The sequence below is a fragment of the Prionailurus viverrinus genome, chromosome D1 (assembly GCF_022837055.1).
Source record: "Prionailurus viverrinus isolate Anna chromosome D1, UM_Priviv_1.0, whole genome shotgun sequence".
Classification (NCBI taxonomy): domain Eukaryota; kingdom Metazoa; phylum Chordata; class Mammalia; order Carnivora; family Felidae; genus Prionailurus; species Prionailurus viverrinus.
The window spans coordinates 384,147-634,840 of NC_062570.1; the positions used below are offsets into that span (position 1 = coordinate 384,147).

Sequence of the window (250,694 nt, forward strand, 5' to 3'; positions counted from 1 at the left end):
CCGGTTGGTCGGTCTGCCTGGTTGGCAAATACTGCCACATGGTCTGGATGGATAGGACGGACTTCTCAAAGTCAATCTGTTCTCCTCACCAAGTTACAGCCACTGGATTTACTATTTCTTTCTGCAGAACCTAGTGTCCCCCACACATGCCCAGCTCTTGGCCCTGCTCACACTGTCTCCACCCCCTAATGTACATCCCCATCTATTATTTTTTTTAATATGCAATCCTTTCAAAGCCAGATCTTCTCTTTACCCACACCCTTCCATGATTAACACCATTGTCTGTCTCTGCATTGGCAAGTAATGGACTTTAGGGTGTTCAGATACAGCCCATTTTTCCTCACCTGGAGACTGAAAGGTGAGTTTTACAGTGAGACAACCACGCTCCAGTATTTTCTGTCAAGACCACAGGTAAATGTGAAGCCTCTGTTGTGAGGCAAGTCTGGGTTTTGTTCCCAGCTCTGGCACCTATTCTATATTTAACTTACTTAGTTTCTAAAAGCCTCAGTCTTCTCATTTCTAAAACGAGGGTATTAATAGTGTTTACCTCATACAGTTGTTATCAGCATAAAGTTAGATTAAATTCAATAATGCATGGAAAGCACTTATCATGTGCCTGCACACAGTAGGGACTCAGGAAACCTTTCTTGTAGTTGTGTGCTTCTTATACTCCTGTTTCTTTACTGGGCTGTAAGCTCTTTGAGGTCAGACATTCATTTTTCATTTTTGGTCCCTAGCAAAGTTTTAAGCAGACAGTAGATTCTGGTCACCCATTTGATATACGTAGTAAAACCATACTGAACTTGTGTTAATTCTCAGTTTCAGAGGAATACAAATAGCAGAGTAAAACGAGGCAGTGGGACTTCATTTTGTTCACTGGTAGTAGGTCTGCTATGAGGTGTGACTGTGGCTTGGCCTCCAGGAAGCAGCTGTATGGTCAGAGTCAGACATCACTCTGCTGCCCTCCTTACAAGTGTCCAGAAAGCACCGAATTTGAGCAGACAAATATGGCCGAGAGAACAGGATGAACAAACACATTTAATCTGATTAATCATTTTATTTTTATATGTTAGGCTGACTACAACAGGAATACAAGAGTTAAAGCCAATGGCCTTGACACTTGTGCGGAATAGTCATGCTTATGGCCATCCTCTGACAATATGCCTTTAATTAAGCTCTTGTTGGAATTTTTAAAAACCTTTCTTAAAACGTGGTTGGTTTATTTTCATGTTCCAATTGAAAGGAAATTGGAAGAGGTGCCAATTTCGTTGTACTCTGAGGAAATCTACTGACTTCAGGACATATTAGTTTTGCACAGTCACAGAGGTAGCACTTGATGACTGAGAAAGCCACAGTCATCCCTGTTGCAGGTCCCAAAACTTTCATCTTGTCAGGTCAACCCAACTTAAAAGACACTGAGTAATGTGAGTATCTTTTCTAGATTCTTTGGAGTCAAGCCCATTTGCTGTCACAGAGCACCCCTTGGCATAGAGGCCAATCTCCTTCATGGCACAACACAAGGCTTTGTGGATGTTAGGTTATTTTAACTTGCTAATAGTGCATTTGCTATGAGGCTGGTTTTTACAACTTCTGGCTCAAATACTGTCACAAAACATTTGAAAGCCTACCTTTTCTGTACTACTAAATAACTTCTCAGTAAATAACACCCACAAATACAAAATCACTGAGTGCAAATTTCAGTTGCATTTTGTGATCTGGTTACATAAAACTACTTTGACTTAAATTAATTCAAAGTTGGGGCTAACTAAATTTTTGTGACTATTTTATCTCTAAAATGAAGTTAAAAATTTGCACTTGAAACCTCTCTTTACTGAATTTAAAGAAACATTTCCAGTTAATACCCAGCATCATTTAAATGTTGGTAGTCTGTGTAGTTGAAAAGATGAACTTTCACCTCTCTCTTTTAATCGTTGTAGATATTGCTTCACATCGTAAGAGCAGCCTACGTGGATGCCTACAAACGCACATCCCTGCTTCATATATTTTGACAGAGGGTAGAACACACTGAGAATAAAGGTAAGTATTTGCAAGTTCCCTCCACAGCTTCCTTTATACTCAATGCCAAATGTGGGATTTGCCTGTAAATGCCTCAAAAAGAGCACAACATTATGCTATAATTGAACCAAATAATCATAATCAGTTGTGACTTTGATACTTCTCCAATAAAGGATTCATTATTTGGACAATAATTTTTCAGTCACAGTAAAAATCAAAAGATAAAGAGGTTTTGAGAGTCCATATTGGCTACAAAAGAAAACAGGACAAGCATTTCATACACACTTTTCTATGTGCACTCGCGTGTGTATGCATATGCACATGCACATACACACACAAACTAAACCATGTTCCCAGGGCTCGGTAGAGGAAGCACTTTTTCACTGTTAAGTGTAACGTCTTCAAAGAGGTGAACTGGCAAATTTAGGAAAGATTTAACCCAATTTTGCACAGATATTACCAATCATATTCTGTGAGGGCTTAGAGCAGATGATTAAATAGCATTTTCCATACAGCTACAGATTATCTGTCCCTAGATTTCAGGGCTGGAAGTCACCATCAGGGAATCCATAAGGTAGGCAAGCAGTTACCTGAAATCACCTTCAAGGTAAAGACCACACGGAGAGTGTGCTGTGTCAGCCTCCTACCAGCCAAGACAATCCCCAGGCAGACACTAGATAGCAATCACAGCATCACGATTGTTATGCTCAAGAAAACATCAAATAGTTGGGCATAATTTTCACCATAATCTGCAAACTTTAGCCTGAACAATGAAATTTAATCACCAAAAATATTAAATATTAGGGTTTCAGATAATGGAATTTCCCAAGTTATCTTTGGACATTTTCTTGTCTAAAAGATGGTCACAATGGCACTTAAAAAATAAACTGGAAAATAATATGGCTTCAAGTAGACAAATAAATAGTATTTTTAATGGACATCTTTGCATTATCTATTGCCTTCCTCTTGCTTTGGTTCCGTTGATAATTTCTCCCCAAGTTTTCTAATAAGTTCTGCGAGGTCTTCTGAATTCTGAGTTTTCTCTTCAAGGAGCTCATAGCGGAGGCTTGAGATGTCCTGTTTAATTTCCTTCAGTTCCCCTTTAAAAAACAAGAGAGACAGGAAGTCAACTATCAATATATAATGCAGAGAAACTAGTGATTCCGGAACAGAATGAAATCAGTCAGTTCCACACACATCTGTAGTTTGAATCCTTTCAAAGGAAAAAACTTCCTAAGGGGGCAGGTTTCAATTTTCTCAGCTAAAGCTTTTGGTTAATGAAAAGGTTATAGAGAAAAAATTATAACAAAAGTCCCAAGGAAATTGGAAGAGGTGCCAATTCCGTCGGACTCTGAGGAAATCTGCTGACTTGAGGACCTATTAGTTTTGAACAGTCACAGGGGTAGCACTTGATGGTAGTGCCTTCTACTGAGAAAGCCACAGTCATTACTGTTGCAGGTCCCAAAACTTACATCTTGTCAGGTCAACCCAACTTAAAAGACACTGAGGAATCTGAGTATCTTTTCTAGATTCTCTAGTAAAAAGGAAACATTCATGGCAAATGTTTGCAGGATTGGGGGCAAGAGCCTTTTACTTTTCCCAACCACTTCCTCATCCCTGCAAGCCACTCCCCAAAAGCAACAGTTACTTATGTCACAAGTGACACCTGCCCCAACTCTGGAAAAACAGCCTATTTTCCGACACTATTTAGTAGCGCTGACGGTTGGTAAGACCCTCCCTCTCTTCCCTAGGAGGCTCACCCTCCCCAAACCGCTCTCTCCAGCTTTCCTCCAGCTCTACATCAGGGCTGCACCCACACTCAGGCTCAGGGGCCGGCTGGTCCCTGTTCAGCTCACCTTCATTCACGTCGTCACTCTCCCGATCTATCTGGGCCTGTAAGACGTATCTTTTAATGAGCCTCTTCATAATTTTCTAGACAAAGGAGAAACCCAGCTCAGTTTTATGTTTATGACAAATCTTTCATTTGGAATAACTGTCTGGGTCTTTCCCCTGCAAGGACCTTAGAAGTAATGCTAACAAAGACTAAGAGGATTTATCTGACATGGAATGCACACTGTCGGCAAATTATTACAGCAATTTTTACATTACCAGCGCTAATGACTCACAAGTTAATTCTTGAGAAAAGAATAGGCTTAGAAAAAACATCTACCCCTTGATGTTTACTGCTTATATTTTACTTGCAAAGTAGTAGAGCAAAACAATGCCTTTCATTTGTGGAGGTTGACGGTGTGTATAGTACTGGATGTGGAAATGGCAAATTAAGCAAACATACACTCATTTATGTTTTGACCTCCCTTACCAAGAAAGGTAGTTTTGATTTTATACTTGCTAATAATTCAGAAATGTCTAGTTTCTTTTTTTTTAGTGCATTACTTCTATTTTTTAAAATTTACATTAACATATAGTGTAATAATGATTTCAGGAGTAGAATGCAGTGATTCACTCCCTACATAGAACACCCAGTGTTCATCACAACAAGTGTCTTCCTTAATGCCCTTTGCCCATTTAGCCCTTCCCCCACCCACAATCCCTCCAGTAACCCTCAGTTTGTTCTCTATATTTAAGAGTCTCTTATGTTTCCCCCCTCCCCGTTTTTATATTAGTTTCCTTTCCCTTATGTTCATCTGTTTTGTATCTTAAAGTCCTCATATGAGTGAAGTCATGATATTTGTCTTTCTCTAATTTTGCTTAGCGTAATACATTATAGTTCCATCCACATCGTTGCAAATGGCAAGATTTCATTATTTTTGATTGCTGAGTAATATTCCAGTGTGTGTGTGTGTGTGTGTGTGTGTGTGTGTGTGTGTGTATAGACACACACTCCACATCTTCTTTATCCATTCATCTGTCAATGGACATTTGGGCTCTTTCCATAGTTTGTCTCTTGTCCATAGCACTGCGATAAACATTAGAGTATACGTACCCCTTCAAAACAGCATACCTATATCATTTGGATAAATACCTAGTAGCGCAATTGCTGGGTCTTAGGGTAGTTCTATTTTTTAATTTTTTGAGGAACCTCCGTAACGTCTTCCAGAGTGGCTGTACCAGTTTGCATTCCCACCAGGAGTGCAAAAGGGTTTCTCTTCCTCCACATCCTCGTCAACATCCATTGTTGCCTGAGTTGTTAATTTTAACCATTCTAACAGGTGTGAGGTGATATTTCATTGTGGTTTTGATTTGTTCTCCCTGATGATGAGTGATGTTGAGCATTTTTTCATGTGTCTGTTTGCCATCTGGATGTCTTCTTTAGAAAAGTGCCTATTCATGTCTTTTGCACATTTCTTCACGGGATTATTTGGTTTTTGGGTGTTGAGTTTGATAAGTTCTTTATAGATTTTGGATACTAATCCTTTATCTGATACGTCATTTGCAAATAACTTCTCCCATTCCATTGGCTGCCTTTTAGTTTTGCTGATTGTTTCCTTTGCTGTGCAGAAGCTTTTTGTTTTGATGAGGTCCCAGTAGTTCATTTTTGCTTTTGTTTCCCTTGCATCCAGAGATATGCTGAGTAAGAAGTTGCTGTGGCCAAGGTCAAAGAGGTTTTTTCCTGATTTCTCCTCTAGGATTTTGACGGCTTCCTGTCTTATGTTTAGGTCTTTCATCCGTTTTGAGTTTATTTTTGTGTATGGTGTAATAAAGTGGTCCAGGTTCATTCTTATGCATGTCAGTGTCCAGTTTTCCCAGCACCATTTTTAAAGAGACTGTCTTTATTCCATTGGATATTCTTTCCTGCTCCATCAAAGATTAGTTGGATATATGTTTGCAGGTCCATTTCTGGGTTCTCTACTCTGTTCCACTGATCTATGTGTCTGTTTTTGTGCCAGTACCATACTGTCTTTATGATTACAGATTTGTAATACATTTTGAAGTCTGGAATTGTGATGTCTCCAGCTTTGGTTTTCTTTTTCAGAACTGCTTTAGCTATTCAGGGTCTTTTCTGGTTCCATACAAATTTTAGGATTGTTTGTCCTAGCTCTGTGAAGGATGCTGGTGTTATTCTTACAGGGATTGCTTTGGGTACTATTGACATTTTAGCAATATTTGTTTCTCCAATCCATGAACATGGAATATTGCCCCCCTTTTTTTGGTGTCTTCTTCAGTTTCTCTCATAAACTTTTTATAATTTTCGGTGTATAGACTTTTCACCTCTTCGGTTAGCTTTATTCCTAGGTATTTTATGTTTTGTGGTACAATTATAAATGGTACTGATTCCTTGATTTCTCTATCTGCTGCTTCATTATGGGGGTATCGAAATGCAACCAATTTCTTTGCATTGATTGTAAATCCTGTGACTTTGCTGAATTCATAGATCAGCTTTAGATGTTTTTGGTTGAAATCTTTTGGGTTTTCCATATAGAGTATCATGTCATCTGAGAAAAGTCGAAGTTTGACTTCCTCCTTGCTGATTTGGATGACTTTTATATCTGTGTGTTGTCAGATTGCTGAGGCTAGGACTTCCAACTATGTTAAAAAACAGTGGTGAAAGTGGACACCCCTGTCATGTTCCTGACCTTGGGGGAAAGTTCTGTTTTTCTGCATTAAGGATATTAGCTGTGGGTCTTTTGTATATGGCCTTTATGATCTTGAGGTCTGATCCTTCCATCCCTATGTTCTCGAGGGTTTTTATCAAGAAATGATGCTGTATTCTGTCAAATGCTTATTCTGCATCTATTGAGAGGATCGTGTGGTTTTCTTTCTTTTATTGATGTGATGCACCACATTGATTGTTTTGCGGATACTCAGCCCTGTACTGGATTCAACAATACATTAGAAGAATCATTCACCACGATCCCACTTGAATAAGTTTGGAAGTTTTCCTTCCATTTCCAGTTTTTGGAACAGCTTCCAAAAGTAGGTGTTAACTCTTCTTTAAATGTTTGGTAGAATTCCCCTGGAAACCCATCCAGCCCTAGACTCTTGTTTGTTGGGAGATTTTGGATTACTAATTCGATTTCTTTACTGGTTATGGGTCTGTTCAAATTTCCTATTTCTTCCGGTTTCAGTTTTGGTATTTTATATGTTTCTAGGGATTTGTCCATTTCTTTCAGATTGCCCAATTTATTGGCATATAATTTCTCATAATATTCTCTTATTATTGGTTTCATTTCTGCTGTGTTGGTTGTGATCTCTCCTCTTTCATTCTTGATTTTACTTATTTGGGTCCTTTCCTTTTTTTTTTGATCCAACTGGCTAATGGTTTATCAATTTTGTTAATTCTTTCCAAGAACCAGATCTTGGTTTCATTGATCTGTTCTACTGTTTTGTTGTTGTTGTTGTTGTTGGTTTCGACAGCATTGACTTCTGCTCTAATCTTTATTATTTCCCATATTCTGCTTGTTTGGGGTTTTATTTGCTGTTCTTTTTCCAGGTCTTTAAGGTGTATGTTAGGTTGTGTATCTGAGACCTTTCTTCCTTCTTTAGGAATGCCTGGATTGCTATATGCTTCCCTCTTATGACTGCTTTCACTGCATCCCAGAGGTTTTTGGGCCGTCATGTTATTTTAATTGGCTTCCATGTACTTTTTAATTTCCTCTTTAACTTCTTGGTTAACCCATTCCTTATTTAGTAGGAAGTTCTTTAATCTCCAAGTATTCATTGTCTTTCCAATTTTTTTCTTGTAGTCGATTTTGAGTTTCATAGTGTTGTGGTCTAAAAATATGCATGGTATGATCTTGATCTTTTTGTACTTGTTGAGGCCTGATTTGTGTCCTAGTATGTGATCTATTCTGGAGAATGTTCCATGTGTACTCAAGATGAATGTGTATTCCACTGCTTTAGGATGAAATGTTCTGAATATATCTGTTAAGTCCATCTGGTCCAGTGTGTAATTCAAAGCCATTGTTTCCTTGTTGATTTTATGCTTGGATGATCTGTCCATTGTTGTAAGTGGGGTGTTGAAGTCCCCTGCTATTATGGTATTATTATCAAGGAGTTTCTTTATGTTTGTGATTGACTGATTTATATATTTGGGTTCTCTCAGGTTGTGGGCATAAATGTTTACAATTGTTAGGTCTTTTGGTGGATATACCCCTTAATTATGATATGATTCCCTTCCTCACTTCTTGTTACAGTCTTTATTTTAAAATCTAGATTGTCTGATATAAGAATGGCTACTCCAGCTTTCTTTTGGCAACCATTAGCACGATAGATGTTTCTCCATCCCCTTACTTTCAATCTGAAGGTGTCTTTAGGTCTAAAGTGGATCTCTTGTAAACAGCATATAGATGGATCTTGTTTTCTTATCCATTTTGATACCCTTTGTCTTTTGATTGGAGCATCTAGTCCATTGACATTTAGAGTGAATACTGAAAGATACGAATTTATTGCCATTATGTTTCTTGTAGAGCTGGAGTTTCTGGTGGTGTTCTCTGGTCCTTTCTAGTCTTTGTTGGTTTTGGTATTTTTTGTTTTCTTTTGTTTTGTTTTGTTTTGCTTCATCTTTTCTCCCCTCAGAAAGTCCCCCTTAAAATTTCTTGCAGGACTGGTTTAGTGGTCATGAACTTCTTTAGTTTTTGTTTGTCTGGGAAACTCTTTATCTCTCCTATTTTGAATGACAGCCTTGCTGGATAAACAATTCTTGACTGTATATTTTTTCCAATTCAGCATGTTGAATATATCCTGCCACTCTTTTCTAGCCTGCCAAGTTTCTGTGGATAGGTCTGCTGTGAACCTGATCTGTCTGCTTTTGTAGGTTAAGTATTTTTTTCCTTGCTGCTTTTGTAATTCTCTCCTTGTCTGTGTATTTTGTGAATTTGACCATGATATGCCTTGTTGATGGTTGGCTTTTGTTCAATCTAATGGGAGCTCTCTGTGCTTCTTGGATTTCAATGTCTTTGTCTTTCCCCAGGTTAGGAACATTTTCCATTATGGTTTGCTCACATAAGCCTTCTACCCCTTTTTCTCTCTCTTCATCTTCTGGGATTCCTATGATTTGGATGTTATTCCTTTTTAATGAGTCACGGAGTTCTCAAATTCTTGTATCATTCTTTTGCCTTAATTTCCCTCTTTTTTCTCTACTTCATTATTTTCCGTAATTTTGTCTTCTGTATTGCTGATTCACTGCTCTGCCTCATCCATCCATGCTGCCGTGGCATCCATTCAACATAGCATGTCAGTTATAGCATTTTTAAAAAATTTTTTTTAACATTTATTTATTTTTGGGACAGAGAGAGAGCATGAACGGGGTGGGTCAGAGAGAGAGGGAGACACAGAATCTGAAACAGGCTCCAGGCTCTGAGCTGTCAGCACAGAGCCCGAGGTGGGGCTCGAACCCACGAACTGCGAGATCGTGACCTGGGCTGAAGTCGGACGCTTAGCCGACTGAACCACCCAGGCACCCCAGTTATAGCATTTTTAATTTCATCCTGACTAGATTTTACTTCTTTCATCTCTGCAGAAAGGGATTTATGCTTTTTTCAAACCCAGCTAGTTCTTATTATCATGATTCTAAATACTAGTTCAGACATCTTGCTTATATCTGTGTTGATTAAGTCCCTGGCTATCATTTCTTCCTGTTCTTTCTTTTGGGGTGAATTCCTTCATTTTGTCATTTTGGAAGAAGAAAAAGAATTAGTAAAATAAAAAATAAAATTATAAAGTTAAAAACAACACAAAAAATTAAATAAAGGGAGCTAGATCCTAGATATGTTTTGATTTGGTTTTGAAATAAACTTGATAGAATAGAGAAAAAAGGGAAAGAAAAAAGGTAAGAAAAAATTTTAAAATGTTTAAAAATTATACAATAAAATAAAATGAAACAAAGTAAAATAGAATTTAAAATTTTACAAAAAAGAAAAAGTGTAGTAAAAATATTTTTAAAAGTCTTAAACTGAAAAAAAAATAAATTTTTCTCTTTCTGTATCCAAGAATAAGAAAAAAAAAAAAAAGAATAGATGGACCAGAGAACACAATGAAATCCAAAATAAATTACATCCAGTTTTCCCTAAAAATCTAACTAGGATGCACTTTATAGTCTGTGTAGTAAGTAGGTGGAGAGACTTGTGGTGGTCCTCTAGGGCATGTTCTTGGAGGGCTCAATTGGGTAGGGCTTGGTGTAACAGCTCCGTTCTCCACTAGGTGGTGCTGCTTAGCTTAATGGGGTTATAGGTGTGGCGTGCATGTGTGTTTATGCACAGGTGTGGGAGAGGTAAAAATGGCATCACCCAGCTTCACAGTCTCTAGCACCAGAATTCTATGCTCTCACTCAGTGGCAATCAAGCACCCCTCCTTTGTCTCTGGCTTCTGTCTGCTCCCTGCTTCTACACTGTCTGTGTCCAAGCTGTCAGCCTGCCAGGCAGCACCTCTCTCCCAAATTTTATCTCAGATGGGGCTGTGTTTCCAAACCCCTCACTTCTGAGAGCCCTACAGTTTGGACCCCCTCCAACATTCTGAGGGAGGGTCTCACCGGGCAATGGCCAGGTGCTAGCTTGCCCCAGGTAACATTAGTGTGGCTGCACTCTTGCAGAGGTTCAGAGAATGTGGCTGGGTGCCTGCTTGCCCCAGGAAAAGTTCAGGTGCTCACACGGCAGCAGAGGCTCAGAGATTATGGCAAAACACAACACACAGCTAGCACCAGGTTTAACCATGCCCTGGCATCTTTGTTCCAATACCAGAAAACATGGCTGTTCTCTGGGGTCCACTGGGACCTTTTCCTATGGGGAGGTTGTATGGCCTCCACCAAATGCCCTCCTAGCAGAGGAACGGCTTCTCCCCTGCGGCCCATGGACCCCTCAGACCTCACTGTATGCTCCTAGGGATTCAGAGCTCTGTCAGAACTCCCTATCAGAGCTCTGCCAGGTATTGAGCTGAGGAGTTTCCAACTCTGTGTTCCCCTGTTTATAGAGTCCTAATGGTACTGAAACCCTCTTCTTTCTCCTTTCTCCCTTTTTTGTTCAATCCATTGTGGGTGTTTTCACTCTTTCTCTTTCTCTCCATCTACTTTCAGGGGGAGTGCTCTTCCTATACTATACCGCCTGTCTCTGTCCCCTCTCTGCAAACAAAAACAGCTCCCTACCCTTCACAGCTTCTCTCTCCCCCAGTTCACCTCTCTGTGCCATGTACATGCTGAGTTCTGTGGTTCAAGTTAAGCAGATTGTTTTGTTAATCCTAACATCAATTTTCCAGGTGTGAAAAATGGGTTGTGCTGATCTAGCTGCATTTCGGGGATGAGAGACGCCGAGAACTTCCAGCCTGCTCCACCATCTTGCCCCTCCCAGTGCACTGGAATGTCTAGTTTCAATGTAACAAAGTTTTCCCCCATCTGGGCTTCAACCATGAGAATGTTGGAAATGCAGGAGGTTCAGTACCATGTGCAGGAAGTCCTGGGTGGATATATAGTTAAACCAAATCTAACTCTCTAAACCCCAAATTAAATGGTGGACAGTAAAATTCCACTTTTAAGAACTCATTCTAAGGATGTAACTGGGTGCATGGACAATGTTCATAGTAGTACTACTTATAATAGTAGGAAAAAACCGTTGAAGTTCCATCAATAGGAAATTATTTTAATTATCATATATTTGTACAAAGAGTACTATACATCCGTTAAAATTAATATAAATATGTTTTGTGAAGTGAAAAACTGTTAGCAATTATTTAAGTACTATCAACTCCTTTATATATTATATGTACAGTTATATAATATTGAAGTACATGTAAAATTATACATATACACATAATCACCTGGCAGAATATCACCAAATAAGTAGTCTTTAAATCTCAGTAGTGGGTTTTGAGGTACACTTTATTCTCTCCTGTATGTTTTTTTGTGAGGATAGACTTTTTACAATGAACATATAGGCCTTTTACAATGAACACGTAGACTCTAAGCTCTGGGATGCCAAGACTTCATCTATTTTATTTACTTATGTATCTCCAGTCCTTAGAAAGTATAGGCACATATTTGTTGAACTCATGCATTATTTTGATATTGAGAAAAACAACATAATAGTTCATTTTCACTTAAAGAATCACATAGTTTGGGATTTTAAATATTACAAATAACTAGTCTTAGTTTTCTAAAAAGAAAAAAATCATGCTTACCTGATACTTTCCTGGAGGATTATTGAAACTATTTAACTGGAAATCTTGTGAGCTCCTTATACTTGATTGTTTACTATGCCCAAGCTGTAATTTGAAAAGAATCAAAAATTCTTATTTTTCTTCTAAATAATGTAACGATATTTATTAGTTATATATAGGAATTTATAAGTTACATATGTAAATTTTTCATTTAATTTGCTTTATAGTCTATCTTCCAAGACAAACCAGAGGCACCTGAGGGGTGCTGGATCTCTCAATGGTTATTCAAGGTTGTCTGAGGACTTTCATAGACTTCATGGCTATCAGTCATGTAGTCATGACAGTCATGCTTTAACATTCTCACAGGCACATCTCTGATAGAGGAGGAGGCAAACAAGTTGGGGAAGTGATGGTGGTGATCTAAGAAGTCCTCTGTTAAGGGAGCAACAGGCCAGCATCCATGAGCACAATACCCACACTTGTAGGTGGGTGCCTGAAGTAACACAAGGGTAAGACTTTGTTGTGAGACAGAGTTCAGGGGCCAATAAAAAACAAATTAATGCATTTGAATTTTAGGATCTACATAGTATCACATTTGGGCAGTACTTTTGAAACCATATATTTGCTTGAACAGGCAAATAAAAAAGATCGAAAACAATCTGCAATTAAGGTGGTAAAGTACTGTATACACACGCTAATAGGACACCTGGGTGGCTCAAGCTGTTAAGCGTACAAGTTCATTTCAGGTCATGATCTCACGGTCCATGGGTTTGAGCCCCGCATTGGTGCTGTGCTCAAAGTTCAGAGACTGGAGCCTGCTTCAGATTCTGTGTGTCTCTCTCTCTGCCCCTGCCCCACTCATGCTCTCTCTCTCTCAAAAATGAATAAATGTTAAAAACTTTTTAAAAAAAAACATGCTAAGAAAATGATGAAAAAAACTCTTCATGGCATTCTCTAAAAGGAAAAACATGGTTTTAAAAATAAATAAGTAGGAGAACCTGAGCAAAACACATCAGCTTCACATTTGTGTTTTTGTTTTTGTTGTTGTTGTTGTTTTTGGTGTACAACTGTTTTCCAAGGGACAAGAAACTTCAAGACCATCTTCAAAGACAGTGGTGATTCATATTTCCCAATGGCATCTAAGTTGCTGTAAGTAAATCTCATTGAGAATTAAAGTCCTTAACTTCAATGCCTTGATGCTTTAAATGGCCACATGCTGACCTAAAACAGCTATGCACACATTCATCCAGTAAACACTGGACATTGATGGAGTGCCCTCTATATGAAGATGCTGTGCTATGGATTCTGGGTATTCAGTGAAGAACATAACAATCATTATCTTGCTAAGTTATATGCACAGGAAGAATATACTAAGGCTGATATGATCCATAAAAACACAATATGCAATTTTGAAAATATTAGCACCCCTTTTCATGTAGCTATTTCCCCTTGTCTTTCAACCTAACAGTGTCAGCAAAATATCCATATTCTTTCACTTTATATTAACTTTGAACATAATTAAGATAAAATTATACAATTGGCCAAATGAACCAAAGAGAGGCAACTTGGATTCTCTAATAAAAGAGTGCTTGACAGAAATGTGAAGACTAAGGCTCTGCCACAACAGCTCTGGAGCAGCAGGTGAGATGCTGGAACTTTCTGCACTCTCTCCAACAATGAAGGGAGTAGTCCAGTGGATACCTATTCTCCTTCAAGTCCTACTAATCTACGGATGTGGGAAACAAATGCAAACTTCAACATGTTTTTAACAATGTAATTTTTAATATTTATTCTTAAAAAGTTATTCATTTATCTTTATGATGATATAATGCTTCCTGGCTTTCAAACCATGATTTATGCTTTAAGGGCACCATTAAACGTGACGACAAGATTCAAGCCCACTTTCATCCCCCATTTTTCATGATATAGCATGGAGGGTGAGGACAGGTTCATAATCAGAGGAGAGGATCCAGACAAAGGGATCTTTGTGCATTGTGCCTTTGACTTATTTACCACCTATTCATTAATTTACAACCTCACGGTTGGAAGTTATTAATTTGATGTCTCCTTCTTTCGTTAGGGGCCACTAGTACATCCAAAAAGTGTTAATGGAAATAAGAAAGTGAAAAAAATATGTTTCTTTGGGATTTTTTTTTTTTGAAGATGAAGAAACCTTAACATTTGATATGTCAATCACCTCCAGTTAAGGCAGCTCAGGACACTACATGCCTATAGGGTGGCGGGGGGGGGGGGGATTTAATAATATATCAACATCACCCAGGCCTTCGTTCATTCACTCATTTCTATTTTAAGGGCTTTGCGTGTGCTGTTCCCAGTTCTTGAAATGCTCTTTTCCTGACTGGCTTATTTGCTCTGCCTCATCTTTTGGGTTTTAGCTTAAAACGTAAGCTCCGCAGAGAGGTTTTCCTGCCCACCTTATGAAAAATAGATCTGGAGCCAGCTAGGTCACTTGACACTTACTTTATTCACTGGCTTGGTTACATGTTTATCTACATCCTGCTGGGCTCTATGGAAGGAGAGATTTTGTTTAGCTCACCTCACTGTCCCTGGAGCCAGAACTGCTGGCAGATGGCAAGTGCTCAGAAAGCACTGGTTGGTGAAATAAAGGAAGGAAAAAGTGCTTCTGGGTCACTGATGGGGTTCACTGGCTGCTAGACACCTTGCTATAGAAAACATGTTCAATCGAGGTTTGTGAACCAGTTGGCTGCAGCTCAACATAGATGGTAAAGGTACATCTAAACTGTAAAGAACTGAACTGAAGGCATGAGGCTGATGCTGTACCAACGAACACACCAGACGGCACAGCAGAGGTAACAGTGGCAGGTATGTCAGAAAATGGCATTCTGTTCATTTGAGAATGTGTGTGATTACAGATTGTCCAGACTGTAGATCTTGAAGCGTCAATGGCCACAGCTTCTGTGTATTCGTAACATTTCAGTACAACACACAGCACTCCCACCACTTCATGCTCTCAATAGGTAGAGTCCGAAGATTCTTCATTCCAACAGTTATTGACACTTTGGGCTGGATAAGTATTGTGTGGGGCTTCCTGTGCATTGTAGAATGTTTAGCAGGATCCCTGCCCTCTACCTACTAGATGCCAATAACAGCTCCCCTGTCCGGTTGTGACAACCAAAATGTCTCCAGGTATTACAAATGTACCCTGAGGTGCCGGTAGTGGGGGCAGGGGATGGATCACCCCTGGTTGGGAACCACTGGTATAGTTGAATGGTATATGACTAAACAGTTATAAATTCACATGGATCACTTTTATGTGACTAGTTCTTCTCTAAATCTGAAATATAAACTTGGATACAAATATAACAAAAAATTCCAATCAGTTTCTAATACATAATAATCATATAATAAATACTTGTTACAATCATATGAAAGAAAGGGAATGTAAGGATAAATTTACTCAATGGTGCAAAGAAGCACTATTACCACTTGGTGGCAGAAAATTCTAATGTAGAACTAAGTGTTCCATGGCCAGCTATTCAAGCAGGCTAGAAAGTCAGGGGGATTCAACTGGCCAAATGAATAGTATTTAAACCTTAGGGATGTGGATATCTATAAATGGTAGTGATGTGTGAAATGCAACGGGAGTGGCAGCAGGTAGAGGTGGCTTTAAGCTTTGTTCCTGACTCATGTGAAAATACACTGATTCTGAATGAGCTACTGTCTATCTTTGTTTTTATACCACATCTCCTGCATTCTTTATGTTTTCTCTTGTTCATTTCCTAGTAATTATTTTGATATTAGCATTTAGAGTAAAGCCAGGAACAGAGCAATGAGCTAAAAATGTATAGATACCATGTTCAGTCCACAGGGATGCAGACATGAAATGCACCACGTGGGGGCAGTGCTTATAAGCGCTTGCTTTGGAATCAAGATCTGAATTTGAATTCTGGCTGTTGTTTGAAATGAGACTGTGGGCAGGTTACTTCAGCTCTACTGTCCTCGGGTTTCTAATGCATGAAATAGGGGAAATAATATTACCTAGCTGCTAGAGGTGGTGTAAGAATCAAACAGGAAGGCTGTGGGATACACCGCTTGACATACAGTAGATGCTCTACAAGTGTCAGCAGCTTTTACTGTTGTACAGAAGGATAAATATCTACTATGTGGATTTAGTCCTATTTCATGTTTCTTTTTCTTTTTTTATTTTTAGTGTTTATTTTTCTTTGAGAGAGACAGAGACAGAGACAGAGAAGAGCATGGGCATGGGAGAGGCAGAGAGAGAGGGAGACCCAGAATCCAAAGCAGGCTCCAGGCTCCCAGCTGTCAGCACAGAGCCCAACATGGGGCTCGAACTCATGCACTGAGAGATCATGACCCGAGTTGAGGTCGGAGGCTCAAGCGACTGAGCCACCCAGACACCCCTCATGTTTCATTTTAATCTAGTCTAGTCTACTCTGCTGAATATTACTGTTCACTGATGTGTCCATGACAAAGTCATTCAGGGAATGAAATATTCTGTGATTCCCATGATTCCCACACCCAGATGGGCCTTAGAATATCCTAAGGCCTAACTAAAGTACACACTTCCACACCCCAATGCCAGAAATTTTAATTCAATATGCCTGGAGAAAAGGATTGGGAATTTGCACAAAATCAACATATATCAGTTATATGTGACTAATAACAAAAAAAATCTGCACATGTCACTCAACCCAGTGCCAAACAGACAGAAAATGCTAAAATGACATCTATTGCATAGGACGCCAGAGCCTGTCTGCAACTGACAACTTGAAAGTGATCCCTCCTGGAGCTCGAAGAGAGCGGTTATTCAGGAAGTTATCAGCATCTTCAGGTTTATGCATCATACAGTGTGGCAGAGATGGGACTTGAGTTATGCTGGCCTCTCAGAATTTATCTGAAAAGGTAATGCTAGCAGCCAATTCAGGGACCTTCAGAGCTCAAGGATATAACCAAAGATAATAAATAGGTCTTCTCACTATGTTTCAAAAAGTATTTTTATGGGGCTCATTCCACTGATTTCTATCGTGCACCCAGAGCACGTGTGGAGGTGATGTTGGTGGAACCTATCCACTTTTGTCCTCAGGGAGTCAGAAGATCTGAGTGAAATGGAAACTTAAGCGTTGTTTTGGAAGTAGACTTCATGAAAAAGAGAGCAAACGTTGCACAAATTGGTAAGAAAGAAGGAACCGTGAGAGTTTTTCTTAGTCCCTATCAGGGCCAAGCACATTCCAGTGGACACCCACTTCAGTAACAATAGGCAAACTTGACTGGAAATACAAACGTGTGCTGTAAAAGCACTCTCCCAGGAGTGTAGCTAATGTATCAAGCAAAAGCAAGCTGTGGGCGTCAGTTCTGCTCATCACAAGCTTACATGGCAAGGAAAAGTAAAGGAGATGGCTGCATTATGTCAGTCCCCTAGGAACCAAATGCCAAGACACAGTAAGAAGTAGGAGTTGTGCTCAGAATCATGCCTGTGACAGGTAACAGGGAGTAGGAGCAGGGGGCAGAAAACGGTCTTAGACTGTGGGGCTTGGCTCACCGTGAAAGAGGGAAAGGTAAAAAGACCAAAAGAGTCAGCCAGCCTGACTGGGAGCTCCAGCACCAACTGCCCCGAGGCAACCCTGCCCTGGTGAGGAAAATGACCGACAGGTAGAGAGGCTCTGCTGGATGTGTGTATGCCCACCACCACCCCACACTGCTCAAGGGCAGTGAATGAGATCTCCGTTGGGTCCCAGACGCTCCTCTATCAGTTTAATTTTTCCTGCTTACATCACTATCCCTGTATTTCATTACCCACAAGTACCCAAACATATATGCTTAATATCTGTCTTAAAGATATACACGGTTCTTTCTTCTGATTAACTGGACATAAGCTTATTTCCATCACTCAATAACAGATCTTTGAGGCATTATTAACACAATTAAAATCTTTAATGTATATATTACCTGTTTCTTGAAATTGCTTCTGAAATTTGTCCTTTTTTCTGAAAAGATAAGCCTGGACACACATATGACTTCATGTTTTCAAATATGAGCTTACCTGTTTTTTGTCAAGTGATAATTTTGAAAGGTCTTCATGACTTCCCCAAATTCCAAATTTCTTTTCTTCATTTCTCTTTTAAAAATAGATAGTAAGATGAGCACAATTGCTAATTCTTCATTTAGAATTACAAAAACAATTTCATTCTTTATTCCATATCTTTTTTTTTTTTTAATTTTTTTTTCAACGTTTATTTATTTTTGGGACAGAGAGAGACAGAGCATGAACGGGGGAGGGGCAGAGAGAGAGGGAGACTCAGAATCAGAAACAGGCTCCAGGCTCTGAGCCATCAGCCCTGAGCCTGACGTGGGGCTCGAACTCACGGACCACGAAATCGTGACCTGGCTGAAGTCGGACGCTTAACCAACTGCGCCACCCAGGCGCCCCTTTTATTCCGTATCTTAAAAGCCATCTGGTCTGATTCTGTAGCAAGTTTCAAGAAGAGAAACATTCTTATTGGGTGCTTCCCATTGGTGAGAACAATGAATTCTCTCAGGTTGCTGTTCCATTAGAACTGTAAACTCCATTAATTAATGTAAGTAAAGGAGTATTAAGTAAAGGGAGGGACATTCCTGCCATCAACCCACTGAGTTCTAGAAGTTACACATCCAGAAGAGTGCTATAGATGGCCTGTTTCTCCAAAATTTCACACAGTATAGTAATAACTACATTTAAAGCAGGTTTTATAATTCTCAAGGTCCTGGGGCGCCCGGGTGGCTCAGTCGGTCAAGCGTCCTACTTCGGCTCAGGTCATGCTCACAGCTCATGAGTTCAAGCCCTGCATCAGGCTCTGTGCCGACAGCTCAGAGCCTGGAGCCTGCTTCAGATTCCATGCCTCCCTCTCTCTCTGCCCAAACCCACTTGCATTCTGTCTCTGTCTCTCTCAAAAATAAATAAACATTAAAAAAATTATAATTCTCAAGGTCCTTTTATATACTCATTTGATCTTTATGATGTAGATATAATTTTTATTCCCATAGTACAGTTGAAGAAACTAAAGCTCAGAGAGTTTATTATTTATTTGAGAACCCCAAATGGTGAGTGGCAAGCAGAGCAGGAATTAGAATATTTCCTTTTCTCTCAGTGATAGAATCTTAGAATGGCTAGAAACTTTTACGATCATTTGGCTCAACTGCCCACTCACTGTTGGAATATCTTCTATAAATTCCTAATATTGGTCATTCAGCATTTATTGATTACATGCAATGATGGGTAACTTACTACTTTGCAAGACAGCCCACTCTGTTAGACAGATATTTTCTTTGATTTTTTTAATGTTTACTTATTTTTGAGAGAGAGACAGAGCGTGAATAGGTGAGGGGCAGAGAGAGAGAGACACAGAATATGAAGCAGGCTCCAGGCTCCAAGCTGTCAGCACAGAGCCCAATGTGGGGCTCAAACTCACGAACCTCAAGATCATGATCTGAGCTGAAGTTGGACCCTCAGCCGACTGAGCCACCCAGGCGCCCCTGGACAGATGTTGTTGTGACAAGTTTGTTTTTAAATAGAACTACAGCTGAACTATTTGCAACTTTTGCCCACGGCATCTCTCCCTGTTTTTGAAGGGACAAAAAACAAGTATACCCATGGGGCGCCTGGGTGGCGCAGTCGGTTAAGCGTCCGACTTCAGCCAGGTCATGATCTTGCGGTCCGTGAGTTCGAGCCCCGCGTCGGGCTCTGGGCTGATGGCTCAGAGCCTGGAGCCTGCTTCCGGTTCTGTGTCTCCCTCTCTCTCTGCCCCTCCCCCGTTCATGCTCTGTCTTTCTCTGTCCCAAAAATAAATAAAAAACGTTGAAAAAAAAATTTTTTTTAAATAAAAAAAAAAACAAGTATACCCCCTAGTCAAAACTGAGAGTTCTAAAGATATTTGCCTTGTTCCCCTTCAATCCTCCTTTTTTGGATGTAATCCCCAAGTCCTTCAACTCCCCATCATATGACGCCTTACATGCACCTGTTCCCATGCTGGCCCTTCTCCTCTGAATGCGTCCATCTCTCATTGCTTCTCCTGGATGTGGTTCTGCACCAGCAGAGTTCCTGCACAGGGTAACTGCCCCTCCTCCATACACAGTGGCACACAACTTTCCACACTTCTGAATATACTGCTAACCCTCATCTAAACACTGCACCTCTTCTATGTTTCTTGAGATTGCTTCCTGCATAACTGTTTCCATTTAATACCCCTAGATCTTTCTTTCTTGAACTACTTAATGCCAAGCCTAGACTCACATATTACATGTGAGTAATTGATTTCTAAGTTTTCAGTGAAGAAGGTAGAGTCTGTCAAATTCCCCCAAGCTACTGATGCTTTACCAGGCTGTGTGAACTGAACATGAGGTGGGGCTTGTGGCCACAACAGCAAAAATGGGGCCAGAATAGCTCTCCTTTCGAGTACCCTCTACAGACAATGTAATACATTATTATAGTTACATTTCATGAATTTTTCCTGTATTCTTTTAAGTAGGAAATGTCCAAAGTGTTCCTCTCAAGTAGATACAAGCCAAAGGACTGTGCTCATTTGGCAATGATCGGACGTGTCATCATGGATCACTTCTTTTAAATGATCCTAGCATTTAAAAACATAATTTTAAATTATCAAGTCAAATTACCTTGTTCATCTCTGCATCCTCCTGGAAACCTTTTTTATGGGCCTGGAACATCTCAGAAATCCATTTTTTAAGCCTCAGTAAGAGATAAAACAGGGACTTTGGACTTGGCACCAGGTTGAAGGGAACAGGTAATGTTCTCCCCTCTTCAAAGTAGGAAAACCAAAGCTTGGCCCTTGCAAATTTCCACTCGACATCAGCATCGTCCTGTGTAAACACACACGTCAGTTCAGCAGAGACATGTGAAAACTGAATTACTGCGATGCGACCCACACTGTGTACCTAGGCAGGAGCAATGGTGCCTGCAAACACTCTCAGGACCCAAACACCACTCCAAGATTTTTTTTAATGCTAAGGTTCTACTCACACTCTCTCCAAAATCTGTCTGAAATTTTTATCAGGCTTAGAGAATACAGATCTCAGAATGTGCTTACGTTTATAAACACCCTGAAAAGTATAAATGGATTTTTCTACATTCTGAAAAGAACACTATGAAAAATTATTCACTCTTTTGTTCGACACAAGATCGTAAGTTTGATTACTTTGGGACACATTCCAAAATTTCTGGAATAAAAGTTTGTATTATCACTCCAGATTCGAGAAATGGTCACTTTCGAAAATCACTACAAAAAAGATTTGAACACTAGTGGTATTTGTAAGCAACAATTTTTAAAAATAAAATGTAAATTCAAGCTGATATGGTATTTCTAAGGTTTTTTTTTAAAAAACAATAATGAATCTGACATTTCTCCTCCTTATGACCTACTACCCACCACACATATTGATGTTGCATTTGGAACCAAAGAGTTAAAATTTTCTAGATTACTGGACAAACAACTATATGAAACAGGCAAAAAACAAAAGGAAACACAGCCTATATTTTCACCACCAATGAGGAGTTGATGCCTGGCATAAGTTAAAACATGTAGTCACAGACTATACACATGTACAGAAATCATACCTCAATTTCCTGGAATGAACTGTTGATCATTGCAATTAACATATTTAACAAAACAATGACCATTGTGACATTATAGACTCCATAAAGAACATAACCGATATTTTCAATGAATTTGTGATTATAGTTGATGACCACTGACTTCACTTCAGAAAGTCCAAATATAGCCCAGAACAGTGTCTTAAAACTCTCCTCAACTCTGGGGAAAAATGAAGAGAGAAAGGAAATAATGCAGTGTATAAATGACAATAATACCATAATAAAAGTGAGTTGATTGTGTGTTTGCAAATTACTAAGTATTCATGAGAAAATCCTTTACTTCTATGAACCTCGGTTTTCCTTTCTGTAAAATGAATACAATAGGTTTTATTTCCTGGATGGTTGCAGGGCTGAAGTCATACCGTGCATATGAACCAGTCAGCTCAGTATCTGGCACATAATAGGCACTCAATAAACGTTATTAACATAACTTCATAACCACAGACACTAACATAAGTAATCCATAGCTTTGGTAATGGAGTGTTAAATGTATTACTTAATAAAAATAATACAATGTTAGAGTCTTACTAGGTTTCCTGCTCGTCTATACTTCTACTTATATCCAATAATTAGATAATAACAGTGTGTGTCTTAAGGAAAATGTGACAATATAAACATAGACGCTGTAACCAAAATCACTGACAAGTCTTAGGTAGGAATTTCAATGCTTTACACATAATTACTGACCAATGCTAAGCCCAGCTTAACCCAGCTGGTTTCATTTCTCTGATAAACTGCACTTTATGAGAATAGGGCTAACAACAGGTTATGCTTCAGTTGATGCTTCATATTGGAACATGGACCACCTAATATCTGAGTAATCTGTTCTAAGCATATTTTATAAAAAACCACTGTGGCCGTGGTGAACCTCAGTCAAAACTGGGGTTGATAACCAGGATCTTCTCAATGAGAATATCTGACAAAATGAATTAGGAAAGAAGCTGTTCTCCCTGTGCACCACCCCCCCAAGAGCCTCTAATGAGAAGGCTGTACAAGTAGGAACACACATTCTAGAGTCGTGGACAAGAGGTTACATACAGCCTGGCTTGTCCATACACTAGCATCTCGGTGAAATTCAGCAAATTGTTTAACTTTTCTGAGCTTTGTTTCTTCTTTTTGTGAAATAGAGATAATGAAATGTTGTGAGTGAGGTATTTTCCCAGAAGAACTGGCACTAAAAATGTTAACTAGTATTGCTTAATGATAGGAAGGTGCCTATATTTTCAAGTTCTTCCAATTAATTTAAAAATCCTCTCTCATTGCTAAAGAGAAACTGGAGATGGAAGTCTTCACTGAAACATTGTCTATCCCATAGACACATATGAACACACTTAAACTATCCTATAATTAATCTGCAATCTCCATCATCAAAACATCCAAGATGACATACGTTGTGAAAGCTTCATTTTGTTTTGCACCAATGTAGTAGGAGTAGAGGTTGAACATTCCAATCATAAAGGCCACAAACACCATGATGAATATGACCATGAACTTGAAGATGTCCTTCACTGTTCTTCCAAGCGATATCTGCAGAGGTCCAAAGCTTTCATTGGCTGGTAAAATATAAGCTATTCTTGAGAAACTTAGAACTACAGCAATTGCATAAAGACCTTCAGATATAATTTGAGGATCAGAGGGGTCCCACTTTATCCTGGCTAGGAAAGAGAAAACACAAGAGTTATCATGAGTTTCTTTAAGTTGTTTACTCAGGCAACTTCTTTTCTGCTACTAAAGAAATATAATTACATTAGCCATCAAGTCTCTAAAGGAAATCTGTTATCTTACAGGGCTTCTATAAGGGTCAGGTATATGGGAGCTTCTGAATATATTGAGAAAATGAGCCCCCTGGTCTGCCGGCAATTTTCCATAAGCATACAGCAAAATGGTTAAGAGCTAAAACTAGGGACTCAGCATATGAAAAAATTCCAGTGTGTGTGTGTGTGTGTGTGTGTGTGTGTGCATGTGTGTGTGTGTGTGCGCGCACACACGTGCACACACATCCCTACCAGAAGAACAGGTACAATTATTTAACTTTTCTTACTTTCATTTTCCCATCTTTAAAAATGAGACGATACCACTCCACCTTCTCTCATCTACTTGCAAATTCATGAAGCCAATGACTAGTGTTCAGGAAGTGCTTGGTGCTCCATAATTGGTAGCATTTATTATTTAATCTTAAACTTATAATTACACTATAATGCAATTTGGGGCTTACAAAGTGCAGTTATTTCAACTAGAAGTCATTTTTATTGATCACTCAAATAAGTATTTTTACCATAAAAATGTAGTAATTATTCATTTTTAAAAATTTTCTGGCATTATTATATTAGTTCATCAATAGTTCACCCAATATTAGTTCATTGGGTTAGTTCACCCAATAGCTCACCCAATAGTTCATTGGGTTCATCAAAACCCAATTAAGAAACCATTATGAGGAAAAATGCAAAACAACGTGTAAGAAAGAGGAAAAACATGATTTGCTGATTTGTATTTGCTTATTTGTTGGGAAGTAAAATTAGTAAAGGATACAAGAAACTAATAAAAGCAGTTTCCTTTTTTATAGTAAGTTAGTACAATGTATGGATAGCTTTGACTTTTTAGAATTCTGTATATGAAAAAGTATTAAACATTAAAGTAAATATTTAAAAAATAATAAAAAGATCTCTATGTGATCCAGCCAACAAACAAACCCACGGAGATGTCAACTGAATGTTAACAGATTTCTTATCAGAGCATTATAGTAAGTACCGACAAGGGGTCTATTCTCCACCCACTAGGTCTCTTCAAGGAAGGGTCTTCCCTCAGCAAACAAAGGCATCTCTTTCCTCGCCCTCCCCCACCCTGAGGTGGATCACCTCATCTGACTCCTATTTTGGGACAGCAGATAAGCGAGCGCAGTTGCTTCGGCTCCACCCTCCTCTGCTCCTCCGCTAAGGGACCTCACACCACCATTGGCTGCCATTCCTGCCTTGGGGGGGACTGCCCTACCCATGTTGTCCAGAGACCAAAGGATGCACCTGCCTGATTCTGGAGGGAAATTTCACCAAGCCCCTTGGCTAGGAGACCCAGGACTATGTCATCTGCCTGGAACTTGATCGGTATTAGAGGCCACGCTCCAGCCTCTATCGCTTTGTTTTGTTTCTCATCTGCCTGGCAGGTTCAAAGCCTGGCAGGGAAACTGTGGTGTCGTGTATCAGGAGCCACCCAGAGACACCAGCAGCTCCCTTGCTGTCACACAGTTTATGTGTTTTGAATGGAAATGGTACTCAAATGTGTACTGTTTTTACTAGACAAGAAGAAGAAAAAATCTAAGACCTAAGACAGGCATTCCCAGTGGAGTTTGGTAGCTGTCAACTGATCGAGGAGAGAGAGCGGGAGGCATCCAGCCGGCAAGGAGATCAGGAAGGGAGAAGCCAAAAGCACACGTCTTCACACAGATGCTTCTGAAGATGCCAGTAATACTGTGAGAACTGAGCAGGAGCCAAACTACTAGTCACTTCCTTTCATCAGAAAACTCTGCATATCTATTAACTTAAGTTGACTGTGCACTACAAACTCACCCAAATTGTAATACTTCACATTGTCTCCCAGTGTGACTTTGGTCAAGTCCTTCAAAGTATCATTTGCATCAATGATGTGTTGGGCTTTGGAAGCATGCCAAAATGCCATGAATCTCGCAATGAATGACGCAGCAAAGATCGCCAGCATACCAAAATCAAGCATATTCCACAACTCAAACAAGTATTCCTTGGGGCCTTCCGTCCAAATTTCTTTACATTCGGCCCATATCATGCCTGCATTGGAAAGGGGTTAAAATAGACCCAATTCAGTTTCATTCCAGCCTTAGCTCTTCAACAAAACAAAGTAAGTTTGAAAGGTCTTGGTCTGACATTTGAAGCCCTTCAAAATCTGGCTTCTTCCCACCCATCCAACCCTAAATGCCACATCCCCACAAAAGCCACAGTCCAGCAGTATCAGTGTATCACCTAAAAGCAGTCCGACAAGGTTCAAGCGTGTCCAAACAATCTTTGGTATCCATGGATCCTATACATAACAAGTGTATTTACGAGATCTTCACGGTGGACTCTTCATAATAACCAAAACATCCAAACACACCTGCTCACACAGGTAAAACCTAAGTGATCGTGGACTTCCACAGATGGAGTATTATGCAGCCATTTAATATATATTTTAATTACTATGGAGTAGTGGCCACAAGGACAGACCTCACAGACCTCCAACTACAGGAATTTAATTGGCTAAGGGCCTCAGCAATCGCATTCTGGAACCATGGGCACTTTTCCCCCAAGGCCATGCTTCCCAAAGGCTGCTTCCCGCTGGTGACTGAAGGCACCCCTTCTTGGGAGACCCTGGGCTTCTCTGATGCCTGACTTCGGCTCAAGTATTTCCTGCCAGCTTCGCTGACCTGTCCTCAGACTGAATAGCCATCTGAGATGCTTGTATCAGACATTCCCTCCCTGCCCTCCTACCTCAGGATCAGACTTGCCTCCCCCATCTGACAGCCCTGAAACCTTCCTCACTCCCCTCCCCATTCCCTCTCAGTGAAGGCCCTTTAGCAAAACTGTTGGCATTGAACCCTGTCTCTGCCTGTGCTTCTTGGACGGCCTAAGACACGTTGGAAAATGTTTATGGCATAAACATTTAAACATGCTAGGTAAAGGAGTAAAAAGTGTCATAGAGTCTACGACTTTATGTTTAAAACCAGCACCATATAGGACTGCACAGAGTCACAGGAGCATATTATTCACGGTCACCTCCTGCTGGGGGAGTACGAAAGACACTACACTCTCACAAGAAGTCAGCATGCTGCTTAGGAGCACAGGTTTGGGATCGGAGTGCCATGGCTTGGGACCCGGTTCGTCCACTCGTTGGCAGTGTGATCTCTGGCACATTATTCAAACTTTCTAAAGCTCGGCGTGTAAACTGGGGATGACAGTGGTTTGTGTCTACCTCATAGGGTTGTTTTAACACTTAAATAATGCGTGTAAAATGCACAGGGCATGTGGCACTTGGAAAAAATAACACCTAATATTTATTGGGCACTTACTATTTTAAATTTTCTATGACTGGCACATACTTTATCTTTTAAAAAAATTTTTTTTAATGTTTATTTATTTTTGAGATAGAGGCAGACAGACTGCGAGTGGGGGAGGGGCAGAGAGAGAGGGAGACACAGAATCCGAAGCAGGCTCCAGGCTCTGAGCTGTCAGCACAGAGCCCGATGCGGGGCTGGAACCCACGAACCGTGAGATCATGACCTGAGACGAAGCCGGACGCTTAACTGACTGAGCCACCCAGGTGCCCCTACTTTAGCTTAATTTAAAGGATGTTACTGTGTTAACAAGATGTTGCTTTACACCATTACCTTTAAGATATTCTTTCCAACATCGTACCTACTTCTAGAACCATCTGCAGAAATATAACCCAAGCTCCAATGATCGATCAAGCCTACCTGTATTAAGAAGGCTGTCATAGTCCCCCGGCTGAAACTCATCTCCTCCCCTCCCCAGCAAGCACCTGCCCCACATCCTTACGCCCGTCATGACCCTCTATCACAGAGCCCACACACAGCTTACTGTGGGCTTTTCTCAAAAGCGGCATTCTGCACACACAGAGGAAGACAACTTCATTACTTACTTGAGTGCTTCCAAGGTATGAGGGATCTAGGACTGGATTCACACCTATGCCAGTGGGTCAGGTTAAAACAAGAAATCCTGCCTGTGTGCTGGTACACACCCCCCAGGCACACAGTGAGCAGGAGTGAGGGAAGCCTCCTCCAGGCTGTCCCTCTGCGGGCTGCAGGAATGTGGAGTGCCTGCAGCACAGGGGCCGAGGCACCTCTGAACGCCATCCAGCCTAGTTGTGTAGGGCCTTCCGTCCTGCTGGACTGCAGCTTTTGTGGGGACGTGGCATTTAGGGTTGGACGGGTGGCAAGGGGCCAGATTTTGAAGGGCCTCAAATGTCAGACCAAGACCTTTCAAACTTACTTTGTTCTGTTGAAGAGCTAAGGCTGGAAAGGAAGGCTCTCCCCCTCCTCTCCCACCTGCCCGCCACCTTTCCTCTCCAGACATAGAATTCTTGATGAAACCTCATCTTACCAAAGCTTAAAAAACAAAACACAGTGAATTAGTCTGCCTGAAGGAAGCTTCCGTCCTGTTCACTCCAAGGAGCCCTGGGGGCTGCCAGGCACAGCTGAGAACCCCCCAGCCTGGGCAGCTTCTCGGGGCAGGGGAGACTTCTACCTGGGTGTTGAGCCGGAGACAAGTGGCCAGACTGCTGAAGGCTGCCCGTCCCACAGCTGGGTTTTCAGAAGAATCGCTTCAGTGTGGATCTGCCGCAACAGCAGAGAATGAGCAAACTCCCTCTGCCTCTAAACTTCTCGAAACAAAACAGAACCACCTGTGTGCTCATTCTGTCTATTCCCCAGGAAAGGCCGGTTTACCATGAAGCCTGAGCCCCGTTTCATCTTCTTTCTCTTCAGATGAGGCTCTCCAAATAAATAAGGGTCCTCTTACCCCCACCCTCCAAAGTGGTCTTTCCCAGTCTCCTCAAGAGCTGCTCCATGGCGGGGACACTCACTGCCGTGGCTGCTCTCCTGAACATGCTCCCGCGTGTGGCACTCAGATGTGGTCTGGACACAGCTCACACAGTGCCCCCCGGGATCTTTGCACATCGGAATCACCAAGCATGTCTCCCCCACTGTGTTCCTGCTGCACCCCCCTCTCAGGGGTCTCAGCTCGCCAGTCAGCCTCATCAAGCTCTCCTGCAGCTCAGTTCCATAATTCAGCATTCCAAGTTTGTCTCCAGTAAAAACTGGATACATTTGCCTTCTGCGAACAATAGAAGGCCTCAAGCCCACCAGCTGACCCAAATAGGCCATTTCTTACTAATATTTCCAGAAGGCGCAACAGCCTCCTTTCCAGAACAACTCCAAGAAGAAAACGATTATCCACGTCAGAAACCAACACACAAGTCTGACTAATGCTGTAATGCTGAAGCTGCCTGCTCTGGCTTTTCCTATAAACAGACCCTGTGAGCGAATCTGGGAATCTCAGGTAGAAAGGGTGCTGGGCCAGCAGTTCTAAGGAAAATGTATTCATAACATTAAAAGTTAACATAACATTCCTGGTTTAGATTTCTAAGTGAAAAGGGAAAAACTTTTTTTTTTTTTTAATTTTTTTTTTCAACGTTTTTATTTATTTCTGGGTCAGAGAGAGACAGAGCATGAACGGGGGAGGGGCAGAGAGAGAAGGAGACACAGAATCGGAAACAGGCTCCAGGCTCCGAGCCATCAGCCCAGAGCCCGACTCGGGGCTTGAACTCACGGACCGCGAGATCGTGACCTGGCTGAAGTCAGACGCTTAACCGACTGCGCCACCCAGGCGCCCCAAGGGAAAAACTTCTAATGTTTATAATAAAATATTAGTATGAGGTGCATTATATTTGATAAAGGATAAAAATGAACATTCATTATATCTAATCCCCTTACACAAAATTGAATGTTTTCAAAGTTTCATCTTGAACTAGAATCTTATCTTGCTTGTTTTCAGTAGGAAATACCACTCCTATATAAAAGTAACAGACACTCTCAATGAAAAGTCTAATAACCATAACTACCTGAAAATTTATTAAACATCTCCTACGTGCCAAGCACTGTGTTACATACTTTATACTCACACACACACTGACACTAGCACACAGGCGGTTAGTTTACTAAGATAAAGGCAATGTCCAAACGACTGTTCTTATTTTAAATCCAATGCTCTAAGTTGGAATGTAATTTATTTCCTGCAGTTCTGTGATATAAGGTAAATATCAGTTACATTGCTAAAGAAGTAGTGAAAAATCACACTCTTCTTGTTTATCCAAGGCTTAATTACCCTCGGTGATGTAATTCACACGGTAAGCCCTCATCCCTATTTCTCCAGGGTGCTGTATTTTCTAGTATTTGGTGGGCATCTTCGCCTGAAAATCCCCAGGGCACTTCAAAGGCAACTACAACCCAGACTTAGTCATCAGCTTCTCATTCTCCAGGCACCAATGGTGATCGTCCCTCCGTTCTCTCCCTCTCAGAGAAGTGCAGCACCGCCGAGTGGTCCAGGGTGGAGTCCACATCTCTCCCTCCATGGGCACAGTGCACCACCAACTCCCCGAGGCCTGAGTCCCCACCCTCACCCTGCTCTCAGGGAGCCAGTGGTGGGCTCTCAGCTTCCATACCCACCGTCCTCTGGCTAAGATGTGACAGAGCCATCACCAATGCTGAAAGTCACCCTCAGCCATTTTGCCTCACCGTCTGCCATCACCCATGCCCTCAAAGGCACCTGCCTAACTCCTTACATTTCAAGGGTGCCTGGTGCACCCTAAGGTCCTAGCTTCACATGCAATGTTTCCACACCTTGTAGCGTCCATACTCCCCCAAAACCTTCTGCCCAGCTAACACTACCTCATCTCCAAAGTCTTAGATGGAAGGTACCGTCCAGGGAGGCCTTCTCTGCCCTTTCCACAACCCACTCCATTCTAGACTTAGGTGTCCAGTCTGTGTACATTCACAGTACCCGAATCGTGCCTCAATTACAGTATTTGTCTCAGTGGTTTTCATTATTGATTTACTTATTGACCTGACCCCCACACTTAACTCTCCTGGCTGCAAGGACTGCACATTCAGCTCAGGATCCTCCTGACCTAACGAAGGCACCACTTGCCTATTTAATCTATTAATTCGTAAAATCCGATTGAAATACCTTTCTCGTTTGCATTATGTTTAAGGGCAAGCCATGTGTACAATTGATTCTGATGACAAATAGTGTATTAGTTAAGACTGCTTTCCCTCTGTCTCACCTGTCATTGGGAGATCTAAAGGAAATTACTCAATCCTCACCTGAACATTGTAAATAGATGCTGGTATCATGTTACAGATTACAAAACCGAGGTGCAGGGAGAGTGTGTGAGTTCAGGTATGTGAGGGGCTTTGAACAGTTCTTGGTACATAATAAATGTTCAATAAATGTGAATGACTATTAGCTTTGGTTCCCATTACATCTCAACATAAAATCATGCAGTCGTTGTGAAATCTGAAGTCCTAGCTCTCCCAAAACATGAATGGGAGTACTTCATCCCTGGCAGGATTCAATTAATACTATCTTATTGTTTCCTCCTGGGTTTTTATTGGAAACTTAAAAAGCATATGGCATGTGACAAAGTTGTGCCCCAATAATGAACCCGAGATAACTGTGTTTTAAAAACAGAAAATGATGCACTGTATCGTGCGGAATGTATTTGCATAGCTGATGTGTGAAGGAGTCAGTGTCATTCAAAGTGCTAAGCTGTGAAAAAAAAAAAAAAGAACAAAACAAAGATGACACAATATCGGTCTTTACCTATTACCCAGGATATAATGAGCATCTCCATCCATGAGAAGCAGGACGTTTTCATCCTGAACAGCTGTTTTGCATTATCTGTGCTGGTTTCATTGGGAAGGAGTTTGGTGCCTTCAAATCTGTCAGCAGCATTCATCACCAGCAGCCCCAGAAAAATGGTGAAGGAAGCAGCGTGTGCCACAAACTTCATGAACGGTCCGCGCATAATCTTCCCCATCTGCCACAGTGCACAGCAAAAGAAAATCTTAACTTTGTTTTGTACACTTTGCAAAACACACACACGTGTGCACAAGAATAAATGTCTGGATACTGCAATATTCTCCTAAGAAGGTTACGTATATTTATATAATTGATGAGAGAACAGCAACTCTTTATGCTGTGCTAAAATTCTGGTCACATCCTTCATCCATATATGCTGCTATTCTGGATTTATGTTTAAATAAATTAACTTTTGTGTTAAATGATACTTAAGTTCTAAAAATATTATATAACTCTGACAAATAGTATTTTACAACAGAAGGCAGGGTGTGGTATCATCATCATTCATAAAAAGCAAACTACTTGGGGCGCCTGGGTGGCTCAGTTGGTTAGACATCCGACTTCAGCTCAGGTCATGATCCCTCAGTTCACGGGTTCAAGGCCCGCGTCGGGCTCTGTGCTGACAGCTCGGAGCCTGGGGCCTGCTTGCGATTCTGTGTCTCCCTCTTTCTCTGTCCCTCCCCTGCTCATGCTCTGTCTCTCTCACTCTCAAAAATAAACAAACGTCAAAAAAAATTTTTTTAAGCCAACTACCTTCCTAGGTACAAAGTGCTGAGGAGGCAGCAGTGAAACTACTGAACTGAATCTACTCTGCCTGGACCTTGGTCGACGTTGGCTTTGCTCGCTGCCCTTGTGTGTTTCACGGACACGCAAGCAATGCGGGTGTTGTGTGAACAATTCCAAGGAGAGAAATCCCCACTGAGGACAGGGCAGCAGGGCGGTTCCCATTATACATTCGGAGCCATATCCTGGAAAGACACTGGATTGAAAATCCAAAATTTTCACGTCAGGTTCCAGTTTCATTCCCTCGTTAGCTGAGTGGCAATGAGCAAATTTCCTAACCCATGTGAAAATCAGACTCTCTGTGTGAACTATGGAGCCAGTGAAAGCTCTTGTGCTTCTACAGGCCCGGATTAGTTTCCATCTGAGACGCACAGAACCCCCTTGCTGCAGCAGAAGGATGCTTCGCGTCCGAGATGTGTCTCAGGGGCTCTGCGCACCCCCTAAGACGGTAACCGCCACCCAGGAGGTATGGACAGGACTCTTCCTTAGGACACGGTTCATAACTTCCAACAGCCTTTCAAGCGAACCTATTATTCCAGAAAAAATGTGTAAATTGATAAACACGCCACCAGCACTTAGCCAGCACTTGTTTGTGCCAAGTACTGTTTTCAGGGCTTTACTCTGTGAACTCATGTCCCCGTGACAATGGTTCTAAGAGCAGGTGCCCCTAAAATGCCACGGTTGTTGATGAAGAGGCTGACAAAGGTCCAGACACTGGCCTAAAAGTCACACAGCTCATACGTGGTGGAGCTGGAGCCTGAGAGCAGTTCTTGTTTCTGAGTTAATGCCTCTATATGGTTTACAAAACAGTTTCATATTTTTTCATTGAGGTACATAAATATGTCAGTTCTTCTAGAAAAAAAGAAGCTCCTTCTAATATTGAAAAAAGGTAAATAGTACAATGGAAGGAATATAATCAATGTTCTCTGTTCCTACAGACTTTACTTGTTTATGTGGTTTTCAAAACCATAAAAGTTAAAGCTGAAATAAATCATACAGTTTAGTCCCTTCTCTCTTGGTATTTAGGATCTTGTGTCAGAATATCAGAATGCATGTGCACACAAGTATTTATCTCACTGTATCTAGATCGAGCTAGCTAGCTAGCTAGCTTGAAGCCAATGGATCCAGAGAATTAGCTATATTTAGATATACTGTGGAGCCAATCCAAAGTTACTTTGTAAAACTCTGCTGTAATAATGTCTAAAAATGCTACTTTCATAAGAATACTCATTAGATTGAATCAAACAGTGTGTTTTTTTTAAGATCCTGTTTAAGTAGAACTCTCAAATAATTGAGTAAGTGTAAAGCAAACACAAATGGGTAACACAGTAGGTTTGATTTTCTTTTGCCCACTGTCCTTAACTATGTTTCTGTACAAATATGAACTGTTACCGAGGTTGGGGATAAAAATAGAGTTGAGAATAAACAGGTTGGATCACTCTGGGACATGAGGTGAACTGTCCTGGACAGTGTCCTGTCCCTCAGGGCAGGGTGTGCGATTCCCCACTTCCACTGGGGTGTGGCCCTTGTGTAATATTGGCTCCTTCTTGATTTTATTCAGAAGGGGGAGAAGAGACTCAAGCCAGGCATTTTTTCTGTTATGAAACATGCTGGTTTAAAGGGGGAAAAAGCAAACAAACAACAAGCAAACAAAAAGTTCATTGGCAGGAAACTAAAATGGTGTGTTCAGATATTTATCATACCCTCTATTTCTTATTACAAATCATTTAGAGTTTTGTTTCTCTTTTAACTAAGGGAGATTTTTGGCACCATTCAGTGGACTTTAAGAATTGAAGTGAGTTATCCATTTTAGTAAAATTTGTCATTTATACATTGTGGGATGTAAACAAATTTCTAATAAGGTTAAAGAAGGGCACTAATCAATTGAATAAGGTGAATAATTAATGCACCTGACAAATTTTTGAGGTTAAGCACTGAAAGAAATACTTGGCTTTAAATATTACATATTATACTTTTTTCAAGTATTTTTAATGACTAAATACCTAACTCCAAAAACCAATAGAAACAGAAAAGTTTGAAGATAGCTTAAGCTAAAATGGTTTGAAATCACAGCATGACCTATTTTTATTTTATTTTATTATTTTTTTAATGTTTACTTATTTTTGAGAGAGAGAGAGTGAGGGAGGGAGGAGCAGAGAGAGAAGGAGACACCGAATCCAAAGCAAGCTGCAGACTCTGAGCTGTCAGTCCCCTGATGCAGGGCTTGAACTCATGGACCATGAGCTCACGACCTGAGACAAAGTCGGATGCTTAACTGACTGAGCCATCCAGGCACCCCTGACCTATTTTTATTGTAATGACCATAAAACATATTTGGGTTATGGTGTTAAAAGAAAATAAGTGAAGAAAAGAAAGTTTCTGAAAGAAGAAAGCAGACTTGAGGAAAGAAAACCCAAATTTAAACAGGAACAGACTCTGTCAAGGTGCACAGGCTTGCAATTAGATGCCTTAATTTTCATGGATGTATTGGAAATTTTTTAGTATTTAAAATGATATTTTAAATAAAAGCATTAATTTTGAGCAACCTTCCCCCATAACCTTTGAATAATGTTTATGTTCACTGCTAAGGGAAAATTTGTGAAAATCGATTATATCATAATGCTTCAAAGGCTAAATAACAGGCAGTAAAACAGATTTTAGATATTAAAATAAAATACCTTAACAGTGTCCTTATAATTAATTATTTGCCTCAAGGTTCCTACACAAGGATGAAAAACAGATGCCAAGAAAGAAACATGACCAGGGAAGAAGAAAATAGTAAAGGAAATCAGGTTAATTGGGATTCAGTCAAAATCTAAGAAATTCTACAGACTGCCCCAAATAGTCTCCTGTCAGAACAGCAACCATTGTGGAAGGCATCATGCTTCAGAACTCACTGGATATGGAGAAGGACAAATACTCAGTTTAGGAAGATATTGTAATTTTACTGAGCACAGGGTAATCAGTGAACAAGGATAATTCAAAACATCCCCACCCCCACATACTTCATTCAGCTCACATCTCTGAAGACTCAGGAAATGTACGTTAAAGAGAGAAGAGACAGTAAATGCATAGATGGAGCCCATGTGCCCATAAGGATGGGTCAGAATTTTTGTTTCAAAGTGAAATCTGTCATTTCTGTGAAAAGGGAAGAAAAAGAAAACTGTACCTTTCTAGAAGAAAATCTATGCTGCAAATTTCTAATTCTAGTAAATCTCACTATTTTCATCATTTATGTTTTACTTATAAAAGCTCAGTTTTGGGGCCTTATCTTTTTAAAGGAAAAACAACGTATAATGATAGCTTTTACCCTCAGGAGAAAACGCCCAGTTTCCAGCAGGTTTCTATCATCGCCACCACAAAGAATAATGTTGTTCCCTCTCCGTAGAAAGTCTTGCACCTATAAACCATTTAGGAAGGTCCTAGGCTAAAGCATCAAGTATGTGACTATGTAATAAGAAGACAGTATGTTGGTAATGGGGATACATGTGTTTGCATCCATGCGTTACAAAGTTTGAAAATGAGTCAGGCCCACGTTAAGAACAGCAGATACTGAACGGGCATTTTCACAGAGCACACGGATGGTCCAGCTGACATTTCAGCCACATAGCTTTAGAATTATTTCAGTCTGACTTTCAGATTTGAAACCTAAACGTTACAGACATGTGGTTTCAAAAACATGGAAGAATAAGATTTTTGGCAACGCAGTTCTGTGCCTGTAACAGAATGATAGGTCCGCATGCTTCACACTTGTTCCATCACACTAAAGAAAGGCTGGATCTATCTGAACATATTTTCACCGAAGTCTGGGCACATGGATTTTGCTGATAGGCTATCTTTGCTGTCCAGTTACGGATTACTCCATCCCTAAAGTAAATATTCTTGACTGAACCAAGCATCACATTAGTATTTACATGATTATTCGTTATTTAGATTAAGATTTATCTGGTAATATGAGCTAAATAAATACAAAAAAATAAGTTTAATCTCAAACTTTGTCAAAGGAGGAATAAAAGACAAAAAATGTTTATCTTTTAGGATTATATTTGAAATATGTGCTCAATGCATACTATAACCTCAAAACATATATGAATTAGACATGCCTACAGAGAGGATGGAAACATAGTAACTAGGTTTTCTTTCTCAATTTAACAGTGGTGCTATTGCAGGTTAATTTTCTACCCACTTTTCCCCTTATTTCCTATAGCAAATAGATGTCATTTTTGTAATATTAAAATCAATAATATTATTTAAACCCAACTCTGACATCTATGAAATTTTCATTTGGAAAACAGAATTTTCCTTGCTTAACTGGCTCTGATATATACAGCTTGACCTACTTGTAGGTGACGATAAGGTCCAGGCTTCACAGACATACCTTGCTGCATGGAGCAAACCAGTAAATGAGAGCCAGGAAGGGCAATCCGACAGCAACCGCCAGGACCACGAGAAACTTAACCGCCATGGTCTGCTGCCGCAGACCGGAGAGGTTCTCATACCATATGGACAGAAGCTGCTGTTGACAGTTTGGATGAGCTACAAACTAGCAGGGAAGTGACAAAACATTTAATAGCTTGATTAAAGAAAAGTTCACCAACTCTTGGATTCTAAATATTTTGTTCTGTGGTTTCCCATGAAAACTACTGTTAGAAATAAAGAGTAAACATAGAACATCTAGCTGACAAGCATCAAGCAAGGCGGCAGGAGGTTCTAACATGTATTATATAAATTCGAAGATTCCAACTTATCAAATTTTTCCTTTATAACTAACGGGATTTCCTTGAAAGTATAGAAAAAATTCTGAAATTTAATATTATAAAAAGATTCGTAAATGCTTCACATAAGGACTTTTACATTTATATGTTATTTTCCATCTAGAAACAGTGATGTAAAGATCCTACTGGCCCAGGGGTGCCTGGGTGGCTCAACTGGTTAAGCATCAGACTCTTGATCTCGACTCAGATCATGATCCCAGAGTTGTGGGATCCAGCCCTGCATTCCTGCACTGGGCTCTGTGCTGAGCACGGAGCCTGATTGGGATTCTCTCTTCCTCCCTCTGCCCCTCTCCTGCTGCTCTCTCTCTCTAAGAAGAAAGAAAGAAAGAAGGAAGGAAGGAAGGAAGGAAGGAAGGAAGGAGAAAGAAAGAAAGAAAGAAAGAAAGAGAAAGAAAGAAGGAAAGAAAGACAGACAGAGAGAGAGAGAGAAAGAAAGAAAGAAAGAAAGAAAGAAAGAAAAGAAAGAAAGGAAGGAAGGAAGGAAGGAAGGAAGAGAGAGAGAAAGAGAGAGAAAGAAAGAGAAATCCTACAGGCCCAGATGTTTAAATACTTTCTTAAAACAGCATGCTATCTGTTCTGCACTGACCTACAATGCTAAACTTATTAACTCCCATTTGTATATGGGTCTGTTTCTGGACTGCCTATTCTATTCACTGATGTATTTTTATTTCTGTGCCATAAATTCTTTCAATTAACAAAACTTTATAATTAAATTTTACTTGTTATTTTTCAGAATTTTTTAATTCTCACATGTTTATTTTCTACAAAGAATATATGGCAGGGGCAACATTATTTAATCTACAAAAAGCAACAATGCAAAATAAAAATTGATAAAAAATGTTGAAAGGTTAAAAGAACTACAAATGCTTAAGGATGGCTCATCTCGAAGATCATTAAAACAAGAAACAATGTTTATCTTCTCAGAGTTGCAAGATTTAATAACACCTATTGTGAGTAGCAAAAATAAGCCCTCTCATACACCTGTGGCACGTATGTAAACTGGTGCACTGTTTTTAAAGAAACTTAGCAAATGTTTTAAATTAACAAAAACCTGAAGAAAGTGATAAACACCCTTAAATAGTAAGCTGATTAAATGAAATAGTGATATAACAACACAGCCTTTGAAAAGATGAGATGGATGTTTATCTACTGAAATGTGAAGATGTACAAGATATGAATTTGTGGAGAGTAATATAATGGAGAGAAACTACTCTCCATTAAGAATTGAGAAGATAGGGGTGCCTGGGTGGCGCAGTCGGTTAAGCGTCCGACTTCAGCCAGGTCACGATCTCGCGGTCCCTGAGTTCGAGCCCCGCGTTGGGCTCTGGGCTGATGGCTCAGAGCCTGGAGCTTGTTTCCGATTCTGTGTCTCCCTCTCTCTCTGCCCCTCCCCCGTTCATGCTCTGTCTCTCTCTGTCCCAAAAATAAATGTTGGGGAAAAAAAAAAATTAAAAAAAAAAAAGAATTGAGAAGATAGGGGCGCCTGGGTGGCGCAGTCGGTTAAGCGTCCGACTTCAGCCAGGTCACGATCTCGCGGTCCGTGAGTTCGAGCCCCGCGTCGGGCTCTGGGCTGATGGCTCAGAGCCTGGAGCCTGCTTCCGATTCTGTGTCTCCCTCTCTCTCTGCCCCTCCCCCGTTCATGCTCTGTCTCTCTCTGTCCCAAAATAAATAAACATTGAAAAAAAAATTAAAAAAAAAAAAAAAAGAATTGAGAAGACAGGGGTGCCTGGGTGACTCAGTAGGTTGAACATCAGACTCTTGGTTTCGGCTCAGGTCATGATCTCATGGTTTGTGAGTGTGAGCCCCCGCTTCAGGCTCCATGCTGATAGCAAGGTGCCTGCTTGAGATTCATTCTCTCTCTCTCTCTCTCTCTCTCTCTCTCTCTCTCTCTCTCTCCTTCTCCTCTTCTCTCTCAGCTCCTCTCTCTCTCTTTCTCTGGAAATAAATAAATAAACATTAAGAAAAAATAATTGGGAGGATCAAGGGAGCCTGGCTGGCTTAGTCAGTGGAACATGCAACTCTTAATTTTGGTGTTGTGAGTTCAAGCCCCACGGTGGGTATAGAGAGGTTGCCTAAAAGTAAAAACTTAAAAAAAAAATTGGGAAGATAGAAAGGGGGCATATCTATACTGTTTTATCCTTAAAAAGTATATTTTTAAAGATACGTAACCTAAGAAAGCAATCAAGAATGGGAAGTGCTGCATGAAGACAGAGACTGAAAATGCCCCACAGATACACAAGGTGCAGGAGGAGATTCAAATGTTCTAAAGCAGGAACTGAGGGCACTGGTCCTGGATCAGAACAGTCTCAAACACTGATGTTCCTCTCAGATGACCAACGCCTTATCATCTGGACACACGAAGTCATTTCTATACCATTAGTTAAGTAAAGGAGAGTGGCTGGCAATCAGGGCATAAACACGTCCAGAAGTCACAGACTTGTGTGGAGTGTAGGTTACATGACTCACAGCTAAGCACGTATGATTAGAGAAACTGCCTCATGCAACTAACTGTTGGTTAGAAAAACCCAGCTCAAGCTGATTATGCCAACTCTTCAGCCTTATACAGCAGCAGTAAGAACGGAAATGATGTAAATGGGGCTTCAGGCCTGGCCTTACTTTTTTTACTTCATATTTAATGGCAAGTTTCAAGTGGCTGAGATTTGGACGGCTGTGATCTCCCCCACCATGATACACTTCGATGTCCCCATTCAGAATGGCCTCCACTTCTTCGGTATTTCTGCACAGATCAAGGAGTCCAACAACAAAATCCTTGCACTGCATTGACAGTTTTTTGTAGTCATTCTGGGAAAGACAAAGCAAAACAAAAAACAATAATGGAGAAGTAGCACATTTACTAGGTGACGCAGTGGAATTTATCAGTCACTTGACAGTTGGGAGAGGAAACAAACAGAAAAATTCTATCTTTGGGTTTACTGTTCTTTTAATGTGCTTTAACTGCTGTTCTACTGAGTGATTTCTGAAGTATCTTAGCACCATAAAGATGTTCTTCATATCCAAAGAAAGGAAATTTATCTAAAACATAAGCAAAGCTGTTGAATAGTGTACTGTGCCCAAGTCACCTATAGGATCAGGAGAATATGAAGTAAGCAACTTTTCCCACAGCAGGATCCTACCACTTTGCATACATCATGTCTCATGCTCATGACTTCACCAGCAAGCACATCATGTACATTTGGTAGATCTTTGTAAGATCCTGTAAACTGTTGGTAAACTTGAGAAACACAGGACATTTGGAGAGATTCCAGAGAAAAGCAAACATATGTCATTTATCTATTTAATAAATTGTATTGAGAAACTTAGCTTACCAAAATCAGGGTCCAAGACAAGATCTAATATAAAGTCTGAAAACCAGGATTCTTCTTTGGAGAAAAGAAAACTTAATGCAAATGCTTCTGTTGTAATTTGTTGATGATGACCTAACATTACGTTGGGAAGACTTAGGAAGTATAGATCATATTCAAACATAAAAAATTCACATCTTGAAAAGATGCCCTACATCACTGATGACCAGAAAAATGCAAATCAAAACCATAATGAGATACCACCTTACATCTGTCCGAGTGGCTAAAATCAAAAAGACATGTGTTGCTAAAGATGTGGAGTAAGAAGCAGCCCCCATGCACTGTTAGCAGGAATATAAATGGTACAGATGTGGTGGAAAGCAGTATGGAGGCTCCTTAAAAAATTAAAAATAGAAATACCATAGGATCCAGTAATTTTAACACTGGATATTTACCCAAAGAATATGAAAACAACTAATTCTTTTTTTTTAAATTTTTTTAAATGTTTATTTATTTTTGAGACAGAAAGAGACAGAGCATGAACGGGGGAGGGTCAGAGAGAGGGAGACACAGAATCTGAAACAGGTTCCAGGCTCTGAGCTGTCAGCACAGAGCCTGATGCGGGGCTCGAACTCACGGACCGCGAGATCATGACCTGAGCCAAAGTCGGCCGCTTAACCGACTGAGCCACCCAGGCGCCCCTGAAAACACTAATTCTAAAAGATACACGGACCCTGATGTTTGTTGCAGCATTATTTACAATGGCCAAGAAATGGAAGCAGTCTAAGTGCCCATTGATAGATGAATGGGTAAAGAAGATGTGGTGTGTATATTATGGAATATTACTCAGCCATAAAGAAGAACGAGAACTTGCCATTTGTGACAACATTATGGTATTATGCTAAGTGAAGTAAGTCAAATAGTGAAAGACAAAGGCCATAGGATTTCACTTACATGTGGACTCAAAACAGACAAACAAAGCAGGAACAGACCCACAAAAAGACTGGTGGATGCCAGAGAGGAGAGGCATGTGGGGGATGGACAGAATGGGTGGAGGGGAGTGGGAGGTAAAGAATTCTAGTTATGAAATGAATAAGTCAAGGGGATAAAAGGCATAGAGTCAGAAACACAATCAGTGATACTGGAATAGTGTTGTTAGGGGACAGATGGTGGCTATATACACTTGTGGTGAGCACAGCATGATGTGCAGACATGTTGAATCACCATGTTGTGCACCTGAAGCTGATGTGACACTATGTGTGAAGTATACGTCAATTAAAAACACAACTCTGTCTAATGTATATACACCAGGTATTAACATCTTCATTCAGGTCTTTCTAATACTTCCTCCCCCTTTTTCCTCTTACATTGAAATAAGGCCATTTATAGGTCAATGTTAATCAAGAAAACCTATCAGCTTGAGTTTGTTGCATGGCAAATGGATTATATTACCTAATTTAATCTTTTAGGTCATCTTGCTCAGTTTGGTTAAATAATGTGTACAAGATCATGTAGCCACTAAGTGTCAAAATCAAACATTAAATCCAGCTGTTAGGCCCCAAACCCTCTGCCTTTAAGGACTATGCCACTTTGTCCCTTCTTTGTAGAAAGCTTTTCTATTTTGAAAAGTGGGGAGAAGTAGGAAGCACGTAGGGCAAACGCTATTCCCATTTTCCACATCAAAAAACTAAGGTTCCCTGAGGTCACATAGCCTCAGTGTCAGAGTTTATGCTTAGAGTTATAGCTTTGCTAGTTATTTCCGCCATCCTGAAGCTGCTGGTGTGTTTAGAATGAAAATGTCCCTTGGGAGAATCAGGAGAGGAAGATGGTGCAGTTCGAGCAGCTCTGGATGTTAGGCAATAAGGAGGTATTTTAGGGAAGCCTATATGGGTGTGGGTGCAGCACCTACCTGGGCTCCTCTCTGTAAATCCTGCCAAGTGACCTATTACAATTCAGTGGCTTCTAAACAGGCTATGCCTTCCTAACTGCGGGTCCAAACAGACTCCATGAAGGCAAACTGATGAAACAAATTCTGCCTAACGGAGACTGGCTCATGCTCCTTCTAAACAGGTATCTAGTCAGATAGTACAAGCAAGTCACAAGGAAACAGCTTTATCCTTTTCATGAAACAGTCAGTTAGGGTCACAGGGACAAATGTTAAGGTGTGCATATGTTCCCCATGTCCACTGTCTATAGAGTGGTTAGGGGCTTGGGTTTTTCCACTCAAATACACCTGTAGTCAAATCGCAGATCCTTCAGTTTTTAGCCATGTGATCTTAGATAAATTAAAATCATTCCATGAGGTAGGCACTATTATTATTCCCATGTTACAAATGAGAAAACTGAGTGTTAGTTAGATTAAATAAGTGTTAAAGAAACTACACGTGCAGGGGCACCTGGGTGGCTCAGCTGGTTGAGTATCTTGGTTTCGGCTCAGGTCACGATGCCAGGCTGGTGAGATTGAGCCCCGCATCAGGCTCTGCGCTGATAGCTGCAGAGCCTGCTTGGGATTCTGTCTCTCCCTTTCTCTCTGTCCCTCCTCTGCTCATGCTTGCTCTCTCTCAAAATAAATAAGTAAACATTAAAAAAAAATAGCTTTAAGAAAAAAGATTGTCTCTCTCCCTCTCTCTGCCCCTCTCTGCCTCAAAAGAGAAAGAAGGAAAGAAAGAAAGAAAGAAAGAAAGAAAGAAAGAAAGAAAGAAAGAAAGAAAAAGAAAGAAAGAAGAAAGAGAAAGAAAAGAAAAGAAAAGAAAAGAAAAGAAAAGAGAAAAAAAAGAAACCACACATGCAAAGTACTTAGCATGGTGCTGAGCATTTGGCAAGCATTCCATAAAACACATTTATTTTATTCTATATCATCAAAGGCAAGATCTGAAAACAGGCTGTTTCTTGACATTTGTAAGTATCCTTGCAGCTAAAGGCAAAATTTATCTTGCTCTGAAAGGTCTTTTCCCTCTTTCTCAGCCTCCTCAAATCCTATGCATTCTGCCCATACGCAGCTGAAATGCCATGTACCTGTACCTTCCCTGAAAACTAATCTGAATTAAATGTTGCTTCCTCTGGATTCCACAGCACATCACTTACAGTCCATCTAGTAACTTCACTTCTCTCTATATCATATATATTTACGTGTGCATGTGTCTCTCAAGTCACCGGGACTTCCACCAGCTTATTCATCTTTCTGGCCTCAACAGCACTTCTCGCCATGCTGTGAACACAGACACAGTTCCAGAGGAAACAGAACCTGGCTGTAGAGTACAGCATGTCTGGACTCTGGTCCCAACTCTGCCAGTCACCAGTTGTTGGTCTTGGGCTTTAAGTGACCTTTCTGTGCCTCCATTTCTTCATCTGCAAAGCAAGTAAGGTTCTCAAGGTTGTGATAAGAATTAGACATAAATGTAAAGTCTATAGAACGTGTCTAAATGGTGGTGACCACAAGTGTTACGACATATCATTGTAACAAAGAGCTTGTTGAAAAAAAAATACAAAATTACCTCCTGTCCGCAGTAGCTAGCACAATCCTAAGCACCTATGGAAGCTTATTAATACACCTTGACTGATGAGTGAAGAGTGCAGTCCTTAACGTTACAGACCTACCTTGAACTCCTTCTCAATGTTGGCCAGCACGGCCAGCTCATTGCTGAGTTCTAAAGCTGTCATGACTGGGTCTTCACTAGACAGTGACAGGTAAGCTGGACTTGCCAGGCCCTTGTAGGCATTAATCCTAGATCTGGAGTGACTAAAGGAGTCATGCTTCTGTTTCTGGCTGCACTCACTGCACTTGCAGAAATAGTCATGAGGCCGTTCAATCCGAGCACCCTTCCGCAAGAGGGTATGCACGATTTCATATTCCTGGCAGTGGGCGGCCAGAATGATTGGAGTCACATCATGAGAGAACCGTGTTCCATCTTCATCATAGGCATAAAAATCATCTTGCTGCAGTTCAGACTGGCTGGGGCTGGTTGCTAACCTCTTGCCTTCAGCAAAAGCTGGATGACTGAGAATAGCTTCCACAATCCGAACATAACCTTTACTAATAGCTAGAAGCAAAGCATCCCCAACACGAGAGAGGTTTTCTTTCTTGAGAAGAAGTTCTGTAATTTCCAGATGCTCGTTGGCCACGGCCAACTGCAGGGCATTCTGGCCCATGTAATCCACACAGTTAACATTGAGGGACAGACATTCTTCTAACATCTTCCTCACCACTGGGATGTTGCCATATTCAGCAGCATCTAAAAAACGTTCCTCCTCAATAGATAAGCTTGTTGAGCGATCGTTAAACATGTAAGCTGGTCCTCGGTTGGCCAACCTTCTCCCCTTCTCACGGAGAATCGTCTGCCGCCGGTGGGCCAGTCTGTTGTCGGTGTCCTGGCTAAAAGGAAATAGAAAGATTGGGAACAAATCATATTAAGAGCATTTTAGTGAGCCAAATGACTTGCCATTCAACTAATGCAACCCTCAAGTATATGAGATGTTGTCTCATCATCTCTAGACCAACTATAATAGAAATGGGAATGCATTTATTTGTTAATGGATTCCAAGAACTTCTTTAAGAAAGCCAAGCACTTTGCAGATTTTAATGTTTCCATTTGGAGTGGAGACTCTGGCAATTCCTATAATCTCTCTGTGCCATTGAAATAAGGATTAATGTGAGTGTTTCAATCACAGATAGTATAAGAAAGACCCACAATCAGTCACCAATATTATATACAGTGTGAAAATATTAAAAAATAGAGAAAATAGTAAATCCATTCAACACATACTTACTGGTTCCCTCCTATGCCAGGGCCAGGCACTGTATAAGGCCCAGGAAAATCAATGGTGACAAAAGTAGAAACTTTTCTGCCCTTATAAATCTTATACTCTACTGGGAGAAACTGGGAACTAGAACATTGCCTTGTTATCAGTTGTTTGTCATGATAAACCTATAGCAGGGTTATGTAGCATAGCTTCCAGGAGAAAGTTAAAGGCTAAAAATGGAAGGATGAGTACAAGTCAAGTGAGGGTGTGCTTTAGGAGGGTGGGACAGAGGTTGGGTACAGGTAGAGCGCTTTCTCCAATGGAAGGGTCAACCAGACACTAGAGCACAGGTTTCATTAATAGGAACAGTTAAGACTTGAACTCTGCTAGGTGTTCTAAAAATCACTGGAAATGAGAACATTATGAGTAAGGCACAGGTGGGAAGGAACACTTCTGTGATGGAGATGGGTCAAAGAGATGGCCAGCCTTTAGTGCAGGCCTTCAGTCTGTGATAGGAGACAGTGATCCCTTCTCTAGCCAAATGCTACAATGGACATTTTCTTCCTTATTGATTTATAACTGTATGTCTTAAAGTTTACGGCTCAATCCTTATCACTGTCACTAACCACAGACTCAAAGGTACAATTCACTGCAGAACAGGGAAGGGCCATGTTAGGAGGGTGGGGGCTGAAAGGAAGGAAAAAGGTGTGGTTGGTGATAGATATGATAGATGTTTCCTCTCTTTGTAAATGTTTCCTAGAGCCATCCCTCTGAAGACTGTCACAAATTTCCCAGTATGAAGACAACTTAAATTGGTCCAAAGACCCCATAAATGATCTTCCCCTCCAATGTGGCCTAAATATCTTTCTCTACGAGTCCTTAACCATCTTGATATCCAATATCCAGGTAGTGTTGTCTACGGTTGTGTGATTCCCAAAGAAATAGCAAGATGTCAGCCAACTCACAAATGATTATGATTCTCTAAGGAGCTTGAACAGTATGCTGCCATATTAACCAATGTTTTCCACAGACTCATTCAACAGTGAGCCCTCCAGCCATCCATGGTGTCTCTTCAAAAGTGACCAGCCTGATGTGTTATTGAAGAGACAACTTTGTAAATTTAAAAAATGATGTCAAGGGCAATGGCTACAACACTAGTAATTTCTAAAGTCAGTCTTTTGATATTGTATGGGGAACTTTTGTTAAGTATTAAGGGAATGATTTCTACATGTATTTTGCTTTCTGTAACTACTGCTTTGTTTTCCATTCCATTTTTAATGTTATCAAAGTTGTGCACATACACAAATAGAGGACTCTATATGCTTTATGAAAACAGCAGCCCTCTGTGTTTCATTTTCCCCACTTCCTGATCTCCAGAGGCAATAATGTCAATATTTTAGCTTATTATTTTACAATTTAAAAACTTACAGCCATACAACTTATTAATATTGTTATTTCTGAATTTCCAGGTTTGCAATTATCTATGGAATTCTCACCAAAGGTGAAATTCAGCCCACTTTAACAATCTCCCTGCCCCTGCACACACACCCACATGGACACACCTCAAACACACCTCATGGTCCTTTATCATTCCAGGGTAGTTACAGCATAACTTTGGCTAGATAACTACAATAATACAGTGATAGTCCTAGCTGTGACAAGGAGTGTACCATGGTGTCTTTCAGGATACTACTTCCCTATGTCCTGAAACCCAGTTGTTAATAATTCTCTTCCTGTATTCATATGCTTAATGTTCTGTGTACTTATGACCAATGCAACAAAATTCTACTCTCCTTTGGTCTAAATCTTGTTTTAATTCATCCAACATCCTATGTATTTTTTTAATTTCGCCTCTTGAAGAGTCTTTTCTGTAGCCTCCTGATCTGCTAACCTGGACATGGTTACAGTCTAGACTCAAACGTATGTTGTCTTTGAATCTTCCTTTGGCATCATCCCAACAATTCTCTTTGCTTTGCTTTTATGTTGGGTTCCTTGTGTTCTGAATCCCAGACTCTCCTCTTTCTTACCTCACTCCTGTGCCCTAGTATAGCACATGCTCCACTAGCTGACTGACAAAGTATGTGCAGGAGGTAAACTTCTTGAGATTTTGCATGTCTAAAAATGACTGTATTATTGACAACCTTAATTGGTAGTTTAGCTGGGTAGAGAATTCTAGGTTAACAATAATTTTCAAAGCTTTGTACTGCTACATTCTAGTTTTTGTAGTTGCTATTAGGAAATATGATTCTGGATGTTCTCTTTGTCTCTGTTGCCCTAAAATTACATAATTTTTTGTTGGAGGGAACCTCCTTTCTTCTCTGGTTCTGTGCACTCAGTAAATCTTTTCATCTGGAGAAACGGGTGCTTTTCTGAGAAATATTTTTAACTCATTTCTCTGATAATTCTGTTTCCTGCTGTCAGTGTTGTTTCTGGGACTCCTTTTGGATGCTGGACATTCTGGGATTACCACTAAATTTTCTTATCTTTTCTGTCCAATTTCCCAGTTAATTGTGGGTTTGTTGTTTGGTTTTTGTTTTTGCATTACACTATGGACATTTCTTTAACTTTATCCTCTAATATATCTTTTGAAAAATATTCTCTGCTGCCATGTTTATAATTCTCAAGAACATTTTTTTTTGTTCTTTACAATAACTTTTCTTCAAGACAAAGACACATTATCTTCTCTTACCTAATCCAGAGACATTAGTGATAAAGACCACACAGACCAGAACACTTTAGAGAATTTACTCCTAAGTTGCTTTTTAATGTGTATTATGTACTGCAGATTTTATATTAGAGTTTTTCATCCAAAAGCTAGTGACCTTTAGTAGGCATACTTTTCTATTTAAAAGAAATAAAATTAATTCTAATGTCTCTTCTAAAAGTATGCAATTTTCCCTCATAAAAAAATTTGCCAGCATCTAATGTCAGTTTTGGTGAAAGGCAATTCTTGGAGGTGAGTTTTTAGAAGAGCGGCATTATTTCTGACTTAACAGAATGGATGAAGTAGAAGCATGGAGAGTCTCGTCACATGAGCAGCTATCATTCTTCTTCCCTCTAAGATTTTGAACCCCTTTCCCTCCTCTCTGTCACTCTTCTGGCCTCTAAAAACCCCCTCCAGCGTGTATTACCCCACAGCTGCTGCTGTAGATTGTAGACTAGAGGAACCACGAAGATTAGGGGGAGAGGAAGTGTTGCTAACCACAGAGAATGTGTTCAAAAAGAAAAACTGTAAAATGAAGGGAGAAAAGAGCTAAGATCAGGGGATTTATGAAAGTGAGATGAAAAAGTACTATAGGGAGAACTTGGGGAAAGTTCCTGTAAAAACAAAACCAAAAAGGCATAAAATGGACACAAAATAGTACCAAGAACCAAGCCTCTGTTTTGTTCTTTTTCTTCCATAAGAATAAGAGAAATAATTACTCCAGCCTATGTCACAGGATTTTTCCAGGGTCAATTCAAATCACAAATTGGAAAGCACCTAAATTTGAGTTTCATTTTTTTTTTTACAGCCACAGGTTTATGCATTTATATGAACAAGAAGGTCACCAACTTTACTACTTTTCAGCTGTTATTCACATGGAATACCCATGAAAGGCAAGGACTGAGATGGTAATTGAGAGGCTTTTGTCTCTTTAAAAAAAGGAAAACCATTATAAGTAATTTAACTCATATCTCAATTTTTAGTTTCCAAAGTACTATTTGTTCATATAACACCTCTAAATTTACACAGAGGTAGTTTTGTGACATCTTTAATTCTAAAATTTTAAAAGACTGATTTATGACTTTAATGCCTATTTATCTGAATAATGGCAGGCTCTATCCTAGCAAGCCACAGTTCCAAGGATACGTCCCATTTTCTTCTAGACTGTTATGGCTTTCCTACCTATAGCAGCCATTCTTTTGAGGAAAGAGCAAAAACATTTCCATAGAAAATGTTTTCTTCATGTTTAAAGCATCTCTTGTCCCATTGTGGCAACCATAAATATTAATCCTATGCAGTGACATGAATTTCTGACACATTTTTTGGAAAGGCCTGGATTATCATTACCTCTTCAGTACTCTGTGGCCAGTAAAGCCTGATACAGGACACGTCTAGAGGCATTTGAGATTGCCCTAAGGAAGATAACCACTGCATGCTCTCGGAAGGCAGTTCTTGCACTGGTAGTGAGATAAACCAAGAGCTGCCAGTATGGTGACCCAACAAAATGCATACTTTGCTGCCTCTGGTCTTCCCTAACTGCAGTCTCAAAGGCTCCATGTATTGTATTTTGCCACAAGTGGTGTTGCTTAACCCTGAATTTCAAATGCAAAAGCAAAACATGTAAAACCACTTTTTCAGGAACACACATTTTAAGACTTTCAAGAAAGCTATGAGATGCTGCTAGATTACATTACCCCTCTGAGGGATTTTACAAGGCTATGCTGTAGAACTGTACATTAATTGCAAAGTAACCTCATAAAACCACCTACTAGAAAGAGGAACAACTGCCCAAAGCAATATATCAACAAAAGAGATATTTTCATTCCAGCTAAAGGGCACATTTTTGCAAAGTCAGTTCTTCTATTTAAGAAAAATATTTATTAAGAATTTTTCTTCATCCATTCAGCCATGTTTAGCAGGATTAAATGTTTAGTAACCTACATTTTCATGTCTGTATTTTAAAAATTTGTTTTATCACAATATTTAAATACCAGTTCTAGGAAGGAATGTAACTAGCCACTGCCCACTTGGTACTCAAATACTGATTAAGTCATGAAAATCAACGGTTTTTACATACCTCATTTTCCTGATTCTTTTTGCTGGCGAAATATTGCCTGTTGCCCCAGATAGCGAGAGATGAAATAATCCATCTCTATTGAAAATGCCAGCAATGCAAATTAGCTTCTGAGTCGAATGGACTGTGTGCTTTGAGTCCAGAGTATATGTAGTAATCCTCTATTTCCTGTTCAAATATAATGTGCTTTTATCAAATGGAACTGCTCTTATACAAACTAAGCTTTACATTAAGTATCTAACTTAATTTTTTATTTTGTGTTTCCAAAATACTTGAAATTTTAAAATCAAAGCACAATTCTACCAAAGAAGACGTGTGAAAATATAAATGGCACATAACTATCCATGCAGCGTGGAACAGCCAAGATAGCAGATTGTTAGATTTAATCTGGGAAGGTGAAAATAAAGGAGATTCTAGGATATATATTTTATTACCTGCACGATTATACAAGGAAAAATTGGACTTGAGTACTTACAATTAACAGTCAACACAACTAGCAATTCTGCAGATCACTTTAGAAGGATGAAATGATGAAAGTAGTTTTGTTCTAATTTATAACAATGAAATTATTTTCACTTTATCTGCTTAATTCCTGGCCACACACCCCTGGCCTTCCCTCCAGGGTTGAGGGAGCAGTAAACAATTAGAGTGGTTTTCCTACATCCAATGAGAGCAAGGAATATTTTGCTTTATTCACCAGTGGATCCCCAGTGCTTAGCAGAAAGGCACACTGCAAACCCTCACACAATTGTCTAACTCACGCATCTTTCTCATCAAAGGAATTAAGGTCAAAGCCCAGAGCCCATTCGTTCCGATTAAACCAAGAGCAAATACAAGGTACAGCCCTACAAACAAAACACGATGGTTGAACCTCAGTGTGTCCTGGGGTATGTACATCATTATATATTACTTTCAAATTAGCATCGAGCTTAATAGGGAACAGAGGAAGTTGGAAGACATATCTTTTTAAGGGCGTCTTTGTGACTGCCTTGATCCAGAAGTAGAGATTTTCTTGTCCTTTCCTGTCACTGATTCTGCTCTCTGCATGTCCTTGACACTACACATAAAGCATAAACCCATTTTCACAACATATTACCAAATCCCTGTGACTTCCAGAGAGTTTTCAAGATAGAAATTCTATATATATTATGATTCAGTTAGCTTCAATTTTCCCCTGTTCACTCAAATACTAACTTACTGAGTGATCCTTCACACATCACACCACCACCTTATTCCAAGAGTGAAACACAGACTCCTGAACTGATCGTCATGTTCAGTTGGGAGCCAGCTGGTTGTGTGTAAGTTACATATTTTTTGGTTATTTTTATCACCGATTGACATCTGCTTGTATAAATTAGAAACCCAACTATGTAAGAGAATGAAAATAGTAGTAAATAATGAAAGTTATAGAAACTTTCTACATGATAACTAAGTCTGAAATGTCATTGTTTCTTTTTAGCCTCCACTTTCTGGATTATTCTAAGTATCATGGCTTCCTCCTCTGAAGTGTTCTTTGGTTGGTCTCTGGACACATGCATCTGTTTTGGTCTATTTTAGTAGAGTACTCTTGAGAATATTAAAAAGTTGATGTGTAATACAAGCAAAATATATCCCAATTATCTCATCAAAGAAAGAGATTTAAACTATTTGCTTTTAATAGCAGAAGCTGTCATAGTCCTGTGTATTACACAAACCTATTTTCCCATTCCACAAGTAACCTCTGTGTAAGACAGATTCCAGGCTGGAAAAAACCCAGCATACTTAAACTGGGTAATAGGAGGAGTTTAATGAAGAGACTCTAGGAATGTGTGGGCAGGAATCAGGGAAATCCAACATGGTGCCAACACTTTACCCAGGTCTAGGATGGTGCAGGATTAGGCCTGAAAGGGGCATAAGGAGGTAATAGTTACTGCAAGTTAGGACAACTATAAGGATAACACTTGACAGAGTTTCTGACCTTTGGAAGAGGGCAGCAGCCAACCCTCAAGGAGAGAGTTAGGGGAACTTATACCCTGACCTCCCTCTCTCGTGACCTCTGTTATCCCACAGGGACCTCCCATGGGCTGCACCCACTCAAAGCCTGGGGACAGAGGAGCCCACTGATATAGCCTGCACAGGCCTGCATTGATGTCCTCCCTAAGGAAGAGGTCGGTGTGCGTGCAAAGTAGAAAGTGGACCAGAAGAGCCAGGCCAACAACAGCCAGCACACACTCTAAGAGTGAGTCTGACTTTGCCATGATTAACTCCCTCAGAAACTACTGATGAAAGCACGTGCAGAGAGAAGATGGCAAGTGTACAATGTGTTTATTATGAACCCAGAGGCATCAGTTCTCATCTTTCTAGGCTTATTTTCCCTTCAATAAGGTAACTATCAGGAGAGACACTCATATTCAACTTCAGGCAGTACACTATCTTAAAAAATGAGCCCATAACTAAGATTCATCCACCTGAATTTTAAGTTAATACTCATAAGAGGCTTCACATGAGCAGTTCTGACTCTGAGGGTGGGAAGGATAGTAATGTAATGTCATAGAAACATTCAGAATTGTTGAAATTGTGTGTTCAGCAGATGCTGAAGCTGTTGACTGCTGGAGGTATCCATGCTAAAGGAATGGCCTTCACTAACAAGTCTGGAACACGCTCCCAACCTCCACCACAGGGGCCAGATCCAACTGCCCACGGGACAGGTTAAATCTACACAAGCCTGGCATGAACAAGAGAGTGCAATACAGAGGGGACGATGACTGCATGACGTGGGGAACACTTCAACTGATTTAGAAAACAAACTTACAGAATGCCTTTCTTTGCTGATTTTAGACAGCTCTCAAACCTCATATCCACCATCAAGATCTTAACAGTTCCTTCCTTCCTTCCTTCCTTCCTTCCTTCCTTCCTTCCTTCCTTCTTTCATCATTTCAAACATTTACTGTCCCAGGCACTATGGCAGGCAATGGGAGATTCAGCAGGGAAGGACACTCAGAGGGCAGAAAAGAGAGCGCTGGTTAAAGGCATGGATGTAAGAGTAACTAGACACAGGTTCAAGTTCTAACCTGCCCATTGTTGACTCTCTGGCTTCCTAAAAAATAAGGATTATAATGATCCTATTTCCCAGGATTGGTGGGAGGGTTACAATATGGTGTGTATTTTACTTGGAAAATGTTATTTATAGCCCTGTCATGATACTACAAGTCTTAGTCATCTTAAGAACATTATGCAGTACTCATTATTCTCATTGACATAAAGATAATGCAAGCCATTTAGTACTTGATAATAGTAAGTGCTCAATACGTAGTCTTAACTGTTATTATTCTACAGTATTTTCAAGTAATTTGTACTTGTCATAAACTGAAATACACTTATCCACCTTCAGTAAAAATGAGGTATGGCAATTTGGTAGAGTTTGATTTTGAACACACTTATTGTGTCAAGAAAATTGTAAGTTTACTATATACTTACCCCTAGGTTTTTAGCTTCTACATAAGACTATCAGGTGAACTCCTATGAATATGTATATTATAGTAACTAACTTCACTAGAACTGACAGGCTGAGAACTGACATTCACTAAAAGTTTACTATGTGCCAATCACTTATCAGTGTTATTTTGTTTAATTTTCCTATAGTTGGTGAGGTTGGCTTTATTACTTCTGCTTCATACATAAAGAAATGTTTTGGGATTTGTCCAAAACAGAGATGATACACATTGGGGAAAGTGTTGTTGTTGTTATTATGTTTTAATACAGCTGAAAAAAGCTAAGATGGAATACCCTTAAAACAAAACAAAAACGAGGCCTCTACAATTCCTGTATAATACACAGAAAACCCTTTACTAAACTCATACTAACAATAAATGGTAAAGCAAGATTGTATACTTAGGTTCACAGATATTGTATTTCATTTTTATATCTTATTTTACTATTGTGAAAGATAGAGCTATAATTTTAAGTTTAATAAAATTAACAGCATGTATCCCCCACAACGAGCCCCCGTCTGAGGACTAGATCACTGATAACCTTGAGAAGCCCCGTTGTGCCCATTCTGAATCACTATCTGCCCCTACAACACTACCTGGCCTTTGCGGTGAACGTTCCTTCAACTTTACTATTTTTTTTTTAGCTCTTCCATCTTTGTAGCCCTAAACAATAGAGACTGATTTGCAAAAAGAGGTATTTAGCACAAACCCAACAGAGGAGGGAAGGGAAACACTGCCCCTGCTGGCAGAGCAGAGGCGTGCCTGCAGCTTTTCGGAGCGCTCATCCGCACCCCACCCCCACCCCACGTGAGTTAGTTGGAGTGACCACGAGTGGGTCCTGGGACACACAGGTGACATCAGGCTGCTGTTCTTGCCTCTCTCACAGAGGAACGGGTCAAGGCAAAACCCCTCGGAGGGAAGGGAGGACTCACCGTTTCTCTACTCTTCCGTAACACCAACGCTGTTAGCCAAGGTCTTTTGCATCATCTCCTTTTCTGTGTTTTCAAAAACCAATTTCACCAAAACAAAACACTGCATTACACTGCAGGCCTCATAGTGTGACTATAGCTATAGTTGCTAGAAAGCTCCCACTTCCACTGGGCCAACAATGGAACGTGTCTACTTCCATTGGCACAGCTACATTCTGCTGTCAGGGGCCTGGTCAGCAAGCTGCAGTAGAAAATGGGATTTTCCAGGTGGCTAGAGCTATAAAAGTTCAACGACTTCCCTGAAGATGGGTGAAAAGGAAAACCACTGAAACCATTGCTTTGGTGCAACACAAAGCAAACTCGCTGACTAACTCCTAGAGGCTTTGGAATCACATGTACAAAAAAAGAAGGCTCTACTTTTCTATGGAAAAGTTATTCTTATTTTACCCTTCTTCTTTCATGGCAAAAACAAACTTCAGTCCCTGTACAGGCAACCCACACCATTTTGATGAACTGCATTATATTGCTATGCGAGTAAGTTCAAAATTGAGAACGGGGCCCAAGTTTCAGGTTTTCTCTATGCATCCTACTCGGTGATTCTTTATTAACACCCTGAGTCACAGAGTGAATGTGAGTGCACAGGATATATTTCTGCATCACTTCTGCTTTATCTACCAAGGCACTAACGGTGAAACCACAGACCAAAATGCCAGGTGAGCACTTAGAAACGGTGTCTTTCAGGGGCGCCTGGTGGGCTCAATCAGTTAAGTATCCGACTTCGGCTCAGGTCATGATCTCACAGTCCACTATCTCACAGTTCATGAGTTTCAGCCCTGCGTCAGGCTCTGTGTTGATGGCTCAGAACCTGGAGCCTGCTTCGGATTCTGTGTCTCCCTCTCTCTCTGCCGCTCCCCCACTTGCATGCTCGCTCTCTCTCACTCCCTCTCAAAAATAAATTAAAACATTAAAAATTTTTACAAAAAAAAGAAGTCGGTATCTTTCAACCTTCTCACTTTTCAAGTACCTGTCTTAAGTTTTTTAAGAGGAGGAAATGTGTAAAAATTATTTTCTAATGATATAGATACTTTCCACGTGAGGAAAGTAAGGCCCCCAGTAACTTACCCAATGTTAAACAGCTACCTATAACCTTAAACTATTGACTCCTTCTTCACCCCAAGACGTTATTGATGTGGGAAACAAAGGCAAAAGAAAAAAATGAAATTTCCTTACTATCCATTGACAACTCCTTGAAACAGGCAGAGTGACCTTCCTCTGGGAGCTCAGCTGCCTGGATGATGACATTTTGCTAAATGTCATCTTAGCCTGACGCCTCCGGATTCTTTAAATCTACTTTAATATGTATAACTTCCTTTGGAGGGGCGCCTGGGTCACTCAGTTGGATGAGCATTTGACTTTTGATCTCAGCTCAGGTCATGATCTCACAGGTTCGTGGGTTCAAGCCCCACATCAGGCTCTGTGCTGACAGTGCACAACCTGCTTGGGATTCTCTCTCTCCCTCTCTTTCTGCCCCTGTGTCACTCACTTCCTCTCTCAAAATAGATAAACTTGAAAAAAAAAAAAGACATCTTCTCACAAGGGGCTTTAAAAATAAAGTCCCAATCTTTAACATTCTAAGTCTCCACTTCCTGCTTTTTCCCTGCATCTTACCACATATCACCATCATCTATATTTTACCTATTTGTCTTGTTTATGATCTGTCTCTCTCACAAGAATGTAGTCCTGTGAAGGCATTCTACACACTTCCCAATGCCTGGGGCAGTGCCTGCACTTGTGAGGTCCCAGGGAACATCTGTTGAATGAATGGAAAAGTGTACAGATATAACCTGAATTGACTGGTGTAAGGATATGAATGTCTCTCCAGTGCCGGCATTACACAAAGTATTTTTTAGGAGGTCAATAAAATCTATAAAGCTCTCCCAGATTAGAAACAGAAAAGAGGGAAAATACAAATTACTAACGCCAAGAAAGAAAGAGGTACATCATTACAGATTCTGCAGGCATTGAAAGGACAGTAGCATATGATAGACTACCTCATGCTTGTAAATTTCATAACTCGGACTAGCAAAAACATTTTTAGATACAACACTAAAAGTATGATCCATGAATTTTAAAAAATTGGTACGTTGGGTGTCATCAAAATGAAGAACTTTCACTTTTTGAAAGACACTGTGAAAATAATAAACAATAAGCCACAGTTTGGAGAAAATGTTTGCAAATCACCTACCTGATAAATGAGTTGTATCCAGAATAAAGAATGTACAATATTCAGTAATAAAAATCTAATAAAAAAGAGCAAAAAGAACCCAATAATATGAAGAATCCAATTAAAATAAGCAAAACTTTGATAGACATTTCACCAATGCTTAAGTATGAATGATAAGTAAGCACAGAAAAAGCCACTCAATGTTATTAGCCAACAGAGACGGAAATGATGACCTCTGTAAGGCACACTGCACATCTATGAGAATGGCCAAAATTAACAGGAATAATTGTGCCATACTCCAGTGAGGATGCAGGACAATGGGAACTTTTTTCTGTTCCGACTACTATTATTTTACTACTAGTGCTACTACTATGCAAGATTTCTAATTCACTAACATCCCCTTCTGTATATGGAGAGTTCAGACACTTTAGCGGACTGTTGGCTGTCTTGGTGCAGGAGACGGGGCTGTGGACCCTTCAAGTTGTTGGTTATCTACCTTATTCTAAGACAAAACCTTTTTCCTTTTTGCTCTTTTTCTCTTTCACTAGCTAATAGCCAAAAGACACTTCACTTTTGCCTTTCTCTCTAGATCAGACACATCATGAAGCATACTTTTTCAAAGTGTGCATGCTTCCAAGTCCTGTCTTCGCTCTGATCTACCAGGGCACCGTCTTTAGGATTTTTCAGACGGAAGGTCAGCTTAGTCTTTCTGGCAGTAGTTTTAGATCAACCCAAAGCTGTTTGCTAGTTTTCTTCTGATCTCTCTCCCATAGTTTTTCTTGCTCTGTCCTTGCTTGTTCCAGAGCAGGCCAGGGTGGAGGAGGGCAGGGGAGCAGGATGTGAGAACTTGCATTAGGATCTAGTAGGATTTTCTCTTGCAGTAATTTTGAACTTTGGTCACCTCCTGTTGTAGGGGCCAAGGGCAGGCTGCCCCAAGATGGGCCACTTTGTCATGAACATTATTCTGAGTAAAATCAATCCAAACCCAGCAGATTCAGGAAAAGCTCTTTACCTCCCCCTCAATTGCCTGCTTGTACCAGGAAGAGATACTGACAGAGATTCCTCTCCAGCAAAGGAACTCATCTGTGTAACAGAGCAGCCCTGTTTTCCCAAACATCTCCTCTCACCTTCCTGCTAATGGCCTTCATGTCCTCTGTGTCTGCTTCCTGTCCTCCAACTTGACCCCAGTCCTGAGCTCCCGGAAACATCACGATGCCTCACTGTTTCTGGAACTCCTGGTTTGTGTGGACTCCCTGTATGTACTCCTAGCAGATGTGATTTTCTCCTGTTAATGTGTCTCATGCCAATTTGATCTAAGTCCAGCTAGAAGAACCACATGGCAGGAAAGGTCTTCCTCCCAACACTGTCTTCAGGTTATGCCATAGGCACGGTTTCTGTGAAGTTTATTTGCCTCTTCTTATTCTGTATTGTCTCTGGGATAAACCAGCAGATGGGAAGCTGAAGAGTAACCACTGTCTCTCACTAGCTGGAATTTTCTCTTCTTTCTTCTTTCTCATGAAACATTTTGAACCAGTCATACCAGAAGTAAAACATATATTCCACTAAACTTTGGAGACTAATTCTGTAATAAAACTAATTTCAATCCTCAATGGAGAGTAAAAAAGCAAAAAGCCCCTATTTTCCCTAAGGTTAGGTAGGCGTCCATTTCATTGACACTTATTTCTGGCTTAATTGGAAAGACTAAACCATTTCAGTGGTTCTACATTTGAGATGACCATTTCAAGCATGTGAGTAGAAAATAAACTTGTTTAAAATCTAAGGTTGCACAAAAAGATTAAGAATGGATATGGTGATTCTCTGTGAAGTTTTCTTCCTCTTCCATGTCAACATTTGAGGAAAACATTCTTTCCTCTCTTACTTCTGTCATCCCTGTGTTCCTTTGTCATTTTAAAATTATAATGGCTCTTGGGGCGCCTGGGTGGCGCAGTCGGTTAAGCGTCCGACTTCAACCAGGTCACGATCTCACGGTCCGTGAGTTCGAGCCCCGCGTCAGGCTCTGGGCTGATGGCTCGGAGCCTGGAGCCTGTTTCCGATTCTGTGTCTCCCTCTCTCTCTGCCCCTCCCCTGTTCATGCTCTGTCTCTCTCTGTCCCAAAAATAAATAAACGTTGAAAAAAAAATTTAAAAAAAAATTATAATGGCTCTTAATTTGAGAGACATATCTCTGAGCAGACTGACTTTGTGCTTGCCTGAGTCAGCGGGGAACACTCACTGCTACCCAGAGCCTTCCTCCAAATGACTCCTTTGCATTCCTTCCATCTAAAAGTAGCCTCTCTTCAGGGGCGCCTGGGTGGTTCAGTCGGTTGAGCGTCCAACTTTGAATCAGGTCAAGATCTAGCAGTTCATGAGTTCGAGCCCTACATCAGGTTCTCATAGCTTGGAGCCTGGAGCCTCCTTCAGATTCTTTGTCTCTCTCTCTCAAAATAGGCTCTCTCTGGAGCCTTCTCTCTCTCTCTCTCTCTCTCTCTCAAAAATAAATAAACATTAAAAAAAAAGTAGCCTCTCTTCATATTACTTATAGAGGCCGCCTTTGGGCAAATAGGCATTGAGCAATGGAATACAGACGGTCCCATCAGACAACCCACCTGAAAACATCCACAGGCCCTAACTAACCAATGGGCTACTTACAAGTGCGCAGTTACCAAAAAAGGGAAAGTTCCATACATCAACTCCATCCTATCTTCTCCTTTGCCCTTTAAAAACAGCTCCCCACCCACCGCCTCCTGGGAGACAGTCTCTCCTCTGCTGTACTGGTGCCTTCAATAAACTTCTATGTGTCTGTTTTGCCCAGACACACCATCAGTGCCACTGGCTTCCTCCTGATCATCCCCCCACGTTTGGAGGTCCCCATCCTATCAAGACAGACACCTCATTACTTTTATCTATATTGTGGTCTTACATATTTTTTTTTACAAATTTGGAATTGTAGGCCCATCGTGGACACTGAGTAAATTTACCAACATATAAAGGGCCTTCAACATCTTTCAGGGCTTCAAGTGTAATTCTACCACAGTGCAAGAGCTTTCATTAAAAAGAGGAGTCTTTCATTTCAGTATCCCCTATTTCTCAAAATCATGAGTAGTATGTGGTAGGGTATGTATGTATACAGTATATGCAATCTTGATCTACAAAATACAACAAAATCTCATCACAAAGGTTATCTATGGGTGACTGGGGAATTTCCTACAGTGCTTTTTTTTTTAAGAGGAAATCCAGATTTTAATGGAATTTTTCCAGATAAAAATTTTATTTCACTCTTTAATAAAAATTGTATACATTTAAGGTGCACAACATGATTTAATAGACATATACACAGTGAAATGATTACAACAATCAAGTTGATTAATTTATGCCTCTGCTCACATAGTTACATTTTTCCTCTGCATTGAGGGTACATGAAATCTACTCTCTTAGCAAAGTTCTGGTATTGATGAGGGATAGAAGCAGAGAAATATTCACATTTAGCCCAGAGAACTGACCCATACCCTGCCTGGTTCTAAAAAGCATCAAATACGTGCTGGCTGCTACAGCCTTAAAGGGGCTCATGACTGCCTGCACATCACACCAATAGTTCATATCAAACTGCATGATAAGCACCAGAGAAATCTTGCAAAAGTAGTTTTACAAACAGAAAATTGAAGAAGACATTTATGATCTAATACTCTGCACACCCCCTCCTCCTTGAGCACTAAGCATATATGCACCAGCTTCATACAGCAAAAGTACAGCTCGTTCTGCCCATGGGTCCGGTCCCCATGTTACTTAAATAAATTTCATAAGTTGCACCACAAAACGTCCAGTCAGGCTCAACAATCTTGCAATGATCGGTGCAGAATTGCTATCATTGTTATGCTCCACATTAGATCTCTAAACTGTCTGCACTACACAACTCAATTTTGTGTCCTGGACCAATATGTCTCCATTTCCCCACCTCTCTGTCCCTGGGCATCAGCATTCTATCTTCTGCTTCTGTGTAGTCAACTTTGTAAGAGTCCACATACGAGTAAAAGCAGCCCACACTACTTTTTAAGTAATTTATTTTTCTCTGATACAAAAAAACACCTACTTCATTCATTTTCCAATCCTTTCTCACTTTCTAACCTTTAGACATACATATGCATCTAGAAAATTTCATTTCCTAGCTTAAAATAGGTAAATACTTTAAGTAGAAATCTAAAAGGAATTGTTAAAAACGTGAAAGTATGTAAAAATCTAGTATTTTTTATTTGATTTTTGTATAACCATGGAAGAAACAAACAAAATGAAATTAAACATCTCCAAGTAATGATGTTTTTGGAACAAAAAAACAATGGTTGTTAGTCTAACCCTCGCCTTGGCAAAGCATGTTGGCCCTGGAGCCAGGTGGAATTTCGTTTGTCTTCCAGACTTGTGACTTATACAGAGTGCAATCCTGAGTGAGTAACTTAATCTCTGAGATTAATTAATTCTCTGATAATGCGGGACAAGAAGACTAACCTTGCAGGTGTGTTTTAGTGAGTAGGAACAATTTCACAATGGCCCATGGCAAGATGCTTAGCCCTAGAGTTTTCAGGATTTGGTGAGGGAATGGAAAACAAGAGACTAGGATGAAACGTGTATTTCTGGTTTGGATGGAAGGATCTGAACTGAGACTGAGATGATGGGAATGAATTAGCCAGACAGAGCTTCCGTAAGGGAAAAGATGATGTTCTAGAAAGCAGGGATGAACGCACAGAAGGAAGAAGGTGAGCAAGAACATATAACATATCTGTGGAATTCTCGTTCGTTTAATACGCCTTGAAGGTCAAGTGCAGCAAGACAAGTAGAAATTGGAATGGTAGGAAAATGGCAGTGCAATGCTGCAAGATCTCTCAAATTATAATGTTTGGACTTTATTCTGAGGATGATGTGGACACAACGAAAGCATCTAACTCGGGTTTGGAGTGGAGAGGAGCAAGGGAAGAGGCCAATGACCAGTTAGAAGACTTGTGGCTGAAAGCTGAGTGCCATACAGTGGCGGCCTGAGGTAAGGTAGCAGGAATGGGGTCTGAGGAGCACCCTGGAAACGCCTTCCCTGACCCCAGGTTGGGGTGGCTGCTTCTCTTCAGTACTCCACAGCCCTCTGTGCTGGCTGCCTCCACCACAGGGTGCTTATTGCTGTGTGTTCCTGTGACGCAGCAGAGGGTAAGTCCCAGGTAGACAAGAACCATGCTCTGTCTCCAGCCCTCACACAGTTTCTGGTGTGCGGAGTTCAAAACAGATGCATTAGTAAAAGTGTAAATATGAATTTCTCTCTTCTGCTATACACCTGTGCTTGTAACAACGACCACTCACATTAGAGATGCAGACACCTCTAATTAAAGGAAGTGCCTCCAAAGGAGAGAGGACGACACCATTATCCTCATAAAAGTTTTGAGTGCTGGGGCGCCTGGGTGGCTCAGTCGGTTGGACGTCCGACTTAGGCTCACGTCATGATCTCATGGTTCGTGGATTTGAGCCCCATATGGGGTTCTCTGCTGATGGCTCAGAGCTTGGAGCCTGCTTCAGATTCTGTGTCTCCCTCTCTCTCTACCCCTCCCCTGCTCATGCTCTGTCTCTCTCTCTCTAAAATAAATAAAACAATAAATTTTTTAAATAAATAAAAGTTTTGAGTCATAATTTCCATGTGAAATTATACTAAACACTGAACATTAACTTAACTACGGTATATTTTCTGCCCTTAGAAGCTTATATATAAGCTATATATATTTTTAACTGTCAAAAAAATAAATTTCTGTATATTTTAGTTTCCTTTTTATCTTTTTAAAATCAGGATTAATTTACCCAAGGGATACAGGAGTACTGATGCATAGGGGCACTTGTACCCCAATGTTTATAGCAGCACTTTCAACAATAGCCAAATTATGGAAAGAGCCTAAATGTCCATCAACTGATGAATGGATAAAGAAATTGTGGTTTATATACACAATGGAGTACTACGTGGCAATGAGAAAGAACGAAATATGGCCCTTTGTAGCAACGTGGATGGAACCTAAGTGAAATAAGCCATACAGAGAAAGACAGATACCATATGTTTTCACTCTTATGTGGATGCTGAGAAACTTAACAGAAACCCATGGGGGAGGGGAAGGAAAAAAAAAAAGAGGTTAGAGTGGGAGAGAGCCAAAGCATAAGAGACTCTTAAAAACTGAGAACTGAGGGTTGATGGGGGGTGGGAGGGAGGGGACGGTGGGTGATGGGTATTGAGGAGGGCACTTTTTGGGATGAGCACTGGGTGCTGTATGGAAACCAATTTGACAATAAATTTCATATATTGAAAAAAATTAACATAAAAAAATAAAATCGGGATTAACAACTATAGTTACTTTTAACTGAGTGGACTTTTCTAGGTGTTATTCCTAAATTGCCTCTTTGTTTTTAAATGCAAATATTTTCTAGAATTTTCTGAATATCAAAAGATGATTTAATTAAATATTCTTAGTTCCCAATATACAGGGAATGTAGTTTTTAAAGTATAGCTGATTAGGTCATGTTTATAATGAGTTATACCATTCACTGTATACATAAATGCTGAAGGCATTTACATAAATAAAAAGGTTACAATTCAAAACATTGTATAGATACAAGGCTGTGCGGTCTCTTGTAAACAGTATTGACGCTGGACAAGGAAATATAGCTGGCAGTAGAAGAGTGATTTTAGTTATCTACAATTTTTCAGGAATAAAAACTATTTCTTCTTTGTTCTTTTTCTTTTTTTGCAATGCATTTATTTCCTCCTGAAATCTGCATTTCCCCTGAAAATGCCAAATGGAGTTTCTGGGTTTTGCTCTGTTAAATCACTTCCTCTGCATCTTGGTTAAACACGTTTTCACTAATTTGAAAAACAACACTTGAAACCACTCTATTCAATTAAAATTGAAGCCTCTAGATGCTTAAAAAATTTATGAAGCAAAGTCTTGCTTTGCTTGATCATTTTATACCCATAATGATTGAACTGAGCAAGCAAGTGTTCCACTATAACACTGAGGGTAAACGTGAATTTCACAATTTACATTTTTTGTGACAAAGTCTCAGTATTACCTATTAACCAAATAGATTATATGCATTTGTTAAGTGGTGTATGGAGTATGTGTGTGCACGTGACATCTAATTATTTTAATGGACATTCTGCAGCTTTCATAAGAACAGCACTATCTGAAACTTATTCATTAACCAACTTCATGAAATTATTTATTTACAAAAGGATGCGTCTTAAAATGAAGTAACTAAATAATAACTCCTTTTAAGCTGTGTTTCGTACTTTGTTCGGCTTACTGCTAACCCAGATACTTTCTGGGATGCAATGGAGTATAAACTATTTTTACCAATATCTGCCTGTACATCCATATCTATAGCCAGATTTATATCTATTTGAATAAACAAATTTATGTTACATGTGTGTATTCTTCATGCTTTTAAGCACGTGTGATGGAAAAGGTAAAAGGCCAACTAATAGAGTATTACGCAACTATCAGATCCTGAGAAGCCGACATGCACAGATGTATACCCACATGATCCGCCACTAAAATGCAGATCATGATGCAGCGTGTGCAGTGTTTACAAATACGATCTCATTATGAAATACTTTGCTTTAAAATTATCTTTAGGGGCGCCTGGGTGGCGCAGTCGGTTAAGCGTCCGACTTCAGCCAGGTCACGATCTCGCGGTCCGGGAGTTCGAGCCCCGCGTCAGGCTCTGGGCTGATGGCTCGGAGCCTGGAGCCTGTTTCCGATTCTGTGTCTCCCTCTCTCTCTGCCCCTTCCCTGTTCATGCTCTGTCTCTTTCTGTCCCAAAAATAAATAAAAACATTGAAAAAAAATTAAAAAAAAATTATCTTTAAAATGCAAATAATAGCTCAGAGTGCTTCCAGTCTCTATTACATGGGTAAAGCATGACAAAGAACTGCTTAGCTTGGCCTTGGGCACACATTAAACGCTCCATAAAAGCTCTTATCATTATTTTATTATCGCTGTTGTCACTATTAACTCTTACAGGAAGTCTGTTTTCTCTTATCACAGAAATCACTGGGGCTGTGGACCGCTGCCTTTGCCGTGGGGAGTATTCTCAGCCTGGGCATGTTACAATAACGTATGTGAAATTAAACACACTTAGGGGTGTGAGGTCATAAGTAAATATGCCAATAAAAATTATTTGAGCCAAGCACAAAACGTTCTTAGGTGTTTCCGGGAAGTTTAAGTTGACCTAAGAGTGCATGTGAAGGAATAATTTATAAACTAATACCACAGGACGACTGGCATCTGGAATCCTGAAACAGTAGTGATTCTTCCAAAGCTACACATCCTAGAGACATGAACCACGGACAGTCACTGTTTTCCTCCTTTTAACTCCTAATGAACTGAACTGCAGTTGAAACCAAGAAATAAAAAAGCACACCTTCTCGGGAATTCCCAAGTTCTTTAAATACCAGACTTGTGAATCCACAGGATTTCACTTTGTGACACAGAGGCTTAAAGATCAAAAGGCTAGAAAAGCTTCACACTTCAGGAAAAGCCGAGTGAGATCAGGAAGGATTAACGGAAGGCACAGACTGCCCACGGGAGCAGCAGCGGTCACACCCCAGCTGGGACACGGAGGGAATGGAAGTCTACGCCAGATGCCGGGGCAGCGTCCCGCGTGAACGCCCTGCCTCTGGAGCATTCTCCTAAGGGAACCAGCACAGGCTGCTGCTTCATGACAGAAAACTGAATGGTCTGGGTGAAAGCATGAGTGCACACCGAGCTGTCCTTTTTGTCCTTTGAGAAGGTCCTCAGATACACACAGTGTTCTTAAAATTGTTTGTTTTAACTCAGAATCATCTAAAGGCAAAGTGAATCAATGCTGAAGACTGGGCAGAATAGACTGCTGTTCAGAAGTGGATAATCTCAGAACCAGGAAGAATTTCAGAAAACATTTATTTGTGAAATACTTAGACACCACTTACGTGTGCCTGCCAGGCGCATTCCAGACTGTGTCCTGTAAATAACAACCCAGCCCTCACTAGAATCCTACGCAGCACTTTCTGTGGGCGTCTCCACTGCACAGAGGGGTAACTAAGGGACACAAGCACAAGCGAGTTCCTCTTGGGCGCCCAGCTGCTATGAGGCAGAGCAGGGACGGAGCCCGGGAAGTCTGCCTGCAGCCTGCGTGCTTCACCCCCTCACCTGGGTAGGCTGTTAGTTGGGCTCTGGGGCCAAAAGGCTCTGACACTGCAGACGGCCAGCACACAGGGTGTCCGTTCTGACACATATTTTGATTCACAATTTGGACTCTAAGAACATCTGATGGTTGTTGGCACAGGAAGGTTATTTGCCAATTGCTTTTCCTGAATCCCAGGAACATAATGAGGGGGTGGAAGTAATTTGAGGCTTTTTGTATTTAACTCAATTTTACCACCTGCTGTGTTTTCAACCAATGTGAACACACGGGCCCACATCAACAACTGTTGCACACTCACCCCCATGCCCAGTCCTCAGTGTTGATGTTACATGTTCCACTTTCCTCTTCGCATCCGCCACAACCAACCCAGCCCCTCTCCTCCCTGGTCTCCCTGCTCCGCTGAAGTCCCAGAGCGGCTTACCCATGTGCTTGCAGAGCACCCTCTTGGCCTCCTCTCGGCCTGTTTTAGCCACCGCAGAGACAGAGGGCAGAAGCCGGCTCTGCAGGTCAGCAAAGGGACAAATACCCTACAACAGGGGCGTCGTCACACGGAGAAGGACCAAAATCAGACTAATCACTTGTGATACAGAAACAAAAGCAAGGACAGAGGTCAGGCCCAGGAGCCGTACAGTTGGACCCATGGCACATTTCTCGGCAGCTCAACCCCTGGAGCCTCTGCTGGAAGGTCCCTTCCAAGGCGTGGGGAGGGACTCTGGCAGCTGGTATTCATAATTCTGTCTTTCTTTTAAACAGAGCCCTTAAAATTATATAAGCATCAGGCCCTATAAAGCCTAGATCAGCTCATGGTTAAAGCTATGGTTTTAATCACACCTTCAAGTGGCATTCGGTTCAGCTACTTGGAAACTAGAAATCAGACAAAATGCATCTCTTGTGTCACACAGACAGCCTCCTAGCACCTCGGAGAAACTCTTACTTTGTTCTATAAACTACGGAGTCTAACCTGAGTCGGAGGCAGATCTTCTCCCTTCCTCTTTGCTTGCTAGATTCCTTCGTGCTAGACGCTACATGTCAATCTGGAAGCTTCCACTCCATCTAGTGCTGGAGGCTGCTCTCCCAGGACAGGTCCCTGCAGTCAGGACGTTTTCTCAGACCCTGCCCTTCCCCAGCGTCTGGTACTGCTCTCGCTCAGCTCGCTCTCACTTCTAATGTAACCCGCGCTGCTGCCCACACTCAGTATCGCTGCAAGATACAACCACAGGAATTGTTGTAAAGTTATGTAAACCACATCACCCTAAAACATACAAGTCCATCTACAGTTACATTTTGATAATGCCAAGGAAGGTAGAAGAAGAAGAAGAAGAAGAAGAAGAAGAAGAAGAAGAAGAAGAAACTGAATGATAAGACAGGCAAAAGATCAATAGCTCCATGTATTCTTGATCTAGTTGAAGATTAAATAAAAACCAATATGCATTTAGAAATAATGGTTCCTTTAGCAAGAGATGGCTCATGTCCCTTTAACACACCCACTTCACAGCAAAGTGATGTTTTAATCCAGCATGATTTTTCAGAAGTTGAAACAATGGTTTATTAGGAAATCCTGACTTGCACAGCAGAAACTGTGTAGTTCACACACAGCTATAACATTTATGTGAGAAAACAGACACATTCACGTCACTTGGGATGCCACAGCATTAAGAAAGGCAGAATAACATAAAGAGGAATTCAAAAGTTTCCAGAATGCTCGAGGTAAGATGTTCTGGTTAATTTACTTTTGTGGTTACCTTAGTTACTAGTCAAAGAATTCATGCATTCTATTTTTTGCTTTAGAAAAACCTCTGTTCTTGAAAGTCTTCATACAAGAGTTTATCAACTTCTGTGCCATGACAATTCAATCCATTTTTTTTTCATGACTTGGGACTGCAGAGGACTATAGGATCATTATTTGGAACAACCTCAAATACGGGAAATGTAGAAAACTGGGCTGACTCTACACATGACTTGGTAGTTTTGTAAAATTTTAGTAAAATCGATGATAATAGACTTTTTCCCCATTATGGTTTGCCTAGTCTGTTGATAACAGAACACAAAAGCATTACTAACTCAGGGTACTAGTTAACCAGCTTTTACTGGGTTAGAAGTAAGGATGGAGGGGCATCTGGGTGGCTCACTTGGTTAAGCAACTGACTCTTAATTTGGGCTCAGGTCAGGATATCACAGTTAGTGAGACTGAGCCCCACATCAGCTTCTGCGCTGACAGTGCGGAGCCTGCTTGAGATTCTCTCTCCCTCTCTCCCTGCCCCTCCCCGACTTGTGCGAGCTCTCTCTCAAAAGATAGGAAGGAAGGAAGGAAGGAAGGAAGGAAGGAAGGAAGGAAGCAGAGGAAGGAAGGAAGGAAGGAAGGAAGGAAGGAAGGAGAGGAAGGAAGGGAGGAAGGAAGGAAGGAAGGAAGGAAGGAAGGAAGCAGAGGAAGGAAGGAAGCAGAGGAAGGAAGGAAGGAAGGAAGGAAGGAAGGAAGGAAGGAAGGAAGCAGAGGAAGGAAGGAAGCAGAGGAAGGAAGGAAGGAAGGAAGGAAGGAAGGAAGCAGAGGAAGGAAGGAAGGAAGGAAGGAAGGAAGCAGAGGAAGGAAGGAAGGAAGCAAGCAGAGGAAGGAAGGAAGGAAGCAGAGGAAGGAAGGAAGGAAGGAAGGGAGCAGAGGAAGGAAGGAAGGAAGGAAGGAAGGAAGGAAGGAAGGAAGCAGAGGAAGGAAGGAAGGAAGGAAGGAAGGAAGGAAGGAAGGAAGCAGAGGAAGGAAGGAAGGAAGGAAGGAAGGAAGCAGAGGAAGGAAGGAAGGGAGGGAGGGAGCAGAGGAAGGAAGGAAGGGAGGGAGGGAGCAGAGGAAGGAAGGAAGGAAGGAAGGAAGGAAGGAAGGAAGGAAGGAAGGAAGCAGAGGAAGGAAGGAAGGAAGGAAGGAAGGAAGGAAGGAAGGAAGCAGAGGAAGGAAGGAAGGAAGGAAGGGAGGAAGGAAGGGAGGAAGGAAGGGAGGGAGGAAGTTAGGATGGTTAATTAAATGACCTGCCTGGAAAAGTTTTGAGAATTGATAGGCAAATTAATGACTATGAATGTGAGAATATCCTAGAAATAATATCCCCTTAAATATAAAATAGATGGCATCACACTTGGTTTCAATAAATGCAAAGATTAGAGCAAGGAAGGTAGCAGACTTTTTTCTGCCCCAGTCCCCTATATTTAGACAGTCATTCCCTTATCCATTCAGTCAATGTTTAATCAATATCTGCTATGTGTTGGGAAATGGGATAATTTGGGAAATAGGCACACAGGTTCTCTCTTCATGAAACCTCGAGGTTAGGGGAAAACTGGCTCAAAAATGTAATTACCATGCTCACAGTGTTCCTGAGAAGTTTAGGGTGCTACACACTCAGGCTGTATTCTCTAATCTAGGGTAAAGATCTGGAAAATCTTCCTGGAAAAAGTGATACTTCAGTTGAAATCTGAAACCCAGAGGAATAATAAGATATTGCAGCTGAAAGAGAATGCATTATAGAAAGAGAAAACTATTAATGTGATGGCGCCTAAGACACTGGCATGTTTGAGGAGCCAAACATAGCCGGTAGGGCTGGACAACCAGAAATCTGGCTGGGAAGCTGGCCCTTAGGGCTCAAGTGTCAGCCAGGGCCACATCCTTCAAGCCGCTGTGGCTATTCCTGGATTCTGGGGAGCCAGCGATGGGTTTACGCCATGGAGTGGTGCCATCACATTGTTTTGGGAGCTCATAGGAAGACAGGATAGAAGGTGGAAGTGGCAGATGCAAGACCATTTGGGAGACTATCACTGTGCTCCACATGCGAGATGGCCACACTGTGGGGACGGCGAGGAGCGACAGATATGAGGGACACTTGGAAGGCAGAATTGGCAGGATTTTTAGACTGACTGGCTGTGAGTGAGGAATTAAGGACTGAAGGGGTTAAACGCTCACCAGGTGTATGGACTGAATGTCCAGGGCTAGAGTGGAGCCATCACACCTAGAAGTAGGACTTCAGGGATGCCTGGGTGGCTCAGTCGATAAACGTCCAACTTCAGCTAGGGTCATGATCTCACGGTTCGTGGGTTCAAGCCCCACATTGGACTCTGTGCTGACAGCTCGGAGCCTGGAGCCTGCTTCAGATTCTGTGTCTCCTTCTCTCTCTGCCCCTCCCCCACTCACACTCTGTCTCTCAAAAATGAATAAATGTTAAAAAAATTTTTTTAGAAGAAGGATTTCAGGGCAAAATCATGCAGTGTGGAGGGTCACTTCCTTGGGGATTTTTTTTTTTTTTGAGAGAGGGGCTGGGGGAAGTGCTCACAGCGGAGAGGAGAGAAAGAATCTCAAATCTCAAGCAGGCCCTATGCTCAGCGCAGAGACCCATGCTGGGCTCAATCCTGTGAGCAAAAATCAAGAGTCAAGGCTCAACTGACCAAGCCATCCAGGTACTCCCCTTTGGAAAATCTTTTTAACATAATTTTACCTTTTAATATTTATATAGAATTGTAAATATATCCCTAGATATATTCATTTACCTTACCCCCATTATAACATAACAGTCTCAAAATAACAATACCAACACTACTATCACGTATAAAACCCCTGGGAACCTGTTTTCTGGTATTTGGACTACCCTCCATGTAAGCACATGGCCATCATACACTCTCTCCCCTTCCATGTCCTGCGGTCCCAGTTCCAAAAGTCACCATATATTAAATGCCACCACAAAGCCTCATTCTGACGTTTCTCTAGTCATCTGGAGAGTCAGGAGCACGTTCTCTGAAAGCTTCCTCAGAAACATATCTTGAGAACTATTTCCCTGAGTTCCTGTATGCTGTTCAGTTTGTCTGTACCTCTTATATCTAAAGGTCAGTTTGCTGGATATAAGATCCCTGGCTAACGTTTCTTTCCTGGAGCATCTTAAATGTGTTACCTCATTTTCTGCTAGCATAAAATACTGCTGTCAAAAAAGGCCTGATAATAATCTGATTTTTCTGTCCTTATAAATCACTTGCCAGTTTGCCTCAATGCCCAATCAGCATTTTCTTTGAAGTGCAATAATTTTACTAGAATGTAGCTTGATGTTGGTCACTCTGGGTTGATATTCTTAGGTGCTCGTTGTGTTTTCCACATACAACTTCAAATACACTCAAGAAGTTTTCTTGAGTTACTGTTGTAAGTGGCTTTTTTCTGTTCCCTGGCTCCATTTTTAATTTTTCCAGAGACCTCAATTATCTTTATGTTAAATCTTTATGTTGAATTGCGTATTCTCCATGTTTTTGTGACTTTCTCTCATCCTTCTTTAAATTACCTTCTTCTCTCTTTTATATTCAACATTGTCTGTTTCCACCTTTTGTTCCTCTTAAAGCACGCTCTATTGTATTTATTTCTTGTGCTACATTTTTAAATTTCTAAAACCTCAGTTTTCTTACCTCCATTCTGAAATTTTCTCATTCTGCTTAATACTGTTCTTTCACATTCTGTGTCATATTTTTGCCTTTTAGTTTGTTTTTGGAAAAAGGCTATGTCTATACTTTTCTGTTGCCTGTTTCACCTGAATTTAGTCTCTGAACTTTTAGAAGGAGGCACAGTGCAGGGAAACTTGGCTACTGTCACGGAGCTCCCTCTTCTGTTGCTTTTGAACAGCGGCATGCTTCCTGAGATTTCTGGGTTCTGTGCCCCTCCCAGATTGGGTGAGGCTGAATGGTCCCCCAAAGTTGCCTGTGTCCTAATCCCTGGGACCTGCAAATATGTAAGTCACATAGAAAAATGGAGTCTGCAGGTGTAAGAACATTGATTGACCATAAAATAAAACAAGGGAGAGAGCCAGCAATTATCCACGTAAACCCAACCTAATCCCATGAGCCCTTACAGCACAGGACTTTCTCCACCTGGAGGAAGGAGAGATGAGGTAGAACCAGAGACAAGAGCATGATGACATGTGAGAAGGAGAAGATGAGGAGGGCCACACAGCACAGAATGTTCACAGGCTCCAGAGATAGAGAATGAGTCTTGGAACACACACCAAGGACGTTGGACCCTCAACCACTGGGCTGTGCCACTGACCTGAATGGGTGTGGACGTGGATTCTCCCTAGAACCTTCTGGAAATAGCCCAGACGGCTGATGTCTTGGTTTCAGACTCAGAAGAGGGAACCAGCAGAGACCACCCAGAATTCTGAAGTACAGATCTGTGAGATGATATATTTATGTTGTTTTAAGTTACTAAATCCGTGGCAATGTTTTGCAGTACTAATTGAAAACAAACACCCCCACTTTCTTTTAATGGAGTTTATTATTTAGAGCAGTTGTGGGCTCACAGGAATGTTGAGCAGAAGGTATATCCCTTGCCCCACTTGTCGACAGCCTCTTCTATCATCAACACCCTCTACCAGAGTGGCACACTTCTCAGACTAGATGACCCTGCACGGACATACGAATGTCACCCAAAGACCCAGTTTACATTGGGGTTCTCCTGGCGCGGGGCTTCCTATGACTTTAGACAAATATATAATGACATGTTAGTGTCGTACAGGATGGTTTCACTGCCCAGAAGTCATCTGTACTGCGCCTGTCCATCCCTCCCTGCCCTCCAGCAACCACAGCTCTTTTTATTGTCTCCACAGTCTTGTCTTTTCCAGAATGTCACAGACTTGGAACCATACAGACTGGAGCCTTTTCAGATCAGCTTCTCTGACTTAGGAAAACGCATGTAAGGTTTTTCACGGCTCATCCACTTCCATTTGAACCTTCTTTTTCTTTTCTCTGTCATCTCTGCCATGTTAATTTTAACTCCACTCCTCATTGTGAGCTCTCATCCCGGAAAGGAGCTCTGCAGGCTGAGTTTTGAGGCCTCACGGGGTCCAGACCTCTCCTGTGTCTAAGAGCCACCGTAAGCCCTGTCCTGGACTCCACCGCCATTCCCGCACCCACTGCCGGCTGTTGTGAGCTGACCTGCCCTGCTCCTCGGAGGCCACGCAGAGTGTCCCTCTGTTTTCTGCAAGACACTGATACCAAGCAGGCCAGGGGGCTGCTGCTGGTTTATCTCATCAGCCTGCATTTTTGTGGTTTGTGGAGATACTCTGTCACCAGTTTATTGCCCACGTGGTCCATCGGTTTTTGGTTTTGCTAAATCGTTGTCTGTGCGAGTTGGAAGACATTAAAAATGTTGCATCTTCTGTTGTCACCATCCTCTCAGAATCCTGCTCCTAATCTAGACATACTTTCGAAAAATTGTTTGTAAAATTATTCTTCAAAATTAGGACACATTTGAGGTCATGTGTAGTGGTTTCTCATTGTATTTTTAGTCTGCTTTTTCATGATGACTATTGATATTGCACATTTTCCTTTGTGTTTATTCCTCATTCTTACGTGTTTTTTGAGGAAGAATCTATTAAAATTTTTTGCTCATTAAAAAAAAATTAGGCCACATTTCAATCACCAAGTGGCAGCTCCTCTTGTAAAGAAATTTAGTAGTATGCTTCTTTGTAAGGACATTTACTTAAAATATATTTACTTATGTCATAGGACACCGACTTTGTGAATCTGGGGTGTCTATGAAGCGAGGCCATCTGCATATTACTGACAAGGTGCATCGATTCTGAGAAAATGGCAAGTGGTGAAGGCAATAGCCATTCATAGTCAATCACTGAAGTTTCAAGGAGATTGTTCATCTTTGTTCTGCAATTAATTATTGATTTGAAATACTAAATCATTTTTAAAGCTTCCAGTTACGTCAAAAAACAGCAAGGAATTGTATGAGTTACATAAGGAGATGAAAAAGTTATTCAAAACTTCTTAGTCCCTCTTAGCAATGAGCTATGCATAGGTATAAAACTTTCGATTTTCCAGGAAATGCTGAAACAATTATCAGCAGTGGAAATGAGGCAGCACTGTGGGGCAGACACACGGAAGACTGCCTGGGGCCTCTGCTCTCCAGCTGCAGTGGGAAAGGGTATCAGCCGACTCAGAGCAGATGAAGAAACAGAAAATAATGCAAGGTCTAAAGAATAATTTGAGAACTCAGTAGATTTAGGTACTCAAAGCAGTTTTCTTTTAAATTTTTAGTACTCTTAAAGACATGAAAGGCAAGACATGGTATACTTTACAGTACATATTTAAATTTTTTATCATATGCATATTTTTCCAAGATTATGTAGTGTTAAAAGTCCACATTGGGGTGCCTGGGTGGCTCAGTCGGTTAAGAGTCTGACTTCGGCTCAGGTCATGATCCCAGGTTTCATGGGTTCAAGTCCCATGTCAGGTTCTGTGCTGACAGCTTGGAGCCTGGAGCCTGGTTTTGATTCTGTGTCTCCCTCTCTCTCTGCCCCTCCCCCACTCAAGCTCTGTCTCTCTCTTTCTCAAAAAAAAAAAAAGAAAGTCCACATTTATCTTATATGCTCAGAGCATACTGAAATTGATTCTTGTTTATCTGTGTGTCATACCTAAACATGACTGGGGCAGGTGGAAAGGATGATACAGGGTGAGGGAATTCTTCATGCGTGATCTCTGATCAGAGGCTCCACACATGCCTACTTATGCCAAGGACTGCAAAACACCTTGGAGGATGCTGGGCTGGAGGATGCCTTTTCCAAACACCACTCAGTGCTGGAGAAAACCAGCATTACTCTACTAGTATTCTTCACAATGTAGGAACTAAAAGATCAGAGTATGTCAACATATATGCATGTTTAGCATTGTTGATGACAATGTGTTCTCAAGTGGCCTAGAGTGGGGACCTTAAGCAGAACTCCTCCAAGCAGGATCCACCCCTGTACTTTCTATTATTTTAAAATTTTTAATGTGCCTGAAAGTCTGGGGTAACTGGAAATACCAGGCAACTTTTGGACCACTCAGATTTGGATCAGCAGTTGTCAAAATGTTAACAGTAGAGTGGCTGGTAGATGCTCTATGAGAAGAGAGGACAGATCTCTAGATAAAGTCTTAAAATAACTGAAATTAGAACCATTATTATATTTAGTTTACTGATTGTCTCCAGTGTCTACTTTCTTGGTCTCTACTGTCCTCACCATTGTAATTCAAGGACACAATCATCTGGGATACAGAGTCAAACAGAAGTGCAGGGTCTGTTGGGCACCAGTCTCAGGCACTCATTTAAATAGGTAATAAATTATCACTGCAACCAACCATAAACTAACTCCTCATGAATGAAAACAAAATGTAAATTGGTCACTCTGTTTAGTTCCAGTGATGAACACAGTGCTCTTAAATGAAAGTCTAAAAACATATCCTGCTGAGACATCTAGCTCAGTTGGGTAGTTTGCAAGTTTGTCTTGTGTAAATACTGATTTCAACTGGCTGATAATCACTACTAAAACCAGCAGTCACACCCCGCTGATATTCAGAAACCAAATGATGCCTGTAGCATGATTTTTACCTTCAGTGAGTGCTTCATTATCTAAAATTTAAACCTATCATGAGTATTAAAAAGTAACATTACTAAGAAAAACATAAAACAAAACTGAAGAGAGAACAGTGTCAACTAAAAAGTAAAAATATTTTGCTTTGAGGCCAATAAATAAATTATCCAAACAAATTTCGAACAAGTCTCTATAGCTACATTCTCTAAGCTACCATTATGCTTAGTGAATGTGATATGTGTATAATTATAAATTATTTAAAAAAGGAAATGAAAGATGAACCTAAATAGATTAACTTTCTATGGACATTAGACCTCAACGTAAGAGGTAAATCTTTAAAAGAAAATAAATGAGAAAATATTTGTGACTTTAGACAAAGATTTCTTAGCATGAAACCATTAAAAATTGATAAACTACACATCATCAAAATTAAAACCTTATGCTCTTTTATAGACACCCAGAAAGTGGACAAGCTACACACAGCGGAAAAATATTCACAAAGCACATATGTGACAAAGAACTTGTGTCCAGAATATATAAAGAACTCCTATAACTCAGTAAGACAAATTCTCCAAAAACTGGACAAAAAATTTAGAAGACATTTCAACAAAGTAAATATAGAAATGGCCAATAAGCACATGAAAAAAAAGCTCAACTTAACTAATAATCAAAAGGATAATTACAAAGACTGACAATACCAAGCTTGTCAAGAGTGTGGAGCACCTAGGACTTATACATTGCTGCTGGAAAATGCAAAATTGTACAGCTACTTTGAAAAGTACTTTGGCAGTTTCTAATAAAGTTAAACATATACCTACCCAATGACTCATCAATCCTACCCCAAGATAAATGAAAACGTATGCTCAACAAGTGACTGCATGCAAATATTCAGAGCAACTCTATTCATAATCAAGAGCCAGCTATGACCCAGCAACTGCACTACTAGGTATTTATCCAAGGGATACAGGTGTGCTGTTTTGAAGGGACACAGGTACCTCAATGTTTATAGCAGCACTGTCAACAATAGCCAAAGTATGGAAAGAGCCCAAATGTCCACTGATGGATGAATGGATAAAGATATGGTATGTGTATATACATATATATACACATATATACATACAATGGAGTATTACTCGGCAATCAAAAAGAATGAAATCTTGCCATTTGCAACTATTTGGATGGAACTAGAGGGTATTATGCTAAGCGAAATTAGAGAAAGACAAATATATGACTTCACTCATATAAGGACTTTAAGATACAAAACAGATGAACATAAGGGAAGGGAAGCAAAATAATACAAAAACAGGGAGGGGGACAAAACATAAGAGACTCTTAAATATGGAGAACAAACAGAGGGTTACTGGACAGGTTATGGGAGGGGGAATGGTCCAAATGGGTAAGGGGCACTAAGGAATCTACTCCTGAAATCACTGTTGCACTGTATGCTAGCTAACTTGGATGTAAATTTAAAAAAAAATTCAATGAAAAGAAAGAAACCCTGGAAAAAACTCAAATGTCCATTCACTAGTGAATAGACAAGTTGGTATATTCATACAATGAAATGCTACTCATTAATAAAAATAAATGAACTACGTTCAAAAACATTCTGCTGAGCTACAAAGGCCAGAAACAAAAAGTATGTGTGACTTTAAGAAACAAAAAGTATGTGTGATTCTATTTGTTTGGCAGTCTAGAAAAGGTAAAATTATAGGGACAAAAAAATAGGTCAGTGATTACAGGGGCAGGGGATCAAGAGGGGAAGGTGATTGCCAAGAGATAAGAGGGAAATTCTGAAGTGATAAAATGTTCTATATCCTGATTTTGTTGGTAGTTTAATGACTGCATGCATTTGCCAAAACCTATTGAACCATATGCTTAGGGTGAATTTTATTGTATTTAATTTCTAACTCAATAAAAATTTTTCTAAAATTAGATTTCAGGCCAAGTGAATCATTGAGACCCTTTAAAATGCTGTGGGAATTTACTGTTCCATTTATTTACTGAACAATTTATTGTTCAAATATTGCTGCCAGTGAACACCTCTCCAATGAACCACACACAGTCATCTTCAACAAATGACATGTTTAGACTTAAGATGAGCAATGTTTGAAGGAAAATCTAATTATTAGCTTGCCTTGATCCCACACATCAATATCCAGTGCCAAAAAGTAATATAGAAAGCAGATATTTGCCCAGTGTCTTCATATTACTTGTGACTTTTTGGACTTTCAAGGAATGGAGTTGGAGTACCAGCAGTCTGCTATATGTGCAAACTCTGTCCTATCATTTAACTTACTTTAGGAATTTGTTGGGTTTGATTTGTAAAGATCACCTACTCCTTTAGGTCTGTGACTCCTGTAAGAGTTATGTTTCTGAACAAGAAATAGGTCTGTACTGATATTTATTCACACCCACATCATGTATGTGTACCCATAATATGGCCACCATATTTGAAGAAAAAATTGATATGTTCACAACACACACGGCCTGTGCTTTATAATCCATAAAATAGCTTTCTTGAGGCATCACATCGAATAGTCTGCTTGGGCCTGCTGAATGCTAGTCCAATACTCTTGTTAACTATCAGAGAATCTCCTGGTGAAAACCACACAGCTGGATAAAGCACACACCCACTTTAGCACCAGCACGTTCCTTACAGTTCAGGGACCACATTAGAAGTTCTTCACCATTCCTTATCACAAGGCTGGTGATGATGGCCATTTTCTTCTTCCCACAACCACTACCTCTCTCCATTTGCTTTATTCTACGGAGACAGACTTTATTTTTCACATCAGCTACTAAACAAAGGCAGGAGTTTCACCTGACCCTTCATCCTTGTGGTATGCTTAGCGCCATCTGGTTTTCACACAGATGGGCCCTCTGTTTATTTGTTTTGACTGTGACTATCAGCTTGGTCCATGCTATGAATAGAGCAATGCGGAAGAGGAGAAAGAAAAGGTGGATTATTTGAATTCATCCACGAAGGAGAAAAGTGACGAGTCTGGCAACACACTGCAGAGCTCTTTATACTCATGCTCACTGAGAAGATAAAGGCAGCAAATGCAAAGATTTCCAGGGAACATGGAGGTCCTTCAGTAACAATTTAATGAATAAATACATGTATAAATGAACAAATAAGTGAAGAAAGTGGCCAGAGAACTTGCAGTTGGATCCCAGATTTTCAACTTAGTACCTAAAAATGTGGACAAGCCACTTAATCTTTCTGAGGCTTGTGTTATTTTCATCTACAACATGGCAATAATATCACTTACTTTGCAAAACGGATTTGAAGATTAAACATAATGTACATAAAGCATCTCACACATCATTTGGGAAGTACTGAATTTCATAAAAGTAAAGTACAGCTGCAGGAAAAAATGTTTGATAAAATTCAACTTCTATTTGTGATTAAAAAAAAAAAGTCTCTTACCAAACCAGGAATAGATGGGAACTTAGTCTGACAAAACATAGCTATAAAAAACCAGGAAATGCAAAGGGCCAAGTGCAGCTGAGAAACTCTTAAAGGAAGAGAACATGTTGGGAAGACTTGCTCTATGGGATAAGACTAACAGTAGTACAGACATAGAATATTGACATAGTGGTAGAAAAGCAGACCAAAAGAACAGAATAAAGTAGTATCAACAGACCTATGGAAATTTTATACAGAGAAAGTCTTTGGAGAAAAAGAATTTCAATAATGATGCTGGGAAAATGTTTTAACTGAAAAAAAAAAATGTTTTTGCCCCTACTTAATGTAAACAGTCCTAGGTGGAAATATGACCTAAGTGGGAAAAAACAAACCAGTAAGGATTTTAAAAGATAGTATAGAAAAAAAAAATGGTCATACCCTCAGGGCAAGGAAGGACTTCTTAATAAGACACAAAAAGTACCAACCATAAAAGAAATGTTTGTTAAACAATATATATTAATTTAAGAACTTATTTTTATTAAAATAAAATAATTAAAAGATAAACCACAGAGTAGGAAAATATAACTGTAACACATAACCAAAAGCAGCATAGTAAAAAAAACTCCTAAAAAGCAATTTGAAAAAAATAGTCAGGCTACTAGAAAAAAAAATGAACAAAAATCTTAATCAGGCACTTAATAAAAAAGAGGATGATCAGAGTGCCTGGGTAGCTCAGTGGGTTAAGCAACTGATTTCAGCTCAGGTCATGATCTCGCGGTTCCTGAGTTCAAGCCCTGGCATTGGGCTCTGAGCTGGCAGCACGGAGCCTGCTTGGGATTCTCTCTCTCTCTCTGCCCCTTTCTCTCTCTCTCTCTCTCTCTCTCTCTCTCACACACACACACACACAAAGAAAAGAAATAAACTTAAAAAAAAGAGGATTACCAAATGGGCAATAAATAAGTGAGAAAGGTGCTCAACCTCTTTAGTTATCAAAGGAAATAAAGTTATAATGCAATACAACTGAACTTCGTCCAGGTTTACAAATATTAAGGCATCTAAAAGATTTGCTGTGGGTTGAATTGTGCCCTCCACCTGAAGTTCTAACCCCACTACCTGTGAATGTGACCTTACTTGGAGACAGAGTCTTCACAAAGGTAACCGAGGTAAAATGAGGTCATTAGGGTGGGCTCCAATCTGTTATGGCAGGTGTCCTCATAGAAAGAGGATATTTGGACCTAGAGATGCATACGGGGTCATAGGAAGAAAGCAACCATCTGCAAGCCAAGGAGAGAGGTCTGGCACAGGTCCTTTCTCACAGCCCTCAGGAGGAGCCCACCATTCTGACAACATGACCCCAGACTCTGGCCTCCAGGGCTGTAAGATAATAAATTCCTGTCGCTAAGCCACACAGTGTATGGTATTTTGTTATAGCAGCCCTAGCTGGTTAATGCAATATCTAAGTCAAGTGTGTTCGGGAATGCACAAGTGTAGTTAGGAGCAGGGTTCTCATATTGTTGAGGGGAATACAAACTGGTACAACCAATAGCTCTGCATTAATTGGTTAAGGTTAAAGATCTGATCTATCCCAGGTCCTAACATCTACTCCTAGGTATGTACCTAGAGAAGGCGCTGTCCAATAGAACTCTCTGGAGTGACAGAAATATTCTGCAATGTGTGCCATCCAGTACTAAAGCTACAGTACTAATAGCTACTAAAGGTATTAGTCACATGTCTGTTGAATACTTGAAATGTGGCAGACCTGAGGGACTGAAGTTTTAATTGCATTTAATGTTATTAATTTAAACGTAAATAGTCATTGTCTAATGCTTGCCATAGTTGGCAGTGCAGGCTTCCAGCAACTCAAATAAACCTGCACCAACATATACAGACAGGAATGTTTCTAGTAGCATTGATTATAATGGTCCAAATCTAGAAATAACACAAACATTTATTAATAATAGAATGGATAAATGATGGTATATTAATACAATAAGAAACCATACAGTAATGAAAAGGAATGAACTAGAGCTACACACCAGAGTGATGAACCTCAAAATTATAATGTGAACAAATCAGGCAAAAAATGAAAGAATACAAATGGCACAATCCATTTACAGAAAATTCAAACACAGTATATTTCTGAAGTATAACAATACATAGGAAACAATAAAGGAAAAACAAGAAATGATAATCACAAGACTCAGATTGGAAAGAGGCCTTGTGGGGGATTCTGGGTTTTGGTAATGTGTTTCTTGACCTTGGCAGTGGTTAGATGGAATTCATTCTACAATTGTTATCTAAACCGTACATGTATATTTTCTTTACTTTTCTGAATGTGTGGTATATGTCTGTCAATAAATAATGAAGGCAAAAATAAAGTTACCATTACTCTTAGACATTAGGTTTTTTAAAATTATTTTTGATTTTTGTTCATAAACACATGAAATGCACACACATGAAACCATAGAGAATTTCAGTAGAAATTCAAATCCTCACATTCTTTAAGGTATCTGAATTCTTCAATTTTAAGGCACAATCCGATGACCACATACAAGATACTCTCCTAACTGACCCTCTCTTACATGGCCCCAAATTTAACCAATGTTTGCTGCTTGGAAAGACAATACACTGGTGCTCTTTGCACACTGAATGCTTGTGGCCAGTGCACATGGTCCAAGAGCTCCAACAAAAGTCAGGTGTATATGTTTGCTAATAGAATAGGAATGTAAAATTAGATTTGTCAATTCTATGAAGAGTAATTTGGATATTTGGGGAAGAATTGATAAGGATGAGTCTGTTAAGAAAAAAAACTGCTCTATCATTAGATTGAGCAAAGCAACTCTAAGAAGGAGAAAAATCCTAAAAATCTAGAAGGATCCTATACTCAGATTGCTTTGGAGGAGTTTTTAACTTCTCATTATATGTTAACAAAACTGATTATTGTAAATTAAAAATGATGCATTGTAGTGTGGTTGATAGGAGAAAGACATGCAGTACAATTAGTGACTCCAAGTCTTAAATATGCTCAAGGTAAAACCCTGACACTACACCAGAATACTGGTGACTCAATCCTAATTTATATTTCAACTTAAAGTGTTAAACAATGAGTAAGGCATTCTTCATAAGTCTGTACTTCAATTCATTCTTCCAATTAAACTATTAACTGTCCCAGTAGGGTCAGATCAGAGGGCATTTACTGTATTTTCAATAAGTTCATGTAGGAAAAGTGAGCAAGAGGAGAGCACCCAAAGTGTGGTTTTAAAAACACTCTCCCTGGATAGCAGTAGTTTGCAAAAGTGCTGTCTACACCTTCTGCCTCCATCTCCTTAACCATATACTCTCCCCAACTTACTCCAATCAGTATTTTGTACTCATACTCCACTGGACACTTTTTATCATGGTTGTTCTTGACATCTCTCTTGAAAATTCAGTCAATTCATCTATTCCCATCTTGCTTCTTGTCCCAGAACCAGTGACAAAAACAAGTATTTCCTCCTTCTTGAAAAATTTGTTTTCTCTAGTTCTTAAGATGCCAAATTCCCCCATTCTTCTCCTATCTTATTGGCATCTCTGCTTCAGTCCCTCCTCCTCTGCCTGACCTCCAAATGTCAGAATGTCCAAATATTTTGTCAAATTATAAAATCAGACCATATACACTTTAGAAAAAAATAATAAACTCTAATAGTTTCCCTATTTCCACTCACCTCTTAAAAGAGTTCTTCCAGCATCTGGCTATAAATGTCAAATCAATATCCCCAGATCTGAATTCCTGACTTATTGATGCTACTTCATGATACCTTATAGGCATCTAAAATTTATTATGACAAAATGGTACCCTTGTATTTCCATTTCCATTAGCTCAGCCAATGGCCACTCCATCCACCTTAGGCCAGAAACCTTGGAGGAGTCTTTAGTCGCTCTCTTTTCCCTACATCTAAAATGTCAACCGGTTTCTCAGTTGTTGTATTTTCAAACTATACCTGGAATCCAATACTTATCAATATGTCTGCTTCTAAACTCCTGGTGTAACTCTCCATTATCTCTTGTGCGGTCTCTGAAGTAGCTCCCTCACTGGTGGTCTCCTGGCATCCATTCTTGCCTCCTATACAAAGGTCCAAATGTTTTCTCAAATTATAAAATCAGACCGTATATACTTTAGAAAGAGGCAACAAATAAACTCTAATAGTCTCCCACTCAAATAATGTCAAACTCTTTCCCAACACCAATCAGGGGAAAAAAAATCAAATGGTAGCTGGGAGTGTGATTACATATGGTTCACACTGCTCCCCATCTACTCTGCTCCAGACACAGGGTTTCTTGTCACTTCTGTTCCTGGTTATGCCAGGCTTGTTTCTGTTTCAGGATCTCTCTGTTCTACCTGGAATGAGCCTCCCCTCCAGACCTGCACATAGTTGTCTTAGTACTGTCATTTAGCGCTCTGGCCCTCAGACAGTACTTTCTCGCACAGCCTGGCTCACATAGCTTTCCATCTTATCATATGTCTCATTGCAGAATTTTATTTTCCCAAAGTAATACTTACCTGTCTCTAAAATTACCTTGGTTAACTTAGGTATTTGTTAGGTTCCCCCATGAAAATGTAGGCTTCAGGGGCAAGAAGTTGGATCTAAACACTGGGTTACAGTTTTCAGCCTAAAGTGTTGAAAAATAATAAACAACTGAATGAATAAATAAGAGAAATAAGACAGGGTCTCAAGACTACGGTCTCAGGTGGAGAGACGCCAAAGGAAGACACCCATAAAGGCCTGTTATATTCAATATCCTTGATATCCCCTAAATACCTTGATACTTAGAGGAGCTAGGTGGGCTCTGAGATTTCCAGGTGCTTACAAATACTAGCATGGTGAGACTTCCCTTTATGATATGGGAAATAGCAAAGTAGCTCAAGTTCTCCAAAATCTGCACAGAATGAACGGCATTAACAAAAGCTCTGCCGCCAAGGACATTTTTCAGGATTCTAGTACCTGCGTTAGAAACATACACAACCTCCTTAGTTCAAGGTAAGGAGAACTTATGGCACCTGCAGGTTTAGTACAGGCCCTATCAATTGTGCCAAGCACACCCCCAGGGATCATCAATTTCTGCAATCTATAAAACATAGAGTTATCAGAAACCTTTTACAGAAGACAGATTATCTTGTAAGGTATCCAGGTGGTAATCTTTCTGCAAGTTTCAGACTTGTGTCCTAAGAGACTGTGCTAAGGCCAGACAGAGACTAATCAGAGAACAGACATACACAGCTGTATTTCCTCTGGTCTCATTAGGCACTATATGCTTCTAGTCTGCTGTCTTTTTTCTTCCTACTCATTAATCTCCAATAGTCAATGTTACACAGAAAACTAAGAAACACTAAGAATGAAGCTACTAGCCAATTCAACAAATATGCTACATTCAAAACATATTCATATACTTCTCATATCTAAACTGTCTCTGGGAAATACAATCATGACTCCACTACTCCTTACAGTGGTTCAGAGCATGAAAGACGTACCTTATACAATGAAGCTATTATTTCAGTAATGGGACTTAAATAGGATTTCTATAAAACTGACCATAATCCAAGTAAACTCCAACAAAGTAGGCTTTCTGAAATACACTTCATTCATTTGTTCCTTTCTTGTACTAAATACCAGGCATTTAAAATTGACCACCTCATTTAATCTCCCCAACAGACTTAGAGAAGAAGTATTGTACTTCCATCACAGATGAGGAAAGAGGTATTTAAAGAGGTCGGGTAGTTTATCCAAAGATAAAACAAGCCATTTAACATTAGACTCCAGTTCCATGTAACAGCGAAGCACACACCCTTTTCACTGCAGGAGAAGTATGTCCATAAACAGTTATGCTTATTTGTAAGAAGAAGACTGAAATGAAACAACTACCAAAAACTTTAAAAAATATATTCCATACAATGGAATGCAATGCCCCTCCTAGAAAATGAAATAAGTTTATGGCTGCTAAAATGCAGGATTCTACATATATATATAATTGAGTGCAAAAAAAAAATCACAGTGTAGAAGAATATGAAAAAAATCACAGCACAGAAAAGTATGAAGAAATAATACAATCTTACTTTGTAAAACACACACACACACACACACACACACACACACACACACACACAGTGTTGCATATGTGGACATTTTCTGAAAGGACATGAAGGGAAATATTAGTGAGTAACTCCTGGTAGTGGAACTGAGGTTAGAGCTTACAAAAGGTGACTTGCATTTTCCCTTATTACATTTCTGTATTTTCTGATTCATTGCATGCCCAACTATCACGTTTTTACAAAGGAGAATCAAGCTGTCTTTTAAAAACATGGTGTGATGTTCAAGTAAGAAGAAAAGTCTACTCAGCAACATGCAGAAGAATGGACCTGGATCACTTTCCTACACCATACACAAAAATAAATTCAAAATGGATGAAAGACCTAAATGTGAGACAAGTAACCATAAAAATCCTAGAGGAAGGGCACCTGGGGGGCTCAGTCAGTTACACGTCTGAGTCTTAATTTCAGCTCAGGTCATTATCTTATGGTCATGAGATCGAACGCAGCTTCAGGTTGAACATGGAACATGCTTGAAATTCTCTGTCTCTCTCCCTCTGCCTCTCCCCCACTCACACACTCTCTCATCTCTCTCTCAACAAAAATACTAGAGGAGAACATAGGCAGCAACTTCTTTGACCTCAGCCACAGCAACTTCTTAGTAAACACATCGCTGAAGGCAAGGGAAACAAAAGCAAACATGCACTATCGGGACTTCATCAAGATAAAAATCTTCTGCATAACGAAGGAAACAATCAACAAAACTAAAAGGCACCTTACAGGATGGGAGAAGATATTTGAAAATGACATATCTGATAAAGGGTTATGATCCAAAATACATAAAGAACTTATAAAACTCAAAACCCTAAAAACAAATAATCTAGTTAAGAAATGGGCAGAAGACATGAATAGACATTTTTCCAAAGATCACATGTAGATGGCTAACAGATACATGAAAAGGTGCTCAACATCACTCATCATTAGGGAAATACAAATCAAAACCACAATGAGATACTACTTCATGACTGTAAGAATGGCTAAAATTAACACAGGAAAGAACAGACGTTGGTGAGGATGCAGAGAAAGGGAACCAGCTTACACTGTTGGTGGGAATGCAACCTGGTGCAGCCACTCTGGAGAACAGTATGGAGGTTCCACAAAAAGTTAACAATAGAACTATCCTGGGAAGGAGCCAAGATGGTCGAACAGCATGGAAGTTTTTTTGTGTGTCTCACATCCATCAAATACAGCCAGATCAACACTAAACCATCCTGCCCACCTAGAAAACTGATCTAAGGATTAACACAACAATCTGAACAACCTGAACCACAGAATTCACCAGGTACATGGTGCGGAGAGGTGAACTGGGGGAGAGAGAAGCCGCAGAGGGCTGGGAGCTGTTTCTGCTTGTGGAGAGAGGATGGAGATGGGGTTGGGGGGAGAGTTTGGGAAAATCACCGCCCCCCCCTCAAAAGCAGCCACAGAGAAAGTGGAAAAGTGGGAACAGCCACAGGGACTGAACTAAAAGGGGAGAAAGGAGAAAGGAGAGGGTTGAAATTCCATTAAGAGTATAAACAGGGGGAGCACAGAGTCTGGATACTTGGCAGTGCAGCTGGATACTTGGGAGGTGCTCTGGTGGGAAGGGCAAATCCCCAGGAGCAGAGTGGAGTCCAGGGGTCTTCGGGACACATGGGAGAGGCGGTTCCCCTGCTGGGAGAACACCTGGTAGAGGCTGTGTGACCCCCCCAAAAGCAAGGCCCCAGTGGACGCGGGGGAACAACCACATTCGCTGGAGCTGGAACAAGATCATTAAGGGTGAAGCGTGGTGCCAGATGCGTGTTGTGATTTTCCATAATCCCTGAAACACTGCTGCTACAGGATAGCGTGAACTTTTTCTGGAGCGGGCTGGCACCCACCCACAGTCTCTGGACATCGGCAGCAGCACAGTCCCACGAACTTTCCTGGAGGTGGCCAGCACCTGGTCATCACTCATTGAGACCTTCCTACAGAGGGGCAGAATGAGCCAAAGCTGCAGTCCCTCAGGAGTTAGGGGGCAGGAAACACAGCCACATCTGAGATAAAACTCAGGAGGGAGGTGCCACCTGACAACCTGACAGCTTGGTCACACACAGTGTAAAAGCAGGAAGTGGACGGAAGCTGGAGACAAAGGACAGGTGTGCGCTTGCTGGTTGGGGTGAGCACACTATCCAATATTAGAGACTGGGTAGCTGAGTGACACCATTTTCACCGCTCCCATGCACGCACGTACACATCTACAAGCACCACAACAATCCACCTCAGTAAGCTAAGTAGTGCCATCTAGTGGAGAACGGAGCTGTTACACTAAGCCCCGCCCAACTAGGCCAACCTCACTCTTCAGGAACACTACAAATCTCTCTGACTGCTTAGTTTATGGACTACAAAGTGCTTCACAGTTTGAGTTCTAGGGAAAAACAATGTAATTTCAATCATATTTCAGTCTGTTCCCTGGTCCATCTATTCAATTTTATTTTTTTTTCTTTTTTTCTTTCTTTTCTTTCTCTTGAATACAGAAAGAGAAAAAAATTATTTTTATTTTCAATTTTTGTCAAAAATATTTTTATTTTTTTCTACTATATTTTGTACTTTAAATAACATTTTCAAATTCTATTTTACTTCCATAATTTCATTTTATTCTATCTCATTATATTCATTTTTTCAAATTTTCAAATATTTTCCTTTTTTTCTTGTTTTTCTCTTTTTCCCCTTTTTTCTCTATCAAGCTCCTTTCAATAACCAGGCCAAAACACTCTTAGGATCTAGTATCATTTATTTGATTTTCTTGTGTGTGTGTTGTTTTAAATTTTTTTAATTTTAATTTTTTTACTTCATTAATTCCTTTTCTTCCTTCAAAATGATGGAACAAAGGAATTCACTCCAAAAGAAACAGCAAGAAGAAACGACAGCCAGGGACATAATCAACACAGATACAAGCAAGATGTCTGAACCAGAATTAAGAATAACGATAATAAGAATATTAGCTGGGGTCAAAAATAGATTAGAATCCCTCTCTGCAGAGATAAAATAATTAAAAGCTAGTCAGAATGAAATAAAAAATTCTATAACTGAGCTGCAATCTTAAATGGATGCCATGGAGGCAAGGATGGATAAGGCAGAGGAGCAAACCAGCGATACAGAGGACAAACTTATGGGGAATAATTAAGCAGAAAAAAAGAGGGAGACTAAGGCAAAAAAGCATGATTTAAGAATTAGAGAAATCAGTGACACATTAAAAAGGAACAACATCAGAATAATCGGGGTCCCAAAAGATGAATAGAGAGAAAAACAGGTAGAAGGGTTATGTGAGCAAATCATAGCAGAAAACTTTCCTAACATGGGGAAAGACACAGACATCAAAATCCAGGAAGCATAGAGGACTCCCATTAGATCCAACAAAAACTGATCACTAAAAAGGCATATCATAGTCAATTTCACAAAAATACTCAGGCAAGGAAAGAATCATTAAAGCAGCAAGGGAAAAACGTCCTTAACCTAAAAGGGAAGACAGATCAGGTTTGCAGCTGACCTACCCACAAGAAATGTGGCAGGCCACAAAGGAGTGGCAGGGTATATTCAATGTGCTGAATCAGAAAAACATGCAGCCAAGAATTCTTTATCCAGCAAGGCTGTCATTCAAAATAGAGGGAGAGATCAAAAGTTTCCCAGGAAAACAAAAATTAAAGGAGTTCATGACCATTAAACCTGCCCTGCAAGAAATTTTAAGAGGGACTCTCTGAGGCAATAAAAGACAAAAAAAAAAAAAAAAAAAAAAAAAAGACCAAAAGCAGCAAAGACTACAAAGGACCAAAGACCACCAGAAACTCCAACTCTACAAGAAACATAATGGCAATAAATTCATATCTTTCAGTACTTACTCTAAAAGTCAATGGACTAAATGCTCCAAAAAAAAAAAAAGACATAAAGTATCAGAATGGGTAAGAAAACAAGATCCATCTATATGCTGTTTACAAGAGATCCACTTTAGACCTAAAGACACCTACAGATTTAAAGTAAGGGATCGAGAACCATCTATCATGGGAATGGTCAACAAAAGAAAGCCGGAGTAGCCATACTTAAATCAGAAAATCTATATTTTAAAATAAAGACTGTAACAAGAGATGAAGAAGGACATCATACTATAATAAGGGGGCTATCCACCAAGAAGACCTAACAATTGTAAACATTTATGCTCCAAATGTGAAAGCACCCAAATATATACATCAATTAATCACAAACATAAAGAAAGGCATTGATAACAATACCATAATACTAGGGGACTTAAACACCCTACTTACAACAATGGACAGATCATATAAACAGAAAAATCAACAAGGAAACAATGGCTTTGAATGACACACTGGACCAGATGGGCTTAACAGATATATTCAGAACATTTCATCCTAAAGCAGCAGAATATACCTTCTTCTCCAGTACACATGGAACATTCTCCAGAATAGACCATATACTGGGACACAAATCAGCCCTCAACAAGTACAAAAAGATCGAGATCATATCGTGCATAGTCTTAGACCACAACGCAATGAAACTCGAGATCAACCACAAGAAAAAAATTTGGAAAGATAGCAAATACTTGGAGACTAAAAAACATCCTACTAAAGAATGAATGGGCTAACCAAGAAGTTAGAGAGGAAATTAAAAAGTACATGGAAGCCAATGAAGATCATAACACCACAGCCCAAAACCTCTGGGACAGAGCAAAGGCAGACATAAGAGGGTAGTATATAGCAATCCAGGCCTTCCTAAAGAAGGAAGGAAGGCCTCAGATACACAACCTAAACTTACACCTTAAAGAACTGGAAAAAGAACAGTAAATAAAACCCAACACCAGCAGAAGACAGGAAATAATAAAGATTAGAGTAGAAATCAATGCTGTTGAAACCAAAAAAAAAAAAAAAAAAAAAAAAAAAAAAACCAAAAAAACCCCCAGTAGAACAGATAAATGAAACCAGAAGCTGGTTCTTTGCAAGAATTAACAAAATTTATAAATCACTAGCCAGTTGGATCAAAAAGAAAAAGGAAAGGACCCAAATAAATAAAATCAAGAATGAGAGGACAGATCACAACCAACACAGCAGAAATAAACCAATAATAAGAGAGTATTATGAGCAATTAAAAGCCAATAAAATGGGAAATATGGAAGAAATGGACAGATTCCTAGAAACATACACTACCAAAACTGAAACAGGAAGAAACAGAAAATTTTAACAGACCCATAACCAGTAGAGAAATCAAATTAGTAATCAAAAATCCCCCAAAAAACAAGAGTCTAGGGCCATATGGCTTTCCAGGGGAATTCTACCAAACATTTAAGGAAGAGTTAACCTATTCTCTTGAAGCTGTTCCAAAAACTAGAAATGGAAGGAAAACTTCCAAACTCTTTCTGTGAAGCCAGCATTGCCTTCATTCCAAAACCAGACAGAGACCCCACTAAAAAAGGAGAATTATAGACCATTTTCCCTGATGAACATGGATGCAAAATCCTCAACAAGATATTAGCCAACTGGATCCAACAATACATTAAAAAAAAATTATTCACCACAACCAAATGGGATTTATGCCTGAGATGCAGGGCTAGTTCAATATCTGCAAAACAATCAATGTAATTCATCATATCAATAAAAGAAAGGACAAGAACCACTTGATCCTCTCAATAGATGCAGAGAAAGCATTTAACAAAATACAGCATCCTTTCTGAATAAAAACCTTCAAGAAAGTAGGGATAGAAGGATCATACCTCAAGATCATAAAAGCCATATATAAAGACCTGGTGCTAATATCATCCTCAATGGGGGTAAACTGAGAGCTTTCCCCCTAAGGTCAGGAACAAGACAAGGGTGTCCACTCTTGCCACTGTTATTCAACATAGTATTGGAAGTCTTAGCGTCGACAGAGAAGACAAAGAAATAAAAGGCATCCAAAATGGCCAGGAGGAGGTCAAACTTTCACTCTTCACAGATGACATGATATTCTATATGGAAAACCCAAAAGATTCCACCAAAAAAACTGCTAGAACTAATCCATGAATTCAGCAAAGTGGCAGGATATAAAATCAATGCACAGAAATCGATTGCACTCCTATACACCAACAATGAAGCAACAGAAAGAGAAATCAAGGAATCAGTCCCATTTATAATTGCACCAAAAATCATAAAATACCTAGGGATAAACCTAACCAAAGGAGTGAAAAATCGATACACTGAAAACTATAGAAAGCTTATGAAAGAAATTGAAGAAGACACACAAAAAAATGGAAAAATATTCCACACTCCTGGATAGGAAGAATAAATATTGTTAAAATGTTGATCCTACCCAAAGCAATCTACATATTCGATGCAATCCCTACCAAAATAACATCAGCATTCTTCACAGAGCTAGAACAAATAATCCTAAAATTTGTATGGAACCAGAAAAGACCCCAAATAGCCAAAGCAATCTTGAAAAAGAAAACCAAAGCAGGAAGCATCACAATCCCATACTTCAAGCTGTATTACAAAGCTGTAATCATCAAGACAGTATGGTACTGGCACAAGAACAAACACTCAGATCAATGGAACAGAATAGAGAACCCAGAAATGGACCCACAAATATATGGCCAACTAATCTCTGACAAAGCAGGAAAGAATATTCAATGGAATAGACAGTCTCTTCAGCAAGTGGTGCTGGGAAAAGTGGACAGCGATATGCAGAAGAATGAACCTGGACCACTTTCTTACACCATACACAAAAATAAACTCAAAATGGATGAAAGACCTAAACGTAAGACAGGAAGCCATCAAAATCCTTGAGGGGAAAGCAGGCAAAAACCTCTTTGACCTTGGCTGCTACAACTTTTTTTTTTTTCAATTTTTTTTTTCTTAACGTTTATTTATTATTGAGAGACAGAGAGAGACAGAGAACAAGCATGGGAGAAGCAGAGAGAGGAGGATACACAGAATCTGAAGCAGGCCCCAGGCCTGAGCTGTTAGCACAGAGCCCGACACGGGGCTTGAACCCACAAGCCACGAGACCATGACCTGAGCTGAAGTCAAATGCTCAACTGACTGAGCCACCCAGGCGCCCCCTTGCTGCTACAATTCCTTACTCAACACATCTCTGGAGGCAAGGGAAACACAAAAGCAAAAATGAACCATTGGAACCTCATCAAAATAGAAAGCTTCTGCACAGCAAAGGAAACAATCAACAAAACTAAAAGGCAACTGACAGAATGGGAGAAGATATTTGCAAATGACATATCAGATAAAGGGTTAGTATCCAAAATCTATAAATAACTGATCAAACTCAGCACCCAAGAAACAAATAATCCAGTGAAGAAATGGGCAAAAGACACGAATAGACATTTCTCCAAAGAAGACATCCAGATGGCCAACCGACACATGAAAAGATGCTCAACATCACTCATCATCAGGGAAATACAAATCAAAACCACAATGAGATACCATCTCACACCTGTCAGAATGGCTAACATTAACAACTAAGGCAACAAAAGATGTTGGCGAGGATCTCTTTTGCTGGTGGGAATGCAAACTGGTGCAGCCACTCTGGAAAACAGTAGGGAGTTTCCTCAGAAAATTAAAAGTAAAACTACCCTATGACCCAGCAATTTCTCTACTAGGTATTTATCCAAGAGTATTTATCCCTGTTTCAAAGGAGCACATGCACCCCAATGTTTATAACAGCACTATCAACAATAGCCAAAGTATGGAAAGAACCCAAATGCCCATCGATGGATGAATGGATAAAGAAGATGTGATATATACATACAATGGAGTATTACTTGGCAATCAAAAGAATGAATTCTTGCCATTTGCAACTACATGGATGGAACTAGAGGGTATTATGCTAAGTGAAATTAGTCAGAGAAAGGTAAATATGTGACTTCACTCATACGATGACTTTATGATACAAAACAGATGAACATAAGGGAAGGGAAGCAAAAATAATATAAAAACAGGGAGGGGGGCAAAAACATAAGAGACTCTTAAATATGGAGAACAAACAGAGGGTTACTGGAGGGATTGTGGGAGGGGGGATGGACTAAACGGGTAAGGGGCATGAAGGAACTACTCCTGAAATCATTGTGGCACTATATGCTAACTAACTTGGATGTAAATTTAAAAATAAGTTAAATAAAAATTAAAAAAATATCATGCTCTGTCTCTCTCTGTCCCAAAAATAAATAAAAAACGTTGAAAAAAAAATTAAAAAAAAAAAAAAAAAAGGGGGCACCTGGGTGGCGCAGTCGGTTAAGCGTCCGACTTCAGCCAGGTCACGATCTCACGGTCCGGGAGTTCGAGCCCCGCGTCAGGCTCTGGGCTGATGGCTCAGAGCCTGGAGCCTGTTTCCGATTCTGTGTCTCCCTCTCTCTCTGCCCCTCCCCCGTTCATGCTCTGTCTCTCTCTGTCCCAAAAATAAATAAAAAACGTTGAAAAAAAAAATTAAAAAAAAAAAATTAAAAAAAAAATAAAAAAAAATTAAAAAAATAGAACTACCCTGGACCCAGAAATTGCACTACCAGGTTCCCAAAGGATATAAAAATACAGATTTGAATTGGTAAATGCATCTCAATGTTTATAGCAGCATTATCAACAATACCCAAACTATAGAAAAGGCCCAAGTGTCCACCAACTGATGAATGGATAAAGAAGATGTGCTGTATATATACAATGGAATATTACCCAGCCATCAAAAAGAATGAAATCTTGCCATTTGCAATGATGTTAATGAAGCTAGTGTGTATTATGCTAAGCAAAATCAGTCAGACAAAGACAAATACCATATGATTTCACTCATATGTGGAATTTAGGAAACAAAACAGATGAATACATGGGAAGGGAAAAAAGAGAGATGGGGGATGTAAATCATAGGAGACTCTTAATGATAGGCATCAGACTGAGGGTTGATGGAGGGATGTGAATGGGGAATGGGTTAATTGGTGATGGGTATTAAGGAGGTAACTTGTTATGATGAGCACTGGGTGTTATATGTAAGTAATAAATCACTAAATTCTACTCTTGAAACCAATATTACACTATATATTAACTAGAATTTAAGTAGTATTTTGGAAAGAAAAAAGACAAAAAGTCTACTTTAATCACTCAAACTGACTAGAGAGCAAGATACAAAATTAAACACCCATGTTAGATGAAAAGAACTCAAAGCCTAGAAATACACCTGATTTATTCAATAGTTTGATTTTAAAAAGGATGTATCTTAAAATAAAGGAATTATTGTTGAAATTATAAGAGGATATTTTACTTCTTCCTTTCAAACTGGGGTACCTTTGACTTCTTTTTCTTGCCTGACTGCTCTGGTTAGGGCTTCAGAACTATGTTGATAAGAAGTGGCAAGAGTGGGCACTCTTGTCTTGTTCCTGATTATAACGGAAAGTTTTTAGCTTTTCACCACTGAGTATGATGTTACTGTGGGCTTGTCTTATATGGCCTGTATTATGTTGAGCTATATTCTTTCTATACCTAATTTGTTGAAATTTTTACCATGAATGTATGTTGAATTTTGTCAAATGCTTTTTCTGCATCCTTTAAGATGATCATGTGATTTTTATCCTTCATTTTGTTAATGTGGTGCATCACATTTATTGATTTACATGTATTGAATCATCTTTGCATTCCAGGTATAAATCCAGCTTGATCATGGTATATAGTGTTTTTAATGTGCTAATGAATACAATTTGTTAATATTTTGCTTAAAATTTCTGCATCAATGTTCATCAAGTATTTGGCCTATAATATTTTTTTCCTTGTACTATCTTTGACTGGCTTCTGTGTCAGGGTATTGCACCTACAACTATGAATTTGGAAGCGTTCCTTCATCTTCAAGTTTTTGGAAGTGTTTGAGAAGGAGTGATATGCATTATTTTTTAAATGTTTGGTAGAAGTCGCCAATGGAGCCATCTAGTCCTGGACTTTTCTTTTTTAGGAGATTTTTGACTACTGAATCAACCTCCTTACTCATTGTTGGTATGTTCAAATTTTCTTTTTCTTCATGATTCAGACTTGGTAGGTTGTATATTTTGAGGAATTTATTCATTTCTTCTAGGTTATCTCATTTACTGGTACATAATTGTTCATAGTAGTGTCCTATAGTTCTTTGTATTTTTGTGGTAATGTCTCTTCTTTCATTTTCAATTTTATGTATTTGAGTCATTTTTTCTTAATCAAGCTAAACATGATTTTATTATAGATATATACATACATATGTATGTATATATTTACATATGTATACATGTATACGCATATATACATGTATACATATGTATATATACATGTATGTACATATATGCATATGTATACTTTTATACATATATATGTATATATACACATTAAACCATTAAAAAACACCAAAACTTCTAGAATGCATAAATTCTGTAGTTTCAGGATACAAAAATCAATATATAAAAATTAGTTGAGTTTCTATACAATAATAAAAATCTATCTGTAAAAGAAATTAACAAGCCCATTTACAATAGCATCAAAAAGAACAAAATACCTGGGAATAAATTTAACCAAGCAGGTGAAAGAGCTATACAGTGAAAACTATAAAACATTAATGAAAGAGACTGAAGATGACACAAATAAATAAAAAGATAACCCGTATCCTTGGATTAGATGAATGAACATTATTAAAACATCCGTACTACCCAAAGTGATCTACAGATTCAGTGCAACCTCCATCAAAATTCCAATGTCATGTTACACAGAAACAGAAAACACAATCCTAAAATTCATATGGAACCTCAAGTGACCCCAAATTGCCAAAGCAATCTTGAGCAAGAAGAACAAAGCTGGAGGCATCACACTTCTTATAATCAAAACACTATGCTGTTGGAATAAAAAAAAACAGATACGTAGATCAATGGAACAGAACAGAGGCCCCCAAAATAAACTCATGATATATGGTCATCTAATTTTCAATAGAGGTTCCAAGAACACACAATGGGGGATAGACAGTCTCTTTGATAAATGGTATTGGGAAAACTGGATATACACATGCAAAAGAATCAGAGTGAACCCTTATCTTACACCATTTGATTTTTGTAAATCAAATCACAATGGATTAAAGGCTTAAACATAAGATCTGAAAACATAAATTCCTAGAAGAAAACAGGGGGATCTCCCTGACACTGATCTTGACAATAATTTTTTGGATCTGACACCAAAAGTACAGGCAACAAAAACAAAAATACATCAGTGGGAGTACATCAAAATAACTTTCTGCACAGTAAAGGAAACTAACAAAATGAAAAGGTAACCTAAGGAATGAGAGAAAACATTTGCAAACCATGTTTTTGACAAAAGATAATATCCAAAATACACAAGGAACTGTTAAAATTTAACAGCAAAAAACAAATGACCTAATTTTAAAATGAGCAAAACACTTAAATAAAAATATATATAAAGAATATAAAGAATATATATAAAGATATAAAGAATATATACAACTCAATAGCAAAAAGGCAAACAATCCAATTAAAAAATGGGCAGATCTAAATAGAAATCTGTCTAAAGACATACGATGGCCAAATGGTACAAGATGATCAACATCACTACTCATCAGGGAAATGCAAATCAAAAGCACAGTGAGATACCATCTCATATCTGGTTAAATGGCTATTATAAAAAGATAAGAAACAACAAGTGCTGGAGAGGATGTGAAGAAAAAGGAACCCTCATGCACAACAATGTGAAAGTAAATCGCTGCAGTCACTTTAGAAAATAGTGCACAGTTCCCTTAAAAAATTAAAAGTAGAATTACCATATGATCCAGTAATTCCACGCCTGGTATTTATTCTGAGTAAATGAAAACACTAACTCAAAAAGATACACATATCCTCATGTTCACTGCAGCATTATTTACAGCAGCCAAGATAGAGAAACAACTTAAGTACCCAACTATGGAGAAATGGATAAAGAAAACATGGAAGAGGTAGATGACAGATAGATACATTATAGATAGATAGATAGATAGATAGATAGATAGATAGATACTAGACAATGCAATATTATTCATCCATAAAAAGGAACGAATTCTTGCCATTTGCAAAAACACAGATGGACATTGAGGGCATCATGCTAAGTGAAATAAATCAGACATACAAAAAAACAAATACTCCATGATTTCACTTATGTGAAATCTAAAAAAAGAAGAAAAAAAACCCCCCTCATCAATACAGAGAACAAATTGGTGGGTAGGGGGGAGGGTGGGAAAAATGGGTGAAGGTTTTCAAAGGTACACATTTCCAGTGGGCCATGGGGTGCCTGGGTGGGCCATGAGGCGCCTGGGTGGCTCAGTTGGTTAAGCATCCAACTTTGGTTAGGGATATGATCTCATGGTTCCGGGGTTTGAGCCCCATGTGGGGCTCTGTGCTGACAGCTCAGAGCCTGGAGCCTGCTTTGGATTCTGTGTCTCCCTCTCTCTCTGCCCCTCCCCTGCTTGTGCTTTGTCTCTATCTCTCAAAAATAAACATTAAAAAATTTTTTTTAAATAATATAAAGAAGGCGTGGTAATGTCACATACAACATGTTGATTGTATATTTGTGTTTAAATAACATATAATAATTATATATAATAATACTGCTTTGCATATTTTAATGTTGCTAAAAGATCTTAAAATTGTTCATCACAAGAAAAATAATTTTTGTAACTATGTATGCTGACAGACGTTAACTAGACTTACTGTGTTGATTATTTTACTACATATCCAAATACTGAATCATCATTTTGTGCACATAAAACTAATATAATGTTATATGTCAACTATATCTCAATAAAAAATAAAAATAAAGTGAGTTTAAAGGAAGACAAAAAAAGTCATGTTATTTAAATTACTCTCCCAAGAAATAACATTTAGAAATACCTGATTTATCATTTTCAAACCTAAGGTAAATTGCTTCTATTACTTCCTCATAGTCAGAGTCTGAAATATTTTTCTGTAGTTATGAATAATTTTAATTTTTTAATTTCTTATTTTTTTTATTTTGAGAGAGAGAGAGAGCTAGAGAAGGCAGAGGGGCAGAGAGAGAGAGAATCCCAAGCAGGCTCTGCACTGTCAACACAGAGCCCCACACAGGGTTCAACCTCATGAACCATGAGTTCATGACCTGAGCCAAAATCAAAAGTTAGACACTCAACGGACTGAGCCACCCAGGTGCTCCTGTCGTTATAAATAAATTTTAAGTCAGTTTTCTCCCAATATACTGTCTCTGCCAATTACTGCTCAAAAAGACTCCTGAAATCCAATTATTATTCACAGCTGAGTCTACAATTTCTACACATTTGTGTTCAAGGCAATGACAGTCCTCTGTTTCACACTATTATTTTCAAGGATGTCTGTACAGTAAACAGCTTTGGAAGACAGAGATAGCGTCTCTCTGCAGGGCCCAGGGGCCGCTGTGTGACTGCCCACTACAAAGATTCAGTTTCCCTGAGGTCAGGGTCCCTCTCCTGCAGGACAGCTCACTGCGATCACAGCACCACCTCGTCCTCATATCTCCCTGTGGAAACTGGCACTTGAACTGACCCAAACATGAGGCACATGGGTACCATTACTGCTCTGACAATAAGCTATTCTTTACCTCCAACCCAGGCTTGTGTCCTCTACCAGCAACCACAAAACTGGGACAGGCTACCTTGTAAGGCTGCAGGGGAAGTAAAATCCCAAGCTCTAGACAGTTCTGAACATCAATGCGCTCATATAATTCACTTATAGTTTACAAATTTTTGCAGGACCTACGAAGGTCTGATTTCTCTTTAAGTGAAGCCAGGACCACCCTTGTTCAGCAGGTGACCCCTCACTGTAAGAGAGACAAAAAATAGAAGATGCAGAGAAATCACACAGCCCATATCTGAAACAAGCAATGACCTATTTTTGAAAAACTAATAATGAAGTCACACGAGGCAGAATTTTCTAATCGTCCAAGATTACTTGGTTCTAACTATTTTTACCACCATCTGTCTCAGTAATTTATACATCAAGAGTCAAAATGGTCCAGGAAGCGTCTAGACCAAAGAATAAAATTTTGGTCAGTCCATTCTGGCACAAAACAGAAACTAAACAGGTGAACCAGAAACCTTCTAACTTTTGCTTTTAAGACATATTTTTCTTTTCTCCATTTACGTTTGTTTCCTTGTTGCCCCAAGCAAAAAGAGGGCAGTGGTTGATATTCCAACAACGAATTCTAAAGGAAATTCAGTCTTAGCTATCAGGTTACCTACTTTAAAAAAAAAAATCAATCTAATTAGATTATAAATGTCTCAAAGTGCACATATTTCCTATACAATTCCTACGGTATTCTTTTTCTGTTAGTGGAATCTGTCTTTCCCCAGTGGACAGGGATCGGGTCTAATTCTGGGTTCTGGGCTGTGCCTAGAATAACATGTATAAGTGCTCTGGTGTGAACATGAATGGTGATAACAGTACAAATACTTTACCCAGTGTGCCTCTTTCTGTTTCAAGTGCCAGAAACGAGATGACAATATCAGAACCAGGAAATTGCTCTTTTCTTCAAAAACAGAAAAGAAACGAGGTTGTATTCAGTCAATGTGAAAAGAGAAGTTTACAGCGGGTTTGCAGAAATTCAGGAAGTAGGTTATTACTGGGAAGTAAGATAGGAGCCGGAGGGGAGGGGTAAACAAAAAGAGGTCGTCAGTCCCTTCTTCCTCTGCCTGCCTCAGCAGCCAATGCTCAAAACCATGAACCTGAACCAGTCCTGCCCAATTACTCTAGAAATGAAACAGGTCTCATGCAGAAACCTGACGCACCTGAGCTCTTCTGTATAACCTTCCCACATCTGTCCACCCAAGGGCAGCTTTTTTATTTTTATTTATTTATTTATTTATTTATTTATTTATTTGCTTTTGTGTCTCCCTGACTAGGCTTTGTAACCCTCTCCCTTTCCTTATTATAGCTGATATCCTATTTCAAACTGGATAAGTAAAAATAATGAAGATGACACCATAAGCTGAATCCAAATATCTTACTATCAGTCACCTCCTGCCACCTTGCCCACCACCACCAGATCAGACCATCTGGAGGCTGAAGTTAGCCTAAACCAAGTGATGCTTGGATCACTTTGGATACTATGATCTAGAATGCTGATCAATACTTCAGAACTCACCTAAAGCATGCTCCCAATATTTTCCAGCTCCCTTCCCCTCTCAGCAGCTCAGCATACATTGTATCAGGTCCACTAAGTTATAAATGAGAAAGCCCCTTATTATAGTCACATGTTTTGGTTTCCATACTTAGTTCTAGAAGAGTAAACGCACCTCATTCTGTCCACAAAAATTTATGTAATATTTATCAGATATCAAGCCCATAGCAATAGGGTGTATACAAAGAAAGATAAGACAGTTGCCAAAAAAAAGAAGCATTTTGTAAATACTGTGTACTAGATACTACTGTAAGTGTTCATAGTTTGGCGGGAAAAACACTCACATGAGCACTTTCTGTGTTTAAATACCTCACTAGAGGTATGTATGATGGATACAGAAATACAAAAACAGACATGCTGAACTTGGCCTGAGTTTGCAGCTGAATTCATAAGTTATTTTCTGTGCACTGATAGGACACGAAAACATTCTGTAAGTGAAGAGGAAGGAAGAATCAGCATGCAGCGGGGTGGGGGGACAGACCACTGTATACAATGGAAAGAGTGTATGAGATTGTAAACTATCGTTTCAACAGCAGCACTCAAAGTGGAAATTGTTCTTTTTCACTTCTTTTTGGTTTTATTTGTTTATTTAAGGGGTCAGTTTCAGAGAAGCTGGACAGAAGAGTTGTGATTTGCAAATAATTCTTTTTTTTTTATTTTTTAATGTTTATTTATTTTCAAGAGAGAGAGAGAGACAGAGACAGAGAAACAGAGCAGGAGCAGGGGAGGGGCAGAGAGGGAGGGACTCACAGAATCTGAAGCAGGCTCCAGGCTCTGAGCTGTGAACACAGAGCCCAATGCAGAGCTCCAACTCATGAACCACGAGATCATGACTTGAGCCAAAGTCGGATGCTTAAACCACTGAGCCACTTAGGCGCCCCAAATAATTCATATTTTTAAACTTTATTTGCATTTATGTTATCCTTGCTATATTACCAAGGCACTAAGCCTATTCACAAGGTGAGCAACAATGGAAAATTAACTATTAAGAGCATAAGCAAAGCCTGAGCACACCGGAATCTCCATTTTCCCTTGCCTGCATGACCGTCAGTGTAAAACACATGGATTGGGACTATGGCGAACTCCCTGGCTCGGTGGACAGACACTGGCCTGGACCGCACCCCCAGTGCCTGGCCAGTCTCAGCTGGTGGCTGCTGGGGCCAGCTGGGAACAAGAACTGATAAGCTGTCGGTCTCACTGCATCTCTCTGACTGTTTTACCCAGTGAGGGTGAAATCCAGTCAATATACCTCAATCTCTAACTCAAAATGAAAAGGAGTTACTCTAACCACCAGGCTCAGACAGAGAGCAGAGGGTCCCGTTCAGAGCTGGGTGCTCCCTCAACAGATCACTGCCCGACCTGCCCACCCTGTTCTCTCCTCCCGTGGGTTGGCCACAGAGCTCCCTCCTCCCTCCCAGAACCATCCTCCTTCAGCTGGTCTGGTTTCTCTATTTCAGAGTCTTCAAACATGCCACAAAGATCCTTCCCAGAGCGTCACACTGCTCCAGGCTGCACTCCCTCTCCTCAGCACCAGGACAGTCACTCTGCGCCAGCCCTCCAGGAGGCCACAGGGACTCTGCAGAGAACGGCAGAGCTCAGGCTTGAAGTCATTCCCTGGGACATGTTGCGGACGTGGAGGGTGCGTTCACTGGGGTACAACCCACTCTCCTGTTGGAGAAATCAGCCTTCTTCACCTCGTCTTCAAAGGCAGAATGTCTGCAGCTTAGTGCCAGCTGCTCTAGAACATATGGGAGGCTCTGACTTTCTCCGGCTCCAAATGCCTCTCCTGTCAACGTGGCCACATAGCATCCTACTCTCCCACCACGCTCCGTGGGAGAGTAGAATTCCGTTATTCTCAAAAGGCTTCCTCTTGGCTCCCCTATCTTTTCCTGTCTAGAAAGGGTCTGTGTGCTCACTTGATTTGCTCGCAGTCTGAGTCTGGGAAGAGACAGCGTGGGTATTTTCCCATCATAATCCTTGATGTGGATCACTGGCTCTCCCCTCCCAGCATGAGTACCCTGGGCATATGGCAAGACCCAAGGGCATACAAAGCTGTGGAGAAACATATTACATTTTCCGGGAAAAATGGTGATAGAAAAATGATTTTATTTTCAGATGAACATGGAACAGTATGGACAAGATGCCACATCTAATGTAAAACAGATGTCAAAGACTATCTGAATTTATGGTAGGTGATACCAGTTTTCATGAGAACCGGTCAGTCTTTCTGCAGTCAGGGTTATAAAATGCTGAGAACTTTATGAAAATAAAATTTTATTTATAAAACTTTGGGGAGCACTATTTCAGCTATTCCCTGGAGTGTTTCTCCAAGAAGTTACCTCTGTAGATTTCCACAGTTAATACTTTAAATCTTTAAACCTTAATAACCATGACACCACGGAAATACCTCTAACTGAAGGTGAACTGGTCGGTTTTGTTTTTAACAGGGAGCTAACAGAATTTCTTGGTAATTTGAAAGAATTTTCATTGCAGTGTTTTTTCCAGAATTTATGTTTCCGTAGGCTTGAAAGCATCTACTCTCAATTCAAGCTATCTTTTTTTACAGTTCTTTTTTCAAAGCAATAGCTGAGCATGTTGTGGAAAAGTAGTATCTGTCAGCCCAAGTTGAGAAATAAAAATTAAAACTCCTATGACATCAAGATGATAAAATTGTTTTTTGTTATTTGTTTGTTTTGTTTTGGAGAGGGGAGGTGAATGAAAAAGGAGGTTTCATTGTGATGGTATATTATCTAGCAAAATGTGTTCAATCTCTAATTAGGACTTCTTGGAAACTGACTTTGTATTCATTCTAAATCCTTAAAAACCATCTGCCTGGGAGTTAGATTTGGTCTATAGTCCTTTTGTAATTCTTTGAGTTTTAAAAACCAGTTTTATATATTTTTATATATAAGTTTTATATATTTCACATATAAAATCTTACTTCTGGCTTCTTAAAAAAAAAAAAATCAGAGGATTTAGAACGTGGTCCCTAGTGCCTCACGGCCACAGCTGACAGGGCTAAGGGGAGACTGTCATTTTGAAGCAGGGCATCCTCTCAAAGAGATTGTCCCTAATTTACATCATACTTGATTTACGTGTTTTCATTACTTGCCTAGGATTAGAGTACACTAGGGAGTAGACTAGACTGAGTAGACTGAACCATCTATCCTTCCAGACGTCGACTTTTCAGAGTATGACACCTCGCTCCGCAGCTAACACCTGTACCGCTAAGCCCTGGCCCTGCCCTTGAACACCCACAGCCCCACGCAGCAGACCATGTGTGGGGAGAGCAGTGAGACACCTCTGCTCAGAAGGGGTGAGAGCTCTAAGAAGCACGTCCTGCCTGGGAGGGCTGCACTCTCTGAAGGATTGTACCTGACAGAGCAGGAGGCAAGCGGAGCACAGGCAGAGGGGCCAGGAAGGAGAAGCGCGAAGAGAGGCAAAGGCTTATCCAAGATCAGGAAGAAGCTGGGCCAGCTGATGCTGGACAAGAAAGGGGTCAGACCGTACATACGTCTGTCTACTGGCTGCCCCACATTAGCACCTCAGCTTAGATCTGATGGTTATCAGCGACCTGATCCACGTGAGGGGTGTGACAGTCACCAGGTCTTATAGCATGAACACCTTGGTCATCTACACTGGATTTAAAACCTAAGATGCACTGCATACATCTCTCCTTTTTGGAGTTAGGTTCAGAATGGTCAATTCTTGTTCTGATTACTCAAGGGTGCCATCATAAATGTCAATCATTGCTCCAGGCTGCCAATAAAATATCAGTGCCGCAGGTGGGTTTGAGGGTCATGGAAATTTTTCCTCCTACACTGATAATACTCTATTTGAGTAACTCATCTTCTTTCTATATTCACATAAAACTGTTATGCAAATTGACAGCAATTGCTATAAACGTAAGAAATTCTGAAGTACTGTCTCCCCCCCTTCTATTTGTGGTTTTGATAAGCTAAATGGGAGGATCAAACCCATTAGAAATACACACAGTAAGTCTTTTATGCATTAGCTTCATGCCAACTCTCTTATTTACTCAGACGCTCATCCCCCACCCAAGCTTTAAACAAAAGTTTTTCTTAACTTTGCCGCAGGCTCCTGAGTGTGTTGGAGGGCAGCAGCTCTCACCCTTTGTGCCTGTCTGCTCTGCAGCTGATCTGGGTGTTAAAAGGGAGGGACGGTCCCTTAGGCTGGATGCAGATGGTACAGGCTGGGCTCTACAACAGCACTGCTTCTCACTCGACACAACCTGTGATGAAGTGTGCCAGGATCGGGATTCCAGGAGTTACCTGAAATGCCCTACGATTTAATTTCTACAAAACAAAATCCTCTGATATTTTGGTCCTTTAACATGTAATAATGAATTGCCTGGTACATTCCTCACAAATGCATAAAATACACTGTAGCATCACGTAAGAATGGTTTCAAACTGACAAGATGAGTGAAGCGAGCCTGTGGTAAAATAAATAGCTTGAGATGCTAAAACTCCAAACCCACTTGGACCTTGAATGCTTCCTAATTCTTCCTTCTCAATCCTCCTGAAAACGGGTAGGACAGGTCATTGAAGGGAAGAGAAAGATAAGGGATTAAAAATAAAGATTGTAACTAAAGAAAGAAGTGTGAAGAGGGAGAATAGAAACTAGGGTAAATCACCCTATTTCAATGGGACTTGCAAGGATTTGAATAAGCAGTTATATATTTAGTATCTACAGATTTCGGGGCAGTCCCCAAACTCAAGAAGCTTATGACTTCACCCTGAGTCCCAGAATGTTGCCTGAGTAAATCCCTTTGCAAATCACACTTTAAAATCCCATCTCTATTCTCTTTCCTTTTTACTCCTTTCATTACATGAAAATGCTTCTTTGTGTACAATCTGAAATTTTAGATTAAGTGGTTGAGGTTCTGTCCCGGATATTCCTGAGGAGGGTGGGAGGCGGTCAAGTGTGGGTCCATCACAGGCAGGGAGAAGTTGGGCTGGGATGTGCTGAGCATTGGGAGAGCTCAGAGGAAAATATAATAAAAACAGAAATCAGCTGTACCTTATGGGTATTTATGATAAAAGACCCAGAATACCTCCTCTGGGTGGCTGTGAAAAGATCACACATATAAAAACTTAAGAAAAATTTGTGTACACACTTAGTTTTATTATAATGAAGAAACTTGTATCCTTTTAATGTTTAAAACTGAGCATCATCTTTCCTTTCCAGTGAAACAAAATTTAAAAATAAACAGGAAAAATATGAAATAGAGAATGTCAATTCCAAACAAGATCGTATAGGTTCCGCTGAGACTCCCATCGACTGGCGGTGCTTAAGTCATCATTAGGAGAGAATTTCATTTTAAAAGTGTCATCTTGGGCCACTTGGGCCAGTCAGTGAGGGTCAGACTCTTGATTTCAGTTCAGATCATGATCTCACAGTTGGTGAGACTGAGTCCTGTGTTGGGCTCTGTGCTGACAGCATGGAGTTGGCTTGAGATTCTGTCTGTCTCCTCTCTCTGTGCCTCTCTCTCTGTCTCAAAATAAATAAACATTTTTAAAGTGTCATCTTCAACTGGAAGGCTGTCTGTTAAACCCCACCTCAGGATTACAGTGTGATTTAAAGGAGTTAATATGTGCAAAATGCTTAGGATAGTGCCTGACACATAGTAAGCTCCTTATTAATGTTTCCTCTTGACAGGAATCTGGAAAACTAACCTGTGCAAAGGGTGAGAATAGCACTGACCAATATAGTAGCCTATAGTCACAAATAGCAATTTCATTTTTAATTCAAATTAACTACTACTAAATAAAGCTAATAATTCAGTTCCTCAATTGCACCAGTCACATTTCAAGTGCTCAATATGCAAAAAAGTTATACTGCACAGTACTATTTAGAAACTGATAGACGGTGGTGATGATGGTGATGGGTGATGAAAGTGATGGGTGATGATGGTGATGGTGATGATGGTGGTGGTGATGGTGGTGATGATGGTGGTGATGGTGATGTTGGTGGTGATGATGATGATGGTGATGGTGGTGATGGTAATGATGGTGGTAATGGGGTGATGGAAAAAACAACAGAGACCTGGGGGAATGGAATGTGTTGAGTCAGGCACTCATTAAATATTGAGAAGGTTTTGTTGTATGAAGTGCTGAGGAGGCTGTGTATGTGCAGGTGTCTGTTTGTCCCATGTGCCTACAAGGGTGAGGTGGGGCTGGTGGATCAGGAAAATTAATTTTAAGGAGACTTGAAGGGTGAGTAGATTTTAGGTAGGAAAACATCACAGAACTTTAAAGCTATTTATTATATGTCTCCCTGACTAAAATCTAGATTCCATAAACCAAGACTCTGGATTGCTCACCATTTTTATTTCCTGTTCCTTGTACAGTTTACTGCATAAGAAGTGCTCACCACATGTTTGCTGAATGAATGAATTTGCAAAGGCAGATATGAATGGAGGGAAGCTACAGGGAAAAGGAAAGAGAAGGCAGGATGTGGGGAGAGACTGATGGTTCTGGCAGATGGGGTGAGCGGAGCACGGTGCAAGGAGGTGAGTGTGGAGAGGAGAGAACAAAGGTCAGCGCAGATCTGCCTTTTCATCCTTTTACCCTAGAATTCTCCAACTAAGGACGGCCTGGGAGAAAACAGGGTTATATGTTTGCTACATGAAGCCACAGAAATGGAGAATATCCATGCATGCACATATTGCAAGAATTGAAAGAACTTGCTCCCCATCCCCCATAAAAATGTGAGGGAAGCTTAGCGGTTCAGGCTACGCTAATATCCTCTGCTGTTAATTTGTTTTCTGACCTGGGCAGACCTACAGGTAGCCTACAATGTCTTCTTAGGATTGTTTCATAATTATTTGATATTAGAAACAACTTGAACATTTCTGTGTGGATATGCTGGGGCACATGGGTAAGAGTTTCTCTTGGGTGGTGGCTCTCAAATTTTAGCACATATTGGAAAAGTATCACCTGGCGGGCTTGTTAAAACACAGGTTGTAGGTTGCTGTATTTGTAAGCAGAATCTTAAAAAAAAAACATTCATAATTACAGAGAACAGATTGGTGGTTGCCAGTCTGGGGTTGGGGGTGGGCGAAATGGGTGAAGATGGTCAAAAAGTATAAACTTATCGTTTTAAAATAGATAAGTCCTGGGGATGTAATGTACAGCACAATGACTGCAGTCAATAACACTGTGTTATTATATTTGAAAGTTGCTAAGAGAGCTTACAAACTCTCAGGAAAAAAATTTGTGACAACGTGTGGTGATGGATGTTAACTAGACTTACTGTGATCATTTTGTAACATATCCATATGTTGAATCATCACGTTGTAGCTGAACCTAATATAATGCTGCATGTCAGTTATATCAATAAACATAAATTTTTTAAACAAAAGCTTGAGAAACACAAGGATTTATATTCTGCAACTCAATGTACATGAATAAAATTTAAAAATCAATTATTATAAATAATTTTCCCACACACAAAATTCCTCTCAGGTATTAGTAAACCTCAGTCCACATATTTATTCAATTGTTTATTCAAAGCATATTTATTGGGGCACATGGGTGTCTGACTTTGGCTCAGGTCATGATCTCACAGTCTGTGAGTTCAAGCCCCGCTTCGGGCTCTGTGCTGACAGCTCAGAGCCTGGATCCTGCTTCGGATTCTGTGTCTCCCTCTCTTTCTGCCCCACCCCCATGCACACTCTATCTCTCAAAATAATAAATAAACATCAAAAAAACTTTTAATAGGGGCGCCTGGGTGACTCAGTGGGTTAAGCATCTGACTTCAGCTCAGGTCACAATCTCACAGTTCATGAGTTCAAGCCCCGTGTCAGGCTCTGTGCTGACAGCTCAGAGCCTGGAGCCTGCTTCGGATTCTGTGTGTGTGTCTCTCTCTTTTCCCCTCCCTGCTCATGCTCTGCCTTGCCCTCTCAAAAATAAATAATAAAACATTAAAAACATTTTTTTTTAATTTTAATAAATAAAATTTAAAAAGCAAAGCATATTTATTGACTGTCTGCTAGGAGACAAGTTCTACTCTGGGCACTAGGAATAAAGTAGAAAGTGAGTCCACGTCTATCCCTTCATTGAGATTATACACTAGAAGAGACACATGGGAAAAAGTGAAATAAACACCATGACTTCTGATAATGTAGAGACAAACACTAGTCAGCCAGAGACTACTTCCTTCCCTCCTCTCTCTAACCCCATCTTCCTCACAGCAAAGGACACTCTCCCCTTGCCCAGGGTCCAAAGGCAGAAGCAGTGACTGCTTCCCTCTTTCCACAACCCGAGATACTACCAAGTTCTCCAATTCCTACGTGACCCCAATTCCCAAAACCAGCCGACCACTCCTTTCAAAATCAATGAATCCACAAATGTTTACTCAGCATCTACTACTTCCCATGGTGAATCTGTCAGGCCAGAGAAGGGAAGAGAAGGATGCAGAAGATGTGCGACAGACAAAGCAGGCCAGAGCTGATGAGGACTCAGCAAGTGTCTGCTCAACCCAACTCAATACAGCCAAGTGCTGAAGTGTCAGAGGAACAGAGGGAGGAAGCCAGGATCTTGCCATAGGGAGGACCAATCTCATAGGCAAAGCAAGACCATATTCGTTCAGTCGAAAACACCCATCGCTTCGCATTTTAAAATCTTTAAAATTGGATTTTATGGGGTGCCTGGGTGGTTCAGTCAGTTAAGCATTCAACTCTTGATTTGGACTCAGATCATGATACCAGGGTTGTGGGACAGAAACCCATGTCAGGCTCCACGCTGAGACTGAGTGTGGAACTTGCTTAAGATCCTCTCTCTCTCTCTCTCTCTCTCTCTCTCTCTCTCTCTCTGCCCATCTCTCTGCTCACACTCTAAATAAATAAACAAACAAATAAATAAAATTGGATTTTATCTTACAATGTTAATGCCTTCAACTGGATGAAATACAGCAATGACGTGCTCTGAGAACTGTGTAGAACAGTGGTCCAAAGTGAGGCTGTACATTTACACACGCGTGTGGCTGGACTCCACCCTCAGAGATTCTGCTGCAGCAGTTCTGGAGAAGGGCCTGGTGACCGGGATGTCTATGAAGTTCCCAAGTGATACTGGGCACATTCTCTGAGAAGTCTTGCTCTGGGGCAGCAGTCTTAACCTGAAGAATCCATACCCCTGGAGCACACGAAAACTTGGAACAGGCACATGACAGGAATAGCTTTACTAAGATCTATTTCCCAATTCTCCATATCCACATGTACTCTTTCCTAAAATGTCCCCTAGATTTTCTTCAGAACACTTGTGTAGTCGGTCAGTCATGCTGACTCTCCACTCCCTCCTCCCTTTCACACTCTCCTCTTTACAAAGGGAAGCATAGCCCTTGTATACTCTTAGCATTGCCCTAATGTGTAAAGGCTCTTGAACATTTCAGAAACGTCCCAAGGTGCAAGCTAAGCCTCCAGTAATCGGGGCACTCAAAGTTTCCCCATCCACCTTTTTAAAAGATACATTTCTGATAATTAGCAAACAAAATAAAGTCCAAGATCTAATCCTGAACTCACTACTTCCTAGTTGTGAAGTCTTGAGAAACTCAATCTCCCTGTGTCTCAAATTCTCCAACTATAAAGTGCAGACAAGTATAAGTTCCTTTAAAGAGTATTGTGAGCAGTAAGTGAGTTAATATAAGTAATTAGAATTGTCCTTAGCAGATACAAAATGCTCTACGGATTAGCTATTATTATTGTTGTAGTTATTAAGTGTAATAATAATTCAGAAGAAGTTTTTAATTTAAAAATTTTATATAGGTTTTATTTTGGTTCAGAAAACTTCAGACAGTTTTACAATAAAATAAAAGCTTTTTTTTAATGTTTGTTTATTTTTGAGAGAGAGAGAGAGACAGAGCATGAGCAGGGAAGGGGCAGAGAGAGAGGGAGGGAGACAAAGAATCTGAAACAGGCTCCAGGCCCCGAGCTGTCAGCACATAGCCCGACGTGGGGCTCGAACTCACAAACTGTGAGATCATGACCTGAGCCGAAGTCAGACGCTTAACGGACTGAGCCACCCAGGCACCCCTAAAAGCTTTTTTATCAATAAAAAGCTTTCAAGAAAAAATATGTGTAATGTGACAGTTATTTGAAAGCATGATTTCAAGTAAAAGGATGAAAGCAAATGTTAAAGAAGAGCTTGTGTGTTTTTAAATTGATGGTGATGAATATTATACTGCTAGCATTTAGATTTAATAACATCCAATTTTAAAAGTGATGGATCTATTCTATTTCCAAGTATTAATTTTCACAGTATATTGGTAATTACATCCTTTGCAACTATTTGACTCCATGATGAAAAATTTTAGATGGTAACAAAGATGTGTGGTGGTTTATACTTTTTAACATTCTTTTAGAATAACCAAACTGAGTATTATTACTCAGACCACTGCCAAGAGTAAAACTGTTGGGTTTTAAGTATTCTCATCTTCACCTTTATTGAGTGTTACACACTTTTTTTCTAACAAGGCTGTATCCTTTTGGTATATACTCCCCCCCAGCTCGGTATAGGGTTTCATTGACCAACATCATCATAGATACTTGATATTATCAAGCTCATTTTTTTTTTTTTTGCCTATTTACTAGATGGCAAATGAGATCTTTTTGTGATTGTCTTGACATTTTCAAGATTACTAATAAGACTGAGGGTGATTACTTGTCATTTTGTGTTTCGGCTGCCGTGAGAAAGCTATGTAACCTTGCCCATCTTTTAAGGAATTAATAAATTGTCAGTATTTTATAAGTGGTATCTTTTTTTCATCTGCAGTGTTATCTTTCCTTTCTAGTTATGATACTTTTTGATAAACAGAGTTCCTTAATTTTTACGCATTAAATTTATCAATTTTATAACCTATGCTTTGTGATTTTGTGTATGCATAAGAATCCTTTAATTTTTTAAGTTTACTTATTTATTTTGAGAGAGAGAGAGAGCAGGGTAGGGGCAGAGAGAGAGGGAGAGAGAATCCCAAGCAGGCTCCACACTGTCAGTGCAGATCCTGACACGGGACTCAATCTCATGACTGCAACCTGCAAGATCACAGCCTGAGTCAAAATCAAGAGCCAAATACTTAACTGACTGAGCCCATTAAAAATTTAAAGCAGGGGCGCCTGGGTGGCGCAGTCGGTTAAGCGTCCGACTTCAGCCAGGTCACGATCTCGCGGTCCGTGAGTTCGAGCCCCGCATCAGGCTCTGGGCTGATGGCTCAGAGCCTGGAGCCTGCTTCCGATTCTGTGTCTCCCTCTCTCTCTGCCCCTCCCCCATTCATGCTCTGTCTCTCTCTGTCCCAAAAATAAATAAACGTTGAAAAAAAAAATTTAAAAATTTAAAGCAACCACACACATGCTTTGTCCCTTAAAATTCATCTGGAAAAGATTTTTGTGTAGGATGTGAGGTAGAGATCTAAAGTTTGGGTTTTTTTTTTTTTTTGCCCATATGGCCATACAATTTCCTTACCACCATGTAATAAAAGATTTTTTTTTCCTCATTGAATTACCTAGACACCTCTTTCATATAAATTTGATTCAATTAGTCTATTATGGCCATTTCCACCAGCTTAGTTATTATAACCTTATGATGTATTCTGATATTTGGTAAATCCCTCCAGGTGGTTCTTCTTCAGGAGAGCACTGGCTACACTTTGGTTCTCTCCACATCTGTGCAAATCTCAGAACCAAGGTTGGCCAGTGAGCTCAGCTGGTTAGAACGTGGTGCTAACAAACTTTAGAATCAACTCGCTAATCTTCAGAAAGAAAAAGTCTTAAAATTTTTATTGAAATTGTGGTGAATTTGTAGATCAATTTTGGGAAAAGGCTATTATCTTTAAAATAATCAAGTATGAATATCTGTGAAGACTGTATATACTTGCATTTCTATGAATATTCTTTAATGTTTTTCAATATAATTTTAATTTTATTCCATTAAAGTCATGCACTTTTTTTTGCTAGATTTATTCCTAAAGACCTTAAGCTTTGTGTTTTCTGTGAATAATTTTTATATTGATTTCTAAGAGTTCATTGCTGATATAAGTAAATGTAATTGATTTCACATATTGGTCTTGTACATAACAATGTGCTAAACTTTTATTTCTCACAATTTGTTTATGGAATCTGGGGATTTTACTATGTGGACAACCTTATGCTAATAATGGCAGATTTTTTTGTCATTTCATCTTTATTGAGGTATAACTGACATATAAAATTATAAGATATTTAAAGAAAATGTGATTATTTAAAATACATATAGATTGTAATGTGATTACCCCCATCTAGTTAACACATCCATCACGTCACAAATTTATTTTATTTTATTTTTTTGGTGTGAACATGTCAGATCTACTCTCCTAGGAAATTTTAATTCCACAATACAATGTTATCAACTATAGACAACCATGGTTTATATAGATCCCCAGAGTTTACTCATGTTACAGCTGAAAGTTTGTACACTTTGACCAACCTCTTTCTATTTCCACCACCCTCAGCTCCTGAAAACCACTTTTCTACTGTTTTGGTGAGTTGTGTGTTTGTTTTAATTTTTTCTTAACGTTTATTTTTGAGAAAAAGAGACAGAGACAGAGTGCAAGCTGGGGAGGGGCAGAGAGGGAGGGAGACACAGAATCTGCAGCAGGCTCCAGGCTCCAAGCTGTCAGCACAGAGCCCAATGCAGGGCTCGAATCCACAGACTGTGAGATCATGACCTGAGCCGAAGTCAGACACTCAACTGACTGAGCAAAAACACTGCGTTTGTTTTTGAGTCCACTTATAAATGATGCCATGCAGAATTTGTCTTTCTCTGTCTGGCTTATTTCACTTAACATAATGCCCTCCAGGCCCACCCATGTTATTGCATACTGCAGGACTTCCTTCTTTTCCATCGTATATATATCACGTCTTTATTCATTCATCCATTGATGGGCACTTAAGTTGTTTCCATATCTTGGACATTATGAATAATGTTCTAATACTAATATAATAATGACACGGTTCTATTTCTTTATTTACAAACTTACCATTTTTATTCCTTTCACTTTTCTTCTATGCTTATTGAGGCTCCATTACATGCTTACAGGAGCAGTGATGTGGGCATTGTTTTGCTCTTGAATTGAAGAAGAAATGTATTCAAGATTTCAATATTAAGAATATCTTCCTAAAGATTAGTGGAGATTCCTATTTCGTTGAGTTTTATCATGAATTAATACTGAAATTCATCAAATGCTTCTGTCTCTACAGAGATGATCATATATATTTTCTATTTTAATTTACTGATGTGGTGAATTACATAGCTTATTTACTTTACATTCTGGATTTGGTGTACCAACATTTTGTTCAGAAAATTTTGTATTTATATTGATGAATAAAATTTCCCTATAATGTTATTTTTTTATACTATTTTGGATGGTGTATGATGGTTACAATGATTCCATTGTAAGAGTTTGTGTGCGACTGAAATTATCTTTTTTTTAATGTTTATTTATTTTTGAGACAGAAAGAGCATGAGCAGGGGTGGGGCAGAGACAGAGGGGGACAGAGGATGAAGTGATCTACCTTTAAGAAATTTGTAGTTGGGGGCACCTGGGTGGCTCAGTTGGTTAAGTGTCTGACTCTTGATTTTGGCTCAGGTCATGATCTCACAGTTCATGAGATCAAGCCCCACATCAGGTTCTGTGCTGACAGCAAGGAGCCTGCTTAGGATTCTCTCTCCCCCTCTCTCGGCTCCTCTCCTGCTCACATGCTCTCTCTCTCTCTCTCTGTCTCAATTTAAATAAATAAACATTTTAAAAAGCAGTGTGTTACTGGTTAGAAGATGGTAGTGGAGTAGGAGTACCCTATGCTCACCTCCTTCCACAAACACAACTAGGTAACTGCCAGACCACCCTAAATACTCCAGATATCGACCCAAAGACTGACAAAACAAACTCCACAACTAAAGGGAGAGAAGAGGCCACATCAAAGAAGGTAGGAAGTGTGGAAATGCAGTTTTGGGGAAAACCAGATTGGGGACTCCACAGTGCAAAGAAAGCCACAGTCGTGGAGAAGGGCAAAAGACAGACTAGCACACAAGGGAGCACATGGGGAAAATGACCTCATACTTGGGAAGTGAGAGGGGCCAAATTTCCTGAGTTCTTGCCACCAATGGGGGGGGGGGGTGGCTTAAAGCCTAGAGTTTCAAAGGTCAGAAGGCTTGGCTGGGAGGAAGCCCAGAGGGCACTGCCCTAACTCCTGGGGAGAAGGCAGGCAAACAACCTGGAGATGGACAGCATGGAAAATTCACCTGAGGAACACCTGGGCACACAAGGCAGGTTACTTGCTCATCTCAGACCATGTCCGAGATATGCAGCATTCACAGAGAAACCCCTCTGGCAACAAAGGAACTAGCTGGCACCATTTCCCTCCCTTGCCCCTTAGTGTAAGCACAGGGCCACCTGCATGAACAAGCACAGTGCCAACACTCATTATGCAACCTCCTTCCACCAAGACTCACTGCCCCCCACACATTACAGTGAAAATGCCCTTCCCAGTCATGCACCGCTCACCCATCCCAGAGAAGCCAGGCCCATATCCTTGCTTTCACCACATCTCCTGACACAGGAATTTTGCAGAGCCTCAATTCTAGGGGAGGTGGTGACAGGTCCCATTTCACAAGAAGATTAACAACACACCTAGTTACAACTCACCACATAAAGGCCAGGGACCAAACACTGCCCACAGCAGGCAAAGAGAGTCTCTGAATACAACTGGCCTGAAGGATAAAGTGGCCATAACACGACAGCAATGCATATGCAGCACACCCTGGAGACACTCCCAGAAGTGCCAGACACTGGGGAACAGGGGACACTACACACCAGGGCACTACACAACCTCTTCCTCATAAGGTTATTACCCTCAAGTGCAGAAGATGCAGCTGACTTTCCTAACACACACAGAGGCAGACAAAATGAGGAAACAGAAGTTTACAGAGAAGAAACAGAGAAGGTCATGACCAGAGAATTCAGGCAAAACAGATATGAAAAATACATCTGATAAGGAATTTAAAATAATGATCATAAGGATACTCACTGAAATTGAGAATAGAGTGGAAAGCATGAATGAGACCCAAAACGCAGAGATAAGGAATAAAATAGCAGAGATAAAGGGCTCAATAAATGAAATAAGAAACACACCTGATGGAATAAACAATAGGATGGAAGAAGCAGAGGAATGAAAAATGATCTAAAAAGCAGTCTAATGGAAAATAATTAAGTTGAACAAAAGAGAGAAAAAAGAATTACACAAAATGAGAAGAGACTTAGGGAACTTGGTGACTCCATCAAATATAGTAACATTCATATTACTGAAGTCCCAGAAGAAGAAGAGAGAAAAAGGGGCAGAACATTTATTTGAAGATACAATAGCTAAAAACTTCCCTAATCTGTAAAAGGAAACAGATATCCAAATGCAGGAGGCACAGAGAACTCCCATAAAAATAAACAAAAGTAGATCCACACTATAGCATATTGTGATTAAATTGACAAAATACACTGAAAAAGAAAAAAATTTTTAAAGCAGCAATACACCCACAACCATATGGTCAACTCATCTTCAACAAAGGAGGAAAGAATATCCTATGGAAAAAAGACAATCTCTTCAACAAATGGTGCTGGGAAAACTGGACAGCAGCATGCAGAAGAATGAAACTGGACCACTTTCTTACATTACACACAAAAATAAATTCAAAATGGATGAATGACCCAAATGTGATACAGAAAACCATCAAAATCCTAGAGGAGAGCAAAGGCAGCAAATTCTTTGACCTCAGCAGAAGTAACTTCTCACTAGGATAGCCGGATACAAGGGAAATAGAAGCATAAATGAACTATTGGGACCTCATCAAGATACAAAGTTTCTGCACAGCAAAGGAAACAATCAACAAAACTAAAAGGTAACTTACAGAAAGGTACAAGGTATTTGCAAATAACATATCAGAAAATAATCTAGTTTCCAAAATCTATAAATAATTTCTCAAACTCAACATCTAAAAAATAAATAATCCATTTAAGAAACGGGCATTAGAAGGGCACTTGGGTGGCTCAGCTGGTTAAGCCTCCAACTCTTGATTTCAGCTCAGGTCATGATCTCGCAGTTCATGAGTTCAAGACCCTCATCAGGTTCTGCACTGACAGTGCTGAGCCTACTTGCGATTGCCTCTCTCCCAATCTCTCTGCCCTTCCCCTGCTCTCACTCTTTCTCAAAATAAATAAAAATAAACTTTAAAAAAAAATGGGCAGAAGACATGAGTAGACACTTCTCCAAAGAAGACATCAGATGGCTAACAGACACATGAAGAGATGCTCAATATCACTCATCATCGGGGAAATACAAATCAAAGCCACAATGAGATACCACCTCACACCTATCAGAATGGCTAAAGTTAACAATTCAGGCAACAACAGATGTTGGTGAGGATGCAGATAAAGAGGAACCCTTTTGCACTGTTGGTGGGAATGCAAACTGGTGCAGCCATTCTGGAGAACACATGGAGGGAGGTTCCTCAGAAAGTTGAAGATAGAACTACCCTAGACCCAGCAACTGTACTACTAGGTATTTATCCAAAAGATACAAAAATGTTGATTCGAAGGGACACATGTATCACGATGATTATAGGAGCACTAGCAACAATAACCAAACTATGGAAAGGGCCCAAATGTCCATCTACAGATGAATGGATAAAGAAGATGTGGTAAATATATACACACAATGGAATATTACTCAGAAATCAAAAAGAATGAATTATCATTTGCAACTACATGGATGGAACTAGAGAGTATTATGCTAAATGAAATAAGTCAGTCAAAGAAAGACAAATACCATATGATTTCACTCCTTTGTGGGATTCAAGAACAAAACAAATGATCAAATGGGAAAAAGAAAAAAAAGAGAGAGGCAAACCAAGAAACAGACTCTTAACTATAGAGAACACACTGATGGTCACCAGAGGGGGAGTGGTTAGGATGATGGGTTCAATAGGTGATAAAGATTAAGGACTAAACTGTGATGAGCACCGGGTGATGTATGGAAGTGTTGAATCACTATATTGTACACCTGAATCTAGTATTATACTGTATGTTAAGTAACTGAAATTAAAACAAAAACTTAAAAGGAAAAAAACGAAATGTTAAAACTTATAAAATTCTCTGAATCCATCTTTTCTTTATGAGAAGATTTTTATATAGTGATTCAATTCCTTTATTTGTTATAAAAACCATTTAGGACTTCTCTAGCTTCATGAGTCAGTTTTGGTATGTTCTATTATTCTAGAAATTGGCCACTATGTGTTAAATTTTCAAATTTTTAGCATCTGAAACATTTTCAATGTAATTTATCTTTAAGTATTTTAAAACTTCTATTATGGTTTCTTCTTTATCCATGAAATGTATACATAAATGCATAATTTTCTAATTTATGAAACTCTTTATTTTTGCTATATGAGAGTTCCTTTCCTCCACATCCTCACCAATACTTGTTTCCTGAGTTTTTTATTTTAGCCATTCTGACAGGTGTGAGATGATATCTCATTGTGGTTGTGATTCATATTTCCCTAATGATCAGTGATGTTGAGCGTCTTTCCATGTGTCTGTAAGCCATGTGGATGTTGTCCCCTTTGGAAAAGTGTCTATTCATGTCTTCTGCCCATTTCTTAACTAGGTTATTTGTTTTTGGTTTTGAGTTTTATAAGTTCTTTATAGATTTTGGATACTAACCCTTTATCAGATATGTCGTTTACGAATATCTTCTCCCATTCCATTGATTGTCTTTTACTTTTGTTGATTGTGTTCTTTGCTATGCAGAAGAGTTTTATTTTGATGAAGTCCCAATAGTTCATTTTTGCTTTTGTTTCTCTGGCCTCAGGATATTTATATAACTCAACTGTATTGTGATCATACAGTCTATGAGATACATATCCTTTGCTACAATTTATATGTGCTAGACCCAGAAGCAGAGCCAACAAATTTTAATGTTTCACATGTGCTTGAAAAACAGTGGACATTCTTTAAATAGCCAGATTTTATATATGTCAAATAAATCATGCTAGATCATTTAACTTTCAAGTTTTCCTTATTTAAAAATGTTTATTCAACCTATTGAAAATTGAGATTCCCCACTATGATGGTAGGTTTTCAATACGGCTTTTAGAGTTCCTTTATATTTGCTTTTATTTCTAAGGCTACTTCATGGTAGGTATGCAAGGTTTTTACTTTTACACCTGAAAGATGAATTATACTTTTTATAATTTTGTAGTGGCCCCTCTATTTCCCTACTAACAGCTTTTCCTTTAAAGCATTTTTTCTTTTGGTTTAGTGTACCTACCCATATTTCTCTCTGTGCTTTCTAGATATATCTTTCTTCCTCTGTTGATATCCAGTTTTTCCATATCCTTACGTTTTAGGGATATCTCATATTTAAATGAAAAATAGCTAGATTAAGAAAAATCCATTTTGCAAATCTGTGTTATCCCCTTGGTGAATTTCACCAGTTATTTTTATTATCTTAACTGATATATATGGACTTGTTTTTACCATCTCATTTTTGGCTTTGAATTTATCCTGTTTCTTTCTCTAGGCTTCTTTTCCCTTACTTGTTTTTTCCCTAGTTCTTTGTTTGTCTGCTTTCCTCTTCCTCTTTATTTTCTCTCCAGTGATCTGAGGAGTTCTACTCTATTTCTACTTTTGTGTACATTCTTGTATAGTCTACCTTTGGTGTTAAATCATCATCCACTCCCAAACAATACATCTTTAGGATTTTTTTAAGTATGGTGACTTGCTCCCAGCTTACATGACATTGTTGAGTATTTTATTTCTGTCCTTTTTTTAAACTCACACATTAGCAATTATTAGTATAGGAGAATGGTTAAAGTTACCTATATATGTATCTGTTTCATTGCTCTCCTTCCTTTCTTACCTCAGACCATCCTCCTAGGAAAAGTTTCCATTTCCAAAATACAGTACAGACTGCCCCTGGTTTACAATGGTCCAGCTTACAATTTTTTTACTTCACGATAATGTGAAAATGATCTGCATTCAGTAGAAACCATACATCAAATGCTGCATTTTGATATTTTTTCCAGGACCAGCAACATGTGGTATGATACTCTGGTGATGCTGGGCACAGCTCCCTGTCCACCAGGGAAAACCACTCTGCTTTCCACTTCCAGTACAGTCTTCAATAAATTACATGAGGGGCGCCTGGGTGGCTCGGTCGGTTAAGCGATTGACTTTGGCTCAGGTCATGATGTCACGGTCTGTGGGTTCGAGCCCTGCGTTGGGCTCTGTGCCAACAGCTCAGAGCCTGGAGCCTGTTTCAGATTCTGTGTCTCTCTCTCTCTGTGACCCTCCCCCGTTCATGCTCTCTCTCTGTCTCAAAAATAAATAAACATTAAAAAAATTTTTTTTAATAAATTACATGAAATATTCAACACTTTATTATAAAATGGCTTTTATTAGATGATTCTGCCCAACTGTAAAATAACGTAAGTGTTCCGAGAACCTTTAAGGCGGGCCAAGACTAAACTATGAAATTCAGTAAGTTGGGAACGAGTTATTGGGATGTAACCCCATCATAAATTGAGAAAGATCAGTACATCCTTTACACGTCCTTTTCATGTGAATATGGTGGTTATAAACTCTTTTGGGTTTTTTTTTTCCTGAAAATGTCTTTGTTTCAAACTCTTTCTTGAAAGAGAATGTTCCTTAGTACAAAACATTAATGTGACTTTGAATATGTCATTCTGCTACCTTCTCTTGCCAATGCTGCTGTTGAGAAGTTCACTAAAATAAAATTCTTTCCTTGGTAGGTGATTTGTATTTTACTCTCTGGCTGTTCACAAGAATTTTTTTTTTTTTTTTGAGAGAGAGAGAGAGAGAGAGAGAGAGAGAGAGAGAGAGAGAGAATATCCCACTTGCAGTCAGCACAGAGCCCAATGCAGGGCTTGAACTCACAAATCATGAGATCATTACCTGAGCCAAAATCCAGAGCTAACCAGCTGAGCCCCGCGGTGTCCCATACAAGATGATTTTTAATGAAGTTGGTATAATCCAGTTCTAGTTCCTTGTACCTGTGTGCAGATCTCTCATTTTGTGGCTTCTCTGTAGCCTTATTGCTCACCAGTTCTTAGGACTTATACACTATTTTTCCAGTTATTTCCTCAACCACAATTCTGTTTATTGTTTACGGGATTTTGAATATATGTAACCTGGTCTTTCCAATTCTAACCTCTACATGTCTTAACCTCTCTCACAGGTTATATTTCTTTTCTTTCTGCATTTTGAGAAATTTCTCAATGTGTATCTTCCAGGTTACAGCTAACTTTTCTTCCCTTACAGGCAATTCTGTTTCAGGCTACATGCAATCTTCCAGAGCTAACTCTGGTCTATCGATCTTTGTAACTCACTGATAATTTTTATTTATGAAAATTGTATTATTGTTTTCTGGGGTTTTTTTTTCAGTATGCTTGCTCATTTTGAACAATTTTCTTATGCTTGTTCACTTTTGGGATTCCATCTTTATTTCTTTACACAATTCATACAAAATCATTTTATACTCTTATTGCTAATCCTTATATGAATTCCTTCAACAGTTTATACCTTGTATGTGGTTTCTGCGGACTCCTACTCATGATGGCTGTTTTCTTGTGTTGGGTGAATTAAATAAATACACACTCAAATCAAGGATCACCAATCTGCACAGAAGCTAGGGGATTGGAGTTAACTGAGCAGTCCAAGGTGGTGTCCTGAACCCGATTTCAGGAATTCTGCCTTTCATGAGAACTCACTCTGCAATGCTGCTCTGCTAGCCTAAGCCTTTGTACATGTGTGTTTACGTGTACAGACAGGGGCTGGGCTGGTGACTTCCCTTACTTCCTGCAAGCAGAGAAATATAAATTGTTTTATGCAGAACCTAGTTGTTTTGCAATAGGATGACTGCCAACATACATCATCGGAGGCAGAATTTCAAAAAAGTCTTCCAAAACCTCATAATATTTAGAAAAAGGAAGCCAGCTAAGTGATAATGAGCTTATTTAACAAGAAAATCTTCACCCCTTGGGTAATTTTACCCCATAAAATCTTGGGTGATCTGAGTAAGAACGGACTTACTCCACATCTTCTGAAATTTCAGATAATCCACATCAGGAAGAAGGTCAACATGAAGATAAAAATAAAATTTCTTGGTCCTTTAGTACAAATATAAAATTACTTCATCTTATTTTTATTTAAGAAATAAACTTGAGGGGCGCCTGGGTGGCACGGTCGGTTAAGCGTCCGACTTCAGCCAGGTCATGATCTCGCGGTCTGTGAGTTCGAGCCCCGTGTCAGGCTCTGGGCTGATGGCTCAGAGCCTGGAGCCTGTTTCCGATTCTGTGTCTCCCTCTCTCTCTGCCCCTCCCCCGTTCATGCTCTGTCTCTCTCTGTCCCAAAAATAAATTAAAAACGTTGAAAAAAAAATTAAAAAAAAAATAAATAAACTTGAAAAGTCATTTTTCTCATACTTTCTCATAAAACACTAAATTACTTTCCTGACATTGTATCAAGCGTAAGATACAGACACGTCATTATTCTCCTAAAATATATCAACAGTACATGGCACACAGTACTATTTGATGAGAATTTTCTGGATAAAAAGACAATATTTCACAACTTATCCGATAATATCTGATCATTGGATCCTAGTTAGAAAAATGAATGTTTTAATCTCATGGCTTTATTCTTAGATGAATACACAGTAATGGTTTTCTTGATTTAAATGAGCTTTAGTTCCTAACTCTGGTTTTCATAATGAATCTAAATAAAGTAGCTGATACAATTGAATACCAAAATGCTAGTGGAATTTAAAAAATGTCTAGTATTTATTTATTCTTGAGAAAGAGGGTGGAGAGGGGAGCAGCAGGAAGAGAGAATCCCAAGCAGGTTCCACACTGACAGAGCAGAGCCTGACATGGGGCTTGATCTCGTGAACCATGAGATCACGACCTGAGCTGAAATCAAAAGGCTGAACCACCTAGGTACCCCTCCGTTGGGATTATTTTTAAATGTTACTCTTAGACAATACCCCTGGTAATTCTGATTTAGTCGGGCTTTCATAATTCTTAGGGAATCTGTATTTTTAAAAATAATCCAGGTGATTCAACAGCCAGATTTGCAAACCACATCCTCACCCTCTGGTATATGTGTTTAGACAAGAAGCTGCTAATATATTCTCAGTGTTTACATCACATAATGTGCAACACTGCTCCTTTAGTAAATACCTCTCACTGTAATTTTCTAGTGAGTGTGTCTCAGACTCTTGCATGTAAGAAGGGGGTGAAGATAACTGCCAAGCCTCTCTGGGCAGACGGGGGATTATAATACAATTTGAAAATAACTGATCTAACTTTTAGAAGACAGATTATAACGAAAAGCAACTAAATGACTTTGACTGTAAGGTTTGCCCAGGCACAACTTGGTCCAAATCAAGGTCCAAATCTATTATCAATAATATGCAACTTTCAGACCATTTTCACTTAACCATTCCTTTCCCACTTTCTCCATTTTAAATTGGATTATTTCATTTAAGTATTGAAGACTTTCCTAGATATAATCAGTTTTGGTCTGTGGAAGTTCAGTTTTTATAAAATTATTTCCATGAGCTTACATAAAAATCCAAGAACCTTTCCTCTTACCATTTTAGTAAAAACAGAAAAGATAAATTCCCATGGGTGTTTTATCAGCACAATGCAAAAAAAGAAATAGTTTATATTCATATTTTCTTGTTTGTAGGATTATCACAGATATTAAATGAGCACCATTTCAGGGCTCAAGTATATACCACATGCTCTTGGAATTCATCAAATGACCTGCGCTGCAAGAACAGAATCTGACAGTGTGGTGTTTCTGAAAAAGCTAAGATGAAAACATGGCACCTTAATGCCAAAGTCTAGCAACACCATTTAAGGACGAGAAAGACAAGCATTTCAGAGATAAGGCCAATCCACTGACATCAGTTTGTACAAAGCAAACACCGATTCACTCATTCACCAAACATTTAATGCTGAATAGTTCTCAGTCACTGTTCACAGACTAGATCCCTGTCCTCGTGGAGATGTGGTTCTCCTGGAGGGAAAGAGGTCCAGACAGCGAGGGACAAAAAACAAGCGAGCAAGCAAGCAAGCAAGCAAACATAAGCCCAAATAAGCTGTCCAATATGGGCTCAAGTCCTGGTTCAGATGCCTGACAGCCATAAAACGGGAAGGCACCTTGTGCTTTTGAACCTCTGCTTCCTCTTTTACAGACGGAAATCCTAGACCCTACCACACAGGTTTGCTGTGAGGATCAAAGTAGTTCACCACATAAAGCAAGACTGTCATAGTCTTATCTGTGTTTTAAAGTCAGCAAGAGAAGAAAGTTCAAACCTCGTAAATGTGGGACACACCATCAAGGATAGTCTTTGCCTCATCATCTTTCCTGCCCCACGTCTTCTGTCATTTACGCTAACAGCAAACACCAGAAACTATTTAGCAAAATAGGCTAGCTCCACATGATTGCAAAGTCCTGTTAATTGCCCAGCACCAACAGCGTTTGGTCTATCAGGGAATCCACAAGTTCTTTAAGAAAATGTTGCGTCCAGTGTTCTTTCTGACACAGAGGACACCTCCACGTGGGAAAACATGGGCAATGAAGTCTCTGAGTTGCAAAGTGACTCAGAAAGTCCATTTCTGGATGTGAAGGAGCTGTGGGAATACTTTAACCAAATTTATTTTCTTTATATTTCCTTTTCTCATATATGTATAAGAGTTACATGTGACCAAATCTGTATCTAAGTACAAAGAGCTGTTTCAATAGATACAAAACAAAAACCTAAAGTATAGTTTAACTGACAGCATTTTTTGCTTGTGTTTTGAATGTATATAAAATATCAGGGCAGGGGCGCCTGGGTGGCTCAGTCGGTTAAGCATCCAACTTCGGCTCAGGTCATGATCTCACGGTCCGTGGGTTCGAGCCCCAAGTCAGGCTCTGTGCTGACAACTCAGAGCCTGGAGCCTGTTTCAGATTCTGTGTCTCCCTCTTTCTGTCTCCTCCCCCGCTCATGCTCTGTCTCTCTCTTCTCAAAAAAAAAAAAATAAATAAATAAACATTAAGAAAAATTAAAATAAAATATCAGGGCAGGCTTCACAATTGATAGAACTTTAGATTCAATGAAATATGCTGCCTGGAACATCAAAGGAGCTTAAACAAATATTTACTGAGAGTAATGCATTCTGAAAAATGGAATACAATGTCTGGCCCTGAATGCCCTCCAAGAAAAGATAGTTCTGCAGAAAACGTTGCCCTGGGCAGTAGTGGGGATTCTCACTGTGCCCAGGGATCAGCTTTGAAGTCACCACGGCAAGCCACCCTTCAACCCTTCAATGCACAATTCTTCCTCAAAGAAGTCAACATAGTAGCAACAGACCCGAGTTTTACCTGTAACAGTTTAAGTACCTAAAAGAATTTTACGCTTTATAAATCATGTCATTTCCAATTATTGTAACTTTCAAGATGATTTTGTTGGAAATCCCCACAAAGAAAACTCTTCCGAGTTTTGTGTGAAGGTTTTGTGCTACAAACCAGAGGTACTGGAATTTGAAAATGAAATCGGCCTTGAATAGGCATCAGTCTTCACATGGCTATCCACACTGTCACTGCCTTCCGGTAACACACACTTTCAGATGAATACCACGGAAAATGCCTTTAAAAATCATGCACATCATGCACTGAAATCCTCACTTTCACACCTCACACTGGAGTGAGGTCAGTTTTTCCAATACAGCCTGCGTTACCGCACAAAAGCAACTTCATCCACATGACAGGCAGAAATGAAGCCGAAAAGAAAGCTTCCTCTCTTGTGGTCTTGGAAGAGCCATCATCAGTTTATGTACCGTCTGGTAAAATTAGTAAGTAATCTACAGATTATGTATGGGGTTTTTGCATATTCACGATTTTCCTTTGGTGACAAAGATTGGCTGTGTTTTAAAACCTAGTTTCCCTGTTTATCTGCAAAAGTGATAAAATAGAGTTTCCTACTCCTTCCTTCCTTCCTTCCTCTTTCTGTCAACTACTAAGTGTGCAATCTTTAGCAAGTCACTTACCCTCCCTGCTGTGGTGCTTTCTTCTTTCTTACCAGGGATTATAACAGTGCATACCTCATAGGCTTGTTAAATAAGTATTAAATCAGGTAGAAGGTATGCAGCACTTAGAAGAGAGCCTAGCACTTAGAAGCCCCTCATAATTTTTTATTATTTTTATCTTTATTAATTTTATTATTGCTACACATAGTCATGTAAGGCCAAGGTCGAAATAAATGAATAGATTCCTAAGTTAGTGAAAGAGGAAGTGGAGTATAAAGCTTGATCTTTAAAGATGATGATTTCAATAGAAAGACAAGGCAAAGGTGAACATATGTGTCACTGCTCATCATAACCTTCCTTCCTGCCTCCTCCCCTCACCCAGAGTACAACCCAATGTCAGGAGCATGGGACAGCAATCTTGTTTCAGGGGATCAGAGCCCACCTGTGCTCTCTCAAGTAGCCATGAGAAGACGGAGAAGAAGAAATGACGAGGGTGCCCTCCAGGAGCACACGTCACCACATACCCCACTGAGCAACCTCACAGCCTTCTGCCCCCGTGAGCCAGCCCGCACTCCCTAAGATGTGCTGCCTGTCCAACCCACAGCGACTTACCAGCCGTGCAACTGCCTCAACATCGCTTAACATGTCTACATTTCCGCACTGTCTTTTATAAAAGGGACATTAAAAATAGCCAGGTGACCACTCTGAAGAGGAAATTATATTTGCATGATAGCAAGAAAAGGGCCTGCTCCAAGGTAGGTATTCAAAACTGTTAGTTCCCCCCAGATATATGTAAATATTTTCGATGCCTCCTCTACTGAAGCAGCACTGGCACTACACTGTTAATGATTTTGGTTAACATCATTTCTCCCCTTCGTCCTGGCTGAGCTACCCGAATCAGGTAGAGAACAGTTGCCATCATGGATGTTCTGCTCCCTGTAACACTCAGTCCTGATCGCTTGCTGCCAACAGACGTTCTGTAAGAAATGAGTCAATCAGTTCCGAGGGTTGAAGAGTCTTGAACAACATACCGACTTTAGACGCCAAAGTTTAACTGGAATTTGGCATTTGGATGAGCACTTCTCCCTGGACTGAAAGCAGCAAAAGATTCCTAAACAAAGAGCAATCACAAGTGGTAATTTTATCCAACTGGATCCAATGATATTTCGCATGTTTTACAAAGGAGTGAGAAACACAAGAATGGACTCAAGAAAATGTTTTCATTTTATGATCTACTCTCTAGGAGCAAAGATGAATTGCCTTATGACGTTACTTCTTACAACACAAGGGACAAAACTGTCTAGGAAAAAAACGGTGCAATGTCTTCCTAGAGGTAACATTCTGTTACAGAATAAATGTGGGCCTTTCGGTACATGTGGCAATAACTCCACAACCTACAAAGCTGACCCCCTAAAAAAACATGTTCATGATAATTTGTTATCAGCGGATGTTGATTACTTCAAGCCAGAGGACATTTGGAAACAAAATGGGTAGTTTCTGTTGTGCAAAACAGATCTCCAAAGTGGTCAACTAGAAAAGACCCACAGTAAATCCAACAGGCTGGGGCAGATGTCCACTCCTAAAAGCAGGGGAAGCAAATCCGAAGGTGATTTTTACATTTCCTTCTCCCCTGCTAGCAGCTCCCAAACTGCAAACCCTTAACCAAAGTCCAGGTCTTGCTTTATGGGTTTTCTGAAAGGTCATAAGAGATACTAGGATTCTCTATGACATCTAAACCACTACATACGAATCCCTTTTTATGCATATCCATATTTAAAGAGATCCTATCAGCAAAGGAACACTAACTTTGTATATACAACATTACATTAATACAGAATAAACAATGCTTTTACGTGAAAGAAAAACCATAGTTCTTTCAAGCTACACATGACATAACAGGAATCAAGATACATTATGAGTGCATTTCCATTGTGTATATTTTTATTTTAAAACTTATGCACTCAAGTATCTTGTTCCTAGTTCATTTGTATCTTGGTATATTTCCTCTTATCTTTAATGTTCTGCAATTTCAACATGGTATGTTGAAATGGGTTTAGTTTTGTGCATTGCCCTAACATTGTTGTACTTCAATTCATCATTTCTGGAAAATTATCACCCCTTATCTATTCAAATGTTGCCTCTCCGTTGTTGTCTGTATTCTCTCCTTCTGAGCCTCCTCCCTTCTCGCTCCATAACTCACCAATGTTTATATTTATCATTTAGTTCTCTCTCTGGACCCTGGCTATTATCATCAATTATGCTATGATTAATCTGCATTTTAACCCTTCCAGTGAGTTTTTTATTTCAAAACTATATTTTTATGTATAGAATTTCTATTTGTTTTTAAAAAAAATAAGTCTTTTATTTTCTTAGGGTATGATTTCTTCTTATATGCTGTCAACATTTTATACGCACCCATTTTCCATCTCTTTCATGTTGTTGTATTATGTCAAGTCTTTAAGTTTAAACACTGCTGTCATGCCTTGTGCTGACTCTGCCTCATGGACGGTATCATCTGCTCACGCTCAGTCTTGGTTGATTGTTTCCCTGGGTGTTTGGTCATGTATCTCAGGGAGCATTTTCTCAGCGGGCTTGCTGTTTTCTTGAAAGTCCTTGGCACTCTAGGTGGTTGGTTCCAGCTTTCAGGATGGTTTTGGGTTTTACTCTTTGAGGAGCCCCAGGGCTATTTTTCTACTTGAAGATTTCTAGGTCAGCAGGTGGTGTGCAAAACAAAAACAAAAACTCACATGACATGCAGGCTAAAAGAACACAATTCTTAAGGGAAGATTTCTTTGCCTCTCACTAATAACGTTTCTTGTTCTCACTCTGTGCTGGTGGCATTTTTCCAGCCTAACCGTTCATTACAGTAACGGTCCTGGGTTTATGCAGGAGGCAGGCATGTCTCAGTCCCAGCTCTGCGCCTTAACTGGGACCAAGGCCTTCACTTCATCTCTGTCCATGCAGACGTCAAACACCACCTTCTGTGTTCACACAGAATCCCTGGGGAAGCCACGGCATCCGTTCATACACAGGCTACCCTCTGACTTTCAACTTCTCTGCTTCAGGTACATGGTAATAATCCTTTCTCATTGACTGATTGGCTGATTGCAAAATTAGTTACTGTTTTAAAATCATGTCAAATATTTTATCCAGTATTACTAAGTGTTTGTAATCATGAGCTTTTTAGATGATCTCAGTCTACTGCATTGCTTTAGTGTATGAATACTTTACTGTTTAATTATTCACAATCATTTAACCAATTAGTCCTTCCAAAGCACAAGTTTAGTGGAACTGTATTTCAGATCCTGAGTAGTTAGAAACCCTTCACATTATTTTTTACGTCCAGGATTCTTCCCCTTGTTTAGAAGTAACGGACTAGAGAGACATATTTTTAAATTCTAAATGAAATAACTCTGTGAAATACCTCCTGGGATCCTGGAAGGACATGGACCATTTCCTCCTAATCACCATTACAAACTGATCAAAATACAGTATATTAATTGATTTGTGAGAAAACTTGGGGGAAAAAAAAGAGAAACAATCTTTTTTTTTTTCTAAACACCATTTGAATGTTACCACTTATACTATTAAGTCCTGAAAATCTGTAACTGCTCTCAAACAAGATGATTTGCCATACTCCTCAGGAATAGAAGCCTCATGATATAAATAATGTAACATAAAAATCTTTCTACATATACAAACTATGAAACAGAGTATTTAGCAAAAGTCATAGAATTTATCCCACAGAAATGACAACTTGCAATGATTTGTGATCTTATAAAGGAAAAATCTCAATGATTTGAGAAAATGGTGAGGCCCAATCCACAGTGCCTCTTTCACAAATAGTAAGCCTCCCACTCCAGGAAAAGACATGAAATTGTTTAAATCAAAGTCAAAAGTGTAAGGAAGGGCTTATTTCTATTCTCCACCAGAAGGAAGCAGTCTTCTACAGCTTGATCTCATACATCATAGGTGGGGAATGCTGTTGTTGATTAAATTTTTACTTACTAGATTATTCCACTGGAAAAACAGAGTAAGCAGTGATGAACACGATAATATACTTATATAATATAATTATATATAACATAAAGAATCTTGGGAAATAATAGATTTAGACAAAAGCCAAGTCTTACTCCAGAATATGGTTCACTCTTAAATTCATCATACTATCTTCAGCATGATACAGGGGATGTTCATTACGAATTGAAGCAATTAAAATGTGTCATCTGTCTACTGCCCTGGTCTATGCATTTAGTCGTCTGAGATTCCTGAACTAAGAGAGAAAAATACTTACTCTCTAGATAGTGGGTGATGTTAAGAAGTAGACAAATCAGTAAGGCAGGGGGATCACATTTGCATAAAGCATTGGAGAAAGTTTACACGACAACTTGGAACCAGTGTCTCTCACCACTAATTTACAACCACAAGTTTTTAAAATCAAATTATTTTTCTCACAGACATAGTAACAAGGGACTGACTATAGAATTATCAGTTGAAAAAATTTAAATTTTGTCTATAGGACAGTCTAATTTTTAAAAAGCAATGTAGCTTTCTAAAGTTGTTTAAGTTAGCTTCAGACAACATTACTAAATATATAACCCTCAGGCTTAGTAGATCTCAAGTCTAAGCCAATTAAAAAAATCACTTACGTTTTAAACATATACCCTGAAAGCAAATTTGAAAATAGCTGTATTCAGAATATCCAGGATCGATTTGTTTTTCCTGGTTGTTTTTCTTGGCATAGATCCCCATGCTCCTCATAGTGTGGTCCATGGACCAGGAGCCTCAACACATCTCAGATATCGCTGTTGATGCAGAATATCGGGCTGCACGTAGGCCCTATTGGAGTTACAGTCTGCATTTGAACAAGATTCCCAGGAAATTCGTATGTCCATTACAGCATGAGAGACACTGTGCTATAACACACAGAAGTGTTTTCTAATTTAAAGTCAAGGACAAGACTTCACTGGGGACGATGAAAATGTTCCTGGTGTTTCTTCACAGCTCTGTAGATGCATTAACCACTGACCTGTACAATGTAAACAAGTGAATTCCATGGTATGCGAAATAGATCTTAATTTTTGGAGAAGGAAAAAAGATAATAATAAATGCTTTCAAATTGTACAGCACATAGACGAACGGTACCAGTTCCAACTTACTTCTTTTATCTTGGGAAAAATCAGATGCACCGTTTCCGGGGGCTCACCTCTCCTGAGAAAGGAAAGGGCACCAGGCCTGGACTCTGGGCGGACCTGACCAAGACTGAAAGGACACGGGTCCATAACAGGGGTTTGCCAGGAGCCTGCCCCCACGACCCCACCCCCGACTCCACCCCCACCCCCAGCACACACAGCTCTCCCGTTACCGCTCTCGGCCGGGAACCCGGGAACCGCGTGCGGAAAGAAAGTGACGCTTCAGGAAGCCACACTAACCCGGAGGAGCCAAGCGACAGGAGCAGAAACGCTATCTGGGCCGCAAGTGCGCTCGGGGTGGCTGGGGAGGGAGGGAGGGCTTGGCCCTCATTCCACTCCCCTCCCCCCAGAAAAACCTCCAGTTTCTTAAGTAAAATCCGCTCGTTACTCAGAGCTGGCTGCGGACGACCTCGACCCCCTCGCCGGGACCCGGACCGCGACCGCGGACGAGTCTCCCGCCCCGCACGCCCTCGCCCTTGCGCGCCCTCCGTGGGAGCCGGGTGCCACGGGGTCGGGGAGAGCCCGCGGGTCGGTGCCCTAGAGTCGGGCGCTGGACGACCCGGGAAAGGAGGGCCAGGGCCGGGGCGGGCGGGGACCCCGCAGATCCCAAGAGTTCTGGCATCGCCCCGCGGACCGAGTCTAGCGGCCGCGAATCTACCCCGGTCCCCCGTCCAGACCGTGACCCGCCCGACAGGGCGCCCCGGGGTCGCGCTCCTCCCCCAGTCCCGCCGACATCCCCACGAGCGCTCACCGGGGACACACAGCGACGCGCCCTCCCCCGCGCCCGCCCGTGGCGACCCCTGCCCGTACTCACACGACGGGTGGTAGCTCCCCCTTGCCCCCCCCCCCGCCCGCACTCACTCGCAGCGGTGGTCTCCCCCCCACCCTCCTCCCGCACTCACTCGCATTGGTGGTAGCCCCCTTCGATGCCCCCCGCACCCCTGCCCCCGCACTCACCCGCAGCGGTCGTAGGCCCCCCGCACCCGCAACCCCCCCACCCGACAGCCCCCCAGCACTCACGCGCAGCGGTGGTAACCCCCCGCACCCCCACACCGCACTCACAGGAGGGGTGGTAGCCCCCCCGCACCCCTACATCCCCCGCACGCACAGGAGAGGCGGTAGCCACCCCCCGCACCCCTCCCCCCCGGCACTCACCCGCAGCGGTGGTAACCCGGCTCCGGCCGCGGGGGCTGAGCCCCGCCGCCGTCCCCCGGCCCCGCGTCCAGCAGCAGGTAGTCCCGGCTCTCCTGGCGCCGTGCACCGACCCCAGCCGCCCTCCGGGGAGACCCGGCCCTCCGGGGCGCGAACGCGGGGCTCTGGTTCATGGCCGGCCCGGGACCCGCTGGCCGGGGCGCCGCGGGGACCAAGTGCAGAGGGGGCGTGCGGGCTGCGCGGCTCCGAGCTCCGCCAGCGGCTCCAGGCCGGCCTGGGGGCGAGTCAGCACTGGGGGCGCAGCGGGGGCCCCGCCCGGAGCGCGGCCGGAGAGGGGGCCCCGCGGTGGGGGTGGTGGGGTGGTGGGGTGGGGGCGGAGCGAGCAGAGGCGGGCGCGGGGCCCGACCCACGAGTTACCATGCCGACCGGACGCCCGCCCTGCGCCCGCGTCCTCCCGGCCGCCCCCTCCTTTAAAGGGATCGAACCCGGCTCTTGGAGAGGGTTGGGGCGGGACAGCCGCGTGCTCCTGCCGTCTGCTTTCCTTCATTCGTTCCTCCCTCCCTCCTTCCCTTCCCTTTCCTTCCTTCCGTCTCTTCTTTCCCCCTTCCTTCTTTCTTTCTTTGACTTTTTCTTTCTTTCCTTGTTTCTTTCTCTTTTTTTTTCTTTCCTTCCTTCCTTCCTTTCTCTCTCTTTCTCCCCCCTAAAAGTCCGCTTATTTAGAAATCATACATATTGACAACTTTCTAGAAGTTCCTTTAGGTAAGTTTCTTGTAGAACCAAAGGAACTTTTTTTTTTTTTTTTTTTAGAGGACAAGACCCTCTCCTTTCTCCAGATTGTCTTCATTTTCTTAAAGCATTTTCTCTCCCATTCCCAACCCCTGGAGTTACTGCAACGCTTTACTTTAAAATGAACAACGTTCCATGTTCCCAACACCAGATGTGCACAGTTCCTGAGCAAACCAACAAAAATAGGCAGGCATTTTCTGATGATACGATGAAGAGGACAACAAGCTGCTTACTTCAGAGAAAACCTTTCCTTCCATCACTGCAAATGCTGAAATTATTTCTCTGCCAGATGTTCCCCACATTTCTAAACTGTTTTTAATGTTAAGACTGAGTTTTAAATTCTGATTTAATCTTCACAGATGTGAGAAAGCTTCTCAGTAAGGATGAATCCATATCTGTAGTAGTTCAAGCAGTAGTCAATTAGGAATCCATCGACTCATTCATTCAATGAGTATTTAATCAATGGCAGCTGTGTGTCAAGCACCATTTTAGGATTCAGAGGTAAATTTGCCTGATAAGGGCTCTATCTGCCTTCAAAGAGCTTTCATGGAAGAAAAGACACAGAGTAAACAGGCAAATGAAAAGTACCAGACAAAGCCTACAATGAAAATAAGGTTGATGTGATACTAACTGGGACTATTTCAGGTTAGATGGTTAAAAGAGACCTCTTAGAGGAGGTGCCAGTTAGGTGAAGAGACCTGGGGAGGAGCCGGACTTGAAAAGATCAGAAGCCCATTACAATTGGATTGAAGACAGCCAGACTGTCTGAAATTCCAGAGGAAAGGTACCCTCGCTTCCCACGAACAGGTAAGCAATGCAGTGGATATTGGAAGCGTGAGCAAAAGCAATCAACTTGATCGAGGGGGAAAGATAACAAATTCAGAATATCTGACTCTGCCAGCACACTAGGAACTAAAGCTCAGAGAGGCTGGGAAGCAGTGTCTCTCGAGGGCCTCAGCCTGTGTTTGGCACAGGTATGTGGGATGGATGGATGGACGGACAGACAAAGTGTAGACCAAGAAAATAAGAAAACATTCTTGACCACTAAAAGCACCTTTACCCAGAAAAACTAACCTCTGTTATTCTGAAGTGTATTGTTCCTGATTTAAGAATCTCTTTTTGATCTCTCAACATCTGGAGCCATGATTTAAAATTTTTATTGTTTTCTGGTGATTATACATAGCAATAAGACACTCTGCTTGAAATGTGTTTGTTTATGGTGAATACTATCTGTAAGAATTCAACAGCTTTGATACTTGAATGAATTAGTTAATAAATGTTTAATTTAAATAGCGCCAAGGTAGTCTGCTTAGAAACATCAAGGGTGGGAAACAATTTAGTGGGGGAAGTAATATTCCCCTGTTTTCAACCTGACTCAAAGTCTGTGAGTCAAAACAAAGTTGGAGAAGACCGATGTCGTTAGTTGAAGTACTAGTCTTTAACTTAAAAAAAAAAAAATTGGGACAGAATTACTTTGCTGTTACAGTTAGTTGAGCTGTTTGTGCCTTTTCTCATCACACTGTTTTTCATTCTCAGATACCAACCTTCACACTGAAAAAATTATTACCCTAAACTTACAATGTGACATCAGTTTATTGTTTTGCAACACAGACATGCTTTTCCCTACTATTTGACAAACACTGACTACTGGACCAGTAAATCCCCATCTTCACAGGTGGAGAAAGGCAGTGCACACAGGATTGGGAGGTTCTGAAGGGCTTCACGAGGGACTAGGAAGAAGTTAACATTAGTAGTCTGATAGCATGGGTTCTTATTTTAACCAATCCCTTAACTGAAAGTTTGTGATTGCAGAGAAGACGTTTGATCTCCTTCTGCTTCATTTATTTATCAGCAAATGGATATATAATTACTGCGGGCTCATCTATCTCTTTCTGTGTGTATGGTTATCTATGAAGTTTTGTCTCTTCAATTACATTAAAAAACATGGTGGAACAAGAAGACAAGACAACTTCTCAGCTAATTAACATGTTTTAATCAAGTGCAGCAGTGTTGAGTAGATCTACCAGTGAAGAAAATTGGGTGAATGAAAAACAATAGTTCTCAAAGTGAAAACCTGTCGGATGAGTGAAGAATTTAGGATTCTCACAGAGTTAAAAAGTATCATGTAATTTCATGTGTTTATGTAGTATGTTGATGGTACGGAGATAAAACAGAACATTCAGTTGTAACTCCAAGATACGGGGATGAAGGTGTGCTTTGTACCTCTATGGGGGCAGGAGGGATGCATTAAGAAAGGACTGTCAACTCATTGCATACATCTGCACTGTTTGATTATTGATTAACTTTTTAAAATCTGGCATAATTATTATAACAGTGTTTTGACAAGTCACTGGAGGCAAAATGAATAAGAAAAGGGTTGCCCTCTAGAGGGACACAGGCTAAGAGCCCAAAGGGAAAGAAAACAGAATTGCCTCTGGCATCAGGGACAAAAGGCTGAGAAAACATTATGAGATGCTTAACGACTCGAGAAGAAGCTAGGAAGGGGTCACATGGAAGACTTGGGGCGGCTGCAGATTATGAGGTGCTGGGGCTGAGAGGAAGCCACTGACACAGAGCTTTGCTGGGAAATGCAGTTTGGGGTTAGCTGGCCAACTGCTACAAGTAATGGTTGAGTCAGCAATTCATCTGGATAATTTAAGGTATGCAGACTCTGAGTTCTGACTCCTAACTTAAGTAGAATCCACAGAGGGAAAAACAAAAACACCTTACAAACTTCAAAACGCCTGATCTTCTATCAGTGAAGGCCTTGTGTAAATTAACGTTTGAGTGAAATAATTACAGGTGCTACATCTCTGAACCTCTGTATCTTAATTTTTAAAGTAACGGATTATAATAACTACATTTAATATCTCTGCTGCAGGGGTGCCTGGGTGGTTGAGTGCCCAACTTTGGCTCAGGTCATGATCTCGCAGTCTGTGAATTTGAGCCCTGCGCGGGGCTCTGTGCCGACAGCTCAGAGCCTGGAGCCTGCTTCGGATTCTGTGTCTCCCTCGCTCTCTGCCCCTCCCCCACTTATGCCATGTCTCTCTCTGTAGCTCAAAAATAAACATTTAAAAAAATTAATATCCCTGCTACAGCTAAAACTTTATTAATGTTAGGAACATATGAAATATTAGCAACCTGTGTTTTTTTTTTTTTGCTTTAATTTGAGCTTAACATAGATGTCCAGAATCCTAACATTACTATATAGGCATTTTTTATGTTTATTTTTGAGAGAGAAAGAGAGACAGAGAGAGGGAAGGGCAGAGAGAGAGGCGGACAGAGTATCCCAAGCAGGCTCCACACTGACAGCAGCAAGCCCAGTGTGGGGCTTGAACTCACAAACTATGAGATCATGACCTGAGCCGAAGTTGGAGGCTTCACCGACTGAGCCACTCAGGTGCCCCATATGGTATTTTTTTTTAAATAAAGGATGAAGTTTTTTTCTTTAGTGTTTACTTATTTTTAAAGCAAAAGAGAGAGCGTACAGGAGGTGGCAGGGGACAGAGACAGAGGGAGAGAGAGAGAATCCCAAGCAGGCTCTGCACTGTCAACACAGAGCCTGATTCTGGGCTTGATCCCATGACTGTAGATCATGACATGAGCCAAGATCAGGAGTCGGACGCCTAACCAACTGAGTCAGCCAGGTGCCCCCAATGGGTATTTTGTAAGCACTTGTGATTACCATGGTTTCACTTAGAACAAGTCATGTTGGACTAAATTAACTTTTCTTTGGTAGAATTTTTGGAATGCTTTCAGTAAACTATTGAACAAGGACATCGTGTAATATATTTGGCACCAAAATTTGAAAATATGAGCCAGGTAACAGAGGAGTGGTTCGTAGTCAGGAGACTGTTGAGAAGACTGATTTATGGGTCAGTGTCACCCAGGTTCTGTAAATAAGGATGTATTAAGAACGTATGGAGCTACTTTATAGGTAGTTATTTTCCTATCACTGGAAGTATTCAAATACAGCCTGGACCTCAATTTTCTACATATGCTAAGTGTATGCTGAAGTTAATGAATGCCAACTGTGGTAAATTAAAGAAACACTAAAAAAACAACAACACTAAAATCCTTTAAGAAAAAGTACAAAATTTAAAAATCATTTTCATGGATCCAAAATTTACAGTTGATAAAATTCTAATATCTACTCCTAATGTATGTTTAAAATAAAAAACTTTGTACCCTAAGAATAACAGACACATCATTACCATGGTGAAGAATACCTATTTCAGATAAAACCAACAGGAAGATATACTAGAGATGCTCCCATCAACATAAGGAATAAGATAAAGATCTGACTGTACATTACTGTTACTCATTAACTAGGAACTTCAACAATATGATAAATATAATGTGATAAATAAATAAGATAAAAGGTTTTAAGACAAATATAAACCTATTAGTTGACAGATGATGTAATTGTCTGTTAAAAAAATTAAGATTTTTAACTGAAAACTATTAAAACTTAGAAATAAGAAATGTGTTTGGAACAACGTTAGAGAATAAAGGAAAACAGAAAATTCAGTGGTTTTCCTAATGCTAGCAATAGCCAGTCAAAACATAGTAAAGGCTACAAAATATAAAATAAATAGAAATAAATTTAACCAAGAATTACAAAACCCATGTAAAGAAAATTGTAAAGCTTTAAAAAAAATGAGTCAAAGTGTACATAAATTATACATTTTACTGATACTTGGATGAGACTGGAATTAAGTTTGTAGATGACTTTAGGATGTAGTATTTTCAGTATTTCCCCTCTGTGGATGGGTTTTCTCTCATTTATTTTTTCTAAGAATAAATGTGACAAAAGCAAGTAAATTCATTTTTAAAAAGCAATGAAAGGAACTTGCTGTATAAAACATTAAATGATTTAGTAAAGCCACAATAAATAGCTTGGTATTCACAAAATAGAAACATTAAAAGACTAGAATAGAAAGTTCAGTCAAAGACTTCAGGATACAAAAGATTTTATAGTATGATGTAGAACCTATCTTAACTCACTGGGGGAAATGAATCCATATTGAATTAAAGAAATTTCTGTCTCCATCTCTGCCGTAAAAGAAATGGGATCCAGGGGTGCCTGGGAGACTCACTTGTTGAGCGTCCAAGTCTTGATCTCGGGTCAGGTCACGACCTCGCAGTTGATGATTTCAAGCCCCACGTCAGACTCTGTGCTAACAGCGCAGAGCCTGCTTGGGATTCTCTCTCTCCCCGCCTCTCTCTGCTCCTCCCCTGCTCGTGCTTGCTCTCTCTGTAAGTAAATAAATAGAATTTAAAAAAAGAATATAAATAATGGGATGCATTAAATTTTAAAAACCATAAAACCTCCAGATTCAGGTGAACTTCTTTTTTAATGTTTAATCTTCAGGTGGAGAATGCCATTCTAAGGATTCACCAAAAGAACTGACTAATAAAAGCAAAGATTTACATCTGAGTGTATTAAATGTAATATATATAATGAGAATTGTGCTAAGGCCACCCACCCAAACCACTGTGTCCCTGGAGGGCGTGCGAAGAGGACGGGGTTGAAAGTCCCAGCATTACTGTGGCTAATGGGTCCTTTGGCAGAACTCGCCTCTCAAAATTCAGAAAATGTCTTCCCATTTGATTCCGATCAGCTTCACGGGCCAGTAATCACACACATGTTTTTGGGGGCTGCGTTTCTTATTTCGGCCACATTTCATTCCATTGTCTCCTGCCCCCTTCCTTCCTCGCTCTCCTCCCAAGAGCAGAGCCCTGCAGTCCTCAGGCTTCGGTTGAGGAGCCCCTCACCCCTCACTCCTGCCCCCCTAAATCCATCAGGGATTTACACACCTGGGATTTGACCCGTGATTGTATACGACACAGTTATACATCTCTGTGGGTTCAGTAATGTCACAACGTCACGGTTCCCTGTTTGGGAATGAGAAGCAGCAGCCTCTTCACTGCCGAGGAATCTCTAAACCTGAGGACTGTGGGCTCTCGTTACATCTGCACACTTTCTGATACTCTTCACAGCTCAGCCTCTTCCCTTGTGGGACTGGGACACAGCCAATGGCAGCCAGCACTTGCTAGGGACGTTTGTATTTGTAAGCCCTCCTTAGAGTGAACACCTCGTCTTTAACAAAATTATGTGTTATGTATACCGATACAATTTCACATACCATTGGTGGGACATTGTCAAAAATCACAAGTAGATTTTTTTTGAGAAGTAGGGAAGTTTATTGTGACAGGATTTGGTTTTGCTGTGATAGGTATGGTTTGATTTCTTATCTCTTTTAAAGTTTTAATTTTTAAATAATTTCAAATGAAAAATTATAGAAAAGTTTCTAAAAAGTGGAAAGAACTCACATTTATCTTTTACCTATATTCACCAATTATTACATTTTTATTTATATTCCAGATTTGGTACATCATCATCGCTCTACAATCCCATTACATTCTTTCTCATCCACTGGATAGGAAATTGAAGATTTCATACCCCTATACCCCAAAATATCTCAATGTGAATTTCCTAAGAACAAGGATATTCAGATACAGCTATCATGACCAGAGATTTTAATATTATATCATTCCCTTGTCAATCTTCTGATCTTAATCTGATTTTGCAAATTATTCTGAGAATGTCCTTTCTGGCAGTTTTGTTTGGTCCAGGATCCAGGGCAGGCACACACACTGCATTTATGTGGCACGTCTGTTTAGTCTCCTTTGATCTGGGACAGTTTCTCAGCTTGTCTTCTCCATGGCATTGGCATTTCGAAGGCATAGGTCATTTATTTCTGTGGAATGTCCCTCAGTTTGGGTTTGTCTGGCATTTCTTCATCATTAGATTGAAGTACTACTTACCGGCTAGGAATACCACGCACACACACACACACACACACACACACACACACACACACACACACGGTGCCTCAGTATAACTTGGATAAAATTTGGGAGATTATGTGTTCAAATACCTTTTTCTGAGCCATCCTCCCCTCTCCTTCCTTGACTCCAGATGCAGATAAGTTATTCTACTCAATATCGTCCCAGCGATTCCTAAAGCTTTGCTTATTTTCTTTCGGTCTTGTTTCTTCTTCTTCAGATTAGATATTCTCTATTCTTTTCCTCTGTCATCTGAATTCCTCTGTGAAAGCCATGCAGCGACTCTCAAATTTCAGATGCTGTATCACCCCCAGCGCAAGTCTACCAACATCTCCCCTCACTCCGTGTGGAGCTGGAGCGGCCCCTTTGAGTCCCTGGCTTGCTCACCCCAACATCTAGACCATTACTGCTAATAAGTAATGGTTTACATGTTAATTAATTTTGGATTGTATCCTGGGAAAACTCTGGAATATTATGTTTTGCAGACTAGAAAAGTCTGATATTTTTTGCCTCGAAAGCAATTTATTTGACTGAAATTAAATTGCAGGCTGTTTCTCCTGTTTGGCAGTTCAAATCTCAGTTCGGTTCTTCCACATTTACTTAACCCTTTGTGTCTGGTCCTTATGTGCACAGCACAGGGTCAGCAAAGACTTGGTCAGAGTTTACTCACAGAACTTGGGAATCACCCCATCCTGGCTCCCCGTTCAGGAATCTCCCTCCACTTCCCAGCTGCTGAAACTGCCTTGAATTCTGGGCTCTGTTGCACAGGCTGTGAGCACTCTAGATGCCGGGGTTTACCCCCCGTCCTTGGTGGCTGCTTGGCGTGTACCCAAATAAAAGCTATAAAAGGGAAAAACTTACTCCATGTGGGCCTCTTCTTCCAAGTTTTCTCTCAAGAAATCCTGACTAAATTATTCATTCACCCTCAGTGCCTTTGTGTGTTTTTTGTATCTTGTCCAGAGTTAATAGTTGTTACAGAACGAAAAAAAATTTTTCTTAATGTTTGTTTATTTTTGAGAGAGAGACAGAGACAGAGACAGAGACAGTGCGCGAGCAGGAGAGGGGCAGAGAGAGAGAGGGAGACACAAAATCCGAAGCAGGCTCCTGGCTCTGAACTGTCAGTGCAGAGCCCAACAAGGGGCTGCCCCTCGAACTCACAAACCACAAGATCATGACCTGAACCAAAGTCAGACGTGCACCCAACTGAGCCACCCAGACGCCCTGAGGCTTACAGAAATTTAATTTGTGATATAGAGGTAGGCACATCGTAGTTGAACTGCTAAAAACCAAAGACAGATGATCCTGAAGGAAGCCAGTGGAAAATAACCCATTATTCATAGGGAAACAGCAGTTCAATTAACCCATGATTCCTCCCTCGTGGGCCAGAAGACAGTAGTGCCGCTTTTTAAAATCTTATCAAATCTGGATTTTGAGTCATAGTTGGATTGCGTGGGCACAGGGAAAGTTAACCCTTCTTAGCTTGTGTATGATTTGATCTTTATATCTGTGTATCTGCTCCGTTTTAGAGTTTGTGCTGTCGTAAGGGGTGACAGATTCACTCCTCTCTTCTTCCACATGGCTATCCACTCACCCCAGCAGCATTTGTTAAAAACTTCGCCCCTGTCCCAGGGATTTTAGATACGACCTTTCTTAGCTTTCCCCTTCTCTATTTCCCTAGCTATTCCTGTATGCTTATTTTTCCACATGAACTTTGGTATCAATTTTTCTAACTCCAAAAAAAAAAAAAAATCCAAACAAACAAACAAACAAACAAACAAAAAATAACACTTTCTGGCATTTTTATTGAGTTCACATTAAACTTATAAATTAATTCAAGCAAACCTGACATATTTGTGATTCAGAGTTATCATATCCAAATACAAGGGATGTCTTTTTTATTTGCTCAGGTCTACTTATGTTTTGCAGAATTGTTCTAAAGTTACTTTCTTTCTTGTGAAGAACATTCCTAGGTTTAAAAATTTTTATCCCCCTATTTTAGATATGGTTAATGTTCCATTATATTATCTAAACAGTTATTTTGTTGACAAGAAATCCATTAATTTCTGTGTTCATTTTACATCTGGATACCTTCCTGAACTCGTTTATTGTTTTAGTTTATCACACATGATTTAGAATTTTCTAACAATACCATTATATCATTTGAACTAGAGATAGCTTTTCTATTTTTTTTTTCAAATTCCTATGACTCTAGCTATTTCCTATTGCCTAATCCCATTGGTTAATGAGACCAGTGTACTTTAAAATAGTAGACTAAATATATGCAGGTATTTAACTACATACAAGTGGAGGGGGGAACACCTGGGTGGCTCAGTCGGTTAAGTGGTTAAGCATCTGACTTCGGCTCAGGTCATGATCTCACAGTTCATAGTTTCAAGCCCCACGTCAGGCTCTGTGCTGACAGCTCAGAGCCTAAAGCCTGTTTCAGATTCTGTCTCTCTTTCTCTCTGCCCCTCCTCCATGCTCTCTGTCTCTCTCTCCCTCTCTCTCTCTCTGTCTCTCAAAAATAAACATTAAAAAAACACAAGTGTGTTAAAAAAAAAAACAAGCGTGTGAAGTGTGTGTGTGTAAGAAAATATCCATCAATTCCTGTTTTCTGGAAGTTTTCAATTTTTTTTAAAAAAGGCTTTCTAAGCAACTATGGAGATAATTATATGATTTTTCTTCTTAGATTTATTAATATGGTCCATTATATGAATGGATATCTTACTATTGGACCATTTTGCAGTACCAGAATAAATCCCAATTGATCATTATATATTACTTCCTAAATATGGTGTATGATTTTGCTCTCTAGTATTTTATTTAGGATTTGCACCGATGTTCACAAGAGATACTGATCTATGACATTCTTTTTGTGCTCTTAAAGTAAATGTTTTGAAAAGCATTCAGCATCAACAAAGGGAATGTTGTGAGATATTTTTGGTGCTAAAAGAAATTATGTTACTTTATACAAAGCAGATATTGGTTAACAAACAAATTAGGTGTCTGGTGATTAGGAAGTTATATTTCAAACATTTTGTACCCTAACATGTTAGTTTATAAAGACTACAGATATTTATGAATAAGTTCTTTACTGTGTTTTAGTAACATTTTAGGAAATTGGTTGAGGGTTTGGCATTAACATGAATGCATTAACATGAATGCACATAATAATACATAGGGTCCTTATTAGTGTTTTTGCATAAATGTCATTTTTCCATGGACATATTACTGATGTAATTTCTCGTATAACAATTCTCAATAATAAGATCTCAAAATGCATAAAACAAAAAGTAATAGATCTACAAACAGAAATCCACCATCTCAGAGATTTTAACATGTCTCTTTTCATATGTGATACGGGAAATCTTGTTTACTGAAAGATATAAAAGATATGAATAGATTGGCAAACTTGACCTAGTAATCAAACATACCAACACATTATAGATGGACAAGCAAACTGAGCCAGACTGTGTCAGTAGCTTGTTTGTGAATGAAATGTGATGTAAGAATGGTGTTCACATTTTAAAAGAGTTGTGAAAAAATGAAATTAAGGACAAATGTGTGACAAAGACCAGATGTGGTCCACAAAGTCTAGACTATGTGTTATTTGGTTATTCATAAAAGTTTGTGCTAGACAAGCTACAGAGGACACTCCTTATAAATACACCTGGAATATTAAAATAGCAAAGAGAAACTCATAATGAAAATTAGAGGGGTGCCTGGCTGGCTCAGTTGGTTGCACATCTGACCCTTGATTTTGACTCAGGTCATGATCTCACAGTTTGTGAGTTCAAGCCCCGTGTGGGGCTCTGCACTGACAGCATGGATCCTGCTTGGGAGTCTCTCTCCCTCTCTCTGCTGTTCCCCCCCACCTCAAAAATAAATTTAAAAATGGAAATTAGAATAGAGTTTTTAATAAATGATAAAAATGCTGCTGTATCTACTTGTAATATGTTCACCAAACCCAGTTTCATTTTCCTCTTTCTGGGCACGTAAGAAAACATTTGTGAGTTATGTTGGAGCCATGTAACTAGCTATGAGGAGTTCTGAACATTTTTGCACATTAATTGACACTCTTCCAACTGATAGATTATATCTATGTCCCCTTGTCTTGAATTGGGATCAACTCTAACAACTCACTCTTGGCCATTAAAATGACACCTAAGCTCTAAGGCAAGATACAAGAGGCCTCACTGTGTCCATTTAGTTCTCCTGAGTCACATGTATTTGAAGTGAGTCGGTTAGAAGTCCATATACCTCGAGGCCTCCATGCTGTGAAGAATGGACCATGGGGAAGGGCTTCCTGGAGGTATTCTGGTGAAAAGTCCCAATGCCAGCCATATGTGTGAAGATATTCCCGATTTCAGCCCTTAGCCTTGAAGTGCCTCCCAGCCAGCGAGTCTTATGGAATACCTGATGCACAAAATTAGTGAATGGAATAAAATGGTTATTTCATGCTACTAAGTTTTGGGGTGCTTAGTTACACAGCAATAGTAACCCGAACACTAACCAATGGAATAGAGGTGGGAACTATATATACCACCTGTAGACCTAGCCACAAATCCCTCCTACTATTAAGTCTCTTCTACAGTGGCTCTGTCCATGATGCTTGGTGTCACTGTAAGACGGAAGGAGCCTGGTTCCTTGAGTGGAGCTGGGTCAGTGAAACCCACCATACACTCACACATGAGTGAAAAAAAACTCTTCACTGTGCTGATACCAGATTAATAGCCCATCCTATCATACAAACACAAATACATTCTGCAATTTGAGGGATGAAACTAAAGCAGAATTTATGGAACTTATCTCTAAATCCAAAAGTTGTAATGAGCAGGGTGGTGAAAATTAGTGACCTAAGGCATCCATTTCAAGATGTAATAAAAACAAAAGCAAAGTAAACCCAAAGAATGTAGAAGAAAAGAAATAATGACAACAGAAAACAAAGGAATACAATTCAATTATGAAAAATATAAAATTTAAAAAATCCAGTTTTTCTAAATTAATGAAATTGGTAAACCTAATGTAAGACTTACAAAGAAGAGAAAAGGCAAAAGGAAGCAATTTCTAGAATTGCAAATGGAGATATCACTGCACATCTTGATGCAGCATCAGGATGGTTTGAGGACCCAAGGAGGTGGTGTCCTGCAGGACCAGCCAAGACGGTGACTAGCTGCATGCAGGACGGAAATCAGACATGAGCCAGCAGGAGGTGAGAGCTGTGTTTGTCGAAGACACAGAAGAGAGCAGGTATAGGTGGACCATCAAGGGGACACAGAAAGGAAAGGAGCATGAGTCTCATCTTCGCTCAGGATCTGGGACTTTTACTGATGACAGTCTGGCGCACATGTCCTCTCAGGCATCCGGGACCCGGTCAGAACGAGGACAAGGTCCAGGTATCCATCCTAAGTCACTTACTACCTGAAGCCGGGGGTCTTGTGTTGAGTTGTCCAGCTCTGGCGGTCTGGAATACGCATGCGATGGCTTTGTCTGGTCATTCTCACCTGGTCTTTCTTTAGATGTGCCGTCTTCTACAGAATCATTAACTCCTTGTCCCTCACAAGGAGGACATGCACTGTTTGCATTCAAGGCATGTGTAGAGTGGCGGTACAGGTCCTGGCAAAAACAGAACCTGGAGAAGGAGCAAGAAAAAACAAACTAACACACCTTTGTCTTTCAGGGGGTCCCTTTGGTTCCCCTGTGTCAACCTTACAGATATTAAGAATCATGGGAAAATATTATAAACAAGGTTATGCCTGTGTGAAAGCTGAAAAAATTCCTAGAAAAGGGCATCTTATCAAAACTAACACAAGAAGAAATAGGAACTCTTACCAGTCCTATATTACAAAAAATTGAATCAGCATTTAAAACTGTCTCATAAAGAAAATGGTGCCAAATGACTCCACTGGAAAATTCTACCAAGCATATTGAGAAGCAATGAATCTAGTCTTAAACTAACTCATTCACAGAAAGTAAAAGAGGGTACGTTTTCCAATTATGTTTACAGGACCAACCTAGTCTTAATATCAGAACAACCTGGATAATGTAAGACAGAAAACTACAGGTCTATCTCCTTCATTGCTGTGCACTCACAGATCTCCAGAAGTCCAGACACATGCGAGCGAGCCAAAAACACAAATAGCTAAAAATCATGTACATTGTGAGCTAACTTGACTTTATCCTATGAATAAAAGGGGGTTTAATATTTAAAAATCAAACAAGTTATTTACTGCATTAATAATTTCAAGGAGAAAACTCAAAAGATCACTTGTCTCTTTATTTCCTGTGTTTGGTTTTTATTCTAAGTGAATAATTCTGGATGTGGGTAAAGATTTTCTAAGATCCGTGCAATTTTTCACCTGCTTCTCATCTGTTTGCCACGTGACTTTGCAGAGCCTCCCACTGAAGAGGTGGTTGATTTCCTCACCTTTTGACCCTGAGGAAGACTTCCTTTGGCCTGGGTGTTAGCAGATGTGATTCCCTCAGAGCTGCAAATGCTTCCCACTTCCTCCCCTCCTCCCCTAACATACCTGCTTCTGCCTCAGGGCCTTTATCCTTCCTGCTCCCTCCCCCTTGAGAAACCCTCCCTTGCAGATATCTGCACAGCCCACTTCTTGCCTTCATCCCCATCTCTGCTGGATTGTTATTTCATCAGGGAAGGCTTCCCTGAATAGTTAAAATAGTGCATCTGTGAAAGAGAAATTCAAGACATCTCTCTAACCTATTTCCCCAGTTTTCTTTACAGCATGGAATTGGCTGTCTTCCGGACTGGATTATGAGATCCATGAGTGCAGGGACTTTTTCTATCTTACCACTGAATCTTTAGTGCCTGGAATAGTGACTGGCATATGGTTTGTATTCGAGGGCTATCTGCCACCTCAAAAGCATGCCTTGAATCTTACGGATTCAACCACTTGAATATTTATCAATTTAGCAAAATATAATGCACCAGAACCTGATATGTGTTGGGATAAGGCTGATGAAGTAAGAAGTTACTAGAAGACAGAATAGTTACTTAAGATGTGATTGAGAGTTTTTAACCAGAAAGTACTTAACCATGGAAAGTACACACTTGCTATTAATCTTTCCAGCTATCCCACACACAGAGAGAGAATCACAATCTGGATTTTCATAAAAAGCTATAAGAGGAATTAGAAAGAAGAGAAATGTTTTGGAGAATTTGAAGGAACAACTCAGAAAAAATAATGAGTAAGAAATCTAAGCACGGATGAAGAATTAATGATCATCATCGTGTGCCAGAAAGAAAATGAAAGAGGCATCTTCACTCTAATAAATGTATATTTGTGAAATAAAAAACACAGAACCATACGGACTCAAATGCACAATATAGAGTGATCTATAAAACCAGATATTAAAGACAGGAAAAATGTGTAAAATTATTTAATTTTCTTTAGTTGGAACCAAAATATTGAGATGTTAAGAATGTGTTTGCATAATTGAATATGTTGTTTAGTAAGTAGGCAGATGATAAAGGATTGATGGTTTTAACATAACAATGGTGTGCATTAAAATACAATTGGAGACACAAATAATAGATGCTCAACAAAAGCTGAATTCTGAGAATTACTTTCAAGGAAGTGACTCAGTAAGTGCAGCAGTCTTGTTCAGACCATGTAGATGTTTTCAGAGCCTTAATGGAATGACTAGATGTTTGAAGAGGGGGAAAAAAAACTATGTGCAACAGAGTAAATAGCTTGCCTAAGTGAGCCTAAATTAGTCTGAGCTATTTTTAGTCTGTGATTCTGCCCTAGAAGGCCCCTGGGAATTGGAGGGAACTATGGAGAGAGAAAATTTGTTTTTCCCAGCTGAATAATACCAAGATATTCCTGAAATACATTTGAAAAGGCTTTACATTCCAAAGATAACTCAGTTTCTGTCAGTCACAGAGAAAGTTTATTTTTATAACACATTTCCTCCAGTGGGTCCTCTCTTTTTGCTATAGGCAGTGGAAATAGGGAAGTCAACTCTAGGAGTTAATTTTAAGTTAGATCAAAAAAATGTTTGTGTTTTTTTCAGCTTGGGAAAAATTATTTTTAATTTTATCTGTCTGTATATCTCTGATTATCCCCTCAAATCCAAATCCAGACAGTTCTCATTTTTTTTAATGTATTGAGACTCTCAGTTTCTGGTCCAACACATAAAAGTGTTGGAAGTTATCACTTCAGCCTAACAAGTAAAAAACTGAGAAAACTGAAACATCAATTATTCTTCTTAGATTCATAAAGGCAGGGAGGTTATAGGGCAAAGGTCCAGAGAATCACAAGTGGACAGGGCAGAAACCTCCCTGGGATCCAGTACTGAGATAGGAAAACAGGAACCGTAGTTAATAAATTGCTGGAGAATATGCTAATTTGGATGTAAATTAAAAATAAAATAAAATAAAATAAAATTTACTAAAAATAAAACAAAACAAAACAAAACAAAACAAAACAAAACAAAATAAATTGCTGGAGACACAGTAGGGATAATTCTGGGGAATAAAAACTCCAGGGGACTCAATTACTGAGGTGGGAGGGGGTGGGGGGGGGCTTGTTTATGAATTCTACCTCCCGAAATTCCACCGGATTCTCACAGTGAATATCAGAGGAAAATCTCCCAGTGCTTTCTGCAGTGGGAGGGGAAAAGAGGACCATTTTAAAACACACAGAGCATTCTGTTCTTCTTCATAAGGTCTGCCCTCAGGAGAAACTACTTAGCCAGAGCTAACCTGCCAGTGCTTTCCCAGACTGTAAGTGACCAGGCAGAAGGAAAATGCCCAGCTCTAGCTCCTGCTGCCCATTCCACCCCAGGGGGCAAAGGGAAGACTGAGAAACTGTGTCAGGTTCACAGCCTAGAGGTCAAGGCTCACCGAAAGACAGATCTAACCACAGGACTATAGAACGCTTCTCCCCGCCCCATATTACTGAAAGCTTATTTGTAACAGTTCCATTTACCTAGGACATGTCCAATGAACAGTTAAAAAAATTGCAAGATATGTTAAAAGACAAAAAACAAAACAAAAGTTTGAAGGGATGTAGCAAGCATCCGAACGAGACTCAGATATGGCACGGATCTGGGAATTATGAGACCAGGAATTTATGAGCTATGATTAATATAGTAAGGGCACTAATGGAGAAAGTAGACAGAATACAAAAGCATATGGCAGTGTAAAAAGAGACATGAAAACTCTAAGAAAGAATCAAAAAGAAATGCTAGGGATCAAAATCATGATGACAAAAATAAAGACTGGCTTTGGTGGGTTTGTCACTAACCTGGGAGCAGCTGGGGAAAGGACTTTCTGCTTGAGAATATCCCAACAGAAACCTCCAAAACAAAAAATCAAACTGGAAAAATCAGAACAGAATATCTAAGAATTATTCTGCAGTTTGGCATAATGGGAATGCAAAAAGGAGAAGAAAGAGACAAAGGAAAAGAAGACCTTTAGAAATTAATGACACATAATTTCCCCACATTAATGTCAGATACCAAACCACCGATCCAGAAATCTCAGAGAACACCAAATGAGATAAATGCCTCCATAACTACACCTAAGCATCTCATTTTCAAATTACAGAAAATTCAAGGTAAAAAATACTGAAAGAAGCCAGAGTGGGAAAAACACCTTGCCTGTGGAGGAGCAAAGATAAGAATTATATCTAGCTTCTCCAGTATCCTGCCAGCAAGAAGAGTAAAGTGAAATCTTGTGTTGAAAGTTAGCCAGTTAACCTGTCAAGTGTTTTCCCAAACCACCAACCTAGAATTTTGTACCCTGTGAAATTATCCTTCAAAAGTGAAGGAGAATAAACAATTTCTCAAACAGAAACTGAGAATTGAGTGAATTTGTTGCTCATAGACTTGCTTGCAAGAAATATTAAAAGAAGTGTTTTTAGGGAAATAGAAAATGATATACATAGGTCAGAAATTGGGATCTACAGAGAAAGGAAGATCATTAGAGAAAGAGTAAGTAAAGGTAAAATAAGAACTTTTATTTTTCTTATTCTTAATGGATCTGAGTGATAACAGTTTCTTTAAAATAATAACAGCAACAGTGTATTTGATCATGTACACTCATGGGTAGATACATGCTTATATACATAAACATGAGCAAATTGAGTGACAGCAATGATACAGAGACAAGAGGGGGAAATTGGGATTATTTTGTTACTATGAAGTACTCACAACTACCCATGGTGTTGTGCACTTTAAAAGTGGACTTCTGGGGCGCCTGGGTGGTGCAGTCGGTTAAGCGTCCGACTTCAGCCAGGTCACGATCTCGCGGTCCGTGAGTTCGAGCCCCGCGTCGGGCTCTGGGCTGATGGCTCAGAGCCTGGAGCCTGTTTCCGATTCTGTGTCTCCCTCTCTCTCTTTCCCTCCCCCGTTCATGCTCTGTATCTCTCTGTCCCAAAAATAAATAAACGTTGAAAAAAAAAATTAAAAAAAATAAAAATAAAAAAAAATAAAAGTGGACTTCTAAAAAAAAAACAAACAAAAAAACAAAAAAATAAATAAAAGTGGACTTCTATTAACTATAAATGTGTGTTATAAGGTCTAGGGCAACCACTAAAAAAAGGGTAAAAAATAAGTATAACTCAGCAATAATATGTTGTGTAATTAACAATTTATGAAGAGGACACATATTAAGTGTTCTTCCAAAATTAAACAAAATTAAAATTAAAATTAAAGAAATAAAATTGATATGCTAAGAGAGGTGAGAAAATAGAATCATATAAATTGCTCAACAACCACAAAGGACAGAAAAGCAGTGGGAGACAAAACAGGAGCAAAGAGCAAGGACAACAAACAAAAACAATAAAATCTGGATTTTGGATTGTCTACAGTTGAATATTAATCCAACTATAGACAAAATCACTTTGAACATCAGTGGTCTACATGCATGAATTAAAAGAGACTGTCAGAGTGGATCAAAACCAAGATGCAGTTATGTCTTCTATAAGAAACCTACCTTGAATATAAAGACACATCTACATTAAAAGTAAAAGGATGAAGGAAGATGTATTACGCTAACACTAATCAAGGGAAAGCAGGACATGCTGATCTTTGACAGAGCAGATTTCAAAGTAAGGCAAATTACCAGGAACAAGGAACGGCATTACATGGGGTGCCTGCGTGGCTCAGTCGGTTAAGCCTTTGACTTCGGCTCACGTCATGATCTCACAGTTTGTGAGTTCGAGTCCCACATCGGGCTCTGCGCTGACAGCTCAGAGCCTGGAGCCTGCTTCAGAGTCTGTGTCTCCCTCTCTCTCTGCCCCTCCCCAGTATGCTCTCTGTCTCTCCCTCTCTCTCTCTCAAAAAAATAAATAAAAAACAATAAAGAATCTTTCAATAAAAAAAAATAAGGGCATTATATAATGATGAAGAAATCAATTCTCCAAGAACACATAAGAATCCTCAACATAACAGAAGAGATTGGAGAACTTGAGGTAAAAACTTGATAGAACCACTAGAAAGAAGAGCTAAACCATGAGCACAGCTGGCATGTCCAGCAGCCCTCTATCAGAAATGAACGGATTCAGCAGTGGCGTGATGGTGGAACTCAGCAATTGGATGTAGTGGACATCTGCAGACGACCTCATGCATCAACAGCAGAACACACATCTTCCTCAGGCTCACGTGGAACACACCCAAGGAGAGACAACATATTGGGCCACAAAACACCTTAATTGCTCTAAAACTATTTACATCTGCTCTCAGACCACAGTATAATTAAACTAGAAATCAGTAGCAGAACAATGGCTAGAAATTCCCCAAATACTTGGAGGTTAAATAATATACTTACGCCACAATTTCATATTATGCTAAAATAAACAAAATAGAGAGCCTAGAAATAGACCTGTACAGTTCCAGTTAACCGATCTTTGATGAAGGGGTGAAAAAATACAAAGGAGAAAAGAGAAGGTTGTCAACTAGACATTCCCATACCAAACAACAACAACAACAGCAAAAGAATTTATACACACACCTTTCACTCTTCATGAAAATGAACTCAAAATGGATCACAGACCTAAATGTAAAATGCAAATCATAAAACTTACAGAGAGTCACATAGGGAAAAAACAGAAGGCCTCAGAGTTAGTAATTGCTTTGTAGATAATAACACCAAAGTCACAATCCATGAGAGAAAACAATTGATAAGCTGGACTGAATGAAAATTAAAATTTTCAGCTCTAAAAAAGACATTATCAAGAGACTGAGAAGCCACAGACCGGGAGAAAACATTTGTAAAAGACATATCTGAGAAAATACACAATGAACTCTTAAAACCTACCAATAAGAAAATAATGAGTTGAGACCAGTTAAAAAATGAGTTGAGACCTTAGTAGACACTGTGACCTAGGAGATACACGGATGGAAAACGAGCACCTGAAAAGAAGCTCCACATCATGTGATCAAGGAAATGGAAATTATAAAAGAAGTACCACTACAACCACCACCGGAATGGCCAGAAGAGAGAAAGAACACTGACGATATGGAACAAGGTACGTCTTGTTCACTGCTGAGTAAAAAGCAAACTGGCAGTTGCTTTGAAGACAGTTGTGGTTTTTTACGAAATGAAACATGCTCTTACCAAACGATCCAGCATTCTCCTGGTTATTTACCCAAAGAGACTGGATGCTGACTTCCACACAAAAATCTGCACATGCATGTTTATAGTAGCTTTATTAATACTTGCTGAAATGTAGAAGCCACCAAGATGTCCTTTGGTAGGTGAATGGATAAATAAATCCAGATGATAGAATTTATCATGAAAAGCCATGAAAAGACATGGAGGAAACTTAAATGCACATTGCTAAGTGAAGGAAGACAATCTGAAAAGGCTACAGACTGTGTGCTTTCGAACTATATGGTACTCTGGAAAAGACAACACTATGGAGACAGTAAAAAGATCACTGGTTGCCAGTTGTTAGGGAGGAGGGAGGAATGGGCAGGCAGAATGGAGGATTTTTCGGGCAATGGAACTACTCTGAACACGATAATGGTGGATGCATGTCACTATACGTTTATCCAAACCCATAGAGCGTGCATCAAGAATGAACTTCCATGTACACTATGGACGCTGGGTAACAATGATTTGTCAACGTAGGTTCCTTGATTATAACAAATGTATCACTCTGGTGGGAGACGCTGCCAGTGGGGAGGCTATGCCTATGTGGGGCTATGGGCACATGGGAAATCGTTGTCAACACCTACCAATTGTGCTGTGTACCTAAAACCATTCTAGAAGATAAAGCCTATTTTTAGAAAATATTTTGAGTTCCACTTGATGTCTAGCACTGTCAGAGATCCTGAGACACAGAGGTGAACCACATATATGGTACCAATTCTAAGAGGCTCAGACTGTTTTTGTTTTGCTGGAAAAACAAATGCACTGTGATGGCGTCTGTGATGGGTTAACAGAATGGCCTGGGGATGCCTGGGGCAGGGACTGCATCTTTCTCTAACATCAGCGGAGACATCATAGCATCAGGAGACTGGCCACTAGGAGTTAGGGCAGGTGGCGGGGGCGTCCCCAGACCTCTGGAGAGCTCAGTCTGATTGAAGCCAAGATTCGAAGCAGGAAGTGGAGAAAGAAGAGATGGCCTGACTTCCAGGGAAATCTAACTTCCCAGGGAAAAGTATATTCCTGAAAATTCCAGTCTCTTTGAATACTAAGCTCAAAATCTCTCCTGCTCACGTTCTTCTTCATATCCTCCTCCATGAAGCCTGATTCCATTTATTTTCTTTTCCTAAAAACTTAGTAGTCTTTCAGAAACTAGGAAAATCAGTTTTCCACAAAATATTGACTTGTATTCTCAAGATCTTCCTGGCCCAGAAGCAAAGGAGGAAACATTTCCATGTGTTTATCTGTGTTTGTCAAGGACACCTGTAAGATACTCAGTGAGAGTGTGAGATAAAGCTACCCCTGGTTCCTAAACTATTATGCTGATATTCCTATATAATGTTTCCTTAGTGTAGGACAAAACCCTACAGGTGGCTATGTTCCCCACACCATTTAACAGAGTTTTTGCCTGGGGAGTGGACCTACTGATCACAGCAGCTGCTGTGATTGAGGTTGGGAATCACACTATGGAAATCTGGAGGAGGAATTCCTCTTGGAGACAAACATGAAGAAAGAAAACATTCTCACGGCTAAAAGGTAACCCCTGGGTAGCCTTAACTTCTGTTGTGTATTTCTCATGGGCCATAAAGATTATGAAGCACATAAGTTAAAAACTACCGTGGCCCCTTCCCACCAAACACACATACCACATCCCGATTCCCTTGTTAAGCTGGATGTTCCACCCCGTGTGAGGATGGTACAGTCCTGACATACATTCACTTCTATGCTGGTTCACCAGCCAACGCACAAGTGCCTCCCTAGAACCTTCCTCCTGAAAGTCTTCTCAAGAATTTGTTTCCTATAATATTCTTTCTTTTATATCACAGACTAAATATTTGTGTTTAAAAATATAAACAAACCACTAAAAATAAAAATCATAATCTACCGCTCCCCAAAAAATCAACATTTGATGTATATTCTTACAAAATTTTACCTTTCCATTTATACTTTTCTTTTACAAAAATGGCATAGTCTATAGATAGAGTTTGTATCCTTTTTTTTCACCTAACCACAAGTGGTAAATATCCCCACATGCGATTTAAATATTCTTTTAGAATAGCATATTTAATGGCTGGATAGTATTCTATTATATGGCTGTAATGTAATTGTTAAGAAGGATGTCTTATGGTTCCATTAATTTTGTATTGTATATTTGTAAGCCAGAACTTTTCAAAATATTTGAAAAGTGGCTGTCTCAGAGGGTTTGAATATTTGAATTTTGTCTATATTTCTCCCTTTGCATTCAATAAACATTTAGAAAGTTCCATCTAGGTATCAGGCACTCTGCTATGCCTAATGAGGACAAAAATTAATACATTTAATAAAGATTCTCATTAGAAGTTATGTAACTACTAAGAAATCTTAACCCTCTTTAATCTTTACTAGTGCAAGAAAAGTTCAGAGATGAACCTTGATGAATAACTATCCAAGTTGAATTTTAATGAGTGATTTGGAATTAGTTAGATGAAGAGTGACATGGGAGGTGTTTCAGGCAGAGAAAGCATCTGTTCAAATCCCCCCAAATCAGAGACAGTGTTATTGTCAGGGAGCTAGTCCCGCATCCCTAAGATATAAGACAGGGCAGGGACAGGAAAGATACGACTGCAGAAATATGAAAGATCAAGTCATGCCCAGAGGCTGAGTCATTATCCTCAAGTGGATGGTGAGTCTTTGGAAAGTTTTAAGCAGACAAGTGACAGAATTAGGTTTTAGAAATAGCACTCTGGTGGGGCGCCTGGGTGGCTCAATCAGATGATCGTCCAACTCTTGATTTCGGCGCAGGTCAAGATCTCACAGTTTGTGAGTTTGAGCCCCGCATCAGGCTCTGCCCTGACTGCACAGAGCCTGCTTAGGACTTTTCTCTCTCCCTCTCTCTCTCTGCCCCTCCCCGGCTCGTATATACTCTCTCTCTCTCAAAATAAATAAACATAAAAAAACTTATATTAGAAATAGCACTCTAGTATCAATACAGGAAATGGACCAGAAGGAAACAAAGCCTGAAAACATTTAATTTTTTTAATATAACTTCTTGTCAAGTTGGCTAACATACAGTGTATACAGTGTGCTCTTTGGTTTTGGGGGTAGATTCCCATGATTTACGTATTCTGATTCAATCATTTGAAATAATGCTGCTTTTTGATATACCACTGGATACTGTCTTCCAAGTCCAATTGGCGCTGACCAATTCACTCCACTCACTCTGGATATGATCTCTTCATCAGTTAGAAACCACTCAGGTGCGCTAATGCCTGCCCACATCTTTGCATTCACTCAGTGCTGTCCTGATGTTAAGGGTCACTGATCTACCAGTAATCCTACCAAAAAGGAAGAATGCACAGTATATAAAAATATTAAAAGAATCTACTCAGGAATAATAAATTTACTTTCTCCCAATTTCTCCTCCCATGTTACTTTAATGGAACCAGAAAACTTCTCTGGAAGGTCAGGTCTGCCTGAAGTTTCAAGTAGAAATTGAGTAAACCCCAAATATTGTGAGACATTTAGGTCTCTGACCACCTGTCTGTTTTCTCACCCTTACAATAAGGAAATAAATCTCACAAGTTATTAACCATAGGTCTTTTCCATCAGAAGGAACTTAAGTGGAGCCTTAGAAGATGATCAGCCAAGTTTTTACTACAAAAGGTGGTACGAACTTCTCTGTTCTCCACCTTCTTTGACTTATCGCCTTGCTAAATGGGGCTCCATTGACTGCTGTAGATGGAAGATAAATATTACTTGTCATAAATTAAGCTTATTTGATAATACTTGAACTTCAGCCACAGCTTTATTACTTTCCTCTGAAAATGTTTTTTCTAAATTCTCACTGCCACACTGGTGAAACTTTGTATATTCTTAAGCAAATCTGAGGCTGGATTGCAAAGGAATTTGTTAGTCCGGAGGAGGCCATTACACATACCAAAATCTCTCTTTGCCTCTCTAATATCTGGTCACTTGAAATACATTTTTCCTTTTTGAACTTAATGAAATTCCATCTTTTCTGCATGCAGTCAATAACAATTGCTTATTATAGAAATGCACTGCTGAGTTGTCAGTTACATATTGCATTAGGTTTTATTGAGAGACCTTTTAAAACCATACATTGGTCTTGTTATTCTTTGGGAAAATAAAATCCAAATCCTTATTGTGGCTCAAAACCTTACATTACCTCCTCTACCTTTTTTTTACTCCTTCAACCTCACTCTGTAACATTCCCCTAGGTTTGCAGACTTTCCTACCGGACACAGCTATGCAGGTCTTCAATGGCCCTCAATCCCTGCTGCACAGCATTGTCTCTTTCACCCTGGATTTACTGCAGGGTACCAGGGATGCAGTAGCTCGGGGAATGGCCCATCTGTCAGAGAGTCATTATGGGCCTGGCATTCTCCGAACTGAGCAACAAAGTCCGAGTGACCCAGCTACCTTTTCCTAGGATCTATTCTTAGCAAAGAATGAAGTTGATAGTGACAGGAGATTTCATATTGTATTATGGCAACGTGGTATATATTTCCTTTGACTTGGTCCAGTAGCCAGGGAGACAGATTTCAATTGCTTGATTTTTTATGCATAAAAGAACTACTTGGTACCATTGTTCCTCTGAAAGAGATGGTGTAACCCGAAGGATTTGGGCACTCATGGTCCAGTCAGCATTTATGGTTTAGCAGTAAGACCACTGGGTTAGAGCAGAGGAGACCTGAGTTCTTGTCCTGACTTTGTCACCATCCATACACACACTTGGCACATTGAAGACCATAAAAATACTTAGGAATAAATGAATGTGTTCTGTGTTTGACTAAGTCTCTTTCATCTTTCTCCACCTTTTTTCTCTCCACAAAAATAATGAAAATGTTGGATTATTTCATTTCTAAGACCCCTGTGACTCTAAAGCAGCGTGACCTAAGCTACGAATGTTTTCCAGAGCTCATTACTACCCTTCACACTAAACCCCTTTGAGCAAGATGAAATTGATAGTTAAACTAATACTTTTAAAAGTATTTTTAAAAACTTTACTTCCTATTACATGGACACTATAAGAATGGTCTAAGCCACTGGACAACAGTTTCAAGTTTCCCTGTGACTAATGTAGAACTCTCTCAGAAACTTTCTATTACATTTCTATTTTGTAGTCCTCTAGCTTAGGTTTTTCCTATTCATTCGCTTCACAACTAAATGTCGGCGTGATAATCCACAGTCTGATTCAAGATGGAAAAGATTTCAGGGTGTCCGTGACTGGCTCACAGGGATGGGTGTTGGTGAGGTCGCTCCTACCAGTGACAGACCACAGGTGCCAGAGAAGCTGCAGTAGTGCCCTCAGGCCACCAGGGGGAGCCCCCCAGGGCAGCTCTGAGCACATCACAAATGTTTCCCAGTCCCATCCTGCTTCCTGCATCACCCTTGGCTTCGTGGGGCCGCTTCTCCCTCACTTGCTCAGATGCAGTGCTCTAAGCTGCTCACAGCTCTGCGTTACCCCACTGGTTGTGGTCCCTCACTTCCATGCCTCCTGGTTTGACCCAGGATCCTGTTGTTCATCCAAAGGACCCAGAGCTCCAGGAACATGAAGGGCTTGGCATGAACCATCTCAGCTTGCTCTCCATCTGATCTAAGTGATTATCACTCTTGGCCTTTGCTCCAGCTCCTTCTCCTTAGACTTGTTTTTCACACTTGGCAGCTTTCCTGCTGCTGAGGAAATGAGCCACTGAGATGTCCCTCACTGTCCAATCTTCACCATCAGGCACTTTGATAATATATGGGACAAACACACTTATTTAAAGAATGATACCGTTATGTAAATATCTCAAATTAGACATTGGACAAATCAGCAAACTCGACCAGTAATATTAGATCAAGCTGCGTCATTCTAAAATATGGATTTAAGATAGAAATTCTGTGCCATGTTTCAATGTATCAAAATTCACTTTCTTAGCTTTTGTGCCAGAAGTTCACATATTCACAGATGTTTCAGGAAGACAGTTTAACTTTCAGAAGTGGTTGGGCTCAGGATGTGCTTTGTTATATGACATTTACAGGTGATATTTACATAACCCTTGTATATCAGCTCTCTTAAATTTGGTTTGTTTTCTACAGACTCTTTAAGGCTCTGTGTCTTGTGAACACTTCACCCAGATAGACTCTGTTTAGAATCCAGTGTAACTGAAAAAGTCCAGCAGTCAGATAACCCAGACAGTCTCAACTTCATTCTGTTTTAAGCTCTTAAACATATTTAAGTCTGCTGCTTCTCTCCCTGAAGCAGCAAAAATAAGCAAGGGTGACCTTTACTATCCCACGTAAGCAGAACCAATTCCTTTGAGCCTCCCTTGGAGGATTTATAGACATCCCCCCATTAATCCTAGGATCCTCACTTCCTAGATTTACCTGCTCCCATCTGCCTTGGTTTTCCTTCTCACATATATGAACTTAATACCTAAGGGGAGACTCTAGGTTAATTTTTGTTTCTCTGAAAGGATGTGACATGTACCATAAACAAGTCAGAGCTGTACTGAAAACCAACACAGATATTAAGAAAGATCAGGAGCTCATTCTCTGCATATTGGTGAGAGGGCCAATAGCTTTTGCCCTGCGCTACAGTAAGTATGTATGACAGGACAAAGTAAGTATGACAGGAGAGAAAGGGGAGAATTTTTAATTCTATTTTGTTCATGACCAAGCACCTACAACTTTGAAAGAGTACTTCAACCTTTTTTCATTCCTGTTCTCATGTCCTAAAATAAAGTTATAATATAGGAGCTATCAATCACTGAGCAAGTGTTATACATCAGGAACTACATGTACTAGACATTTTTACTCTGATAGTTTAAGAAACATGCCTGTCAGACAGCTAAGCGGTAGACCTGAAGTTTCTGATGGATCTGTGTGAGTCCGAAACCCAGGATCTGGGTCTCATGGCCTTTCCATATTTCTTTACCCCAATCCATGTGATGGGAAAGGCAGGTGTATGTGATCAGATATATTAGAGGAAGAAAATCTTCCTAGTATTGGGTGAATGACACAAGGACATTTCATTAATTTTAAGGGGGTGTGGAGGGAGGAGGAGACCAAAGAGATTAGTTCAGCAGAGTGTATCCTTCCTCCCACCCCCGTGCCCCAACTTTCCCAACTGCTCACTGGGGCTTGGTTTTGGAGATTGGCTTTAGTTCTGAACACCTGTTAAAGGACTTGTATACACACTCAGGTATCACCTCACGCCAGTCAGAGTGGCCAAAATGAACAAATCAGGAGACTATAGATGCTGGAGAGGATGTGGAGAAACGGGAACCCTCTTGCACTGTTGGTGGGAATGCAAATTGGTGCAGCCGCTCTGGAAAGCAGTGTGGAGGTTCCTCAGAAAATTAAAAATAGACCTACCCTATGACCCAGCAATAGCACTGCTAGGAATTTATCCAAGGGAGACAGGAGTACTGATGCATAGGGCCACTTGTACCCCAATGTTCATAGCAGCACTCTCAACAATAGCCAAACTATGGAAAGAGCCTAAATGTACATCAACTGATGAATGGATAAGGAAATTGTGGTTTATATACACAATGGAATACTACGTGGCAATGAGAAAAAATGAAATATGGCCTTTTGTAGCAACGTGGATGGAACTGGAGAGTGTGATGCTAAGTGAAATAAGCCATACAGAGAAAGACAGATACCATATGGTTTCACTCTTATGTGGATCCTGAGAAACTTAACAGGAACCCATGGGGGAGGGGAAGGAAAAAAAAAAAAAAGAGGTTAGAATGGGAGAGAGCCAAAGCATAAGAGACTGTTAAAAACTGAGAACAAACTGAGGGTTGATGGGGGGTGGGAGGGAGGAGAGGGTGGGTGATGGGTATTGAGGAGGGCACCTTTTGGGATGAGCACTGGGTGTTGTATGGAAACCAATTTGTCAATAAATTTCAAAAAAAAAAAAAAAGGACTTGTATATTTTAGTATTTCCGAATACCGACCTATGGCAAAAGTTTTAACGATCCAGGTTAGATAAGAAAAATAATGAATTTTACATGAAAGTATCAAATTGATGTAATATCCTATATTCTAAAAGATGTCTATCCTGCTATTCTCAGAATCATTGAATAAAAATGTTTAAAAGTAAAAATAGTTTCTAGCTTTTATTTTATTTGTTTTTTAAGGCTACATGGAAACTCCCTCTGAAATCCTAAAGTTTGCAACCATAATTCTGACCAAAGGAAGGTTGCGCATGAATGGTTCAGGAAGATTAATCTAACAGGCACGTGCAGAAATGGAAGAACAGAAATACAGGCCTTAAAGAGATAAAGAAACAAATGCCTGATCCAACATGGCGGCGGGAGGACTAGAAAGAAGGGATGGGATGCAAGGTGTGTTTCAGAGTTACACAGGTGGGTCTCTGTGCCACGGGAAAGAAATGAAAGAATCATTGAAGACACGTAGTCATGGTATGATTGGCTAAGCCTGCATAGCCAAAAGCCTGCAGATTAAAATTCAGAGAGCCTCCCAATCACCACGAGGAAAGCAGACCTGAGTGAAACCCCAGAGAGAGCCAGTGGGGTTGGAGAAGATGAGGGCTCGACAAACAGTGCCATGCTCATAGCTGCTGCATAATCATTGCTGTCCGCTTGCAGTTATACAATTTTCTTCAGACTTAACATGCTCCAAATGTAACTGTGGGGACTCACTTTAAAATGCAAAAGCAGGGGCACCTGGGTGGCTCGGTCGGTTAAGCGTCCGACTTTGGCTCAGGTCATGATCTCACGGTCCGTGGGTTTGAGCCCCGCGTCGGGCTCTGTGCTGACAGCCCAGAGCCTGAAGCCTGCTTCAGATTCTGTGTCTCCCTCTCTCCCTGACCCTCCCCCATTCATGCTCTGTCTCTCTCTGTCTCAAAAATAAACATTAAAAAAAATTTTTTTTTAATAAAATGCGAAAGCAAAGGTTCAGAGAAACTGACTTCATATGACTAAAAGTGGTGTGTGAAGTTCTGAACATAGGCCAGAGAGCACCAAGGGCACGGGATGGGAGAGCACCAAGGGCACGGGACGGAAGAGCACCAGGAGCACAGGACAGAGAGCACCAGGGGCACAGGGCAGAGAACATGAGGGCCACAAGACAGAGGTTACCAGAAGCACAGGCCAGAGGACATGAGGAGCACGGAGCAGAGAGTAGCAGGGGCACGGGCCAAAGAGCACCAGAAGCACAGGACAGAGAGCACCAGGGACATGGGTCAGAGAGCACCAGGGGCACGGGCCAGAGAACCTGAGGGGCCCAGGCCATAGAGCATCAAGGGCACGGGCCAGAGAGCACCAGGGGCAGGGGCCTGAGAACACCAGGGGCACAGGGCAGAGAATACCAGGAACACAGGCAAGGGAGCACCAGGGGCACAGGTCAGAGAGCATCAGGAGCACAGACCAGAGAGCACCAGGGGCACGGGTCAGAGAGCACCAGGGCTACAGCGTCTGCGTCAGAAGCCCCCCTTCGAGTCTCAGCCAGATAGCCGGTTGGAGAAACTGAAGAGGCCGAAGCAGTCCAGTCTGGTGGCCCCAGGGGTAGACTGCTCTGAAGTTGATTAGTGACAGCAAAATGGCAATGGTGCCTTGGGCCCCTGCCGTGTGCCAGGCATTGTTCTTGGGCCTGAAACCAGAGAGTCAGTTAGGTGTCCTGCCCCAGAGGAGCCAGTGCTCAGGCAAGAGAGATGGTACAGTGGAGTCACAGAAACTCAAGAGATGCCTGAATCTCACCACCCCCAATTAGCTGGGAGGGGAGAGGCGTGTAGATGGTTCTGCTTCGTACACAGGAGAGTCCCAGACTTCTATCACACACAGGCATCGAAGGAAATTCATTGAGAAAGAAAGTTGAGCTTTGAGTAACATCAGGTATATTTTAATTGTTACTAAAGCATGAAAACCCTGGACAGAGTTGCGTTCATATGTATTCCCATCAAAAGTATGGGTTTTTGAAACTAAGACTGCTCCAAAAATGAAGTTTGTTTTAAAGTAGCAGTTTTCTTTTCTCACTACTCAGAACAGCAGGAGGACTGCTAACAACAGCCATCATGAGGCTCCCACTGGCTCAGTCCGTTGAGTGGCCGGCTCTGGATTTCGACTCAGGTCATGGTCTCCAGGTAGTGAGACAGAGCTCCCATCAAGCCCCAAGTCAGGCTCTACGCTGGGCAGAGGGCCTGCTTGGGACTCCTCTCCTGCTATCAGTCATGAGCTCTCTCTCTCTCTCTCTCTCTCTCTCAAATAAAAGAGAACAGCCATCATTTAAATTTTACATACTGTATTTGGCTTTAAACATAGTCAGGGCTTCTGAGGCCCTGACTTAGATACTGCACTTTACCTGCTGTTGCTCTGGTTCAGCAATCCACAGTGACTCCCTACTTCCCATCCCCTTCCATCAAGTTTCCTTAAGTGTGACCACGGGCTAGTAGGCTAGACTTACCCTCCCTAGGACTCGCACAAGACCTTCTGAGGCCCTAGCAAGGGCGTTCCTGTCCCCACACAAACATCCACAGCGAGGGCTTGTGCCAGGCCGGGCATCCTTGCCCTTCGGTGTGTGTAGAGCTGCAGGGTCAGGGAGATGAAGCCCAAGTCTTTCCAGTTGTGCTGCCCAGGGTCCAAGTAAGCTGGCCTCGGCTGGATTAGGATGATGGACTCAGCATTCCTTGAAGACTGGGAGTGCAGGTGCAAAGGAGAAACCAGAGCGTTTCTTTCCCTCTGTCCGTAGCAAGGTTTCCTTCTCCAGCCGGAACGGCAGCCTCTTTGTGGCTCCAGCCCCTACTCCGTGGATCCTGTGGCTCCGTCTTGCACTGGGTGACCCTGAATCTAACACAGACTCCTCCGTCTTGCCTCCAGCCCAAGAATGATAGGGCCTCGAAGTGCTGCCTCGCTTGCCCTGTGGTCTTCACAGGGTTCCTCCCACCAGGGGCAAATTGTGAGCATTGCTGTCCCTGTTCCCAAAACTCAGAATGTCCTATGAACTTGGTTGGGTGCTTACGGACCCAATGCTCACAGGAGGGAAGGTTTTTACTGTGTGTCTTCAGGCATCGTCTTCTTAATTAGCCTTCACAGTAATCCACAGGGATACGTTTTATACTTTTATGCCTCATCTCTCTAAACCTCCAACTCACACAGTTAGTGACAGAGGCCAGACTGGAACTTGGGTCAAATTACTTCTCACCTACTTGTTCATTCATCTGTTCAACTAGCTCATAAACCCTGCCAAGTCTGGGTCTGTGAGTGTCCTTCTCAAGTCTCCTCCACGCTGTCATGCACAACTGGGAACACTGGGGGTAGAGGCTTAGCACGCTGATTAACTGAGTAATTGTGCAGGAGGTATTGGCCACAGGAAACCTGTCTTCTGAGGCTGCGTGCTCCCATCCACGCTCTCTCATCCCATCCTACACAGGCAGACTTAGGGAGGAGCGAGCCGGCCAGAGTGAGGAGAACCACTGGGGTAGAAATGCTTTATCCTGCAAAGGGTAGCCGCCAGGGTTCACGTCAAGTGACAAGGCCTCAAGGTTCTAGAAACAAAACGAAGGACTTACTTCAGGAGGGCAGAGCAGAGACGACCAGACGGCAGAGATGTGCCCTGGACAATCTCTTTCTGATGTGCACAGTGGAGTATGCTCAACAGGGCTGACTACAAATACACAGAGCTGGACAGGAATGGGACAGGAATGCAGGCAGGTCCCAGCCAGCTGGCTTCGCTGTAGTCACAGATGCCTGATGGAGTCCACAGACCTGGTGAGGAGAGGGCAGCTCTGACAGACAGACCTCCATGGGAGGCCACTCAAACTCACACTGGAGAATTTAATTCCTTCTGGTAGGTGAGCCCTTTGGTATGAAATTCTGTATGATCTTTATCAGCTCTGAGGAGGATGACACCATGCCCGGCTCAGTGACACAGCATGACAGGGACAGTTGCATATGGCAGCTGGTTTGTAGCCCGGCCTCAGGGCAAGGCTGACAACATCCACGCTACTGACGCTGTGTGATCTATTAGATTTCCTCTCCTTTTCAAGAAAGATGTGGCAATTTCCCTGGGAATCTCACATTTCTAGCGTCCATTTACTTTGAACAAAATAGGTTTTCTCAGGGAGATTCCTGGGGATGCTTGGAACTACCTTCTAACTCCTTTCTTTCCAGGAAATATTGTCCAGTATTTCCTCTGTTTGGCCATGCCTCCCCTTCCTGTTCCTTCCCATCAACATAACACATGTGTCCTTTCCCTGTTTAAGAGGAAAGAAAGACTTAGAGGAACCGATCTCACAGGGACAAGTAAAGAAAGAGTGTGAAGGTGGAGGTCAATAGAACAAAATCCAGCAGTAAAGTTATTATTTTTCTCAAGCCTTATTAATGCATAATTGGTATATGACACTGTGTAAGTGTAAGTTGTACAATGTGATGACTGGATGCCTGTATGTGTTGCAAAATGTTTACCAGGGCAGGATTTGCTAACACACCCTTTACCGCGTGGAATTATCGTCTTGTTATTGTTTGTTATTGGGTTGAGAACGTTGAGGCGCTACTCTCGTAGCGACTTCCAAGTATGCAATATGGTTTTGTTAACTATAGTCACCAACTTACAACTCCGACCCCAGGAATATGTTCATCTAATAACCACAAGTTTGTACTACTGAACCAACACCTCCCCATGTCCCCAGGCTGCCCTCCTTGGAAACCACAATTCTACTCGCTGCTTCTAAGTATTTGGATTTTTTAGATTCCATACAAAAGTGAGATCACACAGCATTTGTCTTTCTCTGTCTGACTTACTTCACTTAGAATAATGCACTGTAGGTCCAAGCAAATTGCCACAAAGGCCAGAGTCCCTTCTTTCTCTTTCCTTCTTTCCCTCTTTCCTCTGTGTATTCACCTACCACATCTTCTTTCTGTATTTATTCTTCAGTGGACACAGGGTTGTTTCTGCATCTTGACTATTGTGAAGAAAGCGGCAGTGAATGTGGGGGTGCAGACAACTGTTTGAGAGATAGCAATTTTCTTTCCTTCAGACATATTCACAGAAATGGAATTGCTGGGTCATATGGTAGTTCTATTTTTAATTTTTTGAAGAAACCCCATGCCTTTTCTGTAATGGCTGTAACACTGTACATTCCCACCAACAGTGCACAAGGTCTTTTGTCTTCATATGTACCAGTTCTTCTTACCTCTTGTCCTTTCAATAACATTCATTGTAACAAATGTGAGGTGGTTTTGATTTGAATTTTCCTGATGATTACTGATGTCGAGCACTCTTTCGTGCACCTGTTGACCATCTATCTGTGTGTCTTACTTTGGGAAAAAAAAGTCTATTCAAGTCATTTGTCAAGTCCCCTACTATTAATGTACTGCTGTTAACTTCTCTTTGGGTTCTATTAATATTTGCCTTATATATATTTAGGTTTTCTGATGTTGAGTGCAAAAATATTTACAATCTTGGCTGAGAAAAGAGAGGGAAGTAGGGTGTTGGTTAGAGGAGAATACATGGATGAGTATATGGGATAAACCTATGGCCGGATAGCACTGGAGCACAGGTAGATTTATGACTCGTATTAAAGAAGGACAGCCTTTCTTTAAGAAAGGGAGTTGGAGGGTATTATGCTAAGTGAAATTAGTCAGTCAGAGAAAGACAAATATCATAGGACTTCACTCATATGAGAACTTTAAGAGATAAAACAGATGAACATAAAGGAAGGGAAACAAAAAAATATATAAAAACAGGGAGGGGGACAAAGCATAAGAGACTCATAAATATGGAGAACAAACAGGGGGTTACTGGAGGTGGTGTGGGAGGGGGGATGTGCTAAATGGGTAAGGGGCATTAAGGAACCTACTCCTGAAATCATTGTTGTACTATATGCTAACTAATTTGGATGTGAATTAAAAAAATAAAACTAAAAAGAAGAAAGAAAGAAAGAAAGAAAGAAAGAAAGAAAGAAAGAAAGAGAAAGAAAGAAAGAAAGGAAGGAAAGAAAAAAGAAAAGAAGAGAGAAAAGAAAAAAGAAAAGGAAGGAAGGAAAGAAGGAAGAAAAGAAAGAGGGTGTAAAAGAGTAAGAATCAGTGTCATGCAGAGGAGTTTGGTAGAGTGGAGAAGGGTAATGGGAAAACTTCTGACTAGGTTCTTCTAAATGCTTTTCACTAACTTTATGTCTTATTAGTTTCTCATTAGGTTAAATACGGATTACTAAAGTAGCATTTATGCAGCTCAACAGTCTGTTTTCTCTCAGATCCATTTCCTCCCCTTTCCTTCCTATGCCCTGCATACTAGAGAGATACACTTCCTGGGATCCCTTCCTTCTGGCCTCATAGTAACTTTGAGTAACTTGTGTCACTGGCAGAGAAGAGAGAGCCAGAGGAAGGGATAAATTAGGGTATTTCTTCCTTCCCTTTTTCTCTCTGCTTCTTACGGTGTCTGGCAGCAGTTACATCTCACCACGGCTCAAGATCCTAAAAAGCTGTGTTCTCAGCTTTCAACCAGCAACTCCCATCTTCTTCTGGAACCTTCCAAATACTCCAGCTTCTGGAGTCTGCCATCATTTCTTCTGTTTCTGCTGTTCCTAATGTCTAGATTGCCTCAGCACCTCCTATTGGCTTTTCATCATTTCTACTTCTGTTTAACCAAGTTCTTACATTAAATCTGTTCTATTGGAAAGAGCTAAAGTGATTTCTCTTTTTCCAGTTGGATGCTAACTTATAAAGCATCCATCCCATCTAAATCATTTCTAAGACCACATGTAAGGTGATTCTAGTGCCAAAATAGATTAACCTTAATTAGATGTCTTCTTTCCGAGTCACATATTCAACTATAGCCAAACCTTTCCAAAATAAAGACCATCAACTATTCTAATTTTCCCTTTTTCAGACTCACTATTGATGATAAATGTAACATGATGTTGCACACTGGGTTTTAAAATTATTTTTTAATTATTGAATACAATTAACCATGAAAGTGAATTCAAAGTGAATTCGAGCTAATAGAAGAAAGCTGATAATTGAGGGGAGCACTTTTAAGAGGAAAATGTGTCCGAGATTCCATGAGTATACTGAAGATATGGAATGCTCCATAAATAGAGGAATTCACTTCCTCATCCAGATGGTCGTCTCCTATCCTGAGAAATGCTATGCACACATGTGCATGGACGATTTTCAGTGTCCACCCACTTCTAGAGTTGGAAAATAATTGTCAGACTAAAATATTCACATGAATTTTGAATTTTATGTTATCAAGTTTCATTGTAACACTGACATTCAGTCTGGTTCACCCAGCTGTGAGGAATTAGGAAGCAGGAGCAAGGTCACCGAAAGAGATGATGGAAGGGACTAGAGCAGCTACTATACCCACAGCCTGGCATTCACCTCCCCTGCTCCTGGGAGCCAGGGCTGCACACCTGAGTTATGAACAAGTTAAAACCCACAGTCTTGTACCTCAGCTGGTTCCTCAGAGGTGGTCAGGAAACCTGCTGCGACTTCTAGGTACAGCCCACTCTCAAATCCTTCACCCTATTCCCAACCTTCAAAATCCATCTCCAGTCTTCTGTGTATCAGCTTCCTCCTCATTCTCTGCAGATTTCCCCTCCTGCTTTCTAGGGTCAAACTGAGGTCCCCATGGAGTCAACACCTTGATTTCTTTCCCCACCTGAAAATTTGTCTGTGTCTCCCATTCTCTTCAGCTGTAAAAATGGAGTAATAATTATACACATTTAATAATACTTTGGAAGGAAGATCAGATAACCGCAAGAACACTGAGGCAGGTGTGGCATATAGTGATCAGTAGTTACCATTGTTGCTCCTATTATGGCTGTTGTCCAGACCTGACACAACACCTGTCCTTGGTCCACACCAGACAGCCTCTTAGGGGCCTCGCGTCAATGTAGCTCATCCCTCCCCTGTATTTGCTGCCATTTCCTCTCAACTAGTTCTTTTCTCTCAGCATCTAAGATCAATTCTGTCACATCTGAAAGAGAAAAAACTACTCAAAACTTTTTCCTCTGCTTTGTTTTCTGTTCTGAAGTCACTCTCTGTGTTTTTCCTTTGCTTTACATCAAGCTCCCAGAAAGCTACTCAGAACCTTCCATGTCCACCTCCTTCCTTTTTTTTAATATGAAATTTATTGTCAAATTGGTTTCTAAACAACACCCAGTGCTCCTCCCAACAGGTGCCCTCCTCAGTACCCATCACCCACCCTCCCCTCCCTCCCACCCCCATCAACCCTCAGTTTATTCTCAGTTTTTAAGAGTCTCTTATGGTTTGCCTCCCTCCCTAACTTCATTTTTCCCCTCCCCCTCCCCCTCCCCATGATCTTCTGTTAAGTTTCTCAGGATCCACATATGAGTGAGAACATATGGTATCTTTCTCTGCCTGACTTACTTCCCTTAGCATAATACCCTCCAGTTCCATTCATGTTGCTGCAAATGGCCATATTTCATTCTTTCTCATCGCCACATACTATTCCATTGTGTATATAAACCACAATTTCTTTATCCATTCAACAGTTGATGGACATTTAGGCTCTTTCCATAGTTTGGCTATTGTTGAAAGTACTGCTATAAACATTGGGGTCCCAGTGCCCCTATGCATCAGCACTCCTGAATCCCTTGGGTAAATTCCTAGCAGTGCTATTGCTGGGTCATAGGGTAGGTCTATTTTTAAATTTTTTGAGGAACCTCCACACTGTTTCCACCTCCTTCCTTAACATGAAGCCACCATGTTCTGGCCTCTACCCTGCAGAAACTGCTTCTCAAAAGCTGCTTTAATGTGCCAGATACTAAATCTAATGGATGCTTTTTGGTTCTCGTGGTATCTGAACCCTTGGGAACACGGACACTCTCAAGAATTTCTTCCTTTTAGACACTCCCCTCCTCCCTCCTTCCTGACACCCTCCTCCCCCCTCCTGGGTTGATTTTATGCCCTTATAACCATGAGTGCGCCTGCTTAGCATGGCATTTGACACATGTTTAGGGCTCAGTAAACATTTGTGCAACTATCATGACACCGTTGATAATGACAGTATGCTGAGCAAAGATGAGTTTTCCTTGGGGATTAAGTGTCTTTTAATGTCTAAAGACTATTACGTCTGAGTTACAGACATGCTCAAGATAGAAAGCTGCCTGCCTATATCAGTGTAGAAATTAGGCCATTCCCTGAACTATCTTTTCTTAATAGCATAAAAAGCCGATTAGCCAGTCCCCAATTAACCATATTTAAAATTATGCAGGTTTTATTTGCTATCTTTAGCAGAAAGAGGCACACGATAACAGAACTGACTGTGGATTCTGCTTATCATCTTGTTTGATTTTTAACAGGTCATGAAGGTTCTCATTATAAAAAGTCTCCTGGCTGCTTGCAGGTATGGGCACTGGGGTATAGGCAGGTGAAGCCTCGGCGTGCCCTGTGAGAATGCGGGTACCCTCGCGGGGAAACAAATGGCCATTTCAGGTTTCCCAGCTGGCATGGATGGTGGTAAGATGCACCTGTTAGGGTATCTCAAGTCTCTGATTAGTATTTAGAGGATTTGCAACTGAGGCACAGTAAGAATTTCATTGAAAGCGCTCTGCGCTGCTTTCTTCATCTCAGTCTGCTATCTGTCAGCATAGCAGAATCAAATGTGGTGACAAAGGCTTGTTACCATAGCCTGACAAACCACAGGACCCACTTTCCTTGGCCCACTCTGTTCATGGAACTATGACCACCCACATCTGTTTCACTTGTTTCTTAGTTATTTATTAGTTAATTTGCTCACCCGGTCATGTTTTCACACACACTATGCATAGACTATAGGCTATAGACTTGGTCCTGGTGAGTCCCAATTCCGGAATCCCCAGTGGTGTCTACATGGCAGCAAAACCATTCCAAGACTACTTTATGTCTGACCTTTCTATCCCAAATGACATTGCTCTAACCTAAGTCCTTATTGCCTGTCGCCTAGACTACTCTCATCATGTTCTGACTAATGTCACAGACTGGGTTCCCTGGAAAACACACCAAGTGGAGTTTAGCATGCAGGATGTTTGGATGAATACCTGTGGAAGGAAGGAGAAGGAAGAAAGAGGGGAAAGAGAAAGAAGTCTGGCTGCAGTCAGGTGCCAGGACGGCCTGAGGTCCCCCCCCAAACCACATACACACACCCCATGGGATGAATGACCCACAGAGCAGTCCCAGATGGGACAGGACGTCTAGGCCTTCACGGTTGGGTACAGAGCAGCCTTCGGGTGTGAGTCTTCTGCAAGGGGCCCAGCCGGAACCAAGATAGCTGTCTGCATCAGCCAATCCGTGGCCAAGTGTGGTAAGTGTCGGCTGTCCATGAACACCGGAGGAGCACTTCCCACCATTCACTGCAGCAAGCTTCCCTACCTTCACCGACTCCCCATCAGAATCCACACACATATGTGCCCATAATCATCTGTCAGCCTGGGCTTGATCACACAGTATTGCTGCTCAAAAACCTTCCCATGCTTTCATCGGGCTAACAAATTCAGTAAAACTAAATTTGGCTAATTCTCCATCATTTATCCCCTACAAACCTCCTTTTTAAGTTTTGTCCATAATACTACTTATCAACCTGCAATTTAGTCAAACCACAATCCCTAGGCCAGTTCAGGCTCCTGTTGTGCCAGATGAACAGTGTCCATGTGACACTGGGTGGACAATCTGGAAAGGCATTTTAACGGAAGATCTGTGTTCACACACATCCACTATTCTTACCTTTGCCTCTGGTGTTTCCTCCCTGAATGTCCTTTCCCCCAGTTTCTAACTGTAAAAATTCTACTGCACTTTAAGACCCAGCTGATTATGTTATTTCTTCCACATAATTTCTCATGCAGAGAATGTCAAGTGACTTTTGTGAATCAGGACGTTTAATATTAAATTTTACATGATTCAGTCTGTGGCAATGTATCTCACCCCCACCCTCAAAACTGCAGACAGACTTGCATAGGTGATGCTTCTGAGACATCACAGGTGGGGACCTGGTTCACTGTCTCGAACATCTCAGAGACAGACAACAGAATGGTTGCAGGAGGGAACTCTTGAATAAGACCAAGGGCTTAAAACAACAAGTCTGGAGAGGAACTGGCCCATAAAAATTTAAATCCCTGACAAACTGCACACCTTGGGCAAGACACACTATTTCCCCGATACAAGGGATGGAGACCTCCAGCCATTTAAATTTTAAATATTAAGCCAAAGAGTCTATGAATTTAAGATCTGTGACCTGCTTACACCGTTTATAATTGGATTTAATGTATAAAATGAATGGGATGGATCTGATGGTTTCCAGGGGCCCTTCATGAACTACAATCGGGGGGACGTAGGTAAAACTTTCTGTTTGCATGGTCACTTTGAGGGCGTTCATGTTGGTGAGCTGTTTGAGAACACAGGCTTTGCCTTGATCATTCTTCTGTCACTGAAAGAACAGTGTCTCACACATAGCGGATATTCAGGGGATCTTTAGTAGATGTTATTGAAGCAATCCCTCATCACAAGTCAGTTCACCATGAGGAAAACAGCCAGGTTTACCCTTTCAGGTGATTGATTTGATTAGAGAAATAAAATATTTCCAGTGAATAAGCCTTAAAGATACCTTGGTATGTGGCCTTCTCATTTCCTCATCCTCTTGTGAGCCATCAGCTGAAAGGGCCAAACATCACAGCACAGAATGATACACTCAAATGTGGGAAAATCTGAGTCTGGGGGGAGGAGGAGCTTTCATTACTTTTTTGGGGGGAGGGGGAGGAGGAAGGGTCCTAATTCAATGACATAACAAATTTAAAGCAGTTATCCCAACATTTAGCAAACATTTGTGACAAGCCAGCTGTTGTTTATTATTTCAATAATACATGTTTCCAGAGGTTGACCTTAAACAACAGAGTTCAGGCCCAACCATCTGTAAAAGGTCAAACACCACAACAAGTAGGAGTGGAGCCAGTTGTGCAGAGGGGGTTGGGAGGGACATGGAGTCTTACCTGCTCCCTACTCTGTCAGCCCCACAGCCCGGGCCCTGGTTGGCTCCAGTACATGTAGCCGAAAATCAGTACTATCTCAGATGACAGAGAAAGCCCCTCTGGTTTGGATTCCATGGTTCTGTGATTTCAGTCTCTAGGCCAGGGAAATCCCAGTGTAAGAAAACACTCAGCAGAGTCCACGAGGCTGCCGGGCTGCTACTGAGCTCCATACACACATCCTGTAAGATGCAACAGACACGAATTATTTTAAAACTGAGAAAGCAATCATGTCCTCTGAGATGGTCACAGTATTCAAGGCTCATGTTTTATTTTGTTTTACGTTAAGCAGGTGTATCAGACAGGGTCTTGGGAGACATCACACCCAAAGAGGAAAGCAAAAAGAATTTTAGGAAGAGATGATGTGAGAGGCTCTGGGCAGGTTCCAGGAATGCGCAAGTGGCGAAGAATCTGGGACTAGAAATGGTGAGAAGCATCTACCCTAATTTGACTTGAAGGGGTGGAGGGGGTGGCTTTTACCGGAGCTCAGCAAAATGTATAGTTGTGGGAGAGAAGTCACTGGAAAATAATGGTGGTCTTAGTGGAATGCAGCTACTGCAAACCCTCTACCACAAAACTTAATACTCCCATTTCTCTCTCCCTCTCCCTTCCCACTACTAGTATCTGGCTGGTAAGAGTCACCTGCAAAATCCAGTCAGAAGCTAGACAGTGAACAAGTGTGAGTGAAACAGTCAAAGATGTCAGTTGACTTGCAGAAGCAAACAGAAATATCCCCAACAGGTGATCCTATATAGGGTCCTATATAGGATACACGACCTATGGAGCTGGTAGTACATATTAAGGACAGAATGCCAGATGGATCCAGGAAGACTGAGTGAAAAGCCCGCAGTAGAAAATGCAGTAGGAAGTCATTACCTTGAATTGTAGAGTATGGCTGAGGGAATCATAAGAAAAATGATAGAGAAAAAAGCTGGAGCATGAGAAGAAGACAGGGAATGAAATGGGGAAGGGGTTTAACATCATGGGTCATAACACATGCTGAGTTGGTCAGTCAAAAGGCCCCTCCATCTGTGGATGCCATCACTGAAAGTAGAATCAAATGACAATCTGGGTAAGTGTCCTCATATTTATTATGCTGTCTTCACTCTTCAGGAGAAGTGTGCCAAGTCTTAAATTATGGTACAACCCTGGGAACTGAGAAGTAGGGACTAAATAGGATAATACAGTGAGAAGAAAAATGACAGAATTTGAAAACCATAAATAGCAGAGTATGAAACTTACAAACCATGGTTTATAAATATGTTCCATTGTTGCTGCTATCCAAGATAAGTATTCATGTGGCATTATTTAGGATGTTAAGCTGTTTATCTCATGGAGCCAGAAGGGAAGGTCATCTTGCTGTTATCATAGGTTTGTAAGTGTTGCTCACAGTGTGATATAGTTTGCTTGCAATAGGCAGACATTAGGGCAATTTCTGTTGTTTGTAGACTAGAAATTATGGCTTTTTAAAAAAATTTCGTTGGTTAATAAGAGTTTAAACTTTTGGCTTGAAATTCTGAATAGCAATTGATGTTGTTTCATTAGCACTTATAATTACTGTTTTAAAATATGCAGCGTTAGTAAGTGTTTGAAATCCACTGAGATTAGTGTTATTCTAAAGGAAAAGTGTATTGTAGGCTTTGTTGAACATTTTCTTGTGTGTATTAAACAATTTTCTTATTCTATCATTCAGTACATATTTTTCTTTTTTTTTTGGTCTAATTGTTAATGCTTTATAAATACATGCAATAAAATATACAAATCTTAATTACATAGCTCAGTGAATTTTCATGTGTACATCCACGTAACCACCACCTCAATTTGAAAAGTTATACAGAACATTTTCATCCTAATCAAAAATCATAACAGATCAATTTGTTTGTTCTTGACCTTCATCTGAAAGGAATCACATATTACGTACCCTTTTGGCCTCTTTCCCTAATTATAATGTTTTGAGATTCTTCCATGCTTTTTCATGTATCAATTGCTTGCAGTATACTCACACCAATACCCATTCTCCTGTTGATGAATATTAATCAGAGGCAAGAGAGGATCAGTCACTGCCATTGCAGGACAATAGTCCTGAGGCCCTAGAAAGCAATAAATGCAGCCACCTCTGGAAGACTGTGTGTCGGATGTGCCACACAGCCTCCAGGGTGGGTGCGTGATCACACTGGTTCTGGCCCTGAAGACTTACACAGGGTAATGGATGCCTACTACCACCCTTCGCATTCCCAGCTGGTATAGACCAGGTGGAATCTTAGTCAGACCACAGATGATACGAGCCCATGCATAAACCTATGACACAACTCAAGCCCTAACGTGTCCTATGTCCAGCATGAATGGAAGTAGCTCCAAATCAGTGTGTTGGCTTGGTTCTGGTGATCTAATCTCAAGGCCTGTGGGAGAGATCCACTCAGCAGATTGGAATCAGAGGTGGCCTGCTGGAATAAGGGTTCTGACAGGTGTGAGGTGGCATAAGGGCTCCAGAATCACTCTATAAGTTCAAGTTTCAGAGGTCAGGGGGCAATAGATGGAACCCACATGTGTTGGATGGTTAAAGGAGAAAAGGGGATTGGGGACCATATACATCCTAATCTGGGCTTGAGGCACCCTTGTCAGCATGGCACTGCCTTCCCATGTTTGTCCCAGGCACTTTGGGGAGATTTAGAAAATTTCCCAGGCAAATACTTTTAGTGGGGTCTCTTGAGACAAAAGTCTAAGGAAAAGGGTCACCTCATTTGTTTAGGTCTAAAGGTGGCACTGGAGATAAAACTAACATCACTTACAGATTGGATATGGGAAGTGAGAAAAACTCCTAGTTCTTTGGCTTGAGTGACTGGATGAATAATGTCATTTACTGAGATGGGACGCCTCCAGGAGAAACAGATTTTAGGGAAGGACTGATTAAAAGTTTCATGGAAGTAGGAGAAATAGGAGAGGTTGGTAAAAGGGTCTATACTTCTGGCCATAAGTTGAAAAATGTTTGAAGATCCAAGGAAAAACATGATGACTATAGTTGATAGTCAACTACCACTACCATGTAGTTGAAACTTGTGAAAAGAGTAGAACTCTCACCAAAAGAGTAGAATGCTCACCAAAAATAAATAAATAAATAAATAAATAAATAAATAAATAAATAAATAAAAAGATACGTCAGGTGATGGATGTGATGAGTGTATTAACTAACAAGATAAGGGGAATCCTTTCACACTATGTAGGCATATTCAATCACCATGATTTATACTTTAAATATCTGACAATATACATCAATTATACCTCAGTAGACCTGAATTTTTTAAAAAAGAGTTTTATGTTGATCAATTAAATTTGAGATGCCTACTAGATACAGAAATAGGGATGTGGTATAGGCTCTCAGACACACAAGTCTAGAATTTAATAAAACTGTCTTATGTAGGTATTTAATTTGGAAATCATTAGAATATCATAATATTTAAAGTAATGGAATTTAATAAGATTGAATCTGGAAAAGATATAATCAAAGAAGGAAAGAAGGCTCATGACTCAGTTTCATGACTGAAGCATTACAATAGTAAATGTTAAAGTCAAAGAGCAGAAATTCAGTAAGGAAACAGTATCTTTGAACAACACATTAGACCGAATGGACATAACAGATATGTATGGTACACTTCATCCTAAAGCAGCAGCATACACATTCTTTTCCACAGCACATGGAACATTGTCCAGAATACATCACATTGGACAACAAAACAAGTCTCATTACATTCAAGAGGACTGAAATCATATGATGCACCTTTTCTGACCACAACAGTATAAAACTAGAAATAAATTACAAGAAAAAAAACTAGAAAAAATACATACATGGAGATTAAACAACATGATACTAAACAACTAATGGGTCAATGAAGAAAGCAAAAACTCCATGGAGACAAATGAAAATGAAAACACAATGGTTCAAAATCTCTGGGACACAGTGAAAACAGTTCTAAAAGGGAAATATTTGGTAATACAGGCCTACCTCAAAAAACAAGACACAGCTTAAAGGGGCACCTGGGTGACTGAGTTGGTTAAGTGTCCGACTTCAGCTCAGGTCATGATCTCACGGCTTGTGAGTTCGAGCCCCACATCAGGCTCTGTGCTGACAGCTCAGAGCCTGGAGCCTGCTTTGGATTTTGTGTCTCCCTCTCTCTCTCTACCCCTTTCCCACTCACACTGTGTCTCTTTCTCTCAAAAATAAATAAACTTGAAAAAAAATTTTTTAAAAAAGAAACAGCTTAAATAAACAACATATGCTTACACTTAAAGGAACTAGAAAAAGAAGAACAAAGCCCAAGATGAATAGAAAGAAGAAAATAATAAAGATGAGAGAGGAAATAAATAACAAAGAGACTTTAAAAACTGGAAAATAATCAATGAAACCAAGAACTGGTTCTTCGAAAAGATAAACAAAGTTGATAAGCCCTTAGCAAAAGCCATCCAGAAAAAAGAGAAAAGACCCAAATAAATAAATCAGGAATGAAAGAGAAGTAGCAACCAATACCATGAAATACAAAGGATTATGAGAATACTATGAAAAATTATATGCCAACAAACTGGACACCCTAGAAAAAATGGATAAATTTCTAGAAACATACAGTCTTCCAAAACTGACTCAGGAAGAAACAGAAAATCTAACACAATTACTAGTAACAGAACTGAATCAGGTATCAAAAACTTCCCAACAGGGGCGCCTGGGTGGCGCAGTCGGTTAAGCGTCCGACTTCAGCCAGGTCACGATCTCGCGGTCCGTGAGTTCGAGCCCCGCGTCGGGCTCTGGGCTGATGGCTCAGAGCCTGGAGCCTGTTTCCGATTCTGTGTCTCCCTCTCTCTCTGCCCCTCCCCCGTTCATGCTCTGTCTCTCTCTGTCCCAAAAATAAATAAACGTTGAAAAAAAAACAAAACAAAAAAAAAACTTCCCAACAAACAAAAAGTCAAGGAACAGATGGCTTCACAGGTCAATTCTATCAGACATTTAGGTAAGAGTTAATATCTATTCTCCTCAAACTATTCCAAAAAATAGAAGTGGAAGGAAAGCTTCCAAATATGTTCTCCAAGGTCAGCATTACCCTTATATTGAAATCAGACAGACACCACAAAAAGGAAAACTACAGTTCAATATCCCTGATAAACATAGATACAAAAATCCTCAACAAAATTTTAGCAAACTGCATGCAGCAATACATTAAAAGGATCATTTACCATGATTAGGTGGGCTTATTCCAGGGATGTGAGGATGGTTCAATATTCACAAATCAATCCACATGATACACCATACCAACAACACAAAGGACGAAAATTGTATGATCATCTCAATTGATGCAGAAAAAGAATTTGACAAAATTCAACAATCATTTATGATAAAAACTCTCAACCAAGTGGAGTTAGAGGGAATATACCTCAACATACTAAAGATCATATATAAAAAACCTATAGCTAACATCACACTCAACGCTGAAAAACTGAGTTTTTCTTCTGAGATCAGGAACAACACAAGATTGTCAACTCTCACCATTTTTATATTACATAGTACTGGAAGTCCTAGCCAACACAATCAGACAAGAAAAAGAAATAAGAGGCATCCATACTGATAAGGAAGAAGTTAAACTGTCACTATATGCAAGTAACATGATAGTATATATAGAAAACCGTAAAGACTCCACCACAAACCTATTAGAAGTAATAAATGAATTCAGTAAAATTGTAGCATACAAAATTAATACCCAGAAATTGGTAGAGTTCCTATACACCTATAACAAAGTAGCAGAAAATTACGGAAACAACTCCATTTACCATTGCACAAATTAGAATAAAATACCTAGGAAGAAACTTAACCAAGGAGATGAAAGACCTGTACTCTGAAAACTATAAAACAATGATGAAAGAAACTAAAGACAATACAAACAAATGGAGAGCTATTCCATGCTCATGGATTGGAAGAATCAGTAAGTATTAAAATGTCCATACTACCCCAGCCATATACAGACTCAACGCAATCCCCATTAAAATACCACAGTGAAATCAATGTTACATTGTGTGTCAACTGTATTCAAATTTAAATTAAAAAAAAAAAAATAAATGTTAAAGCCAAAGAGAAATGTTAAAGCCAAAAAGATTCATTCCTGAAGCTGTAGGGAACCAGGACTCAACCTTGTGTACTCCCACTGACTGGCCCAGCATGATAACTGACACCAACACGACCAGCGCCCTGCACACACACTTGTAATGACACACTTGCCTCGTTCACGTCCCCAGGCTTCGGTGTCCATGACTAACCTAGAAAGAAGCCTAGTTTGTGATGACCCTTTCGGGCTCGATTCCTAATTGTTGCTGCTTCCCTACGTCCCCTTATTTGCTCCAAATGTTGCGAGCTTAGTGAGCTACCAGCATGTCTCAGTGTTCATGCAATCTAACCCTGTGGTAAAAGTATTCCCAGATAGTGACTATAAAATTAACAGCCATGAGTATTTATTTTAGTGGTTTTATTTGGGGCCTGAGGTTTTATTTGGTGACACTGAGATAGTATCTGTTAAGCTGTGATACTAACTTAGAAAGTTGTTAAGCTGATACTATCTTAGAAAGTTGATCTCTTTAAGAAAAAAATTATAATTACCATTTTCTTTATTAATATTTAATATTAGGATAAGGTAAGTGAGCTATGTGTGTATTCAAAATATCCTACACTAAGCTGTTTATGTTCTGAAAAGTGTTTTTACAGTTGCTATTTATAAATATATATTCATGGCAATTTCTAAAAATAATTTCTGTTATATTCCAGAACGTGTGAAGATATATTTTGGTGTAATTATTTAGATTGTACATGTTTTTGCTCTAATTTGATTACACCGATGATTTCAATGCTTTTCTAGATTTATCGTAACATTGGAACTGTAATGACTCTTTGTGGTGTACTTCTAGGATTCATGTCAGAGGCAGGCCAACATCTTACAACACAGTGTCCTCATTGTTCCCCTCTCCACCCAGTACTCAGGGCGACCTGCCACTCAGAGTAAGGCCTGTTACTGAGTTAAATGATAACTCTGGTGGGCAGCTTCTGGAATGGCCTCCAAGACCCCTCTCTCCTGGTATTCACACCATGTGTGACCCCCTCCCCTGGAGTTTGGGTGGGACTTAGTGACTTGCATCTAAGTAATAGAATATAACAGAAGTGATGGTGTATCAGTTCCAGATTCAGTTATAAAAAGCCTGTGACGTTCACCTCAGAAACTCTTTTGTGAACACTCTCTTGTTCTTTCTTGGATTGCTTGCCCTGAGGGAAGCCAGATGCCATTTATAGGGACACTCAGGCAGCACAAGGAGAGGTCCATGTGGCGAGGTACTGGACAACGTCCAGTGAGGATGTGGCCTGCCAATGGGCACAGAAGTGATTTGGAGGTGAACGCTTCAGCTCCAGTCAAGTCTTGAAATGACTATTATCCTGGGCAACAGTTTAGCTACAACTGCACGAGAGAACCCAGGACAGAGACACCCTGCCAGGTCACACAGGACTCCTGACCAGGTAATCAACATTTACTGCTTTAGGCCATGTGAGTTTGGGGATATTTTGTTGCACATTTACAGGTAACTAAGGCAATGAGTAAACATGGTCACCCTAAAGGGCTGACTTCCTCTCTAAAGCCTTCCAGAACACTTCACTTCTTAAGGGTTCACTTCTTAGAGTAGAAGTCTAATGGTCTGCTGGTGGTCCCTAAGTCCACTCAACCCTGCACGTGGCCACTTTATAGAATGCCTGCAGTTAATCCTTTCTGCATCGAAGAACTGAGAGCAGGGAAGGTGATACAAATCATCAATTGACAAATTACTCTATTTATTTATTTATTTATTTATTTATTTATTTATTATTTGAGGGAGAGAGAGAGAGAGAGAGAGAGAGCATGAGCAGGAGAGGGGCAGAGACAATTCCAAGCAGGCTCTGCACTGTCAGCGAAGATCCCAATATGGGGCTCAAACTCACAAACCGTGAGAACATCACCTGAGCCGAGTCAGATGCTTAACCAACTGAGCCAGCCAGGGGTCCCTGAAGTCATTAGATCTTTAAAACAGTAATTTGTCATGACTCCTGGGTGGCTCAGTTAAGTGTGGGACTCTTGATTTTGGCTCAGGTCATGATCTCACAGTTGATGAGATCAAGCTCCATGCAGGGCTCCATGTACAGACAGTGCAGAGCCTGCTGGGGATTCTCTCTCTCTCTGCCCCTCCCACCTCCCAAATAAATAAACACTTAATAAATCATTTTTTAAAGATCTAATGACTTCAAAAGACCATGAACAATGTAAATATTCACGTTACCACTCACTACCTGCAACTGCAGTTGGCCAACCTCACTCATGGGATGACGCTCAGGTGTGGTGGTTTCTATTTCTCGTGATGATGTCTGTATCTCGCTATCTTGATGTTTATATCTTGCTACCTTTTCTTTAAAAATTGTTAATGTTTTTTTTTTTTGAAAGAGAGACAGAGCATGAGCACGGGAGGGGCAAAGAGAGAGAGAAGGAGACACAGAATGTGAAGCAGGCTCCAGGCTCCACACTGTCAGCACAGAGCAGGACACAGGGCTCAAACCCATGAACCATGAGATCATGACCTGAGCTGAAGTCAGACACTTAACTGACTGAACCACCAAGCGCCCCTATGTCTTGCTATCTTAACATCACTGATGTTTGTGTGTTGGGGCACTAGACCATCAGTCAGGTTTTAGTTGTGTTGCCTGGCAGTCCTTTCCTTTTGTAGATATGAGTCTCAATTATCAGTAACTGTGAATGTCACCTTAAGAGCTGTTTGAAGACAAACTGGTTTTCGGCCCAAAATGATAAGGAGCACGGGTGCAAGTGATACAGCATCAAGGCCCTCATGCTACTGATGTTTCTGATGTTGCTCCTCTGTTGACGTAGCTGCTTTTCAATTTGCACATTAAAAAAATCTTGCTACCCTTAGCCCTAGTCCGTGTGCCACTAACTGCCTCATTCCACACGTTCCCCCACATGTGACCTGCCCTGCTATTTATTAGTCTCACTGGATTTGGACCTTGGTCCTACCCTCTTAGCTGGGATGTGCCAAATTCTGCTATTCAATCTGATATCCCCTCTAAGTGGCCAGAATTTACATGCATTGAGCTCTTCGACTCACTGGTCACCAGCCTATGCAGAGAGTCCACAGGTCATCCCATGGAACCAGCCTAGATCAGCTGCTTGTGTGTTACCATGGAAACCATGCTATTCTGGCCTGGCTGGACTGCCCCTCATCACCTCACTGCGTCTGTTCCCAAGGAGCAGCCAGCTCTGTTGGATTGTCTATTACCTTAGGGTCAGGTCTGATGACCAAGTCTGCTCTCTTCTTCCACCTGTTGACAGCATATCACAAATTCTCTATTCCAGATACTATGTTCTCAAGATAGTTAAGACTCTCATCTGTGCTCAGATCCAAACTCTATCCAGGCTAGACCCCCTTAACCCAGCCTCCTGCCTTCCCATTCCTTTCTCTTTCCTTCCTTCCTCCGTCTAAGGATTCACCCTTCACATTTTCTGTATCCCTCTGGGCTTCCCCTTCCCCCATGACTCAAAATAGAATTGTTCCCTCACTTCCTTGCTCTGTCTTCAAACAAGGTCTCATTTGCATTAATAATCTATTGCATATTAACATAGGAAAATAAATGTAGGAGTATCACACACACACACACATCACACTGGTATGTCACATGGATTTGAAAACTTTCACAAAGTATTTATAATAGTCACCCCCATCTCTACTAGAGGACAGGTTGAGTTTGGCCAACCTTTATTTTAGCATCTATTCCTAGATTCCTTAGGTCATGAAGAATTGGCATATTTGAGGAACAAAGGGGCCAGTGTGGATAAAGTATGGAGAGTGACTGTGCATACGAATGCAATGAGGTCGAAAAGATGAACGAGGGCCACTTTAAGCAGATGTTAAAGACCCCCTAGAAGTTCAGATTATATTTGTCATGCAAAGGAAGACACTAGAGGCTTTAAACTGAGGAATAATAGGATCATGCCAGATGCTATATGAAAAGTAGACATGGAGAGCCAGTGGGGAGTCAGGAAGAGCAGTAGGAAGAGAGGCTAATGTGGTACTTCCACAAGGTGGTGTCAGTGAGGGTGAGCAGAGACTCATAAGCGGAGAGGTGCTGTGGATATAGAAAGTCTAGTTCTTTCTGATAGAGTAGACTGGGAGAGTAGTAAGAAGGAGGAATCAAGCAGGATATCAGAGCTGTTGTGCCAACACTTGGGTAGATTATAATGACATCTATTGTGAAGGAAGAGCCTAGGGGAGAAATAGATTGGGGGGGGGTAGGAATATTTATTTGTGGTTTAGGAGTCCAGCTCTGAACACACTAGGTGTGAGATGACCAAAGAGTAGACTTACAGGCAGTGTCTACCGAAGTGTGGAATTCAGAGGAGAGGTTGGTGGATGATGGAGACCCGAGAGCCACAGGGAGAGACAAGAGAGGAGGGGTCTCTGAGGAAATGAGGAGCAAATACCCAGCAGATGCAAGGAGCTGCTGGCAGTCATAAATGCCAGGAGAGGACAGTGCTGAATTTTGTCAAATGCTTGTTTTGCATCTATTGACAAGATTGAATACTTCTTTATTGTTTAATGTGGTTAATAACATTGATTTTTTATTGTTAAGCCAACTTTGCATTCCTAGAGAATAACGAGACTTAGCCTTTTTTTTTTTTTTAAATATATTAATGGGCTGATTTGCTAATACCTTGTGAAGGATTTTCACATTATATTCACTGCTCATGATAGATACTGTTCTATAATTTTCTCTTGTTGTCACATGTCTGGAAAGTTTTGTTTTTCTTATCAGGGTTGTACTGGTCTCATAAAACCAGCTGAGCAGTGTGACTCCTTCCTATTGTTTGAAATAGTTTGTGTAAAATTGATATTCTTTCTTCCTTACATGTTTGTCACAATTGAAATATCTAGGTCTATAGTTTTTCTCCTTGTTGGAATTTTGTTTAAAAAACATTCAGTGTCACACAGATAAAAGGTTATTCATATTTCAATTCCATCTTGTGTCTATTTTGAAAAGTTTTTTCCAGAAAATGTTCTAATTCAGTAAGTTGTCCAACTTATTGTTGAATTTATAGTTTTTATGCTAGTCTCTTTTTTACCTTGTTAGGTATGTAAGAGTGGTAGTTAAATTGCTAATACCAGCAATTAAAAAGAAGATATGTGTTTTATTTCTGGATTTACCTAACCAGATTTTTAAAAATATATTTTATTAATCTCTTTAAAAATGGACTTTTGGTTTTGTTAATTTTGTGTCTGTTTTCTATTGATTTGGCTTTCAAGTGCATACCTTTTTGAAGCTTTTTAAGTTGGAAGGTTAAAAAAACAGGTTTAAAATTGATGATACACAATATAAGGATTTAATGTCACAAACTTTACTCAGCACTATTTTAGCTGCTTCCAACAAGTTTTATATATTGTTTTCATTATCTTTAAATTGTGAGTACTTTGGGGGCTTCTGGGTGGCCAGTCGGTTAAGCATCCAACTCTTGATGTCAGCACAGGTCTTGATCTCAGGGTCGTGAGTGCAAGCCCTGCACTGTGTTCCACACTGGGCATGAAGCCTATTTTTAAAAAAATATTGTAAATACTTTTAAATTCTATTTTTTTTCCTTTTATGCACAGGGTATTTATTTTAATTTTAATTTTTTAGTTTATTTTTTGAGAGAGAAAGGGAGAGTGAGAACAGAGGAGAGGTAGAGAGAAAGGGAGAGAGAGAATCCCAAGCAGTCTCCACACTGTTAGTGCAGAGCTCCATGTGGGTTGAATCCATAACAATGAGATCATGACCCGAGCTGAAATCAAGAGTTGTATGCTAAACCAACTAAGCCACCCAGACGCCCCATCCACAGGGTATTTAACAGTGTGCCGCTTAATTTCTCCCTTATTTGGGCTTTTCTAGATAATTAACTTTTTAAATATTTATTTATTTTTGAGAACGAGAACAAGAGAGCAAGTGGGGGAGGCGTAGAGAGCAGGGAGGAGACAGAGGATCTGAATTGGGCTCTACACTGACAGCAGAAAGCCAGATGCAGGATTCTAACTCAGAAACCCTGAGATTACCACCTGAGATAAAGTTGGACACTCAACCAACTGAGCCACCCCGGCGCCCCTAGATAATTAATTTTTAATGATTTCTAATTTAATGTGATTTTTTTCAGAGAACACCCTCAATAAGAGTCAATCTTTTCTAACTAATGAAGGATTTTTTTATGGCCCAGCATATAATCTATAGTGATATGCATGTTCTGTGTGCTTGAAAGGGGTGTGTATCCTTTCGTTCTGTTTATTGGTCTATACACGTCAGTTGATCACATGGCCGATCATGTTGTTAAACACATTCTACATTCTTACTGGTTTGTTGTCCAGTTCTCCTGCTAATTAAAGAAAGAGGGATGGTAAAATCCCACACTATGATCTTGGATTTGTCTACATCTCGATTCGTCTGTCCATTTCGCTTCATGTATTTCAAAGCTGTTTTTATGTACATATATATATACATGGTTACGTCTCCCTGATGGGTTTTCCCTTTTATCATTATGAAATGCACTGTGTTACTATTCCTTGTCTTCAAGCGTGTTGGTATTTAGATAGCTACACCAGCTTTCATATATTTACTCTTTGAATGGTATATTTTTTCCACTCTTTTACATCCTACATATCTGTGTCTTTATATTGATAGTGTATTTCTTGTACACAAGTCAGATACTACTTTTTTTAAATAAAAAGCAATCTGATGATCTCTACCTTCTAATTGGAGTGCCTAGTTCATTTACATACAATTCTTTATATGACTGCGCTTAAGTCTGTCATTTTACATTTTGATTTCTATTTGTCTCACTTATTTCTCCCCCATAGCCTTTATTTAGCATTAATTTGGCAACCATATTATTGCATTTTAATTTCTCCTTTTTAGGTGTACATCTCCTCTTTAAATCGCAGCTCAGGGACTATATCATGCACTTTAACTTGTCACATTCCACATAGATTTAATATTCTACTGCTTTTCATAAAATGTAAGAATGCTGCAACATTACAATTCCATTTACTCCTTCTTCTGTGTTACTGTTTTCATATGTTTTGTATCTGCATAGGTTATAAATTTTGTTTTGTTTTGTTTTACTTGATTGTATGTATTTTACAAAGCTCAGGAGAACAATTAGTTTCTACTATATTTACCTGCATATTTAAAGTCTCTAGTGCTTGGGGCGCCTGGGTGGCTCAGTCGGTTGAGCATCTGACTTCGGCTCAGGTCCTGATCTCACAGCTCGTGAGTTCAAGCTCAGCGTCAGGCTCTGTGCTGACAGCTCAGAGCCTGGAACCTGCTTCGGATTCTGTGTCTCCCTCTCTCTCTGCCCCTAACCCACTTGCATTCTGTCTCTGTCTCTCTCAAAAATAAATAAACATTAAAAATAAATAAATAAAGTCTCTGGTGCTCTTCATTCCCAACTGCAGATGAGATTTTTCATGTTGGGTAATTTCTTATGCCTAAAGAGTCTCTTCAGTATTTCTTGTAGTGTCAGCACTGCTGCTAAAGAATTTTCTCAGCTTTTAATTATCTGAGAAAATTCTTACTTGTTTTTACTTAACTTTATATATTGTAGAAGGATATTTTATTGAAGGAATTCAGAATTGACTTTTTTTTTTTCTTCCAGTACTTTAAAGATATTGTTCCCTGAGTTCTGGTTTCTGCTAGTTCTGCTGGAAGGTCAGCATATGATTGTCGCTCTCTATTGATGAATCATTTTTCCTTGTCTGCTTTCAAGATTATCTATCATGATTTTCAGCCGTTTGACTATCATGTGCCTAAGGACGATGCTCTCCATATTTATCTTCTTCAAAGTTGCTGAACTTTTTGAATCTATAGATTTCTGTTTTCCCAAGTTGGGAATGTTCCAGCCATTATTTTTTAAAAATATTTTTTGTCCCACTTTCTCTTCCTTCTCTCTTTCTGAGACTACAATTATATACATGGTCTCCTTTTGTGACAGGATTCCACAGGTCCCTAAGGTGCTCAGCACCTACCTCTTCATTTTCTGTTCTCTCAGTTTCTCAGAGAAATATAGTCATCATCCAATTTTAATTTTGTTGTGCAATCAAGATGTTTAATATGCTATTAAGTCCATGCCATGAATTTTGTTTTAGAAATGTTATAAATCATTTATATTATCTTAGTATTGAGATTTCCTACTCATCTTAAACATATCTTATAACAATTGTGTGTTCATTTTAAATACATTTTGTAGTTCAGGGTCCAGTCAGGAGGTAGAAAACACATCAATAATTTGAATAGGAAAAACATAATAGAAAGAATTATTAACTAGTGTCAGGGGATTAACCACTAAGAGGTAAAGAGAATTCTAAAGACTATATAAATAGCAGATATTGGGAGCCGAGGCATGAATAGACGTGGAATAAATCACTTCCCCCCTCCCCCCGCCCCCGCCAAGACTGAGATTCATACATCATTAGGGAGGCTATGGTGTTAACACATAGAACAGCAGGTAAGTTCACGATGTATTCCAGGCTAGGGATGGCAAGCAGGAAATCACCTGCTGGTGTGCCCGCCCCCAAGTGGGAAGACATGTGGGAAGATACCTGCCGACCTGCTGCTGAAGTTCACGGGGAAAGCCACCTGCCGGGCGTCACACTGTCTTCTGGCAGCCTCATACTGCAAGAGCCAGAATTCCTTTTTAATTAAAAGCACAACAGAACCAGGAAGAGAAACTCCTTCCTCCTGCAGCCTCCCCATTCAGGACCTTCTGTTAACAAAGCTCAATACTGGGACAGCTGGCAAAAGAGAAATGTTTACAGACTCTTGCTCCAACATCACAAAGCAGGTCACAGAAAAGCAAAGTCGAGGCTGAGAAACGGTAAGTCGATAACGTCTAGACTGAGCATAGTTTCAAGAGCTGCTGAAAATTCTTGTCTGCTAGTTCCAACATCTATGTCATCTTAGGGTTGGTTCTTCTGACTCATTTTTCTCATGACTGTGAGTCACATCTTCCTGCTCCTTTGCATACCTACTGATATTTAATAAGTACTAGACCCTGTGCACGACGTGTTGCGGAGACTCTGGATTCTGTTATCCTCCTTGGGATGGTGTTGATTTTTGTTCTGGCACGCAGTTATTGGCTGATCACACTGAACTCAGAGAGACTTGGTTTTATACTTTCCGGAGTAGGTCTCATGGTTTATGCTTAGACCTAGAACCCTTTAGATCTGGGACACAGTCTTTGCTCCCACGGCTTGAACCTTGTGGGGTTTCTGTGAATAGGGGGAATTTACCAAGTCCTCCAACATGGCCAGACTCGAATTCTAAACTCTCTCTCTTTTATGAAGAGCAGCAACTGAAATTTCTTTCAACCGTTCATCTGTTGCTTCCTGTCGGGTTTTCCCCAGGCAGATGCGTATCAGGAGTTAGCCAAGGATTTGAGGGGACTTTATACACAGATCTGTGACTTCCTTCTTGACAGAATTTCTCAACTCAACTTCCAGCTTCTCTAGCGGCTCCCAACTCTGTCTTCAGATATCTCAAGTCAATAACGCAAGAGCCTTCAGCTTATTTCCAGCTGCTCTGTGCCTTTCAGACTAGAGAGTTATCTCAGATAAAAGCCATATTAGAGTGTATCCGGTCCAGTGAGGTTTTCCTCCTTTAAGGGTGATATCATTTGCAGTTTCTATCCTGCTCTTTGTCACTCTCAAATTCCTGAGATAAGCTTCTCTGCTGCTATTGGAAACAGAATCAGACAAGATGATTTCTAAGGGACATTCTTATTCCAGGTGCTCTGGATCCAATTTCAAGGAGTAAGTAGATTGTAACGTACATAGAAATGAGTCTCTGCATTTATTGAAGAGCTATAAATTGTCATTTTAGTACAATATGTATTGTACTTCAGTGCATACTGACTGTTCTGGATGGAATATTATCCAGGAGTATAATAAAATGGAAAAATAGGATAAATGTACCCATATAATGATTGGTCTGATTCCCACTTTCAGAGTCAGTCTGGAGTATTATGTCTTCATTATAATTAACCGTTTAGTCCACTGAGCAAAGTAAGTGTCTGACCATAAAGAAAGATCAGCACAATGTGACCATCCGTGTTGTTCTCAGACCTGCATAATCCTCCCCTTTGGAAAGACAGAAGTGCTTCTGCACTGGTTCTCTGTTGCTGCCCCACGATCCACTGAACGTGGATGATCTCCTAGACACCAGGTCACAGTGCACAGCTGGCAGGAGGGGAGTAAGTGGGGAAAGGATTTATGGCTCAGTGACCAGCAGACATCTCCAGTGGCCTGTTTCTGTCTCCTCTCATTAGCTTGTCTGAAGTCCTAGTTCTCTGTGACTGTAAGCAGCTGCGCGTGGCTCCCTCCTTGCTCAGACAGACCTCTAATAAACCCAGTCCCAGGTAGTACTCGGTCCAGGTGCCAGAGACAGACTTAGTAAGAAGAACGGCTCTTCTCTGTGAGGATCAAGGTCATCAACCTCCATCTGCAGAAAGGATGCTTAGAGGTAGCCTATCCGGATCCCTTTTTCTCTATTTTATTAAGTACTTCTATTGTTCTTCTTTTCTCACCATAAGATAAAATCTTACACGTTGCAAAAAATAATGCAGAAAAAAACATAAAGAGCATATTTTTGAAGATGGCCCTTCATCTTACCACCCAGAGGTAGTTATAAATGTCCTGCTGTGCAAACTCATACGCACATCAGATGCATGTACAGCTTCCACTTTGCCCAAATATACATCATCATTAGTTTTAGTGGCAGCATATTATATGGATGCACTAAACATTATGTTATCAATCCTCTAGTATCAGGTATTTTTTAAGATCTTAGTACATACATTTTTAAATTTTTATTTTACTCATTCTTATTTTTTTGTTGTTGAGGTGTAATTAACAAATATATTTTTACTTTACAACATGTAATAAATATAAATAAAAAATGTAATATATTTAAAGTATACAACATGGTGATTTGGTATACATCCCACAATGTAGCTAATTAACACACTCATCCCCTCGCACATGTATCTCTCAAGCATTTTTTAGAAATTTACTCTCAGCAAAATTTCAGGTGTACAATACAGTATTATCAACTATGGTCATCATGCTACACATTAGCTCCTCAGAATTACTGATCCTTTAACTGAGAGGGTGTACCCTTCGACCAACCTCTCCCTATTTCCACCCCTCCCCCAACCCCAGCAACCGTCAGTCATTCTACTTCTGTGTTTCTACGTCTTTGACTTTTAGATTTTTTTAGGTTCCACATGTAAGTGATACCATAGAGTATCTGTCTCCCTCTTTCTGGCTTCTTTCACTCAGCACAATGCCCTCCAGTTCCATGCATATTGTCACAATTGGCAGGTGTCAATGGACACAATACTTAGGTTGTTTCCACATCTTGTCTGTGGGGAATACATTTCAGCATATAGTTTAATTCTTCAGAGACCCTTCTTAATCATGTAAACTTCAGTTACTCATTAATACCATAGCTTATTTTAGTTCCCTACAATGCATTTACCATTACTTCATGTTTTTATGTTTGCCATTGATTTACTTGCTCATTGTGATTTTTTATAGATTACAAATGACAAGAGATTAAGGACATTCTTTTGTTCATCCCTCTATCCCAAATACCAAGAATAGTGTCTTGCACAAAGAGAGGTCTCATAAATCTTAGTAGTGTCAATGAAAAGTGACAGTGTGGTGTCCCAACTGCTTTGAGAAGAGGGTAAGAATACTGGCCAATATGCCTGTAACTTCAGACTCAGAACCTGTGGGTCAACATAAGTCAGACATTAGGGCAGAGAGATGACTTGGAAGGTGGAATAGGCTAAGGCAATCATCTAACAGAGAAGTGTAATTTCAGGGAAGCAAATCATCTGTAGAATCTCCAACAACAGTGCTGGGAATGTAAGGAGGAAGGATTTCAGGCAACAGCCACAGATAAAAACAGGGGAGCAGGAAGCCCAGGCAGCTCAGCAGAATTCTCATTTCTCTTCCCTTCACCCCCCAGCAGCCATGTCCCTGCGGGCTCAAAGCCCTATATATTCCCCCAAATATTTCACCACTGATTGAGAGTCTCACCCAAATTATTTTTGGCATTGACAAAGTAAGGTCCCAAGACTGTTGCCTGAGACCTAACTGGTCTTAGACTTGTGCTGGAATATTCTCTGTGGAGAAAAGAACATAACCTGAGTATGTGAGGGAGGTTGACATCAGTAAGATCCAAGATTGTTATCCCAAAATGCAGTACCCATTAAAACCAGCTCAGATCTTCACTGAGCACGTATTATGTGCCTGTGCTAGTATTCCCAGTTGTTTGACCTCCCCACGGCCCAGGTAATTGCTGTAAGAGTGCCAGGCTGAGGCTGTGGAGCACATGATGGGACCTAGATCCAGATCGTGAGACATGGAGGACATTGGGGTCACTCCCAGCTGTAGATGGTAACAGGAGCATAGGGACAGAGAACGGGATCTGCCCAGACAAGGACCTGGCATCAAAGATGCAAAAGGGAGGGGTGCCTGGGTGGCTCAGTCAGTTAAGAGTCCGACTTCCACTCAGATCAGGATCTCATGGTTCATGGGTTCAGGCCCCGCACTGGGCGGGGCCTCTGTGCTGACAGCTCAAAGCCTGGAGCCTGCTTTGGATTCTGTGTGTCTCTCTCTGCCCCTCTCCTGCTTGTGCTCTGTCTCTCGCTCTCTCTCTCTCTCTCTCTCTCTCTCTCTCTCTCTCTCTCTCAAAAATAAATAAACATTAAAAAGAAAAACAGAAAGATGCAAAAGGGAGTGATCTGTGTCCTGAAATGGAGCCAGCACACAGAACAGGCAATAAATCACTGAGTAGAAGGGAGATGGGCACTGAGCCAGGACTCCGACCCAAGAGTTTTGGGAACCGAGGGTGGAGATGAAGGGTGGAATCAGTCAAAACAAGCCCCGAGTACTGTTGATTGATTCACTGCATGTTACCAAGGCAGGAACTCTGGCAAGGATGGGGAAGTCCACATAAGGGACCTTCCATGGCAAAGATGCCTCTGCCAGCACGGGCAGGAATCAACATGGTTTCTCTGTTTGGGGTGGCTGGAGGCCGACCTCGGAGCATGGTTTCCTTAGGAGGTCAGTATCGGACAGGGCACTTCAGCATTTAGTGTCAGCAAACCTTAAGGAACTCCCGGGGCCGGCTGGGCAGAAGCAGCAAGTTACCACCCTTACTTCCTTCGTAAAAGATCCCCTGCATTATTTGACAACAACAGCTCCAGTTAGGAACTGTCTTTCCCAGCCTCTCCCTCAGCTGTAACTCGCTCACATGGCCCTCAGCAACATGTCAGATATGTCCAAACCGATGCCTTGCTCTGTGGGACTTGGAGGACAGCTATGGAGGCTGCTCCGGCCGCTCCAACTTTTTCTCTGTCTGCTTTTCCTTCTTTATGCTACTGACGGCTGTAACCATTAACAGCCATGTTGGGCCAGGAAGTGGCCTTAAGACTGAAAGCTGGGCCTGGAAGATGTACTAAAACTTGCAGAGGCCCAGAAGCACAGGTGGAGCTGCCAGACCCGTCACGACACAGCTTCCTCCGAATTTACTTTCTTTGTTGACACGAGAAAGAGATAAGGCCCTTCTAGCTTTAGTCACTGGTTTTTCCATTATATGCTGCTCTCCCTAACCTGCATTGATAGGACTGGTTATGGGTAGGGTGGGGCATGATCCCCACCTCCTGCCGCTCACGGCCTTGTACAGCTATCTCCCTTGCCTGTGGGCAAAGCCTGGCATTTGCTTCTGTCTAGTCGAGAACGGCAAAGGTGACGGGATGCACTTCTGTGTTTATATTATGTTCATAAGACTGTGTCTTGTTAGCAGAGTCACTCTAGAGATGGTCTCCCTAGCTTCCTGTGAAGAAGTGGCCATGCTAGCATGGTACCCACCTGGCACGGGGCTCAGGGTGGTGTCCAGGATCTGAGAGCGGTTGGCATCCAACAGCGGCAACAAGCCAGGATCCTCAGTCCTACAACCGAAAGGACTGTGGCCACTCTGAGTAAGCCTGGAAGTGAATTCTTCCCCAGTTGGCCTCCAGACGTTGACGCCACTTAGCCAACACTGTGATCACAGCTTTTGGAGACCCTAAGCCAAGAACGTGGGTAAGCTGTTCCCAGACTTTGGGCCTCCAGACACTGTGAGATAATGAACGTGTGCTCTTTTCAGACCCTGGGTGGGTGGGTGCCGCAGGAACTTGCTAGCACAAGGACTCTAGACTTCATCTGTGGGTCTCAAAAGCTTCTTGTGGTTGCCGTTTGCCTTAGCCTATGAGTTTATGACTTCATTATTTTGCAGAATGTGTGGATGTGGAGTTCACAGTTACTTGGCTTCACTAAAATATAACAAATATTAAATAAACATTAAAAAGTGAAAGTGTGATCTTTATCCCCAAGAAGTCTGTGAAATGCTCTTGCATGCTCTCTAACGCCATCACCAAGTGCGGGCAGGAAAGTCGCCAGGGCCCGTTCAGTCTCGAGAACAACAGCAGGTGAGACCTTCCTTTTCTTGGGACAATATGCCACACAAATGCGATGCTGGACAAAAAGTGGGCATTCTGAATCAATGCACTTTTTATACTTAAAAAGGAAAAAGCAAAAAAAACACAGATTCACTTCTCCCGGAAGACAGGATAAAGACAAGTAAACACTGAGATTTTCAGACAAAAAGGTGCTGTGGAAGTGCAGAACGTTATTAATTAACATAGTTGTAAAATTTCAGGTTCCAAGGAGAGAAAAATTTTGGAAGCAATTATAAAAGTCATTATATAACATTTAGATTAAATAAACAGTTCTCTTAAGGAAAACAAAACACTGAATTTTCCTTTGATTTTCCAAATATGAGTAATCCAATTCGCTAGCTCTCACCTGGCACTCAGTGGTATTGAAAAACTTGCAGATGACCCAGTAAACACAGAGCTCCTAACAATGTCACCCCAATCAAATGTATTGCATTAAATCAAACATAATTGCTCCCCGTGTCATAACAGAATAACATAAATGTCACAGAGGCAGAGGCAAAGGACATGCATTCACTTCCTCTTGACTTAAAAAGTGAATAAATTCTAAATAATAAAGCAACTTGTGAGCCAGTGCTTTCCCACAAGTTATTCTGGGGAGAACAGGCATGTATGAGAGTGATGGGTGTTTGTATTTAATTCTTTTTTTACTTTTTAAGAATTGGAAGTTCTGGAGCGCCTGGGTGGCTCAGTCGGTTAAGCGTCCGACTTCGGCCCAGGTCATGATCTCACGGTCCATGAGTTTGAGCCCCGCGTCGGGCTCTGTGCTGATGGCTCAGAGCCTGGAGCCTGCTTCAGATTCTGCGTCTCCCTCTCTCTCTAACCCTCCCCCATTCATGCTCTGTCTCTGTCTCAAAAATAAATAAACATTAAAAAAAATTAAAAAAAAAACCTGGAAGTTCTAAGTATGTTAATTATCCACACTCTATGTCCCAATTAGAGACGAAATAACATGAAGGGCTAGTCATCAGTACAATATTTATAACTAAAATAAATCTTTTGACATGCAGCTTTATTTTCTAGGTTCAAAATATTTTTCCAACTAGGAATTTTACTACTACAAGTTTGTCTCAGATATGACCTACATCAGTCTTTGCTTCTTCCTCCAACCTCTACCCCACCAAAAGCAACAAATAACTAGAAAATTTGCTATGCTGATCCTTAAACACTCCAAATGATTCTTTGGAAATAAAATATTTTAATGGAAAAACGTGTCAGCCAACAACTGTACATCTTAATTCTGTTCCATAAGCCTTATGGTTGGTGAGAAAGTCCTCCGCATCTGGTAACGGGTTAACCATCATTCTCAGCTGTCGGTGATGGTATAAGCTGTTAATGTTTTGTAACTTTGGGAGAAATTATGTACTGGGAGTGGAGGGGAAATAACGTGGTGTCTGAAGCTGGTGGTGTTTGACTCATACCAACATAAGTGGGTCATGAGATTTATATTACAAAAATTAAATTTCCACATGCTTTTAAGTTTCTGACAAATGATAACATATAAGCCTCATGTATTTTGTGCCAGATTACTGCTCTTTCCTGAGCTTGGGAATCTGGTCCCTTTTTAGCTGATGTTTTATGTTAAATAATTGTCTATATTAATGATAATAGTTAATTGTTAAGTCTTAATTTATAAGGAGGTTTTTTTTTAATTTTTTTTTTCAACGTTAATTTATTTTTTTTGGGACAGAGAGAGACAGAGCATGAACGGGGGAGGGGCAGAGAGAGAGGGAGACACAGAATCGGAAACAGGCTCCAGGCTCCGAGCCATCAGCCCAGAGCCTGACGCGGGGCTCGAACTCACGGACCGCGAGATCGTGACCTGGCTGAAGTCGGACGCTTAACCGACTGCGCCACCCAGGCGCCCCTATAAGGAGTTTTTAAAAAGATCATGCTGACTCTTCAGGAGAAGGAGAATGGCTCAAAGATCCTAAAGTGGAAAATAACAAAAACAGAAATGAAAACGAAAACACCTCAAAAAAAAAGAATTCAGAAACATAGGTCAAAGACAGTGTCCTTATGAGAGAGAAAGGGAAGTTCACAGAGTGACAGCTGGGGACCAAAAGGGGGAATCAGGCTGCATGCTCAACCCACAGATTACATCGAAAGGTGTACACTCTCCATGAAAACTTTCTCTGAAAACACAGATAACATTGAATAGCATGTGGTAATTTATAGAGGAGTTTCTCATCCATTATCTTAAGCTTGAGAGTCATTCTGAACCTGTGTAGTTGGCATTAATCATTCCCGTCAAAGGCATTCATGGTCATACACTCGTAAGTGGCTCCTCCAAGTGTTTTTTTTTTTAATGGGTGCATTTTATTGTATATAAACGGTATCTCAATAGAGTTGCTTTTATTTTTTTTAATGTTTATTTTTGAGAGAGAGAGAGACAGAGCGGGGTGGGGGGGGGGTGTCCAGAGAGAGAAGGAGACAAAGAATCTGAAGTAGACTGTAGGCTCTGTGCTGACAGCTCAGAACCCACGCACCGTGAGATCAAGACCTGAGCTAAAGTCGGACGCTTAACCGACCGAGCCACCCAGGAGCCCCTTGAGTTGATTTTAAAATACAAGATCATGGAGTATTTTTTAAATGTCTTCTTGCTTACCATTTTGAGAGTGGCCTCTAACATTGCATTTATTCATTTATTCATTTATTTATTTATTTTTTTATTTATACTTCTGGTAGATCTTTTCTACACATTTATTCTGTGGAGATCCTGAAGGAAGAGACCATGTTATCCATCACTGCATCTCACACAAAGCATGGAACACCATAGAAAGTCTATACTATTGTTCTTAGCAATGAGCCTAAGGCTCCACAGATTTCTGGGTGTGTGTGCATGCATAAATAAAGTGAAGGCACAGTAGAATTTCAATAAAATTCCAGAAAGAAACCCTGCATTACTACCAACCTCTTGACTATATCCATGCTCATAATCATCCTACTTAATATAAGAGATGCAGGAAGGGCCTGGAGAGCTCAGAGCTTCACAGTTTGGGAGAGACTATCTCATAGGCCAAGTATGTAAGTAATAAATAATTAGCATAGCCTAATCTGAGTGTTCTTGAGCAGTGTTTCTCAAAGCTTATTGAAGATTTGTTAAAATGCAGATCCTATGTTAGTAGGTACAGTCTGCACTTTGTAACAATCCCCAGGTGGTGCTGACATTTCCGGTCCCAGGTAGCTCACACTTTCACTGGCAAAGTTCAGACTGGATACCGTGATCCTTCCATTATTACATGCAGTCTCCTCTCTCCTTTCCACAGCTGCTGTCATTTGTATCAATATTTTGTCACTTAAATATGTCATCTGTTGTGTTATTTTTTTCTATTTTCTCACGTATAAATATATCACTTTTCAGTACAGCATCTGATAAAAGTTCTTTTGAATAAATGAACTATATTATAGGAATCTGAAGGGTTTGGTCTGTGTCATGTAAGCCTTTGATTTCTTCAATGCTGACAACATAGATTATATAGAATCTGAAAATCAAAATTAAAAATCTTTAAATAAAAAATTGGAATAAAGTTTGAGCTGATGGTTTTGGCTCTCCAGAGATATTCAGGAAAACAGGAAACAGTCCTGGACTGAGAAGGGACGGGAGTCTGAGGCAGAGTCAAAGAACAGAGAGCACCCCTAAGTCAAAGGCAAGACTCACAAGGCTGGTGAAGCTGAAACTCCACCTCTCATTACCCACCTGCTGTGGTTTGTCACCTTGATCAATCCTGACAATGGCAGAAGAGCAGTGAAGGCAGAGACCTTCCCATCAAGGTCTTCACCAAGACACACGACACAAAAGACTCTGTGCCCAAGTGAGGTGCCCAAGCACGACACACAGTCTCCTGACCCCTGGACAGCGTTACCCAGCGTTCCTGACACTGCCTCAAGTCTCAGTACTCGACCTGCCTGAAACAAAGATTTTATCCAGACACAAGGACACAATTCACCTTGCTGCCTGATCAACAGATTAAATAGTGACAGACACAAGGAAGACTGTGATTCTCTTATAACCTACAAGTCATGATTGTTTAGGATATCCTTCATGTAGTCTGGGTGGTTTGAGCTAAATTTAAGAGGGCTGTTGTGAAGGCACGTTAGACTACTCACAATGAGGACAAAACAAGGGATGAAGAATGAAGCTGTGATGTCATGGTCATCGGCCCAGGAAGGGACTTCCCATCTTAGCAAAATCAGGGGAGCAGTTCATGTCATGCCACAGGTACAGAGAACTGGGGTGGACGCCTGGAGCTCTTGCCTCTTGGGCCACTGAGCACACACTAATCAGAAGTTTGATTTTTTAAAAGTGTTGTAGTAGCTAATAATTTTTAAATGTATGACCTAGTTTTTCTACTCAGTGTGGAAATCATACTGGTTTAAAATGAACATACCCAAATGACTCACAAGATAAATTAGTCTCAGAAAGATGCACTGCCTAAAATGGACAAATGCTGAAAATGTTTACATTTTATGCCTGTGTGATCCATTAGGTGTGCTGCACAGAGCAGCATTTTCCTTTCTCGTAGGACATGAAAGCAAAACATCTTGAAAACAAAGCAATGATAAATAGTTATTTGGCAAGACGATATTGAAAAAATAAATAACGAAGTCAGTGATTCAGATGTTTTTTGGACAAACCTAACTGCTCCCTTCAGTGATTCCAAGTTACTACTTGAAATATTTATATATTTATCAACTTGGATTTAGAGTTGAATCTAAGTTGGTAAATATAGTTTTAAGCCTCTATTTGCATACCGATATATGAAAGATGTAAATGTTTAAACAAAGAAGTATTACTTCCCTAAAATGGACTTCTCCCATAGATGTAAGGTGTCAGCAATATTATTAAATATAATTAATCAGAGTCTCTCATTTTAAGAGGAAATAGGACCATTCAAGTCATTGGTTTATTTTTTACTATGAAATACAATAACCATTCTACATGTTGTAACTTATTTTGAAGAGAAGAGAATATACTATTTTTTGGGAAAAGACCATTTTGCTTTAGTTTCTTGGTTTGACAGCAATGGTGACTATCACCAAACATATTTCAACAAATTACACTGATGGGAATTCAAGAAAATGGAAAATAAGGCAAATTTAGACATAAGTAGATTTAAATTATCAATATTTTTATTAAAGAATAATAGGAAAAATCAACTAAGAATATATAGCCCATTCTCTATTTTTTAATTATTTGGAATAGTAATATTAAAGAGGTTTTAGTGAATACAGTATTTTATGAATAAAGATCAGATGGTTGAATGGGAATGCAAGCTGGTACAGCCACTCTGGAAAACAGCATGGAGTTTCCTCAAAAAATTAAAAATAGAACTACCCTATGACCCAGCAATTGCACTACTAGGTATTTATCCAAGGGATACATGTGTGCTGTTTCAAAGGGACACATGCACCCCAATGTTTATAGCAGCACTATCAACAGTAGCCAAAGTACGGAAAGAGCCCAAATGTCCATCGATGGATGACTGGATAAAGAAGATGTGGTATACACACACACACACACACACACACACACACACACACACACACACACACACACAATGGAGTATTACTCGGCAATCAAAAAGAACAAAATCTTGCCATTTGCAACTACACGGATGGAACTGGAGGGTATTATGCTAAATGAAATTAGTCAGAGAAAGACAAATATCATATGACTTCACTCATATGAGGACTTTAAGAGACAAAACAGATGAACAGAAAGGAAGGGAAATAAAAATAACATAAAAACAGGGAGGGGGAGAAAGCATAAGAGACTCATAAATATGGAGAACAAACAGGGGTTTACTGGAGGAAGTGTGGGAGGGGGTATGGGCTAAATGGGTAAGGGGCATTAAGGAATCTACTCCTAAAATCATTGTTGCACTATATGTTAACTAATTTGGATGTAAATTAAAAAAAATAAAATTAAGTATTATGTTGAAAAAAAAAGATCAGATGGTTGAAGACAACTCTTACGAATATCTTTGTTTGAAATAAACTCCTTATATAAGAAAAAGAGCAAAATATGAGATTTTATTTGATTTTTTCTTAAAAGAAGTTATTCTTTTGATAAATTTTCTATCCATTTTAATTAAAGCGGGTAGTTCTAAATTACTTTATATGATACTTGGCTAGGTATTATTAGGCATTCATTAAAAATGAATTTGACATATCATTGATATCAAGATAAATATCTAGAAGGGAAAGGAGATTAACACAAGAAACTACAAGCAAAATGCTTAAATCCATAATGTAGATTCAATAATTAACATGGAAAACAAGAGAGAGATACTAGTGTGGCTGGTTTGATCACAAATAGCTTTCGTACAGATTAGTACCCAAATCACTAAGTTATTCTACCTCTGATCTGTTCTTTTTATAGATATGACTAATCTATTAAACCTACTTTAAGTTAAATTTCTCTTTCAAAGCTGACGGTATTCTGCATAGATCAAAGAGCCTCCTAACAACTCATGCCTCTGTATGGGAACCACCTAGTTAATCACCTGCTTAGTATGCGGAGCCGCTCTGGAGGTCCTAGACCACAGACGCCTCTCCAGCTGTTATTTGTCTCATTTGTTAATTCAAGCCTCAGTAGGACAAAGGAAATTCTGTACTTAATCATCCATTCCTGGATTCCCTTACTTTTGACTTGCTGATGGGAAGAACAATAAAGGACAACCTCTCTGGGTACCACACTGGCCTCCTCAGGCTCCTTATTCAGCTCCTCCCTGCACCTTCTGCTATTCTTACTTTCACACATTCCTTCTTTCCTCCCTCTCTTCCTTCCCTCCTTAATTCTTTTTTTTCTCCCAAATCAAATACACGGCTGAGCACTTTCAGAAATGTGAGTTTGGGAACTGGAAGGGCAACAAAAAAGTCTTGGGAAAAGGCCCAAGTTTGAAAATCACAAACAGTTACCATTGAGATTCTACTATTTACTACCTGTTCTACTCTGGCCTGGTCTTCTCTTTCCTCATCTATAAAATGAAAATAATAATAAAAGTTTTTTATACACTTGATGTAAATATTAAATGATAAAACATATCTGAAAACACTCTTGAAACTTCAAAATCTTATACTGTTATGGAACCAGGCTGCAACGCTGGCAGAAAAACGAAGCGGCACTTAGAGATCTTGGTGGATCAGAAATTTACTTAACACCAGTGGGCTCAGAGGAGACCATTTCTCCAAAGATCTGAGCCCAGAATGCAAGTGGGAGGGGTAATTTATAGCATCATCTTCTGCATTCGTGGAGGCTTCCGTGCCCGTGCGGCAAACAGAGCAGGAAGGACCCGGAAGAGGAGTCTGTAAGCTAGGAAGTAGAGCTTGTTTTAGTCCCGTCAGCCATCTTACGGTGCAAAATTTTACGTATTTTCCCAACATTACAAATTAAAGAACTACTGTAAGTTGCATATGCCCTCAAAGTAGGTATTAATTGGCCCTCAATGCCTAGGATGTTTTTTAGGGTGCCCCATTTGCCTAAAAATGCCTGGAGTTGTCACTCTTGAAGTTTACTTTTAAGTGAAAGCTGGAAGGGAAAACACCTTTTAAGATTCATAAGTAAACTTAAAAATTTTCAACAGTGTTGTCTATGAAAAGGCAACCTATCTGCTTACTAACATATTAGGAGTGGTTTTTTTTATCAATTCAGAATAAAGAGCAGACTCTGAAAACATAAAATGGAATTAGGTATTGATGTAAGAGCGAGAAGGGTGGCAGGTGGGAGAGATTAAACTTAGAAGAGAAGTTCAAAGACCACGAGAAGACTCAAGATTTAAACAAACCTGGGAAGGAAAGGGGGGGGGTGTCTCAAAGACTCGGGCTTTGATTACGAACCACCTCCCACAATATAGTGTAACTGCCTGTTCACATGTGTGTCTCCCTAAATGAAATGTAAGCACCCTGCCAGCAAGAATTACATTTCCTGACCTCGTGCTTCTGTATATAACTGGCAAGGAACAACTGAGTAAGTTGGAGAAAAGTCTGTTTCTGTCTTCTGAGACCTGCCCTTCCATCCACCTACCCACCATCTCATCTTTCTTCCCTTGTCACCTTCCGAGCTCCCAAGCACGTTTGGAGTGAACACCAGGAGGAGACAGTACATGGAGTGCTGTCACCTAAGGGGAAGGGACACAGGTCCTGTATAAATGGAAATTCACACATCTCAGCACCTAAATTCCACGGAAATTACTGATGTGGAGTACACTGAGGACTTGTTGCCCCTCGTGCGAAACTGAACTTGGGGCACAAAATAATCTGCTCCAACAAGATTTCAATCTATGAACGATTGTAGATGTGGATTAAAAATGGTCCGAGAGACCGTTCTTTTCCAGTGACTAGTTTCAGGAGTGTCCGTCCCAGAGAGCTCAGGCTCAGACTGCTTCCCCAGGCCAGGGAGGTGGGTGTGTCACAGTTCGTTTCCTGGGTCAGAGGGTAGTTGGTATGTTTGCCGTCTAGTACCGTTGTGTGCATGGTTATTTGTTAAGTGTAATTAGCAGCGCTCCACAGTGAAACTCATTTCCAGCCACTGTGATATATGGGGAAAATGCCTGCAGCTTGGACAGACGCCATCCATGTGTCTTTCCTGAGGACAGCGATGAATGCCTCTGGCTTTGAGCCAGGGTCACTGGCATGCCTGGGAAAATGCTAGAACAAGTCATGATAAGGTCAACTTGTAAATGCATCTAGAAGAACATGGCTCTGTGAAGAACACAGGTTGTAAAATTAATCCTGTATGCTGAAGTCCAGAGTGACAGGAGTTGGGTAGTTTAAGAAGATCTGTTCTAGTTAAGTCTATAAGGCTTTGACCCTTCCTGCATGAAACCACCAACCCACTGGAAAACTAATGGAGATGAGCCAGGGAAACAGGAGTGTCCTCCTCTTCAGGGATCCAGTGAAATCATGGTGCAGACTCCACTTACACTGTATGTGGGACATCTGGTCACAGAGGGAGATGGTCCCAGTCAACCCTGCTCTCTGGTGCTACACAGGTACCTCCACACTGTCATAAGCAACATCTTAAGTTTAAAAACCCTCCTGTGACCACACTTCCTCCTCTGGCTCCATTTTTCTGATCATATGTATGAAAATTTCATTGAAAGCATTGTCCATAATCATTGTCTCCAATTCTTCTGTTGCAGAACAAGCCACATAATTAGCTGAGGCTGGTGTAAAATAAAAGTGTAGACCTTTTATTCAAATTTATTAAGAATTTCAAGACAGTGATAGCAGGGCATTAAGCCATGGGTAAAACTCTTCTGAAGGTGGGGCATTCATTGTCTGGGGCACCTGGATATCTCAGTCAGTTGAGAGGATTCCCTCTCTCTCTCCCCCCCCCCCCCCCCCCCCGCTCACTCTCTCTCTCTCTCTTTCTCGTTCTTCCTCAAGGGAAAAAAAAAGGTGGGACATTGTGTGACTGTATGGGTTGTCCATCCATGAAGCTGGCCTGCTCCATTGTCCTCTGAGCCTGCTCTAATCAGGCTTTCATCTGCCACCAATTCCACTAACAGAGTCTTGTCAATGTCAGCAGTGGTTTCCACTCATTTAAACCTAATAGCCACTTCTCATCTTTACCTTCCTGGATCAATGAATTTAGCAGAGCGATTACTCCCTTCTTCTTGAAGCACTGTCTCTACCTCGTTCTTTATTTTGGACTTCTGACTTCCTTAACTACAAGACATGTTGCTTCAAGCCACTAAATCTGTGGTAATTTGTTGCAGCAGTAAAAGTAGCACACGGTCCTCATCAACACAGTCTCCATATGTTGGTCTGCCCCAGGCTCACACCTAGGACATCCTGCTCCTCTATCTATATCCATATCCAAGTAGCTTTAAAATACCAGCTATCAAAATGAAAATCAAAACTACAATGAGTTATCACCTCATGTGTGTGAGAATCGCTAGAATCAAAGACAAGAAACAACAGGTGTTGGCAAGGAAACAAAGGGGAACCCTCTTGCACTGCTGGTAGGAATGCAAACTGGTGCAGCCACTCTGGAAAACAGTATGGAGGTTCCCATAAATTTAAAAATAGAACTAACATGATCCAGCAATACCACTTCTGGCAACATACCCACAGGAAATGAAATCACTTTCTCAGAGAAATATCTCACTGCAGCGTTATTTGCAACAGCCAACGCATAGAAACGTTAAGTGTCCACTGATGGATGAGTGGGTAAGAAGATGTGTGTATGTGTGGTGTACACACACACGATGGAATATTATTCATTTATTAACAAGGAGGAAATCCTGTCATTTGTGATAACATGGATGGACCCCGAAGGTGTCACATTGAGTGGTTAGTCAGACAGATACTGTATGATCTCGCTTACATGTACAATCCAGAAAAAAAAAAAAAAAACAGAACTCTGCATCAAAGGCCAGATTTAGTGGTTGCCAAAGGTGGGGAGTGTGTTGAGGGATATAGGTGAAAGTTGTCAAAAGGCACAAACTTCTGGTTATAATATAAATCAGTTCCGGGTGTGAGGGACAGCATGGAGACCATAGCTAACATTACTATACTATATATTTTAAAGTTGCTAATACAGTAGATCTTAAAAGTTCTCATCACAAGAAAAGAAATTGTAACTGTGAAGTGATAGCTGTTAACTTCTCATGGTAATTATTTTTCAATATCTGCATATATCAAATCATTATGTTGTATACCTTAAACTAATAGAAAGTTACACATCAATTATATCTCAATAAAGCTGGAAAAGAAATAATAAAATAAAATACCAGCTAAGCATTGATGACTCCCAAATTCATCTCTCTGGATCAGACTTCTTCCCTAAACTACAGATTATTATAGCCAATGGATCACTCGACATTTTTACGTGTCTAAAAGACATCTCAAATTGAACATGTCCCCAGAAACAGTAAATGATAGCTCCAGCTCACTTCCTCCAGTTTCGTGGGCTAAAATCCTCAATTATATCCTTGGCTCCTCTCTTTTTCTCTCCCTCCACCTGTTTGGAAATCCTGGGTCTCCAAAATAAATCCAAAATATAGCACTCCTTACCACCTCCCCTGCTTCCACTTCTGGATGGAGCCACCATCATGGTCAGTTGGAATATTACAACAGCCTCCTAAGTGGCCTCCCAGCCTCTAACTGTCCCCCACAATCTAGGGTCAACCCCGCAACCAAAGCGGTTCTCTTACAATATTTGCAATGCAGCCTCACTTCTTTGAAAAGCTTTTTTAATGGTCTTTCATTGCACTCAACAGGTATAATCCCTACAATGACCCAGGGGCTCTATGTGATTTGGGGCTTTGCTGCCTCTTTCACCTGCTCCCCTGCCCCCCACCACTCCGACTCAACCACTGTTGCTTCTGCAGCCTCACTGCTCTTCCTGGAACATTCTCAAGCAAGCTCTTGCCTCAGTGCAATGAAATGGAAATTCCTTCTACCTGAAATAGAAATGCACACATTCTGTCTTACTTTCTTCTTTCTTTCAGGTCCTCTGATCAGCTGCCATTTTATTCCTGTCACTATCCCTGGACACTTTCCCCATTCAACTCCTTGTCTTTTGTATCCCGTTTTGTCTCCATAGCTCTTTGGCCACGTAACACCCTGTACGCACACTTACTTGTTTCTGTAATGTTTGGTACCTGCTACAAGAACATGGGCTCTATCACAGCAAGAGCACTGACTTGGTCTCTAATATGTTCCCAGTGCTGGAACAGCTACTAGCTGATGGAAAACACTTGAAAACACTTGTTGAATCAAATTAATGAATAATGGCACAAAGCTAGTAGTACTGGATTCACCATTTGCCAATTTATTTATTTTTCCAATTTGGCGATTTCTAACTAACTTATCGGTGGAGATCCATGAATAAACCATAGCCCATCCCACATTTTGAAATGAAAACGAGAAGACTATTACTCAATTCTGAAATGTCCATTAATTTCAAGATAGCCTGTGACCACTGTGACCCAGAGGCTGGCTTGATGAGAAAACTAGCTAGCCTTCTCTCTCTCCCCTAAATGCACATGTCATGGCAGAGCTATCTTATAAATCAGGAATTTTCAACTGGAGGTGATTTTGCCCCCTGAGGGGACATTTGGCAACATCTGGAGACATTTTTATTTGTCACAATTGGGGGAAGGTCCTACTAGCATTTAGTGGGTAAAGGCCTAGGATGCCACCAAATATCTTATAATTCACAATCCTACAAGACAACCCCACAGGTAAGAATCCCATCTAAAATGCTGTAGTGCCAAGGTTGAGAACGTATATTCTGCTATTGTTTGGTAGAGTGTTTCTAAAATGTCAGTGCAGTCACACTGATCATAGTGTTGTTCTAAGCTTCTCTGTGTCTACTGATTGTCCTTGGACTTGTACCGTCAATTGAGTCATGGGTGGGGGCTCTTCAACTATCATTGGAGATCGATTCCTCCTTTTAATTCTATCACTTGGCTTTATGTATTTTGAATCTCTGTTATCAATATACATACATTGCTATGTCCCCTGGATGAAGCTACTCTCTTATCATTATTGGATCACCCTATTTATTGTTGGAAAGATTCCCAAATCTACTTTATAATAAACATAGCTGCTCCAGCTTTCCTTTGATTAGTGTTAGGAAGTCCTGTTCTGTCCTTTTACTTTCAATCTGCTGGTGTCTTTATATTTAAAATGAGTTTCTTATAGACAGTACATAGTTGATCCTGTTTCTTTGTCCAGTCAAACAACCTCTACCAGTTAATTGTGCTGTTTAGATCATTTAAATTTAATGTGATTTTTGATACGGTTTGGTTTAAGTCTACCATCTTGCTAGCTGTTTTATTTCACCAATCTATTCTGTGTTCACTTTTTTCTTTTTCTGCCTTCTTTTGTTTTCCTTGAGTCTTCTTTATAATTCCATGTGATAGGCACAGTTCTGCCCAAGATTGTTACCCCTGATGTCCACACCCTGTATATTCCTCTACCCTTGAGTGTGGACAGGACTTGCAAGTATGATGGAATTTCACTCCCATTATTAGGTAAAGATGCATCTATGGTAAAGATGAAGAGATTTTGCTACAATTAAGGCTCCTGGTGATGTGATTTTGAATTAATCAAAAATGAAATTATCCTTGGTTGCCCTGACCTAATCAGGTGAGTCTTTTAAAAAAGTATCCAGTTCTTCCTTGAAGAGGGAGATTAGAAGTAAGAAAGATTCTCTTGCTGACCCCCATGACATAACGATGTAAGTTCCTATGACGTGAGCGGTACTGAAGACAGCACAGTAGGAATGTAAGGGCAGCCCTGGGAGTTGAGAGTGGTCCCTAACTGAACAGTGGCAGAGGAGGAGGGGTGCTTGCAATGAATTCTGCAACCTGAACGAGCTGGGTAACAGATCTTCCCTCTTCAGATCTCCAGATGAGAATGAAGCTAAACCAACCTCTCAGTTTTGGCCACATCAGATCCCAAGCAAAGGGCTGAGATAAGTTGTGCCTGGTTTCCTGACCCACAGAAACTGTGAGATACTCAATATGGTTGTTTAAGCTGCTAAATGTGTGGTAAGTTTTACGCAGCAATAGAAAATTGATACATTACATTTTACTTCCTTTATTGGCTTATTAGATACACCTCTTTTTTTTTTTTTTGCCATCATTGCTTTAGGGGTAATAGTGTACACCTTTAACTGATTCCACTTTTAAGTGTTTTTATACCACATTATCCATAATATAGGGACTTAGAGCAGGCTACTTCCATTTCACCAATCCTGATCTTTGTGCCACTGTCTACATTTGACTTCTATGTGACAGAAACCTACAATACACTATTACTATTTTGCCTCAAGCAGTCAATTATCTTTGAGTTATTTTTTAAATAAGAGAAGTTCTCCCTCCCTTATCTGCACCTATTTTTACCATTCCCTGTGCTCTTCAATTACCATCTGGCATCATTTTTAAGTTGTCTGAAGGACTAATGTTCACATTTCTTGTAGTGTAGGTATTAAATTCTTGTATGTTTTGTATATGTGAAAAAGTCTTTATTTACCTTCATTTTTAATGATTCTTTTGCTGAGTACAGAATTCTAAGTCACCAGAGGTTCTTTTTTCCCCTCTCAGACCTTTACAGATTAGTTCACTGTGTTCTTGCGGGCAGGGATTCTGGTAAGTCAGATGTCACTCTCAGCTCTTCCCTTGTGGCTGTTTTTAGTTTCCTTGTATTACCCACTTCAGCAGTTTATTACAGTGTGGCTTGGTGTAGTTTTCTTCACGTTTCCTGTGTTTGTGCTTTGTTGAGTTTTGAGGATTCATAGATCATTTATAGTTTCCAAGAATTTTGAAGAATTTCAGCCATTGTTTTTTTTTTCTGCCATTCCCCAAAGTCTCCTCTCATTACACATATCTTAGGCAGCTTCTTAATGTTCTGTTCATTTATTTTCAGTCCTTTGCTTAATTTGAGGCCATTTCTATTATTATGTCTTCAGTTGCTAATTTTCTCATCTGAACTGTCTGACCTGTGATTAATACCTTCTCAGATATTGAGTGTATCATGTCTAGAAGTTTGATTTTGATCTTTCTGGAAGGGAGCATCTTCTCTGTCTTTTATTAGTATCTTCATGCTTTCCTCTCCACTTTTTGATATAATATTTTGGTAATAGCTGTTTTAATGTCCTTATCTAACAATTCTATCATTTTAATCATTTCAGAGTCTATTTTTATTAATTTCATTTTCGTTCTGATATAGATTATATTTTCCTGCTTCTTTTCATAACTGGTAGTTTTCACTGAATGTAAATTTACATTATTAGGTGTGAAATTCTTTTTATTTCTTGAAGTACTATTTTAGCTTTTTTCGAGGACTCAGCAAAAGTATTTGGAAACAAATAAGCTTCCAGGTTCTATTAAGATTTGTTAGGGATCAGGGCAGGCTCTAGTCTCAGGGCGTTTCAGATCTTACTGCATTTAAATACCCTCTGAGTACTTGACCCAGTGCCATAGGTATTATGAGATTCCTCTACTCTGGCTCTTGAGCACATGAATCACTCCAACCCTGTGTTGGCTCCAGGAATTTTTCACCTGCTCCTTCACAGTGGCTCTTGTCCTGGCCCCACATCGTCTCCTCGTGTGCATGCTCTAATCAGACGTGGGTGAGAATGGAGAGAAACCATCTCTGGATCTCCAGTGCTGCATCTTTCCAGGTCTTTCCTCCCCCTTGGCATTCCAGGAAGAATTCCAGATGCCTTGTTCTCCCTGAATTCTCTGCTCTGTCTTCACAACTCGGGAAGATCATACACTCTGTTTCGATTACTCCTCTCTGCACTGTGACTTTGGAAATTCCCTCCAGACAGTAAACTGAGGCAATCATAGCCTTCATTTCTCCATTTCCCTTCTCTCAGGGATCACTGTTCTATGCTGCCTGTGTCTAATGTGTAAAATCCATCATTTCATATAATTTCATTGTTTAAGGCAGGAGAGAACAACCAATCCCAATTACTCTGTCATGACTAGAAGCAGAAATCTGTATCTAAGTCAATTTTGTAGAACAGAATGGGCAACTGGCTTCACCATATATCAAGTTTTCTTATAAAAATATAGCAATGTAAAGAATATAATGTTAGTGGGGTGTCTGGGTGGCTCAGTCGATAAAGGGTCTGACTCTTGATTTCAGCTCAAGTCATGATCTCACAGTTTGTGAGTTTGACCTCCCATCAAGCTCTGCACTGATGGCACAGAGCCTGAGTGAGATTCTGTCTCCTCTTCTCTCTGCCCCACCCCCACTGGCACGCGTGCACGCACACACACACACACACACACACACACACACACACATTCTCTCTCTCTCTCTCTCTCTCTCTCTCTCTCAAAACAAAAAAATAACCTTAAAAATAATATATAAGCCTCTCTCTTCCTCAAAAACTTAAAACTAGAAGCACCCTATGATCCAGCAGCCCCAGTTCTAGGACTTCTTTCAGGAGAATTGAAATCGGGGTCATGAAGAGATATCTGCCCTCTCACGACAGCCGAGATATGGAAATAGTGTAAACACCCCTTGTGGATGACACATGAAGAAACTGGCGTACACGTGCATACAGTGGAGTGTTCATTCAGCCTTTAAAAAGAAGCGAATCCTGCAATATGCAGCAATACGGATGAACCCTGGGAACACAATGCTGAGTGAGATAAGTGGTTACAGAAGGACAGGGATGGTATGACTCCACTTCGAGTGGTCAGACAGGAGCAGAGTGTGGAGCGGTGGCTGCTGGGGGCGGGGGGACAGGAACTTTACAGTGAGTGTAAAATTTCACTTACACAAGGGGATTAAATCCTGGAGATCCATGCACAACACTGTCTCTATAATTGTACTCTTACAAATTTGTCCAGAGGGTAGATCTCCTGTTCTGTTCTTACCATAACTGGTTTTAGGAAAGAGCTCCTCTCCTATTAAACCTTAACTCTATCATAGTTTGATTGCGCCCCTTGTCTCAGACTTCTCTGATGTGCCTTCTGAAAGCCTGAGTCTAGAACAGCTCCCAGATCAGTATTCCTCAGAGCTGAATGGATATTGCCTTTATGCAATCGTCAAGGCTTCTGTTAGCTGTGTCACTGTCACGTGACAGAAATCCTGTGCTCCCCCTCTTTTTGCACTTGCTGCTTTAACTTTCAGGCTGAAGCCCAGATCCTCAAAAGGAGGAGCCACGTCTTTGTATCCACAGTGCTAGACACACCGTAGATGCTCACAAATGTGTGTCAAACGACTGGATCCATGACTTTAAAAATCAGTTCTTTAGGAGTCAGCTCTGCTGCTCTCCACTGCCAATCTATTCTAGCTTAGGACAGCGTCACCTTTACCTCCAGTACTGGGGGTGACTGTTCTCATGGACAACACAAAGGAGTTCTTTATGACACAAGTACATGGAAGACTCTTAACTTAAAGTATCCAGGCTCCAGATCATGAGTTGCTGATTCATTAGCAAAATATAACACACATTTGAACAACTTTTTTCCTTCTAATCACTGTACATTCGTACCAAAGAATGCTGACACAGATAAAATCATAGCTGGTTCAAGTAAGGATACTTATACTCAGAATACGGTACAGTTTTAATATCCAGATTTTCAGGCATCCATCCCTAAATTCCATGATGATAACAGGGAATTGCTGAAGGCATTTAGGTAGGACTTTGTCCTTACTCTTACTACACACTCTAGTTTCATATCACTTTTGAAGATTAAATGAGAAAATATCTCCAAGGTTCTATAGAGACTACTTGCAGGGGAAATCAGTTCATTAGCATTTTACAGCTGAGGCTGTCTAGGCTTCCAGAAGGGGTGTGACCTGTCCAAGATCACATAGAAAATGGAAGAATATGAACTGGAACCTAGACCCACCAGCATTCCCATGGTTTACTGCATTTTAGTTCTGTCCAGTCTCCCCACCAAGACAATAGCAACAGTGGAGCTGGGGCTGGGGTGTAGGGCTGTCCCCAGGGGAGCCTGGTGGGGCACAGTGACAGGATGTCTTTTCACGGCTCTGTGCCATGGCCAAGGCAGCATCTGAGAGCTGGGGTCGAATCAATAGATCATCATTAAGAGGACCTGAGATAGAAAGCCAGAGAGACTATCCAGCCAAGCTTTGGTCTACAAAGGGCTCAGCAAAGAGAAGAAACAGAGCACAGGCTGGAGAGGTGAGAACAGGGTGGAAGCACAGGCTGCAAGTCCACACCTGGAGGTCACTCTCAGCGGGAGGACACAGGTCTGTGCTGGGGGCAGTGGGCAGGTGGGTACCACGGACCAGATAACCTACAGATAAGCTGCTCCCATCTGCTGTAGCTGTCCTGCACAGGACAGTTAGGGGGAATCTTCCTCTTTACTGCTTTGAGAGCTCACACTCCCTAAAGCAGACAGACTGGAAAGCCACATTTTTGTTCTGTGTTTGGTTGCCCCAAAGTGCAAGGTAAAGTGTGCAAGCCTAACAAAGGAGAGAAGCAATTCCCTCAAGGCATATTTTCTAGAAAATTTTAAGTGAACAGTTAGTGAGCTCACTGACACAAGCCTTAGTCTCAGGTAGGTTTCCTGCCCTCTATCTACCCTCATAGCTTATCACAGATTGCATCCTTCCACTGATGAACTTGAAAATCAAATACATTTGCAGTGGGACACTGGAATGGGAGTTTATTGCATGGCTACCGCTCAATTGCAATTTGAGTATTACTGGCCTGAAACCACTTTAATTCAAAACATTGTTTGAAACTAGGTCAGATGACATGTCACAGTAGTGGGCTTGGTCTCTACTTGTCTGCTTCAGGTTCTGTGGCAAGTTGGCACATGTTTCATGTCTAGTGTATCTGTCACCTTCTACATAATTTACAGTTTCCTCAGTCAGAACAACATGGCACTGTCTTTGTTCTAGGTTATGTAACCATTAATAATTTATTTTATAAATAAAAATTTTGCTGACATTCCAACTCAGCAAATACTTCCATCCTCAGTGGGAAGGAAACGAAGTGGATGCTCTATAGTAGGGTTGGAAGAGCTATGATATTGTGTTTCTCAGGCAAAATCTTGCCCACAAAGCAGTGAATGAAATTTACAGACTTCGAAGTGATTTTGTCAGGGATGCAGAACTGATAGGTTTAAGGAACTGAAGAGTAAAAACTAAACTGAGAAGTTAGTGAGGCCAGAATTCTATAAATCTTTTTTGTTTTATAACAAAACAAAATTCTTATTTAATAATTTTGGTTATTCTTCTTTAATAATTTCAATAACCCTAAAATATAGTTATATTTATATCTACTTTAAAAATGGAAACAAAAAACAAACAAAAAATCCCCAAGCTTCCTAAAAGTTCAGTAATTTGGTCAAGTTACCTGAAAGGACCAAGTTTTATTCAGGGCTTGATCTAGACCTGCCTGACTTCGCATGTGTGACAAAGCAGTGCAAGGTGACATGCCAGGCAGCATGGGCCACCCACCAGCACCCATCGTTTCCCCTTCCTTGATAAAGCCCAGTGTTGGTAAGGTGTCCACCCTCCCCACATCAGTGTGCAGGTCGGGGCATCCTCGTCTGTCACTCAAGGGCACCTGAATGGGCAGTCCTCACCACTCCTCTTGAAATGGCAGGGTAGAGCAGGAATGCATCGCAGGTGTGGTGGTGACACATTAGGGGAAGTCGGGGGGGGGGGGGGGGTGAAAGGACGGGGGGGTGGGAAATGCTTTGGGGAAAATGTTTCCTCTTTCTTTACAGAGAATAAACAAGACACAACGGTCTTCATCTTTGGGATATAGAGTTGCTGGAGTTGCTGTCAACACCTGACACCAGCCTGGGGGAAAAGCCACTGCTGAAGAGGGCAGATCACAGGAACAAGAGAATCTTGGAGCTGATCTATTAAGTAACCCTACAGTGCACTACTCCCCCACAATTCCCTTCATGAGATAACACATGCCTGCATTCACCCTTGTTTAAATCCTGGTTTCTGTCTAGGAGCCGGAACACCCTAACTGGATCTGAGACCACATGCCCAGGCTCAACCAAGCTACCCCTTGTGGATTTCATGGCAAATGGAACAGAAGGTCCCAGACTGAAGCCCATTCATCCAAACAGGGCAGGTAAAAGGATGGCTGTGGCCAGGACTTGTCACTGGTACTTGTAAGGCAAAAGGTTTAGGAAATCAGGGGCCAGCTGGTAGAGAGGCAGGAACATTTGTTGGAATAAAACCTGCAGCTCATAGCAAAGCAACCTGGCTCGTTTCCTACACAGAAGCAGAGCATGTAATGGGCACTCAGGACAGGTATCCCCGCCCGTCAAGCTGGGTCATCTACGAGGGAAGTAGAAAGGAATTGCCTGGCACGGGCTATGCTCATGTAATCCATCTTCCAAGAGTTTCTTCTGGGCAGCTATTTTTTTTTTATCTAAAAGAAAATTTTCAAAACCAATTATTCCCATGACCACTCTGCATTCATCGGCTTAGAGATGTACTTCAATGTATTAAACAGTGAATTAGTAGCAGTTTTAATATGTCTAATATCTCGGTGAAAATTCTGAGTTATTTAAGTTCTGGTTACAATATTCGTGCTGATTAGAGAGGGGTGGTGAGAGAGAGAGCGAGTGAGAGAAAAAAGAGAGAAAACCTAACAAATTCTAAAGCTCAGTCAGTTTCTTGTCACTAGTCACATCCCTTCTTTTCTCCCAGGATTCGTAACAGAGAAACACACTTGCAGCATCTTATGATTCTATTTGTTAGAAACAAGAGAAATGCCCACCAAAAAACCCTGTGCAAAGGCACTGGAACAGCTCCCCTGGGGAAACTGGGTCACCATTAAAGTATAGACTTATACAAACGAATCAACATCAAATTACCATTATCTTCTTCCATGTTCCTACGTTTTTCCATTGGGGTTGACCATGAAAACAGGCCAGCCTCACAGCAGGCTCAAGAAAAATGAGGAGGATAGTGCACCCTGACTTAAAAAGGCATCTGGCCAGATAGGATTCCCTGTAATTTTTTAAAGACATAAAAAGAAATACAAATAAATATTTTTAGGTAAACATTACATTTCCTCAGGTAATGGAAATGGTAGGCATAGTTCCCATCTAATAGTGAAGATAAGGCTACCCTACGACTCAGCAATCACACTAACAGGCATGTATGCAAAGAATACAAAAATACTGATTCAAAAAAAAGATGAAGATAAGGTAAGAAGTTTTACTTATGCTTTCTAGTAATCTCTGATGAAATCAGGAATTGAACTCCTAGTGAAAAGCAAAACAAAGGAAGAGAGAAGAAACTTTTTAAATAAATAAAAGATTGGGTGGGGGGGTGGGGGAGTGGACAGGAGCCCTAAAGATGAGATTATAATACAAATACACTAACCACTGGGCGGGATATTGTTTTTAACCCACATATAACTGAAAATTGTAATTCATCTTACTAAGACAATTTAACTCAGAGGTGATGGAAGCCACTGTGACCTTGTCAAGTGGATCCCCAGGAGGAAGGATTCAATACCACGGCATGTATGCAGTTATGTTTCCCACAGTTTTTCCCCAAGGTTTCTATAGCCTGTAGCTGTACTTCAAGACTATTAGACACAGGGCTCAAGTGGTGACTGATACCTAGACACCCAAAGCATCATTACAGTCTCACTGTTAGATGGCAGCATCAGGAAACCAGAAAATAAAACAGTCCTGGCCAGGCTTAAAGCGGGTCCTCTAGGTCTACGGATCCATATGGTAGTAACTTCCCTGATCACCAACTATATAACTAAAATAGTCATAAACCCCATGTCGGTTTCTTCACCTGTGGGGTGAGAGGCACCAATGGGAAGCTTCTGAAACTACTACCCTCCCCCAGCCAAGATGAAGGCATTTGGAGATAAGCAAGGGCATCTTTAGTACTCTTTAGAGACTTAAAAGATGCAGAGGAGCTAGTCTTTATTATGCTTCTTCCTGGCAGGCATGATGCAAGCTTAGAAGAACCAGGGGAGATTTGATCCTTCACATTAACAGTCTCTTCTGTTCTAAAAGATACATTTAAGATATAAATTTCCTTCTAAGATGAATCGAGAATTCAAACTTAGAACAGCTTGAACACCATAAAATAAAACATTTATCTCAAGGAACACTGATTTAAGTCACCTCTCTGCTAAAAGACAATAATTATTGCATGACATCCCATTCTCAGGTTCCATTTCAATAAATGTTCATTGATCGCCCACCAATCAATGGTAGGTACTAGGTGTGCAACAATAAACTATGTAAATCTGATTGAACTTTCAGAGTAAAGAGAAGCATGGAGAAGTAGTAAGGAATAGAGACCAGACAGCATACACCTATAATACAACAGACTGTGCTGTGCTGAGGTCCCAGGGAACGCCTAAGCCAGCGTCGGTGGATACGAGTGCGTGGTGATGAACCTGAGGAGAGGACAGGGGTACATGTTCCAGGAAAGGTGAGAAAACTGTCTCTGGCAGAAATGCCAACATAGGTAAAGACACAGAGGAAAGAAGCAGTGTGGTAGATGCCAGGGACAGTGAGAGGCAGCTGTTCTGGCCTCAAACTGCCAAGAGTAGCTTTCTCCTAGAGAAGTACTTCCGTGCATTTTGTGTTTCACTTGGAAGAGGAAGACTCCGGTGAGTAACTTGGAGAGAAGCAAGTGTGCAAAGCTCAGATCTTAGCACCTCACCCTCCCTCTTTTCCTCTTTCCCTTGCCCTCACTCCTTCTCTCTCCTTCTTTCTCCATATCTACCTCCTTTCGGGAAAGGGTGATTTCCTTACCTTTGTGTGATAAACAGATTAGAGCCCAGGCCAGCTTTTTTTTTTTTTTTTAATGTTTATTTATCTTTGAGAGAAAGCGGGGGAGGGGCAAAGAGAGAGGGAGACACAGAATCCGAAGCAGGCTCCAGGTTCCAAGCCTAGAACCATGAGATCGTGACCTGAGCTGAGGTCAGACACTTAACTGACTGAGCCACGCAGGCATCCCGAGCCCCGGCCAGCTTTTTAGAGGCATGTCCAAAGGCGTGTCTGTCTCTGGAAAGCATATCTGCTGTGCTGGCCTAGTGCCCCATCTGACTGGTGGTCCCCAAATCAAGGCTTGTGGAGAGAAGGTTTTAGGAAGGCTGGCAGGGGCTTTGAAGACACAATATCTAACCTGGTTGTTTCCTAAAAGTAAAACAAAGACCTTGATTTCTCACACCTTTGTGTATTTTCTCACCTGAGCCTCCCTGAGGGTAAAAGAGAGTTGAAATCTGATTAACCAGTATTCCTCTGAACCCCATCAGGTATTAGTACTGATAGGATGTGAGCTCCTAAAGGGGGTTTTGAGAGAGATACCGCCAAGGTCAGGTAGAAACTCACCTTCATGGACACTAACAGCCATTGTCATTCACTACACTGTGGGAGGACTGACTTCAATCACAGTCCTGGCCCCTCATATCCTACCTGCTTCACTGATATTTAAACTATAAACCTTAAATCCCAACTGACACCAACTACTCCACCCTCATCCCTCACAGGACTCACTTGTCAGCATCTCAAATCCTCCTTATTTTGAGGAGTAGATGGCAAAGCAAACAGTAGCAAAATCCGACCAAAAGGTGATGCAGGAGAGCCCCTCCTGCCCTCCACAGGGACAAGCAATTAGAAAGCTGCCTGGGAACAAAAACAGCACCAGGAGAATCTGAAGTCCACAGAAGAAACTTCAGCCACAACAATAGGAAACAAATGAACAAACAAACCTGAAAATAACCACACAAGAAGCAAAGGAATTTAGCTTCCTTGTGCCTACAGGTGCCATGAAGCTGTCACTGCTGGGCAACAGGAGGGAACTCCCCAGTTAGACTCCCTAACCAGGGAAGGAAGCCGGCAGGCAGTGCAGAACAGTCGGCCTCAGCTCACCCAGATGAGCTAAGACAAAGCACAGGGAGAGCCAGGAGCACTGGAGGGAAGCAGGGGCTCCCAAGAGCAGCCACCCAGTGGGAGCAGTCTCGGCCCACCCAGCAGAAAGCCCAGTAGCTTTCACAGCTGAAAAAAAAAAGCAGTGGACAGCACAGTGGCTGCAGACCCATGACAGTATTGAAAGTCCAGCTAGATCAATCAGCAAGAAAAAGGAAAGGCATCCAAATCAGAAAAGAAGTAGTAAAGTTGTCTTTGTTTGTACATGATGTGATCTTACATATAGAAAATCCTAAAAACTGTTGGAGCTAATCAATGAATTCAGTGGCTTCGGGAATCAAAATCAACATACAAAAACCAGCCGTATTTCTAAACACTAACAATAAAATATGTGAAAGAGAAATAAAGAAAACTATCCCATTTTCAATAGTATGAAAAACAATAAAATATGTGGGAATAAATTTAACCAAGGTAGGGAACGATACCTACGACAAAAACTACAAGACTTTGACAAAAGAAACTGAAGAAGACACAAAAAAGGAAAGATGCTTCATGTTCACAGATCAGAAAAATTAATATTGTTAAAATTTCCACACTACCCAAAACCATCTTATAGACTCAATGCAATCCCTATCAAAATTCCCAGGACATTTTTCACAAAAATAGAACAAACAATTCTAAAATTTGTATGGGAAAAAAAACTCCAAATAGCAGAAGCAATTTTGAGGAAAAAAACAAAAAAACAAAGCTTAAAGCATCTGACTTCCTGATCTCAAACTATACTACAAAGCTGTAGTAATCAAAATAGTATTTGATAAAAACAGACCCACAGACCAAAAGAACAAAAATCGAGAGCCCAGAAATGTATGGTGTCAACTAACATTCAACAAGAGGGTCAAGGATAATGCGGGGGGGGGGGGGGGGGGGGGAGGAGATTATTTTTTAATCTGACACCAAAAGCACAAGCAATGAAAGCAAAAGTCAACAGATAGGACCACCTCAAACTAAAAAGCTTCTGCAAGAGAAGCTATCAACAAAAAGGCAGCCTATGTAATGGAAGAAAACACTGCAAACCATGTATCTGATAAGGAATTATCCAATATATATAACAAACAACTCAATAACAACATCAACAACAAATCTAATTAAATAATAGGTAGAGGACCTGAATAGACATTTTCTAAGGAAGGCATGCAAGTGGCCAACAGGCATGTAAAAAGGTACTGGACAGCACTCTTCATGGGGAAATGCAAATCAGAACCATAATGAGACCAACATACACCTGTGAGAATGGCCGTCATCAAGAGGACAAGAAATAACCAGTGTTGAGTAGGACATCAAGAAAGGGACTCTTCGTGGGGTTCCTGGGTGGCTCAGTCAGTTAAGCTTCTGACTTTGACTCAGGTCATGATCTCATGGTCCGTGGGTTCGAGTCCCACGTCGGGCTCTGCGCTGACAGCTCAGAGCCTGGAGCCTGCTTCGGATCCTGCGTCTCCTTCTTTCTCTGCTCCTCCTCCATTTGCACTCTGTCTCTCTCTCTCAAAAGTAAATAAACATTAAAAACAATTAAAAGGAAAAGGGACTCCTCGTGCACTGTTGGTGGGAATGTAATTTGGTGCAGCCACTGTGGACAACAGTGTGGAAATTCCTCAAAAATTTTAAATAGAGCTAATATATCATCCAGCAATCCTACTTCTTGGTATATTTGCAATGGAAATGAAACAGGATCTCAAAGAGATATGTTTTCATTGCAGCTTTATTCACAATAGCCAAGATAGAGACACAACCTAAGTGTCCTTCAGCAAATGCATGGATAAAGAAGGTGTGGTGTTCCCATCTACAACAGAGCATCACCCAGCCATGAGAAAGAAGGACATCCTGCCATTTGCAACAGCATGGAAGGAACCTGAGGGCTTTGTGCTAAGTGAAGTAAGGCCAAGAAAGACAGTTACTGAATGATAGCAGTTGTATGTGGAATCTAGAAAAGCCAAGGCCCTAGAAACAAAGGGGAGAGTAGTGGTTACCAGGCACAAGGGGGCGAGGGGAATGGGGAGACGTCGGTCAAAGGGTACAAGCTTCCTTTATACAATGAATAAAATATAGGGAATTACCACACAGCATGGTGATATAGTTAACACTGCACTATATACTTCAAAGTCAGGAAAAGAGTTCTTAAATGTTCTCACCACAAAAAAAGAAAGGGCAATTACGCGATGTGATGCGAGTGTTAGCTAACAGTCTGAAGGGAATCGTTCTGCAAGATAGAAATGTATCAAATCAGCCGTGTGCGCATTAAACGTATACAGTGTTACAGAGGTACAGTTGTACCTCATCACAGCTGAAAAAATAAATAAACCAGCCAGTAGCTAGGCAGGAATATTTATTCCCATGGTCTGTTCAACCTGTTTGAGTTTCAAGAGCTATTTGTCTCTATTTTTAGTAACAGCATATGTATCAGAAATCTATGAGAAATGATCCCTTTAATTTACATGACATACAATGAAGCAATCTCACTTCCTGGGAAATTTAATGGGTAAAATATTTTAATTTTGTTTCGTCAAGTCTCCATAACCGACAAATTTACTGCAAATGGGTTTCATCTGTCACCAGTTAAGTTACCTTTGGAGAAGTATTTTACCTTACTGTGCTTTGGTTTCTTCACGGGTAACAGAATAATATTACTTTCCTTCAGTGTTTTGTGAGGATTAATAAAAATATATGTAGAAGGTCTAGCACTTTTCTGGCAGACAATAGTTCTCATTTGCTGAACACCATTATTACTAAGGTCTGGGGATGCTGGGGATGTTGGAGAAAACAAAACAGCCAGGAGAGAGTCCCAGTAGGATTTATTACCCAAATGAACATAGCCTGTGGGTTCCAGAAGATTCACATAACTTGCATGTGTCAGGTTGGGTCACTGCATGGATGGTGGGGTAATTCTCCAGGTAGAAGTGAGCTAGGTTTTGAAGACCTTCAGTCTGAATATCCCTCAGTTAGAAGAATGGATGTCACACAGATTCTGAGCTCAAGAGAGGGGTCTGAGCTGGAGATGAGGATGCAGGAGTTGTCGTGTGTAGGTGACCAAGGAAGACATGTGCGTGGAGGAGTTGGGCTGAGGGCTGAAGAGGGAGGCTTGGGGAACATGACATTTAGAAGATAAAAGGAAAAAGACAGCTTTGGACTCTTGCCCTGGAAAGAGTGTTAGACAACAGTCTGCTGGCCCACACGTGTGGGAAGCCCTAATAAACTATCTTAAAGAAAAGGGAGAGAGGATCTGAAAGAAGCTGCTCAGATAAAACCACTTATTTCTCTGACTTCCAAAAACATAAACAAAAATCTAAATTGAGTCAACAGAACATACCATGTTCGAGAGAAGTGAGACAAACACACAAGCAAGTGAAACAGAGCTAGAAAGCACCACACACAAACCCACTCCCTCTTGTGTGCTTGGTCCTTGTCCTCCAACTGGGCACTGCAAGCCGGCAGGTTTGAGGTTCACGCTAGAAAAGGACTTTGCAAAGGTAAGATGTTGTGACACGGAATGGGCTGCCTTTAAAGGTCCTGAGCTGCCAGTCCCTGGAGAAGCTAGAGACTGAGGATACTTTGTCAGGGAGGTGTGTGAAGGTACTGTGTGATGGTTTATTTTGTGTGTCCATTTGACTGGGCCAAGGATGTGCAGGTGGGGGTGCCTGGGGGGCTCACTCGGTTGAGTGTCCAACTTTGCTTCAGGTCATGATCTCATGGTTCATGGGTATGAGCCCCACGTTGGGCTCTGTGCTAACAGCTCAGAGCCTGGAGCCTGCTTCAGATTCTCTGTCTCCCTCTCTGCCCCTCCCTTGCTCACACTCTGACTCTCTCTCTCTCTCTCTCTCTCTCTCTCTCTCTCTCTCAAAAATAAATAAACATTAAAAAAAAAAAAAAGGTCATGAATGCCACCTTCTAAAAAGGATGTGCAGGTGTCTGCTCACACATCATCTCCAGGTGTTTCTGTGTGGGTGCTTCCAGAAGAACTTAGCATCTGTCTCAACACACCTCATAAAGAAGATCCGCCATCACCAGCGTGGGCCCCAGGCCACATCCAATCTACTGAGGGCCCAAACAGAGCAAAAAGGCAGGGACGGGAAATATTTGCTCCTCTGCTTAAGCTGAGACACCCATCTTCTATTGTCCTGGGATTCCAGCATTCCCATTCTCCAGGCCTTTGGACTCAGACCGCGACTCAGCCCTTGGCTGCCCTGGTCTTCAGGCCCATTTTCTTGGTTCTGGAACTTGCAGATGCTACATTGTAGGACTTCCCAGCCTCTGTGAGCCTGTGAGCCAATCCCTTGTGGTGATGTCACTGCAGCCCTCTGATTCTCTGTGGGAATGATGCTGCCTGTCGGGGGGTGGGGGCAGATGATTATGTGTGAATATGTGTGAGTGGTTGTGGACATCACAAAGATTGGAGGGGCACTCTTGATTTTTAGTGATCAGGCACCACAGATGTGAGAAGTTCCACACTGGCTCAATTGATTGCAGAGAAGGTAAACTATGTGATTCTGAGGAAGAACTAATCATACAGCCTCATGAGAGATTGCTAATGCAATGATAGGAAGATTTCAAAGAAATATCTGCTCCATATAACATTCCGAGAAGAATCAATGATTTAGTAAAAGTTCCCAAAAGCAACTGGGAGTGTGTTGCAATTAACTGAATTTTCCTTGCAGCAGGATGAACATATTCTGTGTAATAATAAAGGTTTTTTAATCACACATATTAGCTTTTATAAAGGATTAAAGAGTTTGCAAGGTAATGTTAATTTTCAAAATTACTTGAAATAGATAAAAAAGAATCATCAAAATTTAGGTGCTTAAAATCTTTATAAGTACTTCATAGAAAAAAATATTTAATGCCTTTACATTAGAAAAACCAACGGAGCACCAGCAATCTTTAGCAATGTGAATGTGTAGCAAACTTTTGAAAAGCAGCACTGAGCATTTTGGAGATTCATTGCCTTGTTCATTTACCACATTTAGTCACCAAGATTGTAAATGGGACGCTCCACAAATCAGGGAGTACTATTCAGCGCTATTAATACAATTAAGAGCAGTGTTTTAGACTCTGCAGTGACGTTAAAGAAGAGTTTGAATGTCTTAAACATGGAAATAAGCGGATTCTCTAAAGAAAATTGTCTAAAAGATTTTATTTACTATTTGACACTGTTGTTCATATTTTCACTCAAACAATGAAAAAATAAATATTAAAAATCGAAATAGTGTGAAATGATATACTTCTTTGATGTGTATTTGAAAAGTTAATGAGATTCTTACTTAAACGCAGAGAACCTAATCAACCTCAGCAAAGCAATGAGAATCATTTGGGGATTTAACCACAGACAATTTATTTATTACTTTAGTCACAGAGGATTTTCAAGTTTCATCTTTGTAGCAGTTAAGATAAGAATGAGCTCAAAGAAAATAAGGGGACAAATCAGTAATACTGTTCAAATAACTAGATTAGCCAAAGAGGACAACAACAACAAAGAACACTACTGCATTCAGATGCTATCACGTAATGACAGGTACAGTCTCTCCTGCAGGGTCCCAGCTAGGACAAGTGGGTGGATGACACACCTGAACTGAGTGACACAAGGAACACGCAATGAATGATTCTCAAAGACATTGTTAGGGAGGAAAAAATCACAAGAGGTACTTACTGACACCAGGAAAACTAAGGCATCAGCTAGCTAGCTCCACAATCAAAGTAATCATACTTGTTGACTTAGCGAGTGGGAAAAAACAGAAAATATGTGTGTGGGTCTTGCCCCCAGTTCCTGCCACAGAGCTCTGAAGCCCTTGACATTTCCTGAGTGATAGGATTGATTTTCTTCTAATAAGATGCCTCTCGTTGGGCTACCTGAGGACTTCAGAATGAAGGCTGAGTACCAGAAAGACCAAGCCATGATTAGAAGCCAGGAACTTTTGCTCCAACTTCCATCCTCCAGGAAGGGGGAAGGAATAATGCAAATCCAATCAATACCCAAAGTGTTATGGTTGGAAAAACTATATATATATATATATATATACATATATATATATGTTTTATACTTATTGTATTTCATATTTATATGTATATATATTTGTCACTAGTACTTTTAGGCATTTACACTATGTGCCATGTTCTATAATTAGTGGGTTTGATTATAATGTCCATGTTTTTATTCATTCTGGCATTACTTCTTTAAAATTATAGGGGCACCTGGGTGGCGCAGTCGGTTAAGCGTCCGACTTCAGCCAGGTCACGATCTGGCGCTCCGTGAGTTCGAGCCCCGCGTTGGGCTCTGGGCTGACGGCTCAGAGCCTGGAGCCTGTTTCCGATTCTGTGTCTCCCTCTCTCTCTGCCCCTCCCCCGTTCATGCTCTGTCTCTCTCTGTCCCAAAAATAAAATAAAACGTTGAAAAAATATTTAAAATTACTGAAGGAAGGGCTCAGAAATAATTAAACATACTATAATATGCAATCAGGTAGGAAATTTATTGAAATCCTATGAAATCATTATAAATGTACATCTTGAAAAATGGTTAACGTAGGAAATACCCATACTATAAATCAATGATTAAAAAATACAAATGAAATTATATGTCCAATATGATCCCAAGTCTATAAATAAAAATGTACATGACCACAAAAAGACTGGAGGGAACTACAATGAATTATTAACGATGATATAATCTCAGAGTGGCAACATTACTTTTCCTCATATTTTTAGAAACATGGCCTAACAAAAGTAGGGATAAGGGACATACCTCACTATCACAGAGGCCATATTATGAAAGGCCCACAGTTAATATTATCCTCAATGAGGAAAAACTGAGAGCCTTCCCATATAGTCAGTAATATGACCAGGATGTCCACTCTCACCATTACTATTTAACACAGTACCGGAAGTCTGTGCTTCAGCAATCAGACAACAAAAAGAAATAAAAGGCATGCAAATCAGCAAGGAAGAAGTTGAACTTTCACTATTTGCAGATGACATGATACTCTATGTAGAAAACCTGAAAGACTTCACCAAAAAATTGCCAGAACTAATACATGAATTCAGCAAAGTTGCGAGATATAAAATCAACCAGCTGAAATCTGCTGCATTTCTATACACCAATAACATAGCAGCAGAAAAAGAAATCAAGGAATTGATCCCATTTGCAATTGCACCAAAACAATAAAATACCTACGAATAAGCCTAATTAAAGAGGTAAAAGATCTGTATTCTGAAAAATATAGATGGCTTATGAGAGAAATTAAGAAAGACACAAAGAAATGGAAAAGCATTCCATGCTCATGGACTGAAATAATAACCATTGTTAAAATATCTATCCTACCCAAAGCAATCTACACATTTACTGAAATCTCTATCAAAGAGGTTCTGTATTCTTCACAGAGCTAGAACAATCCTAAAATTTGTATGGAACCACAAAAGACCCAAAATAGCCAAAGGAATCCTGAAAAAGAAAAACAAAACTGGAGGCATCACAATTTCAGACTTCAAGCTATTTACAAAGCTGTAATCATCAAGACAGTATGGTACTGGCACAAAAACAGACACTCAGATCAATGGAACAGAACAGAAAACCTAGAAATTGACCCACAAATATATGGTCAACTAATCTTTGATAAAGCAGGAAAGAATATCCAATGGGAAAAAAAAGTCTCTTCAAAAAATGGTGTTGGGAAAACAGGATGGAGACATGCAGAAGAATGAACCACTTTCCTACACCATACACAAAAATTAATTCAAAATGGATGAAAGACCTAACTATGAGACAGGAAACCATCAAAATCCTAGAAGAGAACACAGGCAGCAACCTCTTTGACCTCGGCCAGAGAAACTTCTTACTAGACACAATGCTGAAGGCAAGGGAAACAAAAGCAAAAATGAACTGTTGGGACTTCATCAAGATAAGAAGCTTCTGCAGAGATAAGGAAACAACCAACAAAACTAAAAGGCAACTGATGAATGGGAGAAGATATTTGCAAATGACATATCTGATAAAAGGCTAGTATCGAAAATACATAAAGAACTTATCAAACTCAACACCCAAAAAACAAACAACCCAGTGAAAAAATGGGCAGAAGACATGAATAGACATTTCTCCAAAGAAGACATCCAGATGGCTGACACATGAAAAGATGTTCAACATTACTCATCATCAGGGAAATACAAATTAAAACCACAATGAGATACCACCACATACCTGTCAGAATGGCTAAAATTAACAACTCAGGATGTTAACAACAGATGTTGACAAGGACGCGGAGAAAGGGGAGCCCTCTTGCATTGTTGATGGGAATGCAAACTGGTACAGCCACTCTGGAGAACAGTACAGAGGTTCCACAAAAAATCAAAAATATAATCATCCTACAATCTGACAACTGCACTACTAGGTATTTTTACAAAGGATACAAAAATGCAGACACAAAGGGGCATGTGCACCCCCCCCAACGTTTATAGCATCACTATCGACAATAGCCAAAGTATGGAAAGAGCTCCAGTGTCCATCAACTGATTAATGGATAAAGAAGATGTGGTATATATCTGATGGAATATTACCCAGACATGAAAAAGAATGAAATCCTGCCATTTACTAGATGTGGATGGAGCTAGAAGAATGTATTATACTAAGCAAAATAAGTCAATCAGAGAAAGACAAATATATCATTTCACTCGTATGTGGAATTTAAGAAACAAAACAGATGATATAGGAAGGGGGTGGAAAGGGAGAGGGAAACAAACCACTGGAGGCTCTTAAATATGGGGAACAAGCTGAAGGTTGATGGAGGGAGGAAGGTGGGGGATGCACTTAGATGGGTGTTGGGCATTAAGGACGGCACTTGTGATGAGCGCTGGGTGTTGCATGTGAATGATGCATCACTGAATTCTACTTCTGAAACCAATAGTGCACTGTATGCTAACTAGAATTTAAGAAAACATGTTATGTTACCATCAGAGAAAAATAAGCTATTTTAGTCATTATATAGGCACTATAATTATAATGTTCAGTAAAAGCTCTCTTAATGGGAGTCTCCGTTCCCTTGCTCCATATTCTACTGATTCTTTCACATACTGAGCACTCAGAGTCAGCATGAAGCTCTCCAGGATGCTCCAGCATTAATGGTCCCAACAGTTAAGTAATGTTTACAAGGGTTGAGCGTTGTTTCCCAAGTTTGTGCATGCCAGCTGCACTTATTATTGCTATGCTGTAATTTAATTAACTAGTATATAAATAGTTGAAATGGGAGCAGGGAAACAAAGAAAGCTGCTGTTTTTAAGAACCAAACTGAAGGTTTTGAAAGGACTCCATCAAGTCTAGTCAGTCGAAGGAAGGGAGGAAGGGAGGGAGGGAGGAGGGAGGAAGGGAGGTAGGCAAAATTTGCCTTACTGTGTGGGGCTAACAATTTAAAAGAATGGGGTGGGAGAAGGAGAAAAATCTGGAAAGATTCAGCACTCAGATGACTTTGTGTGTTTAAGTTCTCCAACACCCTAAAGAATTGGATGCTGGAAGAGTAAATGCTGTCTTATTGGTATGACTTATTCAAGAAAAATTGTGAGTGATCCAGTTAATGAGCTTGTACCAAGAGTCCCGTATCTGGCTCCCATATCAAAAGATTGGTGAAAAATGAACATTTAGAGTTTTAATTTAAAATAAAATGTTTAAAATCTATGTGTGTTTTCGTTTATGAATTCCCAGCCCAAGTTTTTCACCAATACTGACAGAATAATAGGACAGCAGCCACGTTGTGCTGTGAACATCTTACATTTAGTCTGGATTAAGCTAGGGTGTGAAGAACGCAGGATGGGGTCTGTGACCTCGGTTATAATCCTCTGTCTCTCACCCACTAGCTATGGACTTCTGTGCATTGGGCACATCTCTTAAGCTCTCAACCTTAATTTCCTTACTTGTAAGTGAGAACTTTTGGGTGGAACATGAATTCAAGTCATTTGCACTGAAATAACAATTCTACTACTTGTTAATAAACATTTATAAAGTAACCACTAAGCTTACAACAATAGAAAAACAATATGTTTCAATAATTTATGGTATATAGTATCCAATTAAAAGTAGCTTTGCAGGGAGAATATATGAAAGGGGTATAAATTTAGCCATATCACTTTTTTTGCAAAGGAGAGCAGAAAATCACATTTATAAACTTGAATACATACAATAAATTCATATATCCAGTATTAAAAATCATTGTTAAGACTTTAGGAAATGCATCTCCTTCTCTAAGTTAAATCTGGTGTGAAACTATTTTATTGTTAAATAATTTAACACAACTGAACTATGAATACAGATCTATTTCTGAATTGCTCTGGTACCTAGAAAAGTCAATCATAACTTGAAAAGAAAAAATCTATTTTGTCATTTACTCCCTGCCCAACCCTACCCTAAGGTGTATGAATAATTGAAGAGTTTGTGTGAACATGTTCCATAAATTAACAATTGTTATAAACTTGGCAAGGAAGCCAAGTGCCTGGAGTGACCTCCATTCATAGGTCCGCTGACTGCAAGGGCCCCACTGACCACTAGGAGCCCACTAACCACCAGGGGGCCCACTGACCACAAGAGCTCCTCTGACCACAAGGGCCCACAGGGCTGCTGTTAGGGTCTCTGAATCCTGCCAAATTGCCTATTCCCAACAGAGGAAGAAAAACACCCACCCTAAAGTAGTCCAAATGTCCTGGGGGGAAAAATGCCCCCAAATATCCCCTCCATCAATTCATGTTTTATATAAAGAGCCAATCAAAAGGCAGTCATCAAGCAGCTGATCATTCTGTTGATAGGAAAGTTCAGACTTAAAACTGAAGTGGCAGAAAAGCACGTTCCAAGTAAAATCCATTACAAACATTTTCATTCGGGTTCAGCTCATCCAAATGCTCCAAGTATGAACCAGTGTAGGTATTGCATGCAGGGGGGCCCAAAATGATGTGTATTCCACTGTAACATTTCAGTTTTTGACTCTCACATGTCTGTGTAATCATCTTTCACGCTCTGCATTTCGAGAGGTGGCAGCGACAGTGAAAAGAACCTGGAACTTACAGGGAGGGTTTGAGTCAAGTTCCTTGTTTTTTCGTTGCGTTACTTTGGAGAAGTCACTTGACTTCTTAGAATCCCAATTGTGTAGGAAGAAAGCTGAGACTCTAGTATGTATGTTGCTTGCATTCTAGTGATTAGAGGAATCTAAGAATATCACAAGTGCTCTGTAAACTCTAGATTCTACCCATCATTTTCCATCCTTAAACATTAGTAAGTATTCAACTATAAATAATTTGTGCCTATTGCTTATTTCCTTTACAAATTATAACCTCCACAACATTTTACACAACTTGCTATAGTTCAGAGAAGAAACTTAGTTTCTTTTTGTGTATATGTGCTTGCTTATTTATTGATTGATGTAATGAACACCAGGAATACCACCTCTTCCCCGCTCAAGTTTAACACTTCCCCCAAACGGCTGATACTCATTCTTTGTCTTTATTCTTAATAACATTTTATCATGCATATATATTTTTAGGGGTATGTTGTTTAAGCTGCTTTTATTATTTTTTTTTTAAGAGACAGAGACAGGGTGAGTACACATGGCAGAGGAGGAGCAGAGACACAGGGAGAGAGAGAGAATCTCAAGCAGGATCCACACTGTCAGCACTGGATGTGGAGCTCAAACTCACGAACACTAAGATCATGACCTGAGCTGAAACCAAGAGTCAGACGTTTAACCAGCTGAGCCACCCAGGTGCCCCAAAGCTGCTTTTAATTTTTAGCGTGTATCCTGCTATATATATGCAATCTGCTGGAATTTGCTCAAAAAGCTACAGGACTCACTTTGAATGCTATAATAGTTAAAACAGCACAGGGACAGAGAAATTGACCAACAGGATGGAATAGAGAGTTTTCATGAGATCTATATAAAACTAAAATTTAGTTTCTTCATTTATAAGAATTTTTAACTACAAGATCTCTGAGCTTCCAACAGATGAAGTGATTGGCCCAAGGTTACAGAAATACTGAATAGTCCATTTATAGGATTCATACTTTACATTTGCAGTTTTTATTATAAAAATATATTTGCCTTGGGGCGCCTGGGTGGCGCAGTCGGTTAAGCGTCCGACTTCAGCCAGGTCACGATCTTGCAGTCCGTGAGTTCGAGCCCCGCGTCAGGCTCTGGGCTGATGGCTCGGAGCCTGGAGCCTGTTTCCGATTCTGTGTCTCCCTCTCTCTCTGCCACTCCCCCGTTCATGCTCTGTCTCTCTCTGTCCCAAAAATAAATAAACGTTGAAAAAAAAATATATATATATATATATTTGCCTTGCAGTCTATTTTCTTGTGGTGGTAGTGGTTGTTTCAACATCTTTATCGAGCAGCTTACATACCAATAAGTTTATCTGTTGCAATTGTAGAGGTCAGCAATTTTTAGTAAATTCACAAAGCTGTGCACCCACACCACCAGTGATCTCAGAACATTTCCTCACTCCCTCTGGCCCCCTTCCACAGTGTTGCGAGGTGCCCATTCCCAATCATTACTCCCATTTGTAGGTAACCACTGATTCACTTTCTATTGCTTATAGATGTGACTTTTCTGGAAATATGACATAAATAGAATCACACAATATATAGTCTTTTATGTCTGGCTTTTTCAATTAGCAATAGTATTCTTGAGGTTTTGCCATGTGGTAGCAGGTATCAGTAATTTGTTCCTTTTTACTGCTAAGTAGTATGCCCTTTATGGCTACATCACATGCCATTCAGCAGCTGATGGATATGTGGGTGTTTCCAGTTTGGGACAATGGTAAACAGTACTGCTATAGATATTGGCAAATAACTATTTGGGGGGGAGCATGTATTTTTATTTGTTTTGTGCAGATACCTAGGATTAGAATTGCTAAATCATATAGTAAAATTATGTTACTTTTTAAAGAAACTGCAGACTGTTTTCAAAAGCAGGTGTACCATTCCATTCCTCAGGATTGTATGAGGGCTCCAGCTGTGAGTTTGGTCAGCATGATTGTAACCATTCCAGTGGATGTGAAGCTGTACCTTGTTGTAGTCTTAATTTGCATTTTCTAATGGCTAATGATATTTAACATCTTTAAATGAGCTTATTAGTTTGTATGTCTTCTTTGTAAACTGGCTGCTCAAATATTTTGCCAATTAATACAAATTTCTAATTGACTTAATTAGATTGTGTGTTATCAATTGCAAGCATTCTTTATGTATGATGAATATAAACCCTTTATCAACTATATTATTTGTAAACATATTCAACAAGTTTTTAGCTTGTCTTTTCATTTTCTTAATTGTGTCTCTTAAAGACCATAAGGTTTTCACTTTGATAAGATCCAGTTTATCAGTTGTTTCCTTTTGTATCATGCTTTTGGTGTTATACCTAAGAAATCTCTGCTTATCTCAAGGTGTCCTTACTTCTCCTATGTTTTCTTCTAGAAGTTTTATTGTTCTCATTTTTACTTTTGGGCGATAATCAATTTGGAGTTAATTTTTGTATATGGCATAAAGTAAGAATAGAAGCTAGTTTTTTTTTCCTTTTTAAACACAAGATACCCAATTTTTTGAGTCACATTCATTGAAAAGACTATCCTCTTTCCATTGAATTTTCTTGACAGCTTTGTTGAAAATCAACTAACCACAAATATAAGTGCTAGTTCTGGACTTTCTGTTCCATTCCATTGACATAAATGTCTATCCTGATATCAATACCATCAGTCTTGATGACTGATATCATCATACATTGTATAGTGTATGGTGAGCATAAGTCCTCCAACTTTTTACTTTTCTATATTGTTCTGGCTAATATAAGTTCTTTGAATTTCCACATAACTTTTAGGATCATCTCCTAAATTTCTATTTAAAAAGTCCAATGTGATTAGATGTGCCCTAAGTTCTCTCAGCCATATTTTGTAGTTTTTAGTACATAGGTCATCCACTTCGTTTTTATCCTAAATAATTTATTTTTATTTATCCTAAATAATTTATTCTTTCTGATGATACTGTGCATGAAAATGTTTTTGTAATTTCCTTTCTGTATGGTTCCTTGCTAGTATATAAGAAATGCAATTTATTTTTGTATATTTACTTTGTATCCCCAAAGCTGTTTTTTTAGTTTTTATTTAAATTCCATTTAATATACAGTGTAATATTAGTTCCAGGTGTACAATATAGTGATTCAATACTTCCAAGTGCACTCCTTAATGCCCATCCCAAGTGCACCTCCCTGTGGTGACCATTAGTGTGTTCTCTGTAGTCAAGAGTGTATTTCCTGGCTTGTCTCTCCCTCTCTTTTTTTATTCCCTTTGCTTGTTAGTTTTGTTTCTTAAATTCCACATATGAATGACATCATATAGTATTTGTCTTTCTCTGTGTTATTTAGCTCAGCATAATACTTTCTAGCTCCATCCATGTCATTGCAAATGCCAAGATTTCATCCTTTTTGATGACTGGGTAATAGTCCATCATATATATACCACATCTCCTTTATCCATTCATCAGTAGGTGGACACTTAAGCTGTTTCCATAATTTGGCTGTTATTGATAGCACTGCTATACACATTGGAGTGCATGTGTCCCTTCAAATCTGTATTTTTGCATTGTCTGGGTAAATACCTAGTAGTATGATTGCTGGATTGTAGAGTAGCTCTACTTTAAACTTTTTGACAAAACTCCATACTATTTCCCACGATGGCTGCACTAGTTGGCATTCCCATCAAGAGTGGATGAGGTTTTTTTCCTCCACATCCTCACCAACACCTGTTGTTTCTTGTGTTGTTCATTTTTACCATTCTGAAGGTGTGAGGTGATATCCCATTGTAGTTTTAATTTATATTTCCCTGATGATGAATGATGTTGAGGATCTTTTCATGTGTCTGTTAGTCATGTTGATGTCTTCTTTGGAAAAATATGTATTCATGCCTTCTGCACATTTTTTAATTGCATTATTTTGTTTTTGGGTGCTAAGTCTGATAAGTTCTTTATAGATTTTGGATACTTTCCCTTTATCAGATATGTCATTTGCAAATATCTTTTTCTATTCAGATTGTTTCCTTCGCTGTGCAGAAGATTGTTTTTTGTAGTCCCAATACCTTATTTTCGCCTGTATTTCCCTCACCTCAGGAGACATATCTAGATGCTACAGCTGAAGTCAAAGAGGTTTACTGCCTATGTTCTCTTCTAGGATTTTTATCATTTCAAGTCTTATGTTTAGGTTTTTAATCCATTTTGAATTTATTTTTGTGTACGTTGTAAGAAAGTGGTCCATTTCATTCTTTTGCCTATGGGTGTCCAGTTTCCCAACACTATTTGTTGAAAAGACTGTCTTTTTCCCACTGGAGATTCTTTCCTGCTTTGTTGAAGATTAATTGATCATATAATTGTGCTTTATTTCAGGTTTTCTATTCTGTTTCATTGATTTATGTGTCTATTTTTGTACCAGTGCCATACTGTCTTCATGACTACAGCTTTGTAATATAACTTGAAGTCCAGAATTGTGATGATACCTCCAGTTTTGCTTTTCTTTTTCAAGATTGCTTTGGCTATTTGGGGTCTTTGTAGTTCCCTACAAACTTTAGGATTGTTCTAGCTCTGTGAAAAATGCTGTTGGTATTTTGATAGGGATTACTTCAAATGTATAGATTGCTTTGGGTAGTACACACATTTCAATAATGTTTGTTCTTCCAATCCATAAGCATGGAATATCTTTCCATTTCTTTGTATCCTCTTCAGTTTCTTTCATCAGTGTTTTATAGTTTTCAGAGTACAGATCTTTCACCTCTCTGATTAGGTTTATTCCTAGGTATCTTACTGGTTTTGATGCAATTGTAAATGGGACTGATTTCTTAATTCATCTTTCTGCTGCTTCATTATTGGCATATAGATCCAAAGTTGATTTTAATACATTGCTTGGTTCTATTTAAATTAGTTAACTTCAAGTTTATCTCATTAATTTCCTATTTATTTTGCTACCATTAGTTTTTGCTTCATATTTTTTCATATACCTACATTTCATTTTATTAGAATTGATTAAATTAACTCCATGCAATTGTACAATATTTTGTGCAAATATTCTGAATGTGTGATTCTTAATAGCTTTTTTCCCTGGATGTTATCCAAGAAGTTCATTCATATCAATTTAATTTATACAAATTAAAATCATGTGGGTAAAGGCATCAAATACTGTTCTTCGATATCATTACAAATATAAATATGTACTTATTTTATTGTCAAAATTAAACTCAGTAAAGTATGCATTTTTTGAGAATCTAATTATTTGTGCTTCGGTCGTGAGTTCAGTCTCATAATTATTTGTGCTTCCTCTAGTGTTAAAATAAACTTATGTACAAGTTGATAACTTAGTTTAACTTAGAAGTTATATTCAGAGATGCTGTGGTCTGTTGACACATATGTGAATTTGTCATCATGAACTGAATAATATTCTAATGCAGCATTTTCCCCAACTGTTTGATAAGAATGTTTTTGGTTATGAATAAAGAACACCTTAAGCAAGTTAAGTTTGGAAAATTACAGGATAGCAAAGTTAAATAGCTCTTGTTTCTGAGGGACTTCTCAAAGCATTTGTTAATATAGACCACACCTCTCAAGAGGAAAATGCATCATGTTTTTTCTTGCCACATACAATTTCAAATTCAGCAAAGGTTTTTAGGCAAAAAAGCAGCTATGCCTTAGTGGCCCCTCAGTCTTCAACTTTGTTCTCCAGCCCCATAAATCTAAACTAAAATATTCACTGATTTCTCTGCACCTAGTGCCTTCCTCTTCCCAGGCAAAGTCTGGGTTCCGTGTCTTGCCCCATCCCACCAGTCAGCACAAACCCAGAGGATGAAGTGACTCAGGAAAGAACATCAGCTCAGTTCACTGACTCTCCCTTCACCTGGATTTTGTCCCTTACAGCCCTCATTGGGTCAGCAGCCATCTAGTATTGAAATTTGTGTTTTAATTCATCTTTCCAAATTGTTTTTATCACGAAGATCGGATTATCACAAGCTGTTGTGATAGCTGTTGCTGTTGCACACTATTCAAAATCTTGTCTATCCGAAGCAAATATGCGAGGAAAGTAAAATAGCACCTATAAATATTGAAAAGTAGGAGAAAACCCTTAATTTCTGATGATATTATTTTGAAAACACCAATGATCAAACTAAAAACCAACTAGAAATAAGGTGGCCAGCGAGAAAAGATGCAGGCAGCTCTGTCTCCCACATGTTGTCCCTGGCTGCTCAGAAACCATAAGGGACCATTATGGGACCATAAGGTCCCCATAAGGGACCATTAATAACAGCAAAACAACAAAACCTCAGCAAGACACACATAGATTCTTGGAGGAGAAAATTAAACTGCTGCACTAAAAGGAATAGGAAATGACTAAGAGAAGTTAATAAACATTTGAATAGAAGAAATAATAAAGGGCAAACGGTCAACATGTTAAGATGCATTTGAATATGTGATTTAAACAGATATTTCTATGTCACCTCTAATATTTAGCACATTTATTTATTTAAAGCATAGCTAGGTATGTGAGTTAAAGATGTGGAAAAGATGGTAAAATTAGTAAACATAGATTCTCCATAAATGTAGTGGGGCCCCTCTGTTTAGAGTGTAATACCTCAGAATCCAAATGGGTTGAGACATGAACAGATGTTTCACACAAGAGAAAAAATAAATTTATAAAGAAGTATAGAATGAAATATTTTCATTAGTTATCAAAATTTATAAATTGAATAAATTAATAGTAAGATACTACTTATCATTTATCACATCAATTTAGCAAAAATTGATTTAGCACATATAATACTGTACATACATGAGTGTATGTGTGAAATGATAAGAATTTGGAGAAATTAAGCATTATTATACACAGTAACTGTGTAAATTTTACAAACTGTTTGGAAGCAATTTATATATCAAGAGTCATTTAAAAAATAGCTCCCTTACTAATTATCTTGGGCAAAAGTCCAGTTTTTTTAAGTTTTTTAAATTTATTTTGAGAGAGAGATAGCAGCAGACAGGGGAGGGGGGAGACAGAGGGAGAGGGAGAGAGAGAGAGGGAGAGGGAGAGGGAGAGAGGGAGAGAGGGAGAGAGGGAGAGAGGGAGAGAGGGAGAGAGAGAGAGAGAGAGAGAGAGAGAGAGAGAGAGAATCCCAAGCAGGCTCCACACTGTCAGCACAGAGCTTGATGCAGGGCTTGAACTCACAAACCGCAAAACATGATCTGAACCAATACCAAGAGTCAGCCGCCTAATCAAATGAGCCACCCAGGTGCCCCAGGCTTACTATTAGGAATAGTGCATTCAGTGTTTTTTCTTCATATTTATCACATTTAGAAAACAATATCTAAAAACTTCTTTAAAGTTTCTGATGGTAACAAAATGCCAGTTCAGTGCTACATTCTCAGTACCTAGTGCACAGCAAATTATAAGGACTTAAAAAATATTTTTGAATGAATAGAGTACGTGATTCACATCTTATCAATAAAACATTATATATTTAGGATAACTGAAAAGCCTAAGTAGCAATATAAATATATGTTGCAATAAGTAAACAGGATATAAACTTTTATGTATCTTCTATGTATACTGTCATTAAACTAAATTATATATATATATATATATATATACACACACATATACAAATAATGGAAGAAACAATATTAAGGTAAGTTCAACTATGAAAGGGTGATACCAAGTTATTCATCATGAAATACTGCAAAGTCATAACTGAAATGAATCTCAGTTTCCTGATCTGTTACACATGAATGAATTTATAGTTACAGAGGGACATAGGAAGGGGTGAGTCAGATAATATATATAAATACCATTTTACAAATTACAAAGATCTTCACAAATGATAAGCAGTAATTTTCATGATTCACCATGAGTTATGATCTCCACTGATTACTAGTATTTGTATGTTGTGAATGAGTGACTATTTCATCTGTGGCTTAATGACTTCCCTAGAAAAATAGGAACCAACATTTGAAAGAAGTAGAAAAAGAAGGAGGAGGAGGAGGAGGTGGAGAAGGGAGAGGAGGAAAAATAAGAGATAATTAGATTTATCATCTAGTTTGTCATCTATTTTGCTCTTTTAAGAAATTAATAATAAATTAGGCATGCTGTATATGTCAGTGAGTTTCAAATTTTCAAATCTGGGTCAAAGATTTAGTGTGTGTGTGTGTGTGTGTGTGTGTGTGTGTGTGTGTGTGTGTTTATGGAAATATAGGGAACTGTTTTAAGGAAAACCCAACAACTACTGAAGTGAAGAATCTTGTGTCTCATAGTTTTCATGTCATTAGATTCTCATAATTCTCATTTGCAAGATTATTTTAGGAATATTGATCATGCCTTGAGTATGGCTATGATGAAGATATTAGATAAATTAAACTCTATTAGATAGACATTTTGGTTATTAAGCAATATTTTCAGATGGTTTAATTTTTCCCATTAATTCTGGGCACCAGATATTGAATACCATTGTACTGGTTTAATATATTTTATATTTTTATAGTTATTATTTTAAATGGTGATAGTGCATAGTAACTGGGCAGTTACTGCATGCTAGACACTTTCATAAACAGTAAAGATAAGGTGTGAGCCAAACCAAAAAAAATGTTTCTACTAATTAGAAATCGACATCTGAACACATTAATATCAGCAAATCTAGCTATTCAGAACAAGAAACTACAAAATGAAAGGAATCTCTGGAGCTTCTATTTATATTTATAAAATTTATAAATACAGACAGAAATAAGTTGTTCAACAGATGAGTCTCTCTTCCCCAAATTATTACAGTTTTCACTTGGCATTTAATAGAATTCATTATTTATTACAATATAAATTCCACTCTCTGCTCCATAGGGATTGGTCCAGCTGCATCCCCTGCCATTAGCATCCATAATATCTGGTGCATAACATGGCACACTGGTATGTGCTCAATAACACTATATATATGTATATATATATATATATATATATATATATATATGCATATATATATGTATATATATATATATACATATATATATACACACATATGTATATATATACACACACACACACCACACACATACACACACACACACATATATAATGCTTAATAACATTATTTTGCAGAATAGGTTTGTTGTCATTTGTTTAGCCCTCTTAACTTTTACAAATGATGATAATATGAAATTCAGTGACAAATTTCAAACAAAAGACCAATAATTCGATCAATTCAGTAACATAGACACAACACTTGAGGGAGTAATCTCTGTGTACAAGCAGAGTGCTAATGGTTTCTTACATAGAAGGTCTGTTTTCTGGTAATATTTACACCATGTCATTTTTTTTCTGAATCTAAACACTACAGTCAATTTAAAAATCTGGATTACAATTAGAACCCATTGGGAAATAATCTACCAAATGGATCATAGTACTTTTATTTCAGATGAAAACTGGATTAATATACAGATTCTTCTCTAGTCAAAAATGTCCAATATGCAGCAGGTATGTCCAGTTGCCTGATAAAAGACATGACCATATGTGTGTGATTAACTATATGAGTACTTTTTTCTCAGAGCATATGTGGATATTCTTTTAGAAGTCAATTTCACTAAACTGATATTTCTTTTCCAATTCTCACAATGTAACTATAGACTAGTTTGGGGTGCCTGGGTGTTTCAGTTGGTTAAGCGTCCAACTTCAGCTCAGGTCATGATCACAGTTTGTGGGTTCAAGCCCTGTGTCAGGTTCTGTGCTGACAGCTCAGAGCCTGGAGCCTACTTCTGGTTCCGTCTCTCCCTCTCTGTCCCTTCCCCACTTGCAGTCTGCCTCTCTCTCTCCCTCAAAAATAAACAGTAAAAAATTTTATAACTATAGACTAGTCCACAATCTTGAGAACAGTAAATTATGGGTGAGGGAAGCCCTAGAAATAACTAAGGAGACACATTCAGTTTACTGTGTATCAAGGTGCTATTCACATTAGCAGGAGTAGAAATACTGTTGCCATTTTATTGCAGAATAATGCTTCTGTTCTCAGGGGATTTAGATGATGAGTAGCTCTTGGGAATTGAAGAGTCTTCAGGACTGTTCTAATTATAACATTCCGTATTTTTGCAACCACCACAGAGTTTAGACTTTAAGTTTACAAAGACATCACTCAATGACCTTACCTAGTAAGTTTCCTTTGTAGACCATATACCACCATCAGGACACTCAGTTCAGATTAGTAAAATGTTGTCTTTTGTTTTGTTTTGTTTTTCTTCATAAGTGTATTCTTTAATCCCCATCACCTATTTCCCCCATCCCCCCATCCTCCCACCCCCTGGTGATCATCATAGTGTTCTCTGTAGTTATTTCTATTTCTGTAGTCTATTTCTTGGTTTGCCTCCCTCTCTGTTTTTCCTTTGCTCATTTGTTTTGTTCCTCAAATTCCACGTGTGAGTGAGATCATACAGTATTTGTCTTTCTCTGACTGACTTATTTCATTCGGCATTATATTATACTCTTTAGCTACATCCATGTCATTGCTAATGGCAAGATTTCATTCTTTTTATGGCTGAATAATATTCCATCCGCTTCTTCTTTATCCATTCATCTATCAATACACACTTGGGCTATTTCCATAATTTGGCTATTGTAAACAATGCTGCAATAAACACTGGAGTGCATATATCCCTCTGAATCAGTGTTTTTACTTGTGAGGTAAATACCCAGTAGTGTGATTCCTGGATCATAGGGTGGTTCTATTTTTAATTTTTTACAAAACCTCTATACAGTTTTCCACAGTGGCTGTACCAATTTGCATTTCCACCAACAATGCAAGAGGGCTCCCCTTTCTCTGCGTTCTTGACAACACCTGTTGTTTCCTGTGTTGTTAATTTTAGCCATTCTGACAGGTGTGAGGTGATATCTCATTGTGGTTTTGATTTGCATATCCCTGATGATGAGTGATGTTGAGCATCTTTTCATGTGTTTGTTGGCCATCTGGATGTCTTCTTTGGAGAAACGTCTGTTCATGTCTTCTGCCCATTTTTAATTGGACTATCTGCTTTTTGGGTGTTGAGTTGTGTAAGATCTTTATATATTATGCATACTAACCCTTTTAGAATTGACCATTTGCAAATATCTTCTCTCATTCAGTAAGTTGCCTTTTAGTTTGTTAATTGTTTCCTTCACTGTGCAGAAGATTTTTATTTTGATATTAGTCCCAATAGTTTATTTTTACTTTTATTTCCATCGCCTCAGAAGACATATATGGAAAAAAGTTGCTACAAGTGATGTCAGTGAGTTTACTGCCTATGCTCTCTGCTAGGAATTTTATGGCTTCAGGTCTCACATTTAGGTCTATAATCCGTTTTGAATTTATATTTGCAAACAGTGTAAGAAAGTTGTCCAGGAGGGGCGCATGGGTGGCTCAGTCGGTTGAGCGTCCCGATTTCAGCTCAGGTCATGATCTCACAGCTTGTGGGTTCAAGCCTCGCATCAGGCTCTGTGCTGACAGCTCAGAGCCTGGAGCCTGCTTCAGATTCTGTATCTCCTTCTCTCTCTCTCTCTACCCCTCCCTGCTCATGCTCTGTCTCTCTTTGTCTTTCAAGAATAAATAAACATTAAAAAAAATTGTTTTAAAGAAAGTTGTCCAGTTTCATTCTTCTGCATATTGCTGTCCAGGTTTCCCAGCACAATTTGTTGAAGAAACTGTCTTTTACCTTTGGATATTCATTCCTCCTTTGTCAGAGACTAACTAACCATTATACTTGTGGGTTCATTTCTGGGTTTTCCGTTCCACCATGGATCTATGTGTATTTTTATGCCACTACCATACCCTTTGAATAACAACTGCTTTGCAATATAACCTGAAATCTGGAATTATGATACCTCCAGTTTTATTTTCCTTTTTCAAGTCTGATTTGGCTATTCAGAGATCTCTTGTGGCTCCATACATATTTTAGGATTTTTGTTCTAGTTTGTGAAAAATGCCATTGGTATTTTGATAGAGACTGCATTAAATCTGTAAAATACTTTGGGTAGTATTGACAGTTTAACAATATTTGCTCTTTAAATCCATAAGCATGGAAAGTCTTTACATTTCTTTGCATCCTTTTCAATTTCTTTCATAAGTGTTATGTAGTGTTCAGAGTACAGGTCTTTCACTTCTTTGGTTAAGTTTACTCCTAGATATTTTATTGGTTTGGGTACAACTGTAAGAGAGATTATTTTCTTTATTTCCCTTTCTGCTGCTTCATTATTAGTGTATAGAAATGCAACAGATTTTTTAATGAAAGTTTTCTCTTTAACAATATATACGGTTTCTGGGACAAAGTTCAGAATAGAAAACAAGGTAAGAACTTTGAATTAGATTAATTTTGAATTCTTAATTTTGGTTTACCCAAGGATATAAGGTGATCACCTTCTTAAGGCATTTGGTATTATCTTGTAATGTTGAAAAATCACATACACTTCATCCTAGTAATTCTAATTATAGGTATATGCCTGAAGGAAATTCTAGCACATATGCGAGAAGACTTGTCCAAGAACATTGATAGTATTCTTCTTACTAGCAAAATGGTGAAAAACCAAACCCCAAAAGTCTGTTGATAGGAGAAGAAATAAGTAAGTTGTGGTTTATTTGCACAATGGAATAGTATACAATAGTAAGAGTGAATGAACTACAGCTGCATGTAACAATATAGGGGAATCTTAGAAGCATGATGTTGAGTGAAAAACACCACACTTCTCCAGGCTTCATATAGTATGATACCACATTTTATAAAGCTCAAAAACAAATAAAGCTAAACAGTACATTATTTAAGCACATATATGCATGTAATAAAAATATAAGGAATGAAAGTGATAGAATTATAAACCAAAATTTCAGAAGTCATTACCCACAATGGGGGAGAGAGGAGGCTGGATGAGGGAGGAACATGTAAGTACATAAGAGTTATTGGTAATGATACAGGACCTGATTTGGATTGTTGATTGTGATTAACTGTTAATCACATGCTTTATTCTTTGTATTTATTCTTTAATATGAATCAAATATTATATTAAAAGAAAAAAATATATAAATAATTTTAAAATATGATTCAAAATTGACTAAATACTATGGATTATCCAGTAAATATTATTCTCCTCTAGTAATTTTAAATAAATATGTCGTCTTTTCATTCACTTATTTATTTATTCTCCCCTTACTGTAGAAATACACTGAGTCAGGCACTATGCTAGCTAGGTACTAGGGATTCAAAGACAGTCACCATCCTTAAGTACCTTATGATCTGGTAAAAGAAGTTTAACAACACGATTGCAATTCTCCATGAATAGGAAGGATAAATAAAACGTTGCATAAAAATGATTAGAACATAGTAACTACTTGAAAATATTAACTATTAATAATATCGATATTAATAATATTAACTAAAATTATTATTGCTATTACTGTTGCTATTTGAGTGGGGTGGGAGGAGTAGCCTTGACACAGAGGCTGAGCACTTATATTCTTCAAGTAGTACACTTTTTCTCTTGCTAACCCAAAGTGTATACAATAATGGATGTTTCTGTTTCATACGGCGCCTCTGAGTAAGCAAAATGTGAAAGGTAAGAGAACAAAGCAAACCAAAGACTATTTAATCTAAGCTCTACACCACACTGCCCGTTCTTTTAATATTTACTCTCTTTATAAATGTTTGCTCTTCACGTTGCTCTGATAATTCTAAGAATGCAATTTCCTCACAGAGCTCTACTTATCTTTAGAAAAGCAAAACTAGACATAGTTTATAGGCCAAATGGGAGAACAAAAAAACAATACATATAACTGAGAGATTTTCAACTCTGCCTCCTGAGTCACACAGCTCTAATCCAACAGCCGCCTCTTAAAGTCCTGGGGGTAAACTAAGGCCCCTCGTCAGATGAAGGAATCCACACACATCAACTGATGGTGTTTTAGCCTGGGATTAAAATTGGGAGTATAAATACAGTCTGCTAAGTAAAGAATATTAAAGCAAAAAAGAGATTAAACTTTTTAGAGAAAGTTATACACTTTTGTACATTCTTACACAGAACAATTGCCACCACTGTATAAAGTAGCTCATGGCCAAAACTATTTTACTCAGGTCTCAGTGGACAACATTACCCAAGGCCTGAACCATATAAAACCAAGAGTTTAGATGCTAGATGCCCACACGAATCACACAGGTTTAAAATCAAGTCTTCAACCCAGTAATGCTGATCACTGGAAATTTCAAAACTATCTCCGCCCAATGAGTAATTTAAACAGAGAAGCAAACATAGCCCTCGACAGAGGTTCCCCCATGAGCAGCCCTGTGGACACCCGCTGCTCCCGGCCACCTGCTGCTTCCTGACTCAGGTTAAAGACTGAAACGAGTGGCTGATTCCACTACAGGGAGCAGCTCGTCATACAAAGCTCCCTCACAGAGTGAAGTTCCAGCCAAAGCATGAGTGCTCAGATCCTCTGTTTTACTGGAGTCAGGGGCAAGAAAGGGCTCTCATTTCATCTTTCTTATCTTTTCTTACCTTTCTACAAATAGCCCAAAACAAAGGGGAAATAATCCCTCTAGTGGTAAAATATATCAACAGCAAAGCACAGGCTGAGGTGGCCCAGCTAGAGTTGCCTGACTTTGATTGCAAAAGGTAGACAACATTCAGAACTGTGAGGCAGGCAGGCAGGACATGCATGCCAGTGATTTTCGTCATCAGATAAAATACAGATGTCCAGTCAAATTTGAAATAGTGAATATTTTTTGTATAAGTATGATCCATGCAATATTTGGGATATACTCATGAAAACATTTGTTGTTGCTTATCTGAAATTCAAATTTAATTGGTCATCCTATACTTTATGTGCGAAATCTGGAAACGATACTAATAATGGATTTCAACAATTACAGCAACAGTGTCTGACTGAGCTCCAAACAGAAATCCCATGATCACCACATACTCAGCAAAAATGGTTCGATACACGCCCATGATGCATATGGCCTCCCCGACACAGTCCAAATTCACAGAATACTAGAATTAATTCAGTTAGAAAATATGTTGCACCTTTGAAGCTTGTAGCATAAAGTTGCATGTTAAAATATCTCATCATTTCTGTTGCTAATATATTCAGATGCCTTTTCTTTTTTGCTTAAAATTTTTACTTTGCAAAATTAGCAGACAACTACATTACATTATTTTGAAAGCTAGGAAAGACAAGCTAGAAAACAAAGCCTTATAACTATTCCCACCAACCTAGAGAAATACTGATACCAGCTGACTTTTCGATATACAGGTATAAGTTCACGCCTTATTTATTTATTTCTTTTAAAGGTGGGGGGGGGGTGGAGATTTTGAGTAGGTAAAAGGGGCAGAGAGGGAGAATCCCAAGCAGGCTCCACGTAGACCCCGACTTGGGGCTCAAACCCACCAACCATGAGATCGTGGCCTGAGCTGAAATTGAGTCGGACGCTCTACTGAGTCCCCCAAGAGCCCTGCGTGCCATTAATGACTGCTTTTTCATTAATGTATTCATTCTTAAATAGGACTGTACCCACAAGGAACTTACCTTCCCGTGGAAGGAGATGAAGTTACAAATAAAAATATGATCCATGAGAGAACCCATGACGCGAAGGAAAATGAAGCCAAGCAGGAGAGAGTGTGTTGGGAGCCGGGGTGAAGCGCAGTGTTTACGTCAGATGATGACGGCCTATACCCGCCCCCTCAAATAGGGACACAAGAGGAGGCCGGGAGTCAGCGCTGGAAGCAGTCCTCGCAGTGACCGGTTTTACCTCAGGGAACACAGAAGCTTCCGGAAAGTAAGTCCTGCGCGTGCGCAGCTGGACGCAGCCCGGCCGCAGGGAGGCCCGAAGCCTTCGGGCGGGCGATGCCAGCGGCCAAGCTCGGGGGTGACACGCTCCGCAGAGGCAGCGAACAAGCAGGGGAAGGGACACACGACCCCAGCCCTCAAGGGCCTTCCTGCGGCGACAACCGAAGCTGGGTATTTGTGCGGGAGATTATACCCTCCCACCCCCAGGGCGAAGCAGTGCGCATGCCTGCCGCCGCCAGTCTTCCCAGCAGGCTGTGCGGGCCGGCGCGTGACCCGCCTATGACCCGGAGAGCCGAGTAGGCAGGCACCGTGCGGAGCCGGGGGAGGACTTGGACCCGCATCCGGATCCGGAGCCGGCGTGCAGCTGGGTTCTCACCCTGGGCAGCCACGTCCGCGCTGGCAGGCAAGTACTCCGAGTGCGACAGTGCGAGAGTATGTCCTTTAAGTGCGGGGGTCGGGCACCTGGGGGCAGCTGTTAACCCTCTGGTTCAGCTCAGGTCATGACCTCTCGGTTGGTGGGTTCAAGTCCCGAGTCAGATGAGCCCCGCTCGCCTCTCTCTCTCCCTCCCTCCCTCTGTTCCTGATGGGATTCTCTTTCTCTGCCCCTCACTTACTTACGCCCTTTCTGTCTGTCTGTCTCTCTCTCACAAAATAAAAATTAGAAAAAACTTAAAGTGCCGGGTTTGCTTCTCAGCCTTCGGGCAAAGATGGAGCGGAAGGGACTTGGAGAAGGCATCGTGTGGGGCGTTTCCGGGACAGAGCCGTCCAACGTGGCTGAAACTAGGGGGCAGAAGTGGTTACCCACAGGGGGTCCCTGGGGGACTCAGTGGGTTAAGCGTGGGACTTTGGCTGAGGTCATGATCTCCCAGTTCATGAGTTCAAGTCCTGCGCCGTGCTTTGTGCTGACGGCTCAGAGCCTGGAGCCTGCGTCAGATTCCGTCTCCCTCTGTCTCTGCCCCTCCCCTGCTGGCGCTCTTTCTCTCTTTCTCAAAAATAAATAAACAACAACAAAAAGAAGTGGTACCCACACTACTGAAAACTTGCCCCATCGTAACCAGTTTTGTCTGATGATGTCTTTTAGGCAGAAATGACGTATAAACCAGATTGGCAGAGACCAAGCACACTGCTCCTGCACACCGCGCCTCGAGACCTTCTTGTGGAAAAGGAGGACACTGCAGGCTGATTTGCAGGCAAGTGCATGTCATCTGACAGCCGCCGCTCCCGTGGGAGACCACTTTCCACTCCTGACGGTCCTGACCGATGCTGGTGGTGCTCACGTGACAGAATTCGCCCCCTAGATCTCAGAGGTACCACAGAAGCCACGGCTGGGGAGGGGATGGGGGCAGAGCATGGGAATGCCACTGATTAGAAACAAATCTCTCTTCCAGCCCAAAATGGTCTTTTGTTGTTTTAAAGCGCCTTTGAGGAAAATATTCAGCTAATTCGGAGTTCATTCTGTCAGGACTGCCATTCTTCTCCCAGAAGGCTTGTCTTCCTCCTTCACAGGATGGATTCTGCACACAAAGGGGAAGTCCCACGTGCCTGGGGGTTGGGGGGCAGGGGGTCCAGGCCATCTTGGGCGGAGGTCCAGATGGAGAGGATGTGGAGGACACATACCCGCAGCTGAGTCCGCTGGCCTCTGTCCTCACCACCCAACTCCCGGAGTGCTCAGCTGACATCACTGTGGCCTGTGCTGTCCTCATGTCACTTGGTTCTGGCTGTCACCCCCACCCCGTCTGGGTCTCCCTGCTCTCTGCGCCTGGCCTGGCCCCAGCCGGCCGCACTGTGGCCTCTGCCGTGTGGCCCACACAGACCTCAGCAGAGGGTTCTCGCTCTGCTACTGTCGAGTCCTGCACGAGAGCACTGGGGAATCTGCGTCTCCCCTGTGCTGGAGAGAGAAGCAATTTCCGGCATCCTCTCTGTCCAAACATGCCAGCTCACCATCTCTCTTCTGTTGTGTTCACTCCCCATGAAGGGGCCTCCTTCCTGAGAACCTTAATCTACCTAAGATTTCTCTATTTCTTTGATATCCACCCCACACTTCCTTCTTTACACAGCTTTGGTGCCGTATGATTCACTTGCCATGAAACTGATCCCTCGTAATGCCCAGATCAGTGCATTTTCATAAATGCATAGGGTGCACAGCCATCACTGTGGTGTAGGCTCAGTGCACCTGCACCTAAATGTTCCCTCACACTCATCTGTAGTGGGTCTCATTCTCACTGAGTGCTCTCTGTGCTGGGCGGAAGCACTCCCAATGCCAGGCTGTTGGACTGGGTACTTAACCAGCTTTTCCACTGAGGACAGCTGAAAATCAGCACTAGGTGTGTGAGGTGTGATGTTCAGATGAATGATAATTTGTATGAAAATTACCAGGCCAAAATGTAGGAACAGGTGAGAACCCACCCAAAAAAGGTACGAATGGTTCCCCAAACTATTTTGGCCCTGAAAACACTTGCCCAAAGGAACAGACAGCCGTGAGCAGAACTGGGGTTTGAGTGGCTTCTTAGAACACAGCACCTAAGGCAGCTGGGGCCCACCTGTCAGGAAGCCTGAGGAGCTCCACTGTCCCCTCTTTCCATAGGGACCCTCAGAGGAAGAGCTAACGTTTCTCCAGATTTGCAGCCCAAGTATTACAAGGAAGCTGAACACTTATACTTGGGTAATTGGTCGTACAAGACCACCAATATGCAAGGGAATAGGACAACATGAGACATGAGCGGGAGAAGCCAGAAACAAGGGACAGACTCATAAACACTTCATGTAGAAATTATCATACATTCTGTGAATTTTTTTAATCTTTAAAATAACTGAAAGGAATCAGACACTGAAAAGTGAGGAGGCAGATCATAAAAAGCATTAACTAGCAAGTCTTGAGCAGAAGATACAGTAACTGAAACTTAAGTCCCTATGATGCATTTTATCCAGTGTTTTTTGGCAAACTTCCCCAATTCTCATCCTTCCTTTTATTCTTCCTATTATTCTATCCTCCAGCCTCACTAAACTCTGGAATCTGGAAACAAAAGGAGCAGGGGGTATTGGCAGCTCATCAATTAATGTGTCTGCACATAGCTTCTTATTTGATGGTATGTTAGTGCCCTTCCTAGAAATTGACATCCAAACTCTTTATTGGAAAAAAATAAAATAATCTATCTCAAAACTGGGCAGGGATTCTGCATTTATTAGGTTGCTTTCTGTTGGATTTCATAAAAACCCATCTTGAGCTTAAAACATAAAAGGAAATCATTCTAACAACACCATATTTTCATGGCATCCAACTACAGAATTGCTACATGACCTCAGAATAAAAGTTGGAAAATGGACTCAAATATTATTCCTTCTCTCACTCCCTTGCATCCCCCACACTTGTTTCTCTTAGTTTCTCAGCCTCCCTGTCCTCTGGAGAAAGAAAATGACCTCATACTCCCTTATCTCAGATCCATCACCCTGGTCCTCTGGCCAGGGTCTGTACTATCTCCAGAGAGAGAAGGAGATGGGAAAACAAAATATTAACCATCCACTATCATGACAGCACTCATAAGTGTTAAACTTCTAAGGTTCATCTGTAGTTTCTGTAGGTCTGACAAACTGTATCAATAAAACCGTAATCAGTCCTACAGGAATACATAAAACTTCCAAAAAGGAGGGGAGAGGAACAAGAGGCTTTTTCTTCTGGTTCCAGCCAACAAGTTTATTTCAATTAACCATTCTACCTCAAACAAGTGAAAAAGCAGGAAGAAATAGTTTTTAATAGTAAAAACATGTTCTGACCTGTGTAGATACAGGGTTTTAATAGTAACTTGGTATGAATTTTTCTGTGTGTTATGGTTCACAATAAAAAGGGGTTTAAAATATCTGAATGAATGAATTCCCTAATATATAAAGAAGTTTCATAAATAACTTTATTTATTTATTTATTTATTTATTTATTTATTTATTTATTTATTTAGAGAGATAGAGAGAATCCCAAGCAAGCTCTGCACTGTCAGCACAGAGCCTGACTCGGGGCTTGATCCCATGAACTGTGAGATCATGCCCTGAGCTGAAATCAAGTCAGACAACTGACTGAGCCACCCAGGTGCCCCATAAATAACTTTAAAAATATAAGTAAGGAATAATACCAGGAACATCACAAAAAAGAAATAGAGTCAATCATCAGACAAAAATATGCTCGCTTTCACTAATAATCAAAATATGGAGGTTTTAAAGAGGTTTTTTTTTTTCCATCATCCAACTGTTAAAAATTAAGAAGACTATAGCCAGGGTTGATAAGAATGTGGGGAATCTCACACTCTGATAAGAATGTGGGGAATCTGACACTGCAATGCTAGCCTGCAGCACTCTGAAACAATGAACTGTATCTACATACACCATCATAAAAAGATCACCAAATCACACTGTTAGCTGTAAAACATAAATTGCCAAACAATTGAAAACCCAAACTGTGTTAAGACAGGATGAGCAGAAAGAAGGGACCTGTGGAATGTAGGTCATAACCATCTGGCCATGGGGAAGATGGTGAGGCCCTGGGGCAGTTACAAGGACCACAAATAGCTCAGTGGGCCAGGGGCAAAAGTCTGGAAGCAAGGAGAACAAGACCGTACTCAGGCCATCAGCAGTTTACCAGCATTAAAAATATGTTGAAGGTCTAGGAACCCAGATAATACAAATAAGTGCCTGGAATTCACAAAATGCAATGTAGCTGAAACTGCATCAGAGACAGAAACAGATATGAAAAGGTAAGTCTGGTACAGAAATCCGCAGAAGTTATTCTAACTATGGGAAGTATGATTGTGCTTGTGCTCTGCTCCTGGAGAAGACAAGAAAGGAGGTGACAGTTCATGGGCTGCTCACACAGGAAAAAAACAAGAACTTTTATTCCAAGTATATTCATGGCAAAACAATGTGACTCAACCCATGGGGAAAAAGATGCGGCATTGTGCTATCTCTCGACCTCTGACTCAAGACTAAACTCAGCTTTTGGCTACCTCCTTGCTAACCGCAGTTGTACATCAGAACAAAAAGTTCTATCAAACAAACGCCTGACATTCTAAACTTTGAGAAAAGCGAGTACTCTCAAAACACACTGAATTCAGAGGACACATGTCAACAAAAAGTGACCTAACAATTTCCCTGAAGCAGAGAGAGAAGGGATGGAGTTGCTGGCCCCAAGAATACTTTCATTTCACCATTACACTCTCGCCTGCAGCTGATTTAGCATTTGCTGCCAGCTCCTCACTGCCCACAACTTAACCTGTAGAATGGAATCTTTTTTTTTTTAAAGTGTATTTATTTTTGAGACAGCGAGAGAGCATGAACAGCGGAGGGTCAGAGAGAGAGGGAGACACAGAATCTGAAACAGGCTCTAGGCTCTGAGCTATCAGCACAGAGCCTGACGTGGGGCTTGAACTCACAGACCGCGAGATCATGACCTGAGCCAAAGTCAGACGCTTAACTGACTAAGCCACCCAGGCGCCCCTAGAATGGAATCTTTTAGATTACAGGAATGTAAAATAGATCAGGATAAAAAATAGAGCCCTCTTTATTTATTTTTTTTAATTTATTGTCAGGTTAGCTAACAAGCAGTGTATACAGTGTGGAATGAGCCCTCGTTAAACAGTCATTGTATTTTTTTCTCCATTGCATTTCATTGCAGAAGTACAGCAAAAATAAAAGGTTCTTTGCATTTTTATTCAAAAAATAAGTCGTTTCTATCTAGGTATAGGTGATGCAGTGAGCCATCACAGATCTCAACAATCCATTTAAGTGGGTCTTCAAATCCACGTGATGAGATATTTTTCTTCTAGTTTGTTTTTCATTAACATCTTCTGCCTCTGGAATGTGAGCAGGGCCCGTTAGGAAAAGTTCCCTTTGCGTCCTCTCTCATCTGTTCCTGCTGCACCTCCCTTCTCCTCCCCCTTCTCTCTAAAGTTAAAATCTGCCCAGGGCAGTTGAGAAGCATTCCTCATAAAATTCTTATATTAGTTATATTATTACAAAAACATGTAAATATAGAAGTGAATGTGTTAAGTGTAGCCTAACCAACATTATGTTATAGAAAAAAATATAGATAAAATAAGTTCATCCATCATCTCAATACCTGAAAGTATTACTAGTTATATTTTGTGGTGTTTCCCTAATATTTTATATAAGCATATAAAATGGAAGTGTATTGCATATATTTTTTGAACTTTGTATTCATTCAAAATATGCCATGAATATTTTAATCTATTAAGTTAGTTAAATAAATGGCATAATATTCCATCATATAGATATATCCTGATTAATCTTATACCTTCTTGTTAGATTCCAGGTTACTTAAATGATGTTATATTATAAATAATGCTGAAGTAAATAGCATCTTAACTAAATCTTGTATATATTCCAATTTCTTAAACACGGTTTCCTAAAAATGGAATTACTTGGTGAAAGGTATGAATATTTTTAAGATGTCTGCAGCTTGCCCCATATTGCCCTGCAGGAAGCAGGTACTGATATACACTGACCCAGGCAGTTCACAGAGTACAAACCTTACTTTACCTTCATGGCACTGGGCATCATAATTTTTTAAGCTTTATACCAAATCCAAAAATAAAAATTTGGTAACATTATTTTGAATATTATTGTTTTGATTTTTAGTGAATTAGAATATTCTTATAGTGAAGTACTCAAAGATATTTTTCTTTACCTGTAAGGATACATTATATATTTGCGTTAGGTTTTGCTATAATTTGTCCTTTTCCAAATTGGTAGCTCACATTTTGATTGCCTGTATCGGGTTTTGTATACAGAGATGTTTAATTTTATGTAGTTGAAATATCTTTTTTTTTATGTTTTCCTATTATCTCAAGAGGCCTTCCCCATCCCACATCAAATTAAAATACACTCCTATGCTCCCTGGATTATTTTATGTATACATGTAGCTTTCATCTCAAAACCATAAGGAGTATCTTTAGGTCAAAGGATTCTGCTCCAACAACTACTACTTAGACAAAGCCTAAATGTTTTAAATATCTCACTTTAGGGGCGCCTGGGTGGCTCAGTCAGTTGAGCGTCCAACTTTGGCTCAGGTCATGATCTCACAGCTCATGGGTTTGAGCCCCACATCAGGCTCTGTGCTGACAGCTTTGGATTCTGTCTCTCCCTCTCTCCCTGCCCCACCACTTCTCATGCTCTGTCTCTCCCTCTCGCTCAAAAAATAAATATTAAAACAGTTTTTTTAATATCCCGTTTTATTTTTTAAATAAAAGTTGTCATTTATTTTGAATAACACATTTTCTAAAATCCAAAAAAGTACCATTTAGAAGACAGGCATATCCTATCTCAGAAATTACACCAAACCTGAAAGCTTTAGAAAACTCCAATAATCTCCAATTTGGTGGCACGGAATTGCATTTGTTTTGTCCTTACCAACTGCAACTGCCACTCCGTAAGAAGAAAGTGGCACAATCAAGCTAATGTGCAGACTGTGTTGTGTTATCCTGGATGTAGGCAATGTCAAGTAAGGTGTCGGGAATGTTCTAACTGAGCAGCACAGAGGAGCCCTGAGGAGGAAGGTGCTAGACAATACTGAAGAGGAGGCTGAAGCACACTGCAGAAACAGGTATTTTCATTTACTGGAAGCAGTGTACTATATATTCTTTTATTTTTTAAGTTTATTTTTTGAGAGAAAGAGAGTGAGTGGGGAGGGGCAGAGATGGAGAGAGAGAGAATCCCAAGCAGGTTCCGAGCTGTCAGCACAGAGCCCCACATGAGACTCAGTCCCATGAACTGTGAGATCATGACCTGAGCTGCAGCCAAGGGTCAGAGGCTTAGCCTACTGAGCCACCGTGTCTTTTGGGTGTGTCTGAACTGGTTGAACTCCTTGGCTAATTTTCTTTGTAATTAAACTTTTTCGTGTTGCTTACTTTGTACACGGTCAGTCATGTTTTACCTGAAAATGTCGTCCAGCCGTCATGTGGGAGCACACACACAGATCTGTTCTGTTTACCATGTAAGCTAGTTGTGTTGTGAATAAAACCCCGTGTTACACAGCTACTGAAGATCACAAAACCGTGATAATACTTCACTGAGCTCACTTTGGAAAACCAAACAAGTATTTATTTAGCATCAAAAGTGAAGTGGCATGGTCAAAAAAAAAAAAAAGAGGAACATTCAGATGAAAACAAATATTCAAGCATTGAAATTATGTCTTTACAAAGTAAAACATCTGCCTAGCTGATGTTGATGTCTAATTTTATTCTGAACATTGAGCACTGCATAGAAGTAGCCACATTTCATATTGATATTCACTTCATACTTTCTGTGAGAGAAAACCTGTAGCAGTCTGTGGTTCAGTTTGGATATGCTCTCTTCATCAACTCCACTTCACCCGCTCCGTGGACTAATCGCAAGCTTACTTTCTTGCTGTAAAGCTCACGGGTGCTCTCTGAGGCGGTTGGACATCCCTCCCATGTGCCTGCTCTGCAGCCCCCTCAAGTCCTGTGCCAAATGAGAATGACTTATTTCTTTCCAAACACATTTATGCAGGTTGTACTTATTGTGTAATTAACATATAACTTCATTAAATATTAGGTAAACAGTGAACTATCAGCGTGAAAAGAAAATCGTTTCTCTGAACAACTCCGTGAGTACTTTAGAAAAACTCAATAAAAAAAATTTTGAGGTGAGTCCTGATGGCTCAGCTAATTGAGCATCTGACTGGCTTTCAGCCCAGGCCATGATCTCACAGTTCATAAGTTCGAGCCTCACATCGGGT

At 40.2% G+C, this 250,694-nt stretch overlaps 1 protein-coding gene and 2 long non-coding RNA genes across 5 annotated transcripts; 1 reads left to right on the plus strand and 2 right to left on the minus strand.

Annotated features, from left to right (window-relative positions):
* Positions 1 to 1,042: 1,042 nt before the first annotated feature.
* TRPC6 (transient receptor potential cation channel subfamily C member 6) lies at positions 1,043 to 131,356 on the minus strand. 3 transcript variants are annotated; one of them, XM_047878803.1, is made up of 13 exons: positions 130,880 to 131,356; positions 43,598 to 44,372; positions 39,315 to 39,500; positions 36,302 to 36,466; positions 31,102 to 31,318; positions 25,264 to 25,497; positions 23,094 to 23,358; positions 21,668 to 21,863; positions 20,710 to 20,913; positions 18,104 to 18,178; positions 12,082 to 12,165; positions 3,873 to 3,948; positions 1,043 to 3,116 (listed from the first exon to the last, which is right to left on the minus strand). In XM_047878803.1, the coding sequence occupies exons 1-13, from the start codon at positions 131,047 to 131,049 to the stop codon at positions 2,965 to 2,967; spliced, it is 2,799 nt and encodes a 932-aa protein (XP_047734759.1). In that variant the 5' UTR covers positions 131,050 to 131,356; the 3' UTR covers positions 1,043 to 2,964. The 3 variants fall into 3 exon arrangements, with proteins under 3 accessions (XP_047734759.1, XP_047734761.1, XP_047734760.1); XM_047878805.1 differs by lacking the exon at positions 130,880 to 131,356 and adding an exon at positions 49,522 to 49,677; XM_047878804.1 differs by lacking the exon at positions 36,302 to 36,466.
* Positions 131,357 to 136,869: 5,513 nt separating this feature from the next.
* LOC125147018 (uncharacterized) lies at positions 136,870 to 144,116 on the minus strand. The gene is made up of 3 exons (XR_007144962.1): positions 144,019 to 144,116; positions 142,775 to 142,930; positions 136,870 to 136,919 (listed from the first exon to the last, which is right to left on the minus strand). It is a non-coding gene; the product is annotated as an uncharacterized LOC125147018 (long non-coding RNA).
* A 41,806-nt stretch (positions 144,117 to 185,922) lies between these two features.
* On the plus strand, positions 185,923 to 192,467 carry LOC125147016 (uncharacterized). Its single transcript, XR_007144961.1, has 3 exons — positions 185,923 to 186,053; positions 191,051 to 191,328; positions 191,522 to 192,467. It is a non-coding gene; the product is annotated as an uncharacterized LOC125147016 (long non-coding RNA).
* The last annotated feature ends 58,227 nt before the right edge of the window (positions 192,468 to 250,694 follow it).

Excerpts from the sequence above, each read along its gene's own strand:
- TRPC6 (XM_047878803.1), bottom strand. The coding sequence starts at position 131,049 with ATGAACCAGAGCCCCGCGTTCGCGCCCCGGAGGGCCGGGTCTCCCCGG. Across the intron at positions 44,373-130,879 it reads CCGGGTTACCACCGCTGCGG|CCAGGACACCGACAACAGAC; the intron begins GTGAGTGCCGGG and ends ATTTCCTTTTAG. Across the intron at positions 39,501-43,597 it reads ACATTGAGAAGGAGTTCAAG|AATGACTACAAAAAACTGTC; the intron begins GTAGGTCTGTAA and ends TGTCTTTCCCAG.